Genomic DNA, 288,358 nt, shown 5'->3' on the forward strand with positions numbered 1-288,358 from the left:
CTTTTTTTAGCTGAGTACAGACAATTCACATTTTTCAGAACTGTCTTGTCCAAGAACTCTGAATTTCTAACACCAAGCCTGAATATCAAGGGCAACATACTTAGCTGATTGTCTTTCTACTGTATGATCAGTTGAAAATAACCGTTCCAAATCTTTCACTAGTAGCAACTGTACCTTGCACTCACATCTGTCCAGTGCAAACCTGAGTCAGGGTAAGCTTTTTTCCTTGCACAGCTGCTTTCAATTGACTGGAATGAGCCAGTCATCTTGTCCCATAACATGGCATTTGGCCCTTAAGGGAAGAAAGAAAAATGCAGAGGAATATCATTTTGCACTGCCATGGGTAGCAGTTGTCTCGAATGAATTGCTTATGTGAATGTACTTGGATCAACATACTAAATGACACAAGGACTAAGAAGTCATCAACTATGTCTGATATAAGCTCACTTTCTTGTCCCTGTCTTATTGAAAACATGAAAATAGTTGACCATGGAACTGTAAACTTCAGCAAGAATGTAAACTTTGATACACTAGGGAAACTGGCAGTGATACACCAGGGAAAAGACTGCAAAAGCCAGTTTGCTAGGGAAGAGCAAGAGCACACTGGAGAAGTATCTACTGAGAACACATCTTCTGCTTGATAGTAGTTCTGCTGTAGGGGTGAACAATGACTTGGGGAAGGAGTTAATTTAGCTATAGAAACATGTCTTTTGTTGCTATTTCTGGAAACAGGGGACAAAGGAAAAGGTCTCAGTGCAGACCACAAACCCATCACTGAAATCAAATATATAAACTGAATATATTAAAGCTTTGGATTTTATTACACTTAATTTCTTCTGAATATCTTACCCTTCTCTCCTGTTCAAGATAAACCTAGACATGAGTAATGGAAGGATAAAGCAGAACTCCACTAAATGTGGAGTACATTTCATCAGAGTCTGTGTAGGCCAGTTTGCCTCCTGTCACAACGACGTTTACTTCATCTCCTGCCTTGAGGTGAAGAACAAGGTGGAATGTCCCGGGACCCCCACAGGTCCGTTTCCCCGAGTAGGGTTTGTGATACTCCAGCAGTTCCCTTCTGTACCCTGCTGTGTGGAGCTGAGCAACGCTTGCATTGGAGACGGACAGCACTGCTTCAACATACTCGTCCCTCTCGGGAGCCAGCACAGCGGTGATCAGATAACGCCCTTCATATGGTGATGTGAAAATGCCTGCACAAGAGAGAGAGTGAGACTGAGCTTTTCTGATCTATCCAAAATGGAGAGCTATTAGTGCTCTAAGCACAATGACAAAGCAACATGCGTTACCCTTTGTTTCATACATAGGTACTTGATACTGCAACAAGGTCAGCTTGGACTGCTGACCAGCTGACAGCAGTCATGAGGGCAGAGGGGTACTTTGAGCTACGTGACTCCTCCAGTATTACTCATTTCAGAAACCCTTTAGGCTGTATAAACTGCTGATTTGAGATGGAGACAGCACTGACACCACAGGCACATACAACTTCGTCACAGCAGACAGCTTTTCTAGTCCCACGCAGCCCTGAGGTTTAAAGAGCAGCTCAGTCAAGAAAGCTCAGAAAGTGTTTTGGGGTGTATGGGGGGGGGTGGTTTACACAGACATCTATGTTACAAGTATGGAGTTGGAGGGAGAGTTAGGCCTATGCATACATGGTCACGCTACAGGTGCATGGCTTAAGGCTGTATTCACCCTCCTTCTGTTGCAGAGAGAAATTCAGTCCATCCGTGCATAGATCCTACCAAAGATCGACTGCTGCTGTTATTTTAAAGCCTACTAGTCCTTCAGGGTTTAAGCAGAGCGAGGTTACTGTTCTTGACCTACACTTACCTGCTGCTTCCTTGCAGCCACTTCGCTTGCTCCCTCCCCAAGGTTATCTGGCTGAGTTGCAGTGAAGCGGGTTAGCAAGAACCAGTACCTTGCCTCTGCTAACTGGGCTCGTTTGGCCTGAGATGGGGTGAGGTGCGCAACCGGCTATGCTGGCAGAGCAGGGAGTATGACAGAGTAGAGACTACAACTGGGCAGTTGCAGGCAACCAGCAGTGGCAAAGTGCATGTCTGGCTACGCCCACAGGAAGCTTTTACTCAGGTGTACCTATTCAGAGGGACTTGTGTATTCTATTTGTTCAATGCACCAGCAAGACCTGAGATGACAGCATCAAACACTGGTAAGCCATGCTGTTGCCCAGCCGGCATCTCTATGGGTCCACTCTTTGGCTGTTACCTGTGTTGGGATTATAATAGTCCCCGTCATTCACAAGCACTTTGTTAAAATGAACCACACCGACATCACTGAAGAAAGGCTTCTGTGTGAGCCCAGCAGAAAATGACACCAGAGAGGGCACAGCAGCAGCAGGTCCTAGAACGGATAAGAACATGATTTAGGGTCACATCAGGATGATGACACAGCCTTCCCCTGTGGTTTACAATCCAGTGTCCCTGTTCCTGCATATACTCCACTCAGACTAGTCCCATCACTTCGGGGGTGCCAGAGCAAGCAGAATATGTATTGCTGGCCCAGGTCCCAGCTGTCTTACCACAAACAGACAAAGGGCCATGAAATCCCTCCCTTGGTCACAGCCTCCCAGCTCTGGCGAAGGAGCCAGAACTCTGGTTTCACCTGCCAGAGCCTTCCTTTCCCTCTAAGGAAAAGGTAATGTGGCCTGTAAACGCTGAAAGTGGAAACACCAGCCCCACTGCATTCAACAACTTTTTTACTGTGGACTTTCTTCAGGATCCAAGCAGCCCTTAGATGTCTCTGCTCTAGATTATTATCACAATGGCAACAGAAACCCTAAAGGTTCACAGCTCCTGCTAGCTTTCCTAGTTATGTTTCAAATGTGTTTTAAAGAGAAGCTGCACACAGCTTAGAAAATGCTACCTTTGCTATGAAGGGTACAAAAACAGCTACAAAAATAAACATTTTGATTTTCAGTCGAAGGGAACTATGACCAGAGTTTTTTTTCTCTCTTTCACTCTTCTCCCCTTCTCCTTTGGGGACTCTTCAATTCAATTTTGTTTGTTTGTTTTCTCAGTAGATTAACCAGACACTTCAGTGTTTAGCTAATAAGCAGATAGCCACTATAAAATACTTCTGCTGGACAGGCACAAAAAATTGACTATTGGGACAAAACGTATTCAATTTTTATTTTTAACAGATTGATTTAACAGCAAGTTTGTAGCGATTGACCGGTCATTAGTCTCACTTTAGTCCCCTTCCCTCCAAATGCTTTTCCCAAGGCAGGAACGCTGCTAGAAGTAGTCAGCTCTTGCTGCTTTGATCAGACAATTAGGACTTAAAGTTGTCCTCAGTTGCTCCTTCCCTTCTCCTACTCCATTCAGGGTAGGATCCATGTCTTTTCCAATTAGCAGCCAATGACACCAATATCCAATTCAGATTATAACACTTAAAAATAGAAGTTAAAAAGTGACAAAACTTCATCTAAAAGGTGGATAAACAAATTTTTTCTGAATAACTTGTGATGAAGGCAGGGTGGAGATGAGGGTGGGAGGGGAAGATACCTGCAACTTCAGAAATGACATAACCATTAAAACAACCATGAAGTAACCATCATGATTTCCCTCAGGGGCTAATAGCCAGCTGCCCAGTGTATCTTGTGAAATCTCCTTATTCAGTATTTCATTTCATGCTCAGAAAACAGACAGAAGCCTTTTCATTACTCCTACCTCCCAGTGTACATGCAAATGCTCCTGTGAGCTAAATCACATTATTCAAAAGGATAAAAATGAATGAAAAGAACACCTATTTAAGGAACTTCTGAAAAACTTTACCACCTTAACACTGTACAACTTACAGAAAGTCTGTCTACTCAGCTTCCCTTGAGATTCAAAGTGACTGAAAATGCACTTCATCGAATGTTTTGTTGGCTCACTCAGAAAGGTTTCTCTCCCCTGCCGTCATATTGCACAGATGGTACAAACCACCTGCAGCTTGTCCAGAACTGCTGTGCATGCTCTCCATCTGCAGCAGCTACCATTCCTTTTGTCTGGGTATTCATTTCGGTACCAGAGCAACTCCCATCCTGGCTCGCCAAGGTTTCCCTGAGATTTTCCTGCACTGACACTAATCGTGTGAATGAAGAGTCTGCAGCTGACATGGCTTCAGATCTGCAGCCTTCTGCAGATGGCCTTCAGCTATATCAGCTCAGTTTTATCTGTATTAGCCCAAAAGAGAATTATTAAACCCTCTTAAACACCCTTAATCATCTTAGTAGCCCTCTGCTGGACTCACTCCAGTAGCTCCATGTTTCTCGTATTTGGGAGCCCAGCACTGGACACAACACTCCAGATGTGGCCTCACCAGAGCTGAGCAGAGGGGGAGAATCACCTCCCTCGACCTGCTGGCAATGCTCTTCCTAATGCAGCCCAGGATACCATTGGCCTTCTTGGCCACAAGGGCACATTGCTGCCTCATGGTCAGCTTGTAGTCCATAAAGCCCTCCAGGCCCTTCTCTGCAGAGCTGCTTTCCAGCAGGTCAGCCCCCCAACCTGTACTGGTGCATGGGGTTATTCCTCCCTAGATGAAGGACTCCGCACTTCCTTTTGTTGAACTTCAAGAAGTTCCTCTCTGCCCACCTCTCCGGCCTGTCAAGGTCCCTCTGAATGGCAGCACAAACCTCTGATGTATCAGCCACTCCTCCCACTTTTGAATCATCAGCAAACTTGCTGAGGGTGCACTCTGTCCCTTCATCCAGGTCATTGATGAATAAGTTGAACAAGACCAGACCCAGTACTGACCTCTGGGGGAACTGCTATCTACAGGCCTCCAACTGGACTTTGCACCACTCAGCACAACCCTCTGAACTCTGCCATTCAGCCAGTTCTCAATCCACCTCCCTGTCTGCTCATCTACCCTGAACTTCCCAAGCATGCACACGAGGATGTTTTGCAGAACTTCGTAAACAGATGAACCCACTCTCTCTTACATACCCCCACTTGCAAACACTTTTCTTCATGCAAAGAGCAAAAAGTTCAGTTTCTCTAGGCAAGGTGCAAGCTGGGAAACACCACACTTTCACTTAAGCAGTTAGTGTTGTGGAATTACAAAAATCAGGAGGAACAGTTCTAAAGCATTTAAAAGCTAGGAACTGCATACACGGTTCTGATGCTGGAACTGCTAGACAGCAAAAAGTCTCACAAAAGATTCAACCATTATTCCAAAATGAAATATTTAGTTAGTTTTACAGCTTCTGCGGGTAAAAAAATTATTTCATTTTAAATGCATTCAAGCTTTCCCTTGACATACATATGTATATTTCTACGTAAGATGGAGCAGGTGTGTTCATGGCAGTCTAGGCTGACATAAGGCATTCTGGGGAGTCAAAAGCCAATGGAAGGTACAAGGGTGGGTGGCCTTTGCAAGGTTACATCTACTTCCACCCATCTGCTAGTTGTATTTCTGGTTCTCCACTTCCCATGTGACTTCCCAGCACAAAAGTCATGCCTCCCACAGAGTCCAAGGACCAGAAGGGAGGAAGGGAAAAAAATAAAAGGCAAAACAAAACAGTACACAGCATAGACAATTTCCATCCAGATGAAAAGAGAAAAAAAACTAACCAAGTGTGACAGTGTTGCCAAAAATTGCTCAGCTATTGAAATGAGAACACTTTAACAGTCTACATAAAACAGAATAGAGGCTGTAAGTATGTAACTTATTTGTCAGTACGTAAATATGTTTCCCTTACAGACAGCAGCAGTATGGAGGATTTACCAGATTTTCTCAGCTTCAGATTGGCCAGTGCTCCTAAATCTAAACATGGGCAAAATCCATTATTTGGGTGAAAGGAAATGGGCTGAGAAATATCACCAGGTAACATGCCTCCCCACTGCCTTTTTTCTTTTTTTAACTCTTAAGTTTAACCCTACGCGTCTCATTTTCAAGAGCATTGCCTCTACTTACAGATGGCCCCCCACTACAGCACCGTGCCATGCCCATATCCACCAGCCAGTGCTCAACGAGGCAGGGCCCATTAGCTCTGCTCTACTAAAGTCTCACTATTTCTAACACAGACGTTAACTCATCCAGTGTGCCGTGAAGACACGGGCTTAGATTGACACTACCTTTCTTCCGAGTGTGTTAGTAAAAGAGCCTTCTGTTGATAAATCTTACTACCTACCTGTTCCTCATATAAAGACCTGTCTCCTACCCAGGCCTTCAATATGCTTTTGTGAATTGAGCTGTTCCTTCATGTAAACAGGAGCAAGTCAGAAAATCCAAATCCTTTTCTTGGCACTGTCATTGCCTAGTTTTGTGACCTGGAATCTTATAAACATTTTCTCATCAGTTCCCAGACCAACTCGTTAGTTCCACCCCTGCGATTCTCTTACCTCCAGCAAACACCAGTTCTCATGACTGTGTAAAATTGCCATGCTTAATAACATTTGATGCTGATGTTTCTTTAATTAACAATTGGTTAAACTCTTCTTGTATTAAAAGGGATTAAGGTGGATACACTTAGGTCCTGCTACTTAACTCCTCTTTGCCTTAAACAAAAGAGCTAATACATACCACTGTACTTCCTAAACTCTCTCATTAATACTTTTAAAGTCCTTGAAGATCCTCACCTAGAAAGTTGTACCATAAGACGTACACCAACAGATAGCTAATCAATCTGAAAAGCTCAAAAAACATTCTTTGGTATAGAAAATATGCAAATTAGGCCTTAGCATTCAAGGAGAGAATTAAAACGGGCTAGTTAAATCCCAGAGGACAGAGCTGGAGCCCTCAACTTCCTCAAAAATGCTTTTTACACAACAGAAGCTATTGAGAAACAGAAATGAAAGCACGTACTTAGAAGGCCGATGAAATAATACAAGCTTTTTATTTTAGGCAGTATAAGGAGGCCTGGTATTCTTTCAAATTATAAATTCAGTACCACAAAATGTACTGTGTGAAGACTGATGAAGACATTATAAACTGTGGTCTTACTCTAGTTAGTATGAAGGATCCCTTGATCCCTTTTCTAAGCCTAAGTTCCTCCTCCAGTAAGCCAAAAACCTTCCCTTCCTCAGCTGTTAATTTCCACGGTGCTGTTAGCTGCTCTTTCACTGCTGTTCACAAGTAGTCATGGCCCTAATGGTCAGGGATAGTTGGCGTCCATTCAAGTATACTTACCTCTGTTTTCTTTGACTGTATCTGACATCTGGGTTTGCCAGGCATTTTGAGGGATAGTTTATGACAGACTGGCAGGTATCTCTTATTTAGATATGTCTTTAGTGCTCCTGATCAGGACAAGGAGTGTCTCGGTTAAGTCCGCCTCTCAGGACGATATTCATTTCTTACAACATGTTCCACCAAGCAGCATATGCACACCCTGGTCACCACACCCTGCCTTCAATGTTTTTAACATTTGCAACATTATACCCTACTGCGTTTCACACAGTTTTAGCACAAACTTATTAAAATGTTGTTGCCTATAAATTGCAATAGATGGTATAAAGAGGAAGAGAAGAATTCCCCCAGGAAATATATATATATCACAGAAATCTAGACATTTATATTGGCTTTGTTAGCATTAAGATAAATGAACACTTTCTTTATGTCTCATCCTTTTCCAGAAGCCTAACCTACTGCTTCTTGTTCTTACCACCACAATCCTCAAATGCAAACACTGCTTTAAGGCTATGATTTTCAATTAGAAAGTGTAAGTATCAGAATTATAGTGTGAAATCATTACAACTTTTCTTTTCAGTCCCCAGATCAGTCTTCACAACCTGTGTCTATCATTGTTAGGGCCATCAAATTCCCAAGGGTATGTTTTTGGATGCCAAGAAGTCCTAATGTTTTATTTTCATCAGTTTCTGATACTTCCTCAAACAAATTTAGATGAAATCATTCTTTTTGAAGAGTGTGGGAATATCCACTTTGATCTAGGATACCATTCCCCAGGGTTTGATAAGATCTTGAGTATGAAGTTGTAGGCAGGTAGCACCCAATAAACCTATTTATCAAGGCTAACTAGTATGTCCCACACAAGATTTATACCTGTTTATCATTCAAATATATGAGTGAATTGTGATATTAACAGAATCAAAAACAAAACCAAAAAAACCCCAAATCTAACAAACTCCATTTTAGATCTGTTTGAACTGTGGTTGACAGCGGGAGCACTCTCAGTTTCCCTGAAGCCAGTAACATGACTGCTATGACTCCAACAAAGCCAGAAGCTCTCCCACAAGGACAACCAAATCACTTAGTAGCTCAGGTGCTACAGTGCTTCAAGATCTTAGTCTTGGCCTTTGTAATTTCTTACTGAAGAAATACTAAAATGATCAGAATTATATATATACATATTTGCATTTAAAAGGAAAAAAAGAGTCCTGACATTTGCAAAATACAAACCCTTAGTATTTAAAAAAAACAGAATGTAACAAAAATCCAAAATGAATTATTCTGAAAAATCTCAAAAAACCCACCATATTTTCGAAGGATGCAGACTGTGTTTTAATGCCTAGGTTTAGCAAAAATGTGTCAGACTTTTCTCAAAACTAAGCTTAAATACTAAAAACAAACACTTTGTTTTCTCAGCTGTGACTTTCCAGGGACCAAAATAAACATTAAATATCTATGTTAAGAATTTCTAGTAAACAACTGCCTTACCTTGTGAGTCTGTGGCAGGAGGAGATAACTTTGGATATCCTACAAAGCAAAAGTAGCATGTGTTACACAGTCCATAATGGAGTACATTATGACAAAATATCACTGCAGACTTCTAAAAAAATAGTACTATTTGGTTACTACCAAATAGTAACTCACTCAACATCTCCTATGAAATGCTCAGATTATTGTTAAACTGGGGTGGTCATAAGCAAAGAAAACCAAACTCTTATTATAACATACTAAATCTACTGTGATTATCATGTCAAGAAAAAATAACTTGTTTCCCTAGTGGTAAAGACTGCCACAGTTACCAAGGATTTTACATCAGCTCTGTTGACCTCATGCTTTGTGCAGCCTTGGCAAAGGCAGCAAAACTGGCGTTAAACCTGTTTCCCTGTTTCTGTAGCCAGCTGGAGGCTGCAAAGGACCATTTGCGAGTCACCTCTGCCATAAGCCTGTTCCAAACTGTAATAGCTAGAACAGGTGTCCACCAAAGACAGAGGTGACTGGTAGAGCACAACAGATCTGTCTCACCTCTCTAGCAAGACCTGGCACATCTTCTGCACTTACACTGGAGTGATTTGTCATTAGTTTAATTCTCTCACCTGGTGCTCCAGCATACCCCTCAGCAGAGGGCATGGTGCTTTGACCAGCCTGACCATCTACGCTTCTAAGCCGTCCTCTTCCTGACATTAAAACAGTGCCAGGAGGCCCTGCCTCTCCAGTCTCCACGATGATCCCTGTTCCTGGGAGAAATGGCACAACTCCCGACCCTGGCAATGATGGGCGCAGGGGAGGTCTTGACTGTGGGGGCTGGAGGGGGATCCTCTGTCGTGGCGGTTGCGTTCTTGGCCTGGATGGCAGCAGGGAAATGCCAGGTTGTGGCTGCAGGGGTGGTCTTGGTGGCAATGGCTGCCGCGGTATTTCTGATTGCCCTTTGAAGTGTTTGAAGAAGAGGAAAGATACAGAATTATTCACCTAAAATAGCATATGAAATGGCTTTATGCAATTTATGTAAAACAAATCCTTCAAAATAAAATGGATCTCAATGCAAGGCCATCTTTCCCCTCAGATCAAGGACTGCATTGGAGAAACTCCGTTCCTCTCTTGAAATACTACACATTTCCCTCTTTCTCAGATTGTGACACAGGGAAAGCAGTGAAGACAGCTTGGAGAGTCTCCAGCAGACAGGACAAACAGCAGTCAAAATAATCTGTGGACATTCACCAACTAACCTAGTCCCAGTTGTTTTCATAGCATTGGCTGTGTAGTACAGCTATCTCCTTCCACTGCGTTCACCTCAGTTTCATGCTATTCAAGCTGTTCTTCATACCTTCATTTTAATTCTCTTGACCTCCACTTCCCCCCATAGCTCTCAGTCTTATCTGATCGCTTAGCATGATGATTAAAAAAAAAAAAAAAGCACCCGCAAGAAAAAAACGGAGTAAATGAGCACAGAATCACAGAATTTTTTTCCTACTTGGAAAAGTAAAGAATTCTAAAATTCCAAGTACTTCCATTACAAATATTTTCTGACAATAGAGGCAGAACCCTAGGATAAAATTTATCAGAATTATCTTTATTGTCTAAAGGGAAGAGATACCATTAAAAGACTTTTCCAGTAGGGCAGCCAATGCAACTGACATCAGCACTGAATAGTGCTGACATGGTTACGTTTGTATATCTGGTCCAGTCCAAAACTCTTTATAGGAATTACAACAGATTCATAAAAGTGTAGTTCTAGATGAAAGTCAAGGATGCAATGTCCTTCTAAGCGTGAAGTTGACTTATGTCTAAATTAAGAATAGAAATTTACAAACGTGATTTCAGCAGATACAATGACAAAACTTCCACACGTAAGTTAAAAAAATGAACCTGTCTAAATAAATGCCCATTCCAGAGACCACAGTAAAGAATTCCTTTCTAAATGTATTGGTATTGTTTATCAGTATTGGTTATTTTGGTTGCATTTTGCAACTAAAGTATGTCTTTAGACACAGGGATGGAAGTGAGGGCTTCTGAGCAAATGGACAACTATCTTCTTGCAAATGTATCTGAAGCAAGGGGTCACTCCAGAGACGTTTGCCCAAGTCCATGGTGGGAGACCACTGTCCCATGCCTCAACACTCAGAACAAAGCACCTCAACCCATTAGAGTCCAAAATCAGCTGGGTAAGTTCTTTGGTGACTAAGGCTAAACCAAACCACAGTGCCCTGAAGCAGATGTGGTGCAGGGCTGCAGGATGCAACCGCGTTGCACAGGTCTTGGCTGGGACACATGGGCTGGGATCCAGCCTGCGTCGCTGGCAGCCCACGTGCCATCATGGGACTGCTCGGTGCTTTTTGTCTGCGGCTCAGACACCGCATATGATTAAAGATGACAAACTCTGCACCTGTACTTTGCCTCATGTATCTTGTTCCTTGTTTTCAGTCTCATAAAAAAATTCAAACTTTCCAGAGTATTGGGAGGCAATTTGGAACTTTGAGCCTCACAACACCTGCATTCATTTGCTAGATATGTCTGTTAAAAAAAAAGGAAAAAAAAAAGTATTCCTGAACTTTGCTGGCTGTTCTGAACTGCCATGAGAATTGACATTTTTACAAGGTACGCACCAGAGAGTTGGACTGAAACTTTCTTGGTAATTCTACCCACAAGACAGAGGACTACAAAATAAAATGTTCACTTTCTACAGATTAACATTAGAATTATTTTTGTAAGCATCCCAGAATTAAAAATGGTATAAAAATTATTCTGAAGGAGATCTGAAGCATGAAAGTGAATTGTTTAGTTCATTCTTCAGTCCAGCAGAGTTGTTCTATTTATCTTAATGAGACATCTTCTGTCCTCAGTAGCACAGATTTAGACCTGGAATAATTCAGCTGAGTTATTCAGACTAATCTCGTTCAAAACAGAAATTGGCTTAACATTCTCATACCTTGGCATGTACATACTTTTCATTTCTCTCGTCACTTAAACTGAGCTTTATTAAGCCAATGACTTGGGTGCACAGAGAGAAAATGAATGTTTGTGTGCTCGTTTTTCTACAACAATCAAAATCTCGAATCCTGTATCCTGTGCAGATTGCTTCCTTGCACGCAGCATCAATACTCCAGTATTCAAAATTATCCAACTGTATCTATACAAAGCTAAATCCAAATTTACCTGCATAAAGCTTAAGTTAAAGTGCCAATAATCAGCTGTGTGTCTGAGTTGAGAGGGATCTGATCTGCCATTTCTGCCTGCCTTTTTTGCTTCTTCTACTGAGATGCATCATACCATGACAAAGTACCAATAAATCACTTAACAAAGATGATAGCACTGGAACCACCCTATCTTGATACTGAATTACATAACATGTGTTTTCAATCCAGGGAAGCAATGAGAAAAATGAATCCCTGATGAAGCTTGCGTGAATTTAGCTGGACTTGCTGAAGCTCTGCCAAGTAGCTTACAAAACAGAAATCTTCCCCCCTGTCTACAAAAAAGCTGGAGAGGCAAACAGCAGAGTTTAGATCATTATATAGCTGAAAACCATGACACTATCTTCAGCAGCTGTGTTCTCACTGCTCTGTTTATCATCATCAACATAACTGGTGACTTAGTAGTTATCAGGTCAGATAAAAGCATTCTCTCTTTTCTGCTCTCAGGTGCCAGTCAGTAACTTATACAGAAAAAAAGGTTTCCCTTTCAAGTTTAAAATAAGAATTCTTTCATTCCTCTTCCCCTCTTAAAAATATTTTATTTTATTCTATTTGCTTAGCAAGGCAGTTTTAAACTCCACTTTACTTCCCTGAAGAAAGAATTATTTTGCAAGGAGAAGAGCAATGACCTGGATGTGCAGCTGAGGTGGCTCTTTGGGGTCTGGCTCCTTCTAGTATCGTTCTGCTGTGACCACGCACTTACCAACCCCTCAAAGAGCACACAGAAAGAAACCGCATAAAATAGCCCAGTAAGTAAAGGAACCAGTGACTGCACTAATGAGAAGCCAAAAAGACATGACTTGAATGTTCCTATAGATGCAAAAGATATCTGATTGTTCAGTTACAAAGCACCATTTTGTACAACCTGGCGGGGAGTCTACAGAAATCAACTATATGGCCCTCTCTTATTTGCGCTACAAAGCTAAGATTTTATGCTGCCCTTTACAAATGCTGTCATTTAGAGCAGACATTTATTTTCTTAAACTGCAACTTCAGCAGACAGTATTTAGCTGTTATTTTTGAAACCCTTCTACACAGATAATTACCAAAGGAATTGTAGTTTAAGTCAAATAATCATAACCAAAGCAAACTACAATCCCAGCACAGTATCTGGCTACAGACCATGCTTCTTCCAACTACAGAAAAACTTACGAATCTATATGAATAGGCAGTAACTGATACAGGCATACCTCATTTTATTGCACTTTGAAGATATTGCAGTCTTTACAAATTGAAGGTTTGTGGCAATGCTGCGTTGAGCAAGTCTATCGGCACCATTTTTCCAACAGCACATGCTCACTTTGTGTCTCTGTGTCACATTTTGGTAATTCACATAATATTTCAAACTTTTTCGTTATTATTATATGTGTTATGGTGATCTGTGATCAGTGATCTTTGATGTTTGTATTGTAATTGTTTTGGGGGACCACGAACCACGCTCATATAAAACAGCAAACTTAACAGACAAAAGTTGTGTGTGTTCTGGCTGCTCCACCGACCGGCCGCTCCCCCGTCTCGCTCCCTCTCCTCAGGCCTCCCTATTCCCTGAGACACAGCAATATTGAAATTAGGCCAATTAATAACCCTATGATGGCCTCCAAGTGTTCAAGTGAAAGGAAGAGTCACACATCTCTCACTTTAACTCAAAAGCTAGCAATGGCAAAGCTTAGTGAGGAAGCCATGTCGAAAGCCGAGACAGGCCGAAAGCCAGGCTGCTTGTGCCAAACACCCGAGCTGTGACTGCAAAGGAAAAGTTCTTGAGGAAATTAGAAGTGCTACTCCAGTGAACACACGAATGATAAGAAAGCCAAACAGCCTTATTGCTGATATGGAGAAAGTTTTAGTGGTCTGGATAGAAGATCAAACCAGCCACACCATTGCCATTAGGCAAAGCCTAATCCAGAGCAAGGCCCTAACTCTCCTCAATTCTGTGAAGGCTGAGAGAGGTGAGGAAGCTGCTCAAGAAAAGTCTGAAGCTAGCAGAGGTTGGTTCATGAGGTTTAAGGAAAGAAGCTGTCTCCATAACATACAAGTGCAAGGTGAAGCAGCAAGTGCTGATGTAGAAGCTGCAGCAAGTTATCCAGAAGATCTAGCTAAGATAACTGATGAAGGTGGCTACACTAAACAACAGATTTTCAACGCAGACGAAACAGCCTTATATTGGAAGAAGAGGCCATCTAGGACTTTCATAACTAGAGAGGAGAAGTCAATGCCTCGCTTCAAAGCTTCCAAGGAAAGGCTGACTCTCTTAGGGGCTAACGCAGTTGGTGACTTCAAGTTGAAGCCAATGCTCACTTACCATTCCAAAAATCCTAGGACCCTTAAGGATTATGCTAAATCTACTCTGCCTGTGCTCTATAAATGGAACAACAAAGCCTGGATGACAGCACATCTGTTTACGACATGGTTTACTGAATATTTTAAGCCCACTGTTGAGACCTACTGCTCAGAAAAAAAGATTCCTTTCAAAATATTACTGCTCATTGGCAATACACCTGGTCACCCAAGAGCTCTGATGGAGATGTACAACGAGATTAATGTTGTTTTTGTGCCTGCTAACACAACATCCATTCTGCAGCCCATGGATGAAGGAGTAATTTCAACTTTCAAGTCTCACTATTTAAGAAACACATTTTGCAAGGCTATAGCTGCCATAGATAGTGATTCCTCTGATGGATCTGGGCAAAGTACATTGAAAACCTTTTGGAAAGGATTCACCATTCTGGACGCCATTAAGAACATTCATGATTCATGGGAGGAGGTCAAAATATCAGCATTAACGGGAGTTTGGAAGAAGTTGATTCCAACCCTCATGGATGACTTTGAGGGGTTCGAGACTTCAGTGGTGGAAGTAACTGCAGATGTGGCAGAAATAGCAAGAGAACTAGAATTAGAAGTGAAGCCTGAAAATGTGACTGAATTGCTGCAATCTCATGATAAAACTTTTACAGATGAGGAGTTGCTTCTTATGGATAAGCAAAGGAAGTGGTTTCTTGAGACGGAATCTACTCCTGGTGAAGATGCTGTGAACATTGTTGAAATGACAACAAAGGATTTAGAATATTACATAAACTTAGTTGATGAAGCAGTGGCAGGTTTTGAGAGGATTGACTCCAACTTTGAAAGAAGCTATGTTGTGAGTAAAATGCTATCAAATAGCATCGCATGCTACAGAGAAATCCTTTGTGAAATGAAGAATCAATTGATGTGGCAAATTTTATTGTTGTGTTATTTTAAGGAATTGCCACAGCCACCCCAACTTTCGGCAACCACCACCCTGATCAGTCAGCAGCCATCAACATCCAAGCAAGACCCTTCATCAGCAAAAAGATTACAACTCGTGGAAGGCTCAGATGATGGTTAGCATTTTTTAGCAATAAAGTATTTTTTAATGAAGGTAGGTACTTTTTTTTTTTTAGACATAATGTTATTGCACACTTAATAGACTACAGTATAGTGTAAACATAACTTTCATATGCACTGGGAAACCAAAAAATTTGTGTGACTCGCTTTATTGTGATATTCACTTTGGTGGTCTGGAATCAAACCCACAATATCTCCGAGGTATGCCCGTATAGTAACTTACATAGATAACAGAACAAGAACCACTGCCACCTTATTCAATGCCAGAAGAAAGAAGTTGCATTACCTTTATCAGAAATTCTAACTAATAAAATAAGGTTTTGGCCTCTAAGTTTGTATCTGACGTACAATTATTTACTAAGCCATCATCTCAGTTTGGACAGAGTCACTTATCATAATCTTAGATCCAAAATACCTTAATAAAAAATTCTGAAGCCACATTCTTGACTTCAGGGTCATTTGACCATGCTCAGGTTTATAGTATGTTGGACTTGCACTGCTTGGTAAGATTTTATATTATAATTCTTGCAATATCTCGTCAAATTACTGCTTTCAAACAACTGTCTAAGTAGTAACTTGTTTCTGTTATAACCCTCCCTAAGTCAAATGACATCATCTGAATGCTACGATATGTTGGCAAACACTGCATATGAAATCTAACACTGATCTACAGCCAGAATTGAAAGTCTCCATTTCAAATAACACAGGTGTCAGAGAAGACGCTGCAGTCACACAGATCATGAATTTAAATCTTGGAAATAATTCTCATAGACAAGGACAGACCTCTAGTGTAACAGTAACACTGATCCCAAAAAGGTCATTAAAAACAGTTCAAGCTGTACCCAACATACATAATGGGGTTCCCAAGCTACTTCCAAAAAAGGCAATCTTGACAAAATCTTTCTGGAACTCCAGCTATCAAAACCTACTCAGACTGCTGTGCTAGACAGTGTTATTTTAATTGGAAACATTCTGGGACCTAAGTATGTACGCTATGAATCCTTTGGAGGCCAGAGGTACTCTAAAGCAGAAAGTGCAGTTCAGAGTATACTTGTGTATCTGGATTCTAATAGCAGAGTCTTTTCCCAAGGTTCCTAAAAACTAATGGTGGATGGAGAGCCGTGCTTTGAAACCAAATTATGCCATGGAAACCCAGGCATGCTCAGGTTCTTCAGTGCTTTACAACACTGTAATAGAGGTCAATAAATAGAACCCATGAGGCTGCTGGAACACCTGCTTTAAACAGCAGGAGGAAGATTACTCTGTGTACCTTGGCTCCTTCTCCAATATCAGTCCCTAGTGCAATTTTTTGGGGGGTGAGACAGATGAGAAATAGGATTACGTAAATACATTATACTGCATTTTAATGGTGACTGGGTCTGTTTTCGCAAGATGTAGGGGTGAGATCCTAACCTTGAGCAGAGTCAAGATTTCACCAAAGGAAATGTCTGAGAATTATGGATCTCCTCCATTCCCATTCACTTCTTCTCTTAAAGGAATAGAAATGCTGTTTTTTAATTTAATGCATGAGCTTCTCAGCTCAGAAGGACTTTTGTGTCAAGTACTGCAATATGTTAGGTTTTAACAATTAATCGCGCAAAGCAAACATATCCATCATAGGCTTTCAGGACTCTGCCTCTGAGTGAGAAGCATTTTCTTCCACATAGAAATCATTTTCAGACCCTTCAAGTAACACAACGTTTTCATTCAAGCAGGAACTCTCCCAGTAATGCATCATATCTCCCTCAGCCTATGGCAGCTGCAATAACCCACAAGCTTTTCCCTCAGCACTGCTTTCTCTGATCTAGGGCCAAACACAGAAATTGGCCTCTTTCCTACTGCTCTCTTACCAACTGAATACATTCTGCCCTTTAAAAGCATATTCTTCCCAACTGCATCCAGGAATCAATACTCAGTCAATACAGGGCTGGCCAGCCCCAAACATCTCATCTTTAATAGACTTTTCACAGATCTATTTCCAAATCTGAACTGCTATCAGCACCTGTAATTCTCCTGACTTAATTATCCTATTCTTAAAGGAATAAAATGTCAAATGAAGATACCGAAGCCCAGAAAGTTCCTTCTGACAAAGGAAGTCTACCTCAATTTTGAGACAGTAATTCTTGTTACGTCAAATTTATCTCATACGTATACAGAATTTAGAACAGAAGCATAGGCTGTGTTTCACAACTAATTGAAGAGTACAAATTCAAACTAGCCCTCAATTCTTATGTCTTTCACTCATGGTAACAGAAACAGGAACCCAGCTTCCTTCTGTTAAGCCTGGACTCTTTCAAAAAAAGCCTCATTGCTGGAATTTGGGGTGAGAATCACAGAAGGGACTGAGGGGCATCAGGCAAGGACTCTAAACCATCACAGCAAGGTTCACTGATGTGTCTGCATCACTGCCTGCCTTGCTCTTTCCTAGGCGTTATCATTTCATAGCGGTGTGAGCCAAAGGGAATGAGCCCCTGTTTCTCAGGCACTCTAATGCAAACCTTAAACCACCTGTGAAGGTATATTGGCACGAACATGTTAATGGAAGTGGCTGGCGTGTGAAAACATTGCCAGCTGGGGTGTGAAATATTGCCAACTATGTTGTGGGAATACAAACTTTTGGCAGAGCTATGAAGGAGAAATCTTAAATTGCTACCCCAAAATTTGCCAGAGCCTGTTTGTAAAAGTCCTAAATCAAAGAGTAGGTGCTAAATTATAATCATTAATTCATGCTAAGAACAAAATTTAGAGGGCTAATCTCATAGGAACAGTCATTATCATAAATTTGAATTCCTTTTACTTCAGTTTTCTCCATTTACTTTTCAATCCCCTGAGAAATTAGAAAGTTTCACACAAAAAAAAATAAACAAAACAAAATCAAATATAATTAACCTGAATAATATCTACAGATAATTATTATTTAAAACTAATTTTAAATTCACCATCCAAAAATACTAAGTTTTTTCTTCACTCCCTTTATTCTGGCTCAAAGTAAATATGAGAGCCTATTGACCTTTTTTGGGGGGAAATACTTTTAAAAGTAGTCAAAGTCCTCTACAGTGTTCTAGAGCAAAGAGCCAAAATTAGAAAAATTGTATAATATTAAGTTTTTCCTCCCTTGTTCAGCTCCTCTGCAAGTGATTCAGAAAAAGCTAGCAGAAAACAAAAAGCCATTAAAAAAGGCAAAGAAAACTTACTTGTGCCAGACTGAGTTTTCATCATGTCTTCGATGTCTGTGGTAATTTTAGACACCTGACTGTAAAACTGTTGGACAGAATTTTTGAGGCCAGAAATATCTCTGGAATGAGATGCTATAGTTCCATTCATCTCACGGATGCAGTTCCATAAACTGCTCACATGCTTATTCAGACCTTCTTTTATCTTCTCCAACCTACCCGAGACAAAGTCCAGCTTGCCACAAACTTTTTCAACATGGGAAACTCTGCTATCAACATCTGAAACACCCTCCTGGATACCTTGCGTCTTCTCCTTACACTTGCTAAGATCATTCAAGACTTGGTCATTTAATTGTTCTAGTCTCTCTTTCACTTCAATACAGCAATTATCGCTAGAATGAGCGGTTTGATTTGCAAGCGTCCTCTGCATTTGATCAATTTTTCGAGAGACACCCCGTTGTGTTTTTTTACAGGTAGAATTGACACCCAGAAGTTGCTCCCTGCAGTCACTTAGGCCATCTTGAAGATTTTTCACATCTTTATCCATGACATTTAGACTATACCGCAATACACGCAAGTCTCTCTGCATTTTCTGGATGTCACGTTGGTTACCCTTAATTAAGTTAAGTTTCTCATTAAAAGAGCTATTTAAAGACTGCAGAAGAACAGAATTTTCCTGCGTTTTCAAAAGCAAGTGATTGTATTTGTTGTTACAATTTTCTATCTCTTTCTGAAGGTCCTCTGTACCTTGTGGTGCAGACTGGCATTTCTGCCCACACAGGTGTTCAAGAGACAGTAGTTTGTTCCTCAGGAGATTCATCTCTGCTGTAAATTGTTCATTTACAAATCCAGAGTCACTGGGCAGGATAGGCCCAGGATTCACGTACATTCCATCTGGGTCTGTGGTATTAGCAATCTCTAAAATAGTGCCACCAAGTCTGTCTTCCAGTGCCCGTAGCTTTTGGTCAAACAAGTCTCTCAATTCATCTACTTCAGCAGCTATAGTACCTCGGAGAGTTTCTTCAATGTAAAAGCAATGTTCCTCAGCATTTCGTTCTGTAACATTCATCCTTGAATCTAGTTCCTCCAATCTCTCACCAAACATGTCTTCTAAATCTAGAGTCGACAATCGACTGATTTCATTATCTATTCTGACATTCAAGATCCTGTGTGCTTCCACAACTCTATCAATCTTCTTATCTAAATCTTTTATCCGTTGGTCAAAGTCATTTCTACTACCCTCTTTGCAACAACTGGACTGGTTTGATGGAATCTGAGTTCGGAGAGTATTTATTTCTTTCCTCAAGTCATTTTCCTTTCCTTTTATAACATCAATTATTCCTAAACAGTTATTTTCATTGTCATCACACTGCTGCTGGATATCCTGAAGTTTGTATTCACATGAGTTCTTCAGATCTGCCATTTTCTTTTCAAATCCCTCCAGTATTTCCTGTCTGAGTGACTCAAATTTTGAGTCTATATAGTCCTTGTATATATTGTCACTAGGCATTGTTATTGTAGGTCCTTGTGCTGCCTCCTGCAGTTGTTTTAATTGTCCTTCATAGCCTTTTACTTTTCCATTCAATTCTTCCAGCTGGTCATTCTTGGTCTTCAAAGCTTCTTTGACGTCAGCTAGCTCAGACTTGATATCTTCCATTTCAAAATCAATAAAAGGGTCTTTTTGGTCTTTATTGCTGGTAAGTCCAGGCAGACGAATAGCATCTGTTTCACCACCAACTGCACTATCAGGCCCTGGGCGGTCATAAAGGTTGTTCAGCCAAGTGACCAACATCTTACTAGCATCCTCTTGGACAGTCAGCTTTAGGTTTTCATTCACACCTGCCAAGGAGGACTGAAGATCAAGCACTGATCGTGTAAGTCTGAACAACTCTTCCTCAAGAAATTGCATTTTCTTCTCATATGGTGGAGGTTCAGGCAGTTCTGTTGGCTCAGCATCTGTTTCAAAGAAATAACAGACAAAATCTGGATACTAATATTCCTAATGGTATCCATTTTGGTCAGCTGAGGCTAATTTTACTTTTATTTAAAGCCAAATAATGCCCTGAAATGAATAATGCTTGTCCCCTTTTCCATTCTTGTTTTCACTAGTTAATCAAGTAACTCCAAACCAAAAATTTTAGAACACTGGCCAATTTCTGCCAAGATACGACAATGACAAACAATAAACAAACAAGCAGAAACCCTCCCTGCTCAAACACGAATCTAAGCTATAGTATATATACTAAGTTATTATATATCCTTATACATCACAGTATAATTGTCTTAGAGTCACTGCATCTTTACAAACAATAATTTAGCACGTGCTGCTCCTGAATTCCCATTGAAGACTTCAGTAGCAATAATTTATATGCATAAAGTGGGTTTGTGCTCCAGTATTTTGCTGAACTGGGGTAAAAACACATACATTGGACAGGGTTCTGAAAGGCACTCCAATTACCACACTTGCTTTAAAAATACCTGATTATTTCATATGTATTTAAATAAAACAAATATATATAAAAACATAAGCTTTGCACATCCAAAATGCTTAAATTAAAATAGCACTGACACTGTCTTCTTTAAATAAAAAAAAAAAGCAAAAAGCAGACTTCTGTCTGAAATTTAGTTTTTAACTAACACTATAAGCAATTAATAAGCTTGAAACCATCCTTCCAAACCATTTGTCATTGGCAACACCTCGACTGCAGAGCTGTGTACAATTCTGGATGTCCTGTTTCAAGCAAAAGTATAACAATTGTGGAAAATGCAGAAGAAAGAAAGAAGTATCAGAGGTCAAGAAAGCATAACCACAGGGAAAGTTGAAATAAACTATGTTATTTAGGTTAGAAGAGAGGAGAATGGATAACCTGCAAAAGAGTAGGGAATAAACTGTTTTCCATATCCACTGTGGACAAGACAAGAAGTATGAGCTTAAACTGGAGCAAGCGAAGGTGAGGCCAGAAAAGTGAGGTACAGAAGGTGAAAGATCAGAAGAGACTGTCCACAGGAGCAGCAGAATCCCCACTGCTGGAGGACGGGCAAACATTTGCAAGGAATAGATGAGGTATAGCTGATCCCACTTTACGGGATGGAAAAAACTGACCTTGTAAAATCCCTTCAGCCCTATTTTCTGGGATTCTCTGACTCAGTAACGAGGCATTATTAAGTCAAAATAGTGAGTGTGATCTGAAATTAGGATCTAATATAAATCACACTTTCAGACAGACCACTGATTGTTTTAGTTTAACCAACTTTAATATCATTTTAATATGTACATCCATACAAACATATTTCTATGTATAAAATATTTCTATGCATCTTTACCATTATGTACAAATGAATAAACTCCATATGTCACGTATTATCCTAATTTTTATTTTGCATGGTATCTTTTATTCAATTTATAACTCAAAGAGCTTTGCACAGTTAAGGGATGCTACTGTAAACATAAAAGCAAAACAAGTGACACTGAGAAGCAAAAGTAAAGAAGTAAATATACATCTTTAACTGGGACAGAAAAGAGAGGCACAAATTGCTAGCATTAGAAGGACTCCTTCAGATGACAAGCAAGCAGTTCAGGATAAGAAAAGTCTCCTTTCAGATTATGACTAAATTGTGTTGGAATGTTGTTAACAGTTAAATTTTCAAAGAAAAGAATTTTACCGCTGCAGCCAAGCTATGAATGCTAGATACACGTTAGAGAACAATGCTGAGACAGAGTTTGAAGGAGATGTAGCTGGAAGTTTTCTTAAACTGGATTTCAGCTTGAAGACATTAAAAAGAAGCTAGGAAGTCACAAATGTACTATTCAAGATTGGCAGCGTGACCCATGTTGATTTAATAAATACACATACACACACACTGTAGCTACAATAGTTGTAGCTATTACATATACGCTGCCCTATTTTTGCATTGCAAGGTACTTCGTATGGTTTTTTAGTCAGATCACAAAAAATCTTCAGACATAAACAGTGTGCGTGTGCCAGTTACGTAAAGATATCACAATATTTTCTTATCATCTATTGGAAGTAATATTTTAGATGAGCTAACAAAATATGCAAAGGGTTTATTTCTAAAGCATCTATAGACTCTCTAGGACTGTTTTACAACCATCTATGCAGATCCAATCCATTCTACACAAAAACTGCAGGTGGAAAACTGATTAAACATTATATGCAACACTAATCTGACGATGTGAAAAAATCCTTCAAAAGGAAATATTTGCTTACCATTTTTTAACAGAGAAAAGACAGTTATTTTTGGAGTAACTGCACTCCTCTTACCCTTTCAGAAGGCAGTATCTTATACAAACATTGTTCATTCATTAGGGTACTATCATATCATAAGGTACCATTGGCAGCATCATACATCATTAAAATTAGTATCTATTCTTTTTTTGTTTTAGTTATAATTCCTCTCAGATATATCTTCCTGCTGTACATTTGGGAAACCACAAAAAAGCGTAAATTCTTAAAACAAACCACCTTAACACAAAGGTTTTCCTGAATCATTAGTAGCCAGCTGGTGTTTATGGCCACCCACCCATCCATTCCTCAGGAAATTCCCTGCATCAAGACTGTTACTGGATGGCTACGTTTTCTCACTCTGCAGTGTCCTGCATATGGTTTTTGCACCTTCCAGTAGTAGAGTTTAATAGAAACCATAATGCCTCTTATACTTAAAAAGGACAAAGGAAGAAATTAGACATGATCATGCATACCAAAATTCAAACAAAACGTTACCCAAGCCTTTTTTCACAACAGCTTTTGCTGGCGGTGTGGGAAGACGAGCCCTACTGGGCTGCTCTGGGCCTTCTCTGCAGTCTTCACCTTTGTAGCCAGGACAACATCTCCATTCTAGCTCTGTTACTGTCTTATACGCAACCGTATATCGAGGCCTGAAACTCATTCGGTATCTGCCAAAAGAGAAAGGCTGTATTTTAAATGATTTGTAATCTATTCTGCTATTTAGATTAAACTTAAATTTAAAACAGTGTTTGTGTTTTATGAAAATAAATTCATTTATTTTTACCTTCAAACATCAAACAAGCAAATGTTTTTGTCTAGCTTTGAAGTTACCTGCACTCAACACAGTCATGTCATGGAGAGCAAACATGGCCATAGCAACAGGGGCTTTGCTGTTTGACTGGAGTGAAAATGTATTGTGGGCAGAGAAAATTCGTCTCATCAGGCTCTGCTGAGAGTAACAGTAGCTACCAGTGTAAATATTACTCTACATATTTAGAACCTTTTTCTCCTAACTGACTATTTTTCATCACAAACCCACTCACAAGGCTGCTCTGGTAGCAGCTCTCCTTGACATCAAAAACACTTCTGCCTGCTTCATCCCACTTGTCTTTCTACAGTCTCCACTTAAAACATTCCTCAGAGTCCATGTGCGCAGGGCAGTCAAAGCTGGAAGGATACTCCAGGAACAGAAGAAACTTTGAAAGCACAGGTCAGATAAGGACATGAAAGGAGTCAGATGAAAGGCTAAGACAAATCAAGGAATGAACTCCTTCCTACTTCACTGTCCCAATAAAGTTGAAGAGGATCTTACAGACAAACCTATGCACGCGTTATGCACATACAAGCTTCTGTTAATTAACTTAAGCACTGATTAACCACTAAAAGCCAATAAATGACAAACTGATTTTGAATGTACAACTTAATTCTTCCGTAACTTTCCTTCTATACATATATGGCATGTTCAACTACAGTCATACAATATGAAATCCTACCAGACTATAAACAAATGCCATTATAAAAACTGAAGCAATTTAGGAAATAATTCGTTTCAGGTTGAGAGATGAGGAAAATAAATAAAATAGGTATTCTTCACCTGAGTTCTATAAATTGGTATATTTGGAACACATATTCAATATAAACAAAAAATTAGCCCAATTTTTAATGTGAATTCCTTACTGTGAATAAAACTAGTATCCTGCTATCCTCCCTATTGCACTTCTGGATCTTTTTTCTTAGATTATTTCAGATTAGAACTAGAGTTTGCATCCATTAATGAAAGACAGACTCGTTTCACAATAAAGGTGTCCCTAAAGTAGTAAAATAAGCAGAAGAAACATAGGTCAGTCGCAATACACTCCACTGGAGCCCTACAACAAATTACATTGGTAGCCTGGCTAGGCTCATAAAGAGTATATTTTGGGACAGAAGTAATACAGAGCAGAAAAGGCACCAGAATCAGTCATGCTATCACCCCCCAAGAAGTTTCATTAAAGTAACTGTTTTCTTGTATCAATATGTAAAGTTGTTTACTATTTAAAAACAGTCAGTAGTCAGCCAGGAGACTGAAAGTGTTAACTGACTAGAAAACAGTTTCTATTGAAAGTCACAGACTAGAAGCTTAATTGTTACTCTTCAGGGCTTCTCTTCCTATGTGTGCAAATAATTGCTGGAAAAATTCTGTATTTTTTATTCAGCATCTTCCACCTTCATAGACATAATTTTAATAATAATGTCCTACATCTGATACCCATCTGCTGTTCCTTTCTGCTATGGTAAGCTACTTAGCCAACTTGGTTTTTTCAAGTGTAACTACTAGTTATGAATTTGTTTCTTTTCTAATCAATGTTTTTCCCCATTCTATAACAATATATTCTAACTTTTGCACTCAAGTAATACTCACTGCATTATTATTCTGCATTATTACTTTACCTACCATCTCTCCTTCAGGGAGAAGAGTTACCTGACTAGAGACAATGTCATACTTTCAACAACTTTTTTTGGGCCACACCAGTATTATTCTAATAAACCCTCTGGATTCTCTATTCCTGTAAATCTTAATGGAAAGGCAGGGGTGGACTAGACTGTACTTCTATTAGCTACTTGTAACTAAAGTGGTTTGCTCTGGTTATCAGGTTTTCTAACTCCAACTTGGTGCATGCAAACTCAGACTTGATTTCCAACCTTTTTTAATTTATTTTTTATACATTCAAAATAGGGTACATGAAACAGCTGTAGAGTGCACTCAAGCTTGTAATTACTTTTACAATTTTCACCAAAACATCTGTCGAATCCTGCCTATAAACGTAAAGTACAGACATCCCAAGGTCAAGTGCTTTAAAAGTAAATAAATGAATGCAATGGAAAGAGCGCTATTGGAAAGGACAACATCCCGGCCACCCAAGAGCTTCCTTTTCCTTCTCCCTTATCTAAAGTACTAAACCACGTCTTATATAGGTTATTTGGGTATGATTCCTTGCCTTTGAACTAGTTTCTGGAGTCAGAGGAGTGACAAGATTAGCTAGATGTTTTATTGTTTTGAAGTGGTTTAAGAGCCATTACAATCACTCTTACAAACACCACATAGCTGAAATACAAACTTTGAACTTCTAGATCAACTTTCAGATGCAGGAAATAGCAGTACATACTTTTTCCTGATTTCCATAATGCACTTAACTGCCGTAAACTTGGTATGTGTTCCTTTCTGAACTTCTGCAGCCAAACTCTTTTCTGAAAATTAAGTTATTTTGACTATCTTCACCAAACACCATTAAAAGATATAGCTAAACTGAACTTTATAGAAGGGAAAAAAAAGCTTTTATGCAAAATATGCACTACTTTGCTCAAGTGGGATGAGGATTTTGCTTGTACTCTTTCTGTCATTCCTAACACATTTTTGACAAGTTTTTCTTTGCATACTTTCTCTTTAGTCACCTTGATCAATGTAGTCACCTTCAAATGGCTTCAAAATTTAGGCAAGTGTAACTTGAAAGACACAAGCAAATATAAAAGACAAATATAAACAAATTGAATCAAGCCTAACAGTTTTCATATGCACAAATTATATAACTTTTAAAACAATCTATCTTATATATAGAAAATGAGCAAATCCAATATTCTTACTGTTACTTTGTAATTTTTTGTTATTTCATAATTTTGTAATTATACAATAAATGACAAACCGTAGACTTAAAGTATTTTAATATGATTTAATTAAAAAATTATTTTAAATACAGGATGATTCTCCCATTCTAAATTACAAAATAAAAAGACGGTATCTATGACTTAAAAACCTCTTAGCACTTAAATTTATTCCTTGTAAATTCTTGCAAGCCTGAAAGCCCAAACAGACAATCAGTTCTTTGTTGATTTCAGCTATGGCACATCAAATACAATCTGAACCTTAAAACACAATTCTCCTGGAGCAAAAAATCAGCAAGATTCAAAATGCTTCAAAAGCTAGGCATACAATAGCTTTCAAGTTTTAACTGTGGTATCAAGTCAGCTATACCGGTGTAGCTCAGAAATTATACTGGAATTTACTTAGCAAGAACTGTTGCTTCCCTATGTCGCCAGTCTTGCTCACTTAATCACACAGTTAGTTCCATCAACTTCACTAAGATTAGTCATGTAAGGCAGGGAAAACGGATCTTATCCTAACACTTTTCTAATTTGCACCCAGTCACATAGAGATTACTTCAAATCACATCTTACAAGCTACAGCTTTGCTACTGATGATGTACCTCACGCAGAGCTGTGGAAGTTGCTCACACAAGGAATGCCGTGATCCTGCTGGGACCCTCCAGACACATGACAGTCAGCAACATGCACCCAGCCTAAGTGAGATTCTCAAACATGCAGTACGTTTTTTAAAGCCAGAACTTTGCTCACAAAGTGAGATTCGGTGGAGGAGCTGTAGACTTCCAGGATTTTGCCAGGACACAACAGTCTAACAGCACTGAACACAATTATATTCTTGTTACAATGCTGACAAAACAAAACAAAACATAACTTTCTGCTAGGGAGCATATCTTAAGAATAACTTATAATACTACATATTTTAATAACACAGGATTGGGAACTACCAGAATATACAAATAAGGTATGTGCTTATTTACATTTGCAGTATTTTGAATAAAATCACTCAGTCATTCACATTTCACGTCAGAACACACAAAATGTGCTCAGCATAGCAGGAAAGAAAATGCCATTATAATGTTGTCTCTCCATACTGCTGGGTAGAACATAACGTGCCTGAGTTTCTGATATTTTATCATGTCGATGTGATTCCTTACACAGTTACCCAGTGAAGCAACTTTAGTCAAAAAGATTCACAAAAGTTTCAAAGGTTCCATAAGTCTCTGAGAGGGAAGGGAAAAAAAAAAAAAAAAAAAAAAAAAAAGATTCCACTTTGATACCTGTATGTGCTGGACTATAATGTAGAAGTGTGAAACACTGTTTGCCTCCAGTTGACTTGGATTTCTGTTAAAGTGAGTATTAATAATCACAGTTATTTTTACAAGTGTCTCAAAGATAGTATTTTTTTTCCTAACGCGGACAGTTTATGTTTTTAACCACACTTATTGTGCCTATTCACCCCACCTTTGTGCAAACTTCTAGTCTAAGATGGTCATATTTCTTCGGTGAATTGAGTTAAATAATACAAATGAAATCATTCTTCTAAAAAGCTGGAACAAAGACAACTGATTTCAACAGTCTCTAATCTTTCCTCACAAAACAAAAAATAAGAACAGCTGTTTTTTTAGGAGTCTTTCCATTGCAGTATTTAACTACCAGTGCCTACCACCTTCACTATGAACTCAACATGCTGACCAAACGAGGAAAAAACAAATTTAGAACACTAACGCACTATTGAAATTCTAGGTTTAATATCTGAATATTTCACAACTGAAATAAAATGAACTTGCACAGTGTGGCAATAGTTTTCAAATATTCTTCAAGAGAGAGAAAAGTGGTTTTCTTTGGAAAATGTTTAATTTAAAATGCATGTTTGCTGCAAGTGCTAGACGTTTTGACTTGGGAACATACTATAATTTTCTCATGGTGCTAAACCACAGAAGGAAACAGTTAGCACTGCTATTTGGAATGTCACCTAATAACGATATAACAAATCAGAAACATTTGGACGAAATTGGTGGGAAAACATATGGCTCAGTTGTGTAACTAAATTCTAGCATTCAGCATTTAGGGAAATGCAAGGAGATAAGCGCCACCACATCCTCACTGTGAGGAAGGGACTGCAGAAGCTGCATATGTTTCTGCATAAGCAGTGTACTGTGTTTACTCTGAGCACAAAACTTAAAACTTGGCCCAAAATTCTATAGTCACTGGAACAGGTCCCATAACTTCAGCAGTCTGTGAATCAAGATCCTATTGAATGTAAGCTAACTAATCTTCACTATAGAATGCTTTTATTGAGTGTAGATCCATTTTTTGTAAATGCTATAAAGTCTGCTCTTGCATGTCCCAGTAGTATAGCAGTGGGAGTGCAGGAGAAACACATAAAAAAACCCAACAACAAAAACCCAGAATGCTACCTATAAGATATAACTAAATGCAATCGTATTTCGAACGAATATTTTTCATTCCACAAAAGCTTCCACTGAAAATACACCTAATGTAGCCATTTATCTCACACAGTTACTAAACTAGAACCAGTTCATCTCAATTTTTTTTTATTTCCCAAGACTCAAGGCCTAGCTGCAGCCCCTATAAATTGTGGCAGAAATTCTAGTTCCAGTGAAATCAAGGAGACTTTAGCAGTTGACTGTAATAGTGTAATTCAGCACACCCGAATTTCAGATGCCTACAAGTGTAGGCATTGATGCACACTAGATGTCTGTATTTCCATTATGGCTAAAAGTAACATAGTCACCACAGCCAGCAGAGCTTTGCATCTAACCAGCGTTGCATCTCATTCCTACAGTAATTATTTACATCTGATTAACTAAACAGCATGCTGGACACCACTGACCTGTACTGATTAGTCGCTCCACCACTGATTACTGTGGTTGTCTGAGCTCCCATGATCTCATACATCCCACTGCACATTATACAACTGAAGTTAGGGTGAGCTAAATCCCACTTCTGGATTTTGCCCTTTTACAAAACCTTGCTGCTGCACTGCAGCATTGACAGTTATCTTGCGTTCTAACTCACAAATGAGCTTAATTTAAGAAAAAAATATGTCTTTATTAAGAGTTTATCCTAAGGCACTTACCACAAGTGGTAAAAAGATGTTTTGACAGGGACAGATTAGCCTAACAAAAGTCTAGGTGTTCAATGAAAAAAAGCTATAGAGTCAATAATAAATCCAAATTAAATGCTGCAGTAAAAAAAATCTGTTTTGAAAGATTCCTAATAAACACAAAACAGTTTTTGATTTTGATCTGACATTAGAGACCCTAAGCTGGTATTTACTGATGGACTCAAGAAAGTCTTATCTTTCCACTGCTGCTACTCCTGCTTTAGCTGGCATTTTTGCTTTCCAAAATTTTTACAGAGAAAAGGATGGTGCATGTGTCAATAGGAGCTAAGGTGTGGGGAACAGAACATTACTTTTCCTTTGAAAAACTGCCATTGACTTTATTGACCAGTCCAATGCCTGGCACAATCACAGCCATCTCAGCTGAAGTTCCCAAAGGCCAGGCCCAGGCCTTTATATAGTATACTGATCAGACCTTAATGCGCGTTCTCAAAAGCAAGCGAGAGTGTTTCAAAATTCTGTGCTGTGGAAAACATAACTTTGAGGCATCTCTGTAGACTATAGGAACTTACGATGATCTCCACTAACATGTACTGCCAAGGAGGCTGAGCTTCTCTAAGCAGGCACATGCACATAAGGGTGCTTTTAGTAAGATATGCACAAAAATACAGAGTGCACCACATGGATTTGCACCAGTTGGACTATTTGGAGCTAAATCCTGAATAGAGAAGTGCTACTGGCTAAGAGCATTAACAGGCACTGGAACTGGAGGAAGGCAAGAGAACAAGTTAAAGCATTACACGTCTGTACCCTGGAATGCAATGCGTGTTGTCCACGCAACAAGGAACCCACCCAGCCACCTCACTGCAAAGAATGCTGGAGTATCAGAGTACCAAAATGCTGCAATTTTACTAAATGTGTCATGAAATAGGAATGGCTGTTACAGACGAAGTACTTTCTTCCTTCACACCACCCAAGCAGCACAATGGGAGCAGAGATTGCCTTCAGTTTGGAAGAAGTTGCTAGCAGGCAGAAACACAGCGCAACAAGTCTTATCCCTTCTTTCGACTCCATCCCCAGAACATTGGCACTTCAGGACCAAGGAAGAAAAGTTGCTTTTCTCCATCCCTAAAGAATACTGTCACCTCATCTGCTGGTGCCAGGGAAGGAGCAGAGAATCACGCTACCAAAATCAGGTCACTATGCCTAATCTCTCACATGGTTCTCTTTAATGCTGAACATCAGTTCAGTGCATCTGAGAGAATCTGAGTGCATTTTACTTCAGAGTATTTTTTTAAATAAGAGGGGCAGAGGATTACAGGAACTGGTAGAAGATAAAAAGCTTAACTGTTCTCACACACCACCACAGAACTGCATTTATATTTCCATCCAAAATTTCTGGAAGTGCCACCATTCGTTATCCATACAGTGAATTCCAATGCCACTTGTCTCAGGGTTTTTCTATCTGAAACAACTGAGACTCAAAATTGAATTTTCTCCTTACCTGCCACCCTCGAAGTGTAACTAAGATAGGGAAGGGGAAGAAACAACCAAGGGCCTGTGTTATTATTTTTCTAGTGATACACACACCTCAGTCACCAAGGTTTTTATTTTTAGAAAGCTGACCATTGAAGTGCAGCAGGAAATGCTCACAAATCATTCCCAAGATTTAAAATTTTAATATTCTTAATGTTCATGAATTACCACTCCTGAAAGCTAGGTAGACACCTTCCTCTTATGAGCAGAGAAACCAAGTCATATGATGCATTTAAGTAACTTCCTGCCACAGACAGCCTTTGGCAAAGCTCAAAACAGAGCTTTGTTCTTGGGATTTCCAGTCTTTTAATTTTTACATGGTTGTATCCTTCCATTTTATCACCAGTAAGATAAACAAATGCCAGTCAACCACAAGCTGACAGCTCAACCATAAGCTACTACAAAACACTAACTAAAATGGGATAGGAGAACCCTGAAAATACAACTATCTCAAAAGGACTTCAGGAAGATTTTGTAGAGCAGCACTGCGATGTGATCTAACAGTGATAGTACAGGAGGCGACTCAGCAACAGGTTGTGTTAGCAATATCCAAACCTGCTTCTCGCAGCAGTGGGGCATGAGTTTCTCACCTTACAGCTCTAGAAAAGGCAACTAAGGAGCATAGCACTGCTCCTGCTAAAGCTGCCTGAGAAACGGAGCTCCACTAGTATCTCTTTTGCTTCCCCTACCTGTGAAATAAGCTTATTTCTAGGAACATCCTGAGAAAGTGCTACTCCTCACAGAATATTTGAGAACATACAAGGAAAGAAAAATAAACACACACACACACCCCACCGGTATTTTTATGAATGCAAGAGCTAACCTGTGGAATTAGCTGGGATCCCAACTTTCAGAATAAAGCACAGTATTGTTTGGAGAGCTGATACTTTTCAGGAGACTGGGTCAGAAGGGAACTGGAGCAGAGAAGAAACATGAGACGTGAATGTGGAAGAAAGGTCAGATGTCCTTACGTCTACGGGAGGAAAGGAGCAATAACCTGCAACGTGTAAAACCAGCACTGCCCACCTTCTAATGGTGCAGACTAGTTCTTGGTTATTGGGGTGATTTATGAGATAACAGGCCCAAAATGGGTCAGTGGCACCCTAAGATTACCAATTTGTTATTCCGGCAACAGTTTAGCGCTTAACAAGAGAGGCCCCACACCTGCAGGTCATCTATTTCCCAGAAAAACATAAAGATCGTAATTATTTACATTGATATGAATTGAGGAACAGTTTGTGATTTTTTTTGAAATGTGACCTCAAGCTCTGAATGATGTACAAAAAGAAAATTCCCTGTCCAATTCATAGAGAAGAAAGACGGTGTTGTTTTCAGTGTGAGGAGAAAGAGATGCCTAATTTCAAGCGCAGGGAGACGGCCAGGAAAGTTCACCACACCCAGCAGGCTCTCAAAGACTATCAAACAAGCACTCCAGGAAACTCAAGTATGTTCTGAAGTTGTTTAAGTTTCCTTACTGTTTCAGTGCACCATCCCTTAGGCTAAACTGCTTATGCAGTCAGCTAGCTGGAGGTTGTACAAAGAAATTGTGCTTCATACAAAAAAAACCCTAACTTTAAGCAGGAAAAAGAAAAAATCCCAAAGACCTTTCTAGATATTTGGAGAGGAAACATGAAACAGCCCTCACTGACCCTTCAACTTCTTGTCTATCATGAATTTTCTTATGAGATATGCCTTGCCAGAAGCCAGAGGCAAACACAGACCCTGATCCTGTACTGACTTGTATCTCTTAGGTTTGATCCTGCCCAGTGCTGAGCATTTGACACCGCTCTGCATGCTTCATTTCCAGCTCTCAAATATTCTCACAGAAAACACCAAAGGGACTGTTTGAGGGTTGAAAAGTACATGAGGGTTTACTACATCTTACTGGTCTAGGACTGCTGTTCTCCATCCAGGACCTTCTGAGATTGCCAGAAAACAATAAACCAGTGAAGCTATTTTAACCAAACTGAGAGTCTGATATACAGTTTTTCAGTAAAAATAGTTGCACTTTTACTCAGTATAATTTTATTAACACACTTTGTATACTGCTGATTAAAAGCTGGGTGTTACCAATAAATATTGTCACCTACCCCAACATTTATGATTACAGATAACTAGCAGTAACTGTATCTAAAGTTATTTGAGCCTTTTATCTTACATCTTCCAGCTGGCACTGATGGCAATTTGAAACTGTGATAAGTTTGGGAGTAGGCTCATTTATGATCATTTGAAAGTATCATATGACAAGAAGGTGGAAAATATTGCACACTGGAAGATTTGGAGAGGCTTGCTAATTTAGCTATTGATTCATTTTTCATTTTCCTGACTGTTTTCTAAATATTTGCAATATAGTAAAATAATTGGGTTGCTTATTATGTGTCGATTGTAAGTGTTAGGACGGCAAGCTCAAACTAAGTCATGAAAACTACTCCTCACAAGCTAAAGGCAGGTGACCTGGCTTCTTATACACTTGAGCTCACATATGTCTTTATTCATAAGAGTAGAATTAATGGAGACTGTTACTTGAATTAGGGGATCTGATAAACATCCTTTCATCAAGTCCCTGAGCAACTTGATCTAACTTTGAAGCTAGCTCTGCTGTGAGCGGGGGACAGAGGATGGGGGGATTAGGTGACCTCCAGAGGTTCCTCCCAGCCTAAATTTTTCTACTTGATTTACTACCTGAAGTTCTCTTCCTCCATCCCTCCATAAGAGAGGGAAGTCCTGTTTTCCTGCTCTGTAGCAAAGACGGAAAACCGGAACGCATTCCTGTGCTTCAGCTGTTCCTGTTCACAGGCTGGCTTATTAATTAAACTTTACTGGTGCAAATGGGTTTGCACAAAAGCACTGGAACATGAATTGGAGCATCTGAAGTACCACCAGATGTCCCAATGCACTCTACATCAGAAGAGGCAAAGCAAACAACATCTTAACCCTTAACCCGTAGCGATTACATTTACCAAAGGATGGCTACAGAGTCCTTGATCACAGTCCCCAAGAGTTTGTAGGATCTAGCCAAGAGGACAATACATTTAAATTACTAAACTGTTCATGAGAATGCAAAGAAAGGAAATGAACAACAAGAAGAGGGAAGGAGTTTGTTATTTATGAAACAATATTAAATTTTCAAAACATACAATTCTTTTTAGTGAGTAAATGCATAAATATCTTTCATTCCTACCTCTTTCTAATAACAAAGCTTCTTCCTCCTTAACGAGTCATAGTTTTAAGAAAAATAAATCAGGAACACTCTGTACTTCAAAGAGAACACACTTCAAAGTGCCCTTCTTTTTCTTTTTACTCCCTCTCTTCCTTAAATAGCCACACTTTAATCACATTTATCCCTGACATCTTAATCAGCCACAGTACTAACTTTTCAGTGACAAAATGCACAAATACCTATAAAATGTCCAAATACCTATAAAAATGTTTAAATAATGATACCCTAGGGTAATAATTTCCCAAATCCCAACTTAACCTTTTAGGAAATAAATCCTACATTCTACAGCAGAATGACTTCTTAGATAAACCAAGGGTATCAGAAGCACACAACAAAGGGACTGTAGTTTATTCCAAAGAATATCTACTATTTATTTCATTCTTACTTCTCTATGTAAGTGTATAAAGAAAAAAAAAGAAGTAACTTCAGAGAAGTCCTCACAATCATTTCTTTGTTTCTTTTACAGTGCTTTCCTGTCCTATTTTTGTCAACATTAGGCTCTGAGCTAGCAAATGTATTTAAACACATTCTGCTCTTCACACCACTATTCCTACTGTACTCTTCATGTGAATGAAGTTACTCCTGTGCATAGGGATTTGCAGGATTTGGACCACAGATTTCAAACTCTTTAGGTTAGTTCCTCTTCCTACTCTGTTACAAAGAAAATGTGTATACCTTAGCAACAGAGAGAAAAATAAAACTCACAACCTATAAAAAGAGAGCTTTAGACACAGTAAAATTTTCAGATTTTGATTATGATCGGCTTAAAAGATATTCAAGCTGCTTTCAGTGTTAATCAGTTACTGCTGTAATAGGTACATCAAATGTTCTGGTATTAAAAATGAGGAAATATTTTGCAGTTGCCATTCAGGTTATCAAGAAAATAATATTTATGTTCACCAAAGCAAGTCAAATTCAGGAGACAAAAACTTGTGATAAGGATCTAATTGCATCCTCAAAGAACAGAAAAGGAACACAAGATTGGCCACAATAGGTAGATGAGACCAAATGTCCAGTTAGCCCTATATCCTCTCTCAGACAACACCCAATTCCAGATGTTTAGGAAGAGTATAGGAACAGACAATGTACAACGACATTTCACAGAATTACAAAATAATTTAGAGGGTAGGTGACTGCTGGAGGTCATCCAGTCGGAGCCCCTGCTCACGCACGGCTTCCCCTTCTGACCTCTGCCAAAATTCTCACCAACTTGAGCGACTGACTCAGGAATTTCCTCAGCCAGCAGCAATGTCTCTCTAACTTCTTTGGTATCTACTATCAGATAGGAAAACCCAACTTTACCACCTCTAAAATTCTCTACCTTTAAACCTCCTGATCTATGTATTCGAGGAGCTCAGTTCAGCCCCTCCTCATTCCTCCACATCTCTGTTGCGGTGGCTTAGGCTAACAGAGGGTGCCCGTTGCACAGCCTCGAAACTCAACCACAACTCCAAAATGGCCAGTTCAATGCTCAAATACAAAAGAGAAACAAGGGAAATCACACAGCGATTGCTCAGCTGTCTGCTGCCTTTGATATTTGCCTCAAATTCCAATGTTGATGTATCCCAATAGAAAAGTTATCTTTTAGCAAAAAAAACCCAATGCATTCAAATGTCAAATGCCCAATATCTGTTCCCCCAGGACCCAGGGCCGTCAGTGCATGTAGTCTACTGTAGCAGCACCCAGGACCTAGCAGTATCAGTCACATCCTCACTTTCACATAGCAAAATAAAACTAATTTTTCTTTGTATAACAATCACCTCAGTCCAAGTCGGAGCCTAATCCCACTAAAACATATGGGCGTCTTCCACTGACTGCTGGAGGAGTTGGAACAGTTTCACACAGAGTTTGTATCATCGACAGTTACAAACAAAAAAGTGCAACTATTACTGCTTTTCAAGCGGGGAGACTGAGGAAAGGGGGTTCGTCCCAGCTTTAGCCAGCAGAGCGGTGAGAAACGGCTCTTCCCTGCCTCCTGCTCCCCTGCGAGATCACGCAGCCTTGCTGCACACCGCCCTGCATGCGGTTGCTCTACCAACGGTTTAGATTAATCCCGCGAAGTTTAAACCAAACAAGTGACTTTGCATCACCCCCTGCAAAAGCCTCTGCGTCCCGACCCGCTCCTTTCCCCGCCGCCTCGGCAGGGGGAAGCGTGAGGGGAGGCAGCCGCCCGGCCCCCTCGCGGCGCTACTCACACGGGCGTCGGCTGGCAGGGGAACCGGTTCCAGGCGCACTGGTACTGGGCCTGGACGTAGCTCTCCGTCCCGTCCAGCACCGAGCAGCTCACGTTCCTGGTCACGATGTAGGCGCACCAGTTCCTGCGGGGACACGGCCCTGAGCTCGCACCCGCCGCCGCCCCCGGGGCGCCCGCGGCCCCGGCGGCGCCCGCAGCCCCGGCCCGCCCGCGCCCGCCCCGCCGCCGCACTCACTTGCTGCGCGAGCCCGGGCGGCTGTAGCGCAGGTGCGGGCTGCCCTGGCTCAGCCCGGCGCCCAGGGCGAGCAGCAGCGGCAGCGCCCAGCCCGCGGGCGCCGCGGCGCCCAGCCGCAGCTCCATGGCGGGCACCCGGCGGCCGCTGCCTGCGGCTCCCTCCGTCTGTCCGCCCGCCCGTCCGTCCCTCCGCCCTCGGCCCCGCACTGACGCAAGTGTCCCCCGCCCGTTCCCGCCCTCCGCTTTTACTTCACACCCCCCCGACAGACGCCGCGCCGCTCCCCTCCGCCCTGGCCCGGCCGCGGGAGGCGCCGGGCCACCGCCCCCCCGCCATTTCCCGCCTCTCGCCCCCACTGCTGCGCCACACGCCGACGGCCGCCATGAGCGAGGCTGCCCCGGCCCGGCGCTGTCTGCCCAAGCGGGGCAAGCGGCGGCCCCCGGGGCAGAGCGGGCTGGGGGGCCCGCTGCGGCCCCGGCAGCCCCATGGCGGGCCTGTGCCCCACACAAGGCCCCACTGCCTCCGCGCAGCCTGCACCCGGACACGACGGCGGCAGCCGCCCTCTGGGCCACCGGGCTGGGCGTGAGGGGGCAGCTTCTGAGCCCCGGGGAGCACGGCCCCGGGGTTGGGTCACGTCCGGCCGATGGAGGCCTGGGGAAATGAATACGTGTGCGCATGGGGGAGACCATGGCATGGGGTCACACAGGAGGTTGGCCTCGGTGGCCCTTTCCCCTGGTCCCCCTAGGCATGGCCTCGCTGACTTGGTTGTCGTTCCCTTTTTTGACCCAACAGCTCATCAAAACCATTCAGCCCTGACAAGTACCCTTTACATTTTCCTGTCCAACCGTGTCTGCCTACACCAGGAACTCCTTTGTGCAGGCTTCTCCCTGTTTTCTTGTTTCACCTTGATTAAACATGAATGAGGCTCAGTGGGAATAAACTTCTCGTCCTATAGCTGGACCGGATGATTGAGAAGATAATGCATGAGCTCAAGGAGCAAGCAGAAGAATAACACCTTCCCAAGGGGAATTTCTTTCTAATGTCCCCAGTTCATGCTCCCCAAAGCATGATATTTATATCCTTTCCAAACTCTTGTGTTGTTAATAAAACCCTGGTCTTGGGTTTTTATTTAACTGGGCATGCTGTAACAGCCAATATTGGCTAAACGTGTTAAGCTGTCTGGCATCAGTGAGAGCTTGTGACAGCGAGACATTCAGTACCTGCATCCTGCAGCATGCATCAGAGCACCAGGGAAGGGAAGGGAAAAGGAGGGGAGGGGAGGGGAGGGAAGGAGAGAAAGAGAGCAGAGCAGAGGAGAGGAGAGGAGAGGAGAGGAGCAGTGCTTGAATGGAGAGTCAAGAGGTCATACATCTACCACCTAGTAGATGGGAGACCTGAGAGCAATGACTGCTGCTGCTGAGCATGATGGGTCCCAACCTTGCCCACGTGCTCCAGGGCATCTCTCAGCCGCAGCAGCTACTCTGGCTTTCTAGGTCTCCCCCAAGCAAAGTAGGCAGCAGGGCTGCACCTGTTCTTCTGTTCTAGGCAACAGCCTACTGAAGCTGTGCCTACATCTAGTCATCTGCCCAGACCTGCCTAAATAGGCAGATTTCATCTGCCAATCTTACAGTTGGTTTCGTCCAAATACTACGCTCACTCAGCCTCTGAGTCTAACAGGAAAATGAGCTTTAAAAACAGTTAAAAATTATGCTTTCAATCTACTTTTTAGTAATTGTTTCATTGGAAACATACACTAAAGCTTTCTGCCCACAGCCCCCAAGAGAAATGCAACCAATTACAGATGCTTAGGAACACTTCACTGATGATAAGTAGTAATGGGAAAATTTAAGTTTATTACTGTCACTTCAATTCGCCCTGTTTCACCTGAAAAAATAACATCCTCCCAACAGCTCCAGAGCTATTTTGGAGAGGGCAGCACATCTCCCTGTCTACGAAATTATGCTTCAAGCAAAGGTTAAATAATTTGCTGTGCCACTGTTTACATTTGCGATAGCATGACATTCAGGCATCATCATTTGTGCCAGCAGAACATTTGGAGTTTCTCCAGCCTGAGGCAAGCAAGAGTACAATTCAGTCCCTAAAAAGTAATAACGAAGGCTTTTTCCTCCCTTCCTCCCTCCTCACCCAGTCAAGGAACTCTAGAAGCTGGCCCTCTTTCAAAAGTGATGAGCAACATGGAAGAGCTGTATATCGTCCCACAAAGAGAAAGTCATTAAATAATGAAAGACTGAGGTCATGCCTGTCTTGAGAATGACTGCATATTGCAAAAATTAACAGGATGATTTAAACAAAATGAGCATGAAACAACGGTATGTTTTCATACACAAAACAGTGAGCTTATATGTTGGTGAAGGAAGATAAAGCAGGTGTTGCTACCTAATTTGCCATGAGGGCACCCTTCTAACCTGCAAAGTGAAGGCTCAATTACATGAGCAAACATAGCATGGGATACTATTAGAATAGAGTGTCCCTGCAGCCTTTTTCTTACCTCTTGGATATAGTAGATAATGAGTCAGGATGAGCCTGTAACTTCAGGACTCTATCTTTGAAAAAATATTAATTTACTCAAGAACTCTTCAAGAGTCTCTCTTCTGTTTTCTGATATACCAACTCCTCTTACTGTCTCAGTCAACTATGTTGCAAATATTATGAAATATGACTTCAATAATATTTGTTGTCATTACTTTAAAAGGTTATGTGAGACTTCTTCCGCAACAAGGCATAGCACATTTTTGGATTTGTTTAATTTAAAATGAATCATATTACTGAAAAATAAAATCCTGCAGGATCATTTGCTGCTCCTTACTGAAACCAGAGTTCTGTGGGAACTTAAACACTATTCCAAAGAGTAAAGCTTTGTGTCTGGCTGTGTGATGGCTCAGTAAGGCTGTAACAGCAGAGGATAACTTGTGGTAAAAGGTATTGAGCTGAATAGAAATGAATGAATTTGGGCAGAGGTTTAGAGCTGACCTCAAACCCTACGATATTCACACTGGACCTATGATATCAGCTAATTCAACAACAACCAGAACAACAAAAATTTGACTTTGCCAAAAGAGTTTGCAACTCAGGTGCACACTGAGCAATTCAAATTCTGTTCATGGCTGCATTTTTTCTATGGGTGTAACTAGCTTTATTTCAGAGTGTATTAAGGTTAATATTGCTCTCAAGGAGACAGCAATGCTCATTCTGTAAATATTTTCTGTGATATATCCTCACATCTCTAAAACACATGGAAATCCCAAGGCAGATGATTCTTACAGTACATGGAAAATATCCTTCCACCCCTCCCTCCAAATAGAGTGTGTAATCTTCTGCAAATGCATTGAGAAAGGCTTCGATGACTGGCGGTCAGTAGCATGGGGTCCCTGGAACACAGCAATCACAGACATTAGTCCATAAATCCTTTTAAACATTCCAGTGAAAACTTTTTTTGTTTTGTTTTGAAGTTCTTGTTTCTTTAGTAAGCAGTTTGGCTGTTTTTACAGCACCAACATTCAACTGTGCTTTAACACTTCATAACAGGATAATGATGGGAAAATGACTAGGGCCACATGCAAGGGTCCACCAAAGAGAGAAAACTGCACCAAGCTGACAGGCAGAATAAATAGAAAAAATATTATGAACGTATTTATCTCTGAATTCCAGAAAAGAAATGTGTCTTTAATAATATAGTGCATGGAGTGGCTGCCTGCTCTCCCTGCAATTTACCTTTCTTAAGCACCAGCACTTTCTGTAGATTTCAGCAATGCAGATTTTTTTGAATTCTGGATTGCTTTTCTTCAGATTCATCATCTCAAAAATTACCAAGACAATTTGAAGGGGATGTTTTTTAGAAAGGAATTTGGACTCCTTTTACCCTCTCTTTATTAAAAAAAAGCTCTTTCATCTAGAAATCTTGTCTGTGGCACAGAATGTCTTTCAGGTACTTCTCACTTGGCCATCAAATGTGAGAAGCCAGCCTAGAACTGTGCATAGTCTGGCTTTACATTTGGCAATATATTAACTCCATCCATGAGTCAAAGCAGGTCAAGTGCCTCCTGGAAAGAGGAACTGGTATTGGAGTACAAAGAAATGTTTCAAAAGAAGCTGTAGGAAACTCCAAGCTAACAGAGAAAGGCTTAGATTGAGGTTTATGATGCATGCTGTTTTGAAATACCAGTAAAAGCACTCTGTGGGGACAGGGGAGTTTGATTACTGTTTTGCAGAGACAGGATACAGACCTGTCCCATTCATTTGGTCCAGTGATAGGTCACCACATATTCATTTTAACATGAATATTGCTTTTAATATTTCCAAATCAAGTCTATGACTGGTGTCCTTCGGCTTCTCCCCGCTCGGATCAGATCATGAGCTCTTTTTTGCGATATCTTTTTAAATATCGTTCCTCACTGCAAGAGTCAGGCTTCAGTTCTGAAAGTGTTTTGTGTAATCAGTTTTTTAAGATCAGCCAGACACATATTTAGTTGTTAATGTTTAATGAAAATTAATGACCAAATGAAAAGTAAATGACAGATATTAATAAAATTTCTATTTGTAAACATGCTGACTTAAAAAAGAAATCCAAGCCCAAATCAGAAATGAAGAAACAAACAAAGGGGAAGAGGGGAAGCAGGAGATTTTGGTTTCTCTTTTACTGGAGACCCACCTTGGAGGGCTGTAACCGTTATACAGCTACCAAGACTTTCTCAATTCCACAAAAAATGTATGTAGCAGAGATCCACTCTAGAGGCTTTGGAGTGTGCAGACAAATAGCCTGTGTGAACCTGACAAATGCCACATCATCGCCTATCTGAAGTGCCATATTTACCTACGCGGGCACTGATGGTGTCATTGTACGGGCTTCATGGAACAGCCTTAGGGAAGTTTCAGTGCGTGGATGGGCGGTCTGGCAGCTCCATCCTTTCTTGCTTTGTGTTATTCCCTTTTCCAGAAAACATATGTGATAAGTTTGCTTATTCAAACAGAAAGAACAAATCAGTGTTTTACAAACAGCCCAAACATTGCCCAGTTGTGGCATGCATTAAGTGTTTGTATTGAAACCAATGCTCTTTACTGTTCTAGTTATGGTTTTGGCTTGAGAACAGGATAAACAAATACCAGGCCCCCAGGAACAGCTGTCTGAGCACACAAGTACAACCTGCTCAAGGCTCCAACCCCAAGACAGCAGACATCAATATCCCTTATTCTGCGCTAGGAAGAGTAATTTGTTTGAGTATTGAGGAGTCAGAAACCACAAGTACTTCACACTGGTTCAACATCATAACTACTTTGCACTGAATATATCTGTTTACTAACAATGAGAAGAAACAGTGATTAAGGTCTGCGCTGCTTCTGTGGGAAAGATCAGCACTCTCCGATATTAATATACAATGTGAGAGGACCGAATGACGTATCCACTGTTACCACGGATTTCCCAGCACGGCAAGTCTGGACCTCATGCAGAGAGAATATGTCAGAGTGTAGGAGGAGGATTATAAACAAATATCTTAATGCTCAGCAAGACCTTCCAGTGAAAAGCCCAAGGCTGGCTGACACATATGCAGAGGTGGAAGAAGTTAAAGAACTCAGGAAAGAAGATCAGAGAAGATCAGCATTTCTTGACAGATGGCCTGGGGGTGGGCAGGTAGAGGAGGTATGGGGAAGAGATTTCATTTTGCTTTGCATCTGCTTACTTTGATTTAGTGGAATTTATGCCAAGCAACTTCAGTGGAGAGCACAGACCATACTGTTTTTTTTCCCACAGCTCTTACCACTCTCACCTGCACATAAAGTAGGATAAACCAAGTTGGTTCACACAAAGCCACATCTACTACCTGCACACAGACCCTTCAGAAAACCAGCAGACAAACAACTGAAACATACTTTAAGACCAAACTAAAAACTGTAATGTTTGCTGTTACTGGAAAGAGTGAATATTTTCCAGCCACGCTTGTTATAAAAACAAGAATTTTCATATTTGGGTACAGCCACGCTGGTTGCTCAGGTCCGCTATCTCATCTCTGATGGTAGTGTAATATTTCACAATAAAGAAAGGACCTGAGGTGCTTAATTATTGTGAAGTCCTTACCTCAAGCAAGGGCAGCTTCTGGAGTTTCACAGCATGTAGTGTCGTTCTTAATTCTCCTGTCTCTGATTGTGTCAGATGTCAGCTTTCAACATTTTTTAGAGATGGGCTGGAAAGGAGAGAAAGGGAGTGGCTCATGCCTTCTCAGTATTTGGGACAAAGATGTCAACAATTTTCTAAATGCCCACATTGTTTCTGATAGAAAACAGTATGATTCTGAAGCTTTACTTTAATTCTTTGTTTTTCAGTTTATGCAGTCTCTTGCTGAAGTTCCTAGTGTTTTAACTAAGTAAGAAAGTTACATGAGTTTAACCACAACAGGTGCAAGTTTCTGTGCAAACATTGTAATTTCAATTTAGGCTCAATAGGTGTTGGTTTATTTCAAGGAACTGATTATAACTGCAGTAAGTCCACCTGAAGTTAAAATGAGAATCTCTTCCTTAAAACAAGAGGCAGAAGTTCTTGATGAAGAGAAGACCTAAGATTGTAAGTCACAACATCTTTCTTTCTTTCTTGGAAAAAATAACTCCCAGCCTAATAATTATATTCCAATCAAAAGAATGACCACTAGCTTTAGGGAGTCATTCTGTATGTTTCCTCTGATTCTTATCCACTTCACATTCAAAATCAAGCTTAAATTTAACTTCTGTTCAGCTTGCACACCGTAAAGAAGATTTAGCATTCTTAAAGAAATTTTGTGTTTAAAGAAAGAGCTAACCAAACACAAAAATGCCTGGAATATTTTAAACAAAACCTCATTAGGTAAAGACCATGGCCTCAAATACTTTATGCCTCTACATTCACGCCATGTTTTTAGAAGAGGTTTTATATAGGCTAAGTCATTTTTTCTCATTCAGCCATTTGGACACTGAGCAAATTTCTTCAGCTTCTCTAGTTTCTCCGTGGTTCCCAGCTCATACCATCCTGTAGCACATACTGCTCATTATTTGTCCTGTAAACTCTCATTAAAGTTATAGCAGCTGTCAGATGCAAAAATCAAAACAAAGACAAGAACAAAACCAAAACCTCCCTTTTCATCTGTGTTCTCCAGTCCTGTATTTTTGTTGCATGATGATGGTATGTGGCTGTCCTTAATCAAAAACTACAACTCACAAAATATGACTACAGCTTCTGCTGAACAAAGCAGAATGACAGCTCCAGGCCTCCCATGCCTGCGGCCGGTGATATCGCTCACCAAAAGTGTAAGATTACGGGGTGGCCTGGGGGAGGGCAAGTCTTTTCAGTGGATTGCTTGCTCCTCCAGTCCTTTCCCCTAAGACAGTTTCACCCCCTCTGCTCAGTCCCCAAATGGCACTTCCTTGTGGAATGACATTAGCAACCCCCTACAAATATAGGATGAGACTGCAATACTTTTATGTGCAAACAGCTCTACTGAACAAGCAGACTTCCTATGTAATAGTGAGGCTATTGTAGTCCAATCTGTAAAAGTGAACATGTAGCTTCTCCCCAAAGGAGTGAGTTTGCAGTCAAATCAGACTCAGGCAGCAAATGATGTACTGCTTGCTTCTCCATGCACCTGGAAGCTCCAGTATTGTACTGTGCCAAATCATACTGTGTTTTAACATTATGTCAAATGCCACGGGAAGTATCTGATGATTCTTTGCAGTTGCTTGGCATTCGCTGTTTATCACTGGAGAGTTTCAAAGGATGTGGCAATTTAAAAAAAGAAAGAGAAGATTAAAAAAAAAAGAAGGAAAAAGATGCAATAAACATAAGCTGCACGAGAGCAGAACTGGGGAAAAGACACATGCAGGTGCTGGAGGCAGGAAGGTGGGGGAAGAGGAGGTGGTAGGTACAGCAGTGTAAGAATGAGTAGGATCATGGGTTCAAATCCTTTGAAATGTTGTTATTCACACACTTGCCTTATGGCATCAAACTTTCTGTGTAACATGACTCTTTGTTAGTTTGGGCTGAAAGGAAAGTGCCTGCTCTTCCTCAGGCCTCCGGTATGTTGGGGAGAGGGTGGCTGTAAATGCTCCAGTATTGGACCCTAAGTGCCTCCTGCAGGGATGTGTGGTTGCAAAGACAAATATATCAAAAAATATTAAACAGGGAAAAGCAAAGTTTGTATCTTATTTTGATTGCCAGTGTTTATCAAAAGTTGTGCTTATTCAAAATTATTCTAGAGAAAAGTTTCTAGTTGTCTTAACTATGTGTCTAATCGTTGGTTAATCAGCATAAACCCATTTGTATTGGACTTCTCAGTGCTGCAGTTAAATATGTTGGTGGTCACAGCGCTCTGTTTTGGTCAGTTAAGAAATCTAAGTGAACTAGGGGCAACATCCCTAGGTAAGCACTTCACTCCCACCAGTTTTGATGGGAGTCAAAAGCCTGCATCTGTATGACAACTGGAGATTAAGCACCACAGATTTGTTTCAATCAACCCTCTTTTAGATAACGCTACTGGCTACATTCATTTTCTCTGTGGACACTGTGTGCCTAGCTCTGTAACCTTCTCTTGAAAATCTCAGGCAAGAAGTGATAACTTAATTAAACAACACTGAGTATACTTTTCTTCAGATGTGCTAGGTTACAATAATGGCATGATTTGGTCACCAAGTACACAGAAATATGTACAAGGGTGTTTTCCGCATGCAATGGCTTTACTGAGTCTCTCTTTCCAGTACTGGGAGAGGCAGGTAGGTAGCTTTAAGGACATGCCTCTTAACAAGCAATATGCCATGTAATAAGTCATCATTAGTAGAAAATGGGGAATATCTAGATATATTTAAACCATCTCATATCTAACCACTGAAGATGTGCATTCTGTATCTTAAAACCTTTTAGCTAAGTAAGCATTTATTAATATTGATAAACAGGTCAATGGAGTTCAGAGCACCTCAGTGATTTCCGTCCCATCTGTAAGTTATGTATGATGGCACAAGTGCTTCAAGTCCAGCTCAGGTTTGAATTTCCCGCCCAATATCAAAACCGCCTCGTGACATCATTTCCTTCCATTCTTGCAGACACCTCTTATGGCTGCGCACCCTTCCTGCTGCCGTCTGTACTGATGTGTGTTCTTCATCAGCCACTGGCTCTTGTCCTCTTTATTTTGTCTGCTCTTGTTAAAAGGAAATATCCATTGCAAACAAGAGAGTGTATCTTTTATATTGTTTTGGAAGAGCAATGGCTACGGGAATGATGGGAAAGAACTTAAAGATGATGAACATCACTGGTGTGTTTGCTGTGTGATGGACTGAAAACCGGTGGATCAAATGACTATAATACTTTCGGTAAACAACAGGACTACATGTAGTAGTGGTGAAACGAGCTCATGATTTTACAATTTACTTCAGAGAACATAAGATATGAAGAATTTATGTACAGCAGCATGTGTCCAAGAATGAACTCAGTCATGGACTCAGTTCAGGGCATCTGGCATTATTTACAACACTCGCTTTTACTTTTAGGAATGCAGAATTTCAGTAAAGTGTTTTATTTAAAGTATTTTTATGACAGTTAAAATTTAAACCAAACTTTAGGATGAACTCTGTCAGGGATTGTAAATTCTCTGCCTGTTGGTGTTAGGCTTTCCGTTTATTTCCTTTACTAATTTGCAGAATAATATGGTGGGGTCACTACTGATCTAGAGTGAGAAATGGTTGAGGAAGGAATCCTGTTATTTTATATGCACTTTGCAGTGGTGCCAGATGGCCTTAACAAAATCAGAGCTCCCATTGTCTTCAGTGTTGTACAGTCACAAGCTTTGTGCCAAGGCCTGGTCTCTACAGAAAGTTTTGCCACCTCAATTATAGTGTTAAAGTCAGAAAAAAAATCAGTAGATAAATATATGATTAATGTACATAAATCAGTATAGCCTATTCCAGTTTGGGCAGTGGTTAAACTGTGCCAGCTGAAACACCCAGTATTTCAGTATAATAGCACATACGTTGCTGTGACTGGGATGTAAAAGGAGGCAGCAGGAGGGAAGCAGGGGAGAAAGGGTAGGGGTTTTTGGTCTTTCTTTTCCTTTTTTTTTGTAGCCCTTTCTGAAAAGAACTAAAAGCTTGCCTTTGTCATTGCTGTTTTAAAAGTTATCCTTTCTCTCCTTTCAAATTTAATTGAAGAGATAGAAGACAATCTCTGCTGTAAGATGTTGTGTTACTTCATGTGTATCTATGCCTTCAGTTTAGAACAGTTTTCCAGTGTTACTGACAATAAACCCCTTGAAGGCAGACATTCGTTTAATCAATCATGCCAGCTCATTCCTATTGTTTCCCTGAAATCTGTTATTAACATATATTAATAAAGAAGTATTAATAATATAACAGATGTTATAGCTCTAGTGATATTTTTAAACTGCCTCATCCGCTAGTGGAAAATAAATTGTTTCAAGCCCATTAAGATGTTTCCTAATCAGAGGTCAAGGAAGTTGCTGCAAATAATTACAAGGGAATTTCACTGCAAGTAGTTATCTGTAGAAGATTAGCACAGGTATTTCTCTTTCATGTAAAAGCACATCTGTATCTAGTGCATATCAAGTTTGCCAAATGTCTAGGAATATCAACCATATATAGCTGAAGATGTTTAGATTAGTTTTCAATAACTTTGAAGAGCCACTTCACTGACTTCATCCCAAGACAGCCGAAACCTCACTGCCTCATGCATAAGTAAGTTGTCCATTTTGCTCTGAAAAAGTGGTAATGCTCCGAACACATTTATTCTTAGAGAGGTCTGATCAGATCAAGGGACTCTATAGATATAACAGTGAAACCCTGATGTGCTAAATGTAAGAATGTCTTATCATTGTTATAGATTCTGGCTTGTATTTTGTTACATCAATCTTCTCTTAAAAAAAAAAGACAGAAAAAATAACCTTTACAACTACCGTGTTTCATTTGTCTTTACATTATCTTAGTATTACAGAGTCTCATGCACTTTATTTCTTCATTAAAGCTCCAGTTCCTGGAATTACAGCTTTATTTGAGCACTTCAGATTGTTTTGCAAGACAGTTAGTTCTGGCATTCATTTGCAGAGAGTGACTCAAAAACCCGACTCAGAACCATTCTACAGACTCAGAAAAAAAAGGCAAGTACAAATAATTATATACTTTTCAAATCTCTTGACTCTTAATCCAGTCTCCTGATTTTTTTAATTGCTAAAGCTTTGCAGTAACCTCGTGTCTTTATCCAACTGTTGCTGACTTTCAGCAGTCCTTTGGAGTTGCTGTACTGGAGCTGGCAGTATAGATTTCCTTAAAGCACTGTTTGCTATGTGGGATACTAAAAAGCAACACAGACTTTAATTAACTTCTTTAACCCATTATGGAATCAGAGTTCTTTATTCTGCTATCTTATGATTGAGCCTTCATTGTACAGTTACTTTATTTTCCTTGTGTGTAAGCTTTCTCAGGTAATCCATCATTTATCTGGGTCAAGTTATTGGTCTGTAACTTATAGAATAGGGGTTTACTGTAACTTATAGTAAAAGATACTTTCCCTTCTTTTTCCCTTAATTCAGTCCATGGCAACTGGGTATTTATCTTTTGGCTCCTGCCTAAATCTACAGTCAATGTCTGAGTCATTGCTTGGTGACTTGCAAAACTTATCTGAGACAAATAACTGTTTGGTCCTTGTAATTGCTTCCAGGCTTTAGCAATTCTGAGTGTGAGGAGCTCAACTTAAAATTCAAGCCTAGATCCTTTGCATGGATCCTTTTGTTTTTAGATAGTTAAAAAGAAAGAGAGAGGAAAAAAAAAAAAAAAAAGACGAAAGCCTGCAGCCAAACATTGCAACATAGGTTGGACACAAATCCAGGGGTGGAAACAAAACAATCCTCTTCTACAGACTGTCTCTGGGGTCTGGTCCTGTTTTGCAATTGGCGAAAGCTGGTTATAAAAGATGTTACACTGACAACAAAACAAAACTCCAGTTACAGAGCTGTCTTGAGCCTTTTAGAGGCTAGGGGCCTCTCCACGTTCCACACTATATGCAAAGCATACACAGCCCATGGAAGTGAGCAAAAGCAATACGTACAAAGCTGCTGTGTTCATGTGCAGTTAGTGCTGTGGTTGAGACTGCTGAAAATGCACAATTTATCCATCTATGGAGAATAACCATTTTGCATTCTGGACCAGTAGCAGACTGGACTGATGGGTATTGAGACAAGCGGCCAGTTACTGTGAAAATAGGCAAAATATCAACACAGACCATGTTTTATTTGCTTTTCCTATCAGCCAGTGCATTTGGTGCTGCAATACAGGGAATCAGTTTGTACAGAGTACATGCCGGCAGTCACAACATTACCTGGTAGATCCTGGGAGCCATTTCAGACAGGGAGCCTGAATTCTGGCCCCCATGCCTGTAATTTAAGGTATTACTAGCATGTGACATGGCACTATGGACTTGCTGCTGAAGAAAATAAAGGCTTTTGGAATATTCGAAATAAATGAACCATAGCTTTTACCTCCGGCCAAGACATTTATGTGGTAGAGGATGAGGTTGTTCAAGCAGACAAGACCTAACTGCAGTTGCTCTCATGCAACTATTGGAGCCTGGGTTCTTTTTCTAATATTTTAAATGAAGAAAAAGAGAGAAAAAGCATTAAATGTGAAAACCTTAAGTTTGAGTGCAGGTTACTAAATGACATTTGAATCATCCAAAACTGCCAGGTTTTCCAGCAAAACAGTCAATGACAAGCAGATCAAATCTACTTGTTATCACTAATATGTTCAAAAATAGGTACCAAAAGAGAGTCTCCTTACTCTGTTCTTAGGAAAGAAATCCAGTGGCTTGATTTTCAAAAGCACAGAATAACCAGCAACTCCCAGGAGCGCACAGCATTATTACCTACAGGAATGAATCCTATTTATACATTTTTAATTATTTCCATCCTGAAGGAATTTATACCAGCAGACTTAACCTCAAGTTTGGGAAAGAAAAATAAGTAAAGTGAAGTCTAGCACTTCATCTTCAAAACATTTCTGACTCTTTGGCAGAGATAACCTGAACTTTTTCTTTCTAATAAAAAACTAAGACAAAACTTAATCTATTTCATCCTAAAGATTTTGGTTTTCCTTTTTTCTTTTGAGTGGGAAATCGACTTTTACTGCTTAGAGATGCCTCTGCCAATCTGTACCAAATATATATATATGCAGAGAAAGTGGGATTAGAAAACAGTTTGTTTTTTCAAAAGGTCTGCTGGCAGAAAAAAATATGCATATGGTAAGCTCTAGATATTATGGATTCAGAGATGGTATTATTCATTTTTCGCCTAAGTGAATGCTAACTAGACTTGACTACTTCTGTATCTCTCTCTGTGTAGTTGCTTAGTCAAAATGTTCCAAGAGCAATAATGAGCACTGCTTAAACCTGAGGAATGTTCTTACAGATTTCCTTCTTTCCCAGGAACCAGAAGTGCTGCTGTAAGGAGTGAAGAGATATATGCTGTCAGTGTGCACGCAAGAGATGGCAAGTTGGCTCCAAAGACAGACCAGACTTTAAAAGTTATAGCTTTGATTTTGGAATTCACAAATGCTCTGAAAGCTGAGAACAAAAGAAGAAACTAACAAATAATAAACTTGCTGATTTCCAAAGTTTTAACTGTATTGTAAATGTTTTGCAAAAGATCATTATAATGCAGAACACTGAACTGCTTTTTGCCTTGCCAACTCAGGAAAAAGAGCCCAGATTTCTTTCCAGTTCTTACTCCTCAGGAAGATGGCATATTTTTCACTACTATTTTTCATATGCAATCACTGCACATACAGGAACATTTTTCAACAAAGGAAAGGCTCACATTTCAAGTAGGACTGTGGAAAATGTTCCATATAGTCAGCTCCTTGACCCACAATGTGGATGTGTCAGCATGTCTTTGAAAGTCTCTGGAACAGTCAGTCTTGGCAACAAAGCTAACCAGCAAACTCTTTGACCCCCAATTCCCCTATTTCTATAATGTTATCACATAGTTGACTCAGGATGACTGTTGTTCTCTTACATACAGGAAACTTTCAGGGCAAAACTTAGAGAACTCATATTCACAAGAAAGTCAGTTTGAAGTGATAAGCTGGACACCAAAACAAAGAAGTCACAAATTTCCTTTGTTTTATAGCTATGCTGGATTTCTTAGCTGTTGAGAGCAAGAGGATCTAAAATATGAAATGTTTCTGACATACCAGATAAAAACTTGTTTCTGCTCTTGAGAAGATCTGTCTGATAAAGCAAAAAGGAAAAAAAAAAAAAACTGTAAAAATATATCCCTTGATCCAACATAATGGAGTATGAGTGAGCTTTGAATTTCCCTACTAACATCCCTAGTGTAAAAGCTGGAATATAAACAAATATGAATAAACCATGTTAATTCCACATAATGGTGTTTGCCAAAATTGTAACAAAAGCATTCATGTTTTGCTCTTTCTCCAGCTCTGGCAGAAACCCCTTCAGACCCCCAGAGAATGCAAAAGAGTTCAAAAGTTCATGTGTTATTTGCACTTCAACACATTTGGCCAAAATAACGTTTCCAATCCTTCTTTGCACCGGAAGTCACATATAGTACTATTCTAAGATAAAAGAAAGTAGAGCACTACTTTAGAAAAAAAATCCAACACACGAACTTTTTAAATGTATTTACAGAGTTTAAGAGTTAGTGCATCAATATTTAAGGAGCAACTCTTCTCCAGAATATATGACACTTTGTATGTACAACACATGAAGTATATCTGCACATATCCATGGTTATTTCCCTTTCTCCAAGCCAATTTAACTTCTTCTAGAAATTACTGCTTACACTTTCAGAAAATTGCTATTAACATGAAAAATGACTCCAGCTTGCATGGCCTAGAACACATGTTCCCACACCGTGATCCAGGGAAGACCAGTTGAACAGCCAGGAGTAAGGTGGCTCTGTCTCTGAGAGCTACCAAAAAAACCCAGAAGGAAGATACGAATTAAAAAAAAAAGATAGCGTTTTCTTTCTCAAAAGAAAATCTGCTTGTTGTACCACCAAACTTTGTTTAAAATTGATTCTGTCACTATGACCTTTCAGTTACTCAGGAAAGTTATGTGATTACAAGTGGGAGGAAAAGTAGCCCATAAAAGGTCTTTTGGGTCATGTTATTTAACATGAATAAGTTTCAAATCCACTGCATAGAGGTTTTACAACTTGCAATCATTAGAATCCTGAATTTGAGTTTATTTAGGGATGTGGAAACAGAACTGGGCTGTCAGAGTCCCTCTGAGGAGGTAGTTTAGGGCCTGTCTATGAATGCCCTGATGTCTCTCTACCGCAGTAATCCTGTCTGACCTTGACAAATACGCCCATCTCTCCTTTCAGTTTTCACTTCTCTCACACTTAGCTGGGATTTTACTTTCAGTAATTCCAGTGGTTTCAGTTTCTCTGCTTGTTTTCCCTGTGCCTTCAGCATCAATTCTAGGAAATCCCCAAAGAAGTCACTTTTCAGGAGCATCTGTGGCTGGTTCATCTGTAACCTTAAGCTACTTCAGTCTTGGAAGCATCCATAGACTCAAACCTTGGCCTCCAAGGAGCAAACAATCTGTCAGGTCTTCTTCTGGAAGATGCAAAGCTTCAGACCTGATTTTCAGTCCCGTAGAGGTCTGAATCCTCTTGGCACGTCTGGCAGGCAAAGTTTGGTACAGAGGACTAAGGGCATCATAAACTTACTCTCACAAGTGATGGATAAGGGGGGGAAAGTAAAAGTCATCTTGGCTCGGTGTAGTGTCAGGCAAGGACAGCCCTCTCCCAGCACTCCTGTTGGCCTTACAGCATTTGCAGAGTAAGAAAGAGGACAAGAATAGCCAAATCTCATATGGGTCAGACCCTCTGACACTGACTCCTAGACTAGCTCAAGTTCTGCAGATAGATAAAATCTCCACTCAGAATCCAGCTGGATAACACAGTCTTGGCTTGACCACCCACTTTTAGATGGACTTCTTTTTCCTTCTTTCAAGCTGTGCATGACAATAAACTGCCTCTGGCATCTGATGGCTCCCCACTTGGAATGTAATACAAACTTCAAAATGGTAGTTAAAATGCCAATGAAGGACATGATTAGTTGCAAGCTTGGACAAGCCCATGTAACAACACACTTCTGTTACCACTACTTAGTAGCTGATCTAGCCTATCCCCATTTTCCCATGCTGCTACAGGAGTTTGGTTCGGCCAGCCTTGCTATATGCCTTCAGGTCGATTCAGACAGGTAAGAAATGGCTATAGCTAAAGGCAGCGCTCCATAGCTAGTTTATCTGTCAGACCTACCAGTTGCAACAGAAGCAGGCTGTATTTCAGCAGGTGAGGGTTCTCGCCTATGCACCAGTCTGTAGTACGCTTCAACGTCAGCAGCTGTGCTTTAATTTTCAGTCACTGAGCTAGCTCTGGTGAGTATTGCTCAAACTGCTGTCATGACTACATCTGCCAAAAGTCCCTAAGGTTACAAGGACTTCTGAACACTCCTCCTCACTTTTCACAGGACATCCGTTGTATTGCAATGGCCCCAGGTCTCTGCTGAAGAAAAGCAGCTCTTGAGCAACTCACCAACTGCTCGCCTCCACTGTTTCTGAAGAATGCTGCATTCCCCAGGCTGTCAGCAATCTCCTCTTGCACAACCAGCTCTTCCAGCTTGAGCAGAGCTGAACCTATGATCTATATCTTCCAACTGAGAAGATAGCAATTTAGATAGATGCACTACACATACACATGTGCTAAAAGATCCTTGGAGCTAAAAAGCCAGGTTCTTGAAAGCAAGATGAAGCTGGAGAGTACCAGTCCACCTGACTTCACGTTGACTGTTTATATGTATTATGAGGCAGTCTTTAATAACCTCCTAATTTTTTGGTACTGCTGTTTCATTTCTTTAACAGATTTTGGATCCAATCATAAAAACACGATAAAAGCAGGAGCCATGTGTAATTTGAAATGTTTGTTTTCACTAGCCCCCTTCAGCTATTTACCACAGAAAGTTAAGTTTTAGAGTTTTTTGGGCTCATTTCCGCTGGACAAAGCAGCAAATTTTAATTCACAAAAACCCATTCACCAGTTTCTTATTAGTAAATGTTTGAATAGGTTCTTATGAAAAATGCTGAAGGAAAAGTTCCCCGCAGTTAGTTAATGAGCTCACTATTCTTCCAAACTCATAAGTAAATTGGGGGGGGGGGGGGAGGGGGGAAAGAGTCATTTGCCTGTTCTAGAAATAATGGTTGAATACAACAATTTGTGTATGATATGGTTTATTTGGCCTGCCAGATTTATAAGAAGAGTAATAAAGAGAGAGTGGATGATAGGAAATGAGAACTCACTAAATGTCCTTGAAATATCTAGAATGTAACATTCCCTTGCTAAAAAAGTTAATATATTTTGGGCAAAAATTAGTGGACTACACTATTAAATGAACAAAGAAAAATGTGAACAATATGAATCATAATCTGCTCTTGTGTAAGACCGGGAAACAAATAGTTTGGCACAGTAAAATATTTGAAATTTTGAATAAAAGAAGGAAGAAGCTCTAGTCTTTATGGTCCAGTTCTGCTGCATGTTACATGAGTGCTTAATTTTGTGCATGCAAGCAGGACCTAAAGATTGTATTCATAAACAGTTCATTGCTGGCATGTTAAAAAATAACTATACACAGATTAATAATGAGCAGGGATTTCTTTGGAGCCCCCATAAACAAGTCAGTCCTACAAAAACCTGAGAGAACTGTAAGAACCCAAACAGTAAATGCACAGTAAAAACTGTGGAACAAATATTATTGCCAATTGAAGGTGCTCAGCATGCTAAAATTAGGCCATTTGCTATGTTGCTTAATTGCCACTAACATCTGAAAATTTGGCCTAGGTCAGTTTGTAGTAAAATTACATATGGTTATTGTGTGTGCACACATGTATATGTAATTTCTGCTTGCTAGAGCTGAGACCGCTCTGTTCATTGGAACCATTTCATTGCAGGGAAGACAGGCAGCATGGACAGAGAGTGCGTGTTGATGCAGCTGAAGTACATCTAGTCAACACAGTAGCTCTGCTGTAGCTCTGTACATTTCCATAGTCACGGCAGGTGCGGAAGAGCCTGTGTGTGGAAGTATAACAGTAGCAGAATTATTCATAGAAATATATCTGTGTGTGTGTATACACACATATACTTTTTTATGAAACAGAAGTGATCGCTGTTACTGTAGCCCAGGGAGATGATCTGGTGTGACGGGAATGTCAAAATCACGGGATACACCCTTTTTAGGAATAGGCAGAAAGGGAGGTGATAGTTACTTTATGCTGAAAGATACCAATTACTGCTACCATAAGTAAAATGCATTTGCAGTTCCTAGAGGACATGCAACAGACTTTTTAAAAGGAAAGAACTAAAACTAATTTGCATTTCTTCTATATTGGACTGCATCTTGACAGATGAAGACAAATCAACTGAAAAAATGTTTGGTGGTGGTTGCCTCAGTGAAAATGATTATGCTTGCTGTGTGCTAATGAAGTGTGATCTTATCCACCTTTGTTTCCTAAATATGAAAACAAGTGGGAGCAGAATTTATTTATTGGGAGAAAATGTTCATGCATGAAGGCAAATGACAGTTCTTTAGTAAGGTTTTATTGAATATCCATAAAAATAACCTCAGCTTCTGATTAAGAAGCCCTATTCTCCTGACTAGGAAAAAGATTAAAAAAAACTTTAAAAACTATGCTGACTTTTTTGCTGCTATCACATGGGGAAAAAAAAGGAAGTAAAGTACATCTGAAGAGCTAGAAAATGTGGATAACTGTAATAAGGAAGGATAAAGATATCAGTAGGAAAGGACTGTTAGGATTAACAACAAAAAGAAGGAATGGAAAGTCTGAAACAAATTGAGTCCTAGAATTGTATAATAACTGTCTGAACAATTAATATTAATTTTTAATGAATCTTCAAAGGTATAAGTAGTGTTGCAGAATTCTAATGGAGCCTAGGCCATGGTACCGATGGAAGAGCTGGAAGGCTACAGCAGCGTGGTTTGGGAAGCAAGGGCCAACATCACTGGGTTACATGGGGTATCCCCACCCAACTGATACAGGCAGTTTCTTTCCATCTCTGCCTCACGCTTGCAAGAGGAGGAAGAGAAGAAAGGAAGGAAGGACACTCTAGAAGACACAATCTGGCTTGGGAGTCAAGCTATGGTCCTTTAGAGGGGTGAAAGAAAAAGCAACCTTGCCATTGACATTTTCTCCTCTGCTGAAGGAGGCTGGGAAGAAGGTAAGTACAGTTGCTGACACAAGCACAAGCACAGGACTCAGGTTTCTTTTTGATATACTTCTGTCAGATCTACCCTGTACTGCAGGAAAACCCAGCAGAGAACTCAGCAGCTTATATCACAGAGCTGCAAGTCCCTGCCTCTCCTTGTTGAAACGACAGATGCTCCAATCTCCCTCTTCACTGATGAGCCCAGCATACAACATGATGATCCTGGGTCTTGGGCAGGGGGAATGAGGGGCAACAAAAGCTGCAAGTGGGGGCTAGGGCAAAGTATCAAGGCTTTTGATGGGGGAAACCTAATCTACCCACTGGGCAGGAAAACACTGCTGCTGGGGGCACAGGGCCCACCGTGTGGAGCAGTGTCACCCAGCACAGCAGTGGGCCTCTTTCCCAGGCTGGTAGGCACAGCTTCCTGATGGGGTATGGCAAAGGGCCTCCGCACACTAGTGCCTGTTGCAAACATCCCCCCACACTGGGACAGCAGCAGCATGAGTGTCTCTGGGAGTCTGTAGGAGAGAAACAGAGAAGGTGATGTCTGGAGGTTGCATTCCTATTCCCACCCCCCTTCCCCTGGTAGCAGAGCTTCCCCTCAGCGCTCTACTTCCCTCCTTTGAGCAGAGGCAAGGAAATCTGTCCCACTCTGTCTGCCTATGCCCAAAGGCGGTTGCCTCTGTGAAGCAAGCCCCGTCCAGTCTGGGTCCCTCAGCTTCAGGCCTGGCTGCTTCTGTCTCCCCAAGCTAGGAGAGGTGCCAAGCCAGGCGGGACCCCAGACCAACTCTGCTCTGGGGCTGGTACCTGCTGGCTGCAGAGCAGCCCTACGGTGGGGTCAGCCACCCGCAGCCTGCTCTTCTGCCCCACATCACTGCTCAACCCTGCGCCCTGCATGGCAGGCAGCAGCCTTTCCCCACTGGGAGCCACTTCCAGCCTGAAGCAGAAACCGGCTCCTCATTCCCACAATGAGCTGGCCCAGGGCTCAGGAAGAACTGCTTCCTCCTCTGCTGCTTCCTGCCCAGCCTTCCACCAGCCCCTCATGAAAGCAGATAAACTCACCGAGGTAGAGTAAGTTGCAGATGCCAACGCGAGGTCTGCAGTTGGAGCACGTTGGCAGCATGGCACTTACGTCTGTCTCTGCCCCGCTCCACTCTGCTTGCTCTCAAGGAGCCCCGAGCATGCAACTATGGCTGTTGCACTTCAAGGTCAGGTCGCTGGACTGGAGAGGAGCAGCTACAGCAGCACTAACAAAATCACACCTACAAGAATAAGATAGCACCTCCGGGGAATGTAAAGCAGTGAAACAGATTAGGAAACTTTCTTTGAGGCTGGGGAGTCTTCAAAGAGCACAACATACATTCCTAGATCTCTCTGTTAGAGTAAAGAATGGGTAGAGAAAAAATGGACACACAGCTTCAGAGCTTAAATGTTTTGGCAGAACCAAATCAGCTGCCCTAAACAGCTATGCAAAGCAGTAACTCGAACTGTAACAAATACTTCAATCATTCTGCTGAAAAATCCTGAAAAGTCCCTGCTGAAGTCCCCTGCAGACTTATAGTTACTGTAAAACCCTGGTAAACCATCCTTAATTTCCTGTTTGCTTCTTCCAGGTGGGAGATACATTACATGAAACTAATAGAGCATCTACTCACATCTGAAGGTAAGAAATGCATTTCTAAAGGAAACATTTCTGCTAGAATAGGTATTTAGTAAGATTTAAGATCATGCAGAGATTGGAGGTTGAGGCTAGGCAGAAGTCAGAATAGAAATAAATTCATTTGAAAGAACTACTAAGTACTTGAAGTTAGAGAGCAACTTCATGTGGCAGGACAATTTTTGACATGGTTGCCTGGTTCAGGTCGCGATGTCCAAATCTAGAGCTGAAATACAGGAAAACTGACTGAGGCAGGTCTAGAATAGTCTTTGGCCTATTATACATAGGAGATCCAGATTAAACATGCATCATGGTCCCTTCGAACATGAAAGAAAAAGCAGAATGACTTGCTCAAGTGCCTGTTTCATATACATACTACACCAATGCTCCCAGATGAAAAAGCAGTGACTAATTTCCTTTTGAAATCTGGATATTCCCCTCCTCTCATGCATTACAACTTACGATTAAAGCACTACAAAATGATATGTTGCTAGTAATAGATCTACTAAACCAAATGTCCAACACAGAAATTTTCGTATGTGGAATAGTATGAAAATCCAAAACTTGCCATTAGGTCTATTTGGCTTGATTATACAAATTTATAAAATAAATCCTTGCTAATTTGATATAAAAATAAGGAAGAAATCAGAGCCCAAACTAGTGTGCTTCAGTGTATGTACTCCAGCATGTAGGATGACTACGGGGGAAGGGAATATACCGTGTTTGGGCCAGACATGGCCCACCAGTTCACTTCATACTGCAGCTGTTTGTGTGTGCATGTGTGCACGTGCATGTGTGCACATACCTGGGCTATTTGTGGTTTACCAAGAGATGCTGAAAGACTTCCTTGGTCCTCAGCAAGGAAAGACTCCTATTCCAGGCTGATCTATACATAGGGGAGAATAGTTTTCTGTTTCTCAGCCAGCTGTTTAATGTGACAAAATTGGTTTTCTAACAAGACTGAAGTACTTCACTGCTCTCTTACAGTTAATTTTGCATTCTAGCTACTTATGTTACGTTACACTTGTCCTATTCTTAAAGAAAACGGAATTATTCAAAATGATGCCTCAGATAATTTAGTTGTCATTAAGACAGGTTTTGGAGAACTCCGTCTATTCCAGAATGCGTTACTTCCTTCAAACTGAATTGGGAGAAATGTATTTTATTAGAAATGTCACACAGAGATGTGCAACAATGACCAGCATTGTTAAATTGACAGCAGGATGTGATTTTATCTTTCTAAGATCAAAGACCCTTTTCAGAAAAGCTATATATAAAGGTATATAAAGTGCTTGTTGCCAAGTGAGTATAAATCTGTAGATTTGATACTGTCTTGTCACTCCAAAGCAAGAATTCTTTGAGGCTTGTCCTCATCCTTGATCTTCTTCTCCTGCTATGTTGTTTATTTACATTTATATAGTTTCGAGTAATATTTTTATACTGTTTCAAGTTTAGCTTTCTCTCCTTAATCTATATTTTTTCTACTGTTTCAAGTTTAGCTTTCTCTCCTTAACCTATATTTTTCATACAGTCTCCTACATAAAGTCCACTTCCAACAGCTCAGACTGAGCCTGGCTGAAACTGAAATCTTTAGTCATGGCTGGTCATTTTCTGTCCCGTATGTTACTAAAATCCTTGCGATGCAGTTAGTCTAGAGTCTAGAGGTAACCTCTGACTCTTCCTCTTTTTTGTCTCATTTACCTGTTCATTATTTTATTTAGCATTTTAAAACTTCATTTTTTTAAAATATGGTAAGCTTTATGTTTCTTTAGTTTTTCATGAAAGTCAACAGAATCTTTTGTTTTTTTAAACTGGAGATATCCTTATAAAATCAAATTTTGTCCAGATATCTACAGTTTCCCAGTGTGGTTATTTTACCTTCTGCCTAAGTCTCTATTCCCCCCACATCTCACAACGCATATACACAGTTCAGCTGCAAAGCTGACGACAGTTTTTCCTACTGAAATCCTTCTGTCATAGTCACACTTTTGGTGTCAAGGACCAGTTTCTGATCTGCTTAAGTACCAAGGCTGCTTTATGAAGATTATGGTAATACTACCATTAAAAAAAGCTTAGCACTGGGATAATATTACATCTCATTTGTACCCATGAAGTGACCCTTCCCCATCCACAGAACGGCCTCCTAGTAAACCTGTTGCACTGTTACTACTCACAATTTGCTACTTTGTTTCTCTGTTAACACAGTCTGAAGGAGATACCAATTTTCACATTAACACTTTGGACATAGCCTTAGACGTTGGCTTGTTAATTCTCTGAAGATTCTGCAAACGGCTGTAGTTAGATCTCAGTATATCACTGCTCCAAACGTCCCTTCTAACTTGACATGACAATACCTTGACATTTCATCCATCAAAAAAGAGCAATACAGAAAGTTCTCTTCCCCAAGACAACGTGTGATGCTTTTTAAATGAAAATCTCACTTCACTACAGTCTGTTGACTTAATTATTACAATGCATTATATTGGCAGTGCTTTGTATTGCAGCATTTTTATTGAAAAGATTGATTTTTTATAAATAAAAAAGGATATATTTTAAACTTTTTTTCACACATGAAATAAAAACTCTGAAAGCTTTTAGAAATGAAAATTAACTATACAAAAATTAGGCTATCAATGTTAAATACTTAAATTTTTGTCACTACCAACTGAAATACATTTATATCTTCTATCAGTATAAAAATCTTCATAGTAAGGGGTAATACAACATGAATATTTCCTTTAACCTAACTTATTCACATTTTCAATACAAAGCTACTTCCATCAAGTCTGTTCAGTCTATGCCTTTCTCTTTCGTGGAGTTCCATTAAGTTCTGAAGGGGATATCTGCAGTGGCTGCTGTTGCGGCTGCTGCTGCTTCTTTGTGGGAGAAGAGATCCATTCTTCCGAACTAAACAAAAACATAGTAGAGTAGTTTACAATCCAAGTCTTTTAAAGCTGTAACTGATGAAATGCACAGAGCGCCAACTAGTACAAATACTGTAGTCCCCAAATTTGTGCATGGCTTCTTATTCTTGTAATTATTTTGTTACAGTTAGGATTAGTATCAGGATAATATACAATTTAAATACCTCTAATACCTAACTGCTTAAGTTCTACACGTGGGAAAAAAAACCACATGTAAATAATAAAAAGACATTGTAATACAGTGAAAACTCATACTGAAATTTACAGAATACAATTAAAAAAATTAAATAATCTGAAAAGTATGATCACAATTCAACAAAGCCAATGATGCAGTCATGAGGAGAGATTCAAGAAATGGAATAGTCAGTTCCATGTCATTTTGAAGATGTAAAGTTACACAATTCCCTTAATTTTTTTGTCTACAAAATGCTCATTAACCCACACAGGCATGCAGAAGTAGATAAACAGGTAAAGAGATACTTGTGTTAAATAGTTTACCACCAGCTCCTTTTAGACACTTAGTTAGAAATAGCTACATAAGAATGATCTTCTCTGTTCATGTCTGACATGAAAATTTAAGAGTTTACAGACCAAGCCATCTCAAATATTTCTAGGGTGTAACAGAGTTGAAAATACCAGAAAAGACTGGGAATATGTGAATGCACGTAGATGCCAATCAATCATTGCATAAAGGGAAGCAGAATTTGAATTAGTAAGCAAGTTGTGTAGTCTTGTTGCTAATGCAACAACAAAAGCTTAAAAGTTGAAATTGAAAGTCTGCCTTCTGCAAACTCTTTTAATCATTGGTTATTGTATACCAATGTTATTTTTTTAAATCTCCAGCACAAAAAACCAAACTCATTTTCACTTTGAATTCAGGATATGGAAAAGTAATGACTACATTCAAAATGGACTTACCTGTATAATTTTTTTATTGTTTCTCTTCGCATTCTTTTGGGAGGGATAGGAGTGTCACACATTTCTAGCATTATAGGCTGAAGTAATGATTCAGTGACCTTATCTGATGGAGTCATACCTATGAAAACATTGCAAATAAGAACAAATTAAAAAGAAAAAACCCTATTGGTTATAAATGGGTCCTGAAACAGTAATATCAAATCTCTGAAGTAATGCCTAAGACTTGCCATAAATTTGATAGTTACTTTATGTCTGAAACTGAGTTCAAAGTTGATATGTAAAATCTTTCTGCTTAATTTACAGATATCACAGAGCATATATTGATTTTTCCAAATTTATTTTGAAGTGTCTCAAATTATTTGACCTTGACCTAAAATACATTTCTAACTTTTGGAAATACTATCCTTGTAGAAGTAGGGGTGTTTCTTTTTATAGTACAATGTTTTGATCATGTTTCCTTAGCAAAAGCAATTCAGCTCTTTACTATGCAGTCATTTCAAAAAGATTTTCAATGTTCTCTACACTGGGCAAGCTGGACTAATACAGTTACATAATCTCTTATTAGTGAGATCATAGTCTCATGTTCACAAGACACTAACTGACCACATTTTGTATTATCTGAACACATTAATGGGCATTGCTGATCTAGGCAGCACACACAGCATCACAATACATACAGCTTTTCTCTTATTTCTCTAAAATCAAAAATTTCTAAGCTCTTAAGTAAACTTGGACTTTCTTCATAGTTCGAATTTGTCAGTTTGCAAGTGTGGAATACATCTGGATGTAGTTAAAAGTTCGCCTCCTTTATACACTGAAGGGTGTTAACAAAACCTAACATAATAACATACCCAGTTTTTGTTCTATTAGCTTGAGGTTTTTCTCTTGTTCGGCAAGTTCCTGTTTTTTCTTTTGCATTTCTGGAGTGTTAAGTGACCGCAGCTGTGAATCAAGATCCTTATGCACATTATCAAGTTTCACCACTGCTGTACGGTATTGCTGAAGAAGATCTAATTGAAGAATAAAATAATAAAACATAGAAGATTAAATAAGCAGTCATTATGAGTTAGAAGGCTACCAAATACAATTCAAAGTACAAGCTTCAAAACAAAACATATATTTCAAAAATTGCTATTAAAAAACCCTACCCAAACCTACAGTGGGCCAGTGGCTGTGCCTAAAGTGACTGTAGAGAGAGGCTGAAAAAGCACATCTAATATCATGATTTTTTTTTTCTTTTTGAGCAGGTATCTAGATCAGAGCAAAGTACTACTGAACTCTGGAAATGACTGTGGCAAACAGGCAATTTTTTTCTTTTTTCTTTTTTTTCTTACACATCTTGTCTTTTATGCACTTCAAACTGAATCCCCTACCCTTGATGCCATTAAGTGTGTTTGTAGTCTTTTTTTGCTCTTAGAGCCACAAAGCTGAAGCTTCTAAAACTGACTTGGAATTCTAGTCCACCTTGTGGAAAACATTTACTGAGTTTGATTTTGTCACATCTTTGAAAATTTAACCTAGGCAGTATCAGTAGACTCGTGAACAAGGGCAACAAACTTGTTACTCTTGTTAGTGTAAGAGAAGAAGAACATGCCTGCATCCGCACATTGAACAAACGTGTGAAGCAATAAAGAAAGGGTTCAAGCATGTTAGCCCAGGCTCATTCCTTTTACTTTTACTTTGTGGTTAATGTAAGACAGCTTGCACAAAGCTTTAACTGAACATTACTGTACACCTAGCATTTGCCACAGGATGAAAACATTCTCACAGATAGTTACTGCAGTTTGGCTAAGGCACTGTACATGCTTTACAGTTTTCCAAGCACCTTGTAAGTGTAATCACAGTTTAAGTAACTATTTTCCTTTTAGCTATAAACATACAAGGACAACAATTCACGACTAATGTTAAGTCTGTAATTCACTTCAGAACAAGTCTTGTAAAATTAGGTGCTGTCCTTCATATGGAACTTCACTATTATTTCCTTTTAAATGTCTAGAGACTATCCAAGTGGAATTAAAACACGTCCTTCTCTTGTATCATGATTGTTCCTGTACTAATTGTAAAAATTCCAATTTAATCCACATTTGGTAACAATTAAGTTCCATAATTGAAAATGTGTTGATAGACAAATATAAAATGTGCTAAAAACAGCAAATTTCCATCTGTAGCTGAAATGCTTACTATGTTATTCTAAGATGTAATATATTTTTACTGAAAGTCCTAGAAAAGACCTTTTTAGTCTTCTTTTCTCCCTGAACAGGTCAATGTTAAATAGTTTCCTCATATATAAGGCTACTCCAATATGTACATGTACACACACATACTATGTATCCCATATTTCTAGGAGTACTCATATAGAAAAGCTATATGTCCATGCTTTTAAAAATTAAGTATTAAGAACAACCCTAACTTGTGAATAAGACTTTCAGTGCTTTACAATTCAGTCAGCTATTACATGTCAGTAACTGCCATCTTTTAATTGCATTTATAACCTGTATTCTGAAAGGAAGAATCTAAGCACATAGTGAAACGTAAGTGATCCTGTAGGAAAAACAACCTATCTTCTTTTTAGGGAAATAATGTAAAAGATGTTGTGGATGATTCTGATGAGAATAGGAATTTTTCTGCCACTGCTTCACAGAGCTCAACTGCACAGTAAGAAATTCTGAATTGATATACGGTATTCCTGGTGTAGAGACTTCCAGCTTCTGTTTTGAAGGATACTGTAATTCAACCAGCCCAACCTTCTTAGGGCTGCTGTTTGAATGACTATCAATGTTAATGCTCTTCTCACTAATAAGACTGAGAAAAAGGGGGAATATCTGATGATTTGTAAAAATATTTTTTCTTTCAGGAAATTTAATAGCTTAAGCTTTTAAGAAAAGAGATATTCACAAATAGAACATTGTACAGATCATACTTTTTAAAAAATAACTTTACACTAAATTGAATTTTTCCTTCTTATATTACATAAAAAATAGCAAATATATGCAATGAATATAATTTTGGAAATTCTATATTTTCATAACTTCATTAACCTACCGATCTGTCCAGAGAGAGTAGAGTAAAGTTTTGGCATGGGTGCTCCAAATACCATTCCTCTGAGTTTGTCCATTGGAGGAGCTTTATTCTGAAGGCCTCCAAATTTTCCATTGCTGCGAATCCTGTCTCCTTCCCTAGTCAGCAATGTAGGGCAATGTGTGATTTTTACAACCTACACAGGTATAAAAAGTGATATTAAATTAGTAACTTCAAGTTTTCAGGAATGGTGTTGTGAAGCTTTTTTCAACTGCAATGTGGCTGGTTCTCTAAAGGGGATATATTTCATTTCATGACTTTGGTCTCAAGTAACAGAATAAATATACTAAATTTAAACAGCATTACCAATAATTATGAAACCTGGATTTTTTTTTGTCCTCATATTTTAAGAGAACATGCTGGGGGCAGAATTTAGGTCTACTATGGGAGACGGCTCATTATCATCATATACTATGAAGTAGTGACAATAAAGGTTAGTTTTGGGAAGAATTGTGAGCACTTATTTGAGGAAGTATCAAAAGGACAGTGGTTTTTTTTTTTTTTTTTTTTTTTTAATGAACAAAATTCAAAGCATCTGGAATCCAAGGGATTTACTTCTTAGAACATGTCCAATAAAACTTCCACGGAGTTGATGAAATTTACCTGTGGTGGGTGATCAAAACAAATGCAGTGATTGACTCACCAAATGAAATGAACCAGACTTCTTTCTGAGAAGTCAGGAGTGACTGCATACAGAAATTCCTTTTTCCAAATTGACACAGACCGTCACTCTCCTAAATACGCTGTTTTATGTACAGGTTAACAACCAAATCTAACTCTCCTGTTTGAGTTTGTTGCAATAAAGCATATATAGTATGTATGTAATCTAAATATACACACACACACACACACACACACTTATACATATTTTGCTTATAATAGTTTTGATAACTAAAATTCACTTAAAGACATGATTTCTGACGAAACAAACACATACAGTTTTCCCAGTTGAAAAAATGATAGCTATTTGTTCACTTAACAGACACTGAAATGGTGATAATGCATGATGAAATTAAACTATTCATAAATAAGTGAAGCACCTGGTTTTTACTACAACTATATCTATATTTCTGAAATATTCTTTGGCAAGACTTAAGACATTCTTTGTTCTTAGGTCACCAGCTAGCAGTAGGCAATAAAAGGTGAACAGGATCACAGAGCAGAAGAGCTGGTCAGGCCCATAGTACAGAGAAGGAAATCAGTGCTGCACTGACTGTAAAAGAATGAAACCGGCATCCAATTTTAGATGTCACCAGAGATTCCTCCTTAACTTGTCATTCTCTTAAGAGCAACTCTACAATGTAATTTCTCATACATCCGGAGAGAAAAAAGAAAGAGCATCTAGCCTCAAGAGCTTAATGTTTAATCAGTACAGTTCTAATTCTTATGCTGAATCAGTATTTCAATTGTAACAACCTCGTAAGCTGAAACAGAAAGTGCCCAGTGTCAGGACTTCCTCAGAACATATACTCTTGTCTGCTGAAATTTGTCCCATTAAACCTAAACAAAACAGGTCAGAAAAAGGTCTAATAAGTTTCACATCAAGATCTTAGTCATTTTAGTGGGTCTCAATTTTCATGACATGCCTCAGATTCTTTCTTTGTAAATACAGGGACTAGGAAACTACTGAAGAACTTGCATTCACACTAACAGCAAAACTACAAATGTCTGGTCTTTAAAAACACAGTCCCATGCTTCATGGCAGCATTCATATAATGGAATTTGTTAAATGGAGATAATCTTGTCACTGCCAATAATAAAGATTTCATTCACTGTCAAAGGCTTTGAGACTTACGGACAATAAGCATTCTGGAGCAGGTCGTCCACAGATGAAAACGTATAGGTCATGCAGCATTACAGTTAGCAATCCATCATTTTAAGTTTATAACATATTAAATATGTAGCTCTATCGTATTTTCTAAAATAATAACAACAATAAAAAGTAACCAAAACGATAGAACATACCTCTTTTCTGTAATGATTGGCAGCATCCAAGTTATCTATAATGATAGTGTCACCCAAAAGCATCCCGAACACTGAAAATGTAATTTTTTGAACAGTGAAACTTCTCTGCAACAAAATAACTTAAGTTTTGAAAAACCAATTCTGAGGCTTCACTATTCCAGCTTTCAGATGAGTGCAAGGGATATAGTATGTGCACTATCTTTTTCAAAGAAATTTTATTGAGATTAAAATGAATATACAAACTTCTGTTTTCACCATAGAATTTATAAAGAAAGAAATTCAGAACATTTAATTGCTTTATGACGTAAGTGACTATTTTCTACCAATGCATTCTCTTGATATCTTATATTTAAATTTGTAAAGACCCACAAAATAAAATCCTGAGTTTAGGAAATTATATAAATGGTAATTTATTTTTCTGCTCCTCCCTGGGTAGTGTTCTTGATTTATTCAGTGGATTAACAAAGAATAAAGCAATCAGAAGTTGATGATACAAATTTTTTAAGTCCCTTGTTCTGTTAATAAAAATATTGTTCCATAAAAAGTATAACTTAATGCAGCCTTCCATAAGACATCTCAAGCTACGCGGTTTTTGAATTAGCTCAGAAAAGCAATAGCTTATCTGGTAGCAGGAGACACAAAAAAGAAATTGTAGCTAAAGTCTCTGACAGAGTATTTAACTTTGGGAAAACAAACTGGAATAAAAAGCATTTTTTATTAACACTGGAGAGGAATATTTCAATACTGGAAAGTTGTGAAGTGAAATGAAAAAGTTATTGAAGTTCCAGCTCTGGGTATAATGGTTTGGCTCTATCAAATTTAAGAAAAAGGGGGTAGGAGAAGGTAGGTATTGCTAAGTGGTTAGAAAGAGCAGGAGGATGAAATTTGCCTAAACTGAAAGCTACCTAAATATTAAAAACTTAGTTTTACTGTAAATATTTAAGCATAACATATAGCAATGTACAGTTTGGTCTGAATGTATATAAATCAATGCATTGCACATGGAGTAGGAGTAGGACTGAAAAAACATCATGAAATCAGTAATTTCTGCAATAAGAAAACATAAAACTAACATATGGTTGTCAGGTTTTGCTTACACAAGCTTGGAAATATAAAACAACGGTGTAGTAATTTAAAAAAGAAAAAAGCTCTAGAAGATAGAGAAAAATAAGACAACAGGCAAAGACAGTAGTCATTGAAATATTCATAATGGTTGCTCGCAAATTTTTAACACTAATGTCCTGCTCTTTTTACCAGGAGATATTATGATGAAGGTACGCTGGTATTTGCAAATGTCTTAATGGAGATTACTAAACAATTTATGATTTGTGATGTTTCTATGTAAGAAAAAAAGTTACTAACATATTCTTTAATGACATTTACCCGTTTGACAGTGCTCTACATTATCTGGAAATGTTAGCAGATCTCTGGCAAATACAGGATTTCCAACAGGTCTGAAGCAGATTTTTCCATTTCTTAAGTGAGGCAAAGGCCTATTTAAAGAAAGGGAAGGGTGAGGAAGAAGAAGAAAAAAAAGTAATTTGTCCTTACTTTATTATTTCTTCTGACAATCTAGCCAGAAATCACTAACTGAATTGAATACATCGCAACACTTCCACATTAGGAGCTAGATGATCCCAACATTAAATAAAATGCCAATTATACTAGGGATGCTTTGGTGAAAAACAAATTTTTATATGCAACATATATGCACCAATTTAATGTGACTAATTTTATGGGCAAGTTTTAATATGCTCTTTTAAAAAAACCTGAGATTTTGGACCTTTTAAATATATTTGCACATCAAAACTTATTTAAAAGTCTTGTCTTTACAATGTTAGTAGTCATCTTCATAAGCAAACTATTTTCAGGCACAGACAGGATTTCTATATTTTCTTTTATTTTCTAAGAAAACAAATCAATTTATTATTATTAACTTCTATTACTACAGATGATTTTATGGAATGTGCTCAGGAGCTGGATTTTAAAAAAAGTTAGAATTTTATTTAAAGAGGTAGAATTATTAAAAAAAATTGAGTTCCTAATCTAGAAAACATGCAATAATGTTTTTATGGTGAAGAAAAATTGAAAATTGTCTTCTCTTTTTAAGAGAAATATCCTATAAAATACAGAAAGAACAATGCACAGTTAACTGCATGAAACTAGGATTTCAGTTAACATTCCAACTGACACTGCCATTGCTATTATTGTGAGGCCAGAAATTTTATACTTCAGATCTTTAATATGAGTAAAGTTTAAAAAACAAATTAAACAAAGTTGAAGAAGTATGTACTAAAAATACAGAAATTTCATTGTTTTTCCTCTACCTGTTCCAGTCGGGGAGTGTCTTCTTGTAAATTGAATCAAGCGGTAACACTTGCTGTCGACCTTGAGTTTCATCAAAAATACAACGAGCAGCTTCAGTAGTCAGCGTGACTACACAGTCCATGTCACTTGCCAAATGCCAAGAGATAACTTTTGCTGCTTCGTTATCCTCAATTTGTGCTAAATGTGCAATCTGTGCCACAGAAGTTAGAACAGTCAAAATAGGAGCAAAGACCATGTCCCCTTTTCATACTAATCACAATCTTTCTGCAACTCCAATCAGATATTTAATTCCCCCATCGACGGCCCCTTTAGAAGACCTGCACATCTAATGGGACTAGAATGCTATCTTTTCCTCAAAACTGCGTTCCAAGAATTACTCAGATATTCTGTTTGCTAATTTTTCATCACCAGCACCTCCTGGAACCAAGAAAACTGATTTGAAGGGCTCTTTGGGATGCATCTCACCTTGCCTAAAATATCCTGGTTGCCTTTTGGGTAATTTGGGAGGGTACAAGTTCGCCTTGGCTGCTTCATTACTCCTTCTTGATCCATCATCTTCTGTTTTATGAGAGAATCTACATACTGAAGCTGTGAATTAAAATGGAAAGTAAGCAAGCATATATCAAGCTACAGGAACAGATAAAGCATCTGTTGTTAAACAAGTTACTAATACAAACATTCAATCCTCTAAAATAGACTCTTATTATATAGAGGACAGTTGCATGTAATCCTAGAGAACAGCAAAAGGAGACAGTGTAATTGTGGCTACGAACTCTATTATTACTATTTGTTTAAAAACTTCAAGGACCTCACATTTCTTTCTGTCAAGCTCTTTCACAAAGAGCTACCAGAACTTGATTAGAGCCAAACTGAAGAAAGTTTGAACCAAAAGGAAGAGACAACCACAAATGAACAAAAAGAAAGCATTTTAGAAGAAGGGAACTACGTTCAGGCCTGAAAAGTTTAGCCAGCAGGGGGAACTCACCTATTGTGATTGTGCAATGTGTACTATTGAAAAACTTAATTTTACTGATTTGCAATTAATTACTATAAAACTTGTGGTTTTTTGACCTAAAGATAAGGGATAATTCAAATAATTATTTAAAAATTTTTTAGTAGTTTGAAAATGTTCTTTAAAAAGTTTCTTTAAAACAAAATTGGATCTTTATGGAAAATTAGTAATGGGGATACACTATACTGAACCTTTCAACTTTATTTTTAGGCATGGCAATAACATACAAAATGCTTTATTCTGTAAAAACAAGTGTTTTCCTTTGGCCTGCTTATGCCAGAAAATGTGTCAGAACACATCCAGTGTATGTATGCTAATCAGGCTGTAACAGCCAGTTTTTAAGACTAGCAGTACCAGTACACCACCAGTAACTTTAGCAGAAAAGCAAAAATACAGTCAGGATATAAAAGAGAACCTTATCTTCTTTTCCTAGCAATTTCTTTGAGAGAGGGGTAGAACAGTAGAACAGTAAAAGACTTTAAGTTTCGCACTGATTCATAAAATTTCCTCATGGTTTAAACTTTCAAAGTTTTGGTAACATGTGCTTGCGTCCATATCACTGTGATTCAATAATGTACCAATTTCATATTAAGATCTACATTTACTTTTAAGATGTTAAGGAGTCTAGTAAGAAATAAGCCATACTATGTTTGTCTGTGGTAAATCAATTTGATGTTTTTTGAGTTCATTCTTCAGGTGAGTTTCTCTTGTTTCAGCTTCTTTAGCCTGACCTGAAACCAATAAAATCAACAGAGAATAAGGAAATGTGAGAAAGCAATGGAGCATATCTTAAGCAATTTCTTACAGCTTTTTAGAAAGATCCCACCCACAGCTGAAGGTATATAAAATATTTAAGGTTCTCAATTCCAGCACAGAACCTCAGGATTTGTCCAAGGAGACCTTGGCCAGATCACAGGAAATTTCAGCAAGCTGCCATCAACTTCACCTTCAGGAGGCAAAGGCTAGTCCTTAGATCAGTCTGAGCATGTGCTTTTTATTTTCCATCCTTTAATTACCTTTCCAAGTGGTTCTCCAACAGAGAAAAAGGCAAGAGGGAAAGGAACAGTGGCAGGTGGCACTATTTCTTTTGTCCCTTACTTTGGACAGCATTTTCTGGCTACCATTTCCCCCCACTCTCATATATGAATTGAAGCTGTTTTAAAAACAAACAAGTAAGCACAGATGAGTTGCCTCCTGCTCTCTCTATTAAAAAAGATTTATCCATATTTGGACATATTTTTAAGCATAAAGTGCTGTAAGTTACTCTCTAGAGATATGCAAAAAATCAGAAAATGTGAGGCAAAATTCTTTGCTTTTCATATTAGATTTTAGAAATTTGCTTCCATAACAGCAGCATGCAGTAAGCAAGCCTAGCCTTGTACTAAAATTACAAGAAAAAAGCATCTTCTAAGTCCAACATGCTTTATTTACCTTTAAGTGACTACTTAAAACAAGAATTCAAAATACGTCAAACCAAATAAACCTGATCGACAGGGAGAATGATTCAAACAAAATAATAAGGCAAAGATAATGTTTCCTTTTTCCTCTCTTCCACTTCCATAAACAACCGCGCTCAGACTACCTTATTGTTTAACAGACTTTATAAGGGATTACATTTGTATGAAGAACATACACATAAATAATGGCTACACAATACTTTAGGATACTGTATGTAGGGTCAAATGTGGGGGGAATAGTGAGACTATAAAAATGTAGGGCTAATTTTTCAAAAGAAGATTATCTATAGTTTATTCCCTAAAACCATCTTTAGGCAACAAGTGTTTAATTTCCAGATGGCTGAGCATTTACACAAGCATTGTAAAGATAGGACTGGACTGTAAGGCAACCGTGGGAAAAAAAACAGACCACTAACTTAAATATTTTACTTCTCCTTTGAAATTTCTGTCATAAGAAATTCTACCTAGATGCTTCCCTGCTAACAGAGATGATATACTCCTTCCATTCCTCTCCAACTAATTTACCTCATTATTTCAATGCTGATTTCTCTACCCCTTTCTATATTCTCAGAATCATTAAAGGAACAAAAAGTTTCATTCTCAGAAGTGTATTTATATATTTGATTGAACTTACATTTCATTTCAGTTACAAGCTGATTAGTAGTATCAAACCAATTTCTGTAAACGCCTATGGACTGAGATAGTTGGTCTCTCTCCCTTGTAAGTGTTGCCATCTGTTGCTGCTTCTTGAAATCTACATAAAGAAATATATATATTTTACAAGAAAACACAGTAACATACTTAGTTTATATAAACCTCAGCAAAAATTATTTGGGTTTTACACAGTTTTGGTGCAGTCACAGGATGGCTACAACAACTAGAATTATAGACCTAAAAAATAGTTTGTTCTGAAAGAAAAGAAAGCATTTTAGAGTAATTGAAACGTACCATTGTAAAACATAAATGACAGACGGTATGGTTCCAAAGGTTTTTTCAAGGCTGGCAGATCTGGCTCAAATACAAGAATATATTCACTGCTATCTCTTCCAGGACTGTTTTCGGCCAGGACTAGATTCTAGTAAAACAAAGATGTATGTTTATATTCACATTTGAGGTAACACACAAAATAAAATAAGCATACTTCAAATACTAATTCTTATAAAGTTAGCTAATACACAGTCTATAAGCTATGACTACAATTTTAAACATTGGTTTGTAAATGCCTTTATACCTAATTAAAAGAATTATAATATAAAGATTTAGCAATAAGTATTTTAACATTTAAGAATTAAGGTTGCAATTTTACCTGTTTAAAGATTCTTGTTATTTTTGGCTATACATTTTATTTAAGAGACATATGCTCAGAAGGAATATTATCTGCACCGTCCTGAAAGCAAGATTTCCTTGGACGTATTTCACACAGCATGAGAACAAATGCAGACAGAACATTAAAAGGAAATAAAAGACCAGATGCATAAACATATAGAAGGAAACCATACTAGTCCCAGTGCTGAGTTAAAGTTACTACTGTTACCATGGAAGTAGACAGTAGGTCCCAAATGAATGAACAACGTATCTCAAAAGACTGATAAGAAATCCCATTTCTCAGCAAACCAAACCCTTCTCCTTTCTTTACAATAACAGGAAATATTATAAAACCATAAAGAATGGTAAACACAAATAAAATTAGTATAGGTAATATCTAAATGTGCTGTTACTTCAGGAAAGGTATCATGCATAAAATGAATAATGCTTATAATAAAACTCATACTGTTTCCACCTTTAACATGTAGAAATTGCTACTCAAGTGGCCAAATCAAGAGAGGTGGTTGCAGCCTAAAAGAGACAGATATATAACCTTCAAAGACAGTCTTCATGGCTTTAAAAAATATCGCAACTACATATTTAATCAGGAGAAGTCTGCAGAGGAAATATCTTTTCCTTAGAAAATTTATGCTAATTAAAATCTAAACATTTTCCTTCTTCTCTTCACTAAAGAAGTTTAGTACTCCTGAGCCCCAATGTACAGATGAACATGTCTGATTATCAGCTTCATGATATTGAAGCTAAGTGCACACGATTATACTTTTAGACAAGATGGAACAATTTCAAGGTATTTGAAAAATAACAGCCCCCCCATTACTAGTTATATAAAAAATATATTTCATCCTAACTAACAAATCCTTTCTTCATAAGTTGCCTCATGCGCAGATCTAGACGGAGAACTCACTATAAGCTAGACAACTGAAAACTGCGAGAAGAGAGGAAGAGATACGGGATTCAATGAAAGGGAATTACTCTCAAAGGAAGAGGGGGGAACATGAGCTGCAGTCAAAAGCAACAGTATCTCATCAGATCACAGCAATAAGACAGCAGCAGAAGAAAAAAAACAATCCAGGAATATATATGTAAAATGAGAGTGGCAGCTTGTAAGATTAAAAAAAAAAAGACAGAATTTAAACATGATTGTTAAATCAGTCATTGAAGCAAGACTGGAGTTTTTATGTCACAGTGGCTCAACAGCAGGTTGCTAGTATATGGTAAGAAAAAATTGGCTATTTCTGCATCTGTGAGGAGTCTGAGAAATTACCCAGTTATTTTATCCGAGCTGGCAGAGGCCACTCAATGACATTGCTTTTCCCCTCAACAGTATGAATTTTCAAACATCTGCTCAAATTTCTACCATAGATTAGACACAAGATTTGTGGGGAAAAGCACTGTCTTATTAGACCAATGATTATAGCTGACTCCTTACTTTCACCTTCACTTTCTATCCCTACCCCACCCGTCCCAGAAAAAAGTGTGTGTTCATAAAACTCTTCTCCATCTCTGAAACCTAAGTAGCAGACTTCAAAGATACATACATGCAGGAAGAAAGAAACTGCTTTGAGTCTAATGGAAATGTTAATCAGATCTCAGCAAATGTAACCACTAAATAAGGCACTGGAGGCTTTAGTCAGAGAAATAAAAGATCATTGGGGCGGGCAGTGGGAGGCACAAGCAAATAACTTACTATTCCTGAAACATAGTTGGGGAACAAGAGGAACTTAACATGCACCAAAAAATCAGTTAGTCTATTTGTTTTATCTGATATCTCTATTCAGTCCACGGTTTTTATTTTTCTAGCTTATTTTGTCACTTTTCCTTAAAGATCTGTGCAGACCAGAGATTGACAGTGTGTTCTGTGAAAAGTGTTTGCCCACTGTTAATTGCATGTTTCTATCTTTGACCATTTTTGAGAGAATTAATTATGCTGTGTCATTAAGTTCATTTATATAGTTCCATGACAGCAGTTGATGTACTGAATAAAATACATCATGGCAAGTTCATATGTAGGATCTATGAATTTTAGTAATTCTACTGTTTTTTTATTGTGGTGGTTTACAAGATGTACTGGGAGATTTTATATCTGTTGCTGAGGCAGAGTCTGCTTCCATCTGGCACGTGCTGATGCTGGTCTGCTGAGAGGTTGCTTCCAATGCACAGTCTAGGAAAGTTGGCTGAAAAAACTTCTTTAAAAGGTAGGCCCTTCTTTCAGTACACCTTCTAACTGTTTAATGATTTCCATACATTACAGGCTAGTAAGGCATGTGATAACCAGAGGAATCCAATGAAACAAGGGTTTATTTTTGCTCTGAAATTCCTACATGGTACTTCAGCAACTTAAAAAGTTCTCTGTAGGCTGTTGAGAGATACTGTGATCACTCTCCTCAGAACAAATGTGTGGCTGTATATTGCACTGTTTTTTGTGGACTTTGAACAGTTTCTGGTTTTGTGCACGAGCGTGCTTTAATTTGTGTATCTTTTAAATTATAGTTTATATCTACCATTTTTGATGATGACAATAGTGTCCAGAAGGTAGATGCAGATAATCGAGGAACAATTTAAAAGACAATTACTGAATGTAATGTAATTTTAACTACTGTCTAGTATTTCAGCCCAGATGATAAAGATGTCAGCTATGCCTTTGCTGTGCCAAAATAATGTGGTTATTTAAAATCTTTTCCTAGAAGATACCAACATTTTCATAAGGCAGCTGAGATGACACCATAATTGATGATGATATTACTCTCCAACAGAATTCACAGGTTTTCATAAATCAATCTGTATTAGTTTGCTGAAAAAAAAGTGATTGAGATGACTTGATTATAATACACAATACTTTCACAGGGAGAAAACATCAGGCACGTATGAGTTCTTTAATCCAGCAAAAAATATGTGACAAAGCAGACGCTAAAGCCAGAGATCTGAACAGGTTACTTAATCACCGAAACAAAACATCAAGTGAAACGTAGAGCTTTATCTTTAATTCTTCAAATCGGAATAGGATGCCTTTCTGCAAAGTAAATATAAGCCTAATTAGGCTTGACTAAATGCAAAGAAAACCAGGTGAAATTTATTTACATACATATGAAGAGGTCAGACTAAATGATCCTAAGATATTAAGTCAGAAAAGTATTGCAAGTAAGAAAGTAAAATACCACTAATACTAAAGATTTAATTATAAATTAGTGAAGTGTTCTTTACATGTGAAGTTCTAATGAGGAAAAGACTTATTCTGGATCACCCCACGTGTCCTAGCCTCTAATGAAGTTTTTCAATCTACTGGTCAACTTCCCTCTATTGGCAAGAATAATCAGTTAAAAGAATTACATTCCTTCATGTTTTCTGAAAGTCAGCTACCAAATAGAGAATAAATAATTTATCTACATACCAGTAAGAGAAGGCTGCAATATATGTTAACCCTCCGCAAAACATGACTAGATGTAAGATCAACTTTGAAACTGTAGGAAAATATGCTTCATTAGATCCATTGCTCATGGAAGTAACTGTATTTTTCTTAAAGCACTTACAATTTCAGCTGATCCTCTGTCAAATGGAAACTCAATTGTACTGACTTTCCCCTGAAACTGTGGGATCTCTGTATCATCATCATTGGGGCTCTTAATTTTTGCTATTATCCTGCCAACTAAATCAATTCCAGTACGGTTGTTGTATTCATCCTGTAAGTAAAAAGTTAAGTTAGTTTGGGGATCATGAATAGGAACCATAAAAATTTGTTCATATATACTATTACACTAAGGATCACAAGATGCTTCTATTCTAAAATTCCCCCATAGTTTCTCAAATTCTTTTTTCTCTATTTGTTAGTGAATATTTGAAGTCTGAGGAACCTATATTTTTATTATGTGAGATTCTATGAGAAACTGTATCCTGAAAATAAAATCATATATAGCAGCAGAAGTCTCTCTTCCTATTGTTTCCTACTAGAATCTATTCTTGAAACATTTTTTCCTGTGCCTACAACAAGTGGGTTGCAATTGAGATGCCTGACGGTGTAGACAGCATGTTTCATTTTTGGTCATTTGTATGGCATAAACCAAAATACAATATACATGAAACAAGATATATATGTCATATACTGAAAGTCATCGGTTTACATCTTTGTTGTGAAGTTAATCTGCAAATCCATGTAACAAGGCCAATCAAAAGAGAACTCCATGTGAGAGGGCAACAATGTATCTACAATATAGTAGAAAATTACACCACCTTACTTCTGCACCTTTGCCTAGCACAATTACCAGACAGCATTAAAAGGAACGTTTAGCCTGCTTTATGATACAGGTGCAGGACGGCAAAAACAGAGAAATCAGAGGCTTGCTCTTGTAGACACATCTGGATTTGGAGATTGCTGAGGAGGTCCAGCATGACTGAAATCACTCTTGTAAAAACTTCCATTGACACTGAGTCTATAAAAAAAGCTTTAATGAAATCTATTTATTCAGGTAACACTTTCTCTTCAATCCCATGAACTGAAAGGATGCCCATCTAAGAAAAAATTTTTGAAGGATCAACCCAGTGTATGCATTTTTATATCTGATTCATACATCTTATGCTTGATTGACAGTCAATCTCCCCATTCAAATCTGCCTGGGCAAAAAGGAATAAGATTCCTGAAAGTCAAAAGCTGTGAACTATTTTAACACTCTGTCTGTCTCCATTTCTCTCTGTATACACACACCAGGGTTCTCATTCTGTGGGTCCTGTGATGGCCTGGGGCTGTCTTCTATTCTGTGAGGGAAAAGGGGTTATCCTTGGCAAACTGGCATTTTTCTTTTGGGTAAGGAAATGGAAGCTGCCATCAAGAGAAGCAGGTTATTCTTAAATTTGCACTCAGTACCGCAGTATCCTGTAATTGTAAATTTTTAGTGCAAGTCTCTTATGTTCTTAAATAATGAGGTGAAGATCCGCTATCTTTAAGAGTTATTTTAAAAGATTTAAAAAAAGTCTTTGAATAGGGTTTTAGGTTTCTTTTAATCCTTTAAAATAAAATGAAAATTTAAAAATTTTGACTATATTCAATTATATTTTAACACAGATGATAGCAGCAATGTCTTACAGCAAAATTTATCACATTTTTAGCAAGCTTACATAGTTCCCCAATTATAATTTTGTATAGAAGTATACTTACCATTACATGGAGGTGTAAATCCTTGACCAGTGTACGACTAGTAACAGTTCGAACATTGGAAACTGCTGGAGTAGCTGGTAAAGAATCAGGTAACAAGCGTACTGGGTCATTAGGCACAACTTCCACTATAATCTAGAAGAGGAGCAAAGAAGAATAAAAGAAAATGTAAAAGACTGATACAATTCACTGCAAGTCACCTGTATACATAGGTTGCTCAAAAATTACCGAAACAAATGCATGTGAAATTTATTGACAGTTTTGAAATAAATTAGCATGACCATGAAGCTATTAGGTCACAAATTACTGAGTTTTATAATTTGGTTAAAAAAAAAAAGCTAACAAAAACATATTTTGATAATCAACTGTTTGAAATCAGTCACTACTAAAATAAAATTTTTTGCAAAGCTTGCAAGTGAAAGTATCAATATTCCAAACCTACGCAGTATCATAACATTTCTCCAAGATGATTCTGTACTACATGTTCTTGGCTAAATGTCATTAATTATAGTTTCAAACCTGGTCACTGCTGAGCATATTTGTCTTATCCATTGCAAAAGTAAACTGGATATTGTAAGTCCCCACTCTCTCAGGAATCACTTTATCCCTAAAGGTATCCAAAAGAAAAAAAGTCAGTCAATATTGAAGTATACAAGCAATTCAAGCAAGCAATTCAAATTCTGAGTAGTCCTGCTAACTACTACTTAGAGTTCTGTTGAGGCATGAAGTACTTTAATACTCCTCCATAATAAACCTCATCGAGAATGCCACAAAAAAAATCTCAAAAACCCTTCAAGAATAAAGCTTTTGGTAACACAGATGAGGAAAGACTCCTCAAAGGGTTTATAATCTCTGCTAACTGACAGGAAGTTTATCACAGCCCCATTAATCAGAAATCTGCCAGCCTACCCTGTTTTCACTTTCCATCCAATTAATTCTCATAAAGCTACTGAAATAGAACACAGGGATGTTTACATTATCTAAAACACCAACAAAAGACTCACTTCAAATTTAATCATTTGGCCTGAGTTGACATAAAATTTTATTAGTAGATTCCTTCTCTTAGTGAGTGTAGAAAGTTGGGTAACTTGGACCATTGGCAAAGGCTGAGTGTATTAACAGAGAAGAGGGAGGAAAAAAAAGTTTTCATTTAACCTTCAGCATTCTACAGTGCAGACTACTGGCAAAGAATCCCTAACAACAAAATATGAAGGGAAGATAGATGTCTGCACTTCTGCTCATAGGAACATGACTTCAGCTAGTACAGAAGGCCACATAGAGATCTAATTTGCTGCAGTATTTACTTATGAAACTTTTGAGGAGATGCAAAGTGTCTAACTAAGATTCATACATTGCTCTGGAGGACATCACTGTTGAATTGGTTAATGAGACTCTTGCTTTCAACACATGGCATTATATCTACCGTGCGAGTAATAATAGCAATTTTGTTTGGAAAAAGTAATATAAAAGATTCCCTGGAATGTTTAACTTGTACAGAATACAATCTCAAAACTTTACATGTTTCTAATCATTCTAATATATTACCTTAGACTCCATTCTTCTCCATTCTCAGATTAAATGAATGTCAAATGCATCTTGGAAGGACACAGTCCTCATATGCCTTGTATCATGCTAATTCCTAAACATTCCATAGCACTGTATCGCTAATTCTTGAACAGATTATCATTATCAAATACTAAAATTCTTGTCCTAATTCAGACTACTTTGTATAGAAAGTTGTAGCAGTAATTATAAAAATATATGCTGATGTACCTGAAGTAAAAGAAGCCATCTTCCTTGTCATCCTTCACTTTACTACAGCTAAATGTGGTAACCTGAGAAGAATGATGCAAAAAATTTAATGAAACATACTTGAAAGTTAAAGTACCTTATTTGTAATATGCTATAAAGTCTTACTGATTTGCAGTACTGATAGCATAAAGGAATTCAATGAGCTCAGCTATAATTTAGATGCTAGCTGTTTCTTGGATTGTTTTCTTTGCAAAATTCAGGGTGGCAACTTTTAACAGTCTCCCTACTATTAATTAGCTTCTGCAGAGTAGTAATGTTATTGTCATTACTGTAGTATTGACATTTGAATAGTCTGACAACTTACTCTTAAAAGTAGCAGGGAAGATTTTGTTAAACAAATATAATTGGTATGTAATACTCGGTATTTGCAGTCTAGAGCACTGATCCAAGTCAAATGAAGGGAAATTTCTACTGTGAAAATATTTGTCCTATACCTGCATCTTGATACACATTTTGAAAACACATTTTGATGACTTACATCAATTGGTGTTCTAGTTCCGCTGCTCTGTCCTTCCCACATTTTCATAGAAATCCGTGCTGGATTAATATTTTTAATAATGCTGCTGTCTTCAGAAAGAACACTAACCATAAAATCTGCAGAATAAAATAAAAAATCTTCTCAGGATTTCAAGAATTTCCCTCTCACCCTCCTATCGGGGAAAACACACAATGTCCACATTTCAAACAAAATCTGAACAACAAAAAAATTCAAAATCAGACATAGAAAGCCTTCTCTGCCCAGCCCTGTAACTAGATCAGGTAACAATTCTCACTTAGGAAAAAAAACCCCCAAAACACTGCTTTATCCAATGACTAAATTAAAAAACCTCAAATTCAAGTCTCCCTTTCCCAGGTTAGCACCCTTATCAGAATAGCAAGCCAGGCTTCTTCTCACTCTCAGGGAAGAACAATAATTAGCCAGTTAAGTAGTTGCTTCCTTGCTCCAAGGACAGGAAATCCAGATCTCCCTTTTCCTATACAAGTGCTTTAGTCGGTGGATTACTGGATAAAGAGGCACAGTAGTTAGAAAGAGACAGTACGAACACCACTACCATCCTCCCCTTCTATGGGCCACATTGTAATAGGGACATAAGCTACGAATCTGACATTGGCTTCTTCTAACAGACTAGTATCACATACTTAAATCCATTAGAAGCAGGATATTGGGACACCCGTTTCACTCCTTCATTTGCTATTGTCTGATTCTGCAGTCAAAATACTGGATGTTTAAAATCCCAATCAGAAAAAATTAGTTTTTCCCAGCCACTCTACAAAAAACTTAGTGGCCTAAAGGAAATGGAACCCAAACTAGGAAAAAGCTACCCGAAAACCGTGCCTCAAGTACTCTGACACTATGGTAATGTAGATTTCAAGCAAGTAGTTGAAACTGCATTGTTAAATTAAAACTGAATTTTACACTTTAAGCAAGGATTGTGCTTAGATGTGTATGAAAAATTTAGGCATGACTTCCCCCAAGATTGCAGTGCCTACCCTTAAGTGCATTATGTTCCGAGTTCATAAATAAATCCAATAATTAGGATGTTAATTAAATATGAGGCTGTTAATAAGGGATTTAATAAAAAAATCAGTAAAATGTAATATCAAATATACTATTTTAGCTGCTAAAGAAGTTGACTAATTCTCTTCCTCTCTCAAAATCTTGTTGCTTTATATTACATAAAATGTCTTTTTCAAATGTAGTATAAGTATTAATGGTTATTGCTCTGTTACTCTTAAATCTTTAAGTAGAAGCTCCTATTCAGTGAAGTTTGAAAAATACACTCTTCTATGCTCTCCATGAAACAGAAGCCTCTTTCAAGTTTTCTTCTATTTCCATTGCAACCAAGGAAAGACACCACATAGCAAGTATGATAGTTATCTTCATTCACATGCTTCTCATTTTTCTTTTATTGTCTTCTGACAGCAGCCAAGTTAGTCTTACGTTTCTGTAACTGTGACCAATGGAAGCTCTGGGTTTCTTGGGAGGCCTGTGTTTCTTTGGGAAATTGTGATAATGAATATTTTCTAAAAGAGCAGAATTAGTACACTAACATCTTCTTACAGTTAAAGTTTTAGATACACAAAAATAATGGTAACAAGAGACCAGAACATTTCCTGTATTTCTTTTCAACAGATCAGATCTCCTTACTGAGCAGAAAAAAGCAGGAAACAGCTTACGAATCTGTATATATATATATATGTGATAGTTATATAATTTTTTATATGTGTATATGACATGGATATACACACATGTACAGACACACACACACACATATATAAGTAAAAGATGAAAGAAGCAGGAAAAAGTTATGAGCACAAGCAGAGGAAATCAGGGGAATTTGGGGGAGAAAAGGTAAGGGACAGTTAAAACCTATCCTCTAGCTATCTTATCCTGTGCTGCAAAATGAAGCTTGAAATGCAAGATGGTGGGTCACAGAACATTTCAAAGCAAGGAAATCTCTATGGTGAAAAGTAAAAACAAACAAAAATCCCCTGAATGCATACACACACAAAAACTGACTTTTCTCACATTTGAATCAATAGAAATATCTACAATAATGTTGTCTATAAAAAGGAAATTACTACATCAAGATTAAGGTTAAAATGTTAAGAAGGATAAGAACACATTAGTGTTTTATGGCAATACGCAAAGAGTTTCCTTTGACTTCTGAATTCCAAAAATGAAAGCAGAGTCTCAAGACTTAGGCCTAAAGCATTGGAAATCTGAAGTTTATTTTTATGCCTGCCAGAGATCTAATTCCAAGCAGCCTGTGCTTTGCTGAATTCTTATTTGGCACCTCCATTTTTAAGAGGATGAAAATATTCCATTACATCATATAGCAATGTTGAGGCCAATGTAATTGATATTTGTATAGCATTTAAAATTTTCTTCACAAGCAATTTTGTTCCAGTATAAACAATTAGTGAAAAAGTAATGACTGTAAAGAAGATTACAAATGACATCTGATATTCTGCTATAAAAATAAACACCCTTCATTTTGGGGCTAGAAACAAAACCTCCAAACAAATTTTAATTTTATTTATGTCTGGAGCTAAAATTGCAATATTAAAAAGTGAAATATAAAAAGTGAAAAATGCTGAAATGTTTTTTCTTCACTCTGTACTTACAGACAATAAATAAATATTTTTCCCTTTTTCAATACCTCTCTCAAATTTATATCCATTCTTCCTTCATATCCTTCACTCTCTTCCAAACTGAAAAATCCTTCTCTGTCTGTTCTCCCTAGAAACAAAAATTGTTCTGTATATCCTCATATTTGCCACCACTTTCTGTAAGTTAACTAAGCCTAATACATCCTTTTTGAGAATACTAAATTTATTTTGTTTCCAACAATACTGATTGCATCTATCTAGATTCTTAAATATTCAATATTCTTTCCATCTTAACCGCCACAGATGCTCCTAAACTTTACCAGTAACACTTTCTCCACTGTGACACCTTTTGACATTTTACAACTCTTTGCTTTCTGTCTAAGATGCTGATAGTGATCCACGAAAGGGTAGTACTTCAGAACAGCTTTAAGAGCCTGTGGTAAAGGAGCTTGCCAAAAAATCTCTTGAGAAATCAGGTACAGGATCAGCAAGATCTCTCACATTCACATAGTTGTCAACTCCTTCAAACAGATTTGCAAGGCACCACTTTCCTGTACAAATATGCAAAGTTTCTACCCTATTCCCATTTTTATATTTATGCATGTGTCTGCTTAATTATATTTTTTTATACTTTACAACAAGTGCCCAGGACTGAAAACATACCTAATGACTGAAAATTTCTCTGACCTTTCCTAAGACTCTTTAAAAACTGCATGAGATTTGCCACCTGAATTTATTCCTATCAGATAAAGGCCAAATTAAATGGGATTAATATATATATTAGTATATTTGTATATCAGAGTTAATAGCTCAGCAATTTCATACCTAAATTAATTTATAGTGAATACCATTAGATATAGGAAATTTGTTAATATATATTTCATCAAATACTTCTAAAACCTCTCTACTGAAGATTCAAATGCAAGACTTTTACCAATGATAGGGTGGCGGTGGGGGAAGGTACCAGTTTGGGAACTACTTTGCTCCCCTTGGCAGGGAGCACTGATAAAATACTTTGTCTGGTTTCCCACTGTAAACTTTGAAGCTCCCTTTATACCTTGATCACCTCTTGGCTCTAAAGCCTACAGCAGGCTTTCCAAGTCTCACGTTTTTTGTTTTTGCAACTTCAATAAATTGTTACTAAAATCTTTTTTGCCTTCCTCAATGTGGTAGTAAGTTTAAAATGACAGAAACTGTGTCACTTAGACAGGACTCCAGCTTTCTGAAGAGGATCTTCATATAATTGCTTCATATGGCAAACTGTGTTACTGCAAATTAAACAAGAAAAAGTTTGGAAGAAGGGCTAGTAAATTCACATGCTTCATTGGCAAACTCCAGAACAAAATCTCCTACAGTTATCCCAGAGAAGACTTTTCTCTCTTGTATTAACAGGATTAGTTAATACAAGTCTAATAATACCTCTCTAGTTGTTTTTAAAACATCTAGTCATACTAGCTCCTCCTGAGCTTTTGTTTTCTAAGACAAAATATCAAGCTACTGGCTAAGCAGGACAGAATATTTCCCCTGATTCTAAAAGATGATCAGTTTCTTTTAGCATGCCTTGATAATTTCTGATCTCTTGAAATTCTGGAGAAGGACAGATTAAGAGAAAAGGTAAAGACAGTGCTCCAGCTTATCCTTGCTGCACAATCCACAACAGTGATCTCTAAATCACTTGCCTTATGCTGGAAGAAAAGGAAAGAGATTTTGCGTCTCTAACCCTCATAACAAACAAATGAGGCTCAAAGTACAAACTGAAGGAAGCATCAGATCAGTTCCCTAAGGTTAGATCCCCTTTCACATTGTTCATCCTGACATGCCCTAGAATGCCCAAAATGACAGTGTTTAGCTTGAAGGAGAGAGGGAAGAAGAAAATCGATACTTCTCCATGCTTTATTAGGATATTTAGATTTTTAGATAGTACCTGTAGGTGTTAAAGAGGCTCTCAAGGCCTTGAAAAAGGTTACATTCTTTTGAAGATTTTGGTGGATTCTTATCTTCCAAACTTCCATCTCTTCTCTTGTCTCAAGAAAATCCCTCTCCCAAACAAGCTAAAAAATCATTCTGTTCACATTAATTTTAGTATTCTTGAGCTATAAAACATATATCATGTTACAGTGCTCTTTTTAATTAAATTCTCTTATTCGTGCCTAAGTTTTCTTATAGGATAAAGTAGAGATTTCAGATTCTGTTTCAATTTTAGCAAAAGATGCTTTCTTATGGACATAACTTGCTTTTCTTCATCTGTTTTCCTACTGTTACTGTTGACCACTACTTTCCTCAATGGGATATAAAACATAAGAAATTTTTGTTTGTTTCATGACTCAGCGACCTTGGTTTAACATCAAAGATAATCCTCTCATGAGGGAGTACAGCAGGAAAAGACAAAATTTTGGACCATCTTTGGCTTCCTTTCTATCACTTCAGATTTTTATTTTGACTTTCAAAGGATTCTTATCTTCTTGAAAGGAATAGTCAATTCTCCTAAACTGTACATCTTTTTGGTTCCTCTTGGCTCATAGGTGGCCTATAACTTCAAAATTAACTCCTTCATTACTATTACATTGAAGATAACATGAGGGAAAACATGCATGAACTAGCTCAGATCATCTTTTGGGAAGACTGAAAGCTGAAATATGGTATTTTATTAATGATAGAGAAGAGATTCAGTAGTTTTTCCATTTATGGACAGATATAACCAGCAATTTGGAACAAAGAAATAAGAGCTCTTTTATGATGCTTTCCAAAGAAGATGTACATGACTTTTCTTTCAAAGTGTAAGAGAGGTATCTCAGATATGGTTGTTATGAAGAACTGAGTACAAAATACTTGGAAGATGACCATTAGTATATGCAATTATAAAGAAGTCCAAAATGCTGGGACTGGAAAAAAAGAGCAGAGTTAGCCTGAGGATTTTTTGCAGAGTAGGCAGAAATCAGTTTTACTCCACCAAAAAAGGAGGGATGGACACCATGCCACAAGAATACAAGCAGAGATAGGGTAAACAAGCAGAGACAGTAAATTGCAGGGAAAGTGATGGAAAGTTGGGCAGTTGCACCAGTCAGTGGGAAGACTTATGCTTTGCTAGCTACAATTCCACAGAATCTCCAGTTTATCTCTTAGCCTCAGCAGCGACAGTCAGCCAAGCTTTCCAGAGCTCCAGATGCAGTGCATACAAGGCTTTTTTTTTTTTTTTTGGCCATGTTAGCATTCTGTTGATCCAGAAACTGCCCATGCTGCCTATTGAAAGGGTCATCTCTGAAAGGCACACATGACAATATCCAAAGCCAACGATGTGTCTCAACGTAGGTGATATATTTAGAATTATGTGAGGGAAGAAAAAACACAATTGTTGTTTTATGCAGGGAGACAATCCAACATGGCATTTCTTCTGTGGCAGGAAGACGATGAAATAACAGACAGAAAAGGGGCTTATCCAAGGTATCTAGTTTCTCCATAGCAAATTAAGTGTGCTTCTTCGAAAGACTCTTTGATTAATGATTTCTCCAGGTCCTTCATACACATTCTGATTGCCAAATAAAAACTTGCAAGAAAGATAGAACTGCCACTGAGAAACAATGGCATGCTGATAATGAAGTAGCTCTAAAGAAGGACCACATCTCACTGATTAAATGTGATTTCTTTGAACATTTCAATTTTATTGGCATGACTGCCACAGAACAAATTTAAGTCCCTCCAGTGACTTGGTTAAGAATCAGAGTTGGTATTTCTGATTTGTGGGTAAAGTGCACAGACTAATTCAGAGAATAAAATCATTCTGAAGAGAAACTTCAGAGTAACTACAAAAGAAAACATAAATCACTGTTACATCTGTTGCAGTAAATCAGAGATAAAGAATTACGTGAATGTGATTTTTTTCAGTCAAGAGAAAGAAAAAGCACGAGACATCCATGATATCCTGTTAAACTGTTTTCTATACTTCCAGCAGACAGAAGAAAAAAATTTGACAGAGGGCTGATCATTTACCTCCAGTTATGTGTTTAGTCCCTGATTTTCTAAAGATGCAGCCAAAATGCTAACTATGTTACTCCACAAATACAGTATAATAGGAGACAGAAAGAACGGAAGAAAATATACCAGGAGAATTATAAAAATAGTTCTTCATTGGTTTATAAAGTCTTTGAGTGACTGATTTCCACCAGAAAGTCCTTTTACTTACCAGGGAAGGTACCTCCTGCTGGAAAAGAAGCATTTTTGTCATATTTAACATTCAAGTAGACAGGTTTCTCAGGATCAGGCAGAACATTTAATGTGATTATAGGACAATCTAATATGCTCTTGTTGTATGAGGCTTTAAGCTGTAAGATGTGCTCTCCCCTGCAATAAACAGAAATCATAAAATTTGTTACAAAATACCCCTTCTAAAAAGATTGTGTAAATGAAAGCATAATAAAAAAATCTAAAAAGAAAATTGAGTTACCAATAGTAAAGGAAAGAAAAAATGGAAGTTTTAATGCAAAGTTAGAAACAATATACTTTTAGTGAAGTAAAATCGATGTTATATTCTTAAGATATTAGCTTACTAAATTTAATCAAACATTTAAGATATTCTTACGGCAGTAGCTTACTAAATTTAATTTTCCTTTAACATTTTATTAGCTTAATCATGTTTCATTGCCCATCTGTAAGATACTAACAACTGCAGCTTTAAACTGCAAAAGATAATAAGGTGGAAATGCCATCTGAGAGGAGCACTCTGCTTTGGCAGTTTCTGAAGAGTGAATCTGAGTCCAATCCAGCATCTAGCAAAGTGCATTGCAAGTATTTAATGACTACCTTGCCATCAAATAACTCATTTTTAGAGTACTAAAAACTAGAAGTTTTTAAACAAAACTGAGAATATCATAATTAATTGCATAGAGACTGCATTCCCCAGCCAGTTTTGATTCTATAAAAAGGTAGGATGCTACCACTGAGCACACCTGTTTCTAACCTCCAGTAATTTAGTGCTTGCTAACATTCAGCAGCCTTCTAACAAGATGTGGGCATTACCCATGCACTGAGCACCATCACCAGCTTTTTAATAGATTTTCTTACAAATGCAAAATAATATTTTAGGTCAAATCCTGCAGCTACAAATGCAAAAATATTAATTGTTATAAAATACTTCAAGAGTTACAAGAACTGAGAATACTCAGTAGTAGCTACCTAAAGCCCACCTAGTCTTGTAAGAAAAGCTCTTATGAAAGCTAACCTTCCCTAATTTCTTGTCAGTATTTCTCTTCTGGGAACCTGCTGGTTTAGAAAGTAATTACTTATACTGAAACACTCAACACACATTCCCTTTGACCATAAGACCTGCTCTACAGCCAGAAGGTTAGCCTCCACTTGTTGGTTCCTGTCAGCTAGTAAAGAATGCTAGCATTCTCAAACACAACAAGACATTACTAAATCTAATTTGTAACAGTGATATTTTGGACTTTTAGAGTAAAAATTGTCTGTAATTACTGGAACTATTTAGAATCATCTGTCATAAAAGCATGTTGATAAATTCCCCCTCTTAAGCCTATTCTAAAAAATGAAAAACAAAGTATAGCTTTCAGCTTATCTTCCTAAGAAAACAAGGCTTAGGTAACTCTATTTCCAGTTGAAATTGGCCAGCTGATTCGGAGGGACAGAAGTCTTAAAAGGCCAGAAAGAATGCATGGAAAAGCTGGATTAGTACAGCTGAGGAAATGGAAATGCAGAACACATTAAATCCCTATAACTTTCTAAAAACTGGTAGGTGGCTGGAAGAAAGAGTTCCCAATTATTTTCTTCTCTGAGGGAAGGCAGCCTTTCTATTCAGTACATGGGTGCACCATCCACCCCAAAAAATCATCACGAACTAGCTTTAGCCTGTGTTGAATCATGCCTAGCCAGCAAGACAAAACAGTAAGTAGAAGACGCAGGAAAAAAATCAAATGTTATCAGGTGGGCCTTGAGGATGCAAGAAGTGGGTAGCAGAACCATGAACATGAGGAGGATATAGAAATAATGAATTTGAAAACTCAGATGGAACATGTGAGTTTAAGGGGAACCAGGGTGACTGAGGTGAAGAAGCAGGAGCCACAAGACAGAAATCTACAGGAAATGAGGCTTTACTAGTTACACTGCTAATAAGAATGTATTTTTGGTTTTATTTTTTATTAGATTGGACATTTTACCTAACTTTTAAAAAACTGGTTAGCACCTAGAGGAGGTGGGATTTCAAAACTTAAAGGTGTTCCTGTCCTTAAAGCACAGTGTCTGGTTATGGTCCCCCAAAGGCTGTACATTTTAAAAATTTTAAATGGCTTAAAAACACCATACACACTAGGTAAAGCTTGGCAATTAAAAGCTGTGTTTTACCATGACCCAAAAACCCTAAGATTCAGCAAATTAGAGCAGCAGCTTCTTGGAAGACCAAAGGAAGAAGCTATTAAACTTTATTTAAATAAACGCTTAATTTGTTAAAGATCACTATCTGGCCTTCCACCAGCATCTAAAAAATAAATGTTTGACCTCGGCTCTAGGTGAATTCCTGGTCAGTACTTTATGAAATGCGCAGCTTAAATACATCTAGCAAGCGACATTTCAGAATTCAATTGTTTTTTCATATAGTTTTCACTACTTACCTAGGTGCATGAATACTAATAACTCCCAGGTTAGCCCTACCATTTTCATCTGTTTTATGTTGCTGGCTTGAAGGAACAATCTGTCAAAAAAAATATTTTTTATTCTTTTAATGACACAGAAGTAGTAACAAGTCTTAGATTAGAATAAAACAAATACTTCCTTTGCCTGCATACTGTCTTTCCATTTGAGCAATAACTTCTTTTTGTCCTTGCACTCTAAATTCGGGAAAAATACACTGTAATAAATATTATCTTAGGTTTCAGAATTTTCCCTGCCAGTTTTTGAAGAAAATCACTTTATCTGAACTAGGACAGTTTTGTTCATTAATATGTTTAAATAGTTTATTCATTTAATTGCTACTGATGCTATCATCTTGTCCATAATACAAGTTAATCTGAGAATGTTTTCAGGTTTTAACACCTTCTATAAACTGCTTATTCCCTTTCACAGTGTTTTTTCAATCTGCCTGGTGATTCCCAGGTAGCAAAAGTTAAAATACTATTTCAATACTATTTCAATAAAGACAAACTAAAACATCTTCTCCTCCCCCCATCCTAGTCTTACTGCCAAAAATGTAAGACTACCAGACAACCTAGAGAAAAGTGTAATGACAAGTGATGAAGTATAGTACCTTATTAATCAAAACTTACTGACAAACAAGGACCAATCTCTACATTGTAAAGAATGGCATTTAACAAAATTCTGTCAATAAGAGAAGAACTGTCTGTGTTGTTTTAGGATAATAACACAAATGCCTTATAGATCTTCTACTTTCCCAGCACATTAATTGGGCTGGGTCCCAAGTCCATTGAAGTTAATGGAAATTCTACTGACTCAAAGGAATTTTGGCTGAATCTCACTGTTACAAAAGAACTGTTACTCAGTGGTATTCTTCAAGGTGTGATTTCTATGGGCATCCTGTTTTTGCTGCACTTACTCCCATAACACTGAAAGTGAAAACGTATGATCAGCAGTACCAGTCACACTTCACTTTACACATTAAATGGCACAGAATTTATCATTTCACTTTCTTCATCAATCACAGTCTTTCAAAACTATGGACTCCACAGCAGAGAGAGAATGCCTATCATCTCATAGACAGGTCACAGTGAATCTTAAAGAACACCAATGCACTCTTAACGTAAGTAGAAGCTATTCCTTCTGCAAATGTGTGTGTGCGAGCTCTGCCTTAGTCTTACCTATGAAATACACTGTAAATGTATAAAAACAACCTCAGATAATAGCTCTAAAGTTTAGAGGGCAGCAAAGGAAACCATGGATACATCCTGAATTCTCATGAAATTAGTTCTTCTCTAAAGAAGGAAATCACCTTTTTCAACAATGATTTCAACCAAGATTACAATGCAAATGTTTGTCATTATATGAATAGAGTGGCATTAAATTGTTTTTCCTGTAGTTATTTCAGCACAGATTTCAGAAAAATAAGTGTCAAGTGTCCACTTACACAAAAATTAATGTTTTCAGAATATCTGAGGTGGGTAATTTTCTTGCAGAACTATTTTCTTTCACAAAGAAAATATTTCACAAATCTCATGTCAACAAGTTAAGTGAATGAAACTACTTTAGGAAAAAAAATTGTGAAAGTTGGTTCATAATGGATCAGCTATGGATGCATGAATTTATCCTACAATGTCACCACAGAAAGGCAATGGAAAAAAGGTATGCTTAATGGTTCAAATGGAAGGCAGCATTGTAAAAATATTTTGTTTTCTTAGAAATAATGAGAAAATTGCCAGACATTTCATTAACTCTCCTGAAGTCTGCACCCAGCTCAGAAAAGGAACTCTGTATTTGAAATTACTATACACAACAGAATAGAAAGTTTTAACTTTACAGAAAAAGGTGTTGCTGCTTTGTGCATTTCCACTATTCAGGTGAACATAAGAGTTCAGAGACTTTCTGCTCATACATATTCATTTAGTTTTGGACCTCTGGAGGAAACTGAAGTACTGAAAATGCAATCACAGAATACTAAGTATAGGAGACTTACAGGGCAAGATGTGAAATATAGTTTATCTGAGAATTCCACTTCCCAGAAACTTCCCATTTCCTTTGGAAGACTGTCTATGCAACCTATTTGAAATGCCAAGGCTCTGGACAGTTCTCTGAAGAGGTTCTTCAAGACACTCCTTAAGATCTGATCCTCACCTAGCAAATATGCAGTTGGTTGCTCTGCTATTTTATGAAACAAGCATCTCTCCAAAATGATACTGGTGTAACTGAGCTCTGGAGGAGAGCACTGCAATAGATACATTGTAACAATGATTTGCATTGGCTTTGAGAATACTCTCTGCAGGGCACACCCAGCTTGGATGAGGAGCATGAGGACTTTCTAAAAGATGCTGCAGCATCCTCCTCCCTGGAGGAAGGCTTAATATCTGAAAGACAGAGCATGCCACTAGAACATCTCTTTGATCAGGCAGCACAACCATACAGTATTACTGTCACCTGTTGTAAGTCCTCTCAAGATCAACATAACTAGAAGCATTTGCCATCACAAACAGAGTAACGGGGGCAAATTAAGAAGAATCCAAACTAGGAGGTAGACTTCTGTTGCAAGAGCTTCAGAAGAGCCAGAAGAAAAATCTTCAAGATGTAAAGAAATTTCCTTTAAAAAGTCCAGTAAAAATAAGTAACATGAGCAGTATAGTTAAATTGGGAAAAAACTGAGACAGTGGCATAGCTCACGAACAAAAGAAAGTTCTTGGCTGCTGTGTATTTTAAGACCCACTGAGGGATGCAAATGCCTGGCAAGCAACAGTAAAGACAGACCAAGGCCAGCCCAAAATTAAAGATCTCATGTCCAGAGGTGGATGAATATACACTATATTGATAATACACACATAGGCAAGTACTCACTGGGGGAAGTGATGTCTTACATACTTCAACAGCTGCTAAGGTATATCTGATTTGTCTCTCTACACCAGATAGGCATAATGACCACAAACAGATAAAGACATAACTGACAGCCATAACTAAAACATGAATAATAAGAGTAGGCAAGTAGACAAAAACTTAAAACTCTCTCAGAATTGTTGTGATACTGCTCATTCTGCTGATTTGTGAAAGACACAGTCTGAAAGCTTCTGCTCTGGATGCCTGCTTCTGCAAGAAGGATAATCCTTCCTTAATACCCCTAAATTTGAAAGACACCAACAAATCGCTGTTCAATTCAATATAACAGTCTCTGCAAAGACACTTAAGAATGTTCATTTTCAACCTCCCAATAACAAGAATGAAGATTTTAATAACAGAAGTAATCTGTCAAACTACTTTCTTAGAGTAGACCACCTGTGCAGACTACCTGGCACTCATAACAGACTCATGGAAAGGATACTAACTGCTTAAATCTGGGTTAAATATTGCATCCTCACTGTTTCAATTTGTTTTATACTGCTAATGCTCTTCACAAGGATAACCAAGTACAGATCAAAGTCACATTATTTTACGTGCAGACCAAAAGCCGTATGTTCAGGAACCACAAAGAACCACCGGACAAAAATGATAAATGATACAGTTGCCACTTCGAAACATATCTTTACTGTTATTCAGCAAATTGATAAAGGTAAAGGGCAGGGGTGAGGGATTACAAAGAAGTTTCAGAAAATCCAAAATGTATACAAGTTACACTTGGATACTGTACTATAAGAACTTCATATTTTTGATGGTGATAATAAAAGGGAGCTGAGGAATCTGTCATGGGAACTATTTTCATTATTTATCAAAATTACTATAATAAGAGATTAATTATTCTTTTGTATCTTTACTTTATTCATTTTTCCAAAAATGTCTCAATAATGAAGAAGACAAAGTAGACATGACAACACAAATTTATGTGCTTTGATAAACAGAGGTTCATCTAATAAGACCTATGCTTACCTTTAAGTGGCCACCCTTTGTAAGACTGATTTTGACATTAGGTTCAGGAGACGGATTTCCCCACTGATCACAGAGTTGAACTACAAGGGGCTTCTGCAATTCTCTACCATTAATCACTGCAACAGGCTGGAAGAGATAAAAATGCATTATTTCATTGTATTCTAGGTGTATCAGACATTCATAGCAGCTGGTCAGGAATCCCCAGAGTGACAGAATATGCCTTTTCCCTACTATTTGCCTTCCATAATAGGTAGACCATGATAGAACTGTAAAACTCCAGGAAGATATTTCCATAGTTCTGCCATTCTCTCGACATTATAAAATGCACTGCTTCAATTCAATTGCATGTCTTACTCGTGCTGATGTGACTAAATGTAAGGACATGCTTCTCAAGAAGCTTATCAAAGACAGCTTCCTTGTTACAGAAAGAGCAAGAGTCTTCTGATATACTTAGACAATTTTATGGAGATTGAAAATATTCATGACATTCCCTGAACCTTCTGTTTCACTATTCCTTTAATAGCTTCCTTTTCCATTTTCCAACACTCCCATCTTTATTCCTGTTTTCTGCTCAGAGAACCAAACCTTTTACCTGCTTCCACTCTCCTATTTTACTTTTTTCTGTGACTTCAGTATGACCACTTGAACAACCAATGCAAACATTGAAAAATAAGAACACTGCAAATGACTAGATGACAACAAAAACCTCCATCCTTTTCCATTTGATGTAAGTGGTGTACCTGTTCACCACCTTCTGATCGTAACCACGTTTTCAATTCTAAGTAAGGTTGGGGCTGCCTTTCCACATTGTTAGCATCAAAAATAAAACCCAAAATAAGGGAGAGGTGAACTGTCAACTATTTCTACCATTAAAGACAGTATTTTGGCAAAGAGCAGTGGAAGGTGGGTGTTGGGATTCAGCCCACAGTAAAACTGCTCCATTAAGGAAAAGAAAAAGGCATTGACTTGTAGAAAGGGGAATGGGGCAGAATAAACTTAAGTTTAAGCATTAGATATTATTATATTATATACTTAAGTATTATAAAGTAATATAGTGTTGTAAACGGACACTTAAGAGTTAGATTATCCTAACACAAATTTACTTTTAAAAGCCAGTGTGGTTAGTCGCCTACTGTACGAAAAAGGCTTCACATATACAGTCCCATTTAAAACATGCCTACACGATCAGCTGCAAAATACTTAACTAATTTTGCTTATGCTATGCTGTCCTGCATAAAATAAAAAATATCTCAGAGCTGTCATATTCTGGCAATTTTCAGAAGCATTATATTAAGAAACCAGCATTTTAATTTTTGCATACAGTACTCCGGAAAGCTCTAGAAATAAAAGACTTGCCGACTAGCCAACCCTTTGTTTTTTCCAAACTCTAACTTTTGGACTTACCTTTTCTAACTCTGGCCAATCCACAAGTTGCAATTTAGCAGGGGATCCTGCAATTAAATTTACTCTGAGAAAATCGGAAAATGCACGCCAAGCAAAGCACAATTCTTTGCTTCCAGGTAAACCCGGTTTAAACCGAATACCTTTCACTCTCATTGTTAGTGTACTTTCCTATTGAGAAATAAAAATAGGATTCTATCAAGAACAAAAAAGGGAAGTGTAATTTATTCACTTATTCAATACAGTATTTTTATTATTTACGTATACTGGAATATATTTGCTATTTTTGCTGTGAGACAGTGAACTAAAAAATAAACTACAATTTTTAGTCCTTTTCCTAAATTTGAAAGGACTTCTTGTGCAAGAAGCCATCAATTTCCAACTTACATACTTCTCAGAAATCTATTTTTCATTGTATAGGAAATTTTACTTAGTTACATGCAGCATCATATTTTAAAAGGTATAGACCACATTTTAAATTAAACTGATGCAGACAATAAGATCCGTAACTCCCCATGCTGCTTCAAAACATAAAATCAAGTATACCACCATAAATAAGAACAGAACATTTAAAAAGCAACTAGAAGAAAACAGTGAAGAATGGAGGAAAAACAAAGCAAATCTGGCTAAAGGGTGATGTATAAAGTGAGCCCGCTCCCATATTGTATAGCTGCAGCAGTGATAAGGTTTTTAACAGTTGCTCTTGTATACCTTAGAACAGGATCACATGATTTTAATGCATTAAAACTCTGCTTCTCATAGCTTACTAAGTAGTGTTTAATTAGACTATTTTTAAACAGTTTGGATTAAATTCTGTATGAAAATTAAGACAACTATCGCACATGGAGAAATAAACTACATGACATCTTAGAAATAATTATGAAATACCTGCCAAGTTATTTTCAAATTTGATTTATCAAGTCCAGGCCCAGAAACTCCCAGGGAATTCACACAAGAGGATGTCACTGTCTGAACCTGGTTTCCATACTGATCTGTAATCATGACATCTGTTTAAAAAGAAGTCGCTTATTAAAAGAATTAGTAAGATGAATATCCCATTAGCTGCTTTAATGAAACATTACACAAGATATGGAATATAAATGTATACAACACACAATATGGAAAAAATTTACATGAGCAGGGAATCATAAAAAGTACAGGTATACAGTCATATCACACCAAACTTTGTGCTTTCCACTTTCTTTGTGAATAAAAAGACTTTTTCTTGCTACAAAGAGGCTGTTTTACAACCTCTTAGATACAGTCTGTCCTATGTGCCTTTCCTCACTCACACACAAGCTTTTTATGCCCTAAAATATTGTAAATATTTCTAATTTCTAGAAGTTACCTAAATATGTCTCATGCTTATTAGATGGTAATTGACACATTCAGAGTAGTAGAAACATTGCACACTACCGAAGAAGAAAAATTATGTAGTTTTTCACCAACAGGCATAAATACCAAAACAAAAAAAAATGCCAATACTGAAACATTTGTATTCTCACAGTGCCTGGAAAAGTTTAATAGTCAATGTCTGACTTCACTGACCACATGTCCAAACAGCAACCACAAACAGAAATTGAGGGAGAATGAGAAGACTGATCCCTAACATGACTTCTTTTTAGGCTGAAGACTTAACTTAAAAACGTATCACTTGGAAGACCAAGCTCCTGAAATTATCTGAATGCTCTTCTGACTTTTAAGGTTTCAGAATGCACCACCTTAACAAAATCTTGTTAACAATTTGAACTCCAGTGGGAAGAAAGTCCCAATACACAAATTTAGAGGTGAATCATACTAGAGAGTTAACTAAAGAATCATAAAATGATGATTACAGAAGTCTGATGATCATTCCATGACTGAGAATGTAAATTCTTTTTATTTTATAAAAGCAGATGATAATTCACTCTCAGTGACATCGGTATATATAACAGTCTAACAAAGTGCACAGAGACAGAAACATATCTTGCAGCAAAGTGAAGGATATGCAAATACTCACCAATTTCACTTTGTAGTTCTTCACCCATCTGCAATGTGTTTGGTCCTTTTAATTTACATTTAATGTGTTTGGGTTCATCAGGAAGTGGTCTAAGTTAACATATGAAAATTATTTTATAACCATTTTCATGAAGTAATCACTTAACACACATTAGCAGATATAACAAAGCATGCAGTAGTTGTCATTCATTTGCAACTGGAATTTTTCATAATTTTATCATTGCATATATTTAGAGGACCAAGTCTCATGTGCATACATGTTACATAGCAGCCTTCACCTCAGTCTTAGCAAGTGGAGCTTATCAGAGACTGCTTGCGTAATGAAACATAGTAGTGTTATGGGACTTTATCACTTTTTCTCTAATAACTTGCCTACCAATATTTAACACAGATCAGAGCCATAGCCAGATAACAAAATAGGATTCAAGTCTGGACTATTTTAAACCTTGAAAAAACATCTCCAATACCTTTAAGCCAAGGTAACATACACTTGTCTACATATTAAAATGTATATTTTAATGTAAAAATGATTATAATAACATTAATCCTGACACATCTGTATGGAGGTATCACAGTCTTACTTACTAAGAAAAACATTTGCAAAGTTCTTAAGAATCTAATTATAGCTGATATAGATTGAAAATTTAGTGCCCCCCCTAAACAAAACAAAAACAGAGCATTATAGAAATAATAAACAACTGTAAAAAAAAAAAGGAAATCAGATTTCCATTTCCCCTTTTGCTACAATAAAGCAGAAGTGATCAGCCTAAGTTATCCCTAACACTAGTCTCTCCAAAATATTTTTCAGGCTGCTTTTAAACCATCTCAGCCTTTTCTTCTGTTTACTTCATGAAAGTTAATATCCTCTATGTCCTCTCTCCCAAAGATCTAAGAGTTACTTGAGATCTAAGAGTTATCTGGCACAATGTTTTTGACTCCTTTAGTTTGTTCAAAGTTAAGAATTATGTTGATAACTTTAACAACCACGTGAGAATGATCTCCCACTTAATTTTTACGACAACTATAGCAGAATAACCACTAAAAAGGAGTTCCCTGATCTGACTGAGACTCCATTTTAGTGATTAAAAAAAACCCTATTAAAACAGTCAATAATAAATCCCCTATTCTACTTTCTATCAGATACAGACTTCTGCACTTGGCTAGATAAATCCTATCTTTAGCTACAAAGCAGTAACCCTTTAAAGCTGTAACAATTTGCTTTATATTTATAGTGCTATTTCTCTGTAGTGACCAGTAACCTGACTCCTCAATAAGACTGGCAATCCTATAAGCTTAAAGGTTTATGAAGTTTTCAAAGATGGCAGTGTTCTTCAGTTTATGTATATTTACAAACGTAATTATAGGGCTGGATAAATACAAACATATCGTGATGGGAGTTCTGCACATACGTAATGTTCTCATCTATAATCACATTTTGCCTTAAAAAAAAAAAACCCTCCCTACATAATCCTGCTCTTTTGCCAACTGACTTCATTATTTCAGCTTTTGTAGAAAGATTTTTTTTTTCCCGCAAAGCACAATTCTACAATCCTTTGCCAACAATACCCTTCATAAAGTGTGTTTCAAATGGACAAACCTGACTGTAAATGCACTCTCCAAAGACACATGGTCATCAAGATAAGTAATAAGACAGTAACGTACATCTTTTACTGATGTTGGCACTTTCACATCAGGTAATAAACCCTGAATCAAATTGTCTCTGTTAATTTTGGGTGTCCAGTTAACCTAAAATAGAAATTTCTTAAATTAATCAAATGTTAAATTATTAATCACTAGCTACATAACACATCTGTGGTCATTCAAAACATGCTGAAGCCTAATACAAGTAATAGAAGCTTTCAATGAAAGCCTGAGCTTTTTCCAACAGTAACCAACACTAATTGCCCAAATACAGAAAATTACTCTAAACAAACCCAAAACACAAACTGAGTTTTCCTTACTGCATCTTTGTGTGTTAGCAAAGATCTGATAGAGAAAAATGTTAGAACAAAAAATGTACCATATTTGGTGGATCTCTGCCTTGGTATCAGGCTCCACATTTGCACATAGACAGAGGGATAAGATAGATAATGAAACCTTCATGAAGGAACATGCCTGTTCAAGGTTTCTAAGTCTTGGGATAACCCCATATCTGAAGAATCATAACTATGTAGGAATTACTTTATTGTATTTAGAAGAGCTGGAAATTGCTAAACCTGCTTTTCATAATATTATCCCGAGGCATTTTTTAACATTTTATTAAATGGCCTTATCTCATTAGGGACACAATTTTAATAAATTGATCTTTTAAAATTTTTAAGCAGAGAGTAACGTTCACATGTTTATTTGTGCAGTCTTGAGGAACATCATTTGGAATGGTAGTCTGATGTCTACAGATGTTAGAGAATCAACCTTTTGCTAGGAACTCATTGTGCCCTCCACCTCCATAATTATACCATTGTTTATTCAGAAATACTTGCCTTAATTTTTTCTGCCACAGCTGGAGTTATGTGTATCTCTCTTTCTCCTTCATCATACATCTGAAATATAAGGTTGTGCATGACATCTCCAGCAACCCAATTAATTTCATCCTGATGTTTAATTTGAATAGCTTTTTGTCCATCCATACTTAAGACCTGCAGTCTTGCAACATGACTGCTAGGAAGAAGTTTAATAATCTTTTCCACTGGTGGCACATCTTTACAACTCTATGCATGGGGAAACAAAAAGAAGACATAATTAAGACATTAAACATACACATATATCTCAAGTCGGTGAAGACTATATCCTTCCATCCAATAGTCTACTGTGATCTATGTTATTACTCTGGATTATCAGGTGTGACCAGGTGTCCAAGTATGAAGTCGGAGTCTGACCTGTCAAAAGTAAATCCAAAGGATAAGCCAGCATGCTTGTAATTTTTCAAAGGATGCTGGAATTGAAGCTAGCTATAGTTTTCAGAGAACATGGTGCCACGTCTATTCTGGCTCTACATGTTTATGCAAGGAAGCAAGTTGTCAGAAGGATGCAGGGAGGAAAAAAAGGAACGTAAATTCCCAGAAACACTTAAGGAATTTCAGAAATACAGGGTGATGGATAAAGAAAAGATGGAAAGTTTGCCTTTTTATGGTTTCCTAGAGAGGAACAGGGCAGCCAGCTGATTCTCAGGCTGATTATGAAACATTGATTTATTAACTTGCTTCATAAAAGACTTTGGTTCACTAACAAGATGTTATACTAAACTGTTTCCAATTTTTCATTCATCCAAACACCCCAATCAGTACTTACAGGTATTTCAATCCTTGCTCTGAGCAGCTGGTCTTTCTTTATATTCTGTACATGTATAACCGGACCAGTCAAAATGTTTGTTCCTGCATTACTGCAATCCACGGCATACACAGGAAGGTTTGAAGCACCTACAAACTATTTAAAATGTAAAATTAAACTTCAAATTTTTTTTAAAGACTACTAGAATTTTTCCAGAAATAATTATTTTTGCAACTCCAAAGATATATAGGATTATTTACAGATAAATTTGAAAGAATTCTGTTTTCAAGAAGCCTGCAATATCAACACCTGCTTTTTCAGGTGATAAGAGATGTTAATACATACATACTAGTCTCTTCTTCCATTATGGCAATGAATTTAATCAAGCTGTTAAAATAAACCTTATATTTTATCAATTTTCTGAAATATACACATTAAAACAGAAATTAAATATCAAGTTCAACATGTCCTAACACTCCTGCAGACACAGTTTACAGGAAGAAAATGTACTCCAATAGATAACATGCAAATGGAATGCAGATACAGTTTGTACTGGGAAAACCTTTCCTGTTTGTGTATCTATCCTCGCTGGAAGACTGATTTTGCTATAACTGGAAAATACACTTTGTATGAATAAAACCATGTCCAAAAGGCCTAAAGGCTTGCTTCTAAAAGCCACAGTAACATATGCATTCCCTTTTGAGATTAGCTGAGTACTTACAATAGTCTTTATTAATTTTTAGGCATTAAACCTGCATTTCATCTTTAAGTAAGTTTAAAGTATGTTGCCTGAAGTTTTTTTCTGAACAAATGTTAGTATTGTATATGAAAATACAACCTAAAATATCATAAAATTGTAGCCTAATATCCTCACTTCATTTTCTCTTCCATTTCTAGGGCTAGGTTCTTATAATTCTGACACTGAATGACTCACGGTAGATGAGGCAAGGGAGTCACATAGCTATCAAACCTGAGAAACTTAAAAGTACTAATAAAGACAACAAATTCTGTCTAAATACCAAAATAGTCTCTTTCCCCAGCCCTTTTAAAAGCAAATATCAAAATCCCTGTAACACATAACATAATGCAGTTTACCTTACAGTGAACTATCAACTTTGGCTGTGCTGTTATATTTCCTGATTCATCCAATACTTCAACCTGAAAGGGGAAAGCTGTGCCATTTTCAATCTTCAGAATTTCAGAATCTGGCTTTACTTTCAATTGACGAGGAGGCCCTGTAAAAATGGACAAATAAAGTGTGGTTATATTTAGATAACTTATAAAATAGTGGATTTCAGTTTTTGTTTTCTTGAAAAGTGAATTTGAAATGCCAAGCTACCAAGATATCTGTGGTAACAAACAACTTGGCACAATTCAGGGGTATTGGTTTATACCCAGAAGTTCTAAACACATTCTGTCCCTTGATATATGGATCACCTGCCACTCTTTCAAACAAATTTGGTACAAAATAGTTACACAAATATGATGAATTTCATCAGATACAAGATTTAAAAACATGACATAATGCTATCAACTACTACACAGAAGCAGTTACTTCATGAATAAATTTGAAGTTTTCTCCTGACATATATAAAAAGCAAAGATACCAATGTTCACATATCAATCATAATGTGCAGCATAACACCAAACCCACCACAGTTACAACTTGCATGCAAAGAAAAGCAAAAGCAAATTTTGATGGTATTATACAGATAGTAAAGTGAAGGCTATTAAAATGAACCTACTCCCTGGAATGTATAATTATTAATTTTTAAAAAGTTAGAAGGAAGTCAGAGACTATCAGAAGACAGGTGTTTTGAAGAAACAACAAAAAAAGCCATTTTCCAGAAACAACCTTTATGCATCACTCATTTAAAACTTCCTTTTCAACCTCACTGCTTGAAGAACAGGAATGACTGAAATAGCTTTTATTCACTCCTTCCTCAAAAAGCAACTTTAAAAACCACGGATAAGCTCAATGAGAAGAAAGAGGTCCTGAAGCCTCTCTAGACTACCAAAATCCAAAGATTCTAATAGAGGATGAAGATGCCTTCAGTCCAAGGTAAGAATTAAGCAATCAATACACAGTACAATCTGTCGGAAGTCAGACTGCTTCACCTTGTTTTCTAAACATAGCCTTAACCTCCCAAAAGATAAAGAACAACAGAACAAACTGTGAACTGCTCGTCTAACAAAGTCTAGAAGTACACAAATTCTCCCCCAAATGAGACAGGAAAGCCTAAAGTTGGAAAGGTTTGGTAATCTGAAAGGCAAAAACCTAAGAGTTTCCCCTTCACACTATACCTTATCTACCAAATCCAGAAAACCCCAGAGAACAAGAGATAATAGGAATTGGCACTTTCTCCTGAAGGGCCTGTGATTAGAAGTGAAATTGTTTGAGGTATTAATCATGTAAGGAACTCCTCAGTATCAAGACATCCACAAAACATAAAATTCTGGTAAGGATAGTGTACCTATAGACTCCTGTATTCCTCTCTTGCATTATGTAACATAATGATAAATTCAACAAGTAACACTTTAAATTTCAGACATCATTCCAACTGCCAAAGCATCCCCCTTTTGTTCAGGTAAAAAATTGAATGAGAACTTGTTGATTTACAAGATGCCTTCTACAAGGACAGTGAGTTAACACAGATTAGTAGAGCTTAATGGGCCAAAAAACTTCAGAAAATTCAGATGATAAAAAGATCATTCACTTCATGGTGCTGTGCTGAAAAACATTTAAAGCCATAAAAAAGATGAAGTAAAAAATTTATCTCAGTGAAGCAGACCATTTCCAGTTGCTAGAATAATGGACAAGACTATACTGTTTGAGCTGATATTATTCCTGCAAAGAGTGGTATGTCCTCAGCTTTATTTAGTGTCAGTCATCACTTGGATGAGTTGGAATATCCCTTTTTCTGGCTCATTAAATATTTTATTTTTCTCAGAGAAGAAACACTTATTAATAGGGCCAGAACAAAGTTCAACAGAAAATCACAAAGTATTTTTAAGATACTTACCAGGCTGCAATCTTATTTTACAAATTTGTGTATCTTCTTTCAATCCAGGAAGAGTAACCTTCAGATTAAAGTTCTAATGAAAAGAATATTTTACATATTAACTTTAAACAAAAATAGATTATAGATAAATTATCTCACATAGTCATGTCAATCCATATATATGTGAAATTCCAGAAGCCTAACCAAGCTTTCCTGCATTACAATGTAAACCAAAATTTTTCCTGCACTAAAATCAATTTTTTTCATGTTATTATGTCCAGACACATTCAGTTCAGGGTTTGCATGTTAAATTAAAAGTTTCTGAAACCATTAAAAGCAGCCTCTGGAAAGCTTTTATTTCATGAGCCATCCCTGGCCTACGCCCTTGCCATGCTTAACGGCGTATGCAACATTAACACCCCTGGATGAAAGCGATTCAGCAATTCTTTTGGTTTGCTGGGATAGAGAAGCAGAACATGCAGTGAGGCCTGGGCCACAGCTTCACAACTCTAACTGGTCCCATCAAGCAAGTGGGCTCCCCAGCTGATGGCTGGCCTACCACACTGGTCTGTCTGCAAGCCAAGTACTATATGCCACCTGCAGCCCCATTAAACCAAATGATGAACACTGAGATGAGGAAGGGGGAAGGCAAGAGGGACTTAAGTTACATGTTGGGAGACTGCAAAAAAGAAAAAAAAAAGGCAACAAAAACGTAGGAAACTAGGATAGCTGAAGTTCAATGTTGGTAACTTGAATTCTTCAGTAGTCCATTCACTCAAGCTTTGTATTCATGCAACAGACACTCCTCCTTCTATGATCCCCTTCTCTTAGTTTCAACCTTTTTTCTGCAATACTTATTTTTGACTTAGTACTGTCTTCTACTTTCTGCCTCTAATTCATTGGTTTATACCTTTAACTTCATTCCTTTTAATCTTTCAGCAATTGTGTCCTCTAGGGAAGTTCTTCTCCCTTATCCTTCATGATCCCTTTATCTCCTTTCCTTTTGCCATCAAGTATGCTTCTATGTCTACTACAGTATTTCAAAAGGAAAAGAAGAATAAACATGAATATTATTTTCCTCTTTAATCTCCCTTCTTCACCCTTCTCCTCACTGTATTCAAAATCCTGTAAGGGAGTTTTTTCTTCATATGACTCATATAGCTCTCTTCCAACTTTCTCTTTCATTCCCCTCACCCCAAACAAAACAGTCTTAACTGGTTTGGATGGAATAAAGTCAGTTACTAATGAACTAGATGAAATCAGCTTCCCTTTCTTATCAGTGCTTCTGCCACAGACAACTGTGATCTTCTCTGTTTTCCCTCTGTCAAGATTCTCTTCCCATTTTGCATGCTTACTCCTTCAACATTTTTTCCTTCCTCCTTTCTCAAAAATATATTTCATGTCTTCCTTCTTGTTCTCTCATTCACTTTCTCCTTTTAAATTCTTTCCAGAATCTTATTACTAGCTGCTTCTCAGAGGTATTTTAGCTCTTCTGCTACTATTTCAAAATCAAAATGTTGAAAATTTCTCTCTGGTGTTTCCCCACCATGCTGCTTTTCCCCATTATTTTTCATTACCACCTTTAACAGTCCTTTTTTATCATATAAATTATGCAATACAGGTCCTGTATTGCCCCCTACAGTTTATCAAGTTAAACAACACAAGAAAACAACATCCCTTCTTTTCCGTTATTATGGGATTATTTCTGTCCTGCAAATTCCTTAAATGACTATTGGTCTTGCCCCTCACCATATTTATATTTTGCTACAGCCTAGCATTTTTACTCTTATACTCTCTGTTTCCCTATCTTCTGATATTACTCCTACCCTTCTCCTTACACACTGAGTTTCATCTACAAAGCTTATCGCATTCAACACCCTCTAGTTTTCAATCGGCAGGTATATGCTTCCTTTGCTCTTCATATGCCTTTCCACCGCAATATTATTTGATTTTTTCTCATCAACAATACATTAGTATCTTCAGCTACCTCAGTTCCTAGCTTTGTCTTTACTGTGCTAGGCTGCAAGAATAGATGAAAGATTAGGACCTAATCAAGAATGTAGAATACTGTATAAATATACATGTTTCTAAAATTATTTTTGAAATTCTTCGCATTTGTCTTTATCAAAAGCATTAATTCAGATAACATTGTGTACCTATTTGTCTCCATAAGGACTTAACAGCTTGAATAGGTGCTGAGAATCCATTAGTAAAAGGCTGGATTTGGATGACAACCTAATAGACATATATTTGCTACAGAGGTGAAACCAACACTTTGGAAACATGAAGAAAGGCTCAACTAGTTACCAACTGGATATTACATCAGCTATTACGACTCATCATCTCAACTACCAAAATGAAAGATTTCAGTGCTTCCTATGCTGCTTCAGTGTAAAAGTCACCAGGGTGATTTGGCTTAAAACAATTTCAACACCAGCTGACTTCGTACACTTGGTACACTCTATCCACCACACAGATGCACCTGTGCTCATCTTCCCCCCAGTTCCATCAGCTAACAGAGTGTAGCTGTAGGAGAAGTAACAAATTGTTCCAGGTAGATTAGAACCATAAGATATCATTTGAAAGCATTTCAGGAGATAGCTGTAGCCAGTAACATAGAGCAAACAAAGGTAATACTATGTGACAATCCATTTTACATGAAAATTATCCAGTTCTTTTTTTTTTTTTTTTTAAATATGTTACTTCAAGTTTAAATCCATTAGCCTACCTTGCCCTGGTAACTATTAATACAGCCTTTAGCAGTGACACCCTTAATGATGCAATTTGTTCCTGTAGTTATTTCTTCATACTGTAATGTCAAGCCACTAGAAAAATACATTAAACAAAATCAATTTAAAAATAAACAGAGCATTTTAATTCTCACCTAAAATAGATATAAGATATTTTCAGATATTCCCATGGAAGCTACTGCAAAAATGCCAGATAATTCATATTGAAAGTATCCACTACATGACTCAGAGAAAAAAACCTGACAAATTATTATATTAATGTTACAAGAAGTAAGGACAAAAATGAGATGGTTGAATTACCTAGCTTCAAGAATTGGTTTAATATCAGTTGTCAACTGTGTTGCATGACCAAACTCATCCTGCAATTCCAAAGGAATATTAAAAGGTACTCCAACTCGAAAAGGAAGCTCCAAAAGACCCACTGAAAATTTCTCTGGTTTGCCCTCTAAGAGAAAAGAATAATACATTTTTAGAAGGAATTTAATGTGTTATTGGCTTACTTAATGCAGCAGTTCAGTCAAGCAGTTATCAGCCTCAAAGCAAATAGGCTGTTCATAATTACTTTTGTAACCAAAATCACAGTTTATTGATTGATCCTCTTTTTCAGCTTATACTAATATAAAAGTAAGAGTTAAAACAGAGTGGCAGAAGCTTATGGCATAAAAAAACCCATAACAGGACAGCCCAAACTTCTGGAGTGTTAATATCAACATAGCATCTGAAAATGGACAAATCCTTGTGGACAGCTTTTCTTAAATATTTTATTGCTCTAACTCTCTTAAAAAAAGCATCATTTGTGCAACAAAATATTCTTATTCTACAACTATCTCAAATTTGAGAGACAAGGATGAATAAAGATGATTTGAAAAAGAAGTCTGGGTGCATCTTCCCTGTGAAATGTGGCCCCATTAAACTGCCTCCAATTAGGCATTCAAAAATGAGATGTAACACACACAACTAATAGTTGTATTTTAAAGTCTTTGTCATCATTTGCACTGAGCAGTACAAATCACAGTAATGTTTTGTGGAATCAAACTTTCTTGGCCAAGTGGCTGCTAAGAAAAGGACTAATCTAATGCTGACCTCAGTGGTTCCTATCAAATAATTTTGGACTCAAATTAACAGCTACTTTCAATACCTACAGATGTCATTATCAACAAATTTCTTTTGCACAAGAGGTATGAAAAACCCTTGGGAAAGGGAAATTCTTATATTTTATTAGCCAGAATTATTATAACAATACAAAAAAAAAGAAGGCCTCAATTTCTAAGTGTTTACAGCTTTATTAAAATTTACAAGTCAGTGATAAAACTAGAAAATGGACAGGCAAAATAACAGCTAAAGAACTTCTGCACTGTCACACTGAATAACTACCAAATGGACATGTGTCTGAATTAAAAGAACAAGGCCTAAGAATTTTTAAGTTAGGTAGTTCAGGTTTAACTGGCATTTTTGACTATTTTGTAGCTTACCAGGAAGAACCATAAACACTGAACAACAACCAGTTGTCAAAGAAATCAAATAAACTGTTTCTCAGATGAAAAAGTTGTTGATTTCAGTTTAGATTTTAATTCTTCTGTTCAGGATTTTTAGAATCTATATACATAAAAGGTCATACAGACATTGTTTTATGTTTTGGAACATTTTGGAATGACGAAGAATAGCATTTACGGCTGTCTCTGAGACAAAACAAACCATAGAAAAAAATCGAGACTTGAAATATTCACTTTTCAAGACTGATGATCATTACAAACATTAAATCACTTTCTGACTGATGAGGCAAAAATGCAGCAGTAAAGAGCAGAAGCTGCTTTTGAAACCCCTTGTATTAAAAGTATCAAATTACTACTTCATCAGATTTTCAGAGTACATATTCATTTCCAAGGAGACTTGTTATGAATTTTTATAGCCAAAGAAACCTTTTTAATTGCAGTCTGCCATGCTGGGGTCAGCCACAATGCTATTGCAAGAGAATTTTTAAAATACAGAATATAACTTCGCAACTTTAAAGGTTCTCCTTTTACTTTGATGAACAGAAATAGAGAAGGGGGAGAAAAGGTTCATTTATTTAGAGAAAAAAGGTACTTCTGTAAAGTTCTAAGAGAAGAAAAATCTTGAGACTTGAATGACAGATTTTAGACATTTATTTAAATAACTACTCTTTTCAAGTAATGCCAAACATTTCTTCTTCATCATACAAGAATACTTTTGTCATTCTGCAGAAGCTTTTAGAATATCCTACAAACAACTGTTTTCTGCCTAAATGGTTTGTATCTAGAGCCTCTTATTTTTTGGAAGAATAGGAGGCTACTGAAAGCTTCTATTCTTTCTACATTTTCTAGAAACAAATGCGAGCTTCACCTCCTGAATCTGCCCTGGAAACAAGTATTTTAACATCAACTGCAAAGGACATAAGTATTTTTTGTCTTTTTTCCTCCTTGCAGAAAAAAGTTAGGCTTGTTTTTTTCTAATTCAGAAAAAGGCAAAAAAATCACTTAGTGGCAAAAGGACCAAAGAAAACTCTTCCTTTCAAAATAGAGACTGAGAACCAGAGACCAAGAGAAGATCCATCCTTCTAAGTAAGTAGACCACAAATCTTTTCACTTCTATATGTACGCCTACTTACATAAAAGGATAGCTATTAGTTATCAGACACATCAGGAGAGGTATAATCTGTAGTCAGCATACGTATTTGCAAATTGAATCTATTTTAGCAGGTGCGTAACTACAGATTTTCTTTAAGATGAATTATGATGTACAAAATCACAAAATACAAAAAAATCTTTAAATCCTATGCAATGTTATATAACATATTCCTTTACAATTTAAAAATGGATTGTTTTTCATACTTCTGGACAGAAAGGGCAACTTGAATGTAACCCTTTTTCATAAATATACATCTATTTTTCCTGAAAATGAAGTCTCTTCAGTAAAAAGGAATAAAACTGCTTCAGAGAAAGGCTTATAAACAAACTGAGCTGCCACCAACAGATAAATGCAGACAAAGAAATTAGGAAATAAAATTAACATCTTAAGAAGATGAGAGAAACCGGACTAGCAATGCAGTACCAGACGCACAACATAACTGTACATTGTATATCTTACAGTATTCAACAGTGTCGCTAAAATTAGAATCTAATAATTATTTTGGGAGAGGTGAACAGTCATATGCTATTTTAGGCCATATATATATGTATGTCTGATGTCACTCTCCTTTGCCATATACTCTGAGATACAGATTTCAATATCGATATAGATAGGCAAGGGACAGTGACATCAGACATATTGAAAAGGATTATTTTAATTCTAGTATTCTAATTAATATTTTCTGATAGTTAATCCAAATTATACTACTAATAAAATAATAACATATATTACACCCATTATAATCAAACAAGTACTTACTGTTTTGCATAAGGTTCTTCTTTTGATTAAAAAAGGACTTCGATCTCAACGTGCATATTTTAAATGCTTAACCTGCTTTTGAATTAATTCATTTCTCTGTATGGTATATGCATGAAAGCTGGCCTAATGAGTATTAGTTTTATGAAAGAATACTGATGCTAATGGCATGAGACATAGGATGATTCTAATTAAGCTAAGGTTTGAGTAAGCTTGTTTGTTTGTTTGTTTTTGCTAGGCATGTTAAGAAAGTTCACGTCAGGAAAAGCTTTTGATTTCATTAACATTTTACCTTTTTGTGAAACTGACGGTATAGCAGGACCAACATAACTGCTATAAGTGAGATCAAAACCAACCAGACAAAAAAAAAAATCTTCTCTTGAATCTACTTCATATTTGACATACAAGTATTACTTTATCAAGGCCGAAAGTTACCTCTCACTAAAACATGATTTATTTTGATACACCATTGTATATCAAACCCACCAAAATTAAAAGAAAACTGTCATGACTGGAATTTATCTTACCTATGATAGTAAATTTAAATATTTTAGATGGCAGAGGCCTTCCTGCATAAGTGTCTGCATTACTTTCATTCAATACTACTTGCAGCTTCAAGGTGTAGTTCCCAAGTTTCTGAAGATTTTCTAAACAGAAATACAAATACATTTAGAAATAAAAAAGCAGAACTAAAAATAAACTGAAAATATTGCACAAGTGAACTCACCCATTTTTTTAAACCAGTACGGCCATTTGCCTCCATGCTGACTGATATGAGAAATTATTTCTTTATTCCCAGTGGGTGCTTAAACAAACAAACAAACAATTACTACATATACTACTACTTCTAAAATCTAAAATCTACTTTAGATTTTATACTATAATTCTTCATTTTTTCAAGTATCAATACTCCAATTAAATGCAAAAATAATGCATGTCACTTATAAATCTCACAAATACAAATTCTGTTTCACAAGTAATCACACTGATCATAGCTAAAAAAAAAAATCTAATTCCCATACTAATTACAAATTGCTAGCCTCAGACACATTAAAATGAAAGCAGCTTTGTAAAGCTGAATTAGCTCTTTGGTTATGTTATGTCCCCAAGTAAGTCTGAGCACTATAGGTCATGAACTCCATACTGGCGACTGACCAACTTCAAAATGACAATCATAAGTTAGCTTAAATGTGAGCAATGGTAAAAAACTGAAGTTGACTGAACATATAATAGGAAAAAAAGAACATTTCCTATTTTGTTCCACATTATTTTATCTGTCTTTACAAACACTTCTGCAGTACAAAGACACATCCAAAAGGGAATATATTGAAACTCTGGGGCAATTTTTTGTGACTGGTGCTACAATCTGCAGGAATGACATTTATTGTTAAAACTTCTCAGGAAACATGAATACATTCGTTTTTTGAAATACAATTTAGAACATATACAGAATTGACTGCAACAAGACTATACAGAATAAAAAGAAGGACAGTAAAAGATATACCTTGTTCTCTAGGTAAGTACAAACAAGTGTAATTTCACATCCTGTTCTTCCACCAAACTCCATACATAACATAAAGCAATATTTGTCAGCTCTGTTAAGTATATTTCTTTGAATATGTAATTCTGGAAGTAGTGGGTTATGAAAATAAATTTTAATAGTACTTTATAGAAAGAAAATTTCTATATAGAAAGAGAGCTTTCTATGTTGGTTTTTTTTTTCCTGTGGTAGTTTTTAACACTGAGAAAACTTCTCAAGTGAGTACAATTTTCCTAATGAAGTGTCAACTGCCACCAAATTAAACTGATAGTCTCTATATATTATGCAAAATGCACACTGCAGAAGAAACACTTTGGCAAGACATTTCACCTTTCTTCTTCTACTTCCCCATTATAGATAATAATACAAAGGGTCAAATTTATCTATAGTAATTGAATAAATTCTAATACTTCTGTGCATAGGGATAATGAAGATGACAGTAAAAGAAATGGGGTCTATGAAGAGGACAAGTGTTAAAGAAAAAGAAAAAGAAAAAGAAAAAGAGAAAAAGAAAAAGAAAAAGAGAAAAAGAAAGTCTTAGGGGCAGGGCTGTTACATTCTAAAATTCTGTTCCGAAAGAGCAGTATTGTGTGAGAAAGTTGTCAGGTATGTCCAACATTGTTGTTGCAGTCTGTATGACGAGCAAGCACCCCAACATTTTATTGGAACAAGAGATTAAATTATTTCAGTGGAACTACATCCAATTATCTGGATCTTCTTTGACTATGTCTCCATTTTTTTCCTTTGATAGAGGGAAAAGCCCTTCCTACATACACTTTATATTGGCAGTGATCAGTGGAGTTATTAAGACTTCCCAAACACCATGTTCTTTTCTTGAAGCTTTCACACAAATACAAAATGTCCAGAATCCAATTCACAGGCATCTATATGATACAAAGATATTACCACAGTTTTCCTGCAATCACTGAGATACAGAAGACTACACTTAGTACAAACTATGTGCACAAGAAATAAAAGTTTTCATACACAGTGGTTTGTCAAAAATGCAAACCTGTGGTTGAATTGTTCAAATTTAGTTGTTTTTTTCTGACACAGAAGCACAAGAAAATTCTCACCTTGCAACTTAAAAAATATCTATATTGTCTGAAACCTTTTGGATTCAATTGTTCTTCTGGAGGCAAAAGGCATCTTTTACTCAAGGGACTACTACCGCACCATTGTTCACTCCTCATATGAACAAAGTTTCCATACACAATGTTCTGAAAAAAACCCCTTCACTAATTGTGCCTTCTATGATATATTACAAATCCTTGGCACATATGAACAGAGAAAAAAACTCTATTTAATTTTGTTTCTAATGAGTGATTAATCAGTGTCTTTTGATAGCCACAGCCCTGCTGTACCGGAGAATGCTGTTGTGTGCGTGTGAAAGAGAACAGTGTTCTGAATAGCATTTCCTATGGTGGTTTACCGGAGGGAAATGTCAAGATAATCTTTTGGTCAGAGTAACAGTCAACTAAGTTCTAAAATAAATACTTCAGTGATGAAAACAACTTGATGAAAAGCTCAAAAACCTGAAAAGACGCCTCATGATTGCCATAGTACCTACTTGAATACTTTAACAGGGATACCTGCAATTTCATTATGTAATTAGGAGTGATTTACAAGAATCTTCTAAGATAGAAAAGGTGAGTGGAAAATCAAGTTCTTTCACACAGACTTGAGTCTATTAAGGGAAGGGGGAGGGAAAGAGAGAAAGATGCTCAGAGAAATACTCTTACTTTTTTGCTTTCAGATCTTTCCTTCCCAGAAAGATACTCAGTGATTTCAGAATACAGGAATTGTGCTGACCAACGTATTACCCATAGTATCTACTGAAATGACAGGTTTTGCCATGTAAAAATATATACTGACAGATAAGCAAGGAGAATGAATACATGCTTAGGAGAAAAGTCCAAAGGCCCAAAAGGTGGGAAGGCTTGCACATGCAAACCCACACAGAATTTAAAGTTTGACTCTTCCATCTTCTACAAAATTGTAATTTAATTCCCTACAAATGCCACGCTCACATTGTGTTCTGAGAATCCAAAGCCTTTTCTGTGTGCTCAGTTCTTAAATACAGTGCAGTGAAGCCCACATTTTCCTTTTGCACAGCCCCTTTTGAATCTCATTCAAGATTCCACATAGATTACTTGTCTTACTCTTTCTCTCAACCTTAAGCCTAATTTTAGGCAGAGACCTACATAAGGGCCTCCAGCCATCGCACTGAAAGGAAGTTTCTCTTGGCAGCCCATGCTTTCCCTGGGCACCCCCTTTCCAGTCCCACTCCGCATGGACCACTAGGTTTTCTCTTTTTCTCAAGCCTAACCCTAATTTTAGTCTGAAAACTAGTTAATGTCTCCAAGGTATGGCCCAGACAAGTTTATGATATACTGGTTCTCTTGTTGGCTTTTTGCTGGGCCACTTTGCTTTGGCAGCCTCTTTCCCACTCCGTTCAAGGAGGACCATTCTATGTCCTCATTCTCTCAAAACTAATCCTAACCATTCATTTTTGACAGAATTTTAGACAATGTCCCACAGCCATGGTCCAAAAAATTCCCACAGTCCCATATCCTGGCAGCTTGCTCTCTCCTAGGGCAGTCCATTTCTGGCCCCACAGTGACTGCACTTCTAAAGCTTTCTTTTTCTCTCAAACCTAAACTTTGTTTTCAGTCTAACCTTTAGACAAGAACCACCCAGGCATGACTTCAACAAAAAGTTTCTCAGATCCCAGCTCTCTCTGCAGCCTACTCCTTTTTAGCAGAGCCTTTCTATTAACCCTAATGCTAATTTTAAACTGAGCCTTAGAGAAAGTGACCGCTTTAAGTACAACTGATAGCTTTATATAAGAAAGAGTTGGGGTTCGAGTTTGACAAGTATGCCATACTCCAGCTGCCACTTGTAGGACTTATTTATTGTTCACCAGGAAAAGAGCAGGAAAATTACATGTGATTCCTCGGTTAACTACAAAAGAAAGTTAAGACAGGAGGCAATAAAAACGTCCATGAGCAAGTTTCAATCCATGAATCAAAGTGGTCAGGAGACACGAAAGGTGTGAAGACAGAATTTTTGGTGATCAGAAGCAAAGGGCACACTTAGTTTTGTTTCTCTTAGGAACAATGCTGACAAAACACAGTATTAAAAACGCTATGTCTTCCTCAAATTTAGACATCCTGAAGTTAGGATGGTCTACCTTTGTTAAAGGCTGCTTGCAAAACACTGACTTGTCCCCTACACTGTTCGCAAATACAATCTGATATTCACTATGCGAGCACATATTATTTCAATCCCAGCCACTTGTTGCCCCAGAACCATACCTTGAAAAGTGGACGTGCAGAGCAGACAGTCCCTCACACAACAAGCAGCATTAAAATACCACGTTTTTAAAACATATAGCCTTATAATACAACATACTACACTGAAGCTTACACTGAAGCTTTCACTTCACTTTCATTCGGTTTCCTTTGACATACATCATTATAGGAATCTTGGTGCTTTAGGAAGTTATTTTTACAACTCTCTTATCAGATAAAGGAATTGTTTTTTCCTATTGTACATGGGGGCAACAAGGCAAACAAGATTGAAAAGTTTCTATAAATTTCAGGCATATTGAATATGTTTACTCACATGAACCTTGATTTTTTAAATTCTGAAGTGACTTAAAACTTAGTATTGTGAGATACTAAGCAAGTCCGGTCTCTAGTTTTATGCAATTCATGTGAATTGCTACGCTAATTACAGAACCAGTATCTTTTTTTAACCATACTCTCATGCATATTAAGTAGATAGCCTGAAATTGATATGCCCTTCTTATATATGATGAAAGGTATAGACATCATACAGCATTGAGACATTTTTCTTGAAATGTGTCTTTGGAATGCTACATGAAGCTCTGACAGAATATTATCCTTAAAATTTAAAGTTATATAGGTCTATCAAATTTGAACAGAACATATTATACAATATGTGTTCTTTAAAATAATAAAGACTAATTTAAATATACTTAAGTACTCACAATGTAAAATAACCTTGAGTTCAACAAGAAGTTTCTTTGAGCCTCCATGGCTTGTACCAGGAAGTTTTTGCATGGCTTCTCCTTTTTTATTCAAGATTTCTATTCTTAATGCTCCTGTATTTAAAAGGAAAAGTGATGGACTTTTAAAACACACAGTTTAAAAATGATTGGTGATTTCTCCATATTTCCTTTTTAACAGGAGTAAATAATATGATTTTACATTGACATTTTACTTTTTAGTGTTTGGAAGGAAAAAAAATATACCTATTGGTGTACCAGCAAATCTTGTTTCATTTGGTAATAACTCATCCCCTTCAGGCCACGTGACTGACAATTTGTCAGGAAGTCTAGTTAAAAAAGGAGAAACAATAGTTTTTCCATAAGTTAAAAACCAACATAATTTATCTTTACTAGAATGTACATGAAGCTATTTTGGGGAAAAAAAATTCAGAACGATTTCTTATTTTAGAGTTGAAGGTTTTTTATTTCTACTGAAACAGCTGACCACTTCCACTTGGGAATAAAACTGAACATTTCTTTTGTTCCTGAAGCAATATTAAAACTGTTATTAGGAACTTCACAACTATTGCAATTTAGAGCTTACCTTGCCATTTCATCCTCTATGTATTTTTTAACAGCTTTTTCAGACACTGTTCTGTCAAGTTTTGAGATTGGAATAGTTTTCATTTCAGCATACAATGCCTGAGGTTCCTGAAAAAGTTAAGTCTAGTTATAAACAACCAGATTATAAAACGCTAGAGAAGAAATACCTCATTATCAAGGGGACCATATAGGTAGACAAATGCTAACAAATGCTGCCTGGTGACTCTGCAGACACTGGGCTAAAATACGTTGAAAACACCAGGGTTAAGAATGGTGACATACAGCATACTAGTGAGTCCGACTGTGACACCGCATGTAATATGCAAATTTAAATTAACCACATGATTATGAATAATCATTTATAACACGAAATTTACATTAAAACTAAGCAGTTTGATTTTTTCTAGACTGCCAAAACTCCAAAAAATAAAATAATTTTCAACACGTATTTAAAAAACATATAAAGAAGTCTGATCCAGGATTAAATTTAAAGATTCCACAGGCATATGAATCATTTTTATATTTGTCTTACCAAAGCAATTTGAACCTCTCCTCCAGTAGCAAATATATCCCCATCATGGTCTCCATACAGAAAAAATTTCTCTATACTTCCATAGAATATTGGGAGAGTCTTAATAGTTTTCACCTGTAGAAAGATAGCAATTAAATTTTGTACATCACTGGTATTGCAAACGCAAGTATAGTATTTGCCTTTTATAGGGTTCAAACGCTCTATTAACCCCCCCCCCCCCCCCCCCCCCATCTGTGAGAAACTAACTTACCAGCTGCCCAGTTTTGTACGTTTTCCCATCCCACTCTATGGCAGAGTACACTGTCCAAGGGCTCTGCATCCTTTTGGATGGCAAATCAGTACGTGTAGTTATTCCTTTAAATACTGTGAATTTTATCTGTTTGTCATATTTCTCATGACAGTCTTTGAGCCACAAAGCAAATTCTCTATCAATTTTCATTCGCTGCTCCTGTAAAGCAATTACAAAACACATATACACTACTGCTGTATTACAATATGTAAATCTGAATTTTAGAAATATGAACAAGTATAGGACTACAGCAATACTGTACTCAAAAACTGGATTCTCCAATTCAGAAATAGTAACACTACAGCACTCCTGGAAAGCTATACTTCAAGCCATAGAAAGCTTACATATCTTACTATTAATTTAAACAAGAGTTATTCTTATGAAGACAGTCTTTCCATAAAAACAGTCACATAATGACCAGATAAAAATATTGCTTATCCTTAAGAAAATACAAGAAAAAAGACTAAATAATATTTTTCATTTTTAAGGTGTCAGCTTTACAACCCACTAAAACTGAGAGGAGTGTCTGCTGCAAAGTGCTGCAAAAATTTCCAAGGTGAAAGTTTTTTAGAAACAGGATAATATTCAGTGATATGAACAAATGACCAATGAGTAAATATTTTTATATCATATGCATTACATTTGGCCATAAAGAAATACAGAAAAGATTAAAATGATCACCTGTCCATTGAAGATTCTTGTGAAGAGAGTATTTTTATCTTTTAACTTCAGCTCCAGATCCATGAAAGTGAGTTTGTTTGTGCTGACCTGAAACTTATCATTGGTAAATAATGCACCAGAAATTCTGTTGTAGCATTCAATTGGAGCCAATCCTCTCTTCTTTGGAGGAGCGCACCAGTCGAAACTTAAACAAAAAGGAGGAAGAAATTAAACCTCTTGTTTATAAAAATAAAAGAGAAAAAGGTTTACACTGTAGAAACAGATATCACTTACTCTTCCACAGTTGTGTATGGTATTAACCTTCCATTCCAAAAGCATTCAAAAATAGGCCTTTTCCCTCTGGCACCCTTTTCTACTATAAAGCAGTCATCATCATCGTCATCATCATTTAATTCTTGATTAAAAAGAGAGTTTCCATTAAAAAAAAAATCTTAAAATATCCAGTGTAATGCCAAACAAAACAACAGTTAAAATGAAGGACTATCTATGCATATTAAGTTAGGCACATTAGCATGATACATGATATCAAGACAGGTATATTTATTTAGAAGCCTGAACTTCCTTTCCTATTTGGAAAAAAAAAATCCTAAGAGAACAACTAAGCAAAAATTTTAAACTGGGATTGAATCATACTAAAATGTAATGAATTTGCAGATTTCAAATATAATTTGAATAAATATTACTTTCTTCTTTAGTTTCAATGATGTTCTTCTAATACCCTAAAATCTTGTCACAATTAAACTCAGAACTTGTTTTGTTTAAAAAAAAAATCACTAAGACACAAAATTATTTTAAAATCCTAGTATCTGAAAATTCAGCAAGACTGGATAAAACAAATATTTAACTTAGGACTTATTCTAAATGCTGTCCAGTACAGTATTCTGATGTTATAATTTCTAGAATCAAACTACTGCTGTTCCACTAGTTTCTTGGAGCAAAGACCTAAAAGTCAGATGGAAATGTTTCAATCAGACCGCATTCCATGAGTGCTTATAGTTTGAAAACAGAGGGAATTATGTCAAAGATTGGGTTTACATGAACAAGTTACCACAACAGCCAGTGTTAGCATGTAAATTTTTCTATCGCTACACAACCCAGTTTAGATTACAATTTACACTTCAATTTAAATTGTTCCATCCTCCTGTGGTATAACTACTTAACAGTTTCTGTTTCATTAAAACACTTAGAGCAATAAGATTATCTATAATATGAGTTTGCCATAAAAAATGAATATAATGTTCCCCAAAATCTCTAATATAGAGAGCAAATCTCTATAAATCTTACAAAAAATTGTCTCCAATCCTTTTGTGCAGGTTCGATGGATAATGAAACCCAGAAATATTTACACACACAGTATTTAGAAAATTTACATGTTTAAACCAGCCTATTTAGGAAGCACTAATAAAATAAGCAGTGAAACATTTCACTTACTTGATGGAAAGCATGGATCATCAGGGTATGTTTCTTTATCATAAAGGAAGGGATGATATCGAATGATTCCTTCCACTATACCTTCTCCTTCAACATGTGCCTTAAACTCAAAACTATCTGCTGCAGTGTTTATATACAACGTCTGCATGTCATCTTTGATCTCCCTAAGATTGACAATCTTTGGTACTTTTCCTTTTTCAAACATTGAAATCTAGAACAAAAATAAAACAAGTTGATTTTTCCTTGCACCAAAAACAGTAATGCAATTAGCATTTGTGACACTTGTATAACTACATTATGAAAATGAATTGGTTCCTGTACCACAATAATAAATAAAATTACTTTTAAAAAATAAATTATATACCTTTTAAAATGCTGCAGTAGTGCAAACTGCATAATTTAAAAGAAACAGGCACAATATGGAATAAATTGCCATCAAAGAAGAGTTTTAACTGATAGATATAAAACTTCTTACCTGAATGTCAATGTTGTTGAAAGGGCCTACATCTTTCACTACAGCATTAGTTTCATTTCCTTTTGGTCCATGGATATAATAGTGATAGATATGTCTGAAATATATTTTAAATTAAAAATAAATCTCAAAATTGAACATTCTATTTCTTTAAAAAACTAAGTAAAATCATATTTTTCATTACAATATAACTGGTCCATTGCATTGTTATAAGTCAATTCAACTCTATGACAATATGTATATGTCGTACAGAAAAGAGATTGAAAGGGAGAGAGTGATTCTCTCCTTTCAACTCATCTCCTTCACACACATGCATTGCTAGGGTCAATTTTTGGATACAGTAATTAAGCATGTTACAAGTTTGAAGGTTATACATAAGCAAATAAAAAAATATTGTTAAGTGGCTACAGATGGAAGCTGTTCTGCACTTCAGAGATTAAAAATAACTAGAGCAAAGAACCCACCCCAGATACTGATTCTGGTATCAACTTTGTATTGATCATCTGAATAGTAATAGAAATGTTTAAGAAATAATCACTATCCTTACCTTATTTCTTCCTCCCCCCCCCCCCCCCCAAGCTCAGTTCAATACAGGGAGCAAAGCCATGGATATGACCTACATATCAGAAACGTTCTCCTCCTTGTAACCATTATTTTCTCATGGCACCTGCCCCCAATGCAGAAACTCCCCAAACACCCACTGTCAGCTAAACGAATTATTTTCCCAGAGATCTGAAGTTTAGGGAAACTGAAGAACTTAAATAATTTCCTTTACTTCATACTTCCAGCAAACTAGCCAATTCTTCCAACTTCAGAGTTGAGTCCTTACAGACTTAATTGTTAATTAAAAGACACCTTAAACTTCAAGGTGGTGGCTTGCAGAAAAATAATGTGTTATACAAGTCAATGGGACTGACTGCGTGAAGGAAATTAAATGTATCTGCAAGTGTTTATAATCTCTATGCTTCTGACATCCATCCCACTAAATGCACCCCAAGGAGAAATCTTGATTCCCAGACCAAAGTTCCTCATTTTCTCACTGCTCGGGACTTGAGAACAGACTGGTATGTCCAAAACACATAACATTTTGCCTATATCTCCTCCAGACCTGAAGAGGTGTTCTCATGGCCTTAAAACACAATTATTTTGGGTGTTCTTCCCCCCTCCTCAATTTCATAGCATCTGAAATCATATGAGGACTATGCTGTAGCCCATTAGAGCAAAATGAAACTGAGACGATGTATGTGGGGCAGAAGGCATGGCATGATGGTGTGTGGAGATGTTTCAGGGAATGAGGCCAGCTGAAATAATGCTGCAGAACTGTGTAACATAGGGGAAGCTAAACCTGACTAGTTTTGCCCTAATATCTACTGGACACCTGCTTGAAAAACTGCATCTGAGTTTCATCTAAAATAGAAGCAGTTCTAGCAATCCAGGAGACCCCTAGAATGAACTAACACACAAGTAATTGTGGGTAATCAGCAGAGTAGCACCTGGAAGCTAACGGGGCAGCCAAGTTATTTGTCAATGTAGCTGTACCCCTAAATTTTCATATTGTTAAAAAGGGGTTCAGCCACCACGTGCTTACATAGAACAGCAAATGATGTTTCATATATTAAGGTATCTAGGGTTTGCTAGATTTTAAAATTGGGCTATGATTTCATAGTTCTTTACATTCACAGATAGATCTACCATCTTAAACGATAAGTCTACATGATCCACAGATATCTACAAGCCCTGCAGGCTCATTGATGAAACGAATGGAACACGGAGTGGACAGTTTCATACATTGTTCTTCCTCTTAAACTAGAATGAAAAAGCAGCTTTTTTTAAAACTATGAACACAAGGGAAGATGCCAAGGTTGGGAGCAAAACCTTAAGAGTAATAGCTTATTATGCTATTAATAACTGTTATACTAATAATTCATAATTAATTCACTAATTTATTTAGTTATGGCTATATTGTTAATACATTAATTATTAATAATAACTGGTAGCTACATTTATTAATAATCTCATTAATAACTAAGTATCAACTATCAAGTGAAACTGATACTGATGTTTGTAAATATCTTTGTTTGGATTGGGGACCTGTACACTTGTGCTAGTTTCAAAAAAAACCCCACTTACCTAAAAAGCCTAATTAAGACATCAGCATAATACATGTATCAACAGCCTTAATAGCAATAAAGCCAAAGATGAATTACAAAAAACAAGTAACTCATAATAATCTAACGTAGTCAGTAGTTCATTTTTAAATCAAATACAAAGCACAAACTTACGCCAGCTGCCTTGTCCAAAGATGAAAATAGTTTTTCAAGTACTGCATATGATCTGGTTGTACACCTGTAATGACAACTGCTGTGAAACTCTCTTTATCCCTTTCTTCTAGTATTAGATTATGAAGAAATCTTTCATCGTCACTTGTGATGTGAATAGAGTCAGATGGCTACAAAAAGAGTAAAATAGTAAGAGGAGGAATGTAAACTGAATTTCTGAACTCCCTTTATCTTTGAAAGGGATTAAAAAACAGCAAAAAAAGAATGCAGAACATATGATGCTAAAAATCACAAAGGATTAATGCTTCATATAAAAGCTTCCAAATTAAAGTCAGTTAACTGTCAGAATCTGACATCCTTGATCCAGTTCATTTTCAACTCACTCTCATTATAGAGTTTGAAATGTTCAGTCTAGAAATGCATTAAATTATGTTTAATGTGGCATTATGTGATTCATGTCCTCATCCATCAAATTTAACAACTATGTATACAAGACAGAATTTTTTCCTGATGCAGATTTCTTAAATAGAGTTTTGTTTTTAAATGGATAGGCTGCTTTCTAGTAAAGAAATCAAAGTGGAAGAAACATGTTTTGGTTGTCGGACAGAAAGGGTGAATCCTCAGTTCCAGTAGAAATATCCAGCAGTCTCAGAGTAAAAGAAAGTCCTGATGGTCTTTTCCTGGATGGATGAACTTTACTCCTATGACAGGAAGTTTCAAAGAATCATAGAAACACAGTGGTTAACTTAATACTTCACACTAGAGCAGTGGATAATCTTTTATATATGCTGCATCCAGAAAATATGGTATTTTGAATATAAAGATTGAGATCTTTACAGCAATTGCAAACAGTTGGTACAACTGAGAAGATACGCTTTCCCATGCTATAGTAAATGCAGCTTCACGCATTGTTCTGCAGGCAAAAGCAGGCAAAAAAGATACACATCATTGAGTCAGTAAAAGGATACTTCTAACTAACTGCAGGTGGCAAAGTATGTTAGTCAAGGGCGTTCTGTTAAGACTTACTTTCCTCAAGGAATCAGAGCTCTCCTTAACCAACAGAATAATTCAACCAATTATGAGTGTATTCCTTTCATGAAAAAAGACTGTAACTCTTTAAATGCTTTCCTCTGCCCACAGCACAATCTCTATTAAATCCATCAGTCTTCTTGCTAATTTTCATCCAAGCAGGGGTCTGCTTCTGCAATAGTGATGCAATCACAAATAATAAGGAAAATCTAGAGTTGCTGGTCCCCACCCTCTATATGATTTGTCCAGTGACCTAGAAGTTGCATGCAAATGTTGAATAAGCATCATCTGGTATAACTGAAAAAGCGAAAGTACCTCCAACATGCTGGTCCCCAACTTTCTGGTAGCCTTGCCATCACAGATGACTTCAGCTATCATGGCACATTCTCCTAGATTCCTAGCGCCTCTTTCAGTTAGAAAAGTAGTATTTACTTGTTGACAATATTAAAAGGTCCAGGGACAGGTGCCTACTATGCATCAACAGAAGATGATCAGACAGGGTGCCATCGATAGCCTTTTCTCTTCAGTGTTCTAGCCTTGTTCTAGAGTGCCTCAAGTTTTGATATTAATTACATCTTCCTTTCTTTGCTGCTTTGCTCCAACTTCCTTGAGCAACACAATGTCTCAATTATTCCATTACAGACTCCTCCATATCCTTCTAATCTCTCACTGCAGTAATCCATTCCAATTTCTATTTACGCCACTTGCTCAGCTACCTGCACTGCAGACCATTTTTCAAGACATTCAGGAGACCAGTTCACACATTTTACTTCATGCTGATATTCCAAAATGGCCGAGCTATTCCTGTGATTTATAATTTCCTCCTGTTCCTTTCTCACTCATACAAAAGAATAAGAATGCCGATGCTACTTCACAACATAAGGACTATAATCAAGGCATGCTAATTCTCCCACCTGCTCTCCTAGCTATATGTGCCTTTATTTCCTTTTCCAAAAATATCCAAAAGACAGTTCTTTTTGGTCTTCCTCCTTATTTTACTGCTTTTTATCCAAGTTTTAATTCTTCATACAAACCATCAAGACTGTTCATTTCAGTTTCCACTAAACAGTTCATTTCTCCAACAAAATCAGTGAAGATTTGTGCAAGCGCTGGGTTTTGTTGATCTGGTTTGACTTTTCTCCCATATACAGGGATTTTCTTCTCTGTAGCTCCATACAATATTTATTAATGAGCACAGCCTACTTGCCTAATATATTAATACCTAAGAAGAGGATATTTTTCTTTATGTTTCACATGTAGCAAAACAATTGCAGTTCTTAGAAACATAATTTTAGCTGTTTTTCTCAACCTGCTATGTCAAACTATGGCATTTCTGTCCTTTAAGCTAAAATGAAAAGAGGAAAGAGAATCATAAACAACTAATCTGTTATGATATAATGTCTTCATGTTTCCCACTACTTCCTTTTGTAGTCTGGACTGCAAACAGTGCGTAAGAACAGGCATCCCCCAGGTAAGTATTACAGGAATATTACATAATGAAATCATGTTAACCTGTAAAAAACTTTCAATTAAAAAAGAGAAAGCATAAAGGCTATTTTACCTTTCTGTTTCTAATGTATCCACTATATATTGCTTCTTTGTTTTTCTCCTTCTTTTCAAAATCCTCTTTAGACAGGACAAGTTCATGAACATCCTGAGAATCTGCAGGTTTGCTTATCATCTATTTATATTACAGAAAAAATATTTAAAATCAAAACAAGAGTTTGAATGAACATAACATTACAACAATCTAATGATGTGAACTAGGATAATAACAGTAAAAACATTTTAAAATAAAGATTGACATCTACTTACTCTGGCAGACTGTCCAACGAAGAACACTGCTTGTTTGCCTCCAACTCCAAAATATGAGATATCACTATTTAAGCTACGAGGCACTGGCAAAGGGCGCACATATCCGGAATGATCACTGAGAGTAAAAGCGGCTTTAGTAACTTTTCTCAAGACAAATGTCATTAAAAAAGAAACCCCACAAGTAAACAATTTTTATTAAACACTTCTTACAATCACTTTATTCAAATATGCTTTATTTAAGACCTATTGCAGTTACAGAATTAAAACTTATGTGCCTAAACTTCTCAATGTACTTTTTTGGCCTTTCTGGCACACCAAAACTTATTCAGCCAATGTAACTTATCTGAATCACTCTTTTGCCTATTATCATCTATATATGCAATTTTTTATGGTGAAGTTCAGATGAAACAGGAGAAAAGATCTGGCAAAGGCAATTTGCTACAAACAGAAACTGGTTATAACAAGAGAGAGAATTCTTCAGTGTAAACACTGCAATAGGGACATGCATAATAGGTCTGTGTGGTAAGTACCATCATAACAGGAATTATAAACAAGTTTAAACAGTTGAAGGTAAAAGGCAAATCCATCAATGTTCTCCTTTGACTGTGGTAAGATATTAACTGTAAAGCTTTTGCAAATAAAAAGATTATGAAGCAAGCCTGCTTCTTTATGACATCATACTTTCACAGAAGCAATTTTGAGTTAAAATCAGTCATAATCTCTTTAAATGCAGTTTTGGAGATATAGCTACAAATACCATCACTATTTAAATTCCATGTCTTTCGGATCAGCTTTGACAGATTAGCAGCCTTATCTAATCTAACCAAGTAATAGGACAAACAGATCTGTTTTTCAATTACAGCACTCCCAAATGAAAACATGCTATAGATAGCTAACCTGGTATAATTTACAGCTATGTTCCCACTGAATGTTATCACCCATAGTTTGAACCTGTAGCTTAAAAACACTATACTTACCTACTGTTACGAAATTCACCTACAGCAGTTTCAGAAAGGAGTACTTCCTTACCCCTGACTGGGCAAGATGACCCAGAAAAACTTTTTATATACTTATCTTCCCTTGCCTGATAGACATTGATTGCTATATTTGGAGATGTATCGAGTACAGAAAAATCTCCCCAGCTATATTATTAATTTATACTGCCCCATTACTTTTTACACTAGCTTCTCATAGCTTCAATCATAATTTACTTATGATCCTGATCTTCAAATTCAGCGTCTTAGGCTTAAGGTATTTACAAAGTGACTGAAGGTCAAGAATCGTACACAACTTTGCTCCTCTGGGATTTTCTACAGTAAGGCTAAGTCTGGCAGTGCAGGCTGCACATCTCTTGGGAGCAGATGCAGAACTGTAAGATGAATTCTGATACGCACCAAGAACCACCATAAAACTCTACCTTCTGCTTTAAATGCATAACACATTTCTTTTACTTAACCTTCTTCAACACACACAGACATCTTCAGGTATAATTTTGAATTATAATGCACTTCACTAAGTTAGAAGAAAGAAAAACCTAAACCTAAACCAAAACCTTGTGTGCATCATTCCCTTGATGAAACAGTAGCAGGACAGATACTGAATACATTGCTTAATGGGCTACTGAAAGGCATTCAGGTAATAAAATGAAAACACTATGAAAACCTACAGAACATAGAATGCTCATAATCGTATGTAGGCAAGTCCGAGACAAGATAGCTCAGGAAAGGTGGTGAGAATAATCCCATTTTCCTTCTCCATATTTACTATTATAGAGTGTATAACAACTTTCATTGTCATACTCTCAAAGTATCATAGTATTAGATGGGTATTTTTATATTAAGAAGCTTCTCAATTTCCTGCTTACAGAAAGTGTGTGCATGTGTGCAATATGTAATAATAGAATGACAACTTTTGAGATAAGTGTTGGTAGGGAGATGTGTCTTGAAATGAAATGAATGGAAGCTTCCATGAACCTTTTTACAGTTTGGTAATTTTTCAGTTTTGTTGTAAAAATGATTAAAACTTTCTAACCTCTCGAAGTCACCTTGTCTTGTAAACTTTGACAATCTATATACAGCCCAGTTGTTAAGCTGTTTAGAAGTCATTCCTCTTCCATTATCAATCACAGCAACTGCTGGTTTTCCTTGGGAGTCATCAAATAACTGTTTGGGGAAAAGACAAAGAGCATGGAGTACCAAAAAATATATACATATTCGAAACAACATGTGAAAAAGTATAATATTTCTATCTTACCAACTTTATCTGTATGCTCCGAATACCAGTATTTCGGGATGTAGCTGATAAAGAATTGTCAATCAACTCAGCAAGGGCAAATGCTAAAGAAATTAAAGAAAAATAACCCTATGAAGATCTTGGTCTCAAAGGATAACACTCAGAAAACAGACATACACTTGCAGTAATTTTTCCTGTGCACATAGGATAATACACTGCCTAAACTACAATGGACAAGAGGTAAGCACAGTCAGAATGATCAAAATTATTTAACAGTGATTTAAAAAAACTTTCATATGTATATTTTATGATTTGTTTCATCTCTGATTCTCTCATCTATCTGCTGAGAGAATGCAATTACTGGAACCTAAGAACACTGACAAAACAACAGCTTCCTTACTACAAGATAAACTTATCTTTTCTACTTCTTTAGATTCAGTGTATTGATTAGGAATGCCTTTGTAGGATACATATGAAAGTCTAAAGCATGCAAAAAAAAAACCCCTTTGATTTGAGAGGATACTGAGGAAAGAATTAATCCTTTGGAAAAAAACTGACCAGATTTTCAAAAGTGAAAGCTATTTGTCTACAAAAAGAAAAACACAAAGAAAATTGCAAAAATGGCTAGAGTTTAGTGAATGGTAAATACAACTGTAGTTCTGTCAGATACTAGGCAATATGCAACAGAAATAGTAATCCAAACTACTTGCACGAGCTGTTTTTTCTAAACATTAATACTTGGAGCCCTTAGTACCTAATATTTGTGAAAAATCTAATTTAATTTAGGAAAACAGCATCGACCTGGAAAAAACACATGAAGTTCTGATTAATTTACTCTGATTGATCAGCCCTAGGGAATAGGATAAAAATTTTAATTCAGTCTCTCTGACAAGAAAGCTTTACCCCTACAATTTACACGGTTCTTCAGGGTGCTGCAGTGTGGATTAACCTGGCCGTAAACTTCATACATTCAAACTCAGTCTCTTGGCTATTAGTATTTTACAACATCACTCAAGCATTTGGCACCTTCTCTCCTTTATGAAGTTTAAAAATGGTTGTCAGTTTCCTTGCAATTTTCTTCGTTACTAACAAGATGCAGCCTAATAGCTGAGCATCAGTCATGAGATCCATTCTTACTGCTACTGTCAAAGAAAAACGGCGCTTTCTCATCAAGCACAGATGTCAATACATGAAACTAGTCAGGCATATCCTTGGAGATGTTGTGAATACAGACTATCAGTCACTTAAAGATACTCAAAACTGGTATCTGCTCCAACAGCAATTTAGTATATACTAAATGAAAGTAGAGAGATGGTTTAATACAACTATTTTATGAATTTTAAATACGGGCATTTTTCAGAATACCATAAATGACTTCACTATGCTTTCGAAGAGTGAGGATTAGAAATAAGCTAGAAAAAAATACACCAGTAACATCATAACAGAACGAGAACTAAAATTTATCTTCTTTGTAAACTTCACAACTGGCTTTAGGATTGGAGAACTAGGACCAAAAGTAGTACCAGAACTTCTGGACCATTTTAAGGGCTACTTTGGTAGTAATATGAATGGATGTAGTGCATCCAGAGTGTTAATCCTTCTTTTCCCCGTGTCACCTATAAGTTGCAGAGTACAGAAAAGATAAAGCATTGAGTTAAACAGAAATTCGACCATCTACTTTCTAACTAAATTATAACTAATAATTTAACTTTGAGATGAATTTTGCCTGAACTCTTTGTACCACTTTGTGAAATGATGGATGTGAAAACTCCCTCACAAATGCCTGAGGCTTGCTCACTCTATTCTAGCAAGAACGATGATATAAAACACTCCAGCAAGCAGTTTTAGCAATAGCTGGTAAAGGAAATGCTTCCAGAAAGTTTATTAAAGAAATCAATGAACTTTGAAAAGAAAATGTTGAGATCCCACATCTAAATCAGTCTCTGAACCATGAATAAACATTCTTCAGGTCTTTGGGCAATACTGTTAGGGGAGAGAAAACAGCAAATGTATGCCAATGATGAGTGCCTGCCAGATGGACCCAAACACAATTTCAGGAAGTTTTGAACTACAGCAAGTAGTCAAGAAACTTTGACATCTAGGCTCACAGACATTGACAGGCATGGTCAAAATCTCCTCCTCTCTCGTGGATACACTTTCCTTCTGTTTCAATACTTCTGGAACACAGTAAGCCTCTGCCGAAGATGCTGCTATATTCCACATTCAGACCATACTGTAAGATGCAGTATTTTCACATGTGGATGGAAGACTTGACCTTGTTACAAAATCTCTGAATAATATGAGAAGTTATCAGTGGAGTTACGCACTTTGTTAGCTTTATGCAATGCACTTTAACACCATCCTTTTGAATCAGATGACAGTTGACAGGATTTGTACATGTACTTCATTCATTGTTAAGAAAAGGTATACTGAATAATGCAGGGATTCACAGAATCAGTACAGTAAGGAAGTGATTATAATGAGAGGCAATGAAAGTGGGAAATGCCCCTTATGAAGAAACAAATGGGGGGAGAATGGGAAGAGATTACCTATGTCCGTAACCAAAGGAAGACTAAACATATATGCATGCATGTATCCTTTCTCATTTCATAGTAGTGTTCTGAGGCCTGTCAAAAGAAGGGAAACGAGGCTTTCTTACCTAGGGGATGATCAGCATTTAGGTTGGAGATAAGTGGTTGCTATGAATTAGGTGATCACTTATAGAAAGTGCAAGCAGTTTTAGCACTTACGGAAAGTGCAGTGAAAGTGTATTGAATGACTTCATATTCATAAAGTTTTTATGAAATTTAACAGTTCCTTCTACCCAACCATTTGATTGCAATGCTGTTCATTAGAGTGCAGAGTTGGTGCATTATGTACATAGTCGAAAAATTTCTTTACAATGGAAGAGTTACAATCATCAGTATACACTATTTCTTGATTTTCAAGAATTGAAAATTTTGCTAAAAACAAATAAAGACATCATAACTCTGTAAATGTACAATATATTTCTAAACAAAAAATGATTAAAATTCATCTTCTAGACATAAAAAATCACAAAACAGATGTTCTTGCAGGATTTGATGACCATGCATCATCCTGTATTTAACGCACAAACCTGTTATTCAAATGCTACTATAAGTACTTGATTTATTTTTTAATTCCATAAAACAATAACTCAATACTGACAGAATCACAACAGAGAAGTATCTCATTCTATTGGTTTTGTTCTTTCTTCCTCTTCTGGTCTCCTTAATCATGAAACATATATGGAAAAATATAACCTCTAACAAGGAATAACTTCAGAGATCCTTTAACCCAACATGGTAGTGAAAAAAGAAACAAAATAGAACATTTGCCATTAAAAACATCTAACAGGTGAAATTAGCAGAGAAGTCAAGCAGCTAGAGGTCAGAGGAGCCTAAGATAAGATGTTAGCCATCTACCTCAGAATAGCTTCACCATTCATAATATGTAGCTCCCAACAAGCCACAGAGCATTTCACTGCAACGTGCCACAAGGCCTTGTGGTGTGATTTTGCATAGCATTTCATTTTCAGCTACTCCTGGTCAGCTTTAAGATCCATCACCCTGGCACGAATACGATGAGGAAGTATGATTTCTGCCAAGGTAGTGCAGCTATATACTGCACTGCAAATAAACAGTCCCACTGTTGACAACACTATGACATAAATAACCTCCAAAGTAGAGTGAAGAAAAAAGAACTGGCATATAAAGAAAAGGAGAACGCAATTTTGACAGATACAATCCACCCTAATCCATCCACAATACTTGTTGATCTATACCTTTGCTATTCTCTCTCCTTTACCTCAGATCTCTTCTCTACGTCATTCCCCCATTCCTAAATTCTTGCCCTTGGTAAGCATTTTTAATAGCTTAGAATTTTCTGAATTATCTCACTACTCGTACTATATTTCTAAAACAAGAAAACTTTTTGACCAAAGCAAACCATGGACCATGGCAAAATACAAATACTTCTCCCAGTCCCATTCTCCAGTTTTGCCAGGGGTTAGAAAAGAGCTGATACACACTGCACGGAAGCTGAACTTGATGGTAGCCACGTACCATCTTGAGCAACTCAGTTTATGGGAAAACTGACAAACATCAGCTGCTTCTTCTCCACCCTAATTTTGGATATATGGTATCACCTGATTAGTTCATACGTCTGTGATCATGATTACGCAGACAGCCTAATATTTTGAGTAATGTCCTATTTTGCCTTTCAAAGGGGTACTACACACTGTACATTAGACAGAATGAATGTCAAGAATTTCAGACCAAAAGAGAAAACAGTGATGGTCTGGCCTATTACTCTGGAAAATATTTAAGAGATTGTCAACTGTAGAGAGAAGCCTTTGAAGGAAGATAGCGAGGACTGTTTGTTTTTATGGCTGGTATCTTGTATCAATCTAGCTCTACAGAACCTGTATTTGTAATATAGCCTCCACAGAAACATAGTGTTTATCAATAAGTGCAGATGTTATAGGACACGAAATGCCCTGACACTGTGACATTTTCTCTACTCTGTGTTCTCCCTGACAGTTATATACCAGTCAAGACCTCACGGGTAAGGTTCAGAGAGCTGACCAACATGAAGCCTTATTTAGATGGCTGGAGGAAGAGTCTTGGTCACAGGCCCTGGCTGGGGGACCTTAATCATTCCAATATCTGCTGCAGGGGAAATATAGCAAGTAATCCAGGAGACCTCTGGAGTGATAAATTCTCGATACAGATAATCATCAAGATGAACAGCAGACATGCTCTACTGGTTCTGTTATTCAGAAACTTGGAAGAAACTGTTAAAGATGAAAAGGTGGCACGCAGCCTTTGCTGCAATGACAGTAAGATTGTAGAGTTTAGAATCCTGAGAGAAGTGATCAAGATAAACAGTAGAATTACAGCCCTGGGCTTCAGGAGAGCAGATTTGGGGATATAAGGAATCTGTCTGGCAGGGTCCTATTGAAGACTGCCCTGGATGGCTCATGACAGCTGGCTGGTCTTCAAGGACAACCTCCTCAAAGCACAACAGCAGTCATTCCAATGTGCAGAAAATCAAGCAAGCATGGCGGAAGGCTAGTGCAGATGAATAACAAACTCGTGACTGAGCTCTAATGCTGATAGGTGGAAGCAGGGACAGGCTGCCTGGGAGGAATACAGAGACATTGCTCAAATGTGCAGGGATGGAGTCTGGAAAGCCAATGCTCAGCTGGAGTTGGAACTAGTGAGGTATGTGAAAGGCAGTAAGAGGGGCTTCTGTTAGTATATTGGTAGCAAAAGGAAGGCTATAATAAACATGGGTCTACTGATCAATGTGTTAGCGGACCTAGAGACAAAAGGCATGGAAAGGGCCAAGGTACTTGATATCCTTTTTCCCCTTGATCTTCACTTGCAAGGTTTGCCCTCAGCTCTCCCAAGTCTCTACACCTACTAGCGGAGTGTGTGGGAATACCCACAGCAGAGGAAGACACAGTTAGGGAGCATAGACATATGTCTATGTGACCAGATGGGATGCATCAGAGGGCGCTAAAGAAGCTGGCTGCTGCCATTACAAGACCAGTCTTTATAATCTTTGGCAACTGGGAGAACTTTCTGATGACTAGAAAAAGGCAAATATCTTCTTTAAGAAGGACAAGGAGGAGGATCCAGGGAAGTACAGGCTGGTAAGCCTACCACAGTCTCTAGAGAGGTTATGGAGCAGATCCTCTCAGAAGCCATTTAGGAGCACATGAAGTACAGGGTGACTGGGAAGAGCAAATATAGCTTTACCAAGGGCAAATCATGCCTGATCAATCCACTTGTCTGCTATAATGAGATGAATGGCTCTGTGGACAAGGGGAGAACTAAGGATGTTATATACCTTAGCAAGGTCTTTGGCATGGTCTCCCTCAGTATCATTATAGCCAAATTGCTGGATAAGTAAATATGATAAAGTGGGTAGAAAATTGGCTGGGCCACCAGACTCAAAAAGTTTGTGATCAGCACTACGAAGTTCCAGCTGGCAGCCAAATACTAGCGGTGTCCCTTAGGGATCCATAGTGGGACCAATAACACTAATGTCTCTATTAACAGCCTAGGTGTTGGGATGGACTGCACTCTAATTAAGCTCAGGGCTAAAACCAAATTTGGGAGAATGGTCAATACATTGGAAGGCAGGACTGTCACTCAGAAGGACCTTGACAGACTGGAAGAATGTGCTGAAAGGAACCTCATGAAGTTCAACAAAGGCAAATAGAAAGTCCTGCACCAGGGATGCAATAAGCCCATGCAACAGACCAGACTGGGCTTAAAGCAGCTAAAATAGTCTGAGGAGTCTGGTGAACATCAAGTTGAACATGAGTCAGCAGTGTGCCCCTGTGGCTAAGGCAGCCAGCAACATGCAGGGCTGTATTAAAAAGTGTAGCCACTTCTCTATTCAGTGCTTGTGAGACTGCACTGGAAATAGTGTACAGTTTTGGCTTCCCTGAAAAGACACTGAAATACTGAAGTGGTCCAGAGGATGCCCCCAGACAATCGGGGGCTGAAGCACATGGCATACAAGGAGAGGGGGGGAGAACAGGGACAGTTCAGGCTTAAGAAGAAAAAGCAAAGGGAGATCTTATTGCAACTGCCTGATTGGAGGATATAAAGAAGATGAAGCCAGATGCTTTTCAGAGGTGTGTGGAGATAGGACAAGAGGCAATGGACAGTTGAAACATGAAAAATTCATCAGATACAAGGATTTTTTTTTTTAAACCATGACAGTGGTCAAATACTGAAACAGGTTGCCCAAACAGGTTCTGAAATTTCTATCCTTGGAGATGTTCAAAAACCAACTGGACAAGTCCCTCAGGCCTTGCTTTGAGCAGGGGTTAGACTACATGACCTCTGAAGATATTTTCTGACCTAAACTATTTTAGAATGCTATATAACAGTTTTACATCTGCAAGATTTCACAGCCTTTCCCCAAAAAGCCCTTAGACGGCTACTCCAGGCAACGATTATCATATATAGGTTGTCACCTTCAACACAACGCTGTCAGGTTCAGCCATCGGTTCAGTGTCATAAGGTAATGAAATAGTACTTGGTCTTTTCCTTTGTAAAAGCATTGAGCTGAACTACAGGGACAGAAGCACCAAGCAAAATTTAACAAATTTTGCACAGACACGGGACACAGACTAATTTGCACTGCTATACTTGGGTTTTATTCATTTTGCTCACAAAGTAAAAACAAGAGCCTTAACTAAGCAGAACAGAATGCACAAGCCTGGAAAAATGAACAACTAAGATCCATGACTGACAAGAAAATATGAATAACAAATGATGCTTTATTATCTCTCTCAGTGTACAAAGTAGGTTCAACAGGTGAAAAGGGTAGGTAGCTGGTTCAAAGCATACAAAAGGAAATGATACTTCACATGACATGCAATTAAGCTGGGGGCTTAAAACCACAAAACACTGTGAAAGCTAAAATTTTACATGGTTCAAGAGGTATCTGGACAAGTTGATGTAAAAGAAAAATCCACAAACATGAACTCAGAAGTCCCCGAATCAGCTCTGCTGTAAGTATCTTTACATGGCCCTCCTGTTCTCATATTAATTCTCACGTATCTGCTATTGGCTGCTGGTAGGAACAAAAAAACCAGAGCTAAGCAGAATGCTTGGTGTGGTCTAACACAGCGATTCTTGTGCACGGCGAGCCAAACACATCATTGTTCAAAGTACAGTTACAGTTTGGTCACAGTGCCTCAAACACCATAACAGTGTCTTTTTTGGGGTGGGAGTTGGAGGGCAAGCAAGAGATGGGCAGGAAGAGAGCAAGAAAGAAAAAAGGAGAACGGTACTTAAAGACTACAAATGACTGCTGTTTAAAGGCACTGGTGAGATTATTATGATATAGAAATCCCTGTGGAAGCAGGATCAATGTTTAGTGCTTGAGTCTCAATGTTTGTGTTTTTTTCTGGACAATTTCAAGCATGCAGTACCTAGGATATACATACTTTAAAAGTGATCCTAGGTACAGACAGAATTTTCTGAAAAGCTATACAAGGAAATTAATTCTTCAATAAAACAAATCAGAAAACTAATAAAAAACACTAATTGCCTATTTAATATACCTATTAAATAAAAATTAAAGCAGCATCTTTTTAAAGAAATACTTGCTCTCATTAGTAAGTTAAGTATCTGGTCTTTTGTATTCCTGTTAGCCCTGTAGAACCACAGGTGAAACAGCAGATAAAATTCTATGCTAGCTCATATAAAAGCTGTTTATCAAGTTGGAACACAAGATTTATTGTAACTACAGGAGATACAAAAACCTGATGACACTAATGCTGACCTGTCTTGGTGACATCCACAAGTCTACCATTAAGACCAAAGTCTTGTTATTTTTAAAATATTCAAAGTTCTCACAAAAGTATTTGAGGAAGTACCTCTGTAAATGTGGAATCTTACATGGCAATTTTGAGTCACTTAAGAAAATAATGTGTTTAAAGAACAAAATTTTTATTTTACAGTTAAGACTATTTTTCACCTGCTGCAATTAAAACTTAAATTATTCGTAACTACATTATATTCATATAAACATTATTTATGCAAGATTTTTTGGCAAATACTTACGCAAAGGATTTTGCCCTTCACTGGCATAATACTCATACATGCCACTTTTGACAAGTGTATCATAGTGCGGCAGGAAGTCAATTCGTTCCTTTGTTGCTGAAAGTAGCGTTTGATCGACTGACTGTAACAGATACAAAGTAACTCCATCTTGAACAAGTTCACCTACAATGAAGATGAAAAAAGGTATATTGCGTAAAGACCCTTCATTGTTACAGTCAACTTTTGTTCTCAAAACCAGTACAGTTACAACCTCAGGTAATATCTGTATTTTCTTAGGCACTAACTACTCACCTACTGGGAACAACACTTAGTTTAAAATCTTTTCACATTTCCAATCTTAATAAAGTTAAATTCTCTCAGGTGACTGCTATTTATATATCAATTTGTCCCATTATTTACAGAAATTCGTTATGGAAGGCAAAAAAACTATTTTGCATAACTGTCATCGTACTAACTAGCAGTTGTTAAAGTTTTTTGTGAAAGTCAATTTTATAACAATTCTTGACTAAGTATTATGGGATTTGTACTTCCATTTAATTACTGCGTGTAATAGAATAGAATGGAAACAATGAACATGTGATCTTTACAATCAATATATGGGATAGCTGTAATTTATTTCACCATCTATCATACTTACTGAAGTTGTCTTCTGTAATCTCTTTCCTGTTTGTTGTGGTAATAACAAAGTTTTCATCAGAAGCTATGCCAAATGCCTACAAAATTGGAGGAGATTCAATTATGAGCAACTATTCCATAGAGTATCCAGATAAATGAAAAAGAATAGTGGTCTTTCTATTCACTTTGCCACAAACTACTGAAAAGTGACCAAATATTTTTCCTGGATTACCTCAGAAATAGAACACAGTCAGTCTAATCCCAGAACTTGACTTTGTTTGCTTTCTTAACTTAGCCAAAACCGTCTGTACCAGAGTACTTTGTTTTCTTGCCTGCTTAAAAAACAGGAAGTTTTATGAAGGAGAACTGTCTTACAGGTAATCAACTTGACGGCTGAAGAACGAGATTTGAACACCTCTGCTTTAGACTGTGCAACCAGCAATGGTCATGAGCTAGAGGGTTGCCTATATTTAACTACACTCTCTTAAGGCATTAAGCAGACCAAACATTCCTTAAAGTTTGATATGCATTAAAAACCTCTTATGCTGAAGGAGTGAGTGGCTCTTTGTTCTCCAATTATATTAGATATGAAAAACTGGATTGCTTTCAAAATATTCTTTTACTGAAGTATCTTCTAAACCTAAACAACCTTTGCCTCTTGCTGTCTCCAACCTCAGTAAATTTCTATAGCTTAGGTCTATAGTTTTGAAAGTTTTATAAGTGGTCTTCCTTCTACTTTTCTGCAGAAGCTTGCGCTTTTCATCCTGTTTTCTATATAGACTTGTATGTCTCTATACAGACTTGTATGTCGCTATACTCATCTGCCCTAATTTCTGCATCCTGACTTCCAACATTCATCTCTTTCTGAAAATAAGAATCCAAATATCCACATTTTCTCTGCTTTTCCAAATTTTTGAAACTTAAGTTCAAGTTAATGTCAACCCTGGTTCTGTTTAGCTTAATCTACTCTTTCAATCCTGCGGCTAGTATTTCCAATAGGTGCTTTCTGCACTCTTAACCAGAACCTTCCCCAAAGCTCTCACATTCCGTGTATCAGCTTCCTCTCATCACTTCCCATACCTCTTTCTTTCTATCCTTAGTGCTCAGACTCAAAGACGTTTTTAAATTCTGCTTAGGTTTCATTAGAGATGTCTGCTTTCAAGCTTCCTGGTTGCTACTACATTAAAGATATGGTTAGTATCCATTGGCAAAATTGGCAAAATATCTCAATGCATGTTGTCAAATTATTCATACTATTTGTTGCAAGTGAAACAAATGGAGGTAACATCAAGAGACTGATGTTCAGAGTTAAGAGTCTGGAATTTTGAACTTTCCTTAGTACAGATCACTTCAATGTAACCTCCCATATTACATATATTTTCACATGGCAAACCTATGCAGGGGAAAAAAGTGCTCAGAGGAAGGAAAATAAACAATTAAAAATATGGATAATATAAAACTAATATACTGCTGTGCTGCTGGAGGTTAATACAGAATACCCAAACTAGAGAGTCTGAAATTGGAAAGCACAGACAAGGACCTTTCTCTCCCAGGTAAAATTCTAGCTTCCCTCTTTTTGCTACCTCCCTAAAGCTTTTCTGCTCTCTCAACCTTATGAAAGGTGCAGTATTTACTTTCAGGCAGCAGGTAAGCAGGATGGGGTACTGCATACCCAAGATTTACTTTGCAGGGGCAGCCTCCTCCTTTCCGTCCTCCCTCCGTTCCACAGGAGGGCTTCAACTCAACTGATGGCAACAGCTTCAGGGCAGAGCTACACCTGCATTTCCTGGGTGAGCCCTGCACAGCTATCTCCTGGCAGCAGCTCCTTTCTGCTAAACTCCAAATGGTTGTCATTCACACAAGGTAAGTTACCAGGCAGGTTCATGGGCTACGTTAGCACTCTTAACTGCAGATAACCTGTTTTTCTTGTCCACATGTAAGAGGCTACATCCTTTGTAAACTTCAGCCAACTTAAGATAAAAATCCTCATTTTGAAAGTAACACTTACAAGTTTTAATTTCTTGTGCTTCTTCCTTCCCTCTGCCCCACAATCTTGGCTGTCCCAGCCCCTGTCTCTTCCCACTATGCCAAGCAATGGTGCAGCGATTGTGTAGCTGTCCCATTATACAAGCACAGTCTCTAGGAGCATGAGGTGCTCACGCCTGAATAAAAAAGAACCTATTGGATATTTTACTTGAACAGTTGATGGTGTGTCATTTGATTCTATTCAACAGTGTTTGGTCAAATGTTTCATTTCTCACTAAGACTCCAGCATGTAAGAGACACGTCACAGTATCTTTAACATTCAGATTTTGCTGCTGAGCTCCTTTCAGCTGGGTGTTATGCCTTTTTTCAAATAAAGACAGAAGATGCACCCACTTCTTAACTTCAGAAGATTCAAGTGACAACCTAATCTGCATTCAGATTGTAAATTCATTGATTATTCATAAATTGTCAAGATTCACAGTCACAATCTAGCTTTTTACATCACCAAAATCTTGAAGAGTGCAATAGAATCACTATAGTCAGAAACACCCCCGCACATTTGCCATGAAAGTGTCTGGAAGTTATTGAGTCAAAAGAGCTAGGCAGAATGCTTTTTTGGGGGACAAGAAAGAAAAAACTTTCGGAAAAACAGGGAAAACACAGAGACAAGCTCCAATCTAGGTGGAAAAAAAAAGTATGTTCTGTAAAAAGAGAAGGGGACATGTGGAAATACAAGGATTAATGAACTGTTGGTTACATATGATCACTGCACGCATTTGCAAAAATCAAAACACTTCAAAGATCCTGAACAAAAAGGTCCCCAGTCTTGATAAAATGATTGGATTGTGTGATTTCAGCTGGATAACAAGCTTCTGCAATTACAAGCATACAACCCCCCCCCCCCCCCCCAAAACCCAAAACAGCTAAAATGTGTAGAAGATTAAGATCAATGAACAAGATTCTGAGGGGGTAGCAGGGGGAGGAGAGGGGGAAAGAGCTGCTTATGAAGAACCACTTGAATTGCCTGCTAAGCCACAGATGATAACTACATTCAGAGGTGTACTGAGCACAAACAGCAGGATTTCGGTAGCAGGGAGCTGCAGAGGTGACCAGTGTGGGATGCGGCCACGTATTGCCTATGCCACTCACAGCCAGCTGGCTCAGAAACCAATAAAAACAACCTGCTGTGTGCCAAAACCTCAACTTGGCAGAGGAAAACATGGCACCGCTGCTCAAATATACATTAAAAAAGAGCGGTGGCCACTAAGTGGAAGAAATGCGGGAAACGCGAGGAGAAACAGAGGAGACACACAGAAGGAGGCATCTCTGGGGGACACGGCTGGAGATGCACTCTTGGAAGGAGGCGCTCCACTCCACAGCAAGGACACCCCTGAAGGGGCTGCAGCCCACAGAGGTCTGACACTGGAGCAGGGACACCCTTCCAAAGGGGCTGTGACCTGTGGGTGACCCATGATGAAGCAGATGAAAATGAACAGGAAGCACAGAAGTGTGGCAGAAAGAAACTGTTAAGCGCACAGCTCCACCAACTCACCAAAGGAGTGGACTCACCAATAGGACGGACTGAGCATAAGGCATGGTGCATACAAGGCCCGTTTAGACTAAGAATTGGGGAGAAGAGGTGTTTGTAAGAAGCTGAGCCTGGGGAAGGGGGAGGAAAGGTGTTTCCCTTGATCACTTGTTTAACTGTTTTCCCTTCCACCCCCCCCAATACCCAAATCAGCAATCAAAAGTTTGTGTTAATTGTAATCATTTCAATTAAGTAAAATCCCCTGAGTTAAGACTGTTTTTCCTGAAGCAGGAAGTTAGTTACTATACTTATGAAATCATACAGAAGCCAAAAAGCTGTCTTTATTCAAGCAAAAGAAGCATGTCCTTTATAAACTGGACGCTCAATCTGGAGTACTGCGTATGTTTCATAACAAATAAATAAAGCTAATGGATCTTAATTTGTTGGTGGATACTTATGACATTAAACTAATTTAATGCTAAAAAATTAGTTTGAAACTACCGAAGGAAGAATGCCAGACATCCAAGAAGGTTTCACTAGAGCAACTTACAGGTGAGCTATATGAAAGTGTGAATGAGTTGTGATCTCTCAAACCTTTATAACTGAACCAAAGTTCAATTCACCAGCAACTAAAACTCCTTCAACCAGGCCTTAGTTTATTTTTTCCTCATATGTGAGTGCATAAGCAACCAAAGCAAACATGACTGCTATTCGACCTAACTTCAACAACATGCACTGTGAGGCTTATCCGGCTACTAAGCAAACTAGAACATTTAACATAAAGAAGTCAAGCTAGATTTTAGCTCTAGATTTACTATCTGCCTTGGAAAAGGTGTTCAACAACCAAATGTTAAACTTCGCATGTATGCTAACATGGCTCAGAATAACATGGCTAGACTTGAAGTGGTAAGTGAAGGAGGAATAACACGCTGTAAATATACAACCACCGGTCTGCATCCAGTGGCTCTCCAGTCTATTAGCTAACACTGCAAAGTATGAAATAATCATTGTTGGTGCTATTTTTTCAAACTAAGGGAACAGGACAGTGTCACACATGACAGACATAAAACATTGAAACCAAAACTACAATATCTTTAGAGAAGATGATACTTCTCCACTTGCAACCCAAATTTTTCCAACTTAAACTGGAAGCATGTTTTAGTGAACCAAGGCAGTATAGGCTACTTGCCCAATACCAACTCCTCAGCAACAAAAGATCCATTATCCATGACACTATAAATTAGTTATTTTCTTTCATAGCTTTAATACGTGCTGTAGAATTAAGTGTCATAAAAATCTTTTAGGAAAGGCTATAGAAAGCGAATACAAGTTCTGAAAGCAACTCTCCTACAACAAGCAACTTTCATACCTTTAAAATTCTCTATCTCCTATGGTAAACATTTCCAACAAGCAGATGCATGAGAACTATGTGAAGAGCTGGCCTTGCAGCTTAGTGATGTAGTCAAGGGATAACAGAGGCATAACAGCCCACCCATTCAGTCATGTTCCATAAAGTGGCATTTAGCCCAGGAATAATTTTCTGGCTAATAGAATTGTATTGCTGATGTTAAATAAGATGTTCTCTTAAAGAGGAATTGAACTGCATTGGTTAATTGTAATGAAATCTGGCAAGGGCATTTCAATGCCGTTCTTTATAGCGACCCATTTTCATAACATTTTTTATCTATATGTGCACCTCAGCTACCCAGCGGGATAAAAAGAAACATAGCTTTACTTTGAACAGTTCATATTCGTTCAGTGGATCCTTTGCTAGGACTTGTTCAGGAACTTAAAAAGGGGGCCTAAACATCACATGCAAACTCTACAGGGCATGCAGCCTTCTGTAACTTTACAGACAATTAACTGAATGCTCCATGCTATTTATTTTATTACCTGAAAGATACACATCTACCAGGTAGCTATCCTGTTCTATGCCATGTTAAAAAGAGAATTATCAGTTCAAACTGGAAGAGGCTTACTCGATCAACAAACTGATGGAACTATAATTAAGGAAGAGGGTTTTACTCTCAAACCACAGATTTGTTTTCAAACTAGGAATTGCCTTTCAGTAGTGCTTACTGGACAGTGAGGCATTTTTAACATGCCTCTCAATTATTTGTACAACTAAATAATATTAAGTTCATTCATACAAATTAGCAGCTACAAATAGTAGGATATTAACAGATTAAGTAGAGACTAAGCCCTTGCTAGAAGTACTGGAGAACAACTGTATATAACCCATAAGAGTGCTAACCAGATAAATTTTTCCAGTACACTGACAGGTCAGCTAGCCCCAACAGATGATGATGATGGTAAGAGCACACAGGGTAGTGGAGCAAGAAGGATAAGAATCATCTTCAGGTAAGCTCACTCAAATTCTGACTAATGTCACAAAAGAAACATAAAACATCTTTGGACACCAACAGAAAGATAGGGGTTCCAAAGGTTTCTAGAAAAGCAGTTGCATTGAAAACAGATAGAAATTATTTCTAAGCATGCTAGCTGGAGCTCAAATCAAGAAGCCATATATTACAGAAATACAGGCATATCCAGTAGCTCATATTTTCTAGGCAGATGGTCACTTGAAAAAAAAGTACAGGCAAAACCCAGCAATGGACATCAGCGTTCTGAAACATTCTCCAACGATCTCAGTGACCATATTCCAAAGAACAAATTACACAAGATTAAATTTGCAGAACTTGAAGTGCCCTGTACTTTGCATTATTTGAATTTCTGAAAATAGAGAAACTTATTGATATAGTTCTAAATATTTACAAGGAGATATCAACAAAGATGTTAAGAAGTGAAGCAGATAGATAGTTCAATAGAAACATTAAGAACATTGTTACATATCACAAGATCCAGTAAAGTTTTTACGAGGTTATGGGAAAACGAAGAGAAAAAGAACAGAGGGAAGCTACACGGCAGAAGTTCTCTATGGTTGCATACATAAATCTAAGAAATCTTGTTCAGAACAGTGAGTTAACCTATGTGTCTTTTCAAGATTTGCATACTCATTAGTGCTTTAACAAGCTAAAAGAAGCTGGGGACCCTAAAATTGATGCAGAGAGCATGCTGTCATTAGTAGACTTGTTCAGAGTCCAGACAAACACAGGAACTTTCATCAGAAATTCACAAGCAATTGTCTGTAAAAGCACAATCATGAATATTAATGAATGGAGTTATCAACCAAAGATTTGACATCAATTCCATACAGCTTCCACCAGGAAAATACATTGTATGCCATCGTGCTAAAGTAACAAGCAACTTGGAAGCCACCTTTGGAATGCAAAAAACACTTTGTTACATCCAAGAAGTTGCCCCTGGATAACTAATGTGAAAGGAATGCTGAGACTCTGCATCTTATTATATCACCATTACTCAAATCTGAGCAAGAACTTAAAAAACACATATTCTTCTGAATCAGTCAACACATACATTTTAATAACGTACCAGAGTGTACACAGGTATGCAAACTACACGCTCTTCCCACTAAAATAGGAGTAACAAAAAGGAAGATGCTATACACATGCATTTCAGTGAAGACTGAAATCCCATACGATACCGTTCGAAAAAAACCTCAGTGTGAATGTTGGCTATTGCATCTTAGAAGTGCCTTACAGTATCTTCAACTTACTTACTCCCCGCCCCTGAAGAAAAACTTGTTTTGTGTGTGTATGGCATGTTTAAAAAGTATCTATTTTAGTTGCTTTTCTCTCCTTCTGCTTGCCATCTCTCCACATGGCTGGACGAGACCAGACCAGAGCCTCCAACGAAATCGCTGCCATCCTCCAGCCCTGCTGCCACCATGTCAGAGCAGATGACTCCGTGTGGCATCCATGGTGGCTGGGTGATGCAGATTGCTACCACCCTGCAGTTCCTGGACGGGATCTTCTCTGCCTCCCATGACAAGACCATCATGTGTGCAAGCCCTGTGTGATTGCTCACACTTTGTCAGCAATGTGGTCATCTCCTCTGACAGGCAGCTTGCTTTCTCAGACTTCTAGGACAGCACCTTGCACCTCTGAAACCTCATCACAGGCACCACCACCCACTGTTTTGTGGCCAGACTAAGGACATGCTGAGCATGGCCTTCTTGTCTGATGCCTGCCAGATCATCTCAGGCTTTAGGGACAAGACCATCAAGCTCTGGAAGACCTTGCACATCTGCAAGTACATGGTGCAGGACAAGAGCCATGCAGACTGAGTGTCGTGTGTGCACTTCTCCCCAAACAACAGCCACCCCATCATCTCTTCTGTGGCTGGGACAAGCTGGTGAAGGTTTAGTTCTTGGGTAACTGCAAATTGAAGACTAGCCACATCAGGCATGTGGGCTACCTCAACACAGTGACCATCTCACCCAGTGGGTGCCTCTGGCAGCAAGGACAGCCAGGCCATGTTTTGGGACCTGAATGAAGAGGAGCACCTGTACACCCTTGACAGAGGGGACATCATCAACACCTTGTGCTTCAGCCCCGACCACTACTGGCTTTGTGTTAAAGCAAAATACTCTGGTTTACTGGGGTGTCTTAATTTCGAATATTTACTTAAATTACTGCTTTCTATGCAGGCATACATTTCTTCAAATCATGGGGTTACTACAATGAAGAAAAGCTTCAGAAGATTTAAAGAAACATTTATAAATGCATTCACTTCATATTTAAGTAGTAACACTAGTTTTAGGAGCATTAGCTATACTGGTACATTCCAAAGCCTCTCAAATACCCTTGTGCATGTAGCAAAGCCTCTGTGCATTTTCAACACAGATAACTTATTGCTTAAAATGCATTGTGATGGCTTTCAGCACTTGGAAAAATTTCAAGTAGTCTAACACCAAACTGAGGTGTTCAAACTTCACTGTGTAGCTAGACAACTTGAGCAGGGATCAGGGATTGCCATTAGCCACAAAGAGAGCTTATGTCCATTCCTCTAATTGCAGAAAAATATTTTCAAACTATACTCCAAAAAAAAACCCAGGACAATCAGTGGGGCCTCTCTTTAAAAAAAGAGACAGGAAGGTGTACAAGCTATAGTACTCCCAAGAAGAGATGAAACTCCCTATTTAATTCACTTTTTCACCTCCAAACCTCACAGTTCTGGGGACTGAAATTACAAGATTGCTCCACCTGTGTTCTACAGTGCTCAAATGAAACAGTCAAGCTATCAGATCATTTTTAATTAAGAGGTTTCTGCTCTTAGGATTGATCACAAGGAAGAAGAATGAAGCCTATTTGCACCAGTCCTCCTTTATAAGATTTTTAAAATCATTTTACACTTAAAACAATTTATCTGTATCTAAAGTCACATCCAACCACATTGTCATGTATTGACTTGTCTTTAGGAAATAATAACAAAATTCATGAGGTGACAATAATTATTCATGAGGTGATGAAAGTTTCAAAACTAAATAAAGAACATTTTAATGACGAAGCAGAAATATTTTATATGACAACAGATTGAGAAGAAATGAATCAGATCCTTAAACCAATTCTCAGTGACTGAACATCTTATCTGGAAAAATCGGTTATTTTGCAGCACCTTCTCTCCATACTTACCTTCTCTTCATAATATGAAAAAAGTGCAAGAAGTCTTAGGAAGTAGCAGCCTAAGACCATGCCTTTGGGCATGTAATTACTTTCAACTCAGGATCCTCAAATGTTGCAGGCCAGTTTAATCTTACTGTTTTTCAAGATTACCATTCTCTTAACTCCAGTTTGGCCAGATATAGCCAAAGCCATTCTCTAATGCCATAGGAAGATGTTCACGACGGAAATGGTTCCAACTTAATACATTTCTGGCACCTTTGTGAGACATTACCACTCCCACAGACCAGTCGGCAGTCTAAAAAATGCATGTGTACCCTAGCTGCTACAGTAGAATAATTCCATTGCATGACAAATGGCCAAAGTAAATTTAAAGCAGAGCCTGTACTGAGGTTGAACTACTCACTTGACAGGGTAAGGCTGGAAACCAACATTGCTAGATACACTGTATTTGCCTGATCAAGCACTCAGCTGGTCTCTAATAACTTTACCTGGAGAGAAGTGAATATGGCATTCTGCTTCTCTCTCCTCTTAAGCAAGCTTTGAGCTGTTTTGAATATCAACTAAATGTTTCTTTCCAAACTCTCATCACTTCCCTGGTAAGTTTTCAGCACCATAAACTGGGCAAAGTCTGCCTCAGTCACGTTAATCCAATCATCACCTTCTTCTTGGAAACAGTATTTGCAACTTTCAAGATTCCAGAAATATTGCACTTCAGAGTAAAACACTTGGAGAAACACATACACTGTGCAAAACACTCAAGAGACACTGAGATGCCAAGTCTTACAAGAACATCCCATACTCCACTACTGTGCCACAAATCAGACATCACACTCCTTGGACCTAAGCCTGAAAGTTTTCACTGTACCAGCATTGCTCATCATGTCAAACAATCTACCTAGACACGCTGACAGGCATTTGGTGTTGGATGTCCCATACATAAGATAATAAAAGCTGCAATGAGTAAACAGTCACCACACTGAAATTAGCTGTGATGAAGGCAACTCTGAACTCACAGAAAGTCAACACACTATTATGAGAAGACCCTTCTCCAAGGGGGATCTCAACGCTCATGTGAGATCCTTGTTGCACAGGTGTTTTAGAGCACCAACCGCATTATCCTTAAGATTTCAACACCTTGAAATGGTCACTAGGGTAGTCGATAAGGATTAGGGTCTTGACATGGTAAGGACTTCTACTTGACTTTTGTTTTCGCAGACATCAAACACAAACACACCAAGTTCTGCTTTGCCACGCCAGACATTTCAAACACAAAGTTGCACATCTGAGTGGTCTGCCTACCGACATCAAAATGCTGAATCCACATTGCTAATACATTTTCTGAGATAAGAAAACTCAGAAGTTGTCTGTCTCCAAGATTTGTCAGAAGTGACAATGATGATTTATTTCTGTATAAGACTACAGCTATATCAAAAGCTCTGTGAACTACTGAACACTGTGGAGTTGCATGGAAATGGAAGTCACTGGAGCATGCAGCACACAATGAGCAAGGAAAAGAAAGGCTTCTTTTGTCCATAACAAGTTGCAAATCAGCGTTAACCCCACCCAGTCCATTAATTACAAAAACTAATGAAAAAGATGGGTCATCAACACATCAACATCATCAACGCATCTGCCCTGAACACTGAAAATGTGAATTATCCTTGTGATTCTGGAAGGTCACCCGATACAGTTTGGATGGGGAAGAGAGAGGGGACCCATTAAGACTGCTATATTCTTGGAAGAAATCGTTAATACTACTGAAGGTACCCATAGCAGATAGGAACCCCAAAACGATGCTCCATGAAAATGGAGAAAAAAGGGGATTGTGTACATTTGTGCGGTATATTGGGTAGCTACGATCTTACTGTATACTTTATGCACTAAAGGACCATCTATTTTTAAGTCATTTCTTGGAATGCCATGAATCCATTTTGCTGCCTAACTTTTCAGGATGTTATGTCACATAAAGTGTATCAATTTCTTTATTCCATTCAGTTACTTGTTTCTTTCTGAACTTATAAACTTTAAGCACACTAATTAGATAAAAGGTATGTGCCAATACTTGATAACCAAGTGACTGTTGAGTAGTATTAGTACATTAAATAATAATACACATCAGCACCTCTAAATGAATATACCACTTTGAAAACTGAAATAAGAGAACTATCCAAGAAGGAGCTAGACATGTACGACAGGCATTTCTGTTGACACTGATAATTTAAAGCTTCCACCACAGTAAGAGATTATTATATTACACACTGTCCAAACATAGAACAAACTAGACAATTTTCTCCAGGAACGTATAGCCTAGAGAACAAAGTGCAAATCACACTGGATGAAGGAACTAAAACAGAATGCTTTATCAGATTAAATTAGTGTATAATTTACAACTGATTCTCCTGTATGCCTCACGATATAAAAAGATACACAGGTAGCTAATAGATTTATGGCATTTGTTACTCCCTCAGTAAACAAAAGCATGACAGAAAATGGGCGATGCCTACTGGTATGACAGGCGAGAGTCAGAAGTCCATTTCAGACTCGAGCACACAGCACGCACAGAGAAAAGAAACCTCCACCTCCAAGAATTTTGGAGAGGGAACAAATTCGCGTTTTGCGCAATAAAAGGAAAAGAGGGATAAAAGACACCCGAAACAGCAAAGACGACAAAGTAGGTAACTTATTTGAACAGCTGCCACCATTATGGACTTCAGGCGGTGAGCGGCACATCTCATGGCAGGAGACAGCCAGCGCTCGCGTCCGACACCTTGGACAGCAGAAGGAAGAGGCAGCAGCTCGCCGCGGCCTGGCTGTAGCGGCCCCGCGGCGAGGCGAAGGGCCCGGCGGCGCGGGCAGGCGGCTTCCGTCGCGGCCACGTGGGGGAGCTCCGCAGCCGCCGCTTCCCCCGGACCTCCGCGAGGGGGCCGGTCCCGCCGCGCCGCACCGGGGGCTTCCGCGAGGCCTCGCCGGCCCCGCCGCGCCGCTCACGGCGGCCCCCGGCGGGAGCAACCTCTGCTCGACGGCCGCTCCTGTCCGTCCCGACAACAAAGTTCGCGGGGCGTCGGCGCGACGACAGTGGCCCCGAGGCGGGCGCGACCCGCCCGGCGGCGAGTGAGCGGTAAGGAGGCGGCCGCCCGCCCCGCCACCGCCGCGCGGCCCCGGCGGAGGCGCCCCGCGCACGCGGGGCCTCGGCACGTGCCGGCCGCCCCCTCGCCCTCCCCCCACCTCCGCCGCGAGGCCCGCGCGCGGCCGTTGGGGGCCGTTGGGGTCCGCGCGCGGCGCCCTCGGCCCCGCCGGCCGCCGCCCCCTCGGCGGGGACAGGGCGCACGCAGCCCCCGGGCCGCCGCCGCCTCGCTGCCCCCCCCCCGGCCCCGGTACCTGGCACACGGCGCTGCGGAAGCCGCGGTAGTTGTCCTTGCCGTAGCTGAGCACCTTCTCGTCGGGGTCCGCCTGCGCCCGGCGCCGGTCGAAGAGAAAGACGGTGCGGTCGCCGCTGCCGCGGGGCGTCAGCAGCACCGGCCTGCGGGCTCCGCGGCTGCTTCCCGCCGCCGCTGCCATGTTGGGGAGCCGACGAGACGGAAACCGTCCGGCCGCGATGGCGGCGGCGCAAGCGAGAGAGCTGCCCGGCCCGCGAGCTCCCCCGCCTGGCGCTGCTCCCCTCGCCCGGCGGCAGCGGGGGGCGGGGCAGCCCGGCGGCGGCGCTCGGGCCGACGCGGCGGCGGCCCGGAAGGGAGGGGCGCGGCGGGGGCGGGGCCGGGGGCGGCCCGGAAGCGAAACCGTGCCGCAGCGCCGCGACTCGGAACGAGTCCGCGCCCGCCCGCTCGGCGGCCCCGCGCCACTTCCGCCCCGGCCGCGAGAGGCGGAGGCGGGAGGCCGCGGCTGTCCCCAGAGGCGGCGGGGGGGTGCGCTCCGCCTCTGCGCTGCCAGCCGCGCCTGGAGGGGGCGCCCGCCGCCATGCCGCGGGGGCGGCCCGGGCCCCGCCTCCCCGGCAGCGCGCCACCGCGGGCCCGCGCAGGCCGGTGGCGTGTGGGCGGCGCGGCGCCCGCGGGGGAGGCGACGACGGCGGCCGGGCGAGGGCTGTGCCCGCGCTTCGCGGTGGCTGCAGCGGCTGGGTTGAGTCTTGCCGTCGCAAGCAGCAGCCGAGCTTTCGTCTTCCTTGAAATAAACTGAGCCATCGAGTCGGTGGTTTTTTGTTTGGTGTTTTGCTGTTTGTTTTTCTCCTGAAACGCTTTTGCCAGCTGGCAGTTGCCGTGTCTCCTCACTGCACCCTTTCCCGTTTCTCACCGTCGTTCTCTGTGGATGCTGAGCCTCAGCGGTGTCTTGTCACGGCCATGTGCTCAGGCAGAAGCGTCTGGTTGTGTAGAGTGCCTTAAGAAGAGCTAATAAATGCTACCAAAGATACAGATGTGTAAAAATAGAGAAGAAGGGTGTTTCTACTTTTCAGTTTGCTTGCGTGTGTGTCAAAGATCGTATCACAGTACCTCGCCAGCGCTTCCTTCTGTTACCCTTCATCTCTTCAGAGCGAGGGCTTTGCAGGACACCAGTCCTTTCTGTGGGCGAGATCCATGCTGTCTGGCTGCACCTGGCTTTCTTGAAACTCATTTTGTTTGAAATGGCCTGTCCGGAGAACTGCATTGCCCAAAGCACTTCCACTGTCTTTGCTCTTTGCATTTTATTAGCTGTGATAATAGTATAACACTATGATTAAATGTTAACTTTATGATGCGATTCCTGGAGAATCCCATCTATGAATAGTCTTTTTGATGATTTCGCATTGACAAGTCTTCACAGTTGTTGGAGTCAGTTTTGTTGGGGTTTTTTTGAGAGAGAGAGGATGAATGGTTTTTTGACAGTGGAATCAGGATTAAGTTCCTGCTGAGTAGATTACGTGGAAGGAACTATGTAAATAAAAGAGAAGTGGCTGTGCAATCCTTAAATAGGATCCACAAGCAGGTTTCTATTTTTTTAATGCCATATTACACTTTTTATAGTAAAGAGTTGTTTTATTATCTTCAGTCTTAGAAACAGATTTCAATCAAAAGTTAGTTGTGAAGTTAAACTTAAAACCTAATGAAGTTCTTGCTTTTCTATATATGCAAATCTTTAATAACTTTTGTATGTGTGCCACTGCCAGAATGGTAGGACTGCAGTAGCTCCAAAACTGCAGTTTAAATGAAGTGGTTCAAGAAATACTTAAGTACAGTCTTAATGAGCTTTAAAGAACCAGCAAAACATACTTGTCAGGAAACTGTCAAGAACTTTACATTTGTGATTCATGCTAGGGCGGACTAACAGCGTTTCTTCCTATCATAAACAATTACACTGACATAGTTGGGTTGCACTTCATAAACTAGCTTAGAGACAGAAATTCAGAAAGCGCAACTTAATGTATTCAGACTTCCTGCAGCTGCCGCTTACACTTCTGATGTGGTTAACTGAGAGAAACTGAATGTATTCTGACTTTGAGTGTTTCTGCTGCACTTATAGTTCATCCTTTCATACTGAATGTTGCTCTTGTATTCTGAGTTTATGCACAGCCTTTCAATGAGGTCAGTTGAGCGTTACAAACATATCTAAGAAGTGTATATGTAGGCTACACACTAATTGGTCTGTTAGCATTTTTAGAATTTCCCTCATAATTTGCTGTTGTTTCTAAGAGAAATCTCTGGTCTAGGAATACATAAATGTAGTAAGTGGGAACATTTTTATCTGTAGCCACTTTTTAATCTGTGGGTGACTTTTTTTGTCTTGTACAACAGCTTGTACAACTTTAGAAACTAGGGGACATAACACATTCTTGGCATTTTCATGTATGTGGTAGATGTGTGTCATACATTGGCATTGTTTCTTCAGGCCCTCTAAACAAGTATTTTTTTTCTCTAATTGTAAATTAATTATTTTCAGGCTTTCTTGGGTACCAAATTGTGTGTTCACTAACTTCTCATTATTTTGATATTCTGTAACAGCCAACTTTTTTGACTCCTGGATGTAAGGACTGCATTCTCTAATGTGTATTTACTTCCCTGTTATTGACACTGTAGTGACTATGCCTTACATCTTTTGTCAGTCATATGGACTAAATTGATGTCTCACCTATTCCTTGCCTGAGAGAACTGAATTATCATCAAGGCAACATGTTCTGCAAAGAGACTATAACCATATATATCCACATTAGTTTAAACAAATGGTATTCTGATATTAACTGAGAAAAAATGTCGAACAGGAAAACCCTCAGACCTACCTCTTCATTTTTGTTTTGCAACTGCTGCAGAGCTATGCTGAATGGCTTTGAGGCCAGAGTATAATAAAAATTATATGTTGGAGACCTACCTTGCTTTCGTGACTGCAACAACTTGAAAGAACGAGCAGATGCCTGAAGGAACCGAAACATTCACAGAATATCTGCACCAACACCTTATATCAGACACAGCCTATTGGAGCAGCAGGCATCTGAAACTCAGACAATATAGCACAAGAAAAAGTATTTATTAGGGTTCAAAAAACAGATAAATGTTACTGCTTCCTTCAATATCTTCTCTTGCTCTTCTGAACTCCAGAGCATTACATATCTCTTTGTTCCTCTCAGCAGTTTCAAAAAGATATTTCTTCTCATCTTCCTGTGAGGTTTCCCTAAAGGGTTGTGTGAAATTAACGTGTTTGTAGGGAAAGGGGAGTCTTTTTTGTTTTTTGTTTTTATTTCTGCACTGATTATACAGAAACCAGTACAAAAAAAATACCATTACATAACGCCAATGACATGGGCTTTAGCTATAAAAGCACTGATGAACAGTTCAGTTCACATGCACTTGTAATAGCAGTTAAAATACAGGAAACAGTTTAAAAAATAAATGCTCTGCTTTCATAAGCAAGAAGAAATCATCAATACTGATTGATATGCATGTTCAGTATATTCAGCATCACCTGGAAATAGGGGTGAATAATAAAGTTTTCCACAAATACCGGCTAAATCCTTATCGGTGGTCAAGGACTAAGTAGGGTGTGTAGCATTCTTAGGAGAGGGACACAAAATATAAGACAAAACTGTCTAAAAGAATGCGGTTCTCCATGCTCTGTCCTGCTCATCTAGAAAATATGCAAACACGGATGCTTGGAAAAGTGCAACTGCTTCAGATAAAGTAAATTAGGACTCTCAGCTTGGAAAGAAGATGATTGTGGAGACGTATAGAGAAGGTCTATAAAATGTGGAGTGGCATTAAGAAATGAACAACGTAAAAAAAAACCCATCATGCAAGAACTATATGTTTAACTATCATGCAGTCAAATTATGAGGAAGAAGATTTAAAATACAGAAAATTTTCACGCATGACTGTGTAGTGGGCTACTCTCAGTGCTGCAGAGTTTTGTGAGAACAAAGAGCATGTATGCTACCCAATTAATGCAGGAAAGGTCTGCTGAGGGTTTTAAAAAATGATAGGTGTATAACCTGTGACTCAGAGCATCTCTAAATCAAGATTTGATGAAAATTGGCAGGGCATGTCAAATCAGGTTATTTTTCAAGTTCCGTAAAATAGGATTTTGTTTCTCAGCAGACTTGTAAAGCGTAGTTTCTAGACATGAGACAGCAATTCCATTTTAGAATGTTAATCACTTTGGAAAAAGAAAAGATTAATTCTTTCATCTATCTTCAAAATAAATATGTCAAGGGGGGAAGAATAGTTCTGTCTAAAATGCAGAAACTTCACTTGCATGAAGATTAGGTCCTCGTTATTTAGCCTATCTGCAAGCTGGTGTAAAGAGTGCCTGCAGTTGCAAAGTTGTTAATTCTGCAGTGTGAGTTATTTTTGTTCTATTACCTATTAATTCAGTAGTCATTTTTCAGTCCTTATGGGAAAGGACCCTTTTTGATGGAGAAAGGAAAATTGCTTGTATTGACCTACTGGATTTTAAAGTCAAATATCCAACTTTACTGTTTTTCAAACTTAATAGTAGCAGTAGAGTATCTAATTATTTGTTCATGTTGCTGCTTGATATTTCAGGTGATGCCCCAGAAATTTAGTTTTTTGGGAGAATTTATTTATGACCAACCTGAGCCTAGAACCTAAATTATTCATTCAAGGAGTGAATTTAAGTATCTGATTTCTCTGTATTAAGTGAAGATACGAACTAAATTCCAGCACTGGATATTTTTAGAAAGTGAATATTTTGTAAACATGTAATGAAAGTTGCTGTGGCTCTACTAGAATAAAACACATGGCACTCTGGTAGGGCATGTTGCAATGGCACAGGTTATTGAGTGATATTGGATATTAGTGCCTACATACACTTTATGAGTACAGATCTATAAATTCCAAATGACCTGACAAAAGATGCTACTTTTCCTTAAGGTAACAAAGGTTTTATATCTAATAAGAGGAGCCTGACATCTCACATTTGGAACTCCAGAGACCTCTGACAAGGACCATTACAAAAAATACCTCAGTCAGAACCCATGAGGTGAGAAACAAAACATTGACATGAAACAAAAAACAGTTTGAGAGGCAGAAGCCAAAGAATATAAATAAACAATGAATTTTCATTGTAATATTCAAGTTAAGGTGGATGTGGAGAAGAGGGCTACCAAAGTGCTACCTGGTATTTCTTTCATTTATTTCTGAGTAACTTGAAAGAAAATGAGTGAGCCACTGAAGGGACAGAATTTCTGAAATATAATCTAGAATACTTTCGGTTGGTCAAGTCCAGAGAAGACTGCTGAAGACACTCTAAGGCTCTGAGTTAAATGACCAGTGTGGTAACAGATGAAAATCTATTTTAATAAATTGAAGGCAAGACAGAGAGTGATCATGGAAAATAGAGAACAACAGTTCATTCACTCTCCTATGGTTCGAATTAGCTGTATCAGCTGGACATTATGGATAAAACTCGGTTAAGTTCTCACTGTTTATTGTGTACTTGGTTAAAAAAATAGTGCTACATTCTCATTTAAAATCCAATTGAAATAATGACCCTGATGACTAGAAATAGAGTATGACTAGTTGTAGTAAGTGAGTCTAATAAGACTGGGATTATTTATTTAAGAGGTGAGAAAATGTAATAGTTAGAAGTGTAAAAATAGAAAAGATAAGCAATAACTTCCATTTTCTGTCTCATAAAGCAAGAAAAAGGGATATGAAGTTACATTAAAAACATTCAAAACTGATAGCAAGTTTTCACAAAACACCTAACTGAACTCTGAAATATATTGTCCAAGTCCTCAGAATTAATAATTTAGCAAGATTAAAAATATTTTTATTTATATGGATAGAATGGAGATCCAAAATGGAAAAAAAGAAGTGTTGAGAGAAGAATTAATCATTAAACTTTGGACTGTGGATAAGATATCATTATTGATTAGGAAGAGCTTAAATCGAAAGACAAGTCACCCCATATCTGATTGTTGTAGAGTTTTTTGCACCTTTTTCAAAGCCATATTTGGAAGGAGGAGACCAGACTAGGAGAATATTTGTAGGATTTAATCTGGCCACTTGCCACTCCTAGGATTGTCTTGGACCTCTTTCAGGGTCTCTTCAGGGCAATGCCAAGGAACCACTGTGAAAAGTGAATTAGCAATAAGCTCTTGCTACTCATTCACCAGAGACAAATGACAGGAGCCAAAAATGAAGTGAACATGATTTAAACAAATCTGATAGTAATCCACTGTATCTTGCGAGTACCAAAGTCAACTCCCATATGCAAAATGATTGTTTTTTTAGGGAATAGACATGGAGCAAACCCTCAAAACTTTCTTCCTGTTTGAGATAGAAACATGAATGATTCTTGCATGAGTAAGCGAAAACCAGATATAACTACATAATAGATAAGCACTGGAAGTAAACACAGGCTTTCAAAATCCTGGAAAGACTGCTAGAGTTTAGCAGTAGATTAAATAAGATTAATGTTTTCAAGCATTAATATTTTAATAATTTCCAGAGAGCTCTTGGTATTGCATAGTCTAAAGACTGTGAGCTTCTGCTATGCTAGTGGTGACACAGTCTTGAAAGTGATCTTGTTACATTGTTTCCGATGAATGAAGGTACCAAAACTTTTCTAGGGGGATGTCATCTGTACAAGGAAAGATTTGGAATGGTAACTTCCATGACAGAGCAACCTGATCTGTAAATCCAAGAGTGAAGCACTGATCAACTTCGTAGGTGAGAGAGAGAGAGAGAGAGAGAGGGAGAGAGAGAGGGAGAGAGGGAGAGAGAGAGAGAGAGAGAGAGAGAGAAAGAGAAAGTCTTTCAACAGGCAGGAAATACAGAATACAGAAGCAGATACTCAGTGTCACAGATTATCCACATTTATGCTGCTTTAAGACCCTGAGACTGGATGAGAGTTTGTAAAGGGGTTGGGAGAGGAAGATTAATCTGCAAATTTCAGTAGATTTGTCCAAAAATACTGTTTGTGAGGAGATCTTTCTTTTCTAGAGCAGGCAAAGCTTTCTGTGAGACTTCAGGAATCTCTTATAGCAGGAGTTCATGGAACTGATTTCTGCCTAGCTGAGATTGGGATTTGTCCTTTCATTCTTTTGTGCCAGGTTATGCAGCCTTTGTAAATGCAAAATGTTACCAAGACCTCTAACCAGATTCTTTTATCCAGGTTTTCCTCAAATATCTGATGTGAGCAGCAGCTGCTTTGCACTAACATTATCATAGAATGAAAAGTGACACCCACAGCATTTTTCTCTGCTTACTGTCATTACTATGGTCAAACCTGACCTTTGATAACAAACTCCTTTGATTCCCCTCTTGCTACTGTTTTGTCAAGTCTGTGAACTTATTCACGTTAAGGGAAATTACCTCCTGCAAAAATTGCCTTAAGAGTAAATTTCTAATCTATCTGCAAGTCTAAAACAGGCAGCAAAATGGCATCTAAATATTCTGCTCTTCTGTTGGATCTTGCTGCTTACTGATGCAAATTGACATCTGCTAGAACAATCCCATGAACTAGCAGAGCATATTGCCTACAGAAGATGACTGCAAAATTATTGAAGAGTTTTCTCAGACTGACTCAGCAGTCTCTACCTATCTTCTAATGTATGACTGAAGATGCCCCTCTGATAGGACTTTGGCTAGGGAATCAATAGCCTGTCATGCAGTGAGGAAGCAGAGAACTGTATGAGACTTCTCTTCTATGCTCCTTCTGTTCCTGGAAGAGGTTTCAGAAACTGAAGGCCACTGTTTACCATGCAAATCTTCCTACAAGCACATAAAAATGCAAAAACTCCAATAAAGTTACAAAGGTCTCCAGTGTGTAGGGCCATTGTAAGGAAAAACCCCTCAAAGATCATCACGAAGGAATCCTTTCACAACCAAAATCTGGAGAGCAAGTATTGAGAGAGCAGGCCAATGCCTTATTCTATACTATTGTTGAAAGAGCAAAATTAAGTGACTTGAAAGGAGACATTGAGGTTTCCAGGATTAAAACAAAACAAAGTGATACTCTGTTTAGTCTCCTCAGAAATTTTTGCAGTGCTCAAAATCCTTACATATCGAACGATCTGGAGCAGACATAGGAAGAAATCAGTACCATTGCCCACAAAATCTCCCTCCCTCTGCATAGAATCAAAACATTTCCTTTGGACTTCCTTTTCATTATACATCATTTCTGCAAGGAATTTCTACCTTCTTACTAGAGAATGAATATCTTCAGATGCTAGCCCTTTCATTTAGTCTCTTACCAGAGATAAGAAACAAGATAAAAATGTATATGTGTTTAGCAATTCCACCACAAAAAGTAAAGCAGGCATAAAAACCTCCCATAAAAGACTAAAATACACAAAATATTACAAATACTAAAGAATGAACACAGAATTATATGCTAGTATCCAGCTTAGAACTAAGAAGTTGCATAGACATGCAGTGCTGCACATTAAGGCAAAGGCAGGGAGAATGGTCTGAATAGCATTGCAATAAGAACTGAATGGATGTTGCTAAGTTAAGGCTTTTTTTTGTCAGGCTCCTATGATCAGCCAAGGAAAAGTACCCCAAAAGTGCATAGTTCTTGACAGTGGTGCCAGCTTTTGACAATATGAAATATTATATACTTTTGGGCTGAGAACAAAGCTATACACAAAGTTCTTCCATGCTTTTACAATAATCAAGTGTTATTTTTAAGATAGGTTAAAAAAAAATCAGAGAGAAGCGTGGTCATGTAAAGGAAGTAGTCCTTTAATGCTTAAGATAGCAAGAGATTGGTTGGGAAGATTAACATCAAAGGGCATACCTAAGGGCATAAACTGATTGTCAAAGTAATATGTACCTCTATTTCTTAGAGTTAAAAAAAAAAAAGACTTCTATTTTTAGAAGTTTAAGACAAATTAAATTTTTCTGCTTATGCAATTTTTTTGAGAAATGTTTGTGTATTTGTAAAAGGTTCATACCCACACCACACATGTTTAACAGAGAGGATAGTCAGGAAAATATCTGCTACTACAGAATCATCGATCTACATAGTTTCTCTAGGAAAATCAGATTCAACATGGTTTTTATGTCATGATCCTATCTTTCCAGTAAGAACCCATCCTTCAAAGAAATAGGTTTCAAGGAAATTTTATTGAATACAGAATACATAAACTTAAGGCATATTAATCTAGTGAACTGTACAAAAGATACATTAGCAACAAATGAGGGAATTGTATCTATACAAAAGCCAAAAGATTACAAACTACTCATAACACTGAAATATGCAGGTAGCAGTGTTAGATGTTTCTGATTAAGACCTTATATTGTGGTTAAAAGAAAAAAAAATCATAGATTAAGAGCAGTAATTAAGTTCTAGTGTCTATTGCATAAAATTAAAAGCCATGTTCCAGATTAAAACCTCCCTTAGAAGAATAAAGCCTATCAAGTAGCTTGCAAACCTTCCAGATAGGTGGTAGAAACTCTATTATAGAAAAACAACTAAAAATAATGGAATAGCAAAGAATTTAAAAAACAAAGTAGCCAACTCCCACAGGAGCCCTACATTAAAGAAGTGCTGAAAAATACCTTCTGTTTTAAAATCCAAAGTAGTATTACCTAACAGACATCAGCTGATGTTAGTAAAACAAAACATCTGTAAGTTAGATGGTGACATAAAAAAATCTCCATAGTATTTTACAGAACTTAGGTCAGAGCCTCAGCTGATTCTAAAGTCAATGCAGTTTATTTGACATATGGGCTGATAGCTTAGCCCAATAATAAAAACATGTTGCTAACATTACAAATGTGGACTTTTACTATTCAGGCTATTTTAATTTCAGAATATTATGTTTACCCGTACATGAAGGAAGGTCACATGGCAAAGAAGCTACAGATACTAATACACACAAAGACAGTCAGTTACAGAATCAGAGACAAATACGCATCAGAAAGCCAAGAAAAAGCATGGTCCCAAAATGAACACTTATTTTAAAGGAAATTGGGTCACATGATGGTTGTTCTGTATGTTTCACACCTCTCAATTAAGGACATTGCTGTAGAGAAAATAAGTGTTAGAAAACTGACAAAAGAAGAAAACTTCTGAAAAGAAGAAACAGATTTGATAAGAGTTAGGTTTTTAAAGAAAAAGAGATTTTGTAAAGGTAAAATTATAGAGGAGAACAGAAGAAAGCAGAACTACTCTCTGCTTGTCAGAAAGCTTTTGTAGCTGTCAAATTAAATTTCTGGAGAGTAGCAAAAGAACAGAAACTTAGAAATTTAATTATAGCTGTCACTACCATAATGTCTGAAACAAAATACTCATACTGGAGCCAAAGATTCACACTGTATTAAGGACAACTAAGTTTTATATACACTCTGGAAAAAACATCTAGAATTAAAGACAATTCCATTTGTGAGAAATTAAAATAAAGACAATGCAGTCTGTGTTCAGAGGTTCTAACCTAAATTTTGTTGTGCATCCTATAGATCTGTTTCACTCAAATATTTTGTCTAATTGTGGAATTAATGAGTAACTTTACTTAGGTATCTGCCTCAGAAAAACTTTATATAAGTATAAGCACCATTTGAACAGACTGCAGAGTTGTTTTATTATTGTATGTTTAAATCAATGATATTTGTCACTGAACTCCAGTCAAAACTTCAAATACATCAATATTTTAATTACAAAATACCATCATAAATTAGACTGTCCAAGACAATACATGCTGCTAAAAAAAAAAGTATATACAGAGTAGACAAGCAGATATGACTTCTATTTCCAACATGGCATTGAGTAGGAAAGAAAAATCCATATTAAAGAGATGGGGTTACATTTTCTTCTATATATTTGGACTGGATCTTCCTGTACACTAACTTTACTGCTACTTTCCCGAGAAAGAATATCAGATAGAATCTGTCCTACCAGCTTAACAACAACAGGCTTATTTTAGAATATTTTGATGTATCCGACATTAACTACATCTAAAACTGAATAACTATATTGCCAGAATTCATATGATGTCTACCTACATCTCTCTCTGGTACACGTATTAAGGACTTACATTAAAGTTTAATCTGGGATTATGAGCAGTTAGAGACAGAACTTAGTTTTCAAACTGACTAATCTTTCATTCTTTAGACATATACAAGACTGCTCTATAACTATTGCTTATCTTTTCAAATAGGCTTTTGATTAAAAAAAAATTTATTCATGTGAGAGGTGTCTCTGGGCAGTTTAGATAACATAGATAACAGCAAATAGGCAGGAGACTGGAAGACATTTACATTTGGTCTTGCTGATAAACTTTCTTTAAGGCTTTGGAAGGGACATGCACTGTCTGTCTAAATGTATACTGTATATGTACTACCAAATGTACAAACTACACTCCAAAAAGGAAAGTGTAACCCTTTTCCCACTTAGTAGTAGTTTTTGTAAACCTGTAAGATTACTAGGTAGTTACTTTTGAGCAGCAGGATTTCAAATCGACAGTACTCTCTGCATTGTGCTGTCACTTGCAGTCCCATCTCTAAGTGTGCTCTGGCTTATTATTTTAACAGTCTGATGGAACTCTTGCCTTACTATTCCTATAAGTGCACAGTTATAAAGAAAAATCAAAGTTAAATTGTTTCACAGTTGTCTTGACACAGGCATTTGTAATCTTGCATAAATACACTGTGAGGAGAAAGTATAAACAAAGCCTTTAAAAAAATTTGCAAACATATTGTTTAATCCTTTAATATATCCATGTCATTCAAAGGAAGTTCACAAACATTTCTTTAAACTCAAAAAACCAATTTAACTGATAAACACAGGAAGTGCCCATCCTTTAACAGACCCCATACCAGAGCTTCACAAATCCAAAATTTTCATCTTTTGGTAATTACACACTTTCAGCCTTCCTTTTGTAGCTGTCTAGAATTCTGGTCAAGGTTGACAATAGATCTTCAGACATGAATTCTTCATAGTCTCTGTCAATTTTCACATTCTGTTCATCAACATATTTCTGGAAGAGAGTTATATAAAGTTGATCAGAACTATGGTGTCTCTATAGTACTGCGACTACTAAAGCATTTTAAGCCATTACTGCATGGGTTAAGTACTAATAGTCAAATACTTCTGTGTCTTTCAGAGAAGATTAAACTGACTGGATGTGAGTATTGACATTTAATGATTACTGCTGATTATTTGTACCAAATGTTTTGTCAACAAATTTATTTACAAGAATCCAGACTCAGTGTTGCACCCGTAAATCTTTGGTACTTTACTGAAAAGAGTAAGTTCTAATGTCCATGCATTTAATTGCAGTTGTAGATAACTGTAGAAAGATTTCACTCTGAATATCAAATTTTAGCTTACCTCTATAGATACTACATGAGTAGTAATCACTTCTAGAAGACGATTCAAGTTATCGCCTGCTTTCCTGCTCTCTTCTGTTGTTGTTTGCATGACAACTTGGTATCTAAAAAAGCAAAGACCCTCAGAAAGTCACATTGTAAAATTCCTGACAGCTGAAACAATCTCTTTACGAAGTAGTATACATTGTCAGATTATTCATAAATTTGTTAAATTAGATCAGGTTACATTTGTTTATTAGCACCCAATTTAGAAGAAAAAGGACGATACTGTGCTAATCTACACGAGAAAAAAAGTACCTTAGAGCATTGTATTTAGAGTCAGAATCATCTTTCCAGATTTTAACACGTATTATGTGGTCATCAAATATGTTTGTTTGGAAACAAACTAATATCCTTACTACAACCGTACGTGTTATGAAGGTACATAGAAAACAGGAGTGCCCTGATAGAACAGACTTCTTAAATTTCCTAACAAAATATTAAGTGCCTGGGACAAACATTGTTCAACTGTAAATTTGTGCAGTTAGTACACTGAGATGAGTACCTGCTCACTGAAGAATTTTAGATATTCATTTATAGGATATTAGATATGTTAGAACTTAAGAGAACATCTGTATCCTTAAAACAAAAGCAAAACTTAATGTTGTCGGCCTTACTGTCGCTGAATATCATGCAGTTCATTTGTGGCTTCACTGAGACCTTCATTAACACCACTCTCAAGTAAGTGCTTATGCTTCTCTAACAATTCCAGCTCATTTGCACATTTTTGCTCTTCTTCTTCTGCCTCCTGTAAATAATAGCAAAGAGAAAAATGTCATAAATTAGGAAATAATTAGGAAATTTATTTCTGAATATTATTCATCCTGATACTTGAACTAGCAATTCACCACAGAGGTAACTCCACACTCATCACTTCAAATTAAAATTTTTGTATTGTCCTACAGTCAAAACCAAACCTTCCCCTTATTCCTCCATCCTAATTTCAAGGTTTGTGTTGCAACTATCTTCCCTTCAAAGTTCATGTGAAAAAAAATGTAATTTATATGCTTACTCTCCAAATAGCTTAGAAATGGAACATCAGACTTTCTTTTTCATTCAAGTGGATTTAAAAAAAACACCAACCAACCAAACAAAAAAACACTTTTCCCTTTTGGCTCTGAAAAGTGTATACAAAACATAACTATTCATCTCTCCAGGGAGAATGACGCTGCTAATGGTATACGTAATACTCTTAAATGCTCAAAAGAAGCTAAACAAATTCTACCATCAGTTCAAGCATTCAGTTCTGGTAAAGTTTAGTATTACACATAATTATTTCTAAAGTATGATGTTTCAATAATTTAACTTATGGATAGCATATTTTATATATATATATATATATATATATAAAAAATATACATGACTATGTCTTGTTATAACCTGCCCGCTAGCTATTAAGTATTTTATGAGCTTCCCTTCACAGCAAAAAAATATGCATGGCAAAGATTAAAAGATGAGTTTCAGGTGTATTTGAAAGCAGTAAATTAAGTCAATTGCCTTCAGCCACCTAAGCAGGGTGTTAGCAACAATATAGCCCTCTGTTTCATGGTTACATCACAACAGTTTAGATTTGAAAGAGCAAATATGTTAAACATCAATTTAGTTCAAAAAGCATTTTTCTCTCAAGCACTGTGGCCCTCCCAAAATCTCAAAAGATGTGCTGTTAAAGAACTCCAAAAGTATTGAAGCAGCCACTTAGTTGTTAATTGGGAGGGCTATGTTTTGTTGCTAAACTAAAAGTAAAGGTGAGGAAATGGAAAGGGACTGCTCCCTCATGGCAGGGAGAGGAAATAAAATTTTATATCACTAATACTGAAATATTTAACATGTGCTTTTAGTCAAATAATGTTTTCCCCAATTTTAATGTAGTAATAACACATTTAGTACAAAGTGTAATAGTATTTATTATATACTAAACCCTGAGTAAGCATTATTATATACTAAACCAAGTAAATGTTTACTCAGGGTTTAGTATATAATGTTATTATATACTAAATCCTGAGTAAGCCAGGCAGAAATCTGCTTCAAGCACATGCTCTGAGACATCCTAAGGTCAAAAGGTGGAAGTGGCTACTTCTATGACTGACTGTAGTAACTTATGATTTACAAGATCTGCCAAAGAAAGATACCAGATTGTCTTATGAGAAAATGGAAACTGACTGTTTTAAGATCAGAAATATTTCTGAAGAGAATGAAAGAACATTGTGTCATCTGCAACAACCTAATGGTGACCTATGTTCCAGATGAGCAAAATAAAACAAGATTGTCATAAAAAAAATGAACTAAACAGCCTGCAAACAACAATTTTTCCTTTCTGTCTGATTTACCTGCTTGCACAGAACTAGTACTTCATTCAAATCTCAATAGACTAGTGTAGCATTCTCTGCATTCTTTAAGGAAACTGTTACATAACCTATGTAGACATAAAAAACTTTCTTGTGCCTTGACTGTTAATTTAAAATTGGCTTAAGCTTCTCAGAAACAGGAATCATGAAAACTGTTCTCAGATATCTAAAACAAGATGGATGACTCTCCAATCCCCCATCTTCACCCAGAACAATGTATCAACACAAAAGCAAATACATTGACATAAGATCTACCATAACAGATGAATCACTGAATTAAAAAAATACAACAAAACAAAAGAGCCCCCCCCCACCCCGAAGCACAACTTTTCATTAAGGATAAACTCTTCATTGTCATCAATCTATAAAAATGTTCTACCTTAAGCTTCTGATGGTAAAGATCATCCAGCTTTTCAGCTTCTTCTTTCAGCATTTTCACACTGCTTTTCCTCTCCTCTATCATTGTGTTCACCTAGAAATAAAAATGTGATCAAGTATTAAAAAGAAATCCAACATATAACTTCATGCCATCACAGACAACAGCTGTGATAGTCAAGAAATACTCATTTAAATGGGAAGTGCATATTTAAAACAATTTCTATTAGGTACAAATATAAAGAATTGTTAAGTGCCATTTGGTATCTATACAGCTGCACCTTTTGCCACATAATCCTAATTTTCCAAGGAGAGCGGGATAAAAAAAATATATTATCTTCAGTACGTACAATGCTAATAGAAGTTTGTGTTACCTTTAAAAGATCTAGAAAAACTTCCATTTCCAGCACAAGAAGATTAAGCTTTGAACATAGAGCTCTAGGTTTTCAATATCAATTATTTATGGTTTAGAAAAATATACTAGTATGTTTTCAACACCTCAGCCTCAAGGTTTAGTTTCAACCAAACCATACTGACTTTCCAAAAAGCTTTCCAGAGGCTTTTATGCCTTTTGAAAGAGTAACCTGTAACCTTCAATGAGAATGGCTTTTTGGAAATCTCCATACAAAATTCAGCATAAAATTTAGATCATTAAATGTTTCCCCATGACAGTAATATTGCAACTGGTGCCTTGAGTTCTTCAAGTGGCAGTGCATATTGCAACATGCTATCTGACCAGAAACTTTCCTTGTTCCAACCCCTGCTGAATTCAGTACTGCTAGAAATCTTCCCAATGATAACTAGTCAGTGATGGTAAGCCAGGCAACCAGACTGGAATAGGCATCTTATTAAAATATTAAATACAAATCTTTCCAATGTTTATGGTCATCAACTATATGTAACTGCATAATCTTCAATGCACATTGTTTCAGCTAATAGAGGCCTTAATTCTTACAAAAGCTTTTAGGCTCCATCATAATTAAAGCAATCCTCTTACTGCTTCCCCCCAACACTTCACCTGTCCAAAAGGTCAACTGAAACTAGCAGATACCATTATGATGTCTTGATCCTAATCTTCATTGGCCAAAACATACCTGTTCTAAAGTATCTTCTAAACTCATTTTCCGGTGAGTAGCTTTTCTAATTTCTTCCTCAGTCTGGTTTATGATCTCCATAAGGGGAGCCTGTAACACATATACAAGAAAAATTGCATTAGCCACATTGTTAGTGTAAATTAAGAGGGCTCCCAGTACATACTTACCTTAATCTGAGTCCTGTATTTGACTAGGCAATTTGGTCCAGCCTCAGGATTAAACTGAATCTCAAAGTCGTGGCCTTTGGAATTCTCAGCACTTATTGGAATTAATTTCAGCTTTCTAGCTAGTTTATGATACTCTGCCAGTTGTGTTTCAATCTATTCAGAAGAGAAAGGTCAAAATCTTAAGAAAAATACAAATAAAATCTTTGCAAAAAGTATTCTTATGATATTTGAAACAAGCATCTGAATTACTCTTTAGGAACATATTTCCAGGACATGTCACAGTATGCAAGAGCTGTAAGTATTGACAGTTCAGAAGTTTGCATTTTTTTGTTTAAGTGCAGTTTTATGTTTCTTTCAGAGTCTGCTCTGAGAAGTTTCACCTGCAATTTTGCCTACTCATCTGCTATATTTTTTCCTACCTCAGCTTTTTGAAAATTACTTGATAGAGAAGTACATTTGGAAATAGTACAAATTACTAAAAGAATGATCAGTCATTATATTGATATTCCTTCTCTCATTAGTTTTGGCAGGAAATACCTGATGTATGTACACTTCCTAATAACATATTTTACCTTGAGCATACCTGTAGACATAGTTTATGAAATGATCTATTTTCTGACCCATGGGTGCCATCTGTATGCAAATATCAAGCAACATATCTTTTCCAGTTTTATGTGCTTCACACTTGCACAGAGAGGAATTTAAGATATTAAGTGCTTCATAAACCATAGCCCTGCTAAATGCAAAAACATCTTTGAAAGAAGTGTTTTTTAATTCTCCATCTAGCAAAGTAGTAGCTTTTAAATCCCACTACTTAGAGGGATACACTTATTCATTCCCTCATTTTACAGAATGAAGTTGTCCCTTAAAAAGTTTAACAGAAATTCCACATAGGGTACTCATTTGGCTCTAAATGCATGTAGAGATATTGATTCAAAGCACTAGCTTTGCATTACTTCCTTGATACGAAATCTTAACGCAAGCAATTTCAGGCGAAGGTCATCAAAGCTGTTGCTGCTTTAACAGTGAGAGCTAACAGTAGTGCATGTTCTTGCTATGTCTCTGGTGGTGCAGAAAAACATAGAAAAAATACATTTACATTACGCTCAAAACAGAAAAAAGAAAACTTTTCAGAGAAAATATAAACAGAAATCAATTTTGTCATTTTTTTTAGGTTAAGAGACATCCATGCTATTGTTGTATTATTTAGGAAAGAAGTTAGCAATAGCCCAAGTCTCAGGTTTAACTTTGTATGATGAAAACTGACAGCTGCTTCTCATTGTAGCAGTATTTTCACATACCGCCTCTTTATTTCTAGCATATTTTAGCTCCTCATTCCACAGCTGATGTTCTTCTGCTTCCAGTTCCTTAGTCAGTTTGTTGATGGTTTGCTGCAACTCATTCCTCTCATGATTTATTCTCTCAATATCCGCAACTGAGTACTTCTGGTTATCAAAGATGTACTGGAGTCGGGCGTTTTCCTGCTTCATTGCTTCTACTTCCATTTCTAAATTCACAAAACATTCATAAAACTGATGTAAAATACCAGCCTATATAGTTTAACCCAATCTATATATTTTGGTGAGTGATCATCTACATTTCGTGTCTCCAGTGTACAAATGGCTATCAGCCAAAAATATCTCTTTATCAGAAATCCATTTAGCAAAATTAATTTGTACAATCATGATACACAAAGCATCTCACTCTGTTGTGAAGCTGAGAGTTATAAAATACTTTTAAAGCTATTTCTAGCTTCACCAACCATCAGTGACCAGGACCTTTCTTACCTGCTGTCTCAACTTCTTCATTAACACCTTTCATCTTCTGATCAAGTATGGCTGTATGAGACTCCAGATTTGCCATATAAGCCTGGTATTTCTGGACATCTGCTTGCAATGAAGATTTCAACTTTCGCAGTGATACTAAACGATCCTAGTAAACAGATGGAAAGAACAACCACTAGTTTATTATCTACAATAATTATTTTACCCTCCAAACAGGACAATTGTTATAGTCAATTTTAATAGCATAAATAAAAATTTAATCAAAGTTCAAGTCTAAGTCTTTAAAATAATAAAAAAAAAATAAAATAATAAAAAAAAGGCTGAAAAGATGATTTGCACCTTAATTCTTGCATTTTAGTATTTGATATTTCTGATTTGCATTATGCGTTGCATAAATGAAGTTCTTGATGCAGGTAATTCAGAAGTATTACAATAATACACAAAGAGCAGATGAAACTAAGGGCAAGGAAAGTTAGGAATAAAACAATCACATTTTGTGTGCAAGCTGGAGTCTCAAGTTGCCAGCTGTGCAGCCACTAATCTATTTTGAATTTAATGATGTATTAGAAACAGAAACTGTCTTTTCAAACACAACACTTTCCCCAAAAGATATTTTGATTGATTGTTACCACTGTTTTCCAAACTCCCATCCCTTAAGAAGTTCCAGAAATATTTGGAAGAGATATTGTTGAAGTTCAAATAAAAAAATGGTTCAACTATTTCATTAAGATTTCAGCCAGTGAAAGATCTCATAATCTGAAAATATCTGCACAATGTCAAACCAACAGTCACTGAAGACACCACAATAACGCATTCTACTACAGTGGTACAGAGTCCATAATAGCCGGGGCTAATTTGAATCTTCTAGAACATTGAAAACAATACATTATGAAAAATTATCAGTATAGTACTATAAAATAATGATAGAGTACCTTCAGGGTCAATAACTGAAAATTAAGCAAGGTTCCCACCCCTGCACCCCCCATACATGAGCACAGACACAGTTTACTAACCGGCTCACTTTCCCTTTCTTTTTCTAGTCTTGCAATCTCTTCATGAAGCCTTTTGTTTTCTGCAGCTAAACCTTCTATCTGGAATTCATCTATGTTAAATAAATCCTCTGGGGGGGGGAAAAAGTGATATAAATTAATTTCACTGAATATCATCATGTATACTGAACACCTGTGTAATTGCTATAGTTTCAGCACAATGAATACCCATTATCTGAGCTTTTTTTCTAAAAACTGTAAACTAAAACCCATCTTACATTAAAAGCTTTCATTACAAAGCAAATAGGCAAAATAATTCAAACAAGTTTGTCAGTCTTGGAGTCATACAAAAGCTAAAATCACTGTTGTGAGGTCAGAGTTTACAAATTCTCATATAGCCCACACTGTGGCAATAGTAGTTGTTGCAAGAGTTTATCTGTTCCAGCTTTCCAAGGATAGTCTCATTTGTATATTCCTTTTTCACCCATATACTACCCTACATCTTGAGCCATGTTTTCTTCTTAATTTCCTCAGTCTTTGCCAAACAACTGCATGATTACTTTTTCCTACTAACATCTTTATTTCTGGGAATTTATGCCTGCTCTCCAGCTAATGGTTCCTGCTGGCAACAGAAGGGTCCTTAGCCTGCTTTGCATAAGAGGGCCCAGAAGGGGAGAATTAGTTTCCCTCCTTGCTCCACATTCTCTGTTGCGTTTCTACAGGCAAGGAAACAAACAAGTCAAAAAAAATTCATTTTCCAGCTCTCTGAAGGCAAACACAAGTGCTGGTTTGAGTCATATCTGGAAATCCTCACAATAGGGTATGGAACTCGCACAGACTGTTTTCAGAGCTTTTTGAAGGAGCTGAACTTTCTTACTCATCAAATCTTCAGCCTTTAGTGAGAATTCCCACCCCCCCCCCTTTTTTTTTTTAAAGAAACAAGAATGATCTGCACAGCTGGAATTTGCACCTGAAGACCTGCATACTGCTTTTCTATCATTACAAAGTCATTGAAAACAACAGGCTTACACAGGTACAGTTGACAGCAGACTATGACCTGTCTATTTGTACTGGTAACAATGGAGAAAACAGAGAATCAAGTCAGTGTAACTAAGGTACTTGGGAATTTCAGCTTTCTTCATCTCAGATCACTCTTATTTGTAAACTGGGCAAACCTGATGCTAGGAGAAAAAAAACAAGTAACACAAATATTTCATAAAGACATGAAAACTTACTTAATTTTGACTGTACTTCTGCATCAAATTCTTCAAAAGTATCTCCTCCTTTCATGAAGTGCTCATAGCACTTCACAGTGTAGTCCATGAAAAGCTGGAAACAATTTAAAAAGTTTTCATGAAGATTCAAAGGGCTGTAAAATAGCTAAACAGTCCAAATCTACTCAACTAATGGAATTATACAGAGGTGAAAAATATCTTTTACAAGTTTGACTGTGATTCTTTTTGTAAAAAGTCTACTTGTGGGCATCTTTTCTTGTTTGTTTTCTTCTTTAAAAAACAGAGCATCAGCAGATGATATTCAGACAAAAGGATGCAGCTAGCATTATTAAAAAGGGTTTACAAACACTTAACTGATTTTCTTTGGATATCTAACCAGGATAGTTAAGTTTATCACCTTAGGCCATATGATCCTCTGAGTTTATAGGAATTGTACCTCTGTTTAGCGGAGCTTTTCAGTAAATATGAATGCTGTACTTCAGATGTACAGATGTCAGAGAATTAATGTTAGATTTAAAAGAAGGTTACCCAAAGGGTCAAATTGCTGGAGACTTTAAATTGCAGGTCTTACAGAATGAATTAAGCCAGTATTGTAAATTTTGTTTTAACACACAAATATACACACGCATGCACACACAAAATCTATGTATATGTTTAGTTTAAAAGCATTTCTCCTTGTCAACTGTCGGGTTTGTAACCTTAGTCCAAAATTCAAAATTCTATTTTAATTTGATTTTTTGTAATTCACTAATTATATGCTGTGGCACATCATACAAACTTTATGAATATCTACTGTAAGTTAACACTGAAAGTTAAACCCAGATAGTACTATTACTTATGGTTAAAAAAAAAAAGAAAAAGAAAAAAAAAGCAAGCACTCGTGTTAAATTCAGTATCTCCACTGTCTTTTACATGGCAAACTAAGAAGATGCCAACTGAAGCAGTTACATTTACTTTTACAATGAAGTTACGCTGCTAACATTAGAAGACTGGAGTTATATATTGTTATATATTTAAGTTATTTACAGCATATGGCAAAATCCAGCTGAACAATTATGATAATCATTTCCTTTTTTTATGGTACCTTATTATGTACAATTCCATCATCTGTCTCTCCTCCCCAGCTCTGTCCATCATCAAACGATGGTGCATTTTCCCTTATGGCAGAATACAGCTAAAAGGCATAAATGTACATACAAAGAGCAAATTTGATGATCTTGATTAGTTTTCATATTAGTTTCATGTTTGTGATAAGCAGAGTAACTTTGGATTAGGATTTCAGCAAGTAAGATGTAATGGTGCTGCTTCAGAGCAAGCGACCAATCATATCAGGGTAGCACTATCGTCTTTTATTGAGTAAAAGCACAGGTGAAGCAGCATTAACTGGACAGTTAACACTGCTAAATTGCCTTCATAAGTCACACATATTTTTTTCCAGCAAAAGCCATGGGATTTTCAAGTGTGCCCAATTCAGCAGTGGTGAACTTCTGACACAGATTCCAAATATGGCTCTGATGTTAGCTGGCAACAACTGTGAGTTACCACTATAAGAAAAAAAAAAAATACAACCCCCCCCACCACTCTTTACAATCACGGGTCACTTGAATAGTTGCGATTGAAAATTCCATCCTTCAACTTTAAATTTAGGTGAAGATGGCAGATGTCACAAGAAGTTTCTTCACAAAAAATACATTTTAGACAGTCCTGATTATACCTGTGAACTTTTCACAACGTTTTTATGTATGTATATACAATAAATTATTTTTGCTTTCTCATACATAAATTTGTCCAGTGAATGTAGTTAAAAAAAACTACACAGTATAACATTAAAACTGAAGTAAAAGTGTAAGTTTTTAATGTGTAACAGTTACACATTAGTAAACATTAGTTTAAATGTTACTAAAAGTATGGCTAAAGGCTAGCTTCATAGCGGCAACAAAGAATACCTACTTTTTTCTTCACATAAATAAGAAACAAAGGCATTTTCAGAAAGCCATTAAAAGATCTGTTTTGAAAACAGCATTCCAGCCTGAGAAGTGCAATTATTTGGCTTAAAGAAGTCAGAGGCTACCTTGATACAATCAATTAACCAAACCAAAGCTGTGACAATCTGAGGCCATGTGTGTGGTGCTCCCACTGTATACATGGAGCTCTTTGACAAAGGAAAAGGGTACCTACAAGGGAAAATAAAACACATTTTTAATAGCTGTGGAAAAAAAAAGTGACAAACAAAAAAAGCACAATTTTACATATAGGTTTTGAGGCACCAAAGGAAGAACAAACTTAATTGGACTTTATACTGTACATCAAGAAGAGATAAGCCGAGTTCTCAGAACATAATTCCATTGTGATAGGTTTCTCATTTTGGAAATGAGGAAATGGATTTTTTGTTGCACATGCAAGGATTAGGAAAAATTAAGGCCTCATACAAAGTGTAAACTATTTCTTCATAAACTCCTTTGCCCAGATGCATCTTCCCCTTCCTAGTCAGCTTATTATGTTGCTTTGTCTCTCTTGGTATCAGCTACCCTCAGATCAGATCTGTATTTCGCCTTCTGAAGCTACTGTGGGAAGAGAAGTGGGCACAGCAGTACCAGTGAAAAGGAGTGGGAGCCCTATGAAGGTGTGATAAACGATGAGACAAAGACCTCAGTGAAGAGGCAACAAATGCAAAAGAAGGAAAAATAGTCCAATGGATGCCTAGCCTCTATTCAAACTGGACGTGCAAGCCTGAAGGATTTCCTAATGTATGAGAAGAGAAACTGAGACACAGAAGCTCTGTTCTTACAGAGTGAGATTCTTGCTTCTTGGGGTCAAAATGTGCTTTGAAAACAAAAAAGCAGCTGATGATTAGCTTAATATTGTGCAATTACAGAAAAGGCATCATTTCAGAACAGCTGCATATCAAACTATTAATGTTACTTATAAATATGGAATACACAGATGCTATTCTGCTAATTTCAGAAGGCTTTGAGAGCACATCTGTAATGCAAGGAACAAAAGTGCAAATTTTAATCCAACTTTAGACAGACAGCTGCACAAAGTTATTTTAGAAACATGGGACGGACAAAAAGCTATGATAAACTGACAGTTCCAAATAAGCGCTCATGAACTTTGCTTGAGGATTTTTTTAAATGAATTATTTAGGTCCATTTTCTAACTCTCAAAAGATTTCCTAAAGTGAGTTCTCAAAATAAGTCATTTTATCCAGGATTACATTCTCAGTGAGCAGAGTAAGGCCTCTTGAGAACAACTTTCTTTTCAATGATTCAGCTAGATCAGCAGTTTCAAATGTTATAGATTAAAGCAACTTCTTAAAATACTGAGAAGTGAACAATGAACAAAACAAACATACACAGCTAAGGAGACCTGGCACTATAAAGCATAAACTAAGTACACTATCACAGAAATCTTTGACAACATCATGGGCTCAAAGAAATCTACAGAAGTAAAATATTGTTCACTTTTCCATAGGACTGAAAAAATGAGCCTTAATAACAGGTAGGTTTTTTTGGAAAGCATTGGTGCACTAATAATTCCAAAAACTTACCGCATTGAACAAAAAATAAAACACTCAGCTAGTTATTAGTATTTTATTCTCAGGTTTTATTTCCCTCTCTTTGAAAGCGGAGTGAGAGAAATTTCAGGAAACCTGATTTTAAACGAAATGGACATAAGCCAATCTTTTGAAGTCATTCTTAGTGCTTGCATTTGACTACAATGAGCCGGTCTGTCACAGGCTGCCAAATTGAGGCCAAAATTGAAATTTTCATTCAGGAAGGTGGTTTCTCGAAGTCTAATACAAATAAAGATAGTTATTAGATTTTAAGTTACAAAGCAAGCTTCCAAGATGCTATAGTTCTGCAAGTTTAAATAAAAGATATACAATAGAGTCTAGGAATCAAAGACTGAAATTGGAGCTTACCAATAATAAAGCAAAATAATCACAACATTGTAGTTACAGAGTCTAATCTCAATAAACAAGCCTGTCCTCTTTCCCCAGCAACGATACAGAACCCTTCGCTTTATAATTTCTAGCTTTACCACATCTGTTTAGCATAATAAACTGACAACAACAATCTTACCCAAGCTCTTTAAAAACTCTGGGAATTTCCTCTTCAAATTTTGAATCAGGCAGCTCATAAGAAGGGCAGAGAAATCCATAGATAAAAGTGAAGATTTTTAAGAAATCCTTAACAGAGGGAGACTGTAGTGATTTCATGGAGACATTATGGGCATAACCATTCTCAACAAGAAGCTGAGAAAAAGAAACATTAAGTAGCAAATCAGTCAATAGATAAAATCTAAAATTGAAGCCATGAAAAATAAGTATTTTGATTAGTATCTTTTATTACTTAAAAAAATGTTTAAAAGAACAATTTAAATAAATAATAAATTATTATTTAGTTTATTTATTTTTAAAATAGCTGTTTAAAATGAAACAGTTACCTCACAAAGCTGTTTGATACATTGTTGAATGTATGCCTTGTCATGAAGTGGCCTGGGATCCTTGATCTTTTCTGTACCAAACACACCATACTGACTGTTGCGTGAACCTCCAACACTGCTAGTTCTAACAACAAAAATAACATACAATTCTTGTGACAATATCTATAGCCAAAAACTCTGAATATTTTAAAGTCTTTATTATTTGCTGTCTTTATGTTTCAAGGATACCTGAAGGTTTCTCTTTAACTAGAATGACAGAAAAAAACCATCAATTCAGAACAAGTGGAGCCCACCATAACAGTGAGCTTACTACATCCTAAGTGAATATTTTCTTCAGTTTATGTAGAGTAACACAGTTTTACAAGAGTGGAAAAATTCCCCTAAGGCAAAGAAACAAAATGATGTAGGTGGTTCATGAAAGCTAAAATATTTAAGGAATAATTAAAACTAGCAGATCCCTGCAACAGTGGGGTCCTATGAAAGGTATCAACAGACATCAGGACACAGAAAGCCATGAACTCAGATTGTGTGGCCTGTTGGAAGGCCAGGAAAGCTGAAAGACTACAGGATTTTGGAAGGTTTGCATCTTAGACTGAAGAAGAAACTAAGGCAGAGAATATTATACATGTGATTCTTCTTTGGCATGATTTGTGCCTCATTTATTCTTGATTTCTCATTTTTTAAATCTTTCTGCAAAAATATACCTGTTTTTGTGAATGAAGAAGCAAAATATAAACTTAGGCAGCCAGACTAGCATTGTAGGAAAGCTTGATCAAAATCTGAATATTAGAAACATCTCCCAAGGCTGTATTGAAGAGGATTGTTCTTCCTTAAATAAGTCAGTGTCTTGAGCAGCCCTGCAAGTTATGTAGTACATATCATTCCCAAAAAGAGGAATAGCTCTCAAAGCTATTCCTGCTCCACAGCATTATTGTTTAGTGACTGAGCGGAAGAAAGTAGACCTGAAGATCTTTTGTCTTCACATCCATTTTTCCCTGTAATGAAAATCTCTCATAATGGACAAAAATGAAAAAATGTTGTGGAACTGCTATTGTTAAATTTACAGTACAGAAATCTAAAGGTATCAATACCTTTTGCCAAAAAAGCTGACTTTTCTTTCGGAAGTTCCAGATGTAGGTTTGCTCATGCTCAGCTTCCCAAATGTTCCTCTGTCCTTCCTGGGGGAGAGTGGGAAGGATTCAATCGACTACTGTTTCTACCATTTCATCTTTTGCTCATGTAAGAAAACTGTAACATAGGTATTTAAATCTAAGCATCTTCAGCATAGCAGCTTCTTGGTGATGTCAGCTGACTTTAACGCATCATTGCCCATTATCAAAAATATTTCTGCAAGAAGTTTCATATGCATATTTATATATATATATATATGCATACATATATATATATATATATATATATATATATACACACACATACACACTCAGATATCCTCCAACAAATATGTAAAAAAGTATTATAATTTAAATTGTGTCATGGGCATACCAGTGGATTAAAGCTTTAGATCTCAAAGTAATTAAATATCAGCCGTACTGTATATGCACATAGATGACATCAGCTCTGACATTTAAAGCTTATAATATCAAGAAAAGTATTTACCAGACCTACAGAACTTTAAACTCAAATTTATGCCAGAAGTACAGGGCACGTGTTTGAAGTTAAGCAAAGAAGTTTTTGCAGAACAAGAGCACTTGTGCAAATATCCTTTGCTGCAGGCAGTTTTCTTTTTGCTGCTCCCATCTTTTTCCATTGCTACTCATGTACTCATAAACATATCACAGTAAATCTCTTCAGAGTTAGCTTCATGGACCCACTCCTAGCAACACAATCAGTAACACTTACATCTGAGGTGTTTGGAGACCCATCTTGTTGGTGTCCTGTACTCTCAGTGCCATCACAGATTGCCGACTACTACTCCCGGTAGTACTCGAGCTTCGTCTCATTGTAGCTAAACTGTAAATCACAGTCTGTCAGTAAGGTAGAATCCAGGATCTAGGAATATTTGCCTTTTATAACACCACAATGACTTTTTAAAGGGTCAGGCTAAGCAAATGGAATTGTACGTTAGACCAACAGCTCTGTGACAGGCCAAGAATTTCCAAAAATAATGGATATTCTTTAAAAGAAAAAAAAAAAAGGAGGGGAAATTTTTTTGGTAGACAAAAAGCTTCCAGATGCAAACAGGTATGCTACTTGAATTTTCAGACACACACTAAAAAAGGTGAATAGTGCATGTCTGATTTGGGAATCACACAGCAGCAGTTTAGCCTTTTAAATTAACTGTTTCACAGATGAGAAAGCCAGTGCTTGCTCCAAATCAACTGTTTTATTTTGACTTGTATTTTTCAGCATTTCTAACTACACGTATTAAAAGCAAAATGGTTGAATACATTTTTCAGTTTGATTCGCTGTAAAAAAGGCCATGCTAACATGACTACTGCTTCTAGCACTTCATCCATCATTCAGTTCCTCAGCCACTAACTCTGAACCTGCTTATCAATTTTGCAAATGATTTTACAGTATCATAGAGAGCACAATACCTGGGAAGTCTATTCTGAATTAATATTATAGACACCTTTAGACGATGAAAAAAAAAGGGGGGGATGCACTCAAACTGGAAGTATTGAACTTTTTCTGCACTGGCATTAAGTGGGATTTTCGGGCAAACAGAACTCACTCACTTGACAGAAAATTAGCATCTTCTATCCATTCTCCACAGAGAACATACACTATTTGTGGGTTGGGCTCAAATGACTGAGCTAATTGAAAAAATGTCATTACAAACATTACCAAAACATAGTATCAACATAAATTATGTTTCACAATCATACTTCAGGTTTCAGTTCTCACAAAGCACGACAGAAATTCAGCTTGTTAAGCCCCCTTTTTTGTGCATTTCACCTGTGACCTCATTTTCATGGGTGTGTGGGGGGGAAGGGGACGGGGGGGGAGTGGAAGGTGCCTTCTTCCGTAACTTTATTGGATACACACCACAAAGTAAACGGTATTTATAAAAACAACAAATGGCTAACTTAAGGCTATAGTTTCCTTGAGTCAACACACCAGAACAAAGGCAGGAGTACAGCATAATTAAGCACAACTGCATCCATTTTCGCCCGCCCCCGCCAGTGCTGCGGCCCCGTCCCCGCCGCGACCTGCTCGCTCAGCCGCAGCGGCAGCGCGGTAAGCCGCCCGGCCCGGCCTGATCCCAACGGCCGCCCGCCTCCACCGGGCCGGCGTAGCCCTCATTAGGAGGGAAGCAGCACCGTGGAGAGGAGAGCCGAGCCCCACAGCACAACGCCCCCGCCCAACCGGCCCCGTTACCGTTAATGGCGCCGCGGCAGCTCCTTCCTCCCAAATTTCAAATCCACCCGCCAGCGACTACGTCACGCGCCGCGCCTAGGCGCATTACATCACAGCCGATCGGCAGGCGGAGAGAGGTGCTGTCGTCACCTCCGTTTGCCCGGCTGCCGCTTAAATACACAAGGCCTACATAGACGTGCACATATCTATTTATGTACGCGTGTATATAAAAACCTTGTTTCATTCCGTCACGGTAGCGGTTCCTTTGGCGGGAGGGGAGGGCACAACAGGTTCTGGAGCCGCGCTGGACTCATGCAGTCCCCGCGCGGCTGCCCGACTCCCCAGGAAGTTATTAGCAGGCGAGGTTGCGGCCGTACGGCAAGATGGCGGCGCTCATTCTGGGCGCTCGCCGCGTAGGTGAGCGAGGCGTTCCCGGGCTCTTCCCGCTTGGCGCGAGGGAGGCGCGGGCAGCCCGGGCGGGGCGCGGGAGAGCGTCTTTCCGCGGGCGCCGTGCTAGGGGCTAGCCCGGCTGCGCGAGGGGCCACACGGGCGGTGGGGACGGGCGCGGAGGAGGGGATGGCGGCGGCGGCGGCAGTGGTGGTGGTGGTGCTCATGGCGGCGGTGATGGCGTTATCGTTATCGTGGCCCTGCTCAGCCGCTCCGTGCTGAACTCCGTATGGGCGGAGGCGGCTCTTCCCCCGCGGCCGATGCCGACAGGGCTGCCGTGAGAAATCCTGCCGCGGCGCTTCCCGAGGCCGTTTCTCCTGCCGACACCAGGTGCTCCTGGGCAAAACGAGCCGCTGCTGGGCAGCCCCCGGGCCATCTCCGCACCGAAATACTGGAGACACCTGATGCCTTGGGAGAGCAAGTGGCCCCGGCTGCGCGCTTGGTAATGCAGAGTGAGTCAGTCGCTGTTGCTGCTCTTTTGAGTTGGGGTTTAGCAAAAAAGCCATGTTTTTGATGTGACAACAGGTAGACCAGTAAAAGAAGCTTTTTATAAGAGACAAGAATAAAAAAACCCATATTTTTCTCTTACAGTAATAGAACTGCTTAAGGAAAGTCAATCGTATCAACAGCTGTAAGGCTTTTACATCTCAATCTACTTCATAAAAGACTGGCTCGACCAGCTTGTTTTCTCTCTGTGAAACTGAGAAAGTTTCCAGAAATACATAGAAATGTGATGGCTTTCTTCAGGAGCATGTAGACTGCTTGTATTTTTGCTCCTGAATCTTGTGATACAAATGCTAAGACTATAATAATTGCTATGTCATAATACAGTTTTCTAACCTGCTAAAAGAGTGATCTTAGAGTGATTTTATATTAGATAAAATTATGAAAAATTACATAAAACTTATCTACAATCAGAAGATGGAATATGGATCAAACAGAGCATAATGGGGAAACCAGCTGAAGTTAAAAGTTTCTACAGAACTGTTCATGTGTCATGCATGCGTATGCATCTTTCACAAGATGGATGCTATAGTATTAAACAGTAATAATTCTGAAACGTAAGCTCTCAAAAAAATTACCACAGGAAGAATTTGCTCCCGAAGGTGAGTGTGAATACCTGTTCCAGTTTCTGGGAGATGACTTTTTTCACCGCGGAAAAGGGGTACTTATGATGTCTGTGATACATCGCCTGACAGCAGGGTGGCTCCTGGATCATCTCTCTTTCATCAACCAGTGTGGCTATGAGATATATGACTCCTCTGCACACCCTCGTTGTGTTTCTCCCAATACTTGTGTCCCTTCTGCTGGAGATCATTGTGCTCCTCCTGGTGATGCTGTAGAAACAGAAGGTAAAACAAGAAAAACAAGATATGTGTTTCGGGAAGAGTTCTTTGATATTTTAAAGCCCCATATAGTCGCTGCTCCTCAGGAGCAGCTCTGGCAGGGAGGCTCTGAGGTGAGCCTCACAGAAACAGAGGCCAGCAGCAGCAGGGTGGAACACCGAGAAGGAACCAAGGGTGATGTTGGAGATCTTGTTGCCAGTGCGAGGAAGGTATGTTCTCTGTAACACTATGGGCTGTGATGCTATTCCCTGCTAAATAACTTACTGTTAACATCATCTTGCAAATTTTTATTTCCTAAAGTTATGTAGGAGAGCATAAACTTTGCAGGAGAAACAGGAACTTTTGCACAATAGATTTAAGGATCCATATGAACTATAAGCACTCATAAGGATGTCCTTGTCTCCCTTATGTCAGTGTTGTGCATCCTGTGACTCACAAGCAGTAGGTTGCTCACAGACTCTTCTGATGTCGCTTGTGGTCACGGGAGCTTGAACAACTAAAATTGTGCTAGCTGTCATCATAGTCCATATTAACAAGGAGTGAAAGATAGTGTGAGTTTACCTGCAGTATATTGATTGTTCAATATCATTCCTTATGGACCAAAAAAAATTAAGGGTCACAGATCTAAATCAACAAACGTAATTATGAAGACCTAGTTAATGTTCTCTTGTTACTGATAAACTGCACCTTGCAACTAAACAGATACCTCGTAGTGTGAGCTCAAAGCGGGCACGAACGTGAGCTGTGGCGTGTACTAGATACCATTAGATTCCAATATCTGTGGGCAATGTAACATAGCTTTGTTAAGATCTTGTGCCTTGAGAACTCCTACAGCAGCCTAGATGTTTTAAAATCATGTTTTTTCTGAATGGATTTATACTTGTGATAGAGAAAGATATGGACTTTTTTCCAATTTTAAGAGTTGATATGTTATTCAGGTATGTTTGATTATTTTTTGTATTTTTGTATTTATTTTTGAGTAGCATGGATTATTTCTTTTCACTGTTTGCTCATTCTGCAGAAACGCAAAAGGAAATGTGTGTTAAACCAAGGCGAACTGGATGCGTTAGAATACCATACGAAGGTGAGTCTGAACACAAGTATATTTTGAAGGTACGTGATACCTATCTTTGGGCAGTATATGGAATGCAAGACGTGGTTGCAGATGAGTCCTTTTCCTGTAGCTTGTTCCATTAATGGGAAGGTCATCTCTCCAGTCCCAAAATGAACAAGTGCATACTGGAATATTTTGTGTGTAGTTAATATACAAAACAAATTAGATGTCAGAAATTTCTGACAAATTAGATGTTGAGAAGTTTCAAAGAACTGGAAAGCACATTCATGGAGTATCTTTAACTGTTATGCCTAACTGAACATTGTGAATTGATGAGTTTTGCTTTGAAATAAACAGTGTGAACTGGTCTGAAGATACACTCATCTTTAGCTTATCAGGATGCTGTGCTGGGGTTATTCCATACTGCTGTTCCCCAAGATGTCTCACTTCCACTAGTGAGAAAGAATTTTTCCACCTAATATTTTACATTGTGATAGTCATACCAAAGCATCACAAATTAATTAGAATTTGGGTCTGTATCTGGGCTGATGTCTGTGGTGTACTGGTGAAATTACTACTAGTGAAGCATAATGATAAATCCTGGAAATGTAATCTGTAGATAATGTTTGATATATACATACTGCTTTCCTGAATAGTGATGTGAACCTAAACTAGGACCTACACTTCATTTTTTTTTTTGTGTGTGTCTGATAAAGGCGGTAGTCACACTTGGCTTTTTGTTTAATTCTGTTTCTCTTGGACTGTTATGTAAATAACTCATTTTTGCTTTCTGCTGCATAACAGCAACCTCATAGTAAACATGTTGTTTGCTGCATTACAGTGTAGTGTCTTATAACTATTGTTACATATAGGCTATGCATGTGAAGAATGAGAGAACTTTGTAGTTCATTCTTAAGCATTAGGTTAAGAGTGTGAAAATCATTAAGCTAAAATAAAGGTAGGCAACAATAGGAATAAGAGAAAGAATGAAGAGTTAGATGTTCTAGGGGCCTTTGAAACTTTGAAGGTTTTTTTGGTAAATCTGCAGAAAAAACACATTTTTGAAAAATCTATGATCCTGTTTAGCCTCTGATACTGTTCACAGATTAGAATATATTTTTTCTAATGTATTTATTATGTTAAAGCTTGTAGCTCCAAAAGCCAATTTAGATTTTTTTTGACACTTATTCATATATCTGGAACAACTTTCCACGGAACTGAAATTTGTTTCCATCAGTGAAAGTAGCATTGAATCTGTTTATGAATTTCAGTCAGATTTAACATGGGGTGATAGTGCAAAATATAGTGAGCTCCTTCAGCTGCTATTTGTTAAAACTGAATGTAGAATGTCAAAACTGCTTGATAGTCAAGGGTTTTATTTCAGGCTGCCAGTTAACACACAGGTGTAAGAACAAAAGCCATTTGCCTTAATTCAGCTGTGCATTTTCTAGAATTTCTAAAGATGTGCTTATTAGTTCTGTTGAACTAATGTTAAGTTCTACTACCACAAACCTAGGCACTCAAAATGATGACTCTATCCTCTTGGATATCTAGAGAGTGGCTCTAAGTAAAGAAATGGTTAAAAAAAAATACTTTTTTCTTTTTGGTTAACTTGGAATTTGCAGTAAAGAGTATTTCGTAAAAACATTTTGTAAAATTGAGGATTCCATGATCACGAGCTTTAGAAACAACCTGCACTTGGAAAAGCTGCTAAAACAAATTCTAATGATTTAATTGGATTTACTGATTATATTTTCTTATTACTTTTAAAATATATAAACAGTATTATTTTGCAAGTGAATTAAAACTTGGAAAAGGACCATTTTTTAGATCTAGGGATACATCCCAATCAAAATAAGTTTGTGGCCAAAGTAACTTGAAATTAGATTAGGATTTTAACTTATATTTCAACTTAATGTTGAGTTTGCTTTGAAAATTAGATTTATTTAGAATTTTATTCTACCTCAGGCTAGGAAGCATTTTACAGCAGTCTCTTTTTCTGTCTCCAGACTTGTAACAATATTGCCATTTTGTGCCCCCCCGCCCAAGTGTGGAATCACATTAGTGTGCCCTTGTAGGTTTTGAAGCATGAATCAAATGATCTTAATATTTAGTAAGGATCTTTCTCCCAGTCTGCAGATTCAAAATGTGCTTTGATTTATGTCTCATTCCCCAATGTAGATGTTTGAAAGACCATGTCCTTTTCCTTTTTATCTTTATGATCATACAGATCAGGGAGCTCATTTGGGAAGGCACTTTGCATTTAGTCCAAGAAGGACTCAGAAGTGGTTTTCTTCACTGCTCCACTACAAAACTCAGTTGCAGCAAGAATGTTGTTCCAAGACACATTGGCTGTGGGTTGGCTGAATTATGTGAAATGGCAAAGCAGTTTCCAGCTATAAACGACAGTGACCATCAACCTGTACAAGCAATAGATGACGAAACCTTCATTCCAGAGCAGGACCTGCTTTCGTGTGTTACAGAAAACAACTCAAACCGTGCAAAGATGATTGTGTTAATGGGGCAGAAATATTTGGTGCCACCAAAAAGTAGTTTCCTTTTATCTGATATTTCATGTTTACAGCCACTGCTGAATTGTAAGTGTACTTGTATGCTTTGCTTTTTAAGTGTTCTCTGTAGTTGGGTAGCTAAACCTTTATCGGTTTTAACTAGTAGATTTAATGCTTATTTGATTTTAAAACTAATTTACTGGCTTTTTTTTATAATTTCCCTTTCCAGACAAGAAAAAATATGATGTAATTGTGATGGATCCACCATGGGAAAACAAATCTGTTAAAAGGAGTAACCGGTAAATTTTACTGTGAATTTGTGTAATTATGCCTTTTAAAACAGAAACCAAACAAACTTTATCTTCTTTGCTTACATGGGTATAGTTAACTTTTGAATATACTGATGCAATCCAAGACCAGTGTATGTGCAAGACTGTAGCTTAAACTAGCAAATATTTTGGCACATGCCTACCTTCAAGTCTGTAGAATGTCACAGGGATTTCACTGAAATGGCTTGGATCCTTTGTATACCTCATATTTGCAAGACTGGATCTTAAATTACCTAACTGGTAAGAGAGTGTTAGAGATACTTAAAAGAAAAGCCTGGAATCATTTGTTTTGTGAGGCCTGATCCTGCAGGTACTCATTTGAAATTAGTAGAGTTACTTTAGTGGCCATAACGCTAGCTATATGTTTAAGTGTTTCCAGGCCTGAGGTCTGATTTAGAAGTTTTAGGTTTTTTGGTTTGTGTATGTGTGTGTGGTTTTTTTTTTTTTTATTTGAGTTTCAGTCTGGCAGGAAGAAGAGGAAAATTGATAATGCAGCAGTAAAATCCTCAAGTGTAATAGGAACTGGTCTCAAGTACTGTAGTTTATGAATTCATTAACTTAGAATTTTCTGGGCCTTTTCCACTGAGTAACATTAAGTTTATGCTAGTAGGGCTCTCTTGACTACCACAGAATTATATCCATGTGAAAGAAGGGCAGACAGAAAATGTGGCCATATAAATTTCTGGAATAAATATTGATGTCTACTTTTTCTGTAGCTATTGAAACTTATTATGGAAACATAATTTGAAGAAACAGAGATTGATTAGCTGGTCTTACTTTGAAAGCCCTACAAAAGCCTCTAGGAACTCAGGCTTAAACTCATTGAAGTGTAATTCTTACCTATACAAGTAACTCAAAGGAAAATTTTAGTTATTCACAGGCATAAATTAGGCAACCAGGCCCTCCTTCCCTTACAAAACAAAGCCTGAAGGTGGCAGAGCCGTCTTTACCACTGTCATGTTTTGCTATTCAGGCATCACCATATCCAAACTAGATCACGGATTCCTTTGCTAAAACAAAAATCCATTTGTGCTTTCAGCACAGAACTGCAGACAACTGCTCATTCAGTCATGGAGATCATCTGTGTTGACTGTTGGCTCACCGTTTCTCAGATATTAAAAACACTGCAAACTCTGAGAGAAATGTGTCTGTCAGTAAGAAGTCTTAATTTCACTTATGTCAGAATTAAGGTTGTGCAATGTAGGAAAATAAATGTTTGGTTTTTAATTGTACATGCTCTGCTTTTTAGTCTTCAAAAACAAGGAGAATATCCCTCTTAAACCTGTGGTTTTGCAGATATGGTTCCATAGATGCCCAAATATCTGTTGCAGCACATGTCTAGCAGCGAGTCTGTGTAGTGCTAGACAATCAGTTACCTTGTTCATGGATTTTTTTTTTTTTTTTTTTTTTTTTTTTTTTTTACGATTCATAATCCAGATGTGGAATGCTTGTGTTCTCTGTGGGATCTAGTCCAGGAAGTATTTCTGGATTTCATCTGCACTCCTTATTACCTGCTTGTTGCTGTTCTCACTATTGCATTGTACAGGGATCGTTGGTACCCAGATGATGGGTTGTGGATTCCAGCAGGCCATGTGTCAACGTCTTCTGACACTGCCATGTGTAGGTTCCACACATTGCTAGCTCACTAATAATGTAGAACAGCAGCACAGGAAAATGGTAGAGCAGGACAGAATCCGGAAAGCATACTGGATTCACCACCGTAGAGCAGAGTTAGCTCAAAAGTATGCAGAACTGTTCTGAATAAGCCAGAGAACTTTCACAATGAATGGTAACTTCAAATCACGAGTGACTTTTGCATATAGTTTGAGAAATGATTACTCTTTTATGACCTTTTAGCTTGACAGTAAAATTAACGTTGCACTTGTAAGTGGCTCTGTTTTCATTTTCATTCAGAGGAGAGATTGTGTATTATGAAAAGTGAATGATGTTACATAGACTAAAGTAAAAAGAACTACTTTTCATTAAATCGCTTTGTTCTGTCATAAAGATGAGAGTTTTGAATTACAGATGATAGCTCTTAAATTAAACGTGGTCTTTTAGGCTTCTTCAAAATCAGAATTCTCATAACATTTTATATGGAGAAATAGAAGAGAAATATGTAGATAGAGATTCGCTCAGTAACATTAAGTACGTGCATTCATGATTTTATGTCGGTATGTAGCAGATTTGGCCACTAGGTGGCACTCTTGACCCGTCATTGCAGTGTCTTTGTGCTGTCAGGAGGTATCTCTTGAAGTGTCTCAGCCATGTAATTTCTTTATCCCTTTTAATTGTTTTTTGCAATTTTTATATTATTTGGTGTATGATAACTTGCTTTCTCACTGTATTGGCACATAGATATGGCCACTTGTATTCCTGGCAAATGAAGCAGATTCCTGTATCAGCACTAGCTGCTCCAAATTGTCTTGTAATCACGTGGGTGACTAATAGACAGAAGCACTTACGTTTTGTTAAGGATGAACTTTATCCTCATTGGTCTGTGAAAACACTTGCCGAGTGGCACTGGGTAAAAGTAAGTTCTCAGTTTGTTTTGTTGCTTTCTTGGGGACTGAGAGGGCTTGTGCTGTGACACTTTTCTTCATATTCTTATCATTTGTGTATTTATTACCATTTTTTTTTGTATTTGAAATGTATGGTATCTTCAGTTTCTTCCTTTTTATGAAAGAAAATATCTCATTGGAAAAATGGGACATGACAGTCTTCCACTGTGTATTTTTAACTCCTTTGTGTTAGATTACCAGATCTGGAGAATTCGTACTGCCTTTGGATTCTTCCCACAAAAAGCCCTATGAAGTTCTTGTATTGGGGAGAGTTCAAGGAAGCGTAGAGGAAACCTTAAGGTATGACAGACTATTATGGTAAATGTATTTTTTTTGAGGCTGCTAGGATTCTCTTTGTATGTGTCACTGGTGTATAATACAATATAGTGTCCCAGGATCTTCATGTCATCTTCTGGTTGATTTTGAACCTAAAAATAGCATTACTAGCTTTGGGATGAGGGAATTCTCTAGTGAGATTAAAGGATGGAAACAGCTCTTGCTGTTTGTCCTTACATCTGACTGTGTTGGGGGACTGGCTCAGATAAAAGGCATGTGGAAAGAGCTTCCTTTGTTCGCAGGTTCTGTGGGACCATGAGTCCTTGACACAAGCTGAAGCTATTTTGGGGCTGTTGGTGTTTTTCTGCAGGTGAAATCTGATAGGCGTATCTCAGTTGTTCTTCATCTCTGCGTATGGTTATTATTAACCGCGTTTCCGTTAAAGCCTTAGTGATTTCATAAACTGTCCTTTTAGTCAAACAAATACCTTCAATATTACAGCTGAGCAACATTTAACTTCCCTCAGACGTATCTGAAGTTTGACTGTGAATGAGCATTCTATATGTTATGTCCTATCTGAAATAGCTCCATGAAAGCCTCAGACTGCATCACTTTTGTGGTGTTCATTCTCATGCTTATCTTGTTCTGCTTTATACAACAGGAAATCGGATGATGTACTTCCAATTCCAGACCATAAGTTAATTGTCAGCGTACCCTGCAGTCTGCATTCACATAAACCCCCTCTAACTGGTATGTTTTTGCTAGCATTAATGTATAGTGTTTCTGTAGGACATTAGACTTGGATGTCTGAAATGAGGTATCTAGAAAGTTATCTTTGTACATGAAAAGTTTCTTAGTTTTCCACATGTCAAGTAGTTTTGCTCAGTAGGACTTGTTGATCCTCAGCATTTCTAAAAATGCTGTCAGGCACCTAAATCTTCGTCCCCAAAAATGAGTATGAGGAGTAGAACTGCACTGTGTGAATGTGTTGAATAGAAATGTAAAAAAGAAGTTGCTTTTTTTTTAATTTCATCTTTGAAATCCTGCAGGAACAGATTATAAATACCGTATATATGAAGGTATCACAAATGACCTGAAATTCTTTCATGGGGAAAAATGTCTTTGGGAATATATAAAATAAAATATTTCTTTGTGTAATTCACAAAAGCACCAAGCTTTTTCTTTCTGTCTCTCTTTTTTTTTTTTTTTTTTTTTTTTTTTTTTTTTTTTGGATGTCATCCTGAAAGAAGTTTCTTTATTTCTGCATGAGCTGCTTATACACTTGCAGTAAAGATGTGCCTTTAAATCTAAAAAATTAATACTTAATTATTTTAAAACTGTTAACAATTGGCAGGAAATAAGACCTACCTCATTTATTTCTCAGAAGCCATATTTATTTTATGGAAATCGATGCAGTGACTTCAACCAACTAGTTAGAATGAGTATGAGTAATTTCAGCTTTTCCCAGAGTTTAGTCCGAAGGATTTGAAGTTTGTGTCGTGCATTCCTATATATGCATTGTTCTGGAGAAAGCCTGCTTTGACTACTTTTCTCAATAGATAGTCATACTTCTTTCATTGTTGTAGTCCTTGAGTGCCTTGCAATGACATAGTAAGCAGCATATTTAATGCTTGTCACAAAAGTGGTTTTCATCCTCCCCTGGGGGGGAATTTTCCCCCAAGGGGAAAAGTCTCAGCAGATGTGCAGATATTCCAGAAGCACGTGGTGCTATGTATTTATGTCAGAGAAAGCAGATAGAAGAAACGCACACTGCTGTTGGAGAAGAAGGGAATCATAGCCTGTGGCTGGCCCTGGGTATATTCCCTTTGTTGCACTGACAGGCTTTCCTTATTCTGTTTCCAAAGAACAGAATGGCTTCTGTTAGGATGCTAATCTTAACAGTTGTTTTAATACTTCCAGGGAGGCTTTAAAATTTGCATTTTGGGCTTGCATTTGTATCAAATTAACTTGCACGTATATAGCTGTTCCAAGACTAGTAATAGGCACATATTTTAGTTAACTAAAAAAAATAAATGAACTGTTCCAGGAGGATCTTCCTGCAGTTCTGTAGCTACATCTTTAAGAATTAGGTTGAGTGTAGGAAGTGTGTGTGTTGATTTAAGCTTATGGTACGGTAGTGATTTGTGAGGCAGCCACCTATAGGGCCTCTTCAGAAAACCAATACTTAGAAATACAGTTGGACACAAACAGGAAACTTGTGAGATATCCAAGGATGCAGCATAGCAGTCTGTGTGCATTACAGAGATAGCTAGTGCCAGAATGGTCCTTGGAATGCTTCCTTTCTGTGGTACAGAATCTAGAAACTATGTTGACGAATCCTTTATGAATTATACTCCTGAATGGGTTTTGAAAGAAATGTTGTGCTTCTTTTTATTTGTGTATTTCTTGACTTAAATGCGAGGATTTGATATTGTGCAGTATTTATGTTTCCAATGAAGAATAAATTTGTGCAAATGACTGAAACTGCTCAATAGCACTTAAAAAAAAATTAGTATATATCTACATTATTGGCAACTTCATTCAGAATAGGGTCATGGAATGAAAACGTAGACCGTAAAACAAAAGCTAATTGCTGATACTTTGACTTCAGTATTGTAAAAGGTATCACTTTCATGATCAGTATTCTCAAACGGCCACTAGAGAGCAGCTGAACTACATCCTAGTGTGGTTCAGAAGAAATTTGAACAGAAGCAGAGATTTGGCAATGTGAGAGAAAGACACTTGATGAGTCACACGCATTCTTTATGCTTTGTTTAAGTAGTAACAAAGCCAAAAATATTAGTATTTACTGATGCTGTCTGGCACTTTATTTCTTGTTACTACTATGAAGGCTGTATGTTGGTACATACGTAGCCACTTAATGACTGAATATAACAGTTTATCTCTCTTGGGGAAGAGGAAGATGCAAATTAAAGCAAGCCATCAAAAGGGGACGTTTGGGTTCCTGTGGTGCATTTAACTATGAAATTGCGACTGTAGGGGTTTTTGATGCATGTGCTGTGTTTAATGCTTAGAGCTTTAATATGTCATTGTAAATGTACTTAAACTGCTTTATGCAAATGCATTAAAATGAAATTTTATCACTCATGGTTTTGATTCAAATAACAGCAGGTTTTCTTCCTAATTCGATTCAGTGTTGCTCTTAGAAAACCTAGAAAGTATTCTGTAATATAGACGTGAAGCATTATTGAACTTCAAATGCCTTTTTTTCCTTTTTTCTGTTTTATAGATTCCTCTCGTTATAGCTATCTCTCCTCCAGTATTTAAATATATGCATTTATTGCTAGAAGTAATATTTCCATATAGAAGTATGTCTGAAAACCTTGGGCTTAATTCTTGGCCATGTTCTAGCCACTTTCTCTATCTCCAGCAAAAGAGTGCAGTGGTAAGCCCCCTATGAGAACTCTGTGCCTTATTAGACCATGTTATAAAGGTTTCCTAGAAGTAAAAAGGAAATGTATTTTGTTTTTTTATGAACCTTATGAATCCCTTACTATTAGAATTATCCATGGGAGTATTGACGTGTAGTTTAACTTGAAGCTCAGGAAAGGTGCAGGGGTGTAAAACCAGCTCTTTTGCCTGAGCTTCTCATCTTTTTCTGGTGTTACTCTGATCAGGGACTAGACAAACTGGGTAATAAGGGCCTCTACTTTGCAGACTCTTTGGAAGGTGTACTACAAAATGCATTCTGTCATGTGTGGGTTGTACCTTGCGTGGCTCACAAATCAGACAATAAAAAGACAACAAAGTAATTTTCACTTTAGATATCCACTTTGCTCTTCAGAACTTGCTGTGTAGGTAACAGAAGTTCAAAAAATAAAGGGAAACAGTTGCTTGTCTCAAAAATAGTTCCTTCCTTTGCTTTTTAGAACAATTTTAACAGCACGCATCTTAGATATGTGTTTGGGATCCAGAGTAAGCAGATGTAGTAGGTAGATGTAGATCCTGCCTGACCTTGTGGTTGCACTCCAGAAAGAAGTGGGTTTCCCAGCAGACCTGTGTCATATCTACCAGCCGTGTGCTGGCTTTGTGTATCCTAGGGCATTAGATGCCTAAGTATCTGAGTTGATCTCTTAGGGTTTATAACACCTGCAAGTGATCATGAATAATCCGTTTAAGCTCTTTATTGTTAGTTCTGTCTGTAAATGGATGAAAGTAATTGTAAAAAAAGAAAAAAAAAATCTATTCCTATTGTAGAAAAATGAGTATTTAATCTTCCTACTCATGCAGGTCCTCTGACTTGTCAGGGGAAAATCTGCAGGGTTTGCTTAAGGGCTGCAAGTCAGATCCATGTGTGTATTAAGATAGCCTTCTGATGATATAAAAGCCATAAAAACCCTAGCAAAGAGGCTATAATTTATAACTTAAAATAGGAAAAGTTGATGTTCAAGGAAACCAGTGTAATGAGATTTTATGCCAACAAAATATTGCCACATTATTGCCTTCTTGATATGCTAATTTCCATTGCAGTGAAAGTTACTGCCTGATATGATTATGTAAATACCCATATCTAAGCAATGAAGAATCATACTATAATGTTATCTTGAATTATATGTAATCTGGCTCTGTTTCTTCAAAAAGCTTTGTGCTGAATTACTATCTCTCTGGGAGTAGGAGAGAGGGAGATTCCTGGGACTTCCTCTTTAAATTCTATGATGAAATTGATTGAAAGATTGGCACAATCTTCTTGTTTCCTGCTGAAATGGCCTATTTCTTGGCTACCTCTTTTTGTTTGCTGGCCAAGCAATCTTTTGCCAGATTATCTGTGAGAATGACTTATCCCTATTGTTGAGTCAACTAAGTGGTGTTTTGTTGTTTGTTTTTGAGTTTTCTCTCAGACATGGAAGGTTTTGGTGCTTAGTAGTAACTACTTTTGATTTTTTACTGAGTGTTGTGATGATATTTTTAATCTATACATTTTAAGAACAAATGTTGATATTTCTAATATGCTTTTAATGAAATTTTCTTGCTTAAATGATTGTTTCCTCCTTTGGTTGCAAATATAACCCATAAGATGGTTCTATTTTATTTTTATATAGAAGGAAGAAGGTCGCATAGGATGTCTGGTTCCTGCAGTAAGCTCTGCATGGTCTTATGCCCACTCAGATCAAAAGAATGTCTTAAGGATGTCAGGGTCTGCTCACAGCGAGCTTATTGAAAGCTGTGGAGGTTTGCATTCTGCAGTATCTTCCTTCTGTTTTGTGAAAAAGTACATTCTTCTGCAACATGGGTTTTCTTAGATGATCAAGAGAATAGATTTCTGGAAGACCTTTGCTAAAATGTTGGCAGCAAGTTGTGCACAAGAAATCCTTGACTAAATAGAGCATGGAAAAAGAACAATAAATTTTACATTATTTTTTTGAATATAGTGGGTTTTCAAAATGGTACAAAAGCAGGAAAAGTGGTGTCTAATTAGATGAACTCTTGTGACACCAAATAGCAATGTTCGGTGTAGCAGGTCTTCCATCAAAGTGTACATTTTGCTCGAAACCTCCCAGACTCTTCTCTGCAAATGTTAGATTTGTTTAAACATTTTAGCTTGCCTCTAAAAGGAACAGTTTTTTCGAATAAGATTCCTGCTGGTTGCAGTATTCTCTGGATTAAAAGCTGCCTTGATGATAACCCATCTGTGCCATTTTCTTGACATTTGTTAGAGATTGGAGCACATAAATAGGTTGATGTGCTGTATCAAAATATAAGAAAGTCTGGAAACACCCGCTACAAAATATTTGAGAGTAAATTTTGAATGGATTGAAGCTTTTGAGGAAGCGACAGTGTAGGTAGGAAATGCATCTGGGGTGGGCTGCCACCCACTAGAATGTGAAGTGGATGCTCGTATTTCTGCAGCAGGAGCAATCCATGACATGAGCAGCTGAGATCTAACACAGGGATTCTGTGACTGGCAAACTTGATGCAGAAAGTCAAAGCTTGGATTGCACCCAAAAAAAGCATTCTGTCTTATGCTGTGATGTATGTTGATTAGGTGTATTTCTGCTTCCTGAAATGATCAAATCTGAAGAGATCAAGTTGAGCGATATAATACTGGATTTATGTATTTTGAGCTACAGGATTGCAGAAGCTTCTCAGAAATTTGAGCAAAAGTGAACAAGATTTCCTCTGGAAAAGAGACTGGTTTCTTGGTTCTTGTTCTGTTGTCAGTCACAGAAAAACCCCCCTAAGATGTACCTTTATTGTAGATCTGTTTTTCAGATTTTCTGACTCCTTTGTCTTGCTATATTCCTTAAACCTTTGCTTTAATGGTGCGTTTTTTTATATATAATATCTTTGTAGCTATTTCCTGAAACCTAGTTAAGAATTTCTTTGACCCAGCCACAAGCTAAATAGATCTGTATGACAAGTAACCTATTTAACAATAACTGTGTTTGCAATAGTAGTTCTCAGGTGAAATGCAATAACCAAGATCTTTTTCTCTTACTCCCAGAATACCAGTCATAATCAGTGACACAATTGATGTTAACGATAGGTTTCTATTTATTTGGATTTAAGCAATATAAATGCCCAATTGTAGAAAAAATTGAGATTTACGTTACTGAATGAAAGAACACAGTTGTGTAGATATTTCTTCAGTTGCCAAGTTGGCATTAGGAAAAAGTTGTCCCTGCATTTTTATAGCCCTTTCAGAGCTAACCTTATTTAAACTGATATTTCTTATTTTACCTTTTAACAGTTGTCATCAGTAAGTACTTTAATCAAAGAAGGATTTTCTATTTATTCATTTTTAATCTATTTTTACTTTTTAGAAATGTTGTCCCTGTATTGTAGGAGCTGAGTCCTGTCTTTGGAAGATGTTTGGTTGGTAGTAGTGGAAAAATTCAGAAGTCGTCTATGTAGATGCTGAAATAAATCCTCATTCCCTTTCTCTAAATGAAAACCGATAAATCAAGGCTATTGAAGGCCTTGACAGTATTGTTCGGAATCTCAAGGGCACTTATTTCAAATGACTTTCTGACTATAAATAGTCAAGCTGGTTGATGAAATCCTTGAAATTAATTTGCTGTCTCTCCCTTTTTTTAATGAAACATTCCGTTTTTTTCATCTGCTAACAGCACAGGGGAGATTGATTTTTCATTTGTTTATTATTATTTTTATTATTATTTGTACCTTTTTCATTGTTATCTTTTTTTCTTCTCTTGCACAGAGGTTCTGGCAGAATTTATCAAACCAGATGTGGAATGTCTGGAGTTGTTTGCTCGCAACCTACAGCCTGGTTGGACCAGCTGGGGAAATGAGGTTCTGAAGTTTCAGCACATTGATTATTTCACTGTTCTGCAGGATGAAAGCTGATTTGGGTCTTTTAGCTTAACTCAGAAATTCCCCTTCCCTCCCAACAGGCTTAGAGCTTGCTTTTATTACTGATGGTGCACTCAGAAGGTAAAAAAAATGATACCAGGTGCATTTCAGTTAAAATTCTTGAAGTGACAGAATGTCTGTTTATAGTATCTGCATTTGTGCAAGCTGTTCCTGTATTCTGATTTTAGTAAGATAGTTAAATTCTGATGTTAGAGTGCAAGGCCATCCCTGATTTTTTTTTCCAGACCTCAAGAAAAAAAAAGCTATCTTTGAGTATTCTCATTGCAACTGTCACAAATCTGAGCATTGTGAATGCTACAGTGGATGGTATGGTTGGATGGTAATGCAATATTTATAAAGAATGAGAGGAAAAGTAAATAGTTCTGAATTAGATATGTTTCCCAAAAGAAGGTTGGTGTTTGCAAAGCAATGGATTTTGAACTGAAATAATTATGAAGACAACATATCCTCCTACATGTTTGTATCTGTTTGTCTACCTCAGAAGAAATAATAGGAGCAGTGCGTGCGTTAATTGGCACATAAATTGTTGACTGAGCACATTTTATATAAAATTACACTTTTAAAACAGTCAGCAATTCCATATTTCTGTGTGGTGTTAATTCTTTGAATAAATTGTATCTTACACATTCTGCATGTTAAGCCATTAGATTTAACTGAAATTTTAACAGAATTTAAATATTTTATAAATTCTATTTCCTTATGTTCTCAAAACATTACAAAGTCATGCAAGTGAGCTCTGTTTCAAATTTTTCTTTTTAAGAATGGTGCATTTCATGTGTTCTTTGCTGCCCTTAGATTTGTTTTGAAAAATAAAAAGGGAGACTTAGTGAAGCTCTGCCTCGTATTCATTTGCAGCAGTAGAGACAGAACTGGTGGACAAGCTGATTTTCCTGATGGCAGTCTCCTGAGCTGTGGTTGTTTATAGTGGGGAACAAAATACGTTGTATGCCTTTTTTTACATTCAATTCACTTTTGGTAGTCTAATGGGCTGTTAAAGTTTTATTTAAAACTTTAGATGATAGTAAATAATCTTTTATAATTTTGTAATTAAAATTAAGATTAAAAACTTGTCAGTGTCTTATTTGCAGACCCAGTCTCTGTACTATTGTTCAATTGCATATTTTGCTTATTGGAGCACTAGAATTGGCAAAATGAAGACTTTTTTTTCCCCACTAGTTAAACATATATTTAATCTAAAAAAGTAAATATTGTCACAGTGAGAGTTATTGCCATGCAAAACACTTCTTCCTGCATGATTTTTATCCTACATCTTTAACTATTATATGAGTGCAGTCACACAATACATGATACGTAAGCAAATGTACATCCAAATATAAAGGGTAAGAAGATTCTTTATTTGCTTTTAGTTTAAAAAGACATTTGCTGTGTAGAGCTTCTGAGTTCCCATGTAGAATTTACCTCCCCTCCCAAGGAGGTTTCATCCAGTACTAAGTGAAGTCTGTTAGACTCAGGTGTGGAGTCAGATCTTGACTGCTGTGCACGTTTTGTTTTTCCCTTTGTACTGTTTAAAATAGCACAAGAGATTAAGATGCTGTCTTTTCCACAGCCACTCCTACGAATGTCTCTTCATTATGTTTTAATTGCAAATGAAGAAATGGCATGAACAAATTTAGAGAACAAGCCACCTTTCCCCTCCTTTGAGCTAAGCAGAAGAACCCTTCTAAAGGAATGACCCTCTTCAAGGCATTTAAGAATGACCTATTTATCCTATCTTTTCTGTGGAGGCTTTTTGCAAGTTGTAGACTTCTAGCCCTTTCACTTCTGAACTGAGGTGCTCAGAAGCTTAGCTGCTAATCCCATCAGCTGGGAATCCAACCTCTGAGTATGATTGTTTTAAAACATGAAGGCCATCTATGCTACTAGGTACTTAGCCCATGCAGTCCTGCTCCCAGCTTCTCAAACTGGAGATCAAAAGTTGAAGATTAAGGTCTAAATAATACCTAATCAGGTCTTAAATAGTTAGAGTATTGTGCCCTGTGGAAATGTTTTTTCTGCTACTTTTCTAACCCTCTGGTGATAAAGAAATTCCTGTGAATATGATCGAAGTGTAGTTCTCCGGCATCTGCAGCCAAACAAACTGTAGGGGTTTCTCAGGAGGAGGTTCTGTATACTTTCCCAGTATGTTGCTAACTCAGAAATTTCATGTTGGTGTTAACAGTTGATAATTTCAGGGTCATCTTTTAAACACAAATATTGACTTGTTGTGTTCAATTTGTAATTTAAAGAGCCTCTTCCACTCTTCTAGCTACTCAAAAAATCCCAGTTGTCCCCAGCCAGCCATCAGACCTTTCGGTGCCATTTCTGTGATTCCTCTGAGGCAGAATCTGAACTGTATTGAAAAATCAGTCAAGAGTAAAGTTAACTAATATAACAGGACAATTTAAAATCCAATCAATTTTCTTTGATAAAAGAATAACATTATCTATACCAATTGCTTTGTATTACTTTTGTGGCAGAAAGAACTTTCTGTCATGTCAAATATTGTACAAAAAATGAAACCTCCTCTGAAGAGGTTAAAAACTTGGTATGAAATGAAAGAACAAAGGGGAAGATGAGGATGGAGGAGTGCAAGATGTTGATGAGAGGTTGAAGTGAATGTTGTAAGCAGCAGCCGAGGCATTATGCACATCCTTAGTGCTCCTAACAAATGATAGATTTTTTTCATCATTTTTAAAGTTTTTCTGATTTTCTATGTTGGTGTGTGAAAATTCACACAGATATGAAGGAAAATTTGGCAAAGTGTGAATTTTACTAACAGTACATTGACAAAGCAGAATTGTTTTTCAGTTCTGATTTCTTTTTATTGTTGCAATTTGGTGTAATGAAAACTGGTTGCTCAAGAATTTTCAGAAAGTACTTTATTTGTACATCTGCTTATTCTTTATTATTTTAATAGAATAATGATAAAGAAGTCCTTTCGCTAAATGTTTTCCACTGCTTAAGACCATTTAAAATTATGTCTTACTGCCCCCCCACAAAAACTTCCTTCATAAAGCAATAAGAAGTAATTTTAAGCTGCTTCTATATGTAGAATATATCAAGTGTCATAATCAAACTTATTTTTATGAAGCTTTAGGTTTGAGTATGATTTTGAAATGTCAAATTAGCATATGACCTTTACTTGTACTTTTAAACTTTTATAAAGAAAAAAGAGTTATAGCAGTAAGATATGTTTTTTGGAATAGTGATTGCTAGGTGTGAACTCCTGTAGAAACAGGAAAGTTTCTTTTGAAAGAATAAATGTTATTAAAAAGTGAAGTACTATTTGAGCTGGTCTTATCTCTTTATAACGTTCAGCTCAGATGTCAGTAGCAGTAAAGAGTAGACTTTGAAAACTGTTTTCCAAACTATATAGACAATTGGAAAATAATGAGGGAAATGCTAATGTGCCTTGAGACTGAACAGTATGATGGAAATCTTACACAGAGAGCTGTGTTCCTGTAGTTCAATCAAAAGTGCTATTTGCTGCTAGAAAAGGCAGCTTGGGTACTCCAGCTTAAATGGTGGTCACCTGAGAAGAACACAAGTACTATCATGCCTGTGGCTCAGCTGTCAAAGGTACATGTTGTCTGAATAGTGTTAATTAGGTGTGTACTGCCCTTGACTAACAACCAAAGAGCTGCCCTGATAATACACATGGTGTAAAAGCTTGCCTGGGGACTGCCTGATAGATATCTTTTCATTCAGTATTTTTTCAAAGCCCTAACATTGAAATTGTGGTAAGTAAACAGCAGTGCAGCTGCCAAGGCGGGTTCACGTTGCCCTGGCCACATTGTGACAGCCCAGGAAGCACACAAATAGTTGGGCAGATGAATGATTTCCTTGGTCTGCCTAGGGCAGCTCTGATTCCCCTTAGCATCACTAAAAATGCCATAAAGGCAGCTCTGACTAGGCTGAGATGCTGATCATAAGGGTCACTTTGCTGGGCTTCCAGCTTTGGAGCTGAGACTGCCACATGGACTGTCCTGGGAATAAGGACTTACAAGCTTCCAGACTTGCTCCATTGGGACAGAAAGCCAAAATACTCAGGGTTTCCAGGCTTCCCATCTTGGAAGTGTTCTGGCTCCCAAGCTGCAGGTGGCCCTCCTCAGAGGAGGCTTTTAGGTTTCAGGGCTCCCCGTCAATCCTGTAAGAAGGTGGCCTGGAATCCACAGCTGATACTGGGGTCTTGGCACTGAATCTCAATTTTGTTTTCTTAAGAAATGTGGCATTTTTTGTGTTTTGGCTGTGATAAGAAAATTTGAAATTTCTACTACTCATTTCAGAACATTTACTTACCTCAGTTAGAAGTTTGCTATTTGCTGCAGACAAAAAAACCTGACTTTCTGTAAGTTCTAGTTATTGCTGTTACCCTCTATTCCCTGCTCTTTTTCCATCTTCTGTGTCTCAGCTGTTTGGCTTCAATCAAGCAGCCATTTGCACATCACTAACTGTTTTGTTAAAGTCTCATAATTTCCTTGGAATTTTCTCAAGATTTCATGTAACTATTCAGAAGGCTGGGCTGTAAAATGGTGCAGTTTGGGAAAACCCGATGCATCTTTTTTATTTATATATTTCTCTGCATGGATATGGACTAGGAAAGTTTTTTAAAGTTTATTTATTGAAGGACAGAATCTCCAAGGTTCAAAGGATAGCTTGTCCTTGACTCTCAAAAGCTTCTCTTCAGAATACCCAGTATTGTTAGAGATTTGGTCCTGCACAAAGGATAATTCATGGCAATGTGGTTAAATGTATACATGTGTTTAGAGGCTCAGTGCCTTACAGCGTGAATTCCTCTGGGCTCAGGCTCTTAAGCTGTAGCTCTACATGTGTTTTTTTCAGCAGCAGTGTTAGATGAAGCTGCCTTTGTACCCTGATCCAGCTATTTAGAAACCTTTTTCTCTAGGTAATTTTTCAGCCAAACCATTTTTCTAAATTGATTTGCCACCTGTCCGCAGAATGACCTCTGCACAACAGAGTGCAGTATAGGAATGGAAATGAGTGGTTGCAGGTGAGGGAAGAAAGAGAGGCTGTGTGGTAAATACAAGAAAGCATGACTGGATGTGCAGTGGTAGCCATCCTGAGGGATGGGACATGCAGTGTGGCCACTCTCCTGAGTGTGGGGATTTGAAACCGCATGAATAGTGAAATTGGCTGCTGTCACAGGTAAAGAAAGATGTGCAAGCCATGTGAGAGAAACCTATCATATCTCTTCATCCTTGTGTTACCTAATCTGTGGGAAAGAGGACAGAAAAGAATCAGCAGCAATTAAGACAAATAGAACAACAGAAAGGTAACAAGAATGTTTCCCACAATTGGAATTTTATTTATCAGTTTTCTGGTGCTATGTGTTTGATAACAAAGTGGTTTGATGACCCTAAGTGAAATGTTGACCCTACCTCTGAATGTAGGCTGCTTATTTCAGATCAGCTAGGGAGATAGTATTCATGTTTAATGTACTACTAACAAAAATGCTATGAAGGCAAATATTTGAGTAAGTTTTTTCCTGCAGTTTTTCAATGTGCAGTCATATGTCTTCTTTTGTTCCCCTCCAATAAATAAAATATATTAAAATAAAACAACAGTATTGGTCATCACTAGCAGGAATAATGGGCACCTTTGTTCGATTTTTGTTTTATAGTAACCAGACAAATTCTCTGAGGGAGAGGAAGCGCAGACATTCTCATTTTGTCTGTAATATTGCCTCTATTTGCCTCAGATTAAACTGTGTGGAGCTGACAGCCCAGTAAGCATCCAGAACTGGTGGGATATTCCTCACCTTTCATGCACAAGAATTTTGGCCTGTCTCAGACCTGCTCTTTCTTCCATTCTCTTTCTCTCTCCCTAAAGACCATTTCTTTGAAAGTTAATGTGGAAGAAGATGGAGGGATGTAAAGGGGAGATAACAGACAAAGTGGAAACTGATGCCCTAAATGCAGTGGAATAATGAAGAGAGAGCAGTACAATTTCATATTCTGGTCTGCACCCAGAGCCACTGCACTGCTGATGGCTTCCTAAGCCCTCGTCATTGTCTAGCTTGTAAAGGAGTTTGTGTCTCTACAATCTCTAAAGGCTCATCTTTTAGCCTAGATAGGAGATGGTAGCACTTTTCAACACGAAAGAGGGAGTATAGTTCCTGTGGCCCGCATCGTTAGCACAGTGGATATTGCATAATGCTGGTTAAAGGTCAGCTTCAGAAAGTGTTAAAATCTGAATTTGATTTCTGACCTTTTTTCCCCTTTCATATTTTGCTCTTTTAAAAAGTATTTTGCATAATGAAAGATCCACATAATCAATGGCTTTACTCATGCAGATTGCAAAATAAGGGTCACAAAGATAAAAATGACTAGCATACCTTTATCATATGTATAAAGGAAGCAGAATTTGTTACACGTAAGTTAGAAATTGAAAATATTGCTAACAATTTAATAGGCTAAAAATATTATCAATGTGGGTCATGATTTTAAAGTATCATTAACTGAAGTCCATAGCTAAACTTTACCATTTTATTTAATAGTATTGTTTTATAACATAGTTATATTCTATTAATTCAGGAGGTAGTTTATTGAAAATATTTTTGTGACACTTACTGCCCCCAAACTGTTCAATGTATCATTTTAACTATGGGACCTCTGGATATTTCATTTCTTTGTGCATTCCAAAAGTTAGGCTGAGTTCAGAATGAAAGTATATGTCCTTTTCGGAGGTTCATGGTTCATCTATTGGTTTGTATGACTTCAAAGAGACAGTTCTGCCATAAAAATTATGTTTTCCCACATCAAAGTGACTTGGTCAAAACTCCCATCTAAAATTTTATGAGGCCTACAGCCTAACTCATTAAAAAACCCAAGCGGGTTTAGATTACAAAGAGCAATTTGTGACCAGCTAACAGTCAGCCAAAGCTACAAGGATTTCTAGGTTTCTAATGAGGTCAAGGAGGTGCATGACATAAGAGGAATCTAAATATTGTTAGAATTTGCACTGAGTGATGCAGCTTGCACACATACATATTTTTAGTCATGTGATCTTCAAGGTTAATTGTGATTAAAAATGCAGGAGGATTCAACAGAACTAAGATGTAAAGTTAAAGGAAGAAACTTTCTGTTTTTATAATGCTGAAAAGCCACATTTACAGAGACTGGGGACTGGCTTACTCTACAATTTCATTTTGTTGATATAATCATGCCTTCATATAGTCATTTACATAATAACATTACAGCCCTGTAAGAGAAACAGGATTATATTATTCCATAACAAAGTTACTGTGGCATTGGTATTGTACTAAGACTCTGCTCTTACATATAATTTTCATGAAAATGCTTCTTAAAGGAAATGATTTATCCATTATCACACTGCTATTTCTGAGATCTTAAGTAGACCTCAAAAGCCTAAGCTTTTTGCTAATTGTCTGCTGGTGATAGTTGGCAATTTCACTCCAAATCACTGTGATGAGCAAACTCTTCTTTTAATGAGTAGCTTGTCTATCCTTGTCCCCTGAGTAGACACGTGAAAAGGTGAAGCACAACAAAAACATACATGTGGCATTGGCATATGTGTTTCTTTACAGTAAGCTTTGATTTTTGTTCACAGCTGTGTGCGCAAGAGGGCCAGATATCCCACAAATTTGAGAGGAAAGATGGGCGATAAATAGTGGTCAGACACTGGGACTGGTTCGCTCTGTGGGAGATGAGTTTCCTTATAGTTGACTGCTCTTCAGTGGCGAGTACACTACCTGGAAAAGGTGCATCAGTAACAGTGGACGCACTTAAAATGGAGAAGTTGCCTCTGAGTTTTAAATTCTCAGTCAGAAATCGTTGCTGGAAATCTAAATAGCTGTTTTCCAGATCTGATCATTATACAAAGCCTCTTTGCATGATAGTAGTAGAAAAGCAAGTGAAAATAAATCCAAACACACTGGTAGAGTTAAGACTCCCTTTGCAGTCATGAGATGTGAAATGATATCTGTTGTCTTCATCACTTTTTACTGTCTAGCCATTTATGAAATTCTTACCCAGTGAAGATGTAATAGTTTTCATTTAAAATCTTGATACTAGATACTTAGTCTGAGACCAGCTGTGACACTTAAGTATTTCCTGCTTTGATGAACTAGATGATGAAATAATCTAATTAGTCTCCTCATGAGAAGCAGTCAGAAGTATGATAGCTTTCCTATTTAAGAATCAATAAAATGGCAAGATGGTAAAATCTGTCAGGGCATCTGTAACATGAATGTTTTATTATGAAAAAAATGGAAGCCTCATACAGATCTGATTAGAGAGGATTACTTACCTTCCTTTGCAATATCCAGGGATTAGCAAACAGTACTTATTATTTTGCATACTTTATGTATTTGTGTGTTTATGAGAAAAGGGGATATGTGAGCAGGATTTACAGATGTAAGTATTTATATTTCTTTCTCACATCGGGTATTGTAGGTGAAGCCTGTTTTTGCAAGGCTCTTATTATTCCTCACCTTTGTGTTTAGCAGTTCTTGGACACGCAGTCCTCAGCTGGTGCGGACTTGGGAAGTTTCACTGAAGTTAATGAAATTATGCTCGTTTGCATGAGCAAAGCCACAGACTTTCATCTGACAGTTACTGATGTCCTTTCCCCATCTTTGACCATCGCTTCTGTGAATTTCTCAGCTTAGTCAGACTGTAGAAAATGACAGCACCCTATAAGGCAGAAGTAGTATTTTCTAAAGCATCTGCGACAATCTTTTGATCCATGTTTTTTCATGTGACCCCAGCCTTTTCACTCATTGCATCAGAAGTAGCTCCTTCCATTTATTGCCTGGGCATCAAAACAAACCACAGTTACAGGCTTCATGTGTTTATACTTAATCCTTTGCCTCGAAGGAACTGAGCTACTGCTATAAGTTAAAGGTAGTTTGCAGTTCCCTGTCTTGTGGAAACCGTTGTATCCCAGCATTACAATCTGTATTCCTACCCCACCTCTTATAGAAATGAGCTACAGATGTTGTTGCTGTCTAACATTTTTAATGTCCTTTATACCTTTTACTAACCCTTATAAGCATCACAAACCATGGTTTTAGAAATACTGAGCTAAGTATCCAGCAATACTTGCCTCTAAGTTACACAGTAGGTTGGAGCTATTCTGTCTTTTATGGTAACACTTTCACCTGCAGACATGTTCCCTTTTATCCACTTGTCTTAGTATAATTTGTTCATGTTGCAATATAAATTTGTTTAGAAAGAAAAGGACTGAATATTTCAGGAGGATTTGTAAAAGCAGCTAAAGCATTTACCTACTTAATTTACAAATATTCCAGCTCTACCTAACACAACTCTATGTCTAGGGAGAACTTAATTTCACATATAGTTCTTTCTCTGGATGGCGATCTTTAATGTATCATTAGTGAGTAGAAAGTTTCTTCTTTGACATTTATTGCTGCTGTTGCTATTTCTTACCTTCTAACATTTCAAGGCAGCGAGTCTTCCAGGAGGATCTGAGAAGTCCCAGGCTGAGACTCATTTGTCTCCTCTGGGAAGCTGTTATGCAGTTTCAAATACCTCAGCTATTCATAAAAAGGCAATGCAACTTCACCAGCCCTGAAGAGTACATCTGTCTTACTGAGTCACCACAGAGATGTTGAAAACAAATATACTTGCCTTCTGTGTTGCCAGTGCTTGGTTGGTTTGTGATTTCATGCAGCTGGAAGGGCAATAGTAAGCTTTTTTTAGGCAGGGCTTTGGCCAGACAGGTCAGGACAGCAGAAGCACCCCAGCCAGGAGGGCGGCACGCTGGGAAAAGCAGCTGGACTCTTTCCTTGTCTGGTTCCTCAGGGAAGGAGGTACTTCACTGACACACGTGGTGCCTGACTGAACTTCTAGCACCAGGAGAAGAAATAGAATTGTTGAATAAGACTGACAGGGAGTCTAGAAAGAGATGACTGGTAGTGTGAAATGCTGGAGCTATTCTGATGACCTCCAAAAGAAAAGTAGGAAGTCTATACAAAGTCTGAATTCCAAAATAAAGGGTCAGTATAGTGCTTAGGACTCCCAGTGAAAAATGGTAATTGAAAGCACTCCAAGTCTGTGTTAAAAAAAGAAGTCTCCACAACTTGGGTCACTACTAACATTTAAAATATTTAATGAACCTTCATTTATTTCTGGAAAATTTTCCCTATGATGAAGAGTCAAGCTAACTTGTGTAGTTTGAGCTAATTTCTGAGTTATTTTCTCCTCCCAATTTATGCTGGCAATATGCTCAGCCATGCATGATGCAAAATGCTCAGGTATGTATAATGGAAAAAATCAGAAAGGCAACTCAGGCCTTCAGGTTTTGTTTTTAAAGGACCATTATTTACATGCTCATTACCAAATAAGTGACTGAGAGTCATATTTACTAAGATACTTTTATGGTTTATTTACTCCATCTTTGGGAGTATGTTTGTAGGTGGAGAATAAAAATGGAAGATCCAAAGAAGGATGAGAGAAAGCAGAGGTGACAGTTTCAAAATGCTGCAATGATAGATTGCCTAAAATAATGTAATTAAAAGGGACAGCATTCCTTTAGACAACGCTGGGGTACATTGTGGTGGTCACAGCAATTTATCTCATGCTATGCTAGTTCTAGATTTGTCTGAGGTTTATTTATGCTTACATATGCTTTTGAATTTCACTAAACCTGGACATCCAACTCTTGAAAATCCAGCTTGAGTCAAGAGTATTATATTCCTTTAGATCTAAACAAAAAAAAAGTCCAGCAGGTACAGCTAGTGCCTCCTCAGTCGTTTAACAGAACAGAGTAACACTTATTTTGCTTGAACGAGCTAGAGGCTTTGTTTAGCCTCTAATATAACTATCAGTCATTCATTGCCTGTCCAAGCTGATATCTGTGGTGTGCATACATTTAGAAAGTGCTTGATGTCTGGGAAACGTCTTGCCTTGCCAGCCAGCCAAGATAGATGGACAGTCTGTTGCACAGTTCTAATTTGACTATTGAGTACAAGAACAACAAAAAGATTACAGCAGAAAAAATGGTTGAGAAATACATTGAAAGAAGACATGCTGTTTATCAAAAGAACTGGATACAGATCCAGATGTTACTGCCAGTTCTTTTACTGTGTGCTTGAGATGAGTATTGGTGGCCTGCTGTCTTACCTAGCACGTCCTTCTAAAAGCCCTCAGCTGAAGCAAAGCTGGCTGTCAACTGAAGAAAAGCAGCAAATATTGAAAACCACTGATGGGGGCACTAGAGGCCTATTCCTTTATCCTCCTCTCCAGAAAGCTAATAAAGAACATCAAAAATAGATGTTATCAGGCCATCAAGAATTAACAACATGCAGCAGATGGTAACACCTACCCTTTGCTGTATATCTAATTTTAGCCCAGACTATTTATCAGCAAGTTGTGGCAAAGGTTAAGGAATCCAGCACTGAAGAGTGGGAAGTGAGTAGAGAGAGCAGGGAGAAAAGAGGTTCTCTCTCATTTCTGGCCTTGTTTTAAGTTATTATTTTAATTAGTGGCTTTGGACACCATGATTACTCTCAGTAAAATGAATGAAGGTGATTCTTTCAACCCCAAACTATCAGCTGGGTAGTTAGAAACTACAGTCTTGAAATCTATGATATATCAAAGAAGCTGGGAGCTGTATTTTATGACTGAAACTGAACCATCTCCCTGAAGTGTTATCAAAGCGAATGCAATTGTATTACACAGTGTATGTATGGGGGGTGTGCATGTCCTTATGGATATAAATCTGTATTTTCAGCCATTATGTTTTGTCCTTACCTTGTATTTTCTCTCAGTTTTTATGTTTTTCTTTCCTGATACTAGCGACAGTATAATTTAGGACAGTAAACACACATTGATGTACATTAGGCCTGCCGTTCTTCCGAGGGATCATCCAGACTGAAAGCATATCTTCACCACAGGCTTAACTCAGGCTCTTACCCACATTTTAGTATAAATCTTTCTGCCAGCAGTACATTTAGATGTTTCACCTGGGCTTATCTGAACTTTGAACTGAACTTTGCTGGCCCAGCTAGGGCCATAGGTAAAAGCCAAGGTCTTGCTGAAGGATGGGCCCTGCCCACTGACTTGGCAGCAAGCTGTGCAGTGCATGGCAGGGCACGATGTGCTGGGAGAGAATCAAAGGTCTCAGGGTTTCTCCCCTCAGGATGAAGGATGTCTCCGGCAGGGTCAGCAGCTCCTGCAACTGGAAGGGGTTGAGATTGAGTGCTCTGTTTTTTCAACTGGAGGCAGAAGCCTTCTGCAGGCTTCCAGCCTGCACTGTAATATCCTTTACTCTGTCCCTTTTCCCTCTGCCAAGAGCAGCCAAAGCCCACCAGGCTTTAGGGTGGAGGGCAAGTGAAGAGCCCACCAGCCAGGAGCAACTTCTACTGGTGCTGCTGGTGGGTCATGGAGGCTTTGCTCAGCTGTGCGAGGACTTATTGGGGCACTGAGTGTCCTGGGACCAGCCATCCCTGTCATATGTGGCACCTGCGCCGTGGTAAGGGGCTCCTCTGTGCCAGAACAGGGTGAGCCATAACTAATAAACAGCTGCCATAGAAACTCAAGGGCCTAATTCAGGTTTTTGCCATGGTGGTGTGGCCATACGCAGGCGTGATGCCAATGTGGCAGGCTTGGCTGAAAAGATGGTGTACCTCCCTACTGCCTTGCCAACCACCCCGTATTTTGCAGGCACTGTGAGTGAGCCAGACAAACCAGACTTTTTCACTATAGACTTACCTCATGTGTGTATGTGTTCATGTCCTGCAATAAAAGACCATGGTTTTGAAGCTTATCAAAACTGGCCAGATGCTCTGTTCCAAGCCGTGCCCTTCTCTGGGCGTTTTCTTGCTACTTCCCTGCTAGGCCTCTGTGCTCATACACTTAATTTACCCATGAGTCAGCATGGGGAAGACGTAGGGAGGTCTGCAAATTAGAAAAAAGTCGAAAACTTCTGAAGGAACATGTAAGCAAAGGGAGAATTTTCCTCAAAGCACTGAGAAGACTACTTCTGACAAAACCCTGTTTTGTTCCTCCTTTGGGAGGATCATGTATAGCTTTAATTTCTCTTTTATGTTTAGTTGCCATATCAGAAGATGCTCTTTCTAATGGGAAGTTACATACAACATATTTAAAATGTTTCTCTACTGTGGATTCTTGGTTTGAATGGCACTTCAGCAAGAAAAAAACAGCTCTAAGTTGCACAAGTGAATAAAAATGGTTGTGATGTACCGACTAACTACTGTGAGTTTTCTCTATTTTGCGCCTGGTTTGAAGTGCCTGGAAGTTATTGGTTTTTATATTTATTATTTAATAGACATCTCCTGGGAAGACAGCCCTGGCCTCACTAGTTGGTTTGGCTATGTTTTTCAGGAATAGAAAGCTTACAACCCTGTTCATTTTGAAAGTTATGCTAATGGGAATAGGACTGTTGATTTTTTTTTTAAAGTTTAGTTTTCATGTTTACAGTTAGATAGATCACTCTTAAGTAATAGTTTGAGGATTTTTGCTTTTTCCTTTATAAACCTATTGAAATTTTCTCAGATGCATCCATTAAAAATTCTGCTTGCTTTTCTTCAGTGAATGATTTTTTGAGGAATGCAAGTAGTTTTTTGTGATTACTCAAAATCTGAAACGCTTGTATTATTTAGGTGGAGCAAAATTTATTATCCCTGAGTGAGTCTAGTAGCACTCGTGATCACAACGTAAGCAAATAGCTCCACTGATGCTGGTGGTTTGTCTTGCATGAATAAGCACTTAACCCGTACAAGCATTTAAAAAGTGCAGACAATTCTCAAAGTAGCATAACTTCATATTTCCCAAGATTCCTGGGAAGTGTCACTGTCTTTTCAATCTGCATTTGCATTTAGCAAAATCAGTTACTGGGCAAATACTGCTTTTACAACTGGACTTTTTGTTTGTTGTTATTATTTAATGCAAACATTTGAGAAAACATGATGAACAAAATGACCTTAAGATTTCTCAATCCTATGCTCCTTTAATTAAGATCTCAAGAAGTTAATAACTTCTAAGAAAATCTAGAAGAAAACCCAGAGAACATCTAGCATCTGATGTCACAGCAATCACGGAGAACAAAAACAGAATTTTTGCCTTTATTAGGCTGACTGCACCATCCGTGGGCAATGAGCAATGAACCAGGGTTTGATCTGTTTTCTCAGCAGCCTGAACTGAAACAGGACCTTAAAAAGAGACTTTCTAGAACTAAAGACTTTGTTGAAATTAAACTTTCAGAGGATTCACTCAAGTTGAAAGTTTGAATATGTTGATGCACAAGAGGCAAATGCCCTTTCTCTAAAGAACTATATTCTACCAGATGCTCAGGAACCAGCAACAGCCTTGAGTTAATTGATTGCAGTATGTGAGAGAAATATAACATACCCTCCAGATGCAATACAATATATTCAAGTATTTGTTCATGTGTAAGTAGTTAATTGATTGTGTTGCCGTGAAGCACAAATCAAGGTTATTTTATTATGTTTAGCACAAAGCGGTATGGTTACAGAATCATGCAGGTTGCAAAATATGTTTAAGGGCAAGGTAGACTTAACTGTGGCACTGCAAATGACAATGAATTTTTTTGCTTTTACTGTCTTACTCTACCCTTCAGAGCTCAAGGATGGCATTTGGTGCTCAGCAAAATCCTCATTGTATTTGGTTTTTGTGCTAGGAGGAATGGAGGCAAAAGAAATGGTGTGCAGTTTCCAAGGGCACACATTCATGCTAAAAATGGTTTGCATTTAGTGTCCTGATTCTTGACCAGTCCCAACCATTCATGCATTATGAGTTATGCCTCTCAACAATAGGAGATATTTAAAAACAAAAAAACAAAAAAACCTCTACAGGGATTCTTTTCTTTGTCCTCTGTTTCTAAACAAACCTTTTAAACACATTTTCTCCATGACCATGAAGTCTAGAAATTTCTTTATATAAAAGCTGAGACTTTCTTGGAAAACATTACTTAAAGGTCTGAGGAAGCACTGAAATTACAAGACTTTTAGTGAAACTGTGGAACCTAGATGCTCCATTTTCTGCTACCCGAGTATCCTGCACTGTGCGAGAGCAATGTGAACAGGAACGTGAAAGTAATGCTCCATCTTACATTCACTTTCTTTAGGTCTGAATACACAAAACCGGAGAGGCTTTGCTTGGCTAGAAAACTTTGGATCTTTGGACTGGATCTCCTATTTTTTGCATCACCACCAGCGCAGCTGCAATGAATGCAACACCAGATGAGGCAATAACGGGGGGCAGCAGACAGACGGATACAGGAATGCAGGGTGTGCGGATACTCCACTGTCCCCTGGCCGCGTTGCTCCAGTTTAGGTGGCGCTGAGCGTACAAATGGAGGCAAGGGGCCACATCCAGTCCCTGCCATCCAGTGCAGAGCGAACTCCGTCTGCTCGGAGATGCTCCTGTATTGCTATAGGCTTACAATGGCGAGAGGGCTGAAAGGAACAAAAGGAAGGCGTTCGTATGTTCAGGAGAAAGCTAAACCTTATTGATGGCTCACAGCATCTCTACCGGCCCTGCAAGGGGCAGAAGCTTTGTGTACCCCTCCCCCCGCCCCTTTCTGTGCAAGCACAGATATAGTCTGAAATGTACAGTTTCGGGGAGCTGGGGAAAGTGTTCTAATGTAAAAAGTATAACTGTAGCTATAACTGAGTGATGAGATAGATACAAATGCTGCTCTACAGTCTTTGGCATCCTAATTCCTTGCCATTTTAAGCAGACAAAAATATCTATGAAACTTCTCAAAAGGTTGTTATTTTTAACAAGTGACAGGCAGCATAATGGTCAGAAGCTTTTAAGCTAATAAATAGCATGAAGTTCTTAGGAGGATTATCTGATAGGAAAAACATCTCAGAAACAAATATTTGAGGGCTACAAATGGGATTTTGTTGTGGAAGTAAAATTTCTGTAAATTATGAGTAGCTTTGGGAAGGGAAATTCCACATGGAAATGTTACCTTATCTATCTTATCTATGTCTTAGATACACTATATCTATATCTGAGAGAATGAAAGCATGCCCTCTACACCTTCAGTTGTAGTGTCTGCACCAGGTAATCTCCCTGAAAGTGCCGGATTCCTTTAATACATAAAAAAGGATAATATATTGCATATTACTGTATATATTCTTGGATTTTTTTTTAATTTGATGGAAACAGTTATAAGAGTTTTCACATTATTGTAGAGACCCTAAAGCAGTGTACACAAACTAAGAATTGCATCATCCTTAATAAAGAGAGGAAATTGAGGAGTTGAAACACAGTGACAAGAGGAGAAAAACATTGATGCCTGGATGATCCTGGAAAATGACTGATGTGCTCTGTTACAGAAATTAAAATAACTCAGCAAGAATTTATTATTAAAGAAAAGTAGATGTGGGAATAAGATCCAGAACAAAAGCAAAACCAAAACATCACCACTAACAAAAAGTCCTTAGCGGATAGAAGACGCCAGTCAGGACAGGAATTGAGTTTTAGAAGTATTTCTAATTAAAATGTTTCATTTAATATGAGCAATGATACAACAGAAGTATATTTGAAATTCAAAGCAGGTTTATTACCTATAGCAGAGCTTCTAGATACTAGTCAAGGAGTTCTAATTTATATTGTGCAAAATTATCCCAACTAAAAAGAAGTCTATCTGTTAATAGTTTCTCTAATGCCTCTGTCATTTTGATACCTAAGCACAACTTATTCTTTTTATCTGGGGGAAAAAATAATGAACCAGTGGAAAGCTCCCATTTTTAAGGGTGTTCTGGTCCAGACTGTTTTGACACTGCCGCATGCAGTAATTGCCCAGCTTTGCTATTCATTAACCATTTATTGGATTTTGTTTCCATGACAACTCCTATATTATAATATCTTATAAACTCAGTAGAATTCAGCTATCAACTTAAAACACCCAAAAGCTTCTTGGAGTTGTATCTCTGGTTTCCTTGGCAACTTCCTCTCAAGTCACCCTAGGATATTTCGAGGCACCCAAGACAAATTCCGTTGCATTGATCTTTTTAATGAATTTATGCTGACCTGCAGTATACACATTGTACCAAACTTAAAATATTAGATGACAGAATCTTTATTGATTTCATTCAAATGTTGCTTCTCAGCTGAAATCCAATTACTTTGTCCCAGTGCGTACATTTTCCCCATTAAGGCTGCAAAAATAATGTTGAAAGGCGCTATCTGTGAGTATGCAGGCCAATCTGAAGATTAAAAACAACTTTGCATACTAAAAGCAATATTTCTGACAGAAACAAGGACACATTTTTGCTGCTGCAAAGTAATGCATAATTACTAAGATAAATTCTAATGAGGAAAGGTAAATCTGGGATCAACCACAAGAAGCACTGATTATTGTGTTCTTTTTGGTAGATTGAAAATGCAGTAGTTACAAAAATCATCACACAAAGAAAACACCCCAAATGTTAAAATTTTTCTCCCTGAAAGATGGAACACTGATTCTATGCTGGGCACAGATAAAGCAAAAGTTGGTGACTGGTTAGGTCTGCCCTAATTCTGTACCTGCTCTAGACTGTGCTGTGTGGGATGGTGTGTGGTGCCAATACAAAATAGCCGAATCTTTGGTACAGTCTCTTCCTCTAAGGTCCCTTAAGGAAAGAAAGTGGCCAGTTCTGAGCCTATATTTAGTCTCTGCAATGGGCTAAGACCCATTCTGATCTGCCACATTTCTCCTTTGATGTAGTCTGTTCCCACAGGATAAAGAAGAGCTGGGACTTGGATCTGTGATATCTGAGTGGAAAAGTAGAAAGCAGATCAGACCCTGAAAAACAACATCCTTGGGGGATAGAAAAGGGCTAAAAATCTGAGACTTATGCACTTGAATCATGTATCTATCCACCTTATTTAATCCTACTATACTATTTCTTCCTGATGTTAATCCTTGCCCTATTGTTTTCAAAACTAGCATAGAGGCTGGTCCATCATAGATGCTTTGCTTCTCCACACAAAGGTTCAGATGCCCAAAGCCAGTCTGTGTACTTTCACAGCCTGCATTACTATTGTTAATGTGACAGCCTTTTATACTCAGCTTGCGCAGAGGACAGCCACAGCACAAAGCTGGAGGTAGCAAAAAAATCAGACTTTTGTTAGGCAAATATGCTTTGGACAGGCAAAGCTTGGAGAGGCCCTGTCTGACATGCTGTGGTGTGATGCCCATGTGAAGTGCAAGATGTTAATCATCTGGCAGCCTTGCTGCTCAGAGCTAAACCTTCCTCCCAACCCCTCCTTGCTTCATGATTTCAGGTGTCCTGGGGTATTTGCAAAATGACTTGGGAATGCTGCACTGGCCTAGCCTTTATGCTGGCCTCTGTGCTTTGCTGACCTCAACCAGGCTTTAGCATCTGTCCATTTTTCTTTTCTTTTATCTTGTTTATTGAGTCTTCTTCACTCTAACCTGAGACCAAAACCAAACCCAGATAACATGATGAGTGCATAGGCTGCTTTAGCCTTTCTTCAGATGCTTTTGTTGATAGTTTGAATGTCTCTGGTTTATTGTTTTCCAGGGCAAGAGCGCTGTGAAGTCACGAGAGTGCTTGGCAGCTCTTGCGCTTGCCGCTTTGCCAGCCTTTAGGAGCATTGACTTTTGCAGCCAGAAGAGAATTTATGCTCATATTTGTACCACAGAGGCTCAAGAATTAGGAACAGATGTTGACTTTGGTAAGCCATTTTGATCTCTCCTTGTTCATAAACTTTTTTCACAAGGGTAAAATAACTCTTTTCTTTTCTGATTATGTGTGACTGAGATGTGCTGGTTCAGGTAAGCGCAATTTTCTGAGCATTCCCGAATCTAAGATTTTAATCTGAACCTTATCCAGGAAAGGCATTTGGGATAATTGGGGTAAAGGATCTTTGGTGAAGATCCTTTAACTCTAGCTTGAGTCTGGTGCATGTGAGATGAGAAGGCAGGGAAGAAGCATAGGAAGAGCAGAGGGAGCATATTTTTCCTGCTGTGGGAAGTGGCTGTCATAGTGTAAAGAAATACCAATATTTTATGTAAAGGAAATGGAATTACTGCGGACAAAGAAATGAATGAAGGGTGTTTAAAGAGAGAGGAGGAGGGTACTGTTCATAAGTTAGACTCTAGATTGAGAGGCAACCTGAGAAGAAATTAAGTGTTTTCAGCCTTTAAAAAGCCTGTCAAAAAACAGAACTTAAGAAAGCCCTGAATAACAATAGTGCTAATTGAGAGGTGTGCAACACTTGAAAAAAATATTTGAGGTATAGCAATTATACTTAAAATAACCAACAATGGCTTTGTAAGGGGTAGCTGGAGGAAACTAATTCATGCTCACAAGAAAAGGAATTTGTAATCAGTTTGTCTAAGCCAGAATGATCATTCTGATCACTTTGCTGCACACTTTTATTCCTTCCTCTGCCTTGTGTCTGTTGCTTTCTCTCTTTTGCCTAGCAGGAAATGATCCTTTGAAGACATAACTACTTATCTAATTTTCTGCATGTTAGAAGTCTCATTAAGTATAATAAATTATTAATGCCAAAGCAATTATAGTGGAGGGCATTTTGCTGCTACAAGTGTTAACTCCTGGAAAAAAATGTGGCTTGCATATGTCTGTGCAGTTCCAGTATACTGGGACCCCAGTCTTGATAGCTGTTGGGTATTTTTGCAAGATAAATAATAATTTTAGTAAGGATCAGATTATATGATGAATGTATAATTTGAGACAAACCTAAAAAGTTGGGCACGTCAAGTGCTATTAATCTTCCTTGTCTCTTGAGCTAAATTATAAATTTTTTTAAAGAATAGCACATGTTCTTCCCAAATCTCAAATGCATTTCATAGTGTTTGGTAGATGAGTTATACTGCCAAGGCTTGCTGTTATGCAGAATGCACTTTAATTAGGATTTTAATGGATTTCTTATGTCACCAGTCAAGATTATAATATGCTGTTTTCTCTGGTGTCTTAGCCTAGTGGTGAAATATTAATATCATATTTATAGTAGAAGCTGTGCTTTGAGAGTACTGTTTTGTTCTTGCTTTTCCCACACTAGTAGTTTTCTGATGAGCAAATATTTCTTCATTTAGTGTTGGGGAACCAATACATGATGGACTGTGATTGCTGGAGGGGTTAGAGGACTAATGCAAGCTCAGAAAAGACTGTGGAAGTCTTTCCAATGATTTCAATATGATCTGCGCCGTGTTAGAGTAAATATTTTCAAGATATGTCCCTTTAGTTCCATGTTGACAATAGTGTTACCTCAGGTGCTTAGTAAGTTAAGATATTTTCTTGGTCAAAGTGTTGGATGCTAAGAAGTTTGACTAGAAAGAAGATTTCCTGAATGAGGTCATCTGTTTGTTTTTAGTCACAATTTGGCTCTTTCTGAGTAAGCAGTACAAATGTCCATGTGTTGGAAATAAAGGGTGTTTGTTGTATGCATGGAATCAGTTTTTTGAGATAGTCTTACTATACTGCTACTTTCAGATCATTGATAGGATTGTAGATATTTTTGAAGGGAAAGAGCAATAGCAACAGTTATTTATGGTGGAGATGGTTAAAATCCCACAAGGTTAGAGTGAGGATATTGGTCTGTGCTCGTACTTTTGATGTAAAGCAGTATATAATAAATTGCCTTTGTTCCATTGAGTTTCATCCCTGCCTTGAATTCAGGGGGATCCCCAGAAACAACACCATGCTGCATGACATGGTAGTACCTCTTTTGTGGCTGGGAATATGCCAAGGGCCTGAGGGTTACAGCTGCTTTGCATATGAGCTGGCATAGTGTATTCATCAGAGCCTAATGTGCATGGTTAGCCTTTATATATGTGTGTGGCTTACAAAGCAACTGCATAAAATATGTTTCAAAGGCTGCAGGGGAAAAGGGCATCAAAAGAAAAACTGACACGTCCATCCCTATCTTTGTGCATTATTTAGCATTCTTTCCACTGCCAATATCTGTCATGCTGAAATTCTTCAGGGTAAAAAGAAGAAAAAAGAAAAGGGCTTTGTTTGGAAGACAATGAACCACTCAGGTCAGATTGTATTTGACCTGAAGTTGGACATTCACTCTCCTAGGTGCAACCTAACACCAGCATAAGGCAAAATGCTTTTGGGGCCAGCAGCAACCTTCAAACGTATGAATGAGCACTTGGAATTTCCTCCGAAACTGCACAGCCAGTGAATCGTACCACTCACCCTGATCCCCCTATTCGCTTTTGATTCCGCTTGGTGACATCTTAAACCAATGAAGACTCTGGGGTGCAGTTTAATGTGTTGCCTAACGATGACTGCCTCATAAAGCCCTGGTTCTGGCTTCCATCTTGCCTGAAAAATTAGAGGGCATTTCCACTAAGAAGCTCTAGCTGGCTGCAGATTCTCTTCCTTTTCTACCCTTACTTTGGGGACTGACTGTATAAGAAGATGTATCAGGGAAGAAGGAAATATGACCATTTCAGATTGCATTCTGGTCACCCTGGGCCTCTGTACATTTTTATTTAGAGAACTTCCTTCCTCCCCATAGCATCTCTTGCTGTGCTCGGAATAGGCACTAGAGAGATCTCAGGGAAAGTCTGTCCTTTGATTAGGAAGCTCAGCAACATGAAATCACATTAGGAAAGTTCATTTCAGAGACAGAAAATGTAGAGTTTTCCCTTTGTTTTTGTTTCTCTCTCTTTCTTTTAAATGAAAGCTTAATTCTGCCTCAGCTGATGAGGTCATCAGGGAACCATGGGAAACGAATTAAGTAGTTTGTATAGCGCAGTTTAAGGTCAGCAACCAGACAGAACAAGGGACGTGCAGTCTAATGATGTATTAACAAAGAGGGATTGGATCTTTCATGCACTGGTACAGCGGAGGTCAGCAGAAAGCACCACACTGTCCTCACATATTATGTTTTTTGTTAAAAAATCATAACAGAAGTAAGGTTGAAATGTTCTGTTCTGTGTTTGTGTCTATGTTAAAGCCCACTTTATCTTTGTTACAAATATCCGTTCGGTCTGAGGATGCTCACTCCTGGTTATAAATCAGATTTCTCCCCCAAGTGACACCTCAGCTCGAGACGAGCAGCTGCACCCCAGGACAGCCTTGCTCGTGAGGCCCGAAGAAATGGCTAGATGTATTCATTACCAGCAGAGTCCTGCTGGAGTTCAGGTTGCACATGCTATCCATTTGGAGAGGTCTGTTTAAGTTCCTTTGAACTTTGTCAAATATTTGCTTTTCACTTTGAAATAGTGTGTGCTTGTTTTCTGCCAAGGTCACTTTTTTGTTAGAAAGTCTCAGCCATAGCAGATTTCCTTTCCTGTAAAGAAAAGGACCCCCCTACCCACTTGTATTATTGCCATACTAAAAGTAAAGCTGTAGCAATTTAAACAGGAAAGTGGCTTGGTGATTTGGAATAGACACTTTAAATCTGATTGGAACAAAGGGACTTGGGTTACAGGTGTGTAATGCAATAGGCTGGTGAAAATCCATTTTGATTTGTCTACTTTTAAGGGTTTTTACATCACATTTCCAACATAGATGCACTTTTTTTTATAAGACAGAAGGGTTTTATCTTTTAAACCAGTGATGTACTAATTTTGAAGTGAGGTAAGCTCTGTTTATGTATTTTGACTGAAGTACTTCTGTCACGGCCTGATCAACCCTTCTTAAAGCTTCCAGGAGCCTTTCTGCTGGCTTTGCTGAACTTTGCACTGTCTTCAGTTTATGAATACAGTATGTAAGGGAAGGCTCCAGAAGACTTTGCTTATCTTTGATATTATTCTCCCACTAGATACCCCAAGAGTGATTAATTTACATGCCAAGTTTTTTTTCAAATCATTGCAAAGGTATACTATACATAAGATATATTATTGTATAAAATAAAAGTACACAGCATTGTTTTACAGTATACAGTTATAGGGCAGTGTTTTAAAATATAAATAATTGAATTTGAATACTTCATTTTTGCAAATAAACTGAACAAGTACAGCTGTGCTTGCTAGAATTGTTATTACAAAAATCAACAGCACATGAAGTGATGGTATATATGGTTAGTGACTCTAAATGAATAGTTGCTCTGCCAGTAATCAGTGTAAAACTATTGACAGTGAGACAGTGAGATTTTTATCCTGAAAAGTTTCAAATAACTTCTGATTCATACCTTTTTCCATTCCATGATTACATTTACAAATTATCTACCAACTATACCAACAATTACAATGACTATAGAGTCAAGAAACTCTGTTGTAATAACTGGTAGCCTGCAATGTTGCATCTGCCTCCAGATGTGCCTAAAAGATGCATATTTAACTGACAGCTGCAATTTTTCATTTGTCTGTTTGAGGCATGTCTGGGTGTGTAACTAATATGAATGTATGAACACATTTCCATAAGTAGTGTCTTGTAAGGCTAGGCTTGATTTTAATGTGGAATTCAAGTCTTAGTGTCTTGCAAATTGCAATATGTTTATTAATACTGTCCTCTCAACCAGAAATTAGTGTAACAGCCACCTGTTTCCACAAAATCCAGAAATCTACAAATGTAGTAGCCTAGCATAAAAAATCAGAAAATAAATGAAGTTAGATGGATACACTGCAATTAAACTCTCCTTGTAAAATAACATTATTGAAGCTTTGGTTATTAAGCATTTGGAAATAACTTTGAATATTTTTATATCGGATGTATTTGGTAATTAGAGTAGGCCCTCCAGGTTACCTTTTATGCACTAGTAATATTATTTCAAAGTGGAAAAGCTGAGTTATTAAATGACTTAAGGGCACAATATTTACCAGATGTAATCAAACAGTTTGAGAATGAAGAACAACCAGGATTTGTTTTTCTATGCAACTGCTTCATTCAGTAATCAAACGAACTACTGGAAATGGAGTATGTGCCCTGGTTAGTGGAAGGTTTTTTTGCACTGGTCCTCTAAAACTAATTTTTCCATGTATGCTCATTGAAACTGTTGTTACCCTGAAGGGCCAGATTTACACAAAAGGAAAAGGAATACGCTATGGAATTTAATTTCACTATTCCTGTTTCTGTCAGGCTTGCCTTCCTGCACTGTGCCTGGAGCCCCATCTTTTCTATTTCTAAGCGAGAATCCAGCAGCAGTTATCGAGGATTATCATTTCTAAAAGGAGTGTGCAGGAGGAGGAAAAATGAACGTAAGTAGCCAGAGCTTGATTGTTTTTTACTGTGGGAATGTCAGCCCCTTACACTGGTAGTTTGTTACTCTAACAATCCTGTTGCCCAGCTTTCTCACCCTTGCTTTCACTGGTTATCTGTGTCTTGATTTGCTCTTGGATGAAAGATTTCTCCTACCTGTGTTTCACGAGGCGAGAAGAAAGTCAGAAGGAAACATTTACAAAGATAGTGCCTGCTAGGGTAGTATCCAGCTGATTTATTGATCAGGCTTGCAAGGACTCTGCTGGACCAGAAGCCCTTTGATGCTGGAGCTCACTGCCGGAGGACAGCACCTGGAGCACCTCCTGTCTGCAGCAGAAGACAGTGTTACTTGCTCCTTTTAACAAGCTGCCTGTGACTCGAAGCATCTGTGAAAGGCATGTCTGCAAACAGTTTATCTGTGCCCTTGGACCTGCATTATATGGGCTAACGTGACTGTGTAACTGGACTGAGTATGAATGACTGGAATTTCGGAAGTAGAAACCTTAATCATTTTCATTCTTCTGTTTTGTTAAAGGTACACAAGCATAGGAAGAGGTCTGAAAAGCAAGGTTGTAGAATCTCATTTCAAACTACTTTTCTATCTGAGTAGGATAAAGGAACAAGTGTGCGGTGTGTATAAACTCTACAGTAATTGGCTCAGACTTGTGATTTTCATTAAGTAGTGGCAGAGAGATTTTTCCTTCTGGAAACGGCATAGAGCATGCAGTGATTGCCTTCCCCCTGCAGACAACAGGCCTCCCACTCTTTATCTGATTGGCAGGAGAGAGAGAAAAAAAGAAAGTATTGCAAAAGGAAAATAGTTTTTCTCAGATATAGAGATTTCCATGTCCTTTCATGTCCTGAGCTTTGTTTCTCTTTATTGTTACACCATCAGCCTCATCCTTGGCTTGTTGCTAGCTACTCCCCGTGAAGCTCATGCATGATCACAACTCTCCTGGACTGTCTGTCACCTTATACTGGGAAATGCCTTCTACTCTTCTGCTATCAGTCAACTCCAAACTGGTATTGAATCTCATTCTTCAGCATCTTTGTGCCTTTTCCAGAAGTTCAGAACAGAAATTTTGGTTTCCAGAATTTGCACAGAAAACCACAGTTTGATGTATTCATACCTGTGGCTGAGGAACGAATGAGGCGGCAGCTATTGAAATGTGGCTCACATAGTGTGGTAAGCATGCACTGGAAGAGAGTCCTTTTCCTAGACCCTAACATCTTCCCAGTACTGTTACAGAGAAGGTTAAACTAAACTGAAAACACTGCCTAAAGTGAAGGCTTTTGTGAATCTGCTGAGGGAGTAGCTTTACATGTGCAGGTGCCATTGCTGGGATACGTAGAAGAAGGAAGAAAAGAGAAAGAGTGCAGAAGAGTCCAGTTGGACCCTTCACAACCATTGGCACAACCCTGAGACAAACCTAGAGTGAAGGCAAACTTTACGTTTAGACAGTGTGAAAGAAGTTTGGGGCTAGAGGAGAAAAACTCTCCTGTTGGTTCTTCTTGCAGCTGAGGAATCTGGCTTTGTCTTCTGACTGCAGAGAAACAGGATCATGGCAGTGAGAGCAAGCTCCATCCTAAGTTTCTTCTCCTGGTGAAGAGGAGGGGTCTTTGACCATCTCTGGATTTAAGTGGACAGTAGTATCTTTTTTGTGTGTATAGCCCTAAATATGTATGCACAATAAATCTTTTTGGGATATATATTTTACAGTGATTCCAAAAGGGTCAGCCTCTGGCACTATATAAGTACAATGGTAAAGGGCTAACGACTATCTTCTGTTGCTGAGCAGGACCATTACTGGCACTGTCCTGTGTCTTTCTGCCTCACTGTCAAGTCTCAGCCCTGAAGTTTGCCTTGATCCCTCCTGGCCAATTCCTCATACAAGTGTGAGGAAACAGGACATACCAAGTTTTTCTTAGGAACGTAGCAGGAACATATTATTTTTCGGTTAAGATATTATAGCCCCCACCTCTTATATAAGACTTTGTTTTGCTTGCATATGATCAGCCATAAGAAAATGATAAATCTGCCAGGCAAGCACATTAGTTTAATTCAACCTGATTAAATACAAGGATTGTTCACTTCCCTGTTTCATCAAGGATTATAATAAAGATTTGAAATGTGTCCAAAAGGGACATTCCAACTAGCCAGATGATTTAGTCTGTCAGACAGAAAGCAGGTTTTGTATAGGAAAACATAGTTAAATATGCAAGTACAGTATGCCTGTGTGTGAATTTGAAGTACATTTACAAAAGACAATGGAAAATTAATATCAAAAGTTTCTAGGGAGGATTTTTTCCTGGAGTGGGGGGAGGGTGAACACCATTATTTTTCCTCTCATAAGTACTGAATTTAACATATAATATTCTAATAGAAATACGAAGAAAAGAAACAGTTAATTCTTTGTGATCCAAAACTGACTGGACAAAGAGCTGGGTTTTAGGTTAGACTTTTTTGTTTATTTCTTTAACAACCAAGAATGTTTCCAAAAACAAATTAATGTTTTGACGGACCTTTCACAAGGTGGTAGACATAGCACTTCAATTATCAAACTATCATCTAACCTAAAATTATTGGCTATAGTGCCCATGACTCAGCATGTGTTTCCTAGCAGTGATTTGTGAGAGAAATGATCTATTTATTGGTGGCTTAAACTAGCATTCTTCTTGCTAACCTTCAGTCCTTATGCTTTCATTCCCTGAACTTGTGAGATGAATTCAATCATAGTTTCATCCTATCTTCCTCTTTTTCTCTTCCTCTTTGTACAATTTACCCAAAGTCATTTCTAACCCTCACCTCACCCACGGGTGGAAGCTACCAGCAAGGCAGCTGTATGCCAGAGACTGGTGCTTTACCAATTGCTTGTGTATTTCTGTAGAATAATAGAAGAAATACAAGAATTGCCAGAAGGCATCACACTCATGTTTTCTCTAATCCATCATCCTCTGACCTCAGATGTACATGCCTCTGAACCACATTCATTCTCTGTACTTGTCTTCTGTGCTCTCTGCCTTTTTAGGGGTAGATTTTGCATAGTCTGTAGAAGTATGGAAACAGTGATGTAGTAGCAGAATACAATAGCATTTCAGCTGAAGGAAAAATAGATTTGTGGGCCGTTCTGTCTTCATAAATAAATGCATGAAATGGGATTTCTGCTGAAGCCTGAACTGTATAATGGATACTACACAACACTCTTTCCACTTATAAAGCTAGTTTGGGCACTTACCACCAATGAGTGTATGAACACAAGGTCGTTCAGGAAACACAAAGCAAAGAAGCACAGAAAGCTACTTAACTATGGGATTTAATGCAAACACTTTGACCTGTAAATCTCAAAGCATGTTTCTGTAGTCAAAAATCAAATTTAACTGTACTTCGATATGAGGCAAACATGGTAGAGAAAAATTAGATTACTCATTCAATGCCCCTTAAGTGAACTTATGACTGAAAATGAGAAAAATTTGAAGAAAATAACTATATGTGAAGAAGGGATCTATTACACTTACTATTAATGGAGCAGAAACATAATTTCTGTGGCAGAGAGGGAGCGGGTAGACCAGAATCAAGAAACTAACCAAGACTGTTGGGGGAAACTTAAGTACCTGCTTTGTCAAGGCTGAAATTTTTGTTCCAGATCAGAATGATGCCTCCGAATACCTACTAACTTGGTGATTAGGTTACGTGGGAATGGGACTCCAGGTTCAAACCCCTCTGAGGGCTATTTCAAGTGGGGAGGCTTCAAACTCAGCGTGCCCCAGTGTGGGGAAACCATTTTCTGCCAAGGTCTGGGACACGAACTGGGAGGTGCTGTTGCTATGATGACTTTTGGACAGGCAAGAGCAGTGTTAAGCAGACTTCATTCTGGCGTGATGGCACTGCTCCCTGTCTCACCTATGCCTTCCATGTGGCCAAGCCCTCACACATACATGTTGTAGCAGAGTGGTCTGTCACAGGGTGCAGAGGACGTGCTACCCTGGTTTCCATCTGACCAGCTGCACCATATGTCTCTGCCTGGAAAATACAGCTTCAATAGCAGTCCTGTGCTCAGCCATCTGTCTCAGGCCCTCAGGACTGGGGTGTGTGGTTGCATTACTGTAAGCCTTTAATCACGTGGAGCCAGGTGGCATACCTTCTACTGCCATTAAAATGCAATTCTCTTCAATGAATCCTTGCATGCATGCAGGGGCTGCCACACTAGATCATCTGCAAGTCCTGTCACCTTCTGGGATTTATGTTGAGTGTTATTCAAATGATACACAATGGTAATGCATTCCATTGTGCTGAGCCTCAGGAAAATAATGGCAGTGAAGAGAGTGTACACTGAATGCATTCGTTTATGCTATTCCATCTGAAGAAATGCAGGCATTCCCTGGCAAAATTTTTGATTGCCTCAGAGGGAAAAGAGAATGCATTAGAATCTTTTGATTATCGTTTTTAAAATAGTAATGATTGTTAAAAAGGAATAGTGGGCATTAAAGTTCATTTTACCAGAAAGAGAGAAGGTCTCATGAATGTATTGGTGGGTTATTGTCAGATGTGGGCCCATGTAGCTGGCTGATTAAGAAAAAAGGCTTTAGTTTTTCAGACAGTCTCACACGTGATGAGGCAGTTGTTATGGCAACAATACATTTTTTATGAGTTATAATAAATGATGGAGCAACATCATTTAAATTATCAGGATTTAAAGTTACAGCTGCTCTGTTTTGTCTTCCATATACACCTTTAAAATATTGAAAAATCATCTAGTACTATCTGTATGCTTTTCTTGGCTATGTAAAAAAGAAGCGGCTTTAAAATGCATACATTAAGCCAACAACAACCTTAATTATGCCTTATTAATATGTATTTATTTTTCATCCCCTCTGTGTCTTTTTCTTTTACTTTTTTAAAAAATCAGATACGTTTATGACTTGCAGTGTGGCAATCATCAGCATAGCCAAAGTGCTGGAAGGGCAGATAGGTGCTCCCCAAATTAATATTGCTGTTACACTAGCTCACAGTTAAGCCTGAAGATAGTATTATACATTTTGGATACTTCTGGGAGATCAAAGAAGCAGCACACGTCAGTGACTTTCCTTGACGTCCCATAGGTGCTTGCCTGCTTGAAAGTGTCAGTCCAAGGTGTATTCTTCACTACAACCTGCCAGGATGTGGTGCTGGTGTTTTCTGCTCTGAGTGTGATCACTGTTGTCACCAGAAGGCCTGATGATACTATAAGAGTGCAAGGACAGATAAATATCCCAGAGGAAAAGGATTTCTATTCTTCAACTGAGAGAGAAGAGAAATTATATTCACACATAATTCACATTGGTGGCTACCCATGTATTAATTAGAAATATCCAGATATTTTAATCTTTAGATTCCAGATTACTCCTAGCTGCCCTCAACATGTACAAGCCATCTAAGTGAACAGGCTGTCCTACTGCTGTTATTGACCAGCTATTCGTGCAGGGCAATTTTATTCCTTGGGATGAGCCAGATTGTATTAAAGAGAAATCACTAAATAGTGGCTTCAAATAAACTAACCCTGGTCAGGCTACTTTCGGAGACTATTTTTAAGACTTTATCATCCATTCTGGATGTACTCCATCCATACCTAAGGGAGTATGTGTTCTTTCTTGGACTGAATGCAGGACTCCTCTCCTTGCAGCCTGAGGAACAAATGTTTCAGCTCATACTTCTTCTTTCTACTGATGTTATTAATACCAGAAAAATGGATTGCAGAGGAATAACACAAACATGAGTCATCTTTTGAACTATGTAGAAAAAGCAGAAGTGGGATCCAGGAAGAATGTATTCATTCGTCACTGTTAAGGAAGTCACACAAATTATAGGAAAATTACAGTGCAAGTTTTGCCTTCTGTACACCTCTTGTACGTATAAGAAAATATTATGGTTATTCCTGGAAGTGTTTGAAATATTATTTCATCCTCTGTAACTGTTAAGTTTACTTACTTTCTTACTGAGATCTGCCTCAGGCCATTTACTGACAAATGTTGATGTATCATTGCTTCTGAACACCTAGATGCCATTTTAAATGTTAAAAAAACCCTTGACCATCTGTCTCTTGAATATTTTCCAATGGAAAAAAGGCATTTTCATAGAGAATTAGGGGATAAGTAGACCATGCTTTGTTCAGAACAGATAATTAGCTTTTCTTTTCCTCCCATTTAAAAGTGAGGGCATCTTCAGTACTTACACTACTCTTTGAGACTAAAGGAGAGCATTACTCTAAAATGCATGACAGCTGCCTGAGAAAGATTACTTTTACATCCTGAAAGCTATTGTCATACAAATAAAAAAAGTCCATGACATGTTTTTATTATGGAAGTTTTTTCTCCCCTTGTAATTTCAAACAACTACTACATCAACACATATTCTGCTTGAAAATAACTGCTTTCCCATTAGCTTCAAGCAACTGGGTGGCTGAAACACATCAGGAGAGACTGTTTTCTGTATGTGTAGTTTGGAGGATGGAACAAAATCTGTTTTTGCTTAGATATCTCTGGTTTTAGATTTGTTCTTGGAACTGAACCAATGAGTGTTGTTCTAGCATGCTTGAATATTTAATTTGGGAAGACATATAATTTTCATACAACATGGTCAGTTTGGGATGTTTTTCTGCTACCTGGACTTTTTGAAAGGAGAAGGACTATAGAGAAGACAAGATGAAAATCTGGAAGGACCGCGCAGGTTTATCTTTGGAGGAGCACTCCATAAGAGTAAGCTTATTAAATCTGCAGCTCCTTAGGGTTGCAAAGTCTTTAAAGATATGATTAGATCTTATTTAAATTTTGTTTTACAGATTAGAGGGATGATTTAGACAAAATAGAATGCAGTTTAATAAGAAGATATGCAAACATAGGTAGGGATAGTCATGTACAGATGCAGAATGGAGAATGATGGCTATATAGAAATATTGCAGAGAAGGCTGTTGGTTACAATGACTCACAAGCTGAACACGAGTCATGGTGCTGTGGAAAAGCAAACAGCACAGTATGATATATGTAAACTAATGTGTTACCTGTCAGATATATGAAGTAATTCCATCCTGTAGCGTATTGGCACAGCTTCGACAGCAGATCTCTGGCTTGTATGGGTGTTGAATTTAAGAATGGTATGAACAATATGAATTTAAAAAGGATATAAAAAACCCTATAGAATCATGCAGATGTAAGACTGACCAGATAAAGACATAGATGTTATTGAAAGCTGCTATTTCTCCTTTCCTTCAATCCTCACTTTTTCCATCTTCTCACAGGTCACCTGCTCTTAACAAGTCAAAACTGCAAAAAGTAGCTATAAAGAGCAAGATAAAAACTATTTTCCATTTCTGCTGTTTTCATAAGAGAGGGAATATGAAGTTGCAGCAATGGAGATTTTGCTTAAAGATGATGAACATTTTTTAAGAAAGCACTTGAGCATTGAAGTAGATTTCCAGGTGAAATGCTGGAATCTCTGTTGCAGATTGCCTTTAATAGCAGGTTGGAGGGACATCTGTCAGGAGCCACAGTTGATCCTCAGGGTGGAGAAATAGCCCAGATAACATCTCCAGTCCTCTTTTCTAGATTTCTACAAGTGTTGCAGCTTGCAGTCTTGACTTACAACACAATGCCATTCATGCCTGTACAAAGCTGCCAAGTCTGTTTGTGTGTTGTGGTTTTCTTCCACTCTCCCCTTTTTGTCAGTGTTCGGAAACAACTAGTGCTTGCAGTAGCCAGTATTTCAAAAGGCTGGGTAAATGGGCCTCTCTACAAAATGCTGTGTGAGAAATTGTACTTTTTATGGGACTCTATTTCAGACTATATGGCATTAAGACTCATGCAATGAGGTGAGGCGATATAACTAGAGTAACTATTGTAGCACCTGGGCATCTTAGCTTTAAACCATGATATCTTGGCTGCCTAGACCCCATGAGGACACAAGGCAAGTGTTTGTTGGCTGAAATCAAGACTTCTTTCTTAGTATCTAAACATACACAAACACATAGGCTCCCATCACACTGCCGAAATGCAAAAATTGCACTAAGGGTTTCTTTAGGGTGTTGAAGATGTACTGTGAGAAGTCTTTAACATGAGCGGAAAACCCTTATTTTAAAATGTATCTATACAGCCTGTTAGATAGGGCCAGTTTCCTACGTTAGTTAGTGAACCCTTCACTCACTCTCTTTGGTGACCAGTTAATCACTTATAATTCATTCTAGTTGCACTACTTTGTCAAGTAGCTCTTCAGTGATTGGGGTAGGGATTAAAAATGTGGCTCTTGCTCTGCCCCTGGAGGGGCAGATGCTGATAGCTTTTCTCAGCACAACTAACACTTTTCTTCACCAGCAACATCCTTCAAATCCCTGGGTATATCTGTGAAATAAGGTGCACTGCAAGAGAAGTGAGTTGATGTCCACCTTTCTGAGCCAGGGAGCAGGCTAGTGCCTGGAGATCCTCCCTGAGTTAACTGCGCGTCCCTCCTGGCAGGCAGATGTGGTGCCTGTGTGTGGCACACCATGTCTCCTGGACAAACTCTGGCAATGACTTGCCTGCTTGATATCTATTGGTCAATCCTTAGCATGCAAGACAGTTGTCCGTATAGGATGGCAGAAGACCACACAGGAGCAGGTGGTTTCTGACTTGCGTGGGCTCTAAGTGAAAATCTTTCAGGTATGTGTTAGGAAACTGCATGAAGTCACAGCTTCACTGCTCTCCAGTGCAGAGGTTTGCTCATAGACAGCCTGGGTGTGATGAGAACTGGTCCCAAGGACTTGGTCCTTTCTTGCAAGGCAGCATAGGTGTAGCTACATCTGTATCCGGCCAAAGCTGCTTCTGCTTCCTTTAGCTCTTTTGCCTTATTCTATTACTCCTTTTTGCTCTCCATCCTTCTGATTATGTCTGGAGACACTTTGCTCCAGTTCTCTTTAGTGTTTGTATTTTCCTGCAAAAACATCTTGCTGCTCCGAATTCTCTGTATACTAGTTATTGCTTATATTTTCCTCCCTTCACTTTTCTGCTTTTTTTCCAAGTGTCTCCTAATATTTAATGAGATCCTGGGAAATACAGATCATAACTTTCATTTTGTATGGCAATGCTTTTGTTCCCAGCTTAATACAAATTGTTTTCAATATTTTTTTAATAGTAATGATGTAAATGCATGGCTTTATGAGAAATATTGGTTCATCCCAATGAAGATTATGTGGAAAAAGATTTAAAAAAATGTTGTCCAGTACCAAAATTTTAGTCAGAGACTATTTAATGACAATGATATACATCTATTCTCCAGTGTAGAGGAAATTCAGCTCATATTGCTACCTGAAAAAAGACCAAATACAGAGGTTTCTTCTTATCTAAAGTTATGTATCAAAGGGATCAGAATGGTTTGTTCATTATTTCCAAGTGTTTAATATTCAATAACATCCTGTTTTTAGGCTTGTCTTGTTTCAAAAGCATAAGTAGCAAAATTTAGAACTATGCCTCATATTCTTCTTTCGCTAGTAACATAAAGATGCCATTTTAGCATAACATTTTTCAAAGCTCTCAAATCCAATAGTTTCTATAGGCTGATTTTTCAAAAAGCTTCTAATAGCCCTAAAGCTCCTGATGCTAATCCTGCTTCTTAAGTATTTTTGTTTTACATAGCACCACTTTTCCAAAGTAGCTCCAAAATAGTGAGCCAGTCAACTATACATGGTCTCTGTTACATGCTGAACTTAAGATCTCAAGAAAAATCCATGTTCCTAAAACTATCAAGAACACAATAGGTTTTGAAACTGTATAATTCATCAGTCTCATTTTTTAGCCTGCAGGCAAACGATGAAAAATTCAAATTTTGTATACTGCTGCCTAGGAATTGCAGCTTACCATTTGTACTGTCTCTAACATCTGTTTTACTCACACAGCTAACTTGTTTTATAGAAACATTTTATTTCAAAAGCTCTTTTAGCTTGAAAGAGCTTTGTGCTTGTAGCTTCCTGGTCACTAGTAATCTCACAGGTTTAGGCAAAAGAGAGATTTCCACAGGTAAACTCATGAGGATCCTGCATTACCAAACAACTGGCTGAAGAAATGGAAGATTAAAATCCAAGCTGACAGTTATGAAGTAATGCACCTGGCAAAAATAACCCAAACTATGTATATACGGTGATGGATGAATTAGTTATTACCACCAAGGAAAAATACCTTTGCTGTGAATAATTATCTGAAAATGTCTATTAAGTAAGATGGTCCAGACACAAACTGGGTTTCAGGAAGTCCCTAAAGCTCTGATTGCCAGAAGATAGGAGCATATCAGAGGGTGAAACATTTAATCCTTCCTTTAGTTTTTATATACTTTCCCTAACCAACAATGATTAACCATTTATAAAATTAAGATACTGGGGTAGACTTTTGCTCTCACCTAACATGACTTACGTTATACAGATTTGATACGTTCTGCAATAGCCAGTTGCCTACAGTGGCAGCCATTTTATTCCAGTGTGTCAGTCCACAGACTTTCATCATTTAACTTCACAAGGCAAAAATCAATTTCTTCACAAAGCCTCCATGACTTTTTATCTTTTTTGAAAAATGAAGCTCATCCAACCTACTCTTGCTTTCTGTGAGAAAGGTAGAGTGCCTGCTATTCCTTGTTGGTACATATAAGTGATTACTGCAAATGATTTGAGAAACTATTTCTAGACACAATCACTTTCTATAAGAAAGGTTGCCGTACTGTTGTTTTACATTGTTTGTAATTACATTCAGGGTTTATTTTCTTAGTGCTGCCATTGACTTAGGCGGAAGATGTCTTCATATGACCTAACCCCAGATAAAATGACAAGAGAAGGATGAAGAACAGAACAGTAAGATACAGCTCCCACTTATAAAGAACGCCATCTCCTAAGGTTATACAGATGTCAAAATGGCTAATTGCAGCCTGTTAGGAACATTGTTCAACCTGAGCACATGAACAGTCATTTAGGTGCATAGATGTGTATTCAGCCAGATACTGCCAAGTGCAAATACGTCATTTTGCAACTATCTATCCATTTGGCATTTGTACCTCCAATCTCTTTTTAGAGCTTATATAGTATATTCTCCTTTTTGTCAAGAATTTTAGAACACGAAGAGACTAAATTTCAGTGTGTACACTTGAATTTTTCTATAGCCCTAAGGCTGAGATAAATGGTTATGCAAAAAAGCTACACTTTGTTACAGCTTTGACTGCCCAAAGGGAATCTGCTCCAGTCATCACTGCCTCTATCTAAAATGCTTTTTTTTGAGGATAGCTGCGTTTCTGTTTCCCTTATTGCAGCCACCTGCTATTAATTTTTCCCCTTTCTGACTAAAGGACTGTAGAGAGAGGTCCATTTTTCATTAACCTTCAGTTTGACACTAGTTTTTGTAGGAGTTCAGGCTACCCTCGGTGGGCATGTCTAGATGGTGGCAAGGTGAAGTAATGGGCATGCCAGCCTCAGCCTAAGGAAACCATGCTACCCAGTGCTCATGACACTTGCCAGCCAGACTAGTTCAGGTCCATCTGTAGGTCCTGTAATGACCTCTGATCGCCATACAGATTTACTGAAGTCTGTGGGACTAACCTGAAAAGACAGCAGTCCTTCCTTAGTTCTCTGTGTTTTGTTTTGGCTGCTCCCTTCCTAGAAACACATCATGAAGTGAAAACAGTCAACACTGTAGTGTTGTTTCACACAATAGTGTGAAATGCCATGCCACTGATTTCATAAACCGTCTGTTTGAATTGTTGAGAAAAAGTGAGGAACTTGCTGAGAAGAAATGAGGAAAGATATTTGGTCAGGTCCAACTTCCTTAATTAGTTAACCTGGTAGCTGTTTTTCTGCAGTTGCTTTGGACTGCAAAAGAATTTTGCACTGTCATATTTACTCACTTAAAAAACAGTTTGTTTTTTAGATCCCTTTGTCACATAGCCAGATCTAACCCTAAAAATCATATTCATAGGTTCTACCATTTTGAGAACAGATGATTTACTTAACTTGTTTTGAATATGGTAAAGAGCAAAACTAAAAATAGTACATAATGTGTCAAAATGAATTTGTTTATTACGTCTTTAGGCCTGGATTCTATCTTCTCTCTTGCTTGAATAAAGTCTTCTACCACAAGTATTGAAATCTGTCTTTTTTATGATATTTGTCTTTGGAAGATGGTCAAACGTTCTATGAACTTTGTTGAAGGAAGCGTGAATGCTCCTTTGTGAAGCATATATGATCACATCTACTTTGGTGATGGCACTGGGGAAGCCTACCGTACTTCAAATTGTGATTTAGCTGGAACTGCAGAATGAGTTTGTAGCAAAGTAAGAGATTATCTCTGTAAATTGTGACCTGCAGGCCTGTTCTTGGATTAGTGGATATTGATTCTTTCCAGCTGGTGACAGCTACCAGCCTCAGTTAGGCTGTAGTCAAATGTGCTCTTGTGATGTGATCTATGTGATTTAAGACATTATTGTCCTTGCTTTCCACTTACTTCTCCTCAGGCGCCAGCTCCTGTCTTGTCAGTTTAGGTCGGGTAACTGAGTATGCTAAGCCCACTTTAAGGCTAGAATAACTTGTTCTCCTTTGCACTGCCAGCGAGTGTACCTCAGCCGAGAGGGCTAGCAGCAGGACGTGGAGCTGGTAAAGTCTGAGAAGGCTTGAATGCAAATAAATTAAGACCTTTATTGGGATTTTTAAGACATAGTCCATACTTGACAATTACAACTATTTCAAGCCTTACAGCATGCTTTCATTTCAGTAACCCACTCCTACCATGTTCCATCTTTCTGACTTAAGCTTCTCCTCAAAAAAGCAAAGCAAATCCTACCAGCAATCAACAGAGCCTTCAAACACATCTGCTAGCAAAGTGTCATTTACATCTACTTGCCCACTGCTGCTTGCATAAATATTTAATGTTTCCTGCCTAGCAGTTTAAACCCCATATGCATTTATTTTTCTAGCCATGCTTGTGCTTAACAAAGAACTGATGTTTTAAAACTACTTGAAAATAATAACATGGTTGGTGGAGAGGGAGGGAGTAGCCATACAAGAGCTGCTCTGACCATTGCCCAGTGTGGATGTTCTCATTTTACTGAACAGCCCTGTAATCTCAAATCTGTGGTACAGCTCTGAAAACAGATCTAGGTACAAAACAGTGTTCTACTGAAAGAAACAGCAACCCTCTCTGCATCCCCTCTGAACCATCTATGATTCAAAGCAATTGAGCAGGGGTAGCTGAAAATCACCCATTAATGAGGAACCATGTAAAGAACTGTTCTCCTGAAACAGAAAATATTATTATGATAGTCCCAGTGCACTGGAATAATGGATTATTCAAAAAATACCTTACTGAGGTCTGATTTGTGGTATGGAAATAAGGATTACACTATTGTATTAATTTTATAAACATATCTTTGCAGATCAGTCAGCTACTGAGGCTGTGGGTAACCCAAAGGATACTTCTTTCAGAAAGTAGAAGCGAAGGAGAGTAATTAATGAAAATCTCCAAATGATGAAAGAATGAAGCTAACAAGAGTCTGAATACTACGTGTCTGGGGAGGAACCACAAGCTGTTTTGAACTTCTTCAAAGAGCTAAGACAAAAAGGAACAAAGCTGTAAAGAACGAGATCATCTGGACTGGGTAAACATGAAGTTTTACCTGCTGTTATCTCCCAGCTGATGAAGTGGAACTAACTGGTAGTATGTGCTTTTAAGAAAGGTTTTCTATGAAATAGTGGTGCTTTGCTTTGCATCAGACCTGGCTGGTGGCTGAATAGCAATTGACACTGAAAGAATAGACCTGGAAGGGCTGAACTGGCATTAGATCTTTTGAGATGACCAGTGTAAATCCCAGGGTGGCTACGACTGAAAAATGCTGTGAAGTAGCAAAGTGGATCATAGGGCTCCATCCCTCTTCTTCTCCCCAGCTCTAGGAAGGAAGATGGCTAGAACTTGTGAAATGAGTGGGATGCTTTGCTCAGGCCGTTGAGGTGTGCATAAAAAGACATGTTTTGTCACCCTCCGCTTATTTTAAATATTGAGTACATGTGGTACAAAATGACAAAGATCTGCTCAAGTGTAATGGTACCATAAAAACTACTTATGATAAAAAACCCAACTGCCTATTTTCATTTCACCTTTCTACAGTTTCTCTGAGTCTTCCGAAAAATACTGACAATCATTTTCTCTAGCTTTGCTTGCATTTTTGAACACATGAAATAATGATAAGGATTCTTTCGAAATAAATAGGATAACAGCTCTCAGTGCAGGAAAGCAATAATTCTTCTTCGCACAATTTTTTGACTTAAGTGTATAAAAGCACTCCTGCTGAAAGATCTACAAAAATGTCAGATAATCACATCCTAGAAAAAAGCATGCCAGTAATAAAGTGAGATGTTGTACAAAGTAGATCTATTTCAAGAAAAAATATTAGTTTTGTCATAATTTGTTAAACAGAGCTTTCAACTAAAGATAAAGGGTAAGTTATCTGTACATAAGTGTACATTCATAACTCAAGAAGCAAAATCAAAGTGATGAATGTATGTATGAATTCTAAATGCCTAAGATTCCAAAAATTAGGATCTTGAGTAATAGCTGAAACACATTTTTATTTCTTATAGAAGTGCACTAATTCAAAGGATTGATGTTGTCACCATAGGTACTCCAGTGTTCTGAAAATTTAAAAGGATATAATTTTCAGCCATCAGAACTTTGTATTTGTGCATTCTGGCTCTGTCTAGGTTGTTTCCCCCGTTTCATACCCTCTGAGAGTCTTGTACCGTATTGAGAACAGCCTCGGATCCTGACAATCTACTTGGTAGGGCCAATAGCTGGAGCTGGCAGAACTTGAAGCCCCCCCCAAAATGGAAAGCCATCCAAATACAGGCTTCCTAGATCCCATTCCTCCTTTACTTGCTCTTTACATACTACTCTATGCAGACTTCCATATTTATCCCTTATGGGCAAGAATCAGCTGGGCCAGATATTATTTCCACAGGGATTTTAGACACATTTTTGTGATATGACAAATAATTGTTGGCATTCATAGCAGGCTGCCATCACAGTCCCATTTGGTTCCATGGATCTGCAGAAAAGAGCCTGAGGAGAGAGCCTGGAGATCTAGAAAATGTGACTTCAGTGGAAAGATGGAATAACTTTGGTTATTTTATGGAGGAGAAGACTTGGGTGGAGATTATAACAGTCTTCAAGTACATAAAGCATTCCTGCTTATTAGGAGGAGCATGCTCTGATCATGAATTTAATTTGTAGCCATGGAAATTCAATTCAGGCATTGATAAAACTTCCACACATTAAGGATATTTAAGCTCAAGAATAAAATGCTTAGCAAGACTGTGAAATCTCCATTTCAGGGGGTTTTAAGGAACAGTTTAGACAATAGGTTGCCAAGACTACTATAGATGACTTGCACTGGGGGAGCGGATGGACTAGATGACTTCTCAGCATCCCTTTGAACCCTAAGTTTATGTGCCTGTGATTTTCCTCTGCTGCATCTGCTGGTCAGTTTTATGTTGTGAATATCACTTATGAGCCGAAGGACTCAGGGAACACAGAGATGAAACTATCATTGCCAGTGGCAGATCAACATGAGCAAATGACTATGGTCCTCCTGTTTCTATTTCTTGATCTCTTCAGTTGTTAGTGTCACCACTGTGCTACTTGCCACAAGTATCAAAAGCACTAGGAAAAAGTGCCGGAAGTATGGGACAAGGGATACCTCATGGAAGACCCTTCATTTTCCCTTGCTTCACTGAGTAGCCAGAGTGCTCAACATCTCAGTCATTTTTGTGGACAGAGAAACATGTAAGTTATAGGCAAGAGTTATGTTGTTACGTTTATGCACTAGGCGACTATATGGAACATAGGTTTTCTTCCTTGGGTGATAAGGGATTTGCTTGACCTTTGTCAGCTGCTTTTCTCCCCTTATGAAGATGGCAAAAGATTTCACAATACTCTCACCATTACATTCATTGAACTTTTGTTCGAGTCAGTAGCTGATTTGGGGCCAATGTCATAATTACAGGACTGCATTATGTTACCATTTTATTTTAATCTTGTGAAGAGATGAAACAAATGTATATTCAAGGCTGATTAGGCCTGCAGAATTCTCTAATTAACTACAGAGTAGAAATGTGCAATTTTTGCAATATATTTTAATAGGAGCTATGTGTCTCAATGATATTTAGATTAAGTACATTTTAAATATATCACTATTTGTTTTAATAAAGAAAATAATACAGAATCTCTTAGTCATTTGCATAGTTCATCATTCATAGAAATTAGGATATAAATGAAGGAAATCGTGCTATCAGAAAGCTGAATCCTCCCTTTTACACTTATGTGTAAAGAGACAAGAGTCGATGGAACTTAAAGGACATCTCCAGTGAAAGACTTGTGGAGGACAGAAGATCAGGCCCCATCTTCTTCAGGGGTGCTTGTTGACCTGAGGACACATGCAGCTACTTCTCAGCTTATGCAAATGGAGGTACCTAATTTTCCCCAAAGGGCATTTCATTTATGTGGCAAACCTTGTGCTCGACAGACTAAATGTTCTAAGTTCTGCACTGTGTCTCTTTATATATGTTCCTATTTGCAAATAAACCATGACAAATTTTAAATTGCCAGGACGCTCCAGGGGAAATGTGAAATGGTGAAGTCTGTTCCTGGAACCCTGGGGAGGATTTCTGTTTCTTCTACTCAAAATAGCATCAGATCCTGTTCCTGAGAAGCGGTAAACACATTTCTACATTGCTGAGCACCTTTTTCTTCCATCAGATCTCACTGGAGCTCTGCATGTTTCAGCAGCTCTAAGTGAATGGAATGGATTTATCAATTTTCAAAAGATAGAAAGCAAATGAATCCTGTAGATAATAACTCCCCATTTCTTGTAGCCTCAAAACATTGATATATTGAAAACTCCAAGTGGATTCTCTTTGCTGAATAAAATATCCCAAAAGCTGAACCCCTGGCTCTATTTCTCATTGGGATGTGTCAATAATACCACCACAGTTTACTCCCTGTGGTGTTTTGGGTTGTTTTAAGGACAACTATTTTTTTCTCAAAGCCAGTGCTGTATAGCTGAGTTATTGGCAGACTGAGTACTTATAACTGCAGCTTTCAGCGTGGGATACCTCTATCAGACATCCTTGGTAGTGTTACAGAGTAACAATCCCTTTAGAATTTCGTAATAGTTGAAGTCATGCAAAAGATTTTGTCATTTGTCATTATAATCCAATACTGCAAAACAGTAGCTTATGGGGATGAGGATGGGAAAGGCTTTTATATGATTACATCACAAAATGATATATGAGAACAATTTGTGTTCATTATGAGAACAGCATCCCAAAGAGAATGCTGTTATAAATTTTGTCCTGCCCTCCCTTCCCCCATCACAAGAATAGCATACCAGCTTAGAAATAAGCAGGCAGGCTCTGACAGCAATCCAGATGGAGAAAATCACAACCAGTGAACATTTGTCTACATTTTATTCTAATGAGAGCATTATGAATGAGAAAAGTGAAAGAGAAACACAGGAGGATAATTGTGTCAGATTCTTAAAATATATTTCCCCTATTTTCTTGATTAAAGAATATTTTTGTTTGGTAAAATATTCATTCTGGCTAGAAAACTGTTTTCTTTTTCCTGAAATGGAACTTTTTTTTTTTTTCTGCAAATAGTCAATGAAATCAGTTTTCCATAATCTGGAAGTATTTCAGTCTGAGCTTGAAAACTATGAACTTTTTAGTATGTTAGTTACAATTTTGAAAGGAAACATAATTAAAACATATTACTGTTTTCTAATTTTTATTTTTTGAACCCAGAGATGTCAAACCTCCCTGCTTGAAGAGTCTGAGTTGACAGATCTACATTTTTCTAAAGAGAAAAACAGTTGGTGAGCAAGTTTCCAACCCACTCTGTAACTGAATGGGTGCTGAAGTCACAATTAGCTAATTCTCTTTCTTTCTTTTCCCATATTCATTGCTTCAGTAGCAAACCAGGCTGAATGAAGTCTCCTGATGCATTCTGTCTCTATGGCCTGGTAGTTGCCAATCATTCAAGCTATGACTCTTTAACTGGCAGCTATATATTCTGCATCCTGGGATTAAGATCGGCTTCTTTCAGCCTTACATTTTTGTTTACTTTTGAAAAGATGATATTATAGGCTCTGCTTTTCTCTGTCCTCCTCCTTTTTCTTTTCTCCAACACTTTAGTGTCATCCCCACCCTCCCTGTACGACATGTGATATCTAATAGGTTGGGTTTGGAAACTGTGGGCTGAAAAATGCAATGCAAATAGCTGTGTGCGCTGATGAAGGCAAGATGAAAGGTGAGCTCAGACACCTGTGTCTCCTAACTCTTTGGGGATGTTGGGAAAGCTGCTTGAAGACATTAGTAGACAATGAGTTGTCTGTGCAAGTAAAAGGAAGGAGGAAAATAACTGTAAACAGGGTGGGCACTTCTGCTTAGTAGTCAGCACTATGCTTAAGGATCTTGTGATACTCTTGAAACTCTCCCAGGGGGATCTCTGCCAAAATCACAGAGCTTAAAAGTAGGGCTGAAGGCACTGGGTGAAGAGTAGAAATCAGTAAGACGGAGGACGTGATACAGCTTTGGGGATGATGTGGTTCTTGAAGACAACACCAGGGAGGTTTCTTTCCACCCTATGATCTCCCTTGGGGCCAAAGACACAACGAGATTCAACACAGCCTCCTGGCTGGAGACACTGTGAGAGGGAGGGCACAGAAATGTGCCAGCATACCAGAGCCATGGTTGTGAGTGCTTGGGTTCAGGAAAGGTATGTTAATAGACATATAGAAATAGAAATGCTGATTGACTGCTGAAGTAAGATCTGGCATAGGACAATGGATTAGCAAGAAGGGAGAGAGCAACAGGGGCGAGGCAGGCAGGTGGCTGCAGATCTCCTATCAGGAGAGGATGTGGAAAAGTAACACGAAAATATTTCTGTATGGAAACCAGGCAGCACTCTTTGCTCTGTCCCTTCAGCTCCATGGCTTTGCCCATCCTTGGGGCTGGCTGCAGGGAAGGAGATGGTGGTAGGATGAAGGAACTTGCAGCTGATGGTGTTCATATCAGCAGGTGGATCTGGGCATGACAAAGTAAATGACAACCCATAGTGGCTCTCGATACCAGGTCAGTATCTGCAGCTTACTAAAACATACTCCACTAATGCTAAAAAGTAAAAAATGAGCCACATTAATATTATAATCTTGGAGATGGTAATTTGATTTATTTTCCTGTGGTGATATCTACAAAAACTTGGTGCTGCTCTGGATTACATGCCAATAAAATGCTAATGCTGTCACAGTTTGGAAGTACAATTTGTTTGGGTTTGTGTAGTTTTTCATAAAACCATAAATCCTTCCTGTATAATAATTTAGATTATTTTTGTGTTAAATACTGTTTAATTACTGCCTTAGAGGCAGTAATATAATTTATGATACCAAAAATATTTTATGTATGGATTGTCACTCTTTTCCTTTAAGTATTCCTTTCTTGTATTCACCTCTCCTTCCCTTAGCTGCCACCCTTGTCTCTGTCTCACTCTTTCTAAACACATATTATAAAAACGTGGTTTTGGAATATGTCTTGGAGATATAAGTTGGGGATCAGTTACCCCAAAATGTTATTATCACTGTTGTTATAACTAGATTGAGCCAAATGTGATTTAAGGTATAACTGAAGCCAAAGGGCAACAGAGTTGGTCCCCACATGAGCTATTTGGGCCACAAGGAGAGCCAACACTGCACAGATCAGGTGAGTCAGAAGCCTCTTCCACCATCTTTGGCAGCATTAAAGGCTTTCAGGAATGTAGTAGGGAGTACATGCTTGAAACTCAGAGGTTAAGGAGAGCAGGCCACTTTTGTGTATTGTACCTGTCAGAGGCACAGAATCTAAATTGCAGAAGTAGTTTCATACCCTAAGTCTCCAAGTCTGGGTCTTGTAAAAATAAAACACAAATTACTTTGAAAAGAGATGCAAAAATAAATGATTCTATTCAGTTCAAGTTTTAAAGCATTGTTATAACATATTATTTACATTGGAGTAGCACCTGGCACAAGGTGGCTGCCCATGAAGAAAGCCAGTCTTCTCCCTGCCATTCCCACATTCTAGGACCAAATATAACTTAAAGCACAGTAGAGTCTGGTCTTTGACAGCTGAATAAAGAAAGCTGGGGATTGTGATCATGACTACTAATAGGCTACCTGTGATGCATGCAATATATATTGGATAAATGTAATATTTACTATAGGTATAATAAATACAATATATATATGATACAACTATATATATATACACACACATACATACACACAATATATATAGTTAACAGTCTTTGTCTTGTTGCAGTCCTAGCCTCTTTCTTTGCCCTTTGTTTCATCTGTAACATCTTGTCTTTAGGTGTGCTTTTGGGTTGCTATTTATTATGTTTGCATAGGGCTCTGCCCAAGAGTGCCATGACCTGTCAGAAGCCTCAAGGCTTTATTGCAATTTGTAATATGACAGAATTAGAGGCAAAGAATAAAATCAACTAGAAACTACCAGTAAAAGTTAAATGAACTAGTCTAGTTTAATAGTGCAAGCTGGGAGCAATGCAAGAAGTAAACACCTCAGACAGGGGAGAGTAAATTAGATTTTTTAAACTCTTTCGATTTTAATAATCTGTTTATAACACAGGCAAACCAATTTGTTGGAAAGTATGATACCTAATCTGACAATGTTTCTGTAATAGTCTACCTATCCTTGCTTTTGCTGCTATTCGCTTTTCTTAAATGCTGCTGCCCTCCCAAATGCCTTTGCTGCTGGCACTGTACTGGGGGTGCGGCCTCCCCAAAGACCATTTTTTACAGTCGTAGCTGCATAGCCCCCACTCCTCTCCCTCTCCTCCAGACAAGAAAATGATTGGGCTGTGGACCAGAGCAAAGCAGATCTGCATCGGAAACTCAGGGAGGCTCTTAGCTATGTGTCAGTCGCGGTGGCTTCAGGGGTCATCTGTCAAGGGGACTGCTGAGCACAGCACCTCAGCCACATCTCCTGTCACATCCCCATCTCGCAGGGCAGAGGCAGATCCCCTGGTCCTCTTGGCCTTAAAATGCCCATGGGCCTGCTGTGATGCGATGTCAGCTGCCAGGTGCTTCACCCCTCCCTTCCCTGTGCAGTATGATGGGGATAGGGAGGGCCACGAGTGTCTAGCTGTATGTTCTTCAGCTCTGAAACTTTAAACTATACAGCTCTGAGCTCTTGCTCGTCTCATAGAAGACTGGATTTTTCTCCAGGAATGTTTATATATTATAGTAAGATCTTATCTGCCACTCCTCTTTAATTCTCTACTCTTGCTGAGTTTGTACATCTTTCCTCCTATTACCATTGTCCCTGGTAATGTTCTGCAAGGAGCAAAACTCAGGCTGAAGAATGTAAGAGGAGCGCAAGACTCCTCACTCGACCTTATGTGGAGTAAATGATGATCACTGGGTAAATGCATTTTCAGTGGGAAAACTCACTTGGCAGAAGAGGAGAGTGGAAGATCTGGCCTTTCACACACAGCCCCATAGGCAGAATGGCATTTCTGGCCGTTTCCTCTCTAAACTGTTTGACAAGTGACTTTCAGGAAGGCCTCAATCCCTGCAGGTTGCTGCTGCTTCTTATAGCCTCCTTCTCTCTTTTTTTAGCTCATTAGGCCTTTTGATGTTTTCTGCTAGCTGTGTTCTTTAAAAGCTGCTAGAGATGTTTTACAGCAGGATCTCATTCATTCACTACAGCTTACATCTTTCCTTTTAATTTTCCCAGTAACTTGACAACGCAGCTGTCAGAACATATCATTCACTGGAGCGACCGTTTTTAATGTGTATCTGTACGAGTATGCATATGTGCATGCACGCACACACTTACAGTCCTGGCAAGTATCCCCCAATAGCTTATTAATAAAATCACAATAGACTGTGTGATAAAGCACAGAATGTGAGCCTAGGAGAGAAAGAGTGACCATGATCAGCATCTGCCTGTTTTTGTGACAGAAAAGAAGGAGAAATAGGAGTAAAATCCCTTCATTTCATTCAAATGTTAGGAATAGATCCAAGCAGCAGTTTAATTCAGCTGGCAAGCACCTACAACTTGTGTCAGGATATACTTTTTCTACTATTTTTAATGAACCAAGTATTTTCAGAATGATGACAGATTTACCATTCAAGTATCATTTATTAGGAGATTAGAGTCTTATTGTGTGAAGTACTGCAAACATGTCTCATAAAAGACAATTGCCACTCTGCCCTGAAGGCTTTGCTGCCTATGTAGCCAAAGGTTTGGAAAAGGGATATTCACCATTCAAAAAGAAAAGCAGGACATGCAAACTGAGGCAAAGGGAGAAATCTCACAATCCTGCTCCCATTACAGGACTTTAGCAGTAGCCATATTGCTAAATTTCTCCATTCTAAGCCCTTTCTCTGAGTGGCTTATGAATTTCTCAGTCCTTCTCATTTTTCAGATGAATTTTCTTGCTGTGTCTTGAGGTGATTATCCTTTTGGAAGCATGTTCCAGTACAGTGTGGTGAATTTCTGACATGCAGTGCTCAGAAAGACTGGTCAGTAAGTTGGCTTCTGGTTGTTGGAAGACAGAAGCCCTTCACTGTGTTAGCCCTGATTTTGCTGAATTAGCAGCACTTGAAAAAATGTAACTGGAGCATGCCCAGTAACATTCTGTCATGCTGCAAGTTTTGTAATAATCTCCTGGAAGTCTAACAGACAGGTAGATGCAACACAAGAGTGCATTTAAAAGTCTTTGAGATAAGCACTGTTCTTAACATACCCCACCTAAAGATGCTGTGTGGTCAACGAAGCACAATGCTTCCTTCTCATTGAATGTTGCAAGGAACTTCTTTTTAATAGCTGCATTGAAGCTCATTGAAATCAATGTGCATCTTTTCAATTAGGACTCAGATCTAGTCCAATATGCAGAATTTGCAGTTGGTTCCCCTAACTGTCTCATCACTCTACTTGGAATTTACCGTGTGAAGCAATCAAACCTGCTAAAGAGGCCTTGTGACCGCCAACTTTAAATTGACTGGGCCAAGAATTTTGGTGGTCCAGGGCTGTAGAAGCAAGTTATTTAAGCAAAAGATGTGTTTTGAATCTTGTGGGAATTTTCACACAGAAAAAGATGAAAAGCCATTTGGGTTCCAGATGGGAGGTCAGGAAATGCTCACCATAATTCTGGCTGATCCCTGTTTCATACAGAAGTGCCCTCCCTTAGCGCTGCTGGAAGATAACCGGCCTTGTAAATCTTTCTGCCGAGTAGGTGAAACATGGCATTTCCAATAAGACCAGTGGCGACATGTCTGAAATAAAATGAAAATGCACACATTTTCATTCTGAGGGGTGCAGACTATTATCTGAGACAATTTGGTCTGTAGTTAAGAAAGCATCTAAAACAATAAAACTGGAACAAAATCTGAAAAAGAGAAAAACCCCCAACAAATCCACTGAGAACACAAGGAAATGGCTTTTCAGTAAGTTTCCTTTCCCTGTCTTTATTAATATTACATGGGTTTATTTGCTGTACTTTGTACAATCTGAGAAAGCTTGTTTTATGAAATATTTTACACATCCTCCACTTTCCTCTCCACCACTGCTAATGCCTCTTCTACTGCCTAACAAAAAATATTCAAATTATTTAAATATTTCATGTTGTAGGACCTAGCAGTATATTGCAATATACGTAGATGCCATTGGGAAATGGATTTTAATATTACTTTTAGAAACACAAATTATTCATGCAGTGCAAATAACAAACTGGTGGAAAGCACAATCTGTGATAAAAGCATTTGCCTGTTTTTTAAATTTTCCAGTGTAGTTGCATTTGACGGATCATCAGATGTTTAGTGCATTATTTATTAAATATTTTAGTATAACTTTTAAAAATTCAGTGAACACTAAGCCCATAAATGGCATGGCTGACTAAAGACTCAGTGACATTGATGACGGAAGCATGTTGCAGAGTTTTCTTACATTATCACAACATGCAATTTGTGTCTTAAAAGGGACTATTTTTCTCTTGCTTGTGTTACTCATTCAGTCCTCTTGGGGACTGTTTATGCTTCATTGTGTTGAGAATGCAATCCAATATTTTATGGACCACTGTGCATGGCTTTACTGTATTTAATTGTGATGATTACAAAACACTGAAAGAGTTGTACTGGTTGATGTACCAAAACTGAAGCTGAAAATGCATGCTTCAGTCATTGAAGAAAATGCATGCTCTAATCTAAACTATGATTTTCCAGGAAAGCAAAATGTGAAGAACAAAAAGCTCAAGTAATTTAAGACAAATGAAAAAATACACAAAAAATAAGCAAAAGTGGAACACATACTTCAGTTTAGAAATATGTTCTGTCTGCTCACTCAGTTTCTCCTGGCTGGATGGCTCATCTGATATATTGAAATGAATACCCTGTATATTTCTGAAAACATAATCACTTTAATTTAATTTCTCTCAGAGTTCTTAAATGTCTTATGGCATTTGGAGATTGGACTAGAGCAAATTTAAGGACTAGTTTGGTATTTTAGGAAGCTCAGATCCCATCTTTACTGTTCACCTCTTCTTCTTCTTCTTCTTCTTCTTTTTCTTTTTCTTCTTCTTCTTCTTCTTTTTTAAATAAATCCCCCATTTCCTCCCTTTCCCAGTTTTATTGTTTGGGAAGAAAAAAAAACATTGCACTTCAGGTTTATTTGTAACTGTCAGCTTACTAGCAGCCCAAAAGCTTGCTAGGGAATGTTACAGTGAAGATACAACCAAGAATAGCAAAAGACAAATCCTAGTGCAGTGAGAGGTTGGTTCCTTTTGGGAGTGTTTGCTGTTGCAACCTGAGCATCAGGCTGTCACTAATTTAATTCATAGTGTTGAACAGTAAGATAATGTGGGGACTGTGTGGGATGGAAAGAAGCTTAGGTCTAAAATGGCTGAAGTGCCTAATAATGAGAGATGTTCGAGGGGTGTGTACATCCAAGTTGCTTACAGCAGTCACATTAAGTTACGTTCTACTGGGAAGTCTTGTACCTTGTGACTAATACAATTAAGCATAACATGCTGCAGCTGGAGAAATTAAGAACGCTGAATCTGAAGAACCAGTTACTCTGTTTGTAGAGATGGTATTAGAGCTACCCTTCTTTATCTGTTTTTTTTTTTCCCCCTCTTCCCCAGGAACCATCAGCTTTAAAACCCATCTTCACCCGGCCAGTATAACCAAATCAAGACTAATGAATAAATGAACTCCCTGAAAGAAGTAATGGTCACAGCAGAGCTGTAGAACAGTGCTGAGAGTCCTCTCTTATTATAGAATTTACAATTTGTGAATTGAGTCCACGGACTCATTTCCTAGGGGATATATACCTAAAAGAAGGTGCACAGCACTTCTCAATATCTAAACCTCATCTTAAAGACAGTCTTCTTCAATGATTTTATTTTCTTTCTGCTGAGTATTGGCAAGTGTCAAGACCTTGCAGGTTGATTCTTTGTTGAAAGAGAAAAATCAGTGATTCTGAGTAAAGTTTTGTCAGCACAACCTGCTTAATTTTGTCACATAAACCAGTCGTGAAGTACAAACCATACTTGAAGTATGGCTGTCAAACAGTGTATAAGTCAATCCCACTTTAAATAAACCCAGTGCAAATGCCACTCTTTGGATCTCAGGAAAGAAATCTGTGCCAAAGCATAGCATTAACTATACAGAAAAATCATAAAATGAGGGGGCTGAAAGGTCTAGATAACCTAGTCCATGCTTCCCTAAAAAGGCAAAATCAAAAATACCCAGATTGTCCCTGATAAATGTCAGTCTAACCATTCTTAAAATCTCCAGAGGAGAAAATTCCTCAGTTCTCTTTAAATTCAATCAGTTTCTTCCCATCCCCTTCCCAGTAAATTTGAAAAAATACAAGTTTTCTTCATAGAAGCTTTTCAAATCGTGGCAGGCAATTAGTGGGTTTTCTTTCCCTTTCTCTTTCTTAGACTGAGCAAGCCCAGTTCCTTCAGCCTTTTCTCCTGCACTATGTTTTTCAAGTCTGTTACCATTCTTCTTGCTCTCCTTGGGACTCTTTTAAATGTACAGACTTTTCTTAAAGAATGGATTTCAAAACTGTTCACTGCCTTACAGACGGAATGTAAATAGTGCCAGCTACAAGCAAATGATGACTTTGGCCTTGTCTCAGGTATGGCAGCCCTGTTAACGCAACTGGGAATTTGTCTCTGATAGGACCACCATGACATGGAACAACACTCAGGTTGTTGTTTACTGCAGCTCCCATATCTTCCTCTGCAGATCTGAGGCCCTCTTGGACACATCATATTCTGTGGTTGGGCAACTGATTTCTGCTTTTTAACTGCATTAAAATTATTCCAAATTCTTTGGAGCGATCAGGAAACCCTACCGGCTTGGGGACATTCACAAAATTTAGAACTTTATTTCAATATCCAAAGTTGTTATAAAAATTATTGAACAGCAGCAGGCTCAGGATTGTTTCTTCCAGAAGCCAAATCCACCAATGAAATGTCTTCTCAGTTTAACGGCAAATTATTGATACCACTCTGTGAATGTGCATTCTTTTTACTAGTAATGCACCTGTATTTCAGTGATTTCACCCAGGCCTTATATCTCTGTTGGGCTTATGAGCAGGTAGTATGGGATAGTGTGAAAAGCCTCTTCATGTCAAGATATATCACATTTTTCTCCATTAACCATTAATCCCGATATCAAATCAAAAGAAGAAACTGAGTCAGCCCAGCCCAAGTAGTTCTTGCCAACCCCTGACGGGCAGATTTCTGTAACCTTATTGTCCTCTAGAGCCTTACAGGCCAGAGGCTTGTTCTAATATCTTCTGTCTAGTAACGTGGAGGTAGGCTGACTAGCGTATTACTAGCATATTACTTGTTTTCCCCTCTTTTTACATGAGTATTATGCTTGCCTGTCTCCAGTTCTTTGATTAGTCCCTGCTCTAATCGAGCTCTTAATGATATTTGCTAATGTCAGTTTGGCTAGCATTTTAAACACTCAGGAGTGAATTTTAACAGCCTGTGCCAAGTTGAACACATCTGTTTTTTCTGAAAACCTTAGAAAACATTTCTTCCCTATTTTGCCCTGTATTCCTTATCAAAACTAACTGCATTCACAATTTACCTTTATTGTGAAGACAGCAGTAAAGTTGTTGACTGCTTCAGTTGGCATTATGTCATCTGGTATACCCTTTCTTGTTAAGTAATGGACCTATGTGGGGCTTTTTATTGTTGCCTTCTAATATCTCAGTTTTCAGATTAGTCATTCTGATTTTATCTTGCCATATTTGCAATTCAATGTAACATGGATCTGTGTTCCCTTATGCTCTTCATTTAGTTATTTACTCTTTTTTCCCCTTTTGCACGATTCCATTAAGGTTTTCAGGTACTTAGAAAGCTCCTAACGCAGCCATTTCTCCACATCTTTTCTCCATATTGGAATAATTTACTGTTATGCATGTATCATAGTCTTTTGTTCTGGTAATTTGCCAGTTTCCTTGAGCTGTCATATCTCTCAGGTTATCTTCCCATTTCTTCCTTTTCCGTCAGTTATCAGAGTCTGCTTTTTTTGAAGTCCATTATTTTAGTTTGCTGTTCTAGCTTCTTCCCACATTTAGTCTTTTGATAGAAAGCAACCTCCTCCCTGTTGCTTGCAACAGCTTTTCAAGAATTGTTCTGTCAAAAAAGTAGCAAAAACAAAGGATTTCTCCAAAAGAAGAAACATACTGGCATGATAAGAAAAGAAAAAACCTATAAACCTGTATATGGTTTTGCCAACAGGTGATTTCTGCCACAAAAGAATTAATTTGATTTTTTATATCTTCCAAATTCTGTATGGTAGAAAGACTTTTGCTGACAGTAAGGACATATTCTGTAGATGTTTTCAGACATTTCTGGGAGTTTTGATGACCAAGCTGGACTAGCTTTATTTGTTGGATCGTTGTGGATTTTGATGTGGATTTTTGTACTTGCAAATCAGTTGGGGCTCAAGAGGAATTCAAAAGGGGAGAGGACTTTAAATTTGAGAGAAATCTCTACCAGAAATCCTTGAATATTACTTCTTCCAGTCTCTCCTGTCCCAGTATCTCCTACTACATCCAGTGGTAAACAAGGATCTTATCTGACATCTCAAAACCTGATCAGCAGGCATGGCAGTACATATGGATGGTAGGCACCAACTTCAGGAAAAGTTGGCCAATGTGATAGGAACCAGTGCCAGCCAGAGTCTTGAGGTGACTCTGCCCAAACAATTTATTTTAAACAAGCATATGAACAACAGTGGAGGACCTTTGAACATCAGGAAAACAGCTTCATTGGCACATGAACTGGAACACTGGACCTTTTAAACTAAAGAAAACTCAGGATGAATCAGAATAGAAAAAGAAGGGGACTGTGGAGAAGAGGTGCTTGGTGGTGGAGGTTTCTCTGCCAAAGGGAGTTTAGTTGCCTCCAGTGAAAGATGAAAGTCTCCTCTCCAGCAAGGCAGAGGCAGCTTTCCTCCCTGCTGCCTGTGCACAGATTTTTGGCAGAACAGATACAGAATAAATGCTCTCCCAAACTTAATTGAATGTAGGACATAAAGTACCATCCTTCCTATTCAGTAGCAAAAGTCCTGTGTCTGTAGCAACTCAGATGTTGGTGTGCAGCATAGTACCAAGTAACCAGTTATCAATTTAATATGTTGCATGAACATTGATTCTCTTAGTGGAAGAAGCATCACAGATCCCTTACACATCACCTGTGCAATGTCCCAGCTCTCCCACCTGTTGCTTGTGCAAGCAGTAGCTTGGTCAGTGCTGGCTGGGAGCACATGGGCTGGCCAGGCAGCTTTCACGTGCTGGTTGGCCAGCTGGCTGCTGCCTTTCCCTTGGTGGGAGCTCTAATTTGGTACCCACTACCGATTTTATGATGACATTTGTCGAATTTAACAAAAAGTGGTTAGTGGGCTTAAAAAATTATTGAAGAGGAGGGACTGACAGGCAGCTTAACAGATGGACAGGCAGATGGACAGTAAGTGTGACTGCTTAAGCCCCTCTTTCTTAGGAGGTCAGTCCGAAAATAATATAAAGTGGGACAAATGATTCCATTTTTTTGCTAGAGATATTCATCAAAATGAAAACTTCTCTTTGTTTTTACAGTATTTTTCTGCAGACAGAAATCTAGCAAAAGAAATAAACAGATATATCAAGCCAAAGTATGGCATTAGTTTACGATGAAGTTGATGAGTTGCCTTTTAGTCAGCACAAATTATGCTATTGCACTGTGTGTGATCATCTGAGGAAACTACCTCTCTTACCACTATAGCACTTGCCACTGAATTCCTACCTCGGAGAACTTCAGTGCAGCTTTGACAGTCAGGCAGGGAGTAGAGGGGAGCGATGGGTGAATGATCAGGAAGTATAGAGGGTATAGAAATTTAATTTAAATGGAAATATCCCTTCCTTGAAGGTTAAATGAAAATATTGGTGACCTAACAGGATGAGTTTGGTGCTCCTTCGGGTAGGTAGCCTATCTGTATGCGTGTTTTAAGTATTTGTGCACTGCCTAAATGCCAAAAGCAGTAATTAAAATTCATATAAAGATTCTGTTCTTATCTAACAAGGATGATTCACCGGCAGCCATGGGACCTGTCAGAGAAGATTGATGGAGAACTTTCAAAGGCCCTGGAGAACCCTGAGTGTTATACAAAAGATAGGCTGAGATCTTTCATCTGAGGTGAAGGGAAATACATTACATACTGTGAATTCATTTCAATCGAAAGCTTTAGTCTATGGGAGTTCTAGGTCTGTTTTGAGCTCCAGGATTAGAAATATCTGCATTTATCAAAGATCCAAGTTTATCAGATACCAAAAATACTGTCCAGTTCAATCTATATGCTTAATTCCACAACACTCTCTTCATTCCTTCAGTGAGTTATCTGCTTTGCTGTCTTTTGTTTCAGTGTTTCAGCAACATCAGGTGAGGAACCTGCTGCTCAGCCCTGGGAGAGGTGAATGCACCGGTTGTCTGCCTGGCCAGATGGTAAATACTAGTAACACAGACTAACTGCAAAATCAGATCTCTAGTATAACAATCATCCACCTACAAAGGAAGTGATAATGACATTTGGCTCTTCTTTTACAGAAACCCACGTGAGTAAATATAAGCTATTTACATGTGAGATCAAAGGCAAGTGAAAACTGATCATGGCGAACAACTTATCAACACTGTCTTTACACAGATATTTTACTGGAATTTTCTGTGTAACCACTGGACAACGAAAGCTGGTCATATCTGAAAGTGGGCTGGCACAAGCTTTTTATATAGCTCCATTAGGCAAAAGTTTCCAATGCTGGGAAAAGCTTTGAGTGTGTCTGCCTAAAACATAGTAGGAGAAAAAAAAGTCACTGGAAGGGCTCTCTAAAAGAAATTCTCTGTTAATATATGCTATTGCCCAGGGGAGCAGTGAAGCAGGGCTGTCAGCCTGTCAAAGATGACATTACTTCAGTTTTCCTTGCTCATAATTCTTTGCTAAAGAGAGATTTGAGCGCAGTACATCCAGGCAACTAACACCAGCACTACCTATTACTCACAGATTAGTTTCTGCTTTGAACACCGCCTCTCTTTTATCATATTTCTTTCCCTCTCCTTTTTTTGCTTTAATTTTCCTTTGCCATCACCAGTTTTAATTTTCCTGAGTCACTTGATTTACGGAGCTGCAATAAATCTTCGCTGAAAGGGGCATACCGGCCGTGCCTCACAGGTTCCTGCTGCATTTTGCAGGGCCTTCGCTTTGAAAACATGAACATAGTGATAGGATGCATAGTTTTATTTCGTGCCATTGCTCCTAGGCCAGGATACAAGCCTTATTAGCACTCTTTGCTGGACCTGCTGTAAAACTGCTCAGCTCCATTGATAACACACTTTCCTGGTTTCTTCATGGTACAGAAGACACAGAGGAATACTCAGAATTCATGTAAATACCATGACATGACGACAGATGACAAGGAGAACTGTGACAGGTGCTTTTTTCTTTCCTTCCTTCAAGAGCTGAATACTGTAAAAATACCATGCTGACAATGAAATTTCAGGTTTTTTTTTACCACCACAACCCAATTTAACCTCCTGAACTTTCAAAATGGTTGTAGAAAATATATAAGATGACTTCAGACTCCAGGCAGAGATTTTAAGTCAGGAAGTAAGGAAGAGGTATATTGTTTTACTTATAACTTGAACACATTTCATGTGGAAATCATTGAGAGGCAATAAACATAGAGCCTCTTGGGGCTATTTTCAGTCATTTTTTGGACTAGAGCAACATTTTGAGTCTGATGCAAAGGCTATTAACTTTATTTGAAGGAGTCTCATTGATCTCAATGAGCTTTCAGTCAGACATATGCAGTGTTTTGACAGAGGGCAATTGTCTGAAAGTTCCTCATGCAGGTCAGCTCAGCTCTTGCTTCAGAAGGGAAATTAATAACGGTAGAAACTCGGACAAAATGTAACACAGAAGATGAGCTGGATGAAGATGCATCAGCTCTGTAGCAGGGCAGAGAGGGGGAGAGCAAAATAACAGAAAGCAGAGGAGCTTTTTTCCCCTCTTTTCCCCTATTGCCAGTGGTTGCTGCTACAGGGAACAACCTAAAGTTATTTTCTTCTTCCTCCCTCACCCTCCCTCATCTCCCAAGACAGAATATTTCCTATCAGTCAGAGAAAAGGATGTATTGCTGAAAGCCGGAGTAAAAGCGGGATTGTTTCTCGTTTATTTCCCTTGCAAAGCCTGCAAATTCTAACAGAAAATGGTGGGGCAGAGGAGATGCCAGATGCAGAGGAGATTTCCTTATGTTTGACTGAAAGAAAATTGCTATTATGTTTGCAAAACCGAAAAAGGTAGAAAGAAACTCCTGAAATGTTCAACCAAGGAAATAATTAACATTCAGGAATCTGAAATGGAGTTATTTAACATGACATTTCTTATTGACAAGGCGTCAGAGAAATTTGCCCTTTGTTATAAAATTCATCCAAAAATGGAACGTCTAGTAGAAAAATGTGGTAGCATCATGTGCTGCAGCAAGTAAAGGTGTAGTTACTCGTTCTGCAGTTTTAAAGAAATTATTAAGCCTGCACAACAAAAGAGTTAGTGAAAAAAAGTGAAAGTTTCTGTAGAAAGCGAAAAGAGAGAAAAAAAGGCTTCTTTCTTATTTTTTCTTCAGCAGTAGATGTATTTAAGGACACAGAAAGTAATCCACAAAACAGTGTCCTCTAGAGTTCTTTGCTCTCGTTTCTGCAGGACTGAGAGGTTTAAAACTGAGATATATGTTTTATCATATGTATTTTTTTCAATAGAATCGTTTTCACACTCTGTTACCATTATTCATGTGGCATTACTGCTGTTGGGCATTTAGCTACTAGAGCAACTGCAGACAAGTACATATCCTTTTCTGCAGTTCTTGAGCACTGCTGTCCCCTGGAGGACACTGCTTTTGGTAGTCTCATACTTCACTCTGCCTGCTTGGACTGCAGCTGTGTGGGGTCTTTGGTATGAGCCATACCAGATGGCTAGGGGGTGGACACTACCTTGTGAGCCATGGAGTGGAGACTATTAATGTAAATAGTTTCAAAACAAGAGAGATTTGGAGCTAAGGTGGTGTTTCCATGTTGTGACACCATTTAAGCTTCCCATTTAATATCTTCCTTCCCTGCAGGAAGTTGTGGGGCTTGGCTCTTTGGATGTTGAGTCCTTTGGGACAAGGAACTTCTCTTTGCCTAAGCCTATGTCGGTAAGTTAAACTTGCCTAGGATTATTCTCTGACATGAAGGCATGCATGTATATAAATGTCATAAATACTACTGGAAATGGGCTGTTCAGAACTATTTTTGTGATTCACACACATCACGCTCACTTATCCTTTTCTGTGGCTGATATAAAGGGCAGGGCCTTTGCTGGAACAGGTAGGAGAGCTTTTACAAAGTGACCCACATGATCTACTTTTCCTGTCATGAAGGGCTTTTTTTTTGTACTTGTGCTTCTAAGTTATTTTCCTTGGTTTAAAATAAAAGTGACCTAAATTGAAGTTACATTTTTAGAGCTTTCTGATAGAGAAACCCCACAATAAATACAGTCCGAAAATAGAAGACAGAGACTCCTCAAAGGGTAATCTTTCTGGCTTGATCTCAAGAAATGAGCCTTCAGATATCCTCTTGCAGGTGCCGTTATTTTGGGGAGGATGCATATGTACCAGATTTGAGTGTGTCACCCAGGTGCCCAAGTTAGGTGCCTCGCGTCTCAGGGCAGAAAAGGCAGCGTAGGGAGGGAGGCAGCTCTCAGCACTGCCGGTGCAGGAGGGCTGCCTTTGCCCTGCACCGTGGGCTGTGCGCAGGGGCCTCACGCACTGACGTAGCAGCTCACTGCTGCGCCGCTTAACGTCACGGCTCCAGCGAGCACAACTCTTCTGCTGTGCTTGTGCCTCAGTGACTCTCAGGCCTTGCTATGAGTCAGTTCTGAAGGTCTATTTTGTGAACTCAGGAAATCAATCTGAGCAAGCTCACGTAGCAGGTAAAATGACACTGTGTTGTACAGTTATTCATGTATTTTCCTATTTTGTTTAAGAGGCAGACCTATTTGAATGACCTGATCAAATGTACTTTAAAGGAGGCTCGAATGTGAGATTGAAACCGTATGTAGGACAATATCTTAAGGAAAGAAAAAGAGGGAAAGCTCAAAGCAGAAGGCAAAGGTTTTAAAAGAACTGCTTAGACCAAATCATTTAATACTAGAGTTCATGAAGCACAAGAAACAAACTCTTATGCTATCTTATTGTAAATGACACTGGTGTGAGAGAAAGAAAACATGTAGGATGAGTGGGGAGGGATAAATGGTTCAGAGGAGGCAATGGCTGACACAGAATTTTGGCCACATCGTGACCTCACTTATTAACGATTCCTTCTTATTCTTAAAAACTGAAAATAAAACTAAAAATGGATACTGCTCTTCCAGGCCTGATCATGCTCTGGTCTTGAATGGGAAGCTTTCAAGAGAAAGTGTCTGAAATCCTATTTCCCTACAAAAATTCAGTGTTCACTTTTTTACATGTTGTTTCTGGGGAGGCTGTAGTGTGGGGGATGTGTCAAGCTAATATCCGCAGCCATAGTATTGAGAAACTGCAGCAACCAGGTCTAACATTAGAAGGCTGCCCAGGGAGGAAAAGCACCTGATGGGCTATCCCCCCTTTCACTAGTATTGTTTGTTTAAAGTTAGGAACTGGCATCTAGATAATGAAGAGAAAAAGTTCTCTGCCTTTTGTTTTAAACTTTCCATTTGCTGGAGAAAGGTTATTGTTCAGCAGAGCTGCTAGAGCTAAGCTGAAAATGGAACAACATGTACCCTGGGGCCTTTAACAGATTTTAACTTCATTATCCAATACTTCACCTTTCAAGATATAGATACAAATTCTAGGATGAAAATCCAACATACTTCTCCAACTTTTTTTCACTTGAGTTGTCTCTTCCAAACTCATGAATTCCCAGAGCTTTCTCCTTTACATATCATGATCACTGTTACATTTTAAACATTTTTTTTCAGGCCACTTTTTATGTGTGTTCTTGCTTATTTTGTTAAGGGCTTCACTAGAGGAAGTGTAGGGCTTTTATAGGAGGACTGGAGGAGCTACAATTTTGTAACTTTATAGAAGTTCTAATTTATTTGTTCTTTACAAGGATTTGTAGATTTTTGTATAACCTGGTGAAAGACTGTTAACATTCTGGAGCACAAAGGATGGAAAAATATGCTTTAATTATGGAAGGTGAGATGCTGAGAAAACAGGTTTTCCTGAAATTTTTTTGCAGCACAAAATTATGACAGGGTGCTGAGAGACAAACTGCTGCAGCGAGTTTTGGGCCTAATTGATGCAAGTTTTTTTATGTGCAGCACTATCACTAATCTGGGAAGTTATAACTTGTTGACTTCCACATTTCTCTTTCATGCATCTTCATCTCCTCTCACATTTTTGCTCATAATGTGAATGATTGTTTTGGGTGGCCAAGCATCTGAGTTCCACAAAGAGAAAAGAGAATAGGCAGCTTCAGGCGTGATTATAATCAGAAAGCTGATTATCTAGAAGTGATACCTTTTCAGATGAAGCTCAGCTATCTGTACTCATTGTGATTCATTATGTTACTCACAACATCACAATTCTTACTACTTTGTAAGGAAATAGCACTGTTGAATCAACAGCATGGTGAAAAGGCAAGCTGAGAACTTCTGGCTCTTATTTTTTAGCTATAACTGACTTCCAGCTGGAGGATTTTTGCTCGTGATGTGTGCAGAGTGGGAAAGCTTGTGGGTTCCTGCCAAGTCTTGCCAGGTGAAGCTGGGTGCAACTGAATGACTCGGGTGGAAGTTGCTGTCAGGTTGGGCTGGAATAACTTTACGTCCAAGTCCAAAGAAATGTAATTAACTTTACTCTGGCATGAATAGCCTAAAACCAGCTACGGACAGGGCTGCAGCTGCCAAAACTGCTCTGTGTTGCATAGAATTAAAGATTCTTTTTTTTTTCTCAAAGAGCTCTATAAAGAGAAACAGAATTTTATAGGTAGGGGAGAGCATGACTGTGTTCTGCTGATAAAAGATCTATCTATCTGTGTTATTTTCATACATTATATTGATGAAACTCTAGAAGTGTGGCTCTATCAGGCAGCCACCAGCAGCCTCCAGCTGGCGTTGATCGCTCTGTGTTCATGAACGTATGTTACATCCCAACATGATGAGGAGGGTACTGTGACAAACTGGAGGTGTGGTGAGGTTGTACTGCAGTGGAGAAAAGCTAGTCTCTGTAATCCTCCTACACATTCCCATCCAGCAGTGACTCCCTGGGGCTGTGTCAGTTTTGGAAACAAACCTGTTGGCTTCCTCGAGACTTCCTTCTGCCCCGTCGAACCACCACAAGTTTGGGTTCTTTGAGAGCCTCAGAGTGGGCCAGCCTGGCTGGGCTTGGATTTCTGCCCAGACTTTTTGGGTTGCTTCATTCCACGCAAAAAAAAAGTTCTCTTTTGCTGTGGCTCCTGTAATACATATTCAGCTTTGCGGATAACTAGATAATGGATAATGGCTGTTACAGTGTTCCTTGTAGAATAGCAATAAGATTTTTCACCACACCAAGCAACCAAACAAATATGGCATTGAAGTAAGAGAGACAACAATAAGAACATTAAAAGAGTAAATTGATAGTGATAGCCTTTATTTTCCTTTGATACATTAATGACAATTTTTTTAACAGTTTCTTCAGTGACAGCTCCTGTGAAGTAAAGCAATTACAAACTAGATAACATTCATTGTACAAATAAAAATCTAAGCAAAATGGTTTGTTTACTGTTTTCTGCATCTTCACAGAACATAACCATATTCTCAGCAGAGCTGAAAGATGCACTACTAAACCAGAGTCTGGGAGAAAACAAGTTCAAACTGTCCTGAATATGTACGTTGTTGAAACAGAAAAAATAGTCAGGCTAATTTTTAATTTGTAGACACCCGTGTGATGCCTGTGGCTGTCAAGGAAAAATATAATGATGGTGTGTGCACACCTAAAGAGCACCAACAAGGAGAATGTCATGTAGGTACAAAAACAAAGCTCCTAATATCTCACTTCGATATGTAGTAAACAAGAGATAAAAAATAAAACCAGGAAGAGGTCTGAACTGCAGATGTATGCTGTGAATATTGAGAAGAGTATTACTCAGTAGTGGTTTAAATTTCACTGTGCTGAATTGGCCTGTGAGTATTCATGTAGCCAGCTAAGGAGGAGCAGCTTCCAGGAGCTGTAATGCAGGGTGCAGTAATTGCCCGAACCTGATCCATAAAAGCAAGTCGCCTTCCAACATTGGCTTTAGGCACGTGCACTCCAGCAGCTGGTAGTGCTGACCATCCCGGTTTGCTGCTTGCCTACAGAGTTCACTCTGGGTGGTGCTTTAATTTCACCATCCTGTGTCCGTGAAGCCTGTATCAACATTAAGCTATCTATCTGAGCCCTATGTTGTTCTATCACTTTAGTGATAGATTAGTGTCTAGCGCGGTGGTGTTTGTTCTTCATTGAAGACATGAATGGAATAAACTCAACTGATGGTAATAACGACAATGAGCTTTGCAGTGGCCAGACTTAGAGAGGCCCTGAAAGATGCGGGGGGTGAAGTCCAGATGGAGGGCTAGTTTGGCAATAGGGGGAAACAGGCTTCTGTGATTAGTTTTAATAAGTTATAATAAGCTTAGAACTATATCCCTAGCTTCTAGAATGGAAGTAAAAATTAAGTCTAGAATAAGTCAGTCAAAATTCTGACTTAAATACAGAGGACATATTGATACAAATATATTTATATACAAATATATACATTTATACAAATACATATTGTGAAGGTAGAGCTCTGTCAGACTGTGTGGCTGCCTTAGTGGCCAAGGAAACGGTCATTATATGAGTCAATACTAGCAGAAAGTGCAGGGGAATCAAAAGTCATCTTTCCCTTAAAAGTATCCTGGGAATAATATGTCAGTGAATCTTACACTAGTGTCAAGTAAATAAAGAGAAATAATAATTAAGAATAGAATCATAAAACAACTAGAGAACATGGTATCTTGGAGGACATCAGCAGGATTTCCATGTCAGAAATTTATGCCCTTATAACCCATTAGCATTCTTTGGACTGCTGAGCAAAATAATGGAGAACAGAGAATTAAGCTTTCAAAAATCTTTGGACAAAGGCTTTCATAAGAGGTTATTAAAGACACTCACTATGCATAGGGTGAGATGTAAAGTTTGCCTGCTGGATTAAGGACTTCTACTGAGTTGCAGAAACTTAAGGGAGTTTGCTTGTATAACTATTGCTTTGGTTTTTCCAGTCAACACCAACCAGAGGAGAAGCAGCTTGTATCAGCAAAAGGAATCTTTCCTCTGATATAACTGTTTTACATGACCACTACATCATGAAAATTTGTTGCACCTGTCCTATAATTACTTGCAATATTTGCTATTATCATGCTTTCAATTATCAGACAATAGGTACAGATATTTTTAACTTAGCTAGACTTCAACTGTTTGAACTGGATTTCTTCATGATGGTTATGTACCTGAGGAAGCTTGTTTTGGAAATTTTCAGCCAAAAAGTTTATTGCTGAGAGAAAGAGATGAGGAAAAAATACCTTCTTTTTCTACTTTAATTTTTAGCAACCTTTTCCCCATAAAGTTCTCGAGTCCCTGTGCTTTGGCACCAATAATTAGACTTTGTCAGAGGGGAGTTCTTTTTGGTTCAGCATTTCTCAAATTTGGCCAAATTATACCTTTCTGGGGGAAAAAAATGAGAATGGCTAATCGTGGCAGAGACCAGACTGTCTTTCTTGTGGTCTTATGAGAGAGTCTCTCTCCTCCCTCAGGCTGTGTAGGGGGGAGCTGCCAGTTCTTGGGAAAAAATGTAGATAGAGGGAGAACTTTGCCATGATTAACCTAAATAATTTTGTGTGACTGTAGTGTTGCTGTGACAACTCTTCCTCTTTTTTCTGGGCCACTGTAAATATATTAAATAAAACCAATATTAATCTTGAGACATCCTCTCTTCCTCTTATGATGTATTGTCCTTTTTTCTTACTCTTTACTTTCTGTCTGCTAGTCAAATTCCAAACCGATTCCAACAACTATTGATATTTCTTAGTTTTACATGGAGTTTTGAGTACTTCTCATTCCCACAAAACAAAAACAAAGCCAAAACCAACCCCAAACCCCCACTTCAAAAAGTTTAGTTCTATTTGATGTTACCTATCTTTAGGTTGCTTGGCTCATAAGTTTAGGGTGACTCTTTTTTATTTTAAGGAAGCTTCTTGCACAAGTTCTTGGAAAAACTAATAAAACTAATAAACCTCCTGCACAGTGAATTTCTAGAGAATCATTAACAGGAGATTTGTTCCTGTGGATACTGAGCCAGGTAGATAGCATGCTTAAAAAAAATTTAAAAAAGCCACACTCCCAAAAAAACAAGCAACCCAAAACAATTTGACCTGTGAGCTCAAAAGTGAGAAGAAGCAAAATTTTCCCCTTGTAATAGCTGATGTTGCATTTACAGAGGAGGGGATACAATGCAAAAAAACAAAATTATGTAAGGTAAATTATTAGTTGTGTCCCAATATAAAGGATAACAAGATCTGCTGGATGGGAGATAATCCTAATGAAAAGGACTTTAACAGTGAAATAGTCTATAACCAATTAATCAATCTTTTACAAGTCCAGAGATTCTGGGTTTGCTATTGCTTTCAGGATGCATGGATGCAGGATGCAGGATCCATGCATTCATGGATGTTATGATATGCAAATTTAAAAGTAACTCTGTCAACTTATGGAGTTTCCTTTTATTTGTTTGCCTTTGTGTTTTACGGGTTCATACGCTAAAGCTTTTCTGGCCATCAGCAGTATGAAAATGCAGGATAGCAGAGCAAAGCACTTGAAAAGACTTTGCGAAACCCTTTTCAGGGAAAAATGCGCACAGATTACAGGCAACCTATGAACTCTGCATTGAGGTGCAAATCCTGGAGTCAGCAGGACCTACACTGACAGCTAAATGCCCTGAGTTATTTGTCAGAGCACATGGAGGGTGGGAGGGAGAGGGAATGGCGTGTTTGTTTGCATGGGCTGAGTCACTGCTCCTTTGTGTCACCCCGGAAAGCTGTGGTCTTGACTGAACGGGGAAATGGGGTCTTGTTAACTCACCAGGAGAAAGAAGTAAAACCACTACACACAGTGTTGTCCTGCTGACAGCCCCTACTGAGGTGCACACCATTAATGAGTTAGCATGGGGATGAGCTGCTCCCGTCGCTGTGGGAAGTTTGTTCCATGTGGTGGTCTAGGTTGCCATAAAAGCCTTTCCATTTCTAATGTGCACTTGAAGAGTTAATTAGAGAGACAGCTATGTTTCTGCATTCTATAGCACTTAATGATTCCCAAAATGCAAATAAAGACAGAGCTGCAGCTGTTTAAAATGTTCCTGCTGCTACATTATTAAGTACAAGGGGACAAACATAAGGGCAGGAAGCTTCTGGTTAAGAGAAGGCTTGTATGGAATACATGAGTCAAACACCAACGTTGTTTCAGCTCAGGCCTGGCTAAATTTTACCCCTGCCCATGAGGCTGGGCTTGTACCTGAATGTTTCACACCTCTGTGCTCTTTGAATCAAACATGATGCAAACCCCTTGTATGTGAGGTAAAGATTTTGAGGCAGGTATTAATTTGTCATACTGAAATAAAACTGTACTTGTTGGGAAATACCACATGGTAGCATACAGTGAAGAAATTAAGGATGAGAGAGACATACTGTCTGGGACTGAAGACTTACAGAGTTAACTTATTGTCTCTCCCATGCTTGCTGTATATAAATTAGAAGAAAGAACCAGACTGGGAATTTTTTTTGAACACAGCTCTTTAGGTATTTTCATGGTTCCCACTTTGAAATAGTTTCAGTAACACTGCTAGTGTCTGGGAAGGACGTGCAGTGTTCCCATTTAGAAAAAAGACAATCTGAAATTAAAGAGCTCAAATTGTACCTGGGCTTGTCTTGGTCAACCATGTTTCATGACCCATGTTTGGGTGCCTGTGTGCTATCAGACCACAAATGCTATAAATCCTGTATTTTCCATCATCTTCATCTTTCTGCCTACATAAAATATATATAATTTTGCTAAAACTAAAATAGCACCAAATTCAGCCAGCTGCAGGGAAGAAAGGTGAGGAAAGAAGATTTTGCGCTTAGCTAATCCATCTAAGTACATATGAAGGCTTAGAAACTTGCCAAATTTCATCTTCCTAGGAGTATTCTGTACAATACCATTAAAATATAATTTCCTCTGTCACCTCAAGCAAGCCTTGGAGAGTTGTGCCTTAACAAGCTCAGCTTTGGTAAGACACCAGCAAAAGGTGAAGTTTGTTAAGGAGCCAGGTATTGGGGAGTGGTAGCTTCTTACCAGGAGATGCCTGGCCAGTCTGTGCTTTGGCAATTAGTGTTTCTCCTGTGATAAAAGCAGCTCATGCTGCTGGGAGTTATACGGACTGAACTGTTATTCTTTCAAGGTTTTAGTATGACAAAAAGGTGGAGTGGCCTTGGGCTTCTTTTCTATTCAGTGTGACAGTGAGTCTCATCTTGCTCATGATGCCAAGTGACAGAGCTGATGGGAATGGTGTATGCTGTGCTCATTATGCACGTTTAATGTATTTCTGGGGCACAGATATGAAACCCAGGGGTTGCAACCACTGTCCATGAATATGGCAACTACTGCTCTTTACAACTAAATGCAATAGAGCTGCTGTCTTTCCTATGAAACTTGGAATTATGCTATGAAAAAGATTGCCAGCCACTTCCCTGCACTGCTTTCTGCGTTGTTTCTAAATGTGTTCAAGACTATCTGTTGGAATAGGAAATGAGCATGTTTTGACAGTGTCAATGTTAATGCTGTAGGAGTCTTCATTAAAAATAACAGTCTCATGAGGCCTGCACCCTCTAATTAAGGCAGCCCTGGAGAGGTTTGTATGATAAGTGGAGCCAGATTCAAGCAGCCCCTGGGCATGGCTGTATTCTTCCATGCTGCAGTGCCCCATGGTAAATGCAACATCCCATAGAAATGTTGGCTTGTATCTGAGCACATTGCAGCAGTGCTGAGCGGGGTCTCTGCAGGGCTTGCTGCCTGGGATACTGTGCCGTGCAATGCGGCTGCAGCAGAGCAGGCTGTGGTGCTGCGAGTTTTGGCCTCTCTTGTCTCAAATGCTGCTGGCACAGTGTAGCCACATCTGTTTTAATCCTCCTTTTACAAACATTTAGCTGTGAATCAGAAAATGTTAGAGCAAATAATTAAAGAAGTCACTACTGCTGAGGTGTGAATAACAAATTCCTAACACCAAAATCGCAGTGCAAAAGTCACAGCAAGCCATATTGAGGCCATTAAAAGGATACAGTGTACTAGCATAAAATGTCACAATGTAATATCAAGTAAAACATAAAATTACAGATTCCTAAAAACCTTGAAGAAAAAAGCCTAAAGCAATCTTCTGTGTTATTCTCAGTAAGTTGTTTCCTCTTTATGCTCTTTATTCCTCATTCAATTTACCTTCCTGCATTCCTTCACAGCTTTTCTTTGTGGTTTAAGTCTAAAATTTTAATACAAAGAAATGAGACAAAGAAAAGTACATCCCTTGGTAACTTGACATACAGAAATGGAGACAAAACTCTTTGGAGATTTGTTTCACTGCTAGACCATTAATTCAAAGCCAGTCTAACCTCTAATTACTCTCTTTAGTCCTGTTCCACTGAAATCTATGGCAAGGCAGGAGATAAACTTGGACAAGAATGAAGAGTAGTTTGGTGGTTCATCTGGAATTAATTTGATGGTCTTAAATGAAGTTTTGGGTGATAAGTGTTCAGACTGCAGTGTGGGCTAATATCCATAGTTAATTGACCAGACCTTTCGGCCCATTATATGGGCAGTGCAGACACTCACTGGTGAGGCTTTGTGGTGAGGAGTGCTTGTGTTCTCTTCTGGGACTTCCCAGTGAGGCCTAGTCTGGGATCATTACCCTTTCCTGAAATACTGTAGAAATCACTGACCAGTGGGAACGTACCTTGTGTCATGTGGTGCCAGATCTCCCCTATCTAATATACATTAGCTGTAGTTCCTTGATAGATATCTGGCCTCTTTTGTCTTGGGCCAGCTGCTCATGACTACAGATAGCTGCGAGGGCCAAGGAACTTGGTTGGAGGTAGTGACTACTTGCTCAGGATACTCTGGTGGATACTTCAAGGGGAAGGCATAGAGAATGAGATTTCCCTACATCGCTCAGGGCTTTTGCTGTGCCTGGAAACATCCACCAGTTTTGGTGCTGTTGCAGTGGGGTAAGCAATTTCCATGCCCGTGAGTTTGTTTTACGTTTTAGAAAAGTTATCACTGCAGTCTTGCTTCTTGTCTGTGTTTTTGCTCTGCTAATTCAGCTCTGAGTTCAGACGCGCTATGAGAACGCAGTTAATTTTATTTTTTATATGTGGGGATGAGGTTTATCCTCCTCGTTTAGAAGAGTGATGCGGGGGGATATCTGAATTTGACTCACGCTGCACAACAGCCACTACCTCAGCACTGCTGACGTCAAAGCACGGCTTGCCAGGCCGGGGCGAGGCACGAATACACGGCTGCTCCAGCCTTGTCTCCAGCATGTCCCCGATGAAACACTGCTCAAGAGCCTTTAGACAGGGTGGGAGGACAACAGTCACTGTAAAATATTATTATACAAGCTGATAAAAACACGCTGGTATTGGCTGAACTGGAAATGCATGTCCTTGCTGTAGCTGGTTTCCTTTGCTCAGTGGCAGACTCCTCTGTAGTCTGAGCTGATGAAGCTGCCAAGATTGCTTGGTTTTATTAAACATACAGCCAGACCTTATGTCTCAGGTGTTTGTGCTGTTGCAGACCCTTCCCTTTCCTCCCCTCACCTAAGATGATCCATGGTCCAAGCAAGCATGGTGTCTGTGATTCTGAAAGCTGTGCAGTTTGAGAATGTGAGGAAAGGGGGGAAAATCCTATCCGTCCCCACTCTAATATTTTGATATGGCAATTTGTAAAAAATTCCTAACTGCAAGTTATGTACTGACCAACTTTTGACAATGCTCACCACGGGGAGCATTGTGCTTCTTAAGACTGGGAGTAAAAGCCGCTAATAAAGGAAAAGAACCTTTATGTATTTCTCTTATCCCTTCTATCAGAGAGCATTCCACAGGCATTAATGCATCAGGCTATAATATTTTACAGGCAGACAAAGACTTCAGAAAGGTTCAATAGGGATTTTTTTGAAGGGTCAACCTTGGGGCATTTGGAGAGGCCAGTCTGGGCACTTACGTAAGACAGGAAGATGATGAATAGCTGAGTGCTGAAAGCTCACTCTCAGTCCTAGGCTTGTGCCAGGCTGTGACTTCAATGACCACCCCCTAAGTGGCATTTCTGAACATTTTCTATGCATCAGTCCTGCTGTAAGTGATGGAGCTCAATGGCTTTCCTCTTGTGGAGGAAAAGAATCACACAGTGCCACAGCTGTGATTTAGCAGGGGGCAGTTACACAAGCTATGTGTTTTCCCCTTGCTTTTGTAATTTTGGCACAATTTCTTGTGAACTGATTATTTCTTGATGTTTAAGACAGAGAAATGTCTAGATACAGGTGAGCTGAAGGAAAAGTGCAGCTCCAAAAAATGCATAAGCAGGAGAGGCATATGTGACCGGGCTTTCTGCTGAATCTGGTTGCCAGCAGAGTGGGAGCATCAAACTGCATCTGAGGTGACTCTCTGGAAAGGCTCATCACCAGTTTTGTCACCAGAGGGGGAGGTGTGATAGACACACACCTTCTGTCCCCGCTGCGGGGTGACAGGGAGGAGGCTCGCACATGGAGAGTGCGAGGATGAGCACACTGTCCAGCCCTTGCTACCACACGGGGAGTGCAGATCTTTGTGAGGAAAAATAAATCCAAACCTCCACACTGTGTGGTGTAGGCACAGTTAATATGTCTTACGTGCAATGTTGGCACATCCTCATAATATGGGGTATGAATCCTACTGATCTGTGCTACGAACTGCCACGTACTGGCTCCCAGAACCCTGCCCAGACCCCTTGGTACCCCCCGAGACACTCTGCAGGCACTTGGGTCCATTGGGAGGACCTTACTGGTAATGAATCGAAGTCCACTGATTTTCTACGGTGTAAAGTTTACTACATCTTGATACTGTATTTTTCATTTGGGGAAAAAAACCTCTAAGGTAAAGCAGCTAGTTCAGCACTGGACCTGATTCAGACCAGCCACTTGAACCTGGGTCTCTCATCACTAACTTAATGTGAGAACCTCATAGTGAGATCCCTAAGCTAACAAGTTTATTTGCTCTCTTTTTTTCTCCCTATCAGTGACTGTTTCTTGTGTTTAGAGCTTCTTCTGTGAGTTCATGATCCTTTGCACTTGAAGTCTCAGCCTGGTGGGAAAATATCTCATTTACTTAGCATTCTAATTTCTTCCTTTCTGGTCTAGCAAATCCAGTAACCTCATGTAAAAAAAATGGAAAGGGAAGGAAAGGGAAGGAGAGGAGAGGAGAGGAGAGGAGAGGAGAGGAGAGAAGAGGAGAGGAGAGGAGAGGAGAGGAGAGGAGAGGAGAGGGAATCAGCTTATTTTTTCAGAATGATGGTAATTTAAAGCACACATTAGACTTCTGCATTTTAATTACAGATGAACTAGAAGAATAAAATATTTATACTTATGCGGCCCTCCTTTCTTTTCTGACAGCTGAGTGAATGAGTTAAGCTTTTCTGAGTCTGTAAGATTAACTTTTTTCAACCTCTGTTTATATACACATGATTTATATTCATCAATTCCCTCTTATTATACTGATGAAGATCCATCAAAAGTGAAGAAAGTAGAAGTAAGTAGAGGTCTCAAGCATTTTTCAAGCTCATGCACTTGTCTGCGAAGTATATATGCATATATATATATATGTATGTATATACTTATAGCCTAGGAAAAAAAGGTACTCAAAAAAACTGAAGGTTCTCTCACATTGTCATTAAATCTAGTCTTTCTGAACAACACTGCCATATAATTTCCCTTCTAAATGTAAAATTTCCTTACCCTCAAAATTCTGTGTAAAATCTCATTTTCCTCTTCCTAACATCCTCAATGTCTGGAGAGATAGATATATTTAATTGCCATTCATTTTCAGTATTGTATCTCACTCCTGCTAGTAAAGGAGAAAGACCCCTGAAGCTTGGAGTTTCACCGGTTTGTCTCCTTGACTGGGAAGGAACTGGCTCTCTGGAGCTGAGGATAATACAGAGAATCATTTAAGAGTAACAGCCATGCAGTGCATACTGTTATCTAATATATGTACAATTTCTTTACTCAGTCAGTTAGAGAAAAAGATCTAAAAACTTTGCACATTAGAACTATAATCACGCAGCCAAATCTCCTGGTGTAAATTCGTATAGTGGATTCAGTGACTTCGTCTGAGCCTTGCTGAGTTACACTGAGTAAAGCTCTGACTTTTATGACAATGATTATTATTTTTCATAAGGTGATCAAATCTGCTGAAGTAACTTTGAGTATCAGAACCATATAGGCCTGACTATGCTTTCATGGCCAGTGGAGCAAATCAGAAATATTTTGTGTGCAGTAATAACAGGAGGTTATCAATGCCAAAAGGGGTAAAAATGAGCTTCATGTGCTTACGCCGCTGTTCCTTCCCACCAAGGAGCACCATATTTCTACTTTTCAATAACTGTCAGATTACCTTTTCAGATACACACAGATTACCTTTTCTCCTTCGGAAAATCAGAGGAAGTGTATAGCAGTCTGAATGTTGCATGCAGCTGGTTAGCTAAAATCCAGCCTGGTCTTCTTATTCCTTTCTCTTTTGGCCTTATAATGCACGCTGTGAAACTAGGATAATGTTCCTACGTACAAAGTGTCTATCTAAGGCCGTCAGCTGCACACAGCTGACATAAATATTCAGTCTATCTTTGATGTGAGTGGGTTAGAAATTACATTCTGTCATTATTCAGACAAAATGTCTTTCTAGTCCATTTGCACCCATCCTTCTTGACAATAGTTATTTATTTTCCTCACAAGAATTATATTCTTTCATCCAAAGACCTTAGAGTCTAGTAGATCTTCGCAAACACAGCAAATGGCAAGAGCCAAATTCAGAAGATTTACACCCACAGTTCCTGCTTTATTGCTACATACACTTGCTTTGGCCAATTTTATCTGAATAGGCCTTCCTCACCAAGTTCTACTGTTCCAAGGCTGCCAGGCTTTTTGTTATTATATTATTTCTTGAAATAAATGGTGCTTCTAGTTTCATGGCTTCCTCAGCTCTGGAACTGGTTACCATCTGTCAAGTAGTCAAATGTATATTTTCAGCAGTGATATAAATAAACCAAAAAGCAACGAGCAAAAAAAAGCAGGAGGAGATATCAATTCTCATTTCCTTGCTCATAGAACATCCTTAAACATTTCTCTTAGGCTTTTTAATGCCATGGTAATATGTTTCAACATTATAAGGGTATTTAGTGTCCTAACCACTACGAAAGTGATCTTATTTCACAGATGATGAAGTAGAGTGCTGTTCCCTTGGCAGATCCATATGGATGTTGTACTTTTAGATCATATCATAGCGCTCTGTTAATGTCAATTAGTAATTTTCAGCTTTATTACTATTATTTGTATCTTCTTAAGAACTTTCCATGAGAGGCACAGACTGCTGTACAGCAAATGGATGCCCATTGCTGTAGTTAATTTCTGAGGTCCCTCAGAGGCAATACATGGACCCCAGGAGTCATCTTCCAGGCTGCAAACCACAAAGTAAGGTGTAAGTGCCTTTAACAATGATGAGTGAATTGTCAAGAAAGACATAAAAGACAGATATCAGCAACGTAGAAACCACCAGCCTGATCTGAGTGAGTGGTCTTTAATTCAGTGGCTTCTTCCTGCCTGTGAGGAGTGCCAAGGTTTTCAGAAGACAATATAAAATGTATTGCAAGGGCATGTTATTAGAGGGAGCTTTCCTGAAACTCCTCATTTTATGCACTGAAAACAAAAATGTTTTCCTCCATTATATTATTTGTTATTCTTTCACTGTAACAATGGGTGTATACGTCACCAAAACAGTCCAAGCCTTCTAAATCTTTTAGAAGTCTGCTGAGCCTGAGCTAAGTAAAATCTTGTGATAAATGAGTTTGACAGTCCAGTCACGCATTGTAACAGCAGTGTTTCTTTGTAACATATATGTATTTATTACCTTTCATTTTAGGAAATGACTTCTTACTGTTAGGTTGTGAGAAAGAGAAAAAATCTCACTGGACACAGTTTTGGTTTGCGCTGGATGTCGGGTTATATATAAGACATATTTTGAAATGTCGAATCTACATTAAAAATGCTCCATCTTTCACCTGCAGTTCAGTGATAGCAAAAGCCTAGCTGGGAAGGGAAACCCTTAGCTGGGATTTTTCTCTTCCAATTCTTATTCAGACCTGAAGTTACTCTTTGTGGTTATTTCTAAATATTCAAGGAAAAATACAACAATCCTTAGAAAGTAAGCATCTCTCTTAAATTCCTCTTCATATGAAAATACTGAATTTTTAATGTTTAAGTCTTATGACTAGATCATCCTGAGAACAAGCTGTTGACCTTGGTTACCAATGCACCAAATGCCTATGATTCACTGAGCAGAATAATTCATGCTTCACTTTCAGAGTTGAAAATCAGGTGCCTATTTAACAATTTCATGTCTATAGGTTAATAAGACAACCAGTCTTTCCTCTTCAGTAAGAGGAAATTCATTCAGCTTCAGTTTAATTGGTTTTCTCAATTGCTGGGACTCAGCATTTCATGAAGGGTTAAAAAAAGAGAATTAGAAATCTTAATTACAAAGTATTATGGAGCCATGTCTTAGCACAATGCCGCCCTATGAAAGAAATGATGTGTTTCTATGCATTATCCACAACTTGAACAAGCAAATGCTTGGAAATGGGCAAATATATGTTTTTCAGCTAGAATAAAACAACTCAAATTTTGGGCGAGAAGAATGGATGACACTTTTTATATTTCATCTGTACAAGATAAATATTCATTGTGAGCTCACACCGGAAACTAATGCAATTTAGAATTGGAAAGAATTATACCTGTTATGTAAGGAGTCTACTGAAGTGCTTGGGTTCATGAATGTCTAATGCATGTTTTGCTATATCTGCTAAATGATAATTTCCATGGGAGCATACAATCTGCTGGAAGTGGCATGAGAAAATTCCTTTTCTAGTGGTATTTTTTGGCATTAAAATTGATCCTGTAAGCACTAACACAGGTAAGAGCTGGTCAGGAGTTTCCTCTAGAAAGTGCTGATTCATCAAGAAGGAAGCGTTTCAAGGAAATCCATCGGTTTTGACAAACTTGGTGAAAATTCTTGTTGGTTTTGTTCCAGACCTGTCTGGGGAGATGTCCATTCAGTTCAGTGGCTCTGAGATTGCCTTGCCAGTAAGATGGTCGCAGACTGGTAACTCCAGAGTTTCCTTGGTTCTGGACTTGCTCTGAAGTTCAGCTTCAGCTGCTTTCCGATGCTTGGTCCCCTAACAGGGAACCTTGAAAACACTTTAGCATCTAGTGCAATGTAGTCTAGTCAGTCAGTCTATAGTTAGGGTTGAATATGATCCACAGCAAACCAGGAGCCAAGTCAAGGAAGAGGAAACAGAGGTAGTCTCAACTTCAAAGCAGAAAACAGTATATACTTTATCTCAGAAAGGTATCCCTGAAAATAGATGGCACTAATTGTGAAAGAGCAGTGGGGTGGGCTCTCTCGGTTCCCCTGGCCGCCTTGAACTTGGTTTGCCCAAAGTTACGCTTCTGAGTTACCTGAAAACTCACATAGAAATCTTTCCACTGGCAAGATTTTGAACATTTTCTTTAACAACTACTAGTGCCATACATTAAAAAAGAGAAGGAAAGAAAAAAAAATATCAAAAGCTGAGAAATCAGAGAACAAGATAACAGCTTGAGAGTGGTGCTGGTTTGTTATGCTGCCACAAAACAGATCAATCCATGCCTTGAAGTAAACACCCATGTACACATCCTTTTCAGCTGAGGTGTCTGCAAAACTTAAATAGAGCTTCCTCTGCCACATTCTGATATCATGAATCCCTAGCTGTTTGTGATCATACTAGAAATATTTTTCAGCTCCTAATTTTAATTGCCTGCAGAGCTAGCAGTCAATTGACAAACACATGTATTTCAACAGTTACAGAAGTAGGGTTGCACAGAAATAGATATCTTGACTTCCAGAAGATGATATATACCTACTGTTGAAAAGACTTGCAAAGAGTGCTCTGACAATGGAAATCATATATAAATTTCCAGTCCTTTTTGTGCTCCCAGTATTATCACATGATACACATAGTGAGCAAGAAGGGGGAAAGAACATATACTCACAACCTATTAGTAGAATTGACAGGTGAAATGTGCACATTATAGCTGTTGATGAGTATACAGTACTATACAGTCCAATACAGCACTATTCTGAAAACTGGCTTAATGGAAAAAGCTCCGTCTTAATACTGCAATTAGTACTACCGTTTGAGTTATCTACAGAACTGTGTCATCTATCCTTTTGAACCCTGATCTACCAGATATCCTCAAATCCAGCAGCTAGACATTTTTATCAGTATGACACATCCTGCCTTGAACCTTTTACCTTTAAACTTCTGATTTTGAATCTTGCCATTGTTGGCGAGTCTGAGAGATAACCTAATCATTCTCTTCAAAATATAAATAAACGGTGATTCTGGACTTCTGTTTTATTCAGTGCCAGGTCTGTTCTCTGAATGCTCTCTATTTTTGTCAATATACTTTTTCAAATGTAGAAACAAGTCACAGTTTTGCAGTAGTATCTGCACCAATGCCAAACACAGAGCTTATATAATCTCTAATTATACTTCATACTCTGTTGTTTATCAAATTCTCTCTTTCGGCCAGAGAATCTCACTGGGAGCTTGTTTCTCCTGCATGTCTGTTATACAGTCACCAAGGGACTGAGAGACACCGCATCCCAGGAAAGCATCCTCTGTCCTGCAAGTTTACTCTACTTTGCAGTTAGAGGCAAAGCAGGGCATCCTGATATGAGAGCGTTTTGATATGTATAAAGCACTTGGGTTCTTTGAGATTATTTGATGTGTAAGGCTGGAGATACACCTCCCTTCATTTTTATAAAGCATCAAGGACCTAATAATACCAATTATAATACTAGTAGTATCTAATATGTGAACTCCTTGGGCAGGTAGTTTTGAGATACCTCACCTGAGCTCGCTTGCTGTATTTTAGCATCACACTTCTGCAACAGCAAAAACAGAGATTGGTTTTGTCTCAAAGGCACAAGGAAAACATGTTTCATCTACATTATGCTACATAAGCTAAAGCAGAGTAATGGAAAAGAAGGTGTTTCAAAAATCTAGTTCTATTTGCTAGACATGACTGAACTCACGCTGTGGAAACCTTGCTGTATCAAACACGCTAGGTTCTGCCGGAGACAATCAAATTTATTGTCAAGGTTTGTCAATATTACTGAATATTTAATATATTGCTTCTTTTTCTCAGCAAGGATTTTTACATTATAAATGCAAACTTCTAAAGAGACAGCATTACCATTTTGATAACGCAGGACATAATTTTTGGATGGTTGCTACCAAGGTTGGTACTGGGAGCAGTGAAAGATTATTTCTGGGAAATATTGCTAATTTTCTTTTACTCAGGAGAGGGAAAAATGCCTGTCCTACAAGCTTGTCCATGCCCTCTCCTAATGTTCTTTGACCTTTTTGATGTCTGTTTAGATTGTATGTAGTTCCAGCCAGGCAATGCTGTTTTTGATAAGAAGTTTGTATATTTTGTGTAAAATATAATTCTATGCTTGAGATAAAATTCTGTCCATATTTAAATCCATAGGAAGTTTTGAATTCTGTAAAGATTTTTACTGAAGCCTTTCTTGTACTTTAAAAATTTTGAATTAGTGAAAGACTTTGAATGATGACATAAATGCTTATGTTGCAAAAAGAGTAAGTTAAGTCTTTGAATCTCACAGTCTTTCTGCTTCTCTACACACACACACACACACGCACACACGTGTCCTTTCAGACATGCAAAAAGGAGGCTGATCCAACTATCAGAATACAGAATACTATTACAGAAACATAATGCATTTTTTCCCTTATACCAGTTTATTTCGTGATCTGACGAGTTCCTTGTGACTGCAAATGTTAGACTGGGCTCATTTTGAGCAATTCTATTTCACAATATTTGAATCAGCACCACGAGGAAGTAGAAATGGCATTTATAACAAAGACTATAGCTGAGAAAACTCTTTGAGAGTACAAACAAAGCTCTAAGGGATTATGACTGCTCCTTGTAGAACTCTAAAAATGTCATCAGTGATAGCTGCTGTAAAATAAGGTACAAGCAAGGTGGGTTTGATCTCTAATGAGGGTGAAAAGGAACTGATTGAAAGTGACATGAAAGAAATTCCTTAATGGATTGATTTTGGATGTAATGTTTTCCAAGAAATCCATGATAAAGCCATTGAAAATCCATTAAGAATAGCTTTTTATAAATTATTACATAAAAACAAGAAGGAGGATTGAGAGACCTAATTAGAGCATGAATAGTGATAGCAAAACACTCTAGGTAACATCCTATAATTGAGGTTGACACTGAAATTAATGTTTCAGACATGATATGCTACTAGAGAATATTTCAGTCTTCCTAGAGATGTGCTTAAAGAAAATTAGGGAACACTGCCTACAGCTGATAACAAAAACACTTAAAAACTCTGTACAGCATTTGTTTGATTATGTTTTTGGTCTCCCATGCATTTGGTTACTTTGAATCCTAGACTTCTTTGCTCATGGAGCATAATTAAAGGCATTAAAGGCATAAAGGCAAAATGTTTAAGTATGTGATTAGTCTTCTTATATGTTTAAATTTATATCCACACTTAAATGCTTTACTGGCTTCAAGCCATATGGCAAGTTAATGTAGCCAGGAAACCAATCCATTCTAACTATTGAATGTGTTGATTACTCTTTAATTCAGAATAAACCTGGCAGCTGATACACAATTCTTCTCAGTCTCTTCAGGCTGCAGACTGTTCAAGGAAACAATGCACAATTTCAGAAATTACCTTGACATTGTAAAAGTTCACCTTGACAAACTGGGAGCCAATTAGACGTGTGGGAATTGACAGTTACACAAAGAGACGGGCCAAACTGGGTGGTTCTGGAAAGAGCAGACTCCATGAGTGGAATCTAAAAATGGTACACTTCATGATAGTACGATATCTAAGAAAAAATTTACTCACAGTACACATCTTCATGCAAAAGTAGATACATCCAAACTCAGAATGGACTGTCTAATTTTGGCCAAAAAATTAGTTAAAGGGTGACAAATTTTTGATAAAGCCAAACTGCAAGCTAAAACAGAATTACAAACTAAATGAAATGATCACTTGTATTAAAGCTGGTAGTATAGCTGAGCAGAATATAAATCATACCGCTAGTAAATCAGATTCCTAATAACACAAAAATCAACAGATGAGTCTAATCACAAAATGATAGCACTGATGTATGAGGTCATTCTGCCTTCTGGAGCAAAAATTTGCACTTCTCCTTCTTCAAAGTCGTGAGGTTCTGTTGGTTCTCAAGGTCCCTCTGGACCACTGCCATTTAGGATGTCAGCCACTCCTTCTAATATAATATTGCATTTTCTGGACCCTCTGCTCTGTCTGGTCATCTGTGTCATCAATGAATATATTTAATAACTCTCCGCCTTAAACCGCTGTCCCCTTGTCTGCAAAGCCAGCCACTTTATTATAGAAGGCAATCGGGCTGACCAAGTATGATTTACCTTTGGTAAATCCAGACTGTCTGTTCCTGATTGTGCTCTATGTGCTTGGAAGTGGATCCCAAGAGGATGCGCCCCATGGCCTTTCCAGGGCTGGGGAAAGGCTGATCAGCCTACCGTTCTGTGTGTCCTCCTTCTTGTTTTCTTATAGATAGGCACAATGTTATCCTTTTCCTAATCATCAGAGACCTTACCCAATGACAATTTTTCTCACAGATGATAAACAGCAGCCTCACAGTCACACCAGCCAACTCTTTCAGCACCCTTGACTGGATTCTACTTGTCTCCACGGATTTGAGTACATCCAACTTCCTAACGCAGTCCCTAACCACATTACTCACCACTGTTGGCTGTCCCTCTCTTTCTCAGAGGGGACTAGTGTGTAAGATGCTTGGGAGCAGGCTTGGCCAGTGAACAGTGAGACAAAAAAGGCCTTAAATACTGTAGCCTTTTCTGTACCAGCCATCATGAAGCTATTTTTAGGTTCAGCTGGGCAATGGTCTTTCTGATGTTGTCCTTAAGTGTTGGAACAATGCTTTCATATCCTGCTTTGTTGCCTGCCCTTGTTTCCATTTCTTGTATGCTCTCTTTTTGGACCTTAATTCACTGAGAGGCTCTGTGCTCAGCCAAGTGGATCTTTCACTAAAATTCCTAGTCTGCCTGTGCAATAGGATAGTTTGATCCTGAGCTCTCCATAAATTTTCTTTTAAAAATCTGCGCAGCCCTCCAAGGCACCTATTCCCTTCCTACTTCCTTTCCAGGGGATTCTGCTTAGTAATTTCCCAGCTAAGCCAAAATTTGACTCCCGAAAGTCTAGAGTCCTAACTCTGCAGCTCATCTTCCCAGGCATCCTCTCAATGCTAAAGTTGATGATTGTTTTGTGGTCATTACAGCCCAAACAACCATCTATACCCACATTTGCAACCAGTTCTTTGTGAGCAGCAGGTTCTTTGTGTGCAGCAAGTACAAGCAGGTCAAGTACAGCTGGACAAAAAGTTTCAAATATTTTCTCCTTAAATTTAGCTGCGATTGGGCTTCTAAAGGTTATCTTTCACCTTTCCTCATCATTCCTAAAATCTTCTTTTTTACAGATAATGGCACTTGTAATGTATTAGAGTGACAAACAACTAAAGTAGCAAACCCCGATTATAACTTTTTTCATTTTTTAGTTTGAAAAAGTCTTTCCAATCTTGGAATATCTGATGATAAAAACAAAATCCTGGGGGTCAGTGAGCTTGCTGTTTTTTTTCAAAATTCCTGCTGTCTCTGTTTACAGACTTACTGTTATATATTATTTGTAAAGTTTAGATGAGATAGGACAGCATTCGACACCAGTAACAAGTAGAGAATTTTCTTGCCACAGGGAGAATTAATAATAAAGAAACATACAGATAAAATAAGATGCCTTGGGAAAGCTTAAGGAAGGAGCTAATACAGATGTTTATTTAGCTTTATTTTTCTTTTCTGTTTTCCATTTTCTTAATCCCACTGTCAAAGCTGGGATGGAAAGAAGGCATGGTGATTCAGACTTGGTTTGTGATCACTGCAGTCACAGAAAACAGTGAGTTTTGGGATGCATTAAAAAAAAATTGTGCTGTACCTGTGAAAATGAAAGCAAGATAGGTAACAGACAAAAAAAGATGGACAAGGAAATGGAAGAAGGAAATTAATGAGCTAGTAATAATAACATAGGTGAGATGGGGAAGCTCTTTTTTCACAGTGTAGTCAGATCACTTTTTGGATACCAGATGAAATCAATGCTAAGAAGCAGAGCATGCAGTGCACGGCTAGATGGTGCAGTGGAGTAACCTACTACAGAGCCATGCTAGTGCTGGGTAAGCCAGCGTATCTATCTGACACAAGGCCTGCAAGTCAATGTGCTAGACTGGTGCGTTACCTAGCTGAATTTCCCCATCTTTGAGCTAACCCACCCACTCAGACTGCTATGAGCTTATTTCTTATGTGCTTCTGAAGCACTGAGTTGGGCCTACTCTTAAATTTCTGAGGGTGCAAGTTGCTGCTGGAGAATGCTGTTTTGTGAAAGAAAAGTATTTGGCAAGAATATACTGATTTTTGTCCATTAGTGATGGGGAAGTATTAATTTTGACATTTTGTTTCAACATGCATGACAATGTTTTTATCACAACAATCAAATGTTTCTGCGCTTTCTTTGGGAAATTCAGGACAATAAGTAAAACTATTGTCAATGCAGTTTATTTCAATGCCCCTACATTGAAATACTTCAGAAGTCAGGCTTCACAGTAATGTTTACATTTTCATTCTAATTTGACATGGAAAGGGATGTTTAAAATATCAGAATTTCATGAAATGTCAAATCTTTTTCTCCATTAGATCTCATTCTAACCTTATCCAAGAAATTGAACCTGCACATTGGAGAGAAAGTGTGTGACAGCAGATTGAAAAGATGTCTCAGCTATTTTCTACAAATCTACTTTGGAATGAAGAAAATCATTCTGCCCTTTCTCCAGTGAACATACCCCTCTAGATACTAGCATAAGCAGATGGCACAGGTAGAGTAAATTCTACAGAGTTCTTGTGTAAATGGTGCACAGCTTGCAGTGCTTGGCAGGTTTCTCTTTCTTTCACTTTTAAAGGTCGTCGTTACAAGTCAAAAAATTTATCCTTCCATTGGAGAAGGTTCCTCTGGGTGTATCTGCTTAGAAAGAGAGGCTGATGCAACTTGTAATTAATGCAAAAGAAACAGTAAATCGCACTCCACCAGGGTTTAATGCAGAACCAGGACAGATGTGCCCCTCATTGTAAGCATCTTCTGTTATTGAAATTGTCTTTTTTGTCTCTTAGATTGGAAAGCTACTACAGTGTCCACTCAAAACAGGTCGACAAGGCTTACAGTTGCTTCCACACTACTTTCCTCTACTCTCTGTAGAAGTTGCAGCTCTCTGAAATCATTAACTCACACCTTATAGGATAAGAGGTGGCACCCACCTTCAGGCAGGAAAACCCGAATCAACTGGCCCAAAAAGCTTTCTCTCAGTAGAAATGATGGGATTTCAGCTGTCAAAAACTAGCTCTGTTACCTTGTTAAGACTCTGCCAGCTTATATCAGCTGAAGATTTAGCTCTAACCAAGCACCTCATTGCTGTCAAGCATTTCTTAGCAGTCACTTTCCATGCTAGCTATCCCTCCAAATACATGAAAATAGATAAACTAAGAAATTTTGTCAATGGAAGCATGAGAAAAAGAAATTCCCATGTACCTCAAAGTTTGATATTTCCACTTTTCTTAGGAAACTAAAATAGTTGTGTTTTTTCTTGGCTTACTTTATTCCCAGTTTTGAAGGGTATGGACATCATAATATCAAACGAAACAAGAAGGGCCAGACTGTATTTATACGTAGGGACATGCAATCCTTTTTTTTTCTAAAAAAAGCCCCCTGGCTTTAACCCAAGAAAGGTAAACACTCACTGCTACTTATCTGAATGCAGTTCACACAGGATTATTTCCAACCTGTCTCATGTTTTCTACAATTTTTAGCTGCATAAATAACTATACAAAAAAAAAAAAAAAGAAAAAGAAAAAAAGAAAAAAAAGTGTTTCTCTTTTCCACTTGAAAAAAGAACAAAATTGTGTATATCCTTGGTATACATCCCTAGAGAGGCCATGTTCTGTAGCTGAAGCCAGGGAAGGATTATTCAAAATGAATATCACCAATAACAACTTCCTCCACATCACAGCTAGCCTTTTACCAACAGCCATCTTAGGAGGTACCAAAAACACAGCCAGCTCATCATATAGTCAGCAATTACTTTCTTTCTTCTCCCCTTATTTACTCTTGCAAAGGACTCATTAAGCTGAGGAATGACAACATTTCTGTACTGAACCTTTTTGATTACTTTCTTTCCCGACCTGAATTATTTCTCATGACCTTTAGAACTATCAATTTAGATTTTTCCCTTTAGTCATTTGGGCTTGTGCTTGATTGAAGCATCCTAGTAGCAATGTATATGCTAGTGCAGTGACCTGGTGTGGCCCTGACACTGGAAGAGTCCATTTCAAAAATCTGACACTGTAGAATTGTCTAATTCCAAATCCAGAATAGATATTTAATTCTGTGGGATATTTTTCATATTTGCTTGCAAAGAGGGAAGTTTAATAAGATGCTTTTGCCCTTCTTGTTATAACCTCTTTTTCCCCTATGTGAACTATTTAAAGAAGGGGTAGACCCTACAGATGAGCGTAGCAGGGAGAAATTACAAAGGGGTTTTCAGGCTTCGGTATGGAAACCTAAGCTTATTGATTTGAAGATAAAATGTCCGTGGCTTGTTAATTAAAACTCCCTGGAGAAGCCTACTTTTCTTTGTCTGTGTCTCTGGGTGATTGAGCTCATGAATAGTTTCTTTGCATCTATTTCCTTTTTCCCACCCTAAAGAAAATTCACATATTTTATGGTACAAACCTGATCCAGATTTCAAAAAAATCAATGGGTTTGACTCACTTCACTCCTTGGCATTGATTTTGGCTTTCCTTTGGTCGGACTTGGTTATTTTTACCTGTATCTTCATACAACACTGTATTCCTCTATATTTTTATTTAGTAAAGAGTGTACCTGGGGCAAAACTGAAAAGTATGAAGATGAATTAGTGATGCCATTACCAAATGATAATGCTAACATAACAGCCTATTATAATGTTGATCAATGACAGCCTGTTCATGTTAAGGTATAAACACCATTTTTGTAAGAAAACATGCTGTTGCAAAATGTGGATGCTTAAAATGTAGAGATCATTTTTATTTAACTGATAATTTTTCAGGATAATCTTCTGCCTAGCAAAGGTAGCATTTAACATTTTTATATCTTATCAGCTTGAAAAAAATGTTCTTGTTTTTTTTCTTCAGAATTTATTATTATGTTGATGTGGCCTTATCTAAAGATTTGAGATCTTTGAGCTGGTAAGCATATTACAGTATTTTAAGAATGCTCTCAAAGTCCAAATTCGATAGTTTGCCTAATATTTAAAAATGACATGTAGTCTAATCCTATTTGAGTCCTGAACAGTAGACAGATCAATAAATATACAGTCACATATCTTTGGTATTTCATTGTTCTCAGTACCACGATAAATTACACAACACCATAAAAACAACTTTAAATGTAATACAAAAATGCAATGAAAGGAAGGTTGAATGTAAGAAAAACAAGACGGTTTACATTTTTATGCAAAAGGCTAATGTAATATTCAGAAAAAAATAGCTTTAGCTGCTGTAGCCCACATGCACCTATAAACAGGTACAAAGGCAAGAATGAAAGGGAATATTGCTTATTTACTACCTATCTAAGAATGTGGCTTTTAGATAGTGGTGCCCAGGAAATAATTAGAGTGATAATTTTAGCTCCAAGGAATGTGTTTTCTGAATCCCTGTGCCACTGGACTGCTTGGGTGGCATGTGGCTCCTGACTGCTAAATTCCAGCTGTAGTGACATATTCCTCTACACAAATCACTGCCCCCTCATTTTCCTCTAAGCTGAAGTCACCGGTTTCATGCTCCATGTGGTTTCATGCTCCATTTTGTTCCATTTTAAAGCAGCTGATTGAGTTCCACACTTCACAGTGCTCAGCGGGACATCTTAATTAAGGAGAGTCATTCTCAGGGAAGACCAATATCATTCAATGGAACAGCTTTTTTTTACCAGTCTTCTGAAATCAGTGCTGAAATCCAGACTCACTGAAGTCAAGAGTTTGTTTTTTTTTTTTTTTTTTTTTACTGGCCTTCAGAGAATTCAGAATTTTAGTCATAGTATTTAGAGCTGTCTGCTGTTATGTATTTCACACCTTATTACCCAGCCGTAGTTTATTCTGAAAAGGGATCCTTTTACAGCACAAATCACACCTGAAATTAGCACCTGCTTCCCTGGACTGCTTTGCAAAGCTGATGAAGAAACATCCTAGCAACTGGCTAGTAGGTAAGAAGCTTTGTTCCTCCTGCCCTGTGGATTCCCCTTTGCAGTAAATGCTACATCCTTGCAAAGAATGAATTACAGGGCACACCTAAATTTAAATAGGCAATTTTAGAATATACTTGACAGATAAGCTTACTGGTTCACTGATAATTTTTTCCTACCACTATTTATGCATTTTATACCAGTAAGTCCTTGCATTAGTTTGGAGAAACAGTCCTGGAAACAAGCTCTGGATTTCCATGTTGAGCAGAGTCTCCAAACTGATGGCAGCCTGCTCGGCTGTTCTCTCCTCCTAGCCCTTGAATTTTGCAGAATGCGCTAGCTTTTAGTAGAAAGGCAGAGTGCCTCCCCTTGAGCCAGCCTAGCCAAAGCTGGTAGGATATACAAGATAGGCTGACAGAGATCTCAGGCAAAAGCATGGAGGAAGTGATACAAGTGTGTCCAAACCAGTAGTGACTAATTAAAGCACAGCAGTTTGATGAAAGCTGATTAACGTGCTTTTGCTTTTCAAGAAGCTAGCCGTATTTAGCAAACCTGTGACTGCAATTATTTTTTGATAAGATAACAAGTTCATTTTTCAAAATAAATGTGTTTTCATAGTAGATACAAGATGTGGAACGTGATCCAAAATTATTTTCAGAAGGCGAGGTAAGAAGGTATCATGTGAGTAAGTAATAATAATAAGCAGGGCAATGTTGCTTATTTTACTTTATTTTGTTTCTCTTTTTACATAGTGCTAGTCAGATCTTCCCTCATTCAGAAATTTAATTATATGTTTGTTCACACAACATTTTGCCCTTTAGAAGTTATTTTCTAGTCCAGCAGTAATAACTCATATTAGAGTGTTCTAATATTTAACTGTGTGTATTTCTTATTGGATCACAGGTTCATCAGAAATTCCAGCAATTTCAAGCCTAGCCATTGCTAAACACCTCACTAATCACTTTTTTTACCTCTGGTTTCTAACCCTTTTTTTCCACACAATGTAAGTAATATTTCAGTAATGGTTCTCCGCACCTGTCTATCATATGTGGCTTAGATTGCCATAGTATCTGAGCTTTCTCTTCAGCAATTCTGGCATGCATGCTTCTTCTAAAGGATCAAAAATATCTATGGCTTCCTAATACAAGGCATTTGTCTAGTGTATAGTCCCTTTCCCAAATAAAATTCATTCAAGAAATATTGATGGGCTAACCTGTTATCGTTAAAATGGTCCTTGATTGTTTATCTGCCTGGTACCGTAACTTTATGCCAGTCAAATATCGTCTGATTTTGTGTAGACTGCATAATGCTGCCATGTTGGAATAAAATCCTTTGTGTGTGTTTTCGCTGGTTTGACAGAAGTGTATTTGTCACGTGAGCTTGGGGTCACATGAGTACTTCTGGGTGCTCTGCCAGTGCACTGACAGCATGCAGTAATAATCATGGGAATCATGGCTGGAATGCCTAGCAGCTTTGAATGAGTTCATCACCCCACCTCTGTGAGTAGGGAGTTGCCACTGTTGATATTTGTTGTGGAAAGGGAGAATAAATGACCTGCCCAGGGTCTCAGATGAAGCCTGTGGTAGAGATTAAGGAAATACATCCTAGTACTTGCTTAGTGCTTTATCCACTGGAGCATCTTTCTCTTGTCAAACGGACAAGTATTCCCAATAAATATGGTTCCAATGCACTAAAGCTAAATGCAACTGTCTTTCACTACATATATTATCTCTGTTTCTTGATGGGTTAGAGTTCTAGGTAAAATATCTTGCATGCAGCTCAGGCATACAAACATTGGCAATCTGCTGTCGAGAAAGACTTTCTCCTATTACATTTAATGAAGGCTATATGTGTCTTCCCACATTAAAGTCTGAAGCCTTCCTCTTAGACACAACAGTGCTAGCCAGGAGTCCTATGAAGGTGCTCTTAACATACCTGTAAGGGCTCTTTCACTTTGTTTTCTTCCCTTGCATCAGACAAAAGAATGAGTCAGCTGGAGGTATTGGTCTGTTCTCTCTGGTTGCCTGCATTCAGTTTGGACATCCCAGCTACTGAGAGAATGAAAAATGAAAGGTCTGAAGAACAGACAACATAGGTTTATCTTCCTGCAACACCAAAAGAAGGTAAAATAAAGTCAATAGCATTAAAGGTATCCTGTCTCAACTTCACTAAGAAAATTGTGGATGACATACAGGCAGTGTTATCTGAGCTGCAAAACTTCCTCCTAGAAGATATGCTGGAGCTGACAGAGTGAGGAGACAATCACTGCTTCCTGTATGTGATACACTGCTCTGTATCACATGTTATGGCCTCTGAATCACTTCTTGGCAAAGATTTCTGCTAAGCAAGTGACAATGTCACTGTCCATGTGAATGTTGGGTATCTTGGATGAATTGCACTAAGTGGTAGAAGATTTGAGAAACAGAGAGTTATGGTCATTCAATCTCAGTGCATAGCAGTGCACTGTTGTTAGAGATTAGTATTACACAAGAGCATCTGAACATCGTTCACAATCAAAGTGGTCTTGGCACATTTTAAGTTTTGTCTTCTGACTTTCCTTTTGGTTTCCCCCAGTGATTTCCACATCTCTTCCTTTGAATTCCTGGCACACGGAGTGAAGTGGGATGCAAGATGCCTAAAGGACATGATAGTGCTCTGCAACTATGCACCATTTTGAATGGTATGAAAGCAGGGTAATGAAATGTTGCTGCAAGAAGAAATGGGGCGCTGCAAATGCTCTGATGATACCATAATCAAGCCTGTGCATAGCACATTTCATTAACAACAGCTGTCTCACCGTGGCAGAGTTCGAAGTTCATATTTGTCATTTTGATTTTGTGAAATTTACTGAGCTTTTGTCACCCACAGTTTACTGAAATGCTACTTGCAGGTATTCATGAAAGACAGAAATCCACAGAAACATGTCCTGGAAGAATCATGCATTTTTATTACCTTTCTCATCTGTTACCTTAACGGAGGTAAACCATGTATTACAAACGTGCTTCAGAGCTAAACAACAACAAAATGCCAGTGGTATAGTTTCAGTTTTAACAATTCCATCAAATATTGGCCTGTCAGTTGAAAACTTAACATCTACTCAACAAGACTTAGCAGCTATCTCTAAATGTAGTCTGATATTAAAAAAGAGATTGAGAAGGCTGATAGCCCTCAGTTGCCTCCTGCTGAAAGCCAGCACAGCAGGGAGAGGCAACTGTATGAGAACCTGGGACTAGCTGTTCTGCTGGAAATGCCTTCGCTCAGTGCTGATGATACAGCTGAAAGTCCCGTGCCCTCTTGGACACTGTCAGGTCTTCTTATCACTCTACAGGGGACACTGAGCTTGCAGAGCAATATTATGAGAAATTCAGTTACCCACAATGCAGATGTCCTGAAGCACTCTGCAAATTAGTGCTCCATGTTCAACAGGGGCATCAGATAAGCCTCAGCTCAAGCATGCCTTTCCACAGAGGCAGTCTGTGTTGGGGAGCTACGGCCTTCATGTGTGTGCACACAGACACATACACACGCACATGCTCCTACGTGTTCACAGCTGTGGGGGGAGCAAGCTTTCTCCAGCCATAATAACTTTTGCAGGCAACTATGGAGAAGGATGACTTTATCAAGCTTTCCTGGCAGACCCTTTCTAATGTGTTGCTGGTAAAGAGGGATTGACATTCTTGTGAAAATGGTAACAGGCTGTTTTTTTGATCCCCAAAGATGCCTAAAACCCACAAGGTCTCAAGAGCTATCTGCTTACATCAACTTTCTACCTGTGTACTACCCTTAGGGTCTCAAGATGCAAAGCTGCTTCTTGAAATCTCCAGGAAATGGCATCCAGCAAACATTAGGCTCACAAAGAATTAGTCTAGGGCAACCTTGATATTCCCTTTTCCCTGGAAGTGCTACCAGGGAATGGAGTTCAGAAACGCTGTGTCAGCCTTGTGCTAGACCTGTGCACAGGGGCACATTGCTATTATTATCCTGTTTGCAAGCCTCATTTGTACAGCAGTATGATGTTGTGCTATTCGCTATTATAAGGCAGCAAAGAAAATTCCTGTCCAAAGAACTGGAAGTTGTTACAAGCACAGTGCAAAACTCAGGCAAAACCAGTGCATCTCTTGTCTTATGCTCTTTCAAAAGGTTTGCTGAAAATAAATTAACTTGAAGAGACAAAGTCCTTTTTAGTAAATGCCTCTTCCATACCTGCTTTCAGGCAGCCTGCCTGCATTGGCTGTTTGGCTGTAACACTGATAAAAAATGAATTAAAAATATTGTTAGAATGAGACAAAAAAGTTGGCTGAGTTCATGATTCTCACATTTTATTTCATATGACTTCACTGCTATTAATCCATTAAAAAGCAGGAAAAGGGGGGACAGTGAGGGGCAGCTGTGAGGTGAATCCAAGCTGCAGTTTCAGTGGATTATATGCATCAGTTCTAGGCAAACCTCTTGCTGGTCCTTCAGTAATCGACAAAAATGCTTATTGAAGACTGTTAACTTTAGCGCTATATCATAGTTTTGCTAGCTTGATGAAGAATGCAAAAGTAAAGCAGCTTTACCAAAATTAGTTTCCATAGCGATCAATTTGAGTGCATCTTTTAAGTCCTTTAGTTTCTAAAAAATAATCCAAGTACTTTTATTTACCATACAGCACCAAGAGAAAATATTTGCTATCTTTTATTGTTTGACTTTCTGCAGGAACAGGGTTTATATACCTGGAGCCTTTGTTCCTGAATAATCGAGAAAAGGTATGTAAAGGTATAAGGATCTTGTACTATGCAATTGTTACAAATGACAAGAAGTCCAGGGCATTTCCTCTAGCTACAGTTAAATTCCAAAATGACAGAAATAGAATTATATCGATTCAACACTAAATTATCATATAGCTCCTTTAATTGTTACACTGATAACAGAGATGCACCGTACAACCCAACAGTCCAACAGACCTTAAATTACTCACATTTTGTCAGGTGCAGTTACTGCACAAAGAAAATGAGGAGACCAGAATATCGTAGAAAACAGACTCACTGCAGGGGCATAGACTGTAAAGGGAATGGCCCATGCTGCAAAACAAAACACAGTCCCATTGCAATATCATAACTTGCTCCTTGACTTTTTTTAATCAGTCCACTATATTCCTAGGCAATGTGCTCTCTTGAGAGCTATAAATATGAAGGATAAAAAAGGATATTTTACTGAGCTGTTTTGCCTTCAAGGTTTGCTTTTGATTAATGACATAGTTGCATTTCTTCAAAGGTTGCTATGTAAATAAGATTTGCCTTCTGACATGATGAAGTGGAGAAAGATTTAAATAATTTTTAAAATCTTTGTCATTGCTGACTTTTCACTGCTTTGCCTTTGTGGGAAATGTCCAGCTGCAATCTTAGGAAGTACCTGGAGTGATCAACAGCAGCCAGGGACCTTGAAAAGTAATAAAGAAACCAGCAAAATATCTAGCTTTGAAATACTTAGAAAATTGATTGGACGCACTCATGGGACTGGAGTCATTAATAAGGTAGGGAGACTTTTATCAGTCAGTTCATCATTATGTTCCTATAGAAGTTCAGTGTGTTATTTGCACCCATATATATGTATTTGAAATATGTGAGGTTAGCTTTACTGACTTTATAAATAAAGCAACAATTGTTAAACACACAATAAATGGTATTGAGTGAAAATTACCTGTAACAGCACTGTTTTATTGGAAACTTGGGAATTCAGTTAAGAGGAATTTTTTATTATATGAAGCAATCTTCTGATGCAAATTGTATCAGTACAGTTTTCTCTCCCAGGGAACTGGGAGGGAAAAAAGTTTCATATATTTTCACACTAATTTTCTGTGCATTTTAAATTTTTTGAATGAATTTATTAAACCTGTTTATCTTCAAAAATTTTCATTGCACTGCAATCAGAAAAATTCCTTATTGTCACTTTCCTCCTCCTTTAGCCCATTCCACAACAATGGGTAAAAACATGTGAGAAGCCTCATTTTCCTCCTAATTTAAAAACTAAATCTTGTTTTATGAGGGAAAATATTTTTGCTACATAATTTACACCTGATCTAGTCTCTAGCCATTCTATACCTGTGTCAATACAGCTGGGTTTTACCTGCCGTTCAAGGCTTGTTATCAGCCAATTTAAATCCTATATTTCTATGGAATAAGTCCGGGTCACCTTTTACTCTAAAATGTGCATCTGTTGTACTGACAATTTACAATCATATGCAACAGAAAATTTCAAGACATGGTTAAAATCACGAGAAATGTGTTGCTTAATATATCTGGATTGTTACTGACTCAAGACTTCTCCTAAGCCTCCCCATGCCCTCATTGCTAGTGAACACTATTCTAAATGTTGCAGAGAGGTTGCTGTTGATCTAGATATTTCAGTATTTGGAGATATTGTTAATACTATAGAATTTCGTGTTGCTTGACCACTAAAGAGTGCGATACACATAAAGGGGCCCAATTCTCCAAAATGCTATGTGAAAATATGGAGTTCCACGCCATTCCATTTCTCTCTATAGCATAGATTTAGCTCTTGTTTCATATTAGCTCAGTGAGAGGTATGTTCTAAATACATCACCAGCTTTCTGGCGTTGTGCTTGTTATTATAACAATGGAAAACCTATGTTTTTCATCTGTAATACAGGTAATACAGGCCCATGTATTGTACCTCCAAAAGCTCCTACTGAAATTGTGCAGAGTCTCAATGCTGTTGAGCTGATGTTAGATTAGCATGAAATACTACTTTTTGCTATAGTGTGAGCTAAACTGAGAGAATAAAAGTGAACGAGCCATATATTCTTCAGATTGGATTAAGCACTGTATTGATTGTTTTCTTCTTCTCTATGTCAGTGCTGTGCTTTCATATATATCTTTTAAATCCCAGATGGTCAGAAGCAAACACAAATAAGAAAAACTCTGAGTTAAACTCTGGGAGCCTTGCATCCTCCAGCACATATTGATGGAACAGAACTTTCCGCTGCTGTATACGTCTGAGTGAACATTGATTTTGATACCTACCTCCTGGTGGGCTCCTGTAGGCCACTGAGCAGAAGCCTTTGCTTTTACCAGCAGGACTGTGTCCCATAGTAAATGTGCTAATAAGAAATGACAGAAGAGGGAGCACAGCTTAGAGGAAGAGTCTCTTTCAGGGGCAAATATACTGGATTCTATTTTTAAGGATACATGTCGTCCACTCTTTTTCTGTTTCATTGGCTTATCTGCTTTCCAGAGCTCAGGCCAAAGGCTGCAAGGCAGAAGGTTTGAGGTGGCTTTAGTGCAGCTAGTTAAATCAGGTTTGCATTGGCCTCAGTATGGCTCCTTACTCTGTTTCAGGCTGGACTGATAAGCTTTGTGGGAATCTGCTTGGGAATTGGGGAAAGGTATCAAAAGCTGACGTGGTGACACAGGCATTTGAATTTCCTGACTGTCCATGCGCAAATGAGCAAACTACATTAAAAAAAAAAAAGTGTCTTCTGAGTCTGTGCCTCTTTCATAGCAGGTAGCTAAAGGTCGCACAGAGTTTTGGCTGCATACAATAGTAAATATCTCAATTATTTTTGAGAGAAAGTGTAGCTCTGTGATAGACATCTTCTATCGGCTTTATTCAGGATGGATGCTACTGTGGGCGACAGATATTGTGAGATCTTACTGGTGTCATTGCCCACACAAGATGCCATATCAGAGGCATCAGAGGGATGGCAGAGGAATGGCAGAGATAGGGAAGGGCTGGTGGGGGAAGGTAGATCATAGGGTTTGGAGGAATCCCATATTATTTTTTATAGAAAGAAGTTCCATGGATGTGGGCAATGAGCTGTGCCTATGCCCGCGGCCTCCATGGCAGCTGAGGAAAAGCCACGTGCCAGTTCTCAGAGGGCCTGGGCCAACTGGCTTGTGACAGTGGGGTGAAACACCAGGGAGCGTTTACTTTTCTTTGGTGTGCTAAACACAGCTACCATTTTGAATTACAACTCTTTACGAGTAACAGATGAGAAACTAGCATGCTTGTAAGAACAAAAAGTTGACCACAGTACTTAATTTGATTCATTTAGTTTGGTAGAACTAAAGTTAATAATCTATAATCTATTAGATAGAAACAAGCAAATAATCTATAGTCTATATAGCAAGATAAACCAATTACAGTAGAAACTAGTGTTGGACATTCAGTGGGATCACTGAAGGCAGTGCAAGAATATCAGCTGCCAATGTTAGAAAGAAATAAAAAGAAAAACTTCAATTTCCTCACTAGAAAAAGGAGAAGTTACAAAAAGTGTTTTTGCAAGCAATTAAAATCTTTCAGGTTCATCAGAGAGGGAAGGACAGGGGCACAGATCTGACAATACTTGATGTTTCAGAGTGCTGAATGGAAATTTTTTTTTGTTTCTTGACTTTTGTTTCAAGATAGTCCAGCATTATTGCCCGCACAGGCAACTTTCAACCCACTACAGGAAGTAATGGGTCAATAAAAATACTGATGAAGATACACCCAAGATGTGTCAATATTTTCTGCCCGGATCTGGGAAAGCGTGCTGACACAGGAGTGCTGAGCCCAGCAAGTGAGTCTGCTGTCTTCCCCATGTCATTGAATTATCAGAATCCTTCTAATTATGAAAGTCCTATTGGCATCTCTGACTGTCAGAGAGGCTGGATCTCAGGTGGTCACCAAGTAGGAGTGTAGCTCCAGAAATGGAACAAAGGTACCTTCAGGGACTGTAGGTTAGAATAAAATTAAACCTCTCCATTGGAAAGATTTCTATGTGTTATGAGTCCATTTGTGGTATGATTGGTTGTATAGTTAAATCACTTGATTTACTTAGTAAAGAAACAGATGTTATAAGCAGTGCCAGCACAGACTTCTGCCTTAGTAGCAGCGCTCTGAGGCTCAATCTACAAGTGCCACACCAGTGCCAGTGCTATACCATGGTGACTGTAGTCACATTGGCCTGGTGCCAATGAGTAGAGAGCTGCCAGCAGCTAACCAAAAGGCACCAATAGACTGGGTGGTGACCACATGAGCTAAATTACCAATGCCTCTTGGAAAGGTAGATATTTGACATATGGATATCTTTTTTCACCACCAGTTTATGAAAAGAAGAGTTTATCTCATTATACTTAACGATTTTATTGTTTTCATCAGCCAGCAATAGCACAAAATCTGTCCATTCTATCAAATGGCAGTATGTTTATTTAGTGTTGGTGCATTATATTGCTCTGCATATGAAGAATGTCACAAGGATTATTGTATTATTTTTAAATGCTTGGTCTTGGTTCTGTCCTGGAACTTATAGCTATATACGTATAAAAAATGAATATAATATAAGGCAGTTATGTTCTCTAACAATGTTTTTTTCTGAAACAGTTCAGAATCAATATGCTTTTTTTTCAGGATAAACAACTATTGATGAATTTATATTATGTATCTTTTCTCAAGAATATTCACATGAGCAATATCAGGCTCTGGTCTTTGTTGTTGTTTTGGCAAGTATTACTTTATCATGTTGTTTTAGAAAAAAATGTCTTTATCAATAAGTTTAAACATTATGAATAATTTCTAATTGCTGGGATTTTGGTTTTTTTTTCCTTGCTTTTTCTGTGCTTTACTTTTGCTTTTTCTTTATGTACTTCCTTTCTTCTCTAGCTATACAGGTCTTTGTTCTTCTAGGGAAAATTCCCACCAGGGAACTTAGCTTTGGCATGTTTGCATTCCTTCAGTAGATACTCAGTTACTTTTAACAATGACAAACTTCATTGTTTTAGATTTTGCTTGACCTTGGCATCTCTTCCACAGATATCCATAGTAGATATTTTTTTCAGTGCCTAATTTAAAGTTTGCCTCTCTGTGTTCCACCTTTTCTCTCTAAACTCCTCGCTGTAATTTTGACTATCACATTCATCTTGTCCATGTTCAGCTGATGATCAGTAAGTGCTTCGGCAGTGTTCAGACTACCGTTCCAGCTGCTGGACATAATCTGATTTTTTTTTCTGACAAGTGAGTTGCTCAAATTTTCTTCCTTGTTACTGCAGTCTTATCTAGCGAAAGGTATATAGGCTTTGCCCCTTTACAGGTTTATTGTCTTTTCATCTGTTTTTCTTCTTATAAAACCATGCCATTTCCTGAAAATGCAGCAGGAAGCAAAGGCTGGACACTGCTCAGTCTTGGTTTATTTCCAGGCCATTTGTTATGGGAAAGCCATTCTGTTTGCATTTGATAGTCTTTTCTTTGGAAGTAACACATTTGTTTTACACAAGGTCTTTGTTTCAGCACTTCTGTTTACTGCAGCATCAGATGCTGTGTCTGATTTGTCTGATACTGTCTTCCCATTGAAATTTAAAATCTGATCCAGTGATGTTTTCCAGCTTGACAAATGTCCATTGCTTTCTAACATTAAATTAAGGTTTTCCAAGAGTATATAGGACCTGCAAGGAAGCAAGACATTGCTTTTCACTTTTTATTTGACCTGCTCCCTCTTGGTTAGTGTCCGTCTGCTTGTGCAATGTGAATGTTAGGCTTCTGTGACTTCTGCTGGAGAGAGTATTGATTTATGGCAGCTGATTACTCTAGAGAATACTTTTTCAGAGAATTAGATTGGCACTGCAAATGAATAATACTACAGAACCTGCCGGTATTAAAAAATTGCTTTAATTATTTACAATAAACTTTCAGAATGCCCATTCACCACCGGCATTAATAGCATGAGATAGAATAGACTTCACTAGGCTGACAGACAGCAGGGAACTATTTCACAGGACTGTAAAACAGCTGATCCTTGGGCAAATTTGAGAAATTAATGTCTTTCTCCCAAATCTCTTGGGTATAATCAGATTGTCATAGCAAAAGATAAAATTAATTTTTCTTTAGATGGTGAGAGCAATTCATATCTGACATTCTTTGTCCCTGTTGAGCAACTACCCGAGACAGACAAAGCTGACATTTAAAACACTAATGAAGATCTTTAGAACCTCCTATATGTTTGTCTGAGTTGGGGAAGACCAACAGGTTCAAAGCGTTGTCTTTTCCCAGAGCTTTTTTGTTATGATGTGATGAAGCTTATGTTATTTTGCATTGGTGAAGTATGCAAAGACTCATTTACACCAGGTTTGAATTATCCCCATCATTTTTAACCATGATTTTGGGTTCTTACCTGTTTTCAGGCTACTGTGGAATTACATCAGGTTACGTTAGTTGAAGGTCATGGTCTTTTTGTATGACAGGACTTAGATTTCTGGTTCATGAATTCTGGCCAACTGACACTTTAAGATTAAGTTTTAAATTGAAATGAGAGCACCTGGGATGACTGATGGTGTGACTGCTGCACTCACATAAGCTTCTTTGTCCTGTATGTGAATGGGTGGGTGCTAGATAGGCTGTGTCCAGCTGCTCGAGTATTGGCACAAAACCTGCTGTAGCATCATTTTCTTAGGCAACTCTTTCTTTCTCTTTCTTCCCACCCACTTCTTGTCTGTCCGTGGATCTCTTCTAATTTTCCCCTTGAATATAAATTTCTTTATTCTATTTTGCATTCATTATTATCTCTAATCCTGCTTGTCCTGGTTGCTCCTGGTTATTCCTGCCGCCTTTTGCTGCTGTTACTGAAGGATGCAGGCTGTGCTGAATGCATAGGGCAGTGGTGCATGCTCTAACACCTAAGGAGCCAGGTAGGAAGGAGCACGGGGTGCACCCGGGGCTCGTCCAGCGTACGTCCACTCTCTCTGGGGAGCTGCTGGGTTCTTCACCCTGGGAGTGGTTAAGAGTGGTGAAGGGCTGTGGAAGGGACCCAGAGAGACTGTGGGATCCCCATCACTGGACATATTCACAACTCAGCAGGACAAGGCTATGGGCAACTTCATCTAGATTTGAAGTTGGCCCTGCTCGGAGCAGGAGGTTGGATTAGATGACCTCCAGAAGTCCTGTCCAGCCTATAACTCCCTGCCTCCCTGTCTTCCTCTCACTCTCTTTCTCTTGCTCTCTTTCTTTCTCTCTCTCTGTTTCTTTCTCCTCGATGGAAGCAGAAACTGACACTTTTCCCCCAGACATTGCAAAATTAATTAATGGGCAAAATCTGCATTTATTGAAATGAGCAGTCAAAACTTTTGGCTAACTACAGCAGGACTGAACCATGCCTGCTCCTGAGTTTAAATGAAATGTTGATTCATTGGCAAAACAGAGCTGAAGTTTGAGTTGCTTTTTGCATCAGAAGTCACACTTGTGACATTGTACCTTATGTTTATGAGAAAGAAGTGTTTTGGTACTCATGTATAATTGGTAAAGGACAGCTGATACAATTAAACCATGAAAAAGACATAAAAAATACAGCCAAAGGCCATTATTTATAGGTCACCTCTCATTTGTGAAAAGGGTTCTTTTCAAGGAGAGATGTAGAAGGAAAAAAATCCAGTCATCTTACCAATAAATCTTTGCCTTATTAGCTTTTCATTAGATGTTTGTGAACCTGTATTTCACCTTTCAGTTTTGAAATACATTATTTTTTCCTAGTCAGCCTGTTAGCCTAAGTTCCAAATAATTTCCATCATGAATTTTAATTTTTTTTAGGAGGATGTTTTTATGCTGGTCTTCAATATCCAGATTATTTTCTATGGGAAAGTATTGGAATTTTGTGGATTTCAGCAAACATATTCAGCACACATGTAACCAACACTTAGAATATTTTTCACGTGGGTTATATACAGTCTTGCCCTAGAGGAAATATAGCAGGTAACTTTATTACATCAATTTCTTGATTTAATAACATCTAGACTCATTTTTTAAAAATAAGGCTAATAATTCCTTGGGAAGTTGTATTGCCTCAGGTAAATTCATTAGATGTTCCTAGACAGGCTTTCATTTCTCAAAAGCCTCAAACTTTATTTACTTTAATGCTCTAATAAAAGGAAAGATACATTCCAAAGCAGTTTTGTAATAGACTAACATTGGTTAAATATAATTTAACAGGAAGAATGCACCCTGATCACTCAGGTGATTTATTTTAAAGCATTCTAAAAAATTTGATTTTAAGCAAATGTAGAGGAAAGCCGATCAGCACTTGTAGGTGTAGAATGATTAGAGAGTGCTAGTCTCTTTGACAAACAGATTAATGGTGATCCAATTTCAGGGTCCCTCTCTCTCCATTTTAAAGATGGTGGCAGTACATTTTAGATACTAAGCAATACATGCATTTAATAGATAATTCATGATAATAAAGCACTGCATATGAGAAGAAATGCCAAGAGAAATGTCTGTGTTGCTGTTGCTGGCCATAGCAGTACAAGTAGATTCACCTTTTATTGGA

At 38.1% G+C, this 288,358-nt stretch overlaps 5 protein-coding genes and 2 long non-coding RNA genes across 15 annotated transcripts; 4 read left to right on the top strand and 3 right to left on the bottom strand.

The window, feature by feature from the left end:
• Nucleotides 1-798: 798 nt before the first annotated feature.
• On the bottom strand, nt 799-36,796 carry EMILIN2 (elastin microfibril interfacer 2). Of its 2 annotated transcripts, XM_064507257.1 has the most exons (8): nt 36,530-36,796; nt 36,296-36,418; nt 23,116-23,288; nt 18,395-20,329; nt 9,243-9,572; nt 8,638-8,676; nt 2,242-2,376; nt 799-1,211 (listed from the first exon to the last, which is right to left on the bottom strand). In XM_064507257.1, exons 1-8 carry the CDS (start codon nt 36,652-36,654, stop codon nt 874-876), a joined length of 3,198 nt encoding a protein of 1,065 aa, XP_064363327.1. In that variant the 5' UTR covers nt 36,655-36,796; the 3' UTR covers nt 799-873. The 2 variants fall into 2 exon arrangements, with proteins under 2 accessions (XP_064363327.1, XP_064363328.1); XM_064507258.1 differs by lacking the exons at nt 36,296-36,418; nt 36,530-36,796 and having other exon boundaries at nt 23,094-23,233.
• A 10,708-nt stretch (nt 36,797-47,504) lies between these two features.
• LOC135327345 (uncharacterized) lies at nt 47,505-50,171 on the top strand. The gene is made up of 2 exons (XR_010387459.1): nt 47,505-47,664; nt 49,983-50,171. It is a non-coding gene; the product is annotated as an uncharacterized LOC135327345 (long non-coding RNA).
• Nucleotides 50,172-59,951: 9,780 nt separating this feature from the next.
• SMCHD1 (structural maintenance of chromosomes flexible hinge domain containing 1) lies at nt 59,952-147,814 on the bottom strand. Of its 3 annotated transcripts, none has more exons than XM_064507260.1 (48): nt 147,465-147,810; nt 135,049-135,124; nt 134,412-134,573; nt 125,818-125,900; nt 125,596-125,726; nt 123,565-123,679; nt 123,311-123,430; nt 120,724-120,890; nt 118,445-118,538; nt 117,970-118,180; nt 116,812-116,932; nt 116,539-116,722; nt 115,819-116,016; nt 115,569-115,682; nt 115,038-115,144; nt 114,698-114,780; nt 114,434-114,547; nt 109,606-109,683; nt 109,406-109,525; nt 105,777-105,921; nt 105,455-105,551; nt 102,748-102,820; nt 100,820-100,959; nt 99,746-99,880; nt 98,938-99,165; nt 98,055-98,203; nt 96,459-96,547; nt 95,348-95,451; nt 94,463-94,630; nt 93,059-93,184; nt 89,158-89,237; nt 86,721-86,878; nt 79,905-80,020; nt 79,388-79,449; nt 78,134-78,221; nt 77,618-77,749; nt 75,999-76,148; nt 72,094-72,220; nt 71,780-71,899; nt 70,334-70,419; nt 69,142-69,264; nt 68,676-68,866; nt 67,732-67,841; nt 66,349-66,419; nt 64,348-64,519; nt 62,157-62,315; nt 61,306-61,423; nt 59,952-60,370 (listed from the first exon to the last, which is right to left on the bottom strand). In XM_064507260.1, exons 1-48 carry the CDS (start codon nt 147,642-147,644, stop codon nt 60,259-60,261), a joined length of 6,087 nt encoding a protein of 2,028 aa, XP_064363330.1. In that variant the 5' UTR covers nt 147,645-147,810; the 3' UTR covers nt 59,952-60,258. The 3 variants fall into 3 exon arrangements, 2 of the variants coding, with proteins under 2 accessions (XP_064363330.1, XP_064363329.1); XM_064507259.1 differs by having other exon boundaries at nt 95,348-95,466; nt 147,465-147,809; XR_010387907.1 differs by lacking the exons at nt 59,952-60,370; nt 61,306-61,423; nt 62,157-62,315 and adding an exon at nt 65,800-65,883 and having other exon boundaries at nt 64,382-64,519; nt 95,348-95,466; nt 147,465-147,814.
• RACK1 (receptor for activated C kinase 1) lies at nt 142,349-147,201 on the top strand. The gene is given in 6 exon segments (XM_064508051.1): nt 142,349-142,464; nt 142,466-142,593; nt 142,596-142,790; nt 142,793-142,907; nt 142,909-143,041; nt 146,602-147,201. Coding segments are annotated over 6 exon segments (1,287 nt in total).
• Nucleotides 147,815-156,615: 8,801 nt separating the features above from the next.
• Nucleotides 156,616-175,804, bottom strand: NDC80 (NDC80 kinetochore complex component). Its single transcript, XM_064507262.1, has 17 exons — nt 175,658-175,804; nt 174,176-174,286; nt 173,407-173,493; nt 172,316-172,439; nt 171,952-172,124; nt 169,938-170,040; nt 168,951-169,040; nt 167,867-167,960; nt 166,656-166,762; nt 165,646-165,790; nt 165,160-165,365; nt 163,859-164,011; nt 163,692-163,781; nt 162,602-162,694; nt 160,495-160,625; nt 159,840-159,942; nt 156,616-159,486 (listed from the first exon to the last, which is right to left on the bottom strand). Exons 2-17 carry the CDS (start codon nt 174,274-174,276, stop codon nt 159,364-159,366), a joined length of 1,923 nt encoding a protein of 640 aa, XP_064363332.1. The 5' UTR covers nt 174,277-174,286; nt 175,658-175,804; the 3' UTR covers nt 156,616-159,363.
• A 112-nt stretch (nt 175,805-175,916) lies between these two features.
• Nucleotides 175,917-192,582, top strand: METTL4 (methyltransferase 4, N6-adenosine). 6 transcript variants are annotated; one of them, XM_064507263.1, is made up of 10 exons: nt 175,917-176,053; nt 176,292-176,525; nt 177,171-177,638; nt 178,451-178,513; nt 180,714-181,080; nt 181,223-181,292; nt 183,681-183,855; nt 184,077-184,183; nt 184,821-184,909; nt 191,340-192,582. In XM_064507263.1, exons 2-10 carry the CDS (start codon nt 176,313-176,315, stop codon nt 191,483-191,485), a joined length of 1,698 nt encoding a protein of 565 aa, XP_064363333.1. In that variant the 5' UTR covers nt 175,917-176,053; nt 176,292-176,312; the 3' UTR covers nt 191,486-192,582. The 6 variants fall into 6 exon arrangements, with proteins under 6 accessions (XP_064363333.1, XP_025978611.1, XP_064363334.1 ...); XM_064507264.1 differs by having other exon boundaries at nt 176,006-176,053; nt 176,354-176,535; nt 176,675-177,638; XM_064507265.1 differs by having other exon boundaries at nt 176,006-176,053; nt 176,354-176,535.
• A 17,547-nt stretch (nt 192,583-210,129) lies between these two features.
• Nucleotides 210,130-229,764, top strand: LOC135327346 (uncharacterized). The gene is made up of 3 exons (XR_010387460.1): nt 210,130-210,192; nt 215,517-215,635; nt 229,042-229,764. It is a non-coding gene; the product is annotated as an uncharacterized LOC135327346 (long non-coding RNA).
• The last annotated feature ends 58,594 nt before the right edge of the window (nt 229,765-288,358 follow it).

The sequence above is a fragment of the Dromaius novaehollandiae genome, chromosome 2 (assembly GCF_036370855.1).
Source record: "Dromaius novaehollandiae isolate bDroNov1 chromosome 2, bDroNov1.hap1, whole genome shotgun sequence".
NCBI classification, from domain to species: domain Eukaryota; kingdom Metazoa; phylum Chordata; class Aves; order Casuariiformes; family Dromaiidae; genus Dromaius; species Dromaius novaehollandiae.

What these genes read in the sequence shown, in the direction of transcription:
- EMILIN2 (XM_064507257.1), bottom strand. Translation starts at nt 36,654, where the DNA reads ATGGAGCTGCGGCTGGGCGCCGCGGCGCCCGCGGGCTGGGCGCTGCCG. An exon ending in GGGGTATGCTGGAGCACCAG is followed by an intron (nt 8,677 to 9,242) that starts GTGAGAGAATTA and finishes TTTGCTTTGTAG; the next exon opens with GATATCCAAAGTTATCTCCT. An exon ending in TCCTGCCACAGACTCACAAG is followed by an intron (nt 2,377 to 8,637) that starts GTAAGGCAGTTG and finishes TATCCGTTCTAG; the next exon opens with GACCTGCTGCTGCTGTGCCC.
- METTL4 (XM_064507263.1), top strand. Translation starts at nt 176,313, where the DNA reads ATGGGCGGAGGCGGCTCTTCCCCCGCGGCCGATGCCGACAGGGCTGCC. An exon ending in CCGAGTGGCACTGGGTAAAA is followed by an intron (nt 183,856 to 184,076) that starts GTAAGTTCTCAG and finishes CCTTTGTGTTAG; the next exon opens with ATTACCAGATCTGGAGAATT. An exon ending in ACATAAACCCCCTCTAACTG is followed by an intron (nt 184,910 to 191,339) that starts GTATGTTTTTGC and finishes TCTCTTGCACAG; the next exon opens with AGGTTCTGGCAGAATTTATC.
- NDC80 (XM_064507262.1), bottom strand. Translation starts at nt 174,276, where the DNA reads ATGAGACGAAGCTCGAGTACTACCGGGAGTAGTAGTCGGCAATCTGTG. An exon ending in TGAAGAAGTTGAGACAGCAG is followed by an intron (nt 165,366 to 165,645) that starts GTAAGAAAGGTC and finishes TTGTGAATTTAG; the next exon opens with AAATGGAAGTAGAAGCAATG. An exon ending in AATACAGGACTCAGATTAAG is followed by an intron (nt 163,782 to 163,858) that starts GTAAGTATGTAC and finishes TATGTGTTACAG; the next exon opens with GCTCCCCTTATGGAGATCAT.
- SMCHD1 (XM_064507259.1), bottom strand. Translation starts at nt 147,644, where the DNA reads ATGGCAGCGGCGGCGGGAAGCAGCCGCGGAGCCCGCAGGCCGGTGCTG. An exon ending in TCCGCAGCGCCGTGTGCCAG is followed by an intron (nt 135,125 to 147,464) that starts GTACCGGGGCCG and finishes CCAATTTTGTAG; the next exon opens with GCATTTGGCATAGCTTCTGA. An exon ending in ATTTGAAAATAACTTGGCAG is followed by an intron (nt 94,631 to 95,347) that starts GTATTTCATAAT and finishes ATTTCTCAATAG; the next exon opens with GAAAGTACACTAACAATGAG.